General features: G+C 45.9%; 6 protein-coding genes across 9 annotated transcripts in view; 4 read left to right on the top strand and 2 right to left on the bottom strand.

The window, feature by feature from the left end:
• The first annotated feature begins 24381 nt into the window (after positions 1 to 24381).
• On the top strand, positions 24382 to 105535 carry PRR12 (proline rich 12). 2 transcript variants are annotated; one of them, XM_083162417.1, is made up of 15 exons: positions 24382 to 24814; positions 70160 to 70272; positions 72489 to 72650; positions 74585 to 78198; positions 78489 to 79005; positions 79179 to 79528; positions 80512 to 80628; positions 81776 to 81909; positions 82877 to 84720; positions 85386 to 85424; positions 87097 to 87222; positions 89565 to 89662; positions 93040 to 93168; positions 94451 to 94546; positions 97407 to 105535. In XM_083162417.1, the coding sequence occupies exons 1-15, from the start codon at positions 24729 to 24731 to the stop codon at positions 97545 to 97547; spliced, it is 7566 nt and encodes a 2521-aa protein (XP_083018543.1). In that variant the 5' UTR covers positions 24382 to 24728; the 3' UTR covers positions 97548 to 105535. The 2 variants fall into 2 exon arrangements, with proteins under 2 accessions (XP_083018543.1, XP_083018544.1); XM_083162418.1 differs by lacking the exon at positions 85386 to 85424 and having other exon boundaries at positions 24384 to 24814.
• A 10034-nt stretch (positions 105536 to 115569) lies between these two features.
• RRAS (RAS related) lies at positions 115570 to 159132 on the bottom strand. The gene is made up of 6 exons (XM_083162416.1): positions 158901 to 159132; positions 131909 to 131996; positions 129257 to 129359; positions 124774 to 124882; positions 123065 to 123183; positions 115570 to 118565 (listed from the first exon to the last, which is right to left on the bottom strand). The coding sequence occupies exons 1-6, from the start codon at positions 159000 to 159002 to the stop codon at positions 118478 to 118480; spliced, it is 609 nt and encodes a 202-aa protein (XP_083018542.1). The 5' UTR covers positions 159003 to 159132; the 3' UTR covers positions 115570 to 118477.
• A 44023-nt stretch (positions 159133 to 203155) lies between these two features.
• LOC146042429 (ATP-sensitive inward rectifier potassium channel 11-like) lies at positions 203156 to 211419 on the bottom strand. Of its 3 annotated transcripts, none has more exons than XM_083162414.1 (2): positions 211061 to 211419; positions 203156 to 204915 (listed from the first exon to the last, which is right to left on the bottom strand). In XM_083162414.1, the coding sequence occupies exon 2, from the start codon at positions 204863 to 204865 to the stop codon at positions 203672 to 203674; it is 1194 nt and encodes a 397-aa protein (XP_083018540.1). In that variant the 5' UTR covers positions 204866 to 204915; positions 211061 to 211419; the 3' UTR covers positions 203156 to 203671. The 3 variants fall into 3 exon arrangements, with proteins under 3 accessions (XP_083018540.1, XP_083018539.1, XP_083018541.1); XM_083162413.1 differs by lacking the exon at positions 211061 to 211419 and adding an exon at positions 210815 to 210939; XM_083162415.1 differs by lacking the exon at positions 211061 to 211419 and adding an exon at positions 210473 to 210806.
• Positions 211420 to 222577: 11158 nt separating this feature from the next.
• On the top strand, positions 222578 to 228511 carry LOC146041530 (uncharacterized). The gene is made up of 5 exons (XM_083161491.1): positions 222578 to 222640; positions 224404 to 224617; positions 225844 to 225922; positions 227377 to 227411; positions 227881 to 228511. The coding sequence occupies exons 1-5, from the start codon at positions 222578 to 222580 to the stop codon at positions 228171 to 228173; spliced, it is 684 nt and encodes a 227-aa protein (XP_083017617.1). The 3' UTR covers positions 228174 to 228511.
• Positions 228512 to 235306: 6795 nt separating this feature from the next.
• Positions 235307 to 246280, top strand: LOC146042353 (uncharacterized). Its single transcript, XM_083162332.1, has 5 exons — positions 235307 to 235483; positions 242132 to 242387; positions 243619 to 243697; positions 245097 to 245131; positions 245601 to 246280. Exons 1-5 carry the CDS (start codon positions 235307 to 235309, stop codon positions 245891 to 245893), a joined length of 840 nt encoding a protein of 279 aa, XP_083018458.1. The 3' UTR covers positions 245894 to 246280.
• An 8746-nt stretch (positions 246281 to 255026) lies between these two features.
• Positions 255027 to 256324, top strand: part of LOC146041529 (uncharacterized) — a 6868-nt gene continuing 5570 nt past the window's right edge. The window contains exon 1 of the mRNA XM_083161490.1: positions 255027 to 255242. Within this exon, the coding sequence (XP_083017616.1) occupies positions 255027 to 255242 (216 nt within the window). The remainder of the gene's footprint in view (positions 255243 to 256324) is intronic.

Raw genomic sequence — 256324 nt, 5'->3', positions numbered from 1 at the left:
TATTTCATGCCCTACCATCCACTAGGGTGTGGTGGGAGAATAAAATAGTATGTTGAGCATAGCGAGGGATCATGCCCGAAGCATGGCGAGCGCAGCGGTGCACTTTAAACTGTGTCCTTCTCGACTGTGCCGACATTTGGGTAAGAAACAGTGAAAAACCCATGTTGACCTTTTGGCTGTCGTCCTAGACACTGTCGACCTAATGCTTGGGTCTACCTATTAACCTGTTGACCTTAACCCATGTGGACTTAGACCCATGTCGACCTAGACCCATGTCAACCTAGTGGTGTCGACCTAATGCTGTAACAATGTAATGTGGGCTAGGTGACATGAGGGAGATTGCTAGACTAATGAGGGAGAGAGGGAGATTGCTGCTATGTCAGGGAGTCTCCTGCAGAATGCAGGAGGGAGGGGCAGCTATGCCTCATGTTTGATCAAGTGGTCGTATACTGTAACATTTCCCACTTCATCCAACGGGATGCAGTTAAAATCCCGGCGGTCGGGATCCCGGCATTCAGAATCCCGACGCCGGAATCCCGACCGCCGAAATCCCGACACATTCTCCCTCCGTGGGTGTCCACGACACCCCTGGAGGGAGAATAAATTAGTGTGCCGAGCGTAGCGAGGCACCGGGCCCGCTGCGTGGCGAGCGCAGCGAGCCCGCAAGGGGGGGCGATCCACGTCCCCCCCTTGTCGGGATTTTGGCTGTCGGGATTCCGGCGTCGGGATTCAGTACTGAATCCCATCCAACTTCATTATACCTTTATCTCATCTTGTAGATCTCCAGTAATTATAATAGAGGTGCAATAATACTCTTGAGGGCTTATGCTGTGTACACACGGGGGAGATAGGTGCTATAATCGCTGGGAATATGGTCACAGGCGACCATATTGCCAGTGATTGGGAGTGTGCCCCGGCGATAAATCGCCGGGTGCGCGCTCCTGTTTTCTGCCCCATTGTAATCGCTGGTCGCAGGAGCTTGCTCCTGCGACCAGCTAATTACCCCTGCGGCACCCCCAGCAGAGGTTCGTTTTCAACAGCGACCATCTCTGGTCGCTTGTTGAAAAAGAGACTCTGAGCAATATATTGCTCAGCAATATATTGCAAGCAATATATCTCCCCCCGTGTGTACGCACCCTCAGTGCCTGATTCAGCATGGATCACATATGATAAGCTGCTTGCTGCAATGTAGGATTTAAGATCCATAGCAATGCAAATGCAGGAGGAGGTGCATTCCACCCCCTGCCTGCATATCTCCCCCTGCCTGCATACCTCCCCCTGCCTGCATACCTCCCCCTTCTTGCATACCACCCCCACCCCCCAACTGCATACCTCCCCCCACCCCAGCTGCACACCTTCCCCTGCCTGCATAACACCCTCAGCCTGCATACCGCCCCCTGCCTGCATACCGCCCCCTGCCTGCATACTACCATCTGCCTGCATAACACCCTCAGACTGCATACCACTTCCTGCCTGCTTACCACTCCCTGCCTGCATACCACCCCCTGCCTGCTTACCACCCCCTGCCTGCATACCGCCCCCTGCCTGCATACCTCCCCCAGCCTGCATATCACCACATGCCTGCATACCTTCCACTCAGGGGCGGATTGGCCATTAAAGTTACCGGGAAGATTCCCGGGAGGCCGCCCGCCCTGAGGCCGAATTAAGCTGTAGGTGGCCCGGATATTAAATCCCTCACTGCACTGTCCCATGATCGCTAAGATGGCAGGAAACAAGGGTCCGGCCACCGCGGAGTTATGGGTAGCGCTGCGGTGGCCGAGCCGGAAGCAGTTCCCCGGCTAGAGCAGTGTGCTGCTCAAAGCTGCTCCTCCTCCTGCTCCCCGCATTTGTACAGCGAATGAGTGTAAGGACGGGAGGCCAGCTGGAGCCGGAGCTAGCAGAAGTAGCAGCAGCTCATCGGACAGTGGAGGCGCGGCTGGGATGACAGTGGGGGACTTGGCACAGCAGCAATGGAGACCTCCATGAAAAGCAGCTGGAGGAGCAGAGAAGCCCCTGCATGACAGAGAAGGTAGGGAAAGGGCCAGGGTATTGGTGTGCACAGCCGGCATTTTACCGCGATTCGCGGTAAAACGCCGTGGGGGTAGGGGCTTAATTATGTCAGCTGCCTTGTCACAGCACACAGCAAACATAAATTCTGCTGCTGCTGTGCTGCATTTCAGGCTCCGAGTCCCAAATTGTGTGTGTGAGGCAGCATGTGCATCTAGTTAATAAATGTTTTTATATATACAAATGGAGCACCTCTCAGCCAGCGCCGGGGCTCGCTAGATTGCCCCCGCTGGCGAGATGGCACTTCATCTGACTGGGACGCGCGAGTCCCAGTTACCATGCGGCGGGGGACGCAAACGGGAAGGTGGGGGACCGCGGCGGGGACTGGCTGCGAGGTGGCAGGGACCCAGGGGAGCTCCGTTAGAAGGGGATGCGCGCGCGTCCCCTTCCGGCAGCTGGCGGTTGGCGATCCCACCGCCAGCCCGTGGATGGAAGAGGCCAGCTACATCTGTATGTATATATATATATATATATATATCCAAGATCCTGGCAGTCGCTGAAATCTTATTTCAGGTACAGCTGCTCCGGTGCCCCCTTGAACTGCAAAATCAGCTGGATATATCGCGGAGAAAAGTAGCTCTCTGGAGACTCGTTCTGCGGTGTAATTATGTTGCTTTAATCCAACATGTTTCGAGCAAGGTTGCTCGTCATCAGGGACCTGATAACGAGCAACCTTGCTCGAAACAGAGCAAGTGCTACTTTTCTCCGCGATATATCCAGCTGATTTTTCAGTTCAAGGGGGCACCGGAGCAGCTTTACCTGAAATAAGATTTCTGCGACTGCCAGGATCTTGGATATATATATATATATATATAGATATAGAGAGGTACCGACGTTTCGGATTTTAATCCGTTATCAAGGTTCTCACCTTGATAACGGATTGATAACGGATTAAAATCCGAAACGTCGGTACCTCTCTGTGTTGTCTGACTTCCTTTCTACAAGTCCGCGCGAGTGCCATCTGCCCCCCAATGCTACATTGTCCCCCTCTCAGTGGCACCCCGGCAGTTGCCCCCCAGCATCAGGAGTGCCTTCCTACGCCTACCTATATATAGATATATATATATATATATATACACACATACATATATACATACATACATACATACACACACAACCGCCAACCACCGGAAGGGGACTCGCGCGCATCCCCTTCTAATGGAGCTCTCCCAGGTCCTTGCCACCGGTCCCCCATATATATGTTAGTGCTGGGCATGTTAATATCGCATAAATGCGGTAGCACTTTAACGGCGATTCAAAAATTTTAATGCGGGGGGGGCGCAGCAGCGGGAGGGAGCGGAGGCACAGAGTCTCTGACGACATTACAGAGACCCTGTGTCCCTCCAAGTTGGAAACAGTTTGTCATTAACCTGAAACGTGCACATGCGGCTTAGTTTTCCTCAAACATCACACTCAAACTGTGTACACAAGGGGCAATATATCCTTTTCATCAGCGACCAGAGATGGTCGCTGACGAAAGGGAACCTCTGCCGGGGGAGCCGCAGAGGGAACCAGCGATCATAAGGGGGCTAAAAACGGGAGCACGCGCACCCGGCAATTTATCGCCGGTGCACATGCCAATCGCTGCCAATACGGTCACTCAGCGACCATATTGGCAGCGATAAATGCCCGTGTGTACGCACCTTAAGACATATGAGTTTGCAAGCTTTCGGGCTTTATTGGCCCTTATATACAAGAAGACCAAGTGCAGCCAGCGTAAATATATAATATAATATATATATATATATATATTATATATTTCAGCAAGGTCCGGCACTCCAAATGAGGAATCCACAGCAGCCGGTGCCCTCACAGGAGTTAATGATATACAGTACAGAGGTGCGGCACTCACGGCTTAAAATGAATAGGCAAAAGACAGATTATTTTATCAATGTTTCAATTTCATTGCGGTATCCTGATGAAAATTTGGGGTACTTGTGGAGTATCACGGCTCCCACGATGGCCATCGCACATGAAAAAATTGCAATCGCATGCGATTTTTAACAGAAAAGCATCCAAATGCATTGAAATTACTATGAAACATGTTCAATGGCCCCCAAATGGCATTTTTGAGGCTGTACCACCCCCACTATCAACGCGAACCTAAAGCGTGGCGAGCGCAGCGGTACGCGTCCTACGACCTTTTCATACCCCCACTATCCACGTCGGCGTGGAGTTGAGAATAGAAAGTGTGGCGAGCGCAGCCTGTGACACCTGTGAAGCCCGCGAGGGGACGCGGATACCTGTGAAGGTATCCGCGTCCCCACGCGGGGCTCGCCACACTTTCTATTCTCAACTCCACGCCGACGTGGATAGTGGGGGTACGAAAAGGTCGTAGAACGCGTACCGCTGCGCTCGCCATGCTTCGGGTTCGCGTTGATAGTGGGGGTGGTACAGCCGCAAAAATGCCATTTGGGGGCCATTGAACATGTTTCATAGTAATTTCAATGCATTTGGATGCTTTTCTGTTAAAAATCGCATGCGATTTTTTTTTCAAAAAACGGCAAAAATCGCATGCGATTTTTTTTTTCAAAAAACGGCAAAAATCGCATGCCATCGCATGCCACTATATATGGCATGCGATGGGAGCCGTGATAATCCACAAGTACCAAATTTTGCAATGAAATTGAAACGTTGATAAAATAATCGTAAGTGCCGAACCTCGGCACTGTGTGTGTGTGTATGTATATATGAATATGTATATAGAGTATCCAATCCTGCCGGCACTCTCTTGACTCAAAGCAGCAGGCCCCGGTGCCCCAACGGTGTAACAAAACAGCAATCCAAGAATGAATGGCACTCAGAGGGCAGATACAGCATATAATCAAATATGTTGTATCTGCCCTCCGAGTGCCATTCATTCTTGGATTGCTGTATATGTATATATATATATATATATATATATATATGTGTGTGTATGTATGTATGTATATATATATATATATATATATATATATATATATATATATATCAATGCAAAAGAAGACAGCAGCGGCACTCAAACGGGAACTTTTCAAACGTGTTTATCACAGCATAAAACGGACCGACGTATCGGGGATTACACGCCCCTTTGTCAAGGTGTAGCAGTCAATACAAATATATATAGGTGACGACCGGCACTTGGTCAAAAAGTTTAGATATCCAAGGGAGGATATCTGAAAAAGACTCCCGGGTGGGGCACAGCCTTCTAATGAAAATGGATTACTGTTAATACAGACTTTATTAATTAAAACATGACCCTAATATGGGGTCAGGCAAAGACAAAAGACAAAGACAAACAGATAACACTGATGGACAATGTACATGAGAAATTGGTGAAATATTGTTTCAAAATAAGTCTGTCTGGGGATTCGATGGAAGAAGTGCTCCAATCAGTAGCAGTATACACATATACTCATATGGAATCCTAAAAGACAGTAAAAAGCCTCTAATACCAATATATATGAGAGATAAATGTCAAAAATAACTTGATTCAGTTAGTAGCCGTATTTCCTGTAGGTGACAGAGTTTTCTTGGCTGGGTAGGTCTGAGTAACTAAATGATAGCAGTATAGTCTGAGTAAAGAGACACCTGAGTATGGATATGCTAAGGGAGTCGCTGCTGCCTGTGCATGTGACGTTGGTCAGTGAATGCGCAGTTGAGCGGACCCCGAGAGCGTCACAGGTGTCTGAATATAGATGAGGGAGTTTCTGCTGTTTCCAGGGGTGACCTGTCTGGCTCTGTTATACAAAGTACAGCGCAGAGTCGGATCCAGGGTCCCCTAGAAATGAGAGAACCCTGAGTAGATATGAAGTATAAGGTACTCCTTCACCCTGTCCCTGGTGTTTGCTGCTATCCTCTGTGTACAGGGATAACTGTAGTGAACAGAGGTTGAGCGATACCACCCTGGTAGTGAAGTGTGGAAGGAAGTTCAGTTTGCACGTAGATTGGTGGTGGTACGGTTGCCTGTGCAAGACAAAGTAAGATAGAAAACAGTTTTATAGAGAGAGGGTCAGCATAGATACTCAGGTAATAATTAATTTTATGTTCAATAATTTTTACGCTATATAACAGTAGTCAGAAAAACAACAACACAGTAGAGAGTGCGGATATCTGCGATAGTGGATCCGGCACTCAGATTTAAGTGGAAATGTGGAAGATGATTACCACAAATCTTCTCAGTATTATGTCCAGCGATCTTTTGCTAATAGTGCTGATAAGAATACTCAGATGGTAGCAGCCAAGACTGGTGTGATGGTTTGTGCAAACAGTAATTATAACGTTAAGCAATAACAGTCAGATATTCCATAGAAGTTGCAAATGACTGCAATTTTTTGTAAAAATTCAATTGATGCCACAAAGAGAATTAGGTAAGGTGATGGAAATTTAGGCAAGTATAATGAATTTTGCGAACAAAAATAATCACAATTGGTGTCACTTTTCTGTGCTATAATAGGAACGGAAAGTACTGAAAATGATTATCATAGTCCTTCTTAATATAATATCTGGCGAGTTTTTGCTGATAATGCTGGCACGGGTCCTCATAAGGTGCTGATTATGACTGTAGGTGATATTTCTGGCGCTATACAATACTAGCACAAAGTCAAAGGAGGGTGTGGCTAGCTGCAATTATGTGTTCAGTGCAAGAATTCATTAATGCCACAGATAGTCTGATTCTTGCGCTGTACAGTGACAGTCAATTCAGCAATGTATGGAATGCCTACAATTGTAGGTTATTATTCTATTACTGTCACTGTTAAGCAGTAATTGGTTACACTATAGAGCGCAACAAAGAGTACAGATGAATACAATGTTAAATTCAGCGCTAGAATTGATAGTGCAGACAAGTAATTGCCAACAACCCTTCCTAATAAAACATCCTGTAATTTTTTACAGGTAATACTTGTATAACAAAGATTATCAGGTGTAAAAAGGCTAAAGTAGGTGTAATAAATTTAGCAAACAGATGATATTGCGCTATAGAATGACAGTCAGATTCTGCACACCGTGTAAATAAATATTCAGCGCAAAATGATCAATTAGTGCCACTATTTCTTGCGCTATACAATACTAGCACAAAATCAAAGGAGGGTGTGGCTAGTTGCAATTATGGGTTCAGTGCAAGAATTCATTAATGCCACAGGTAGTCTGATTCTTGCGCTGTACAGTGACAGTCAATTCAGCAATATATGGAATGCCTACAATTGTAGGTTATTATTCTATTATTGTCACTGTTAAATAGTAGTTGGTTACACTATGAAGCACAACAAAGAGTACAAATGAATACAATGTTAAGTTCAGCGCTAGAGTTAATAGTGCAGACAAGTAATTGCCAACAACCCTTCCTAATATCCTGCAATTTTTTACAGGTAATACTTGTATAACAAAGATTATCAGGTGTAAAAAAGGCTAAAGTAGGTATGAAAAATTTAGCAAACAGATGATATTGCGCTATAGAATAACAGTCTAATTCTGCACACCGTGTAAATAAATATTCAGCGCAAAATAATCAATTAGTGCCACAGGGGCTGATACACTCACGAAACTTGAACCCGCAGTGATCGCGTTGTAGATGATCCTGCCAATCTGGTAGGTGCATACAGACAAGGTAGAGGCACCGTGACAGAAGGGACGCAAATACAGGCAGGAGAGACGTGTGCCTCACAGACGTCAGGATCCCAAGGCTATATGTTTGAAGGAGAGCCTGTACCGTGCGCTCTGTGAGCGCTGGAGTCCGGGTGCCCGAGAGTCTATGTGCCGACACTAAGTGTCAGCGGGGGCCAGCGGAATATAGCCGGATAGCTATGGCTGCGCTTATCTGTTCTAAGGCAGGTGCATAATCAAAGCTGCTTCATAGGGAAAAACCGGCAGTATGCTTGGAAGTGAGCTGCCGGTCTGGTGTCAGTCCTGAGGCGGGTATGGTCTTTGTGCTATGCCGTGAAAAGCCGGCAGTGTGTTGAGAGGTGAGCTGTCAGCTCCAATGGCATCCGGAGTCTGTGGATAATGTACTCCGTGATCTGTCGCAGTCTCAATCACAGGAAGGCTGTCTAACAGGTAGATGAGGCGATAAGGGTCCCGCTTGTGCACAGCGGGAACCACACGAGACGTACGTTTCACCGTTAGGGCTTTCTCAATCAGGTGTCAGGTATGTCTGGCCTCTCATTATTTAAATGGTCTATGGCCAATCCCCAGTGGGAACAGGTTAACAATGGGAGGGGTTTGAGGAAAATGGGAAACTATGGTATGGACACACGCTGGGGCAGATGCTGATGGTGTGGGTAAGGGTATAGTTCCCTGTATCTCTCGCGTATCTGATATATATATTAATGAAATAGGGAGTTAATAAATATAGTGATTGTTATACTGATTAGTCACAAGGGAAAAACAAGGGATAAAAGGTGGGTGTATGTTGCAGAGATATGTTTGCAATATTAAAAGACTGTGATTGAGAGGAATATACTAACCTACAGAGGTGTATTTGAAAGAGGGTGAGGAAGGAAAAGGTCCATATGATGAAATGATCATGGAGACGCAGTAGAAAATGATAGACCATTGTAAAAATTATACATAACTACTATAAAATAAAAATAAAAATAATTAAGTGTAAGTGATAATTAGTAAGAAACTATTAAAGAAAGGTGGTATGAGGGATCAGAATAACATTTATAGCGCTATATGATCCCAGAAGGTAATGGTATTAATAATGTTAATACCAAATATGCATGATGGGGTGAAAATTAGAACTCAATGAGTGTAAAAAAATTATGGGGAAGGAGAAAAGAGAGAGGGGGGGGGGGGGTGAGTGAATAAATTAGTGAAAAAATATATATATGTGTGAACATTAAAACAATTAGGTGATGAAGTGAATAAATGGTGACTAAATGGTGCCTAAAAAAGGGGGAGGGACGGGAGAATACAGTGCCATAGATATTGGAAGTGATATAGATACAGTGATAACTGTATGTGAGATTGACAGATCAGTGTTTATTGACAAGGAAATTACTGTAACAGCAAGAGGTTCTTCTGGGGTACTGGGGAACTGTACCAATGCAATGTTAGTCTTGAATAAATGGACATATACTGTATGTCCATATGTGTCGGTTGCCTGTTCCATTGGGGAGCAGGAAAGGTTGGTAAGTAAAGAGAAGAATAAGAGTATGGATTTATTCGCCCAAAAATACTCCATAATTAATGAATTCATTAAGACCCCTGGGGGTCACTGTATTTAGTTTAAAGGTCCAAGTGCTTTCTTTCTTGAGGAGCTCTTTGGTGACGTCGCCTCCTCGGATCCCAAGATGCAGTGGTTCCAGTCCAAAGGCTCTAAGGTCTTTTGGTGATCCTCCATGGAATTTATGGTAGTGACGGGCCACAGATGTCAGTTTTTTAAATTTATTAAGGTCTGTGCTGGCATTTCGTATGTTTCCCACATGCTCTAGGATCCTCTGTTTAAAAGGGCGTGTGGTCATGCCCACGTATCTGAGGTTACACTGGCATTCTAGGCAGTAGACCAGGTTTTTAGTGTCACTGTTGAAAAAATGGGCGATTCTGATTTGTTTGTCAAATCTGTCTGTTACCAATGATCTTTTTTCCATGAAGGCACAGGCTTTGCAGTGGCCACAAGGATAGGTTCCAATTGCTCTGGGTGGTGTGGGTTTCTTATGTTTGGAGAGGTGGCTCTGAATAAGTTTATCATGTAAGTTAGGTGCTCTCCGCCAACTGTAGATAGGGCGGTCACCCAATGCTTCCTTAAGTGTGTTATCATTGAGGAGGATGGGCCAATGTTTAGAAAGGATTTTCTGGAGCTCCTGCCACTCATTGCAGTAATTGCTGATAAAACGTATGGGCTGCTGGATGTCCTTGGTCTTGTTTTGTGGGAAGATGAGAGTTTGTCTGTCTAGATTACGGGCATGATATTTAGCACTCTTGATGCCCCGCTTACTATAACCCCTGCTGAGTAATCTATTGGTTAGTTCCTGACTTTTGCTATCATAGGTCTTGATGTCGGTGCAGTTTCTGCGGAGTCGCAGAAATTCCCCTTTAGGCAGATTTTTAATAGTAGGAGGAAAATGGGAGCTTTGATGATGAAGAAGGCTATTAGTGGAGGTCTGTTTTCTGAAGAGTTTTGTCTTCAGTGCACCATCATGTTCCTTGTACAGGGTGAGATCTAGGAAAGTGGCTTCAGATTGGCTATACTCATATGTGAGTTTGATGTTCAAAGTATTGGTATTGAGTATACCAATGAAAGCTTTAAGTTCGTCCAGATCCCCGTGCCATAACATTAGGATGTCGTCAATGTATCTATACCAGCCTGTGATGAGGTCGGTATAGATATCATTGACCTCGCAGAAAACGCATTCCCTCTCCCAAGATCCGAGGAACAGGTTGGCATAGGTGGGCGCGCATGCCGCGCCCATCGCTGTTCCTCGGATCTGAAGGAAGAAGGAGTCATTGAATGTGAAGTAGTTCTTGCCCAGAACAAAATTGAGAAGATCCAACAAGAAAATGTGGAATTCATTGTGGCCCTCTGTCTCCAGAAAAGTTTGTACAGCCTGTAACCCATCATGGTGTCGGATACTGGTGTACAGGGATTCGACATCCATGGTTACGATGTAATCTTCTGGGGCCAGGCTGATTCCCTCTATTTTCCGGAGCACATCGGCAGTATCCTGAAGATACGATGGCAGGCTGTAGACATGATGTCTGAGATACTTGTCGATAAATTTACTGGCAGGTTCCAGGAGGCCGCCGATGCCCGATACTATCGGCCTTCCTGGTGGTTTAGTGAGATGTTTATGTACCTTGGGGAGAAGGTAAAAAGTGGGTACTTTAGGGTGTTGGATCTGTAGAAAGGAAATCTCTTTTTCTGTAATGGTACCCAGTTGTTTGTATTTCTGTAGAATTTTGTTGTAGATTTCCAAAAAGTCTTTTGTAGGGTTGCAAAATAATCTTTTGTAACATGTTTTATCCTGTAATTGTTTGTTTGCCTCCCCAAGGTACATATCCATCGGCCAAATGACAATATTACCCCCCTTGTCCGAGGGTTTCAGGACAACGTCCTCCCAGCTATTGATGTCCTGCAGGGCAGCTCTTTCTTCCCTGGTAAGGTTGTCCTTGATTGCTGAGTGATGTGTTTTCTTGGATTTTTCCAGGTTGTCCATGTCATGGCCCACCATGTCCATAAATACTTTAACATTCGGACTAATATGTTCTTGGGGCATAAATTTGGATTTCTTCTTACACAAGTCTTGTCGTCTTGTTTCTGGGGGGCATGTATTGATATTTCCAGAGGCTAGTTCTTCTAGGGCCTCAATGGCTTCCAATTCCTCTCTAGATAGTGTTGATTCCAGGGACTCTGCGGTAAGTGTGGTGTTTGTATTGCTAGGATCAGCCTGATTGTTATACATTTTGTGTAGCAGGAGTCTTCTGCCAAACATCTTCAGATCCTTCTCCCATTCAAAACGATTGAATGAACTATTGGGGGAAAAAGATAGTCCCTTGGCCAGGAGAGAATTGTGGGCATCATTCAAAGGGTGATCTGAGAGGTTGATTATTCTAAGGTTATCTTCCGTGGGGTCTAGGTGCGTTGGAAGCGTGGTGACTGGCGAGATGGTGTTTCTTGTCTCCATTGGCGTGGGTCCCTTCCTCTTCTTCTTGCTCCTCCTCGTTCGTTTGTTGTCTTTCTGTATCTTCCTCTTGTTGCTCCAGGGCCTATCTCTAAAAAAGACATGGCATTCCTGAAGGGTGTGTTTTGTGGGTCTTCTGCATCGGATAGTTCAGCTTCTGATGAGCTGTATTGGGAATTATAATAATTCTCTTTCGGTTTGTCAGTTCGCCGCCATTTAAAGATTTGACCTGAGGCATAATCCCGTTTGTCACGCAGAAATTTCGTGCGTTTACGTTCGATAATCATTTTCTCATAGTTCATGAGATCCTCTTTATTTTTTGCGAACGTTTTTTGGAAGTTCTCATCTTTTTCCCATGGTTCTAGGGATTTGCTCAGTTTGGCAATTTCCTTATCAAGTTCTTCTAACATAGACCGGCACTTGGTACAATAAATAACAACGGGGAGGTGCCTTCCACAATATTGATATAGCAGCGGTTTTCAAATGAATGAAGACTGGAAGCGGCACTCTCAAAAAAAGGCAAACTTGTATTCAAAACATAGTGAAGAAAATCACAGCAAAGACAGTGTCAGCATTGGTATGTCGACGGTTTCGAGGCTTGCGCCCCTTCCTCAGGACTGCTGACTGTGCAACATAGTAAAGTAGCAAAGGCGGTGAGGTTCAGTATTATACTTCATATGCATGGGCTGAATATAGGGCTGAATACTTTATATATATATATATATATATATATATATATATATATATATATATATATATATATATATACTTTAAGTATATGTGTATGAAGTAATATATATATATATATATATATATATATACTTTAAGTATATGTGTATGAAGTAATCAGCCCTGTCTCCTGTGGTGTCCCTGGCCAGATTGTGGGGGTGGCCCAAAACCCGTGACTGGGTGGAGACACATGCATTATCAGCCTCAAGTTCGGCAGCTATACTAATGTAGTAACCACGCCTACTGTTTTACTGGCTCCGCCTATTGTTGATTTGGGGCTGCCCACATGAGGCCACTTCCAGAAATTTTCCAGGGCCACTTTTGGTCCCCAATCCGCCCCTGCTTCCACTGCCTGCATAACACCCTCAGTCTGCATATCACCACATTCCTGCATACCACCCTCAGCCTACATACTACCCCATGCCTGCATACCACCCCCTGCCTGCTTACCACCCCCTGCCTGCATACCACCCCCTGCCTGCATACCTCCCCCTGCCTGCATATCACCACATGCCTGCATACCTTCCCCTGCCTGCATAACACCCTCAGTCTGCATATCACCACATTCCTGCATACCACCCTCAGCCTACATACTACCCCATGCCTGCATACCACCCCCTGCCTGCATACCACCCCTGCCTGCATACCACCCCCTGCCTGCTTACCAACCCCTGCCTGCATACCACTCCCTGCCTGCATACCACCCCCTGCCTGCATAACACCCTCAGCCTGCTTACCATCCCCTGCCTGCATACCACTACCTGCCTGCTTACCACCCCCTACCTGCATACCACCCCCTGCCTGCATACCACCAGCTGCCTGCATACCACCAGCTGCCTGCATACCACCCCCTGTCTGCATACCACCCCCTGTTTGCATACAACAACCTGTCTGCATACCACCCCCCGCCTGCATACCTCCCCCTGCCTGCATACCACCCCCTGCCTGCATACCACCCCCTGCCTGCACACCACCCCCTGCCTGCACACCTCCTTCTACCTGCATACCACCCCCTGCCTGCACACCACCCCCTGCTTGCACACCTCCTTCTACCTGCATACCACCCCCTGCCTGCACACCACCCCCTGCCTGCACACCTCCTTCTACCTGCATACCACCCCCTGCCTGCACACCACCCCCTGCTTGCACACCTCCTTCTACCTGCATACCACCCCCTGCCTGCACACCACCCCCTGCCTGCACACCTCCTTCTACCTGCATACCACCCCCTGCCTGCACACCACCCCCTGCCTGCACGGCAGTTATCGATGAATGTAGTCTTTGGTATTGTTCAGCTGATACCATGAAAGAGGTCTAAATACAACACTGTAAAGGTGCCCACACACTAGAACGATTTTTTTGCCCATTGGCCGATTTCCGATAAATCGGTCAATATATAGTCTGATGTTTACCGATAATCGATCGAAAATCGGCCGATATCGGTCCGATGCGCGCTCCCGTGGATCTTTTGCTAAATCTTCTGATCTTAAGGCCCCCATACATTACCCAATTCTCCTGCGAGATGCCCGGCAGCTCCCCAGGAGGCTCACATACAATTTGGCACTTGATGTGCCATTTTTTACATGTGATAAATTGCATGAGATTTATAACATATAACACAAACCGGGGAGCTGCCGGGCCGTGAGGAGCAGTGTGTGTGTGGGGGGGGGGGGGGGGCAGCGGCGGTAGTGGGGGCTGGCAGCAGCGTCTCTGGGTGCAGCGGGGATTCCGGTGACAGTGGGGTGGGCGGCGGTGATAATCAGCATGCTGTCATTTAGCGGGCTGGCAGCAGCATCTGTGGGTGCATCGGGGGATGCCAGTGACAGTGGGGCGGGCGGCGGTGATAATCAGCATGCTGTCACTCAGTGGGCGGGCAGCGGCGGTTATTACAACTTTGAAATAACATGTCAAATGACTGTCCGGCTTTTGATTGGCTGAGATAGAGCACTCTCAGCCAATCAGCGGATCCTTCCTAGCGGCCGCTGATTGGCTGAGAGTGCTCTATCTCAGCCAATCAGAAGCCGGATAGTCATTTGACATGTTATTTTAAAGATGTAATAGCCGCCGCTGCACAGTGACAGCATGCTGAATCTGATTATCACCGCCGCCCGCCCCACTGGCCACTCATTTCAGAGCCGCTGCTGCCCGCCCGCCCGCTGCAGGAGGTCGGACGTCATCATACATGCTGAACGTCCGACCTCCTGATCCGGTCCGATGCGCACGGGACCGCGCATCGGTTCGGATCAAATGTCACACGCATGCGATTTTGGGATGATTTCACGCGATTTATTGGCCCAAGCGCCGAAATCGCGTGGAATCGGCCCAAAATCGCATAGTGTATGGGGGCCTTTACATGCACGAAAGATCAGAAGATTTAACAAAAGATCCATAGGAACGCACACAGGATCTTAAGAAAAATCTTTGGTAAAGATGTGCGCTTGCCTGAAATCTTTTGTCCAGGACGGACAAAAGATTTCAAGGCTAATTAATGCGCACATCTTAAGATCGCAGATCTTTCTAGTGTGTGGGCACCTTAAGTTAGTCAGTCAGTGGAAACTTTCCTGCTGTGCTAATTGGGATGCTCAGTATAATTGTTATGTACATGTCCATATTATGGGGCTCACAACAGACTAATAGAACTGTTGCCCGCAGGTATGTATATACCTGGGGTGTCTATACGGCTTGGGGTGTCTTGTAAATAAAACAGCCTTTATTCTCTATATAACACTGCATCTACTACATCAGTCCCAGCTGATCTCCTGTGTCTTTTATTGGCTTCTCAGCTAATCTTACCATCAACTCACCATCGATAGTCCATCAGTTCCAGCTGACCCTCAAGACTCTGTAGCTTCCAAGCTAATCCAAGTGGGTTCCCAAACATCACCAGTGATGCAGCATCGGATCACCATCGATACACCATCGATATACCATCGACTCCAGCCCTCCCTTTGTGTTTCCTGTAAGCTTCCCAGTTTCTCCAGCAGTCTACATAAAGTCTACATAAAGTCTCCCAAGTATCTCCATTCATCATCGGTTCACCATCGGATCGCTTCTGCTCCAGCCTTCACTAGTCACTACCTACTCACTGACACCCAAGTTACACCTGCTTCTACTAGTCACCATTCAGAGAACTCCATTGATATCAGTCACCATCGATGCACAAAACATCGATAAGCTGTCATCATCGGTGAACTCTGTGTAAGTGGGACTTACCTGAGCTTCCATACTCACCTGCAGTGTTCTTCATCATACGCGACATACCATCGATGTTCATCATTGGAGACAAATAAATCTGCATCCCTGTATTCTTGCTAATAGTATTCCTCCGATTTCAGCTGGATTCGGTTCGTCTTTCGGTTCCAGCCAACTTCTGCCTGCACCCGGCATGTGCAAACTGTGGCCCTCCAGCTGTTGTGAAACTACACAACCCAGCATGCTTTGCAATAGTTTTAGCATTCCCTAATTGCAAAACTGTGGCAAGGCATGATGGGACTTGTGGGGGTTGCTAGAAAGCAAAATATATTGGGCGCTTGTAAAAAATAATAAAAAGATTTTTGCAAAACGGAGATTTTTTGCGGCGGAGAGAGATAGAAATGAGAGAGATAAAGTCAACCAGATGGTTGATAAAATAATTTTGGGGGTGCTGTTTGGCGGAGGCAAATGGAAAAGGAGACAATAGTGTAACAATGAATGGAAATAGAGATTAAGTAATTAAAAAAAAAATAATAATAGTAATAAAAATAAATGAAAAAAATAAAAAATGAAAAAAATAAAAAAAATAAACTGAACTGAACTGAAAGTGACAGTAATGATAAATAGAAGAATAAATCAAAATAGATAAACAAGAATAGATACGTGAAAAATAAAATAAAATAAAAATAAAATAAATAAAATAAAATTAAGTAGGAAAAAATAATAAATAAATATAAAAGTAAATGACGGACAGACAAAAAAACACTTATTGCGGCATGTTTACAATCCTTTGTTTGAGAAGGTAAGGAGTGGAACAGTCCAGTATTCCTAACTCACCCTAACTAGTCCTGCCTGGGGTCCGTTTAGGTGGACGCTCCGAGGCGGCAGCGGGCGGCAGCGGGCGTCACGGGTCCTGCGCTATTAATTGCCGGCTTCTGTCATATAGCTTGTAGCGTGCGGCAGAGCGGCGGCTTGTAGCGGCTGTGGAGACTTGGCTTGCTGCTGGTTCTGCTGGATCTTCTGGTCCCTCCTAGGTACACATCCAACGCGTTTCACATCGGGTAGATGCTTTATCAAGGATGACTGTGTTTGGGGCTTGCTGCTTTTTATAGCATAAAAACTTTATTATACCCCTTTCACATTGCACTTTTAAAACGGTATATTGCCGTTTTTTTCCCATTTTAAAACGTTTAAGGCTGCAATGTGAAAGTGCCAAAGTTGATTTACCGGTAAAAGATAACCGGTATTTCAACACGGTTAAAAAGCAGAGTCCTACACGTTTTAAAGCCGTTTTGTAGGCAGTGTGAATGGCTCTATTTCTATGGCTTGAAACGTGTCCCTTGGGGGTTAAACGGGTTGAATTTTGAATGGTATTAAATGATTTTTAAAACGGTTTTCACCTGCAATGTGAAAGGTCTCAAGGCTCAGACCCGTTTTAAAGTCCCATTTAAGAATACCGTGTCATTACCCATTTCTGCAATGTGAAAGCAGTATTAGTAAAACGGAAGTGCCCAGAATAGCTTGTGCTTAATTCAGAGGCAACCTCATGGCTCTTTTTTCAAAGGTGATTAAAATCTTTTCATGCGCAATAATTGACAAACAATAAATGAAATATAACACACAAAAAAACAAAAAAAGTACACAAAAAATTGATAGTAGTGAAGAGAAATAAATATGAAATAAATAAATAAAAATAAATATAAGAAAAAAATAATAAAAGTAACAAAAACAAAAAAAACAAAACAAAAAACAAACAAACATGATGGGACTTGTAGTTTCACAACAGCTGGAGGGCCACAGTTTGGACATGCCTGCGATAGACTCTTAAGGGGCCTACACACAGGAAGATTTTGCTGAGAAATCTGAGCAATGCTAGATCATCATGATGTGACGTCAGGGGCTGGGGTAGAATACGGATGGCACTGAGCGATCGTGAATCGGCCCCCCTATGTAAAAATTGTTTCCAAGTATTAAAATGTGTCCAGATTTTAAAAGGTTTGGGGATATATACTTGTAAAGGTCAGCATAGACTCCTTTATATAATAGCAGCAGGTATTTTAGTTATAGGCGAAATGTCTGTGATCTAAAGTCAACATTAAATGTTACCAACGATCTGAGATCAGATTTAGTTTCCCATCTGTGTTGCTACGGAGAGTTTCTTCAATCGCCCCTGGTAATGTCACTTCTCTTATTTACTGATAGGAAATAACACAGGTTTTTTAAATTGTACATTTGTTCGCAAGAAATCAATATACATGTTCCATTAAACGCCTATATACACGCAGCCTCACCTACTGCTATATTGACATTTCCATTTCTTGGCTCAGGAAATGATACAAATTCTATAAATCTCTATTTAGAATCAAATCTAAAAAAAAAAAAATCTACTCAGTGGAGACAGATAGGTCATGTGCGCGGCCGCGGATCTGTAAGTGCTGTAATTGCATTGCTACATTTAATCAAAGTGTTTAATGAATACACAATAATGGCGTGCAATAAATGTTCCCTCTGTCTATGTGTGGGAGCGATCCATATACAGACATTAATAATGATGTATTTTACTTCCATTACGGTTACAGACAGGACCAGACATCCACAGAAATACCATCCTTCCCTTACCTAGACACAACAGGGACCTGGGAGTTCCCAATGGTTTCCAAGCCCGGTTCTCAGACTCTTTTCTCCAGGGCTGTTATTATATTATTATTGTTATTGTGAATGATCTCACCTGCCTTCTCCAGAGCAATCATATCTATGAATGGCTAATATGTATGTACTGAATGCAGCGGTGTAGCTACGTTTTGGGCGCCCCCCCCCGCCGTAAGGGGGGGGGCGCCCCCCGCCGCCGATGCAAACTCCCCCAATCCCCCGCAGCCTTACCTTTCACGCTGGTCCCGGCGGCTCCGTTCTTCTGCTGAGGACCACCACAAAATGGCCGCCCCCATACAGCAGACAGTTTCTGTCTGCTGTATGGGGGCGGCCATTTTGTGGTGGTCCTCAGCAGAAGAACGGAGCCGCAGGGACCAGCGAAATAGGTAAGCCTGGGGGGAGGTGTAACTATAGCACCGCACCGGGGGGAGGTGTAACTATAGCACCGCAGCCCCCGGCGCCCCCATATGCACAGCGCCCCCCCCCCCCCCCGCGGTGGCGGGGGCTGCGGTGCTATAGTTACGCCACTGACTGAATGTATATGTGTGTATTTATATACAGAATATATATATATATATATATATTCAGTTTAGATACTATGGGCGGGATGTAATCCAGCCCGAGTCTGGCGGTCGTGGGGGATGCCTTCTGGAATCTGTGAGCGGAGTTTGTATATTCTCCCTGTGCTTGCGTGGGTTTCCTCCGGGTACTCCGGTTTCCTCCCGCACTCCCAAAATATACTGGTAGGTTATTTGGCTCCCAGTAAAATGAACCCTAGAATGTCTGTGTGCGTGTACATGTGGTAGGGAATATAGAGTGTAAGCTCCACTGGGGCAGGGACTGATGTGAGTGTTCATATATTCTCTGTACAGCGCTGCGGAATATGTGTGAGCTATATAAGGAACTGTTAATAATAAAAGCTACAAGGAGGGCTGTGCACCAGGCGACCAATGGTGCAGAGCTAATGGGCAATATAAGGCATAGGGAAGAGCCCCACTGGGCCAACATGCCCATGCCACCTGCGGCCAGGAGAGAATAGAGGATGACAGGCTGTTGATGTGAGTGTATTAGGGGGTAGAGAGTGGTATGTTGGTGTGGGTGTGTTAAGTGCTAGATATTTGTAAGCCCCATGGCAAAAGTTTGTAAGGGGCCCTACAGTATGTACCACCCTATGGTGAAAAATGTTTACAGCACATGTTTCTTTGATAGGAAAGGTGGGCCCCTCTCAATTGTGGGGCCCATAGCAGCAGTAGCTGCACTCCCTGCACCTATGGTAGTTATGTCCTTGATCCAGGGCCACTGGAGGGCGGTACTGTGCAGCAGAAGAGCGCAGCAGCAGCAGCGGCAAATAAGGACAAAGGAGCTGGGAACAGGTGAGTGACCCCCGCCCCCCCCCCCCTGGAGCCCGCCCAAAGCTGCATCCCCAACCCCCAAACCCCCCCCCCCCCGCCGCATCTCCCGCTGGCGGCGGCCAGATCACCAGATTCCACACCCCCCCCCCCCCCCCCCGGAGAGCACAGGGGCAGCAGCCACATCCCCAAAACATCACCCCACCCCCGTGGAGTGCAGCGGGCGCAACACCCCCCCCCCCCCCGGGGAGCATGTGAGCCCCCCTCCGCCTGCTGGGGGACTGCTAAATTCCCCCCTGGGGAGGATCCACCAGAGAGCAGGAGGAGGTCATGTACTGTAGCAGTTGGCTGCATGGCCATGGATGGGTCCGTTCCCAAGGCTGTGGCTACAATAGGTGCAGGGGGTGCAGCTACTATGGACCTCATAGCTGAGAGAGGCCACCTTCCCTGTCACAGTTACATGTGTTATATACAGGGGTGTAGCTACCACAGGGTTGCCGACTTTATTATTCTCCTCTCCGGGAGAAGCCCGGAGAGGAGAGTTTCAGCAGCCGCTCAGGGGGCGGGGCTTAAGCGCAACATCACTATGCCCCGCCCCCATGATGGTAAACCAGCGAATTTACGGATCTCCGTGGAGGGGGCGGGCTAAAATGACGCGATTGTGTCATTTTAGCTCCGCCCCCTCCTCTGAGACCCGAGGATTGCAACATTTTAATGCCGCGATCCGGGGGACAGCGGGGTCCCCCCTGAATCCGGGAGGGTTGCCCACCCTTCCGGGGGGCCGGGAGGGGGACCCGATTTTCGGGAGACTCACAGAAATTCCGGGAGGGTCGGCAACTCTGAGCTACCATACCAAATACAGTACCAAAAAACACTAGCATGACCAGCCAGAACTTCCTGTCTGGACTCAACAGCTTGTCTCAGGCAGGAAGGTGGCTGGAGGGTGGCATGCAGCAGGGTCTGGCAGAGCAGGGTCGGGTAGCACTGGCGGGCAGGGGGTCCCTGCAGCGTATATGAGATCAGCAGCAGGGTCCCTGTGGCGGATGGGAACTACTAGTTGTGTGTAGGGCCCATTAGATTGACAGTGACTTCCTGTTGGAAGTCCTGCTTGTCAGTCACAGACTTTACAGGCAGTCCCATTAGAAGGTGTTTCCTCCCTCTGGGCAGGGCCGGACTGGCCTATTGGCACATGCCGGGCCAATGGACTTGTGGGCTGATTTTGTGCAGAAAGTTCTCAGAATAACTTCTGCAGTAGCGCTGAGCCCGCTGCCACGCCCCCTGCATGATTTGCATATTGACGTCATACCGGCGCAGCATCATGAAGAGCTCATTCCTGAGCCCACTGCCTCCTGGCCGCCGCCCTCTGCCATTGACTCCAGACTACACCTGCCGCCACTACCTCCACACACCACTGCAGAAATGTACAACTCACGGCTATCCCTCTTGCAGCACAGGGTGCCGACAGCTGGCATCTGTCTGCCAAGCCACCGTGTACGGAGGACTGGGACCCATCCTGTCCTGCTGGCGTGACGTGCACCAATCTGTCCACATGGGAGCATTTAATAACGGCAGAGATACTGTCCTTATATCATCTAGTCGGTGACCCAATTTAAATGTGTAATGGCCAAGGATTGTGTCATATTCTGTAATTGACGTTATTGTGTGTGTGTGTCATAATGTGTAATGGGCATAACGCATAATGTGTTCCATGATGTGTAATGGGCATAACCAGTACTATTTTTCTGGCAAAATAGGTCCAGGAACTCCAGGTCTGGAGGTGGATCAATAAAAATTAAAAATATACATACAATAGAGAGATAGATGTATATATTGTATTTAGAAACAAAGGCACTCACAGGTGACTGTAAAATAAAACTTATCTTATGGAAAGTACATTTTCAGTCCCTGATGATGTCATATTTAATTAGAGGTTCAGGAACTGAGTTCCTGCTGGTTCCTGCTGAAAAATAGCACTGGGCATAATGGTGTGTTCCATGATGTGTAATGGGCATAATGGTGTGTTCCATACTGTGTAATGGGCATTACAGTGTGTGTCATAATAATTAATGGGCAATACAGTGTGCGGCAATGTGTAATGGGCATAATGGTGTGTTCCATGATGTGTAATGGGCATAACGGTGTGTTCCATAATGTGTAATGCCTCCTTTTTGTGATGCCATGCCTCCTTTCCATGAAGCCACACCCCTTTTTGCTGCACAGCGAAGCCGCACAAGGGTCCCACCTACTGCAGGTTGGCCTGAGTGCTCAAAATGCCAGGGCCGATTTCTGGTCCCAGTCCAGCCCTGCCTCTGGGACTGCCAGTCCTGCCTGTGCTCAGCAGAGAGCTAGTATCCTATAGGAAGCCACTCCCTGTCTTTTGGTCATCCCAAGCCTACTTCTATGGAATGCAGCCGATGCAGTCCATAAAAGCCGGAATTTTAGCATGTGCAGTCAAGTCACTGCTTGTGCACATGCGCTGGTCCCAGCGCCTGTCCACTTATTTATGCAGGTGACAGGATACAGCCAGCAGTGACGCCAGCAGCAGGGGCTATCTTTCGACAGATGCAGCAGCAGTCCCTTTACTCAACATAGGTAGGAGCCACCACTGGTTAGACCCATTTTATGTCACAAGCAAATGGATAAAACACACAATTCTGCATGTATCCACCTTAGAATGCATCCAGCTCTGTAAGGCTGTGTCAGAGTTAAGGGGCCCATACACCAGCAAGGGCCTTCTCATAATGGGGAGAATTGAGTGCTGTTAAGGTTAGGCTGTGTGTGTGTGTGGGGGGGGGGGGGGGGCAAATAGGGTTAGACTGCAGAGAATAGGTCTTGTATTTGGCTATGGCTGTGTCACGGTCTGGGTGCGGCCTGTCTCCTGGTAAATCATTCTGGCCTCAATTCGTCTTCTTGTCTTCTTCAAGTCCGGTCCAGTCTCCTGGTGAATCTTTTTGGCCTCCAGTCTTCGACTTGTCTTCGTCACTCAAGTGGTCTTTGTATACTCCTCCTACACCCATCTATAGCCCTACACAGGTGTTCCTGTGTCCAGCTTTCTGTAAGGTCATTTATTTTGTTGCAGTACCGACCCTACGGTAGTGTGCATCATCATCATCACAAGCTGTACACATGACTTGGGCCCTACCCCTGATGTTCAGGGTCTGCGCATGCACGAATATGCGCAAAACCCAGGATCAAATGGCTTTGGCGAGTTTCAGATTCGTCGAGCTGTTTGCTGGAGGAGGAATGGTTGGGGACAGGCAGGAGGCAGCAGCAGGGGAACATCCAGTGTTCTATGGGTATACCCTGGGAACACAGGCATGGTAATGCCTGATGAGGGCGGGTGACTGACATCACACGACATCAGCGTCCGCCCCCTGTTTGGAGATCTGCGGGCATTTGAAAAGTAAGTATGGACTTCCAGAGTGAAGGCTGAAGAAATCATTCGATGGCGAGGAACCAGCAAATGATTTATTCTCCCTTTGGCCACATGCGAGGGGATGTATTCGCGTACACATCCCCTTGCATGCTAGGGATGAGATTTGGGGGGGGGGGGGATTTAGCTGTACGCTAGGCTGCGATTACATGCAGCTTAGCGCACAGGTTTGAATCAGGCCCATGGTGCGATTTGTACCATGTTTTCTGCCAATATGGACAAGAACCAGTACTTTCTAAGCTCACAATCTCCCACTTCATGGTGAGGCTCCTGTCTCTTCCTCCTGGCAGCTGCTCTCTGGTCCATTGCAATGTTTGAGGGCTCAAATCCACACATACAGTAAATGTGGTAGAAGAAGCTGGTACACTGGGCATGTGCAGCAGCTCTGCTCTGTCCCTTACACTGCATGATGTGGTGGCAGCTCCACTGATCATATTATATACCAGTGCTATTGTTGTCATAATTGAACGCACTTGCCAAGAGGAGGGGGGTTTCCAGGCAACCACAACCCCCCCCCCCCCTTGCATTTGCCTATGGTGTGTATGCCCCCATTAGTCCATTCCTACTCTGTAGACCCAGAGCTGTCACTAGACCAGTGATGGCTAACCTTGACACTCCTGCTGGAACTACACATCCCAGCATGCTCTGCTACAGTTTTGCTATTTAACCATGCTAAAGATGATGCAGGGCATGCTGGGATTTGTAGTTCAGAAACAGCAGGATGCCAAGGTTAGCCATCACTGCATTAGACCATGGAGATATCAAATGCAGACTTTAAACACAAATATACAAAGTACGTATACAGTATGCAAGTGAACATGCTGCGCTATATAAGAACCTGTTAATAAATAAAATACTTATTTTTACAGAAATATTCCTATAGATCGCTCTTAAAGGACACAATAGTGTCAGATAGATACTGTACATAAGAAGCCTTTGTATCCTGCACTATAAGAAATAAAAAGAAACAAATAAAACTGCAACAATCAAATAGCAACAAAAACTATAAACAAAAGGGGATACAAGTCTCACATAATAATACAGAGAAGACAATCTAAGCACATTCTGATTGGTGGCTGCAGTGCATAAAATTGTCCACATGGATCTGTGTGTTTCATTAATTCTTTACTATGCAAAAAAGTATCCTGTTGATGTAACAGTGGATGTGTAGGTAGTGTAAGAGGGGATGGCACCTCTGTGTGTTCCCAAGTGGTGAGAATGTATGTGGTGGCTCAGATGTAGTGTAATTTTAGCCTGTCTCAACCCCCTTCCTCCTCCTCCTCCTCCACCTCCTCCTTCCCCGGGCTCTGTGTGGTGGCAGGAGGGGAGTCTTCAGCCTCTCTGTCTGCCTCCCTCCCCTCCCCCTTTGTACAGTTCACTGAAATGTATGCTGGGAAGCTGAAATAGACACATAGAGAGACTGCAAAAATGGCTGCACCATGAGAAAAAAAGCAAAATACATTTGCAATCCAGATACAGAAGGTCTGATCAGGGAGCCCAGGAGTCCTCCTGCGGCGGCTGCAAGAGGGGGACCCCCAAAAAAGCTCTTGATCTGATATTTTTGGGCTGGATTTGCTGGTTGATCAAAGCAGAAAGAGAGAGAGAGAAGGGAGAGAGAGAGAGAGAGGGAGAAAGGAAGGAGACCATTATCTGCCAGGAGGGAGAGCAATAAGAGGAAGCAAACCTTAAAGTCCAACAAATAAATTAATGGATAGAAATTATCCAACCGCTGGCTTTGGAGATCCTTTGGGGGCTGGTTCAGGATGGAGCTACGAAAGGACGGCAAAAGCAAGGTAGGAACAAATAAATATGAAATAAATAATACATAGTGTGAGCTGGGAGACTGGCTGGCTGTTTGCAGGCATGCACTGTAGGATGCATGCATGGGGTGATCACCAGGGGTGCATGGTGCAGTTTCGGATTACATGCATGGCTTGCAAACTGCACAGATTTTTGGCCCAGGGTCTGGCGTAGAGGGACAGAGGGAGGAGGGGTAGGCATGGAGAGCTAGCTGCAAACACGGGCTGTGTATTGCTCATGGGTATCCTACCCCGATTATCTGCTACATTTGTATCTATAATCCCCCCTTTCTTATTATTACTCTTGCAGGGTGCACAGTAATTGCACCCAGACATTGCAAGCACACAAACAACAGGCGCCCTCCCGCATCAAATTCCTTGATGGTTGCAAAAGAGATCTGGGAGGGAGGGAAAAAAAAAACTGAATCCAGCCCTGTCTGCTCCAGGCCTGCAGTCTGCAGCAGGGAGCACGTTGCAAGCACAGGGATTTCCTTCCATTTTGCCTCATTCTTTCTGCTGCTGGGGAAGAGGGGGGATGGGAGACAGGACACACACAAAAAAAAAGGGGGGGGGGGGGGGTGCATTTATTAAAATGTATACTGTTTGCATCTAACCCTAGTATCAATAAAATGATACTACTTGGGTTAGACGTTGCTGCTGCTCCTGGTGGTAGTGTGGTCCTAATTAGCCCTATTGTCTTCCTGTAATGTTGCTTTTAAATGATGCTGTCTGTTTGATTGATTGGCTGTGAATTTGGGGAGGGGGGGGGGGTATTGATTTGTCCTTGAAGGCCTGTCAGTGGTTTGGGGAAGTCATTGCATTTTTGCACAGTCCAGGGTTTGTTTATTTTTGCATATTGAATGTAAGGGCCAGGTGTTTGGGGGGAGGGGTTTAAATGGCCACGCTCCCTCCCTTCATAACAAAGTATTAATTGCATGGCAAGCCCTGATGCCCTTTCATTTCCTATCAGATTGTGGAATTAGGATGAGAAAGGGAAAGCCGACTCTTCTCCATCCATGTCTAAGCTGGATGCTTATCTGCGGGAGGGAGGAAAAAAAAAGATGGAAGGCAGGAGAGAAGGCATTGCAGTGAAAACAATTAGCATCTGGGCTGTGACAATGGGACGCTGCCATATTGTTGGTGCAATTTTTTTGGTTCTAAATATTATTATTTTTCAGTGTAAATCATTTCCACTAAATAGGAAATGTTGGGGCTCTAAGATGACTCTGAAGAATTCCCTTTATTCCTCTTTATCTTGTTGCAGGCTCCTTCCTGCAGACTGAGGCCTAATCTAATTGAGCAGTGATGGCATTGGGCTCCTGAATATGCAGATGTGTTTGCACAGTAGTTAGTGGAGTGATTGTGTGTGTGATAGTTCACTGGCGTGTTGTTGACCAAAATAAAAGCATTCCTGGTCTTAAAGATGCAGAGTGTGTAGTCTCACAGTTGTGCATTCAACAAAATCACACCTCCTAATTAGCTTAGATGAGCAGTGCCAGTGCTATAGATTTACAAAGCCCTGCTACTATGTATTTGTGGTGTAATAATAATCTGTCGTTTGCAGAAAATAAAAAAAAAATATTTCTTGTGATCTAGAGATCAGGTGGTGTTGGGTGTAACACTGGCTTCTCCTGTCGCTGACTCTTGGATAGATATCAAAGGGATTTAAAAGTTTGGTTTATTAATACCCCTTTCAGATATGCCACCCGGGATTTTAAACCCGGTACAATCCTGGGTTTAGTCAACTAAAATCCCAGGATTTTTGCGTATGTCTGAAAGGGGTATTAATCAACGTTTCAGTGTGCATAGGATTCTGATTCACCATAGTTTTGTGAATTGAACTGTGTGCGTGTATGTATCCACTAGCAAGCACCTACATGTTCTGTAACCTTACACATACTCTAATATACATACATCATAGACACACGTAAAGAGAGCCAGGCAATAATATATGATCTGCTTCTAAAATATGTGGTACCACAAATGATATATCTGTCTGTCATGGAATTTGGGACTTGTTCTTAGTTAACTTACTATACTCTTCAGTTAATTCAAATCTATGTATGTGAGCGGCATACCTGTACATTGAAGTGCTTATGAGATGGAATGTATATTTGGCTGGCCCCATGCATGTCAGAATATCAGGTTTTTGGGCAGGGCGACCAGGGTTGGTTACTGAGACGAGAGTGACGTTTTTGGCAGTATGTGGTTACGTGCTGTAGTGAAGATGGGAAGGAATATGCTTTTGCAGATCTTTGTGGTTGCTGAAAATCTAGCAGCCAGGAGGCTTATGTGTCAGTGTGTGTGTTAAGCACAGGTTTTCAAACTCTGTCCTCAGGACCCCACACAGTGCAGGTTTTGCTGGTCTCTTCACAGAATCACAAGTGAAATAAGTAGCTCCACCTGTGGATCTTTTAAAATGTGTCAATGAGTAATGAATGCACCTGTCGGGTGAATTGGGAAACCGTGAACTGCGTGGGGTCCAGAGGACCGAGTTTGAGAACCCCTGATGTAAACAATACAACCTGTAGTTGTAAACTGAGGTTTTTAAGCATGGGGGCTGAGCAGCTTGGCTGCCCATCTATGACCATTTTCTGATTGGCAGCCACAATCTATAATATGCCACACTCAAACGGACTAGCCAAAACAAAAATTTGAACCTATGGTGTTAATGGTGTATGCCAGGGGTTCCCAATCTTTTTTGAATCACGGCACCCTAGAGTATCAAAAAATTTTCATGGCACCCCTAGGCCAAAAATTAATTTAATAGATTGGGTTTATATGTGATTCTTTGGGTCAGGTATGTGGTAAAGGACAGGATTTGCTTCTGTTTGTACACATTTTATTAATGGCAGCCACCAGCATTGTTTTTGCTCATAAATAATTAACCATTAACAATTTAAGTTGGTCCTGGACTACCAACCCAGGGCACCCTTGCATGTGTCCCGAGGCACCCCAGGGAGCCACGGCACACAGTTTGGGAACCACTGGACTGTATGCAGTTTGTGCAATATTTGAATACCTTCGTTTATTGCCGTCCTTGTAAATGTATCACAGCAATACTTGCTGAAGGTAAATGTAACATTACATTTGGCTTCAAATGTTGTTAGTGTTACAATGTTGTTGCAGTATCCTGAGCTATATGTCAAAACACAGATAACTACTGGTGCCTGAATATTTATTGTCTCAATGGTCAACATCTTTAAATGAAGGGCTTTTCGCAGTACCTAGAATCTCCTGTAATTCATCTGGGGGTTGAGCTTTTAGCCATGCGGATCTGAATCTATGGAACTCGCTTCCCTGCACAGTTCAAGAGACCCATATTCTAGAATCTGGCAAAAACAGACTCAAGACTTTCCTGTTTACTCAAGGATTTCTGTAATTCCTTTAAGTATAGTTTATAAAAAAAATAGCTTTTCTGTACTTTATTGTTCCTGTACTGTATTATCACGGCACCCAAGTTTCTTCCGTATGGCACCGTAGAAAAATCGCATCGCATGGGCCATTTCAAGGGCTGTGCGATGCGATCCGATTTTCCTATGTAATTTATTCACTGCTATCGTAGCCCCGGGGGATCGGATCGCATCGCACCTCCCGCAAAATCGCATGCGATTTTATAGGGTGTACAATGCTATTACATTACCTTTACAATTATATCATTGTATGACATACAATGAGGTTTTAGGCACCCCCCACTATCCACGCCACCCCGAAACGCGTCCTCCGACCTTTTCATACCCCTACTATCCACGTCGGAGTGGAGTTAATTTTATATAGTGTGGCGAGCGCAGCGAGCCGCCAAGCCCGAAGCGTGGCGAGCGCACACGGATTACTTTACATGTACAATGGCTATACAGAAGTGATGTGTCAGGGCAATTCAATTGTTCTACCCCATGTCTACCACTAGATGGCATTAAATGGAGTAATTCAATTGTGGCTCTGTTCAGATATAATTCACTGAGAGGACACACATTTGAGCCTGAAGCCTACTGAGATTTTAGCTGAAATGTGTGATGAATTTCCCAAGGGTTGGGTTGGGTTGGGGGGGGGGTGATAACACCCAACTGAATTGCCTGTGTGTGTGATATTCCATTCCTCGCAGTCAGCATAGTGTATGAGGAACTCTCACAGGATCACTGATCATGTCTGCATGTGTTTTTTTATTTCTTTGTGTATCAGCGCTCAGCAAAGTATAAAGCTGACTGTTCTCCCTGAGAAACGATATAACGCCACATCCAGGAGCATGCTGTCATTGAGTGGTTGACAATGTAGTGCGTACACACCAGGCTAAATGCATGAAAAGATTTATTATTATTATTTATTTATTACCAGCTTCTTATATAGCGCACACATATTCCGCAGCGCTTTACAGAGAATAGTTGAAGATTCACATCAGTCCCTGCCCCAGTGGAGCTTACAATCTATATTCCCTACCACATGTACACGCACACACAGACATTCTAGGGTTAATTTTGTTGGGAGCCAATTAGACTACCAGTATATTTCTGGATTGTGGGAGGAAACCGGAGTACCCAGAGGAAACCCACGCAAGTACGGGGAGAATATACAAACTCCGCACAGTTAAGGCCATGGTGGGAATGGAACCCATGACCTCAGTGCTGTGAGGCAGTAATGCTAACCATTGCACCATCCGTACTGCCCCGGATAGTTAACGGTAATGTAATTGTGCATCTTGTTTGCAAAAATCATCTAATGTGTACCCAGCTTAAGAGGATCTCACAGTGGGTGGGATTTACTAAGTATCACATCGCCAATAATTTGGTATATAGCAGCATTAATAACATTGGTATGTGCCTATAAAATCCCAAAGGAAGGCTGTGATGAGAACTACCCATTGCAATTACAAAGACTTACCGGGTTTATAACCTGAGAGTTCCTCTGCACATGCATCGCATCATACATGTGCGAAAAGGAGACACTGGGATCCCTCTCAGTTATAATGGTAGCCCATAGGCTTCTATTGGGCATAACCATGGCCTTGCCCACTGGGGTCAAGATCGAGAAGGCATTGCATTCCTGAGCTCTTGGTACATATGACAAATGCACCAGTTTCTGAAAACAGCAGTATTTGGAACTTTGGATGCATTTTCCTTTTTTATTACACCCTGCCCAATCACTGTAGGAGGACATGATCTGTGATCATGCCTGTGCGGATCGCGTTCCCATTCTCATAAGGACTGAAAGCGGAATATGCATGATGTAGCTTAAACCACAAGGACACGGCAGCCATTGGTGCAGGTCACATGGTTGTGTCGGCCTATGGTAAGGTTAGCAGTGTCTTAGGTGCTATTATTTACTGGAGTGTTCCATAGGCCTCGGCGTCTGAAGCTTTCCCGCCCTCCCTTCCCTGTTGCTTGTTTCTTGGTTCTTTCCATTTTTGTTTGGCGGGCACAGTGGGTGGTATTGTGCATTTGTTATGGTGCCCATACACTTGTGCGATCGGATGTAATACGACATCACAATGCGATGTCCCATCACATCTTATGGTGCTCAAGTACTTTTTTTCCCAGCACCTAATGTTGCATGCCACTTGCGATGCCACATTGGGTGCTGGAAGAGGGCAGGCGGCCTCACATTCAGGAGGCCTCTAGTAGGCTGAGAGCTTTCTCTCAGCCAATCAGAGGGCTGTCCAGTGTTTAAATAGTTTTTTTTTTAATTCTGCCACCGCCGCTGACCCCCGCCAGCCCTCCTGTACAGTGCTACATCTCTGCCCGTCGCCCGTGCTCCTTCCGCCCGCTCCCCAAACCCGGCGCCAGCGCTCCTGCCGCCCGCTCATAGTAACAGTAGGGGAAGAGGATCAGTGGTCATGTGTGTGATATTCCCATCCTCATTGTGTGTAGCAGCGCTCAGCATAGTGTATTAGGAACTCTTATAATAAAGCTGGATGCACACGTTAAAGCATTGCATCGCATAAGCATGCATCATTCATAGATCGCACACTGGGCGATGTTTTAAACCATATCGGTCAGAAGGATTAAATTTGTACCATATTGTTTAACATACCTCATAGTGTAGTCTGGATGCATTTTCCGCTGATCTTGATGGACATCTGAAACCTGAAACCTTTTTCCCAGATTGAGTTTTGAAATATGCGCCAATTGGCAGGCAGATCTTAAGTCGCATCAAATTCACTTCTGGAGTTGCAGAGTATGGCATTACATGGTGGCGGGCTGGGTGTGAATGTTCCTTTCGGAAGAGAGGGTCAATGATTTTGTATTCTGGTTGACTCGCAAGGCTGCCAATTTCGCAGCTTTGCGAGTCCCCCAGATGCCGCCCACCTTCCCTCGCACGCTGTGATTTGCATAATCATCCATTCGCTGCCTTTTGTAGCAGTGCCCAGCATAGTGTATAACAGTGATTGACACCCCAGCTGTTGTTGAACTACACATCCCAGCATGCCCTGCATCATTTTTAGCATGGCCAAATAGCAAAACTGTAGCAGAGCATGCTGGGATGTGTAGTTCAAGGTTAGCCATCACTGGTGTATAAGGTTCTCCGTTGAATGTTACTTATACTGTACACTATATTGGTTCTTCTCATGTTGTGTGGAAGTGATGTTTCAGCCCACAAGGAAGAAGGGAACAGGTGTTTGTGACTTGGGTACCCCTCTGCCCCTGAGAGCCCTGGCATCGTGACCTGATGCCTTTTGCATTGCTAGTAGATCTGGTAACAGAAAGATTTGCAATGGTTCCTGGCAGGCAATCTAGAACAGGTGTCCCTATCCCTTTTGACCTGTAGCCCCCAATATCCAGTTTCATTGGAAATACAGTGCTGCCCACTCACGGTTTTACAGATAAATCTCTGCTAATTACAGTCCAGATCATGGACATGAGAACAGGCGCTATATTCTAGGTCTGCATGTCTTTGTTCATGATGAAAGCTACAAGCAGGCATCAGGGTCCTAAATGCCATCAGTATTGCACTGTAGCATCTTTTGGTAATAGTTATTTATATAACTTTTTTTATTACCTGAAATAATTATAGCACCACAGCGATGGTGAGGGCCTGTAAATGGGTATTCTAACTCTTTGGTTCATATAACCACAGTACCCATAATCCTCTGCATGTCTAGTATTGTAAACCAGGGGATCTCAAACTCTGTCCTCACGACCTCCCACACTTCACGTTTTCCAGGTCACCCGGCAGGTGCACAGGTGCACTCATTACTCATTGACACATTTTAAAAGATCCACAGGTGGAGCTAATTCTTTCACTTGCTATTGTGTGAGGAGAACTGCAAAACATGTACTGAGGACCGAGTTTGAGAATCACATTGGCAGACTGAAAAGGGAGATGTCCACTTTAACAGGATCTTCTTTATGTGGGGTTTGATTGTATTGCACATATTTTGGCATTACTTTGTGTTAAGACTGTATTTGCATTGTAATGAAGAAGCATCTAAATGTGGGATGTGGATGAGGGATCGACAGTGTCTAGTTCGACACCATATGGTCAACATGGACAAAAGATTGACGCAAGCAGTAAGTGGAAATGACAGTGGTCAACATGAGTTTTTCACAATTTATTTTTTTCTTCGCCTTTTTTTTCATACTTTACCATCCACCTGGACTAAGGCTGAAGTGGGGCAAGGTACCTGGCCCGAAGCTTGGCGAGCGAGTACACGTGCTCAGGTGTTGGCTTTAACACCCACACAAAAGAAAATGTGAAAAACTCCTGTCAACTTTTTCCTGTCAAACTTTTTCCAGTCGTCTCCTTGGTGCATGTCAACTTTTTGTCAACTGTAAACCCCATGATCCACATTCCTTAAATATGTACCCTGTACGCACACACACGCATCCTGTCCAGTTATTAGAGGATTATTTTTAAGTGTTCATTTTATCTCTTCTTTGGATTTAAATACATCCTTTAAGTCACCCGGGGAGGTGACTTTCTCTGCACAGCGAGCCTTGTTTGCTTCCAGATTCCCAGAATCCCTTTCAGTGTTTGCAACACGATTCTCCAGTGAGGCTTTAGGTGTTTTTTTAAGACTCTCTGTGGCACCTGCTCATCTGTATTTCTGTGTATATAGATTCCAAATGCAGTTGACTCCCCCATAATAATTTACTGGGGGTAAAAACACCCATTGATGAGATTTATGTTCGAATTGGAATGCTCGTGCATTCGCGTATCTGTCAGGGGGACCTGAGGCAGAATCTCCTCATCAAAGTGCTTTAGTGTTCAGCGTTATTTATTTGTAAGGGGAGAAGAGCGATTATTGATATCAATACTGATCCCATAAGAATGCAGTCTGCAGAGCAACATGCTGGAGGTTTGCTAGCATTTCCTGTCAGCTGCAGGAAGAGGCTGTCACAGGCCTACACCTTTTTATACAGTATGTCTCCGGCTTCAGAAAGTGTTACTTCTAGCAAATAGACCTAAGGCAACGTGCAATGGCATTTGCGATGTTACTTTTATTGCATGTTAAATAAATAAAGCTCCTATAAACCGCATTGTGTTTTATATGTGTTTAGGTAAAAACATACATCATTGACAATGTTATTATCTGCCTTAAGCTAAGCCCACGTGGAGATGGAATCCTGCTGCGTGTACAGTTCACTCGCTTTGAGATAAATGTATAGTTTTTCACTGCAGAAAACAAACAAGGAAAGAAAAGACCACAGCCAACAAGTATTGTCTATCTTGGCAATGTTTTTTTTTTTTTTTGTACATATCTGTATATCAGGTATGTCCAAACTATGGCCCTCCAGCTGTTGTGAAACTACAAGTCCCATCATGCCATGCCACAGTTTTGCTATTAGGGAATGCTAAAACTATGGCAAGGCATGCTGGGATGTGTAGTTTCACAACAGCTGAAAGGCCACAGTTTGGACAAAAAGATTAATTGTAACACCAGCAGCGTTTGTCTGAATGTTTGCATTTGAGTATAGCTTTTACCATAAAAAGCTTAAATAATAATTATCGTTTGTTTGTTTACAAAGGTTTGGGGAAGATCTAACTATAGAGTATTGCTGCCTACACACGGGGTGATTTCAGCCCGTTTTTTTAAGCAATCTGACTAGATTGCTCAGAAAATGACCCTTCATCGTTCCGCGTGTAGGAGATATAGCGATATCGACTCTATCGCTGGGTGATTAAGACCCTGCATGCAGGATAAATCTAGTCAGATCGCCAGTGAGAACACTGGCCCTGACAGATCACTCGGCACACATTGCTGTGTAACGCTGAGTGATCTAGTGCTGTGTGCTGAGTGGTCTAGCATCGCTCAGATCGCTCAGCATAGTTATCCCGTGTGTAGGCCTCATATGACAGACCTATTACTTTTGTCATCATTGCAAGTTTTGCAGCGCCATAGGGCCAAATGTACTAAGCTTCAAAAGTGATAAACTACCAGCCAACCAGTTCCTAACTGTCATATTGTAAACACACACTGTAACATGGCAGTTAGGAGCTGATTGGCTGTTGCTTTATTACTCTCCACTTCATCACTTTTTGAAGCTAAGTACATCTGAGCCTTTGTGTTACAATTTGCATGGAGGTTGGTTAAGTTCTACATCCAATAAATGCATTAGAGCAGGGATTCCCAGTCTCGGTCTGGCGGTGATGTTGCCCATAGCAACCTATCAGATTTTGACTATCCACCTAAAGCCAGTGTCTCCTTCACATGCTGCAAGCATTAGACTCTACATGCCAGTTGTATAACCTTCATTACATGCACATGGGCAGTATGACTGGCGAGTCCCTGAGCACCCATACACCTGTGTTTAGCAGCATTACAAGGTTAGCTACATGTGTATTAGCCTAGGGCACCTTTAATCAGACCCCGTTCGTAAAGGAAAGAAGCAGTGTTTTTTCCTCCTAAGGGAAAGTGATACCCAAACCGTGCCAAGAATAGGACACTGGCATCGCTGTGGAACCACCTGAGCACAAACTCAGTTGTGCATAGTTCATTAGGTTGTCTGCACATATCGGCTGGTCCTATTGCTGAAGGTATGGCGAAGGGTGAACAGTGGTCCTCGAGGCACACCAACAGTCCAGGTTTTCTGGCTATCCCTGCTTATTCACAGATGGTATAATGAAGCTGACTTTCATACCCCTTTCAGACAGAAAACCAAACCCGGGAATTACCCTGGTCCAGGAGGGTAGACCCGGGTTTTTTTTTTTGTGTCTGAAAGGGTCAACCCAGGTTTTTAATGCGAGCTTCGGCCTTGGAATTTTACCAGGGTTTTTTACCTGGGTCTTAATTCAAAAAACCCGGGTCGTCGGCTGTGTGAAAGGGTGCGACCTCAGTCCAACTGTGACCCATGGAGTTCTTGTTGGCCAGTTTATTGAAGAATCTGGTCCTGCCACAGGGTTACCTTGTTGGTTGAACTGCCGCTGCTCGTCCGCTTCCCTGTATATTTTGAATATAAATGTTAATGCACGATCGTTTGTTTATATTTTTTATCATTGAGATCTTCTCTTGCAGCTATTTATACTGTGCAATCCAATTTTTTGTTTATGACCCTGACCATTATACTTAAAGCTGAATTCTAAATATTATTATGAAATATTTAAATTAATTTATATATATATTTTCTTTATGCTGAAATGTTTATGAAAAACCTTATGGATAACAGCCATTGCATAGGGCATGTCTTGGGGCAGCACGTACGATGTAATGGTAGCATTCCTATAGATTGTAAGCTTGCGAGCAGGGCCCTCCTACCTCTGTGTTGGCTTGTTTATTACTCAGTTTGTTTCATCATTGTTGTTTCCAATTGTAAATCGCAATGGAATATGCTGCACTATATAAGAAACTGTAATAATAATAATTGCTGTCTTACAGCACTGAGGTCATGGGTTCGATTCCCACCATGGCCCTAACTGTGTGGAGTTTGTATATTCTCCCCGTACCTGTGTGGGTTTCCCTCAGCTATATAGTTTTCCTCCCACAGTCCAAAATTGTGCTGGTAGGTTAATTGTCTCCCATCAAAAAGTAACCCTAATAATGTGTGTGTGCGCATGTACATGTGGTAGGAAACATAGATTGTAAGCTCCACTGTTGCAGGGAACTGGTGTTAATGGTGAACTATTCTCTGTAGAAGCGCTGCGGAATATGTGTGTGCTATATAAATAACTGATAATAAATAGAAAGTTAGATATTCGTGTAGGGAACTCTGGTGCACTCGGTAACACTACACACCAGGAGCAGGGAGAAGCCACGCCCCTTTATCTGCTGCCAGCACTGCTGATGACATAATGCCATTCACACCTGCCTGCCTTTTCAGTCAGATAAACCATAGAGGATGTGAGGGAAATGGAAATAAAATAAACTATGAGGAGATAGGAATGGCGGCCAAGCAGTAAATTATCACTGTCTCTTTAAGTTGTCTGTTATGTCAGGGTGTTCTTGGAGAAATTTATGCAGTGGACAGCTGTGCACTGCTGGAGGCGCTGTTACAGTATGAAACGTCTGCGTTCAGAGGAGGCCACCATTTTGAGGACCAAACCAACATCTGTGAATTAAACCAGTTTTCTCATTGGTTTTTAGATAAACTTTTAAGAAAACCTGGTTCCCATGAATTTTTTTTTTTTATCTGTTCTGTATTATTATTATTATTATTAATAACAACTTTTTTTGGGGTTACTTTCTCCAGCATAGTTAGAGTGGGATTTACTTTAGCACTGTGTACATAGAATTGTGCCTTTTTTAATAATCTGATGCTGAATTCACTCGGCAGAGATGAGCTGCGTTCCTTTGATGGTGTGGGTCACGTCCTCATGTGGTCTCTCTCTGTCTGCGCCACAAGGCCTCAAGCTGAAATGCCAGGAGGAGAATTGCATTGCGGTTCCGATTACCAGCTGTTACCTTTGATTGGCTGTGTCTTCTGACTGAATGAGCAGCCATGTCCTCCCCCCACCCCTCCAACTGGATGTATGCATAATTGTGATAGGAAACGCACATAGACAGTCTGTAATGTTGTCTCCCCAGCCTATCTGGGATTGTGAGTGTCCAGCATTACTGATGAGTCGCATTTCTATAAAGGTGATTCAGCTGCTTAATGCACTGCACTGGATGGTATTGCATGCAACCAAACCTTATGTGCATACAGGGTCCTGTATTATGTGAAATCTATACATGCCTTCCTAATGTTAGGGATAAATTAATTACAGCAGATGTAGGTATGGGGGTGGATCATATTGTCTACAGCATCTAGGTCGACATGGGTTCGGTCGACAGGGTCCTTAGGTCGACACAAGCATTAGGTCAACATGGGCAAGGTCGACAGTCAAAAAGTCGACATGGGGTTTTTCACTTTTTTTTTTGACCCGAATGTCGAAATGTGCACCACATCCGCTCGCAATGCTTCGGGCACAGTGCTTTGCTACCCTCGGCACACTATTTTATTTTTCCACCATGCCCTAGGGGATGGTAGGGCATGAAATACCGCCTGTCGGCTAAAAAAAACCCAGTGAAAAAAACCCATGTTGATATTTTGACTGCCGACCTTGCTCATGTCGACCTAATGACTTGTTGACCTTGATCCATGTTGACCTAGACCCTTGTCGACCTTCCTGCATGTTGACGGAGTGGTGTCGACTCAGTGCTTGTCAACCTAGTTGCTGTAGACAATATGACCGTATCCCGCAGGTATACTGAGGGTGACTAGCTGTGGGACTGCAAGTCCCAGCATGCTCTGCTGAAAGACTGGTAGGGTGCTGCTGGGATTTCCGCAACACTGAGGCGTAGATTGTTTCCTGATTGGCTATTGAATTAATGCTGCACAGACTCTGTAAATGCTGTATCTATGCACTGATCTGTTTTGCACAAGTCCTTCTGGATAGGTTAAGCCCTTGGAAATATTACATAAGACTGACCTATTTGAGTTATGTTCAAAGACCAATGATTTCCAAACAATTGCCACTGCGTTTGTGACTTGTGTCCCCTCATCGTACCCATTTGGATGCGTCCTTCCTTTTATTTCAGTTTAGTTTGTTCTTTTTAATCTTCAAGGCCTTATTATACCACAGATACAGGAGTCCCGACAATAAAGCATTCGTAAAGTTTTGTGAAAATAGAACTGGAATAAAGAAATGTTCGTCCTCAGCAGTTTCACAGTATAAATAAATCAGGTTGGAAGAGTGAAGCCACGGTTTTATTTGTTATTTGCAAATAAAGAAACACTTTCATTGACTCTTTTATGTATGTATTCTAATCTAATGTAAGAATTTCCCAGGCATAAAATGGGTTGTCCATGCGTCTAGCTATAAATTTATTGCACTCTGATACATTTTATTATTTGTTGTTCCACTATTTCTTTACGTTTCTAGTTTCAGAAGTACACAAAAAAATAGTCTGACTTGTCTGGTTCCTGGAGTCTTGTAATTTAGTCATAAAGGTGAGAAATTGGACCCAATTTCATAGGGGTATGGGTAAAAAACTGGAACTGGAGAGGACCCCGGAACGCACAGGGAGTGCCTGTCCAGGGGGGCTTTACATGACACCTGTCACCAGGGAGATGAGGAGGGAGAGAATAACGCCTCCCTGTATGTTCTGGGCATGTAGCAAAGACCGGAACAGTCCAGACCACGCGGGGAGGCTGTAAACTCCCCTTCCCCATGTACCAGGTGAAAGCTATCGCAGGCATACCACCGGACAAGTCACCCCCCTGGACGGGACACTCCCCCAGGTGTTCTGGGGTCTTCCGGGGTTTTTACTTGGTGTCCTACTTTTTTTCATCTCCTGGCCGGGAGAAGCCACCATTGCGGCAAAATGTTGTGATTCACAGGCTGCAGGTAGGAGGAGGGGCTAAATTACACTAATTTAGCCCCACCCCCACTATACAGAGCAACAAATCCAATCTATAATCTCCTCACCCTCCCCGCTACACTAGGAAGCAAGCAGGATGCGGGAGATTCTGCTATTGTTCAAGGGAGCCACACAAATCTTGTCTCCTACAATTTACAGGAGAGTTGGCAAGTATGCCCTGGAAAATATTCCCTTTCCCATACAAATGATTGCATGGAGTTACCTCTTATTATAGGGGCATGTGTGTCAGTGCTGTAAGAGAGCTAAAGTGGAGAGAGATAACATACCAACCAATCAGCTCCAGTCATAATTTTTTTTGCCATTTTCGCACGTTTTTTTTTTTTGCCCAAATTTGACTCGACCTATGCAATCCCAGTGCTAATTTTTGGTCTGGGTGAAATATCCGGCATTGGCGAAATTTACCTAATTTTTTTTGTGGTTTTGGTCAATTTGCAGCCATCAAAACAAAAATGAAATGGAAAATGCCCATTATTGAATACTGATAGTGAAACTATTGTAAATTTTTCACCTGGGCAGCAAATTTGGCCAGGATTGATTACCTCCCTTTATATCCCTCTCAAAGCTTGGATTCTTATACTCCCAAGTTCTGTCCAACCCGGGCCTATTGGCTGTGTCGGTACCCTTCTGTGTAATGGTTGTATTCTGATGCCAGAGAAACTCTAGTTTAGGGATTGGCAATTGCCGTCACCTGAAAAATTGTATGATTCACAAGTACCAACTTGGAACAGTATGTAAAGGTCCCCATACACTACAGCGATTTGGGCCAACTTTCAGCCATTCCCGACGTCTAGGGATGCCAATCCCAGGGCATTTTTTCAATCCCGGGAATCGGGATTGAAAAATGTTTACTCCCGGGATTGGCACCCCCGAAAAGAAAATTGCCGCTGTACCCCCACATAACTTACTTTTTGGGAGCTGTGGAGGGGGGCAGGTGTCGGGAATGATGGGGGCGGCTGGGAGGCGCGTCGGGTATGACGTGTGAGGCTGAAATCGACCCGCCGGCGAGCGAGTTCCGGGTGCTGGTGATTCCACGCTGCGGCCTGTGCCGCGTGACCTATGACCGAAGCACACTGCGCAGGCCACACACTGGGTCAGGAACACCCGGGCAGTGTCTGAGCAGGTGCTTTTTCCTACCGGGCTGCTCAGGTCCTCATCCGGGACAGACTGGAATGGGCTGGCATATTGATGTCAGCAGTGCAACAGGTGCCACCGGGACTGGGCTATAACCGAAATAGAACGATAACCGGGAGGAAGGGCGGCAAGCTCTGGAGGGTTTTTGTGCACCTTTTAATTCAGATTTATTTACGGGCGGCTGGCCCACACAAATTTAAAAGTGCCGCGGACCATTTTTTTTGCGCTAGCCTCCTGGGGCTACACTCCGCCCCTCTGGTTGCCGGGCCTGGCAAAAGAAGACATGTTTTCTGAAAATAATAATGGGGGCCATTCTCTAAAACAGAAATGCGGTAAAAACCCGGGGTTTTTACCACATTTCTGTATGCCCCCTCTGCAGTGTCACCGCTGGCGATTCCCTGCAGAAACCTATGGGCTTCTTACCGCAGCGCTGTGTGAGGGATCCCTCCCAGCATGCCCTGCGGCAGGCTTCGGCGCTCTGCGCATGTGCAGATGGACTCCCGGGTCACAGACCCTGAAGTCCGGCACCGCATTTCAAGGGACAGCTCTTATCGCAAGAGCAGTCCCTTGCGTTAATAACAGCATATGTTAGAGCATATGCCGTCATTAATAATGCGATGCCCGGCGATAATGGGCAGCGGATATACAACATCCCGCCCAATATGTACATAAATTAAGGAATATCTAATGATCAGTTTAGAATTTAAATTTGGCAATTTCGGCCACAGCCTAGTTTGATGAAATGCTATTGTATTGAAAGCCGACGGTACATACCATTCGGATTTGTGGATAGCCTGCCTTTAGTAATGCTCTTTTTCTGGCGCGCTGCCTTAACGACTGCTTCATGCTTATTCGCATGAAGGATTTGAGAGAGAATGCGTCGCCTACGCGTAAACATGCTTTAGTTTTCATGCATAAACTTTTGCCCTCTGTGCTTCTGCCTCTTACAAAGAGCGATGGTTTGGAGAGAAAGTCCAATAGGCATTGAAGAATGTCTTCCCTGACACGTCTGTTCATTGAGAATGGATGGGTAAAAGGCAAATACCCATTTAAAACCGTTTTATTTTCACATGTGGTAACCATCTGTTTAACCGTTTTTTTTTTTTAGTCAGGCGGGTTTTCCGATATAACCTCTGTGAGCATCATGAATAGGTTTCCCTTTTAATGTATGAAGCGTCCTGGTATTTCTCACAGCCAACTCTAGTTTTGTTTAAGTTTACTTTAACATCTAAAAAGGTAAAGTGGAGAGGTTGCAGCAGCGACCAATCAGATTCCACCTTGCATTTAGTACATGTTAAAAAATGATCTCTACAATGTTATTGGTTGATTTTTTTTTTTATTTTTTTTTTATCAATGTTCGTAAAAGCAACCCCATAGCCCTTTAATTGAATAGAGATGCATTTTGATACTCTGGTTAACAAAGGTAGTATGTGGTTGGATAAAAGTTATTTAAACAATGAAATCCTTTGAGAAATAACTTTATCGACACACTGTACAAATGTGACAAGACAGTGAATCTGTTTTAACTTGAAGGAGTAACTTTGACAAACCTTACGCCACCTTTTAAGGACAGATCTATGGCCATAACCTTTAGTGCTAAATTATAAATTTGTTCACATTACGGTAAAAACGTCAAAAAAATAATAATTTCTATAAATCTGCATGTCTGTAGGGTAAAATAATACCGGGTTAAAGCTTTTCAACCCGGGAATTTGCTGAAAAACCTAGGTTTTTCTTTTGTGTGAAAGGGTCAACACGGGTCTTGAATCCCAGTATTCCGACCCTGCTCCTGACCAGTGTTGGAGTGCTGGGATTTAAGACCCATGTTGACCTTTTCACACCACTGAAAAAATTGCATTGTTCAGTAAATTCCCGGGTTGAAAAGCTTTAACCCGGTAATTTGCGGGTGGTGTGAATTGGGGTCAGGCTGCACCCGGCAAAATGACCCCGCACTCAAAAATGAAGGGTGGCCGGTGTAAAAGGGGCTTTAGGCACACCGGTCACACCTCTGCAATGCATTACAATTCTGGAAGTATGTGGATAATCCATTCTGATAAATTTACCGCTTGCACACAGAACCAGGTAATTGCATACCCTCCAACATGACCCATTCCATTAGGTACAAAATGCTCTGTTTCTGGACTTCCCTGCCAGTGACAGTTACAGAGGTGGGGCTCCAGCACAGTCCAATATTCAAAAAGGGGAGCCACACCCAATGCCACATCAAACATCGCTGTCCTGGACTCACTGGCAGTTGATGTGACCCCCCCTGTTTGAATTCTGCACTGTGCTGGAGTCCCACCTCTGTAATTGCCACTGGCAGGGAAGTCCAGGAACAGAGCATTTTGTACCTATTGGAATGGGTCATGTTGGAGGGTATGTAATTGCCAGGTCACCCGGGTTCCAGCTTGGTGTTGGAAGGGCCTGCTTTAGCTGTGATGACCAGAATCTGACCTTGATTGCTACCGTGGCAACCTGAGCGGTTACCAGGGTCACAGTCACTTGGAGATGATGTCATCTCCAAGCATCGGCAAAGGGAAGTCCCAGCAATAACCCAGGTCCAAACCTGCGGTGTTCAAACTTGTTCATTAATGCAGGTTGGGCCCAGTATTTTTTGGGTGTGAAAGGGGTATGACTAACATCTTATGAGATCGGACTATAGTTATCATAAAGGGGAAAGATCATTTACTGCACATTAGAAAATCTAGTTGGGTGCAAATCTTCTTTTTATTTTATTTTTTATTTTATTTTTTTACTAGGTGAAATTCACTTCTCCACAATGTACTGTACCACCGCAATGTCCGTCTATGTTCACTACTAGTTAAGGTTATGGGGTATACGCTCGCTTTACTGTGCCCCTTTACAGGCTACGAAGGGGGGAAATAATGAGCACATATACATTGCCGCAAAGTGCCGCCATGATACACATTGTAGAGAAGTCAGAAAGCACAAGTGTCTTGTCCATAGAGCGTCCATGTTGGGAACTCACATGGTGGCACCGGGATGCAGTCCTTAGTTAGCACTGGGACGTTTATGGGCTGTGAACAGTACATAGATCTATATTTGTTCGCACATTATCACTGCAGCCTAGAGCAGGGTTTGCAGCCTCTCCATCTTGCAGCGGAGGAGGGCTTTGCACAAAGGGGAGCGCTCTTTCTGCAGAGCGGTGCTGCCAACTGGCGTTGTACAGAAGTGACATCCATCTGTTGTCAGTTTATATACTTCAGAGCATATTTTAGTACAGAGCTTGTGTGTGCTGGCTGGCTCCCGCCCATCCCGGCCTGGTCTAACATGTTCCCCTACTGATGAGTGTTATGTGAGGATCTGCTTGGGGGGGGCTCATTCTATTCCAGAAGCAGATCTGGAGAGACTCCGGAAGCTAGAAACCTGCACAGCGCATAGTGGATGAACCTGTTTATAACTAAGGAGGTCTGTGTTTTCTCTGTCCTCTCATAAAAAAGCATTAAGAAGCAGAAACCCAGAAACGTTGTCTTTCATGATGGGATATATACACTCATATAGTGGGAACAACACTGCCCACAGAGAGTACACCTACCTACTGGGGTGTCAAAAACCCAGAGCTCACGACCCAAAGCTTGAACCTATGTATAGCTGAACCAATAACATTTTTACTGCATTTTCGGTTTAGAGCAGGCCTCTCCAACCTGCGGCCCTACAGTTGTGAAACTACATATCCCAGCATACCCTACCACATATTGCTGTTAGAAAATGCTAAAACTGTGGCAGGGCATGCTGGGATGTGTAGTTTTAGCTGGAGGGCTGCAGATTGGAGGATCCCGCCCTGTGTATGCAGCTCATAGGATCCATCTCACGACCTGCGGGCCCGCGCATCGCATCGTGATTGTACCAAAGCACCTCATGTGTGTACAAAAACACACACAATGCATCGTACGAGCCATCTAAATCGCTCGTCCAACCGCCTACCCCCCCCCCCCTCTGTTTTTGTTTTGCATAAACATCCATTCGCAGCCTTGGTTGCGGGGACCAAATCATTCTATGGTCGCCGACTATGGAATGATTTGGAACGTACGCACATAACTAAGGCACTCTCAGGTGCATTAGCTTTGTGTGTTCCCAGTACGGGAACAGGACATCACTGGATGTCAGCTGCCCGCCCCCGGCAGCCGCGTCACTGCCTAATTTCCATGGGAATGCTCAGCGTTTTCAGAGGAACACCTATGAAACGCTGGCCGTTCCCATGGGCGCATCTCCTTGCCCCCCGCCCACACTGGTGGGTGCGAACGGGATGGTGAACTAGCAGTTTTGGAACCAGTTGCACAACTTATTATTTTATTTTCGTTTTAACTATCTATCTATCTATCTGTAGTTTATGAATGTGTTTGGGTCTTTTTTTTTTTTTTTGTACAAACCTCTATAGATAATAATGGAGTCCAACTATTTTTGCCGGTCACGCGCTGAAGATTTGCTTGATGGTTCTTTTGTAAGATCTCTGGAAGGCTACAGAATAAAAACTCACTTATACCCCTTTCAGACAGAAAAATCCCAAAAACCCAGGTATTTCCCGGATACAAAAACCCGGGTACAACTAGGCAGCAAGGGGCTGACCCCCTTTCACACAGGAGCAAAAACCCGGGTATTTCCCGTGTCGACCCCTTTCACACAGAAGCCGGATTTTTCCTGCAAAACTCTGTGTGTCATAAGAATAGGACAGTTTTAAAGGCACACAGAGATGAAGTCATCAAAAGTGGGTGGTGACTGCTCACTGCATTGCATTAACCATGGCATGACACAAGGATATGTTGTAAACAAGTTTTATTGTTTTTATATACTGGAAGGTACCTGTTACCTCACATGGCTGTCAGTATATTTGCAATGTTTGAGTACACTGTGGCATCTTTGACTGTCCCAGTCATCTGTTTGCCGATATCCTCCTCCCCTCTCACTGCCAGCAGCTCTTACCTCTTGCTTCTACCAGTGGGTCATGCTATCCTTTCTTCAGCTCCCTAATGACCTCAGAGGCCAGCTCCATTGCCATGCCCTCCCAGCCAATCAGAGAAGCCTATCCTCACAAACAATCAGCCAGCACCCCACCAGGAGAGCCAATCCGTGCCTTACAATGTGTAATAATCTCAAAATCCCGGGTCGTTTCCTTTCAGACAGCCGGCGACCTGGGTTTTTGGAATACAGACCCGGGAAAAACCCAGGTAAATACCTGGGTCGAAGTCCCGGAACTTTAGACCCGTGTTGACCCTTTCAGACAGAAGAAAAACCCGGGTCGACACGGCAAGAGCAGGGAAATTCCCGGGTCTTTTTTTCTGTCTGAAAGGGGTATTATTTTCCCCCTTAATGTTGCACAGTAAATACTTGCAGATGCAGCTTATTGGCCTGTAACGCTCAGGAATAAAGTCCTGTTGCGCACTGTGGAGTTCCATTTATTAAGGTTATGGGGCAGAGTATATAGTCGTCCTTGTCTTGGTGTAAGGAACTGTGCAATTCATCACATTGTTCTGCTGGGTACAGCAGCGTTCCCCAGCCTAACGGCGGGATATCGAAGGCAGAACAGTTATTAGGAATATCAATCGTACAGAATTAGTGTTTGCCCAGTTCCAGGTAGTGTGATGCGTCTCCTGTTCTCATATGGCCTGATTCACAGCTGTAGGTAATGGCGATTTGTGTACATATGTGATATTGCACAGAAGGGATTCACTCTCCGCCCACTTAGTGATTGGCAGTAAGGGGCCCGTTTGGCCGAGGTCAAAGGTTGTGGTGAATCAATGCAGGCCTGTCTGAACTATTTCTGGAGAAGCTTGTGTCTGCAAACCCATATGCATTAACAACACACCCTCCAACATGACCCATTCCATTAGGTACAAAAAGCTCTGTTTCTGGACTTCCTTACCAGTGGCAGTTACAGAGGTAGGGCCACAGCACAGTCCAATATTCAAAAAGGGGAGCCACACCTACTGCCAACCCAAGCATCACTGTCCTGGACTCACTGGCAGTTAATGTGACCCCCCCTGTTTGAATTTTGGACTGTGCTGTAGCCCCACCTCTGTAAGGTCAGCGACCCCTTCAGTGATGGTCTCAATGCAAATCTGTTTGACTGCCACATATGCATACAGTCGCATAGCGACGGCTACAAATTTGCAGCTGCAACAGCATTTGTGTAAATGTGAGTCAGGCCCATAGTCCGCATTTTCGTCCTTTTATCGGTAAGATAGTTTTTTTTGTTTTTTTTTACGATTTAGTTTATTATTATTTTTAAGTGTATTTTTTTATACATGCATTTTTCAGAGATCTTTAGTCCCTCCCAGCACCCGCCACAGCGCATGCTTGACCAGGTGCATGTGAAGATGAGACTCTGGGTAATGAATCCAGAAGTCCTATCGTCGCAAAAGTCTTTTACCACAAGCCTTGCCCTTTGTCATAATCTTCATGCATTTGCCGCAGTATACATTGCTATGCATGCGGTGAGTGGCGGTGTTTGGTGCATCATGCCTCGTGTGCTTAACCAGTTTTGTCCTAAATATGACTAAAGGCCCCCATATATTAGGGCAACTTCTCCCCTCAGAGACGTCACCTGCAATACCCCATGAACCACCCAGATAGCAGGATCGCATGTGGTCCTTTTGCATGGGATATATCGCATGCCATCCCAACCAAGCCTCCCCGGCTCACATGCATCCCAAGAGATTGCTAGTACAGACGGTGGTAATCACAGTCTATGATGTGATGTGCATCAGGACCACGCATCGAATTGGACACATGCAGTTTGGGCTCTCTTCCTGCATCTGATCACTGCAGTCGCAGGAAAAGATCCCAAATTGAATGTAATTTCAAAGTGCATGGGTGCCTTAAGACATGTTTTCAAATTGCAAGAATTATAATGTATAATTTTCCAGCCCCTTGAATCTTCACTCGTTTTCCCGATCCCACAAAACACTGCAGGAAAACCATTCCGGGGGTGTCGCTTAGAATTGCATCGCCACCTAATTCCGTCCCCAAACCTTTCTGCATTGTGAGATCTGTTTTGCAGTCTACTGGTGTTTTTATAGTAATGCCTAAACAAGGGAGGGAGATTAAGCCTACACCAATCGTGCTGCCGTGATAGTTTGTGTAGGATGCATTGAAAGCTTGCTCACAGATGTACTTTTTTTTTTTTTCCCTGTAGTTTTTAATATGTGAACGGAAAATAATGACTGACGTTGCCTGGAGGCAGGTGACGTGCAGCTTAATGCATCGCGCGAGATGTAGTTCAACAAGAATGAGAGTGTCATATGCAAAAGACAAGAAGCAGACACAGGTTTAGCAGTAAAGGAATTCTGCAGTCCTGGAGCGGTGCCACTCTGAATTTGTACTGGTATGAGTGACACAAGAACATTGTAGTGGCAGGGGATTAAAGCACTGCAATTTGTGGTTCCCAACCTTTGTGACCTGCGGAAACAGATGACACTTGATTTTAGTTTTTCCTTAATGCACCAATGTTAATACTTTAAACCAAAAATCCCACATCTATTCGCTTTTGGGAAACAACGTTTCTGTTGCTCTCTTGGCATCTGTGGTTTTTTTATTATTATTTTTTTATGAATATTCATTGTTTTGCATATCTAATTTATCATTATTATCAAAAGATTTAATAAAAAGGCCTTTTGATATAGTTATCTTTTTACATGTAAATACGATTCTTTATTTTTCTGTCAGAAATAATTTTTATTTAAGCAGTTTTATTTAATAATTTTTATTTATAGCAATTTTGCTATAGCTTCTAAATTGATAAGAGGTGATGTTGCCCAATCAAATTCTGACGATCATTTTCTAGGATGCAATTGAGACATTTAGACCGCATCTGATTGGTTGCTAAAGTAAATTTACCTCAAATTCAGAGACAGAGGTTTTTCAGTATTGGCCTATTGACATTTTTAAACCTTGACAGTCGTATTACTTAATTACCATATATACTCGAGTATAAGCCTACTTTTTCAGAACATTTTTTATGCTGAAAAAAGCCCCCCTCGGCTTATACTCGAGTGAGGGTCCCACTTGAGTCAATAAGTTCCGGTTTTTGTTGTAAAATTAGGTGCCTCGGCTTATATTCGGGACGACTTATACTCGAGTATATACGGTATGTCTATTTTAGAAACATTGTGAAAATGTAATCAAACTTTTTTTTTTTTTTCTTTTTTTGTTAATACTAGTAAACATGTTAGTAAAACTAATTTATTAACACAAGTGGAGACGGGGCCTTCAAGTCATCACCTGTAAATTCCCATATACAAAGAACTATCCTGGTATTAAGTACCTTTTCTGTGCCTTTCCTGCACTTGCTACTACAGGTTAGACTGGAACCACAAAAACTTTTTGAAGTCTGTATTCAATTTTGGGTCATGGCTGCCGAGCTGGCCCGACAGCCGTGACCCTGTCCCATTCTCGGTCTGCTCGACCAAGAATTTGCAGACAGGATTCAATGTCCCGCCTGCAGCGGGACAAGAAGGGGGCGTGGCCGCGAGCTGCTGGAAGGAAGAGGCGAGCTGCAGCCGGGAGTTTGTCATTTCACGGCAGAACGAGCCCGACTGCTTTTGGGTTCGTTCTGCCGATATCCCCCTGTTCAATGCTGTCGGGCCCGCCGGCAGATGGCTGCGGGAGAGTGAATACCCCCATGTATCTTCCCCAGTGGAGTTCCGCTACGTGCATGTAAACCGCAGAAGCTTGCTGCAACTCACCATCTTTATGGTAACTGCTATAGGTTAACACAATTTTTTTAAATCATGTATCCTAAAAATCTACTATGATTTTGTGAAATAATTTATGATTCTTGTAAATGAAAGTCAGACTGAGATCAGCTGCTTAAAACTCAGAAACACACTATTGTAGCTCTTTGTTTTGTAATAGAGACTTATGTAAACACGGAAAGATCAGTTCACATTTTTTTTGTTTCCATGGTTACAGCTTTTCCTAAGGGTCACCTGTCTTTTCAAAAATCTGCCAAATCACAACAGTGACTTTCTGAGTCTTAAGCTGACCATTTCAGGCAAAAGTTTTAGTGACCAGTACAATGTTTTTTATTTTTTTTTTATGTTTTTTTTTCATTTACTACACAAACCATCCTAATATTTAGCGTGCTTGTGTTTACACACCTGCCCAGCCTAGACACCTGCAATAAAGATCAATGCACTCTTGTGTCTGTGTTTGCTTCTTCCTTCACCTGTGAGCACCGACTAGACCAGAGGTGGTATTTGGGAATTTTAAAAGGTTTGGTCACTCCCCTGACAATTGAACATTTGTCAGGAAATTCCTCTGCAGCATAGATAAGAGGTTGATGGCTTGACATCAGTATTGATCTGCAATTTTTAAAGCCGACCGAGAATTTGAGTGGGATTAGAAATAAGAGTAAAGTGTATTTTTGGAAGCCTGCAAGCACAATTCTGTCTCTCCAGTGCCAGAGGGCCAGTAGTGTTTTACAAAGCAAAGGGGATTAAGAAGGTTATCTGGGTGAATGGCTGCTCTTCATCAATATACCTTCTCTCTTTGCTGTTCCAGCACCCCCTTACACTCCCCCCCCCCTATATCCCAGCCTGTGAGCTGTGCAGATCCTGGCCGTCGGCCTGAAATGTGAACAAGACAAAACCCCCATTGACAAGGAAAGGAATTTGATCCCTGGATAATTTAAAGAGGGGAAGGACAAGGCTTCTGGATCACCCCTCTGCAGTAGGGGGGAGGGGGGGGGGGGGTCGCTCTTTGTAAGCAGAACCTCCTAGGAGGTGGAGATTTTTTTTTATTTTTTCTTGTCAGAAAGCACCTTTGACATATGTATTGCCTCAGGCTGAGAAAAAGATGGTACGGATAATTGCTGAACTACTTCCCGGTGATAAATACCTCACAGTACCTTACTGTTCAGAAATGGAATCATGCTTGGTAAAAAAAAAAAAAGAAAGCTTTTTTTTTTTTTTTTTGCATTTTACCTCAGATTAAATTGTAATCAATAGGAAATAGGAATGATGATGATTTCCAGTCTCCTATCAGCTCTGTGCTGCTAGGAGACCCTGCTTTTTCTGTAATCTAGCTTTCAGGCTGTGGTTTCTGTTCTGCCTCTCTTATCTCATATCATGGAGCTGAACCTGGAAGATTATATATGTCCGCACAAAAATCATTTAATACCTTCTCCCCCTTAGTTTGTGGCTTATACTACTTCCATTCACCTCCTTATAACCTGTCACATGCAGCCCCACATTATTCATTGTATTATATACTCTGTTCTGCTGGGAGACCCTGCTCCTTCCACTAGATAACTAGTCTGTGACTTCCTTTCTCCTCCACGCATCATGTTACTGCCCCTGTCACATGTAACCCGTGTTCACTTACATATCACACAAATCATGATATGCTCTGTGCTGCTTGGGAGCCTGTTCTTCCCTCTATATAACTCTGTCTGTGGCTTTCTGCTGCCTCCAATCCTCCCCTCACATCATGTCACTGTCCCAGTCATATGCAACTCTGTCCTAACTTACATATCACTCACATCCTGATATACTCTGTGCTGCTTGCACTCCTTCCACTAAATAACTTGTCTGGCTTCTGCTATCTATTCCCCTCCTCAGATCTTCATATTACCATGTCATATATAAGCCCTAGCCTCACTAACATAATTCCTATTCTGACATACTCTGTGCTGCTTTTATTTATTAAGTTTCTTATATAGCGCACACATAGGGGGTTATTCTGATTCACTCTGAAAGGCACAATCACTCTAATGGACAAAGCCATATGCACTGCAGGTGGGGCTGATGTAACAGGTTCAGAGAGAGTTAGATTTGGGTGGGGGGTGTACTTCAAACTGATATCTATATTGCAGTGTAAAAATAAAGCAGCCAGTATTTACCCTGCACAGAAACAATAACGCACCCAAATCTCACTCTCTCTGCACATGTTACCTCAGCCCCACCTGCAGTGCATATGGGTTTGTCCATTAGGGAGTGATTGTGCCTTTCTGAGTGAATCAGGAAACCCCCCATATTCCGCTGCATAATATGTGGGGAGCCATTTAGCCTACAAGTATATTTTGAATTATGGGAGGAAACCAGAGTACCCGGAGGAAACCCACGCAAATACAGGGAGAATATACAAAGTCTGCACAGTTAGGGCTATGGTGGGAATGGAACCCATGACCTCAGCGCTGTGAGGCAGTAATGCTAACCATTACACCATCCATACCGCTTTTTGTACGCTGCTTCTGTGTTACCGTGTATGTGGCTTCCTGCTGCCTTACATCATGACACAGCCCTTGTCACGTGTAGCCTAGTCTTCAGTGACACATCACTCATCTCCTGATATACTCTGTGCTGCAGAATATTCTGCTTTCTTTCACTATATAACTCTGTCTGACTTCCTGCTGCCTCCGTTCCCCTCCTCACATGCTGTCCCATCACATGCTCCCATCTAAACTAACAATCGCTCAAGATGAGCTGCAGTAATCTGATGGGATTTTTTTCTTTGATCTGATTGGCGAAAGGGTGTCTTATCCTCGTTCCCTGAGAGTAAATGTAATTCAGATGTTTGCTATGAGCAGGATGATGGGTAATGGCTGCCTTACAGAACAGATGTATTGGGTTTTATTCCCACTTTGGCTGTGAGTGGAGTTTGTGTGTTCTTCCCGTGTTTGCAAAGGCTTCTTCCGGCACCCTGTTTTCCCTACCCAATCCAAAAGCTTATTGGTAGCTTAATTTGCATCTGACAACGTGTGTGTGTGTGTGTGTGTGTGTGTGTATAAAATAGGTTGGTGCTCTGTAAATGATTGATAATCCTAATCTACATGACTTTGTGCTAGTCATTTGCCAGTACACCTTGTTAGATATAACTCTCAGGGATTATTAAGGCTGCTTGGATTTATAGGTTGTGTGTTAAGGAAATCTAAACAATCTGCTTTGTCCTCAACAGTTACTTTTGGCCTCATTTGTACTTTTGTGTGATGGAAAAATCTCCTCACACTCTGGGTTAAGCAGACACGGAGATAAACAGAATAGTTAGGAGTGTGAGCTGCTTTGTGTCATCCAGGGCCCTGCTGTGCCATAGGCAGCAGTGCCGGGGCCATCTGTCAGCATGTCAGTCTGGTCAGCCGTGCTTGGTAATGGAGAGAGATCAGATGGTACAGTCACAGGTAGAAGAAAAAGCACATACAGTACGCATATATATCTGTGTATGTGCTTTCAGCAAAGCGGAAGACTACAATATACAGCACAGGCAATCTCACTCGTTCCCTGTTGTAACATAAGTAGCGGAGCTGGGTTAATAGGATCGCGGCCTTAGAGGCCTATTTGTCAAATCATTTTTGCTGGGTATTCCCCAGAACCATTATGAATTCCTTAAATATAATATAGAAGGAGCACAGCAGACCACAAAGGGGTCTCAGAGATTTCCGGATCTTGGTCTCCAGGGGATAAATGTAATCTCCAGATGGCGTTACCCTATGGTAGCCTATGGGCTTGAAATTTTTACAAAGAGGGAGCATTTTATTGGAGGATTTGTGTGAAAATATTCATGCACATTGGTCATTAGAGTGACAGGCCCAGGGATAAGGCAGACTCCTTGTGACCCCCGGTCAGCAGCGCCCTCTCTGGTGTGTATTACACACTCTTACATGGCTTTGTTGTGTTGTGGACTGTGTGTAAAATAGTAGGTTGTGTGTGTATGTGGCTTCTGGCTACATTTAATGTAGCACAATCTGTAATATGACTGAGCCCAGGAGGGACCCAGTCAGCAGCTTTTTTTTTTTTTTTAATTCCTGGTTCGCAAAAAAGGGCTGTTTCCACTGCAGCGCACCTGGGAAAGGCCTGCTAAAAATCCTGCTTGTGATCAGGGTAAAAATCCCGGGTCACTTTACCAGAGATTTACTTGTAGCCATTTCCACTGACTAAAAACAAAAACAAATTTTCATGTCATTGAAAAAGGGGTTATATTGGGATGGTCCCAATGAAATCCGGGCAGTTAGGAGGTGGGCAGACAGTGGACAGGATCACTGGGATGCATCAAATGTAGAAATGCGGTCACACCTCGGAAAGCGCAGTTTTTTTTTTTTTTTTTTTTGAAAATATGTTTATTCGAACAAGAAATGGATATACAGTCAGAATAAAACAGTTACAACTGAACATTTGCATAGGTTCACGGTTGTCCCCTTCCCGGGGGAACTACAACATGTGAAAAGTTAAGCAAAAACTTATAGATAAATGCCTCAAATAGTATTCCAGTTGCCTCGGGAGTTAGGGAGTTCTAAGTGTATATGAGGTATATAATATTCAAAGTTGTAGCTGGTGGCAATCAACAACATATTTCTTATTCTAATTTTTCAAATTTTCCTTATACATAAATGGTGGAGTAGAAAGGGAAGGAGAGAGGGGGGGGGGAGGGGGGGGGGGGGGGTATGCAGTTGCTACCAGTTAGATTCTTCTAGGATAAACCCAGGAAATTTTTATGAGGGTTTTCTTCTACCCGGTTGAGATTAAGATGAGGTCATCGGAATTTCCAGGAGTTTGCATATTTCGGTCTTCTGGTGGTGAGGGCGGGTGTTTATAAATGGGCCCCATGTCGCCAGGAATTTTGAGGTGGAGGAGGGTGTGGAGTGCCTCTGAAGGTCGTATTTGTCATAGTATAAATACTTTATTAGCAATGACTCCATCTCCGATACCTTGGGTATATGGGGTTTTATCCATGCATTAAGTATGATCTTTTTGGCCACAGTGACCATAAGCGTGAGGATGGGGATTAGCCTGGAGGCCGGGGAGGGTATAGGCCATGGATCAAAGTTGGCGAATAGCAGGGGTAGGGGGTCAAGGGAGGCATGGTGAAAGCGCAGTTTTTGTAACGTTTGGCTGCATTTCTCCTATGATCTAATCTCATATGATTCAATCTGATCCCTTCTAGTGTCTGCTGTGGTACATGCGTCATCTGACACTTGCGCAGAAGGACTCCAGTGTCATCAAGTATACGGCATTACTAAACCGCTATGCTTGTAATGACTGGCGAGATGCACCGCTTGCTAAATGTGATGCTTTATGCATCCTGCCCCCTATCTAAATTAAACATGCTCTGCTGTTAGGTGATTGACGTGAGCAGCACTCGCTACTGAGTTCATCAAACACTTTTTATTGCATTTTTTTTTTTATTGTTGTTCATAAATTTATCCACAAGAGGTCTCTGTTCTGTTGGTATGTATGGGGTCTATTCAGGAAGACTGGTGCAGATATAAAGGTCATGCAGTTTTTTCTCCTAGTGCAGTATAGAAAATAGAAGAAGTTCAGGTTGCTAAGGCAACACCATCTTTTTGCTTTGGACCAGATTTTTGAATTTGAATTAGAATTGTATTATTATTATTATTATTACATACAGACAGACTGCCATTTACAAATATTTATTTCAATTACCACGGAAAATGATAAAATATAATATCGATGTTTAATAAAACCAGGAATAATGTTTCTTGCGTTTCAGCAGAACTCCGCATCGCTGCCAGCTCTTGCTGGTATTATCCTCCACATCAGAGACCCAGCAAACCCCCAAAACCACATTTTCCCAATAGTACATACCCAAATTTTTTTTTCATACAGGCACAAATGTCATTTTATTGGTGTTAATCTGCCTACCATAATGTGCAGGAGACCAATGGACTCTCCCCTGGCTCATTACCTCCCCCCTCTGTTGTCTGTGCATGGATGAGGGAGAGGATCATTAACAAATCTGAGTGAACACAACAATTTTCCCTGTTTCCTAACAATTCCATCAGCTGTCTAAACAGTGTATGTACACCATACTTGCCTACTTTTAAAAACTAGTTTCAGGGAGATTACAGTTGGTAATATAATTTTACACAGCGCCCCATAGAGGGGGCGTGTCATGCGCCACCCAAAGGGCATGGATAGTTCTAGATATGGAGAGATTGTGAACGTGGCACCCAGAAGTGTGAGTGAATATTGCTACACCTGTGAGGAGTCTTTTAAAATGACTTATATCCAAATGTAGATGAGCCCCAAAGCAGTTAGTAAGAGCTACTATACTTGCTAAAGAAAAGTCACATGGCCCATATTCATGCGGCCGGCGAGGCGGTTAAACGGCGGGGATCGCAGAAAACAAGCGATCCTCTCTATTTAACCCCTGCGCTGGCCGCTCACCGTATTCAACGCTGCAGGGAAATCCTCACGGTCACAGGGCCAAATGCACTAAGCTTTAAAATGGAGAGTGATAAACAGCCAGCCAATCAGCTCGTAACTGCCATGTCACAGGCTGTGTTTGAAAAATGTCAAGCAAGAGCTGATTGGTTGGTTGTTCATCACTCTCCATTTTATGACTTTGAAGATTAGTGCATCTAGCCCACAGGACGGTAAGGATTCCCCCAAACAGCGAGGCTCGTGGCTAATGCAGAGAGCCCGCTGCATTTAGCCGCGAGTCTCGCTGTTTCAGCGGCCGGGGGAAACACTGTATGCAGGGGGGTCAATTGAATACTGACCCTGCGAGCTGTGACAGTGAGCAGGCAGCCCTGCGAGCTGTCACAGCTCGTCCGCAGCATTGAATACACCCCAGTGTCTGCTAGGTGAAATGAGGGAGATTGCTAGACTAATCAGGGAGAGAGGGAGATTGCTGCAATTTCAGGGAGTCTCCTGCAGAATGCAGGAGGGTAGGTAACTATGATGTACACATGTCCCAATCAGGTTGCTCCTAATCTGATTGTACATGTCACAGATTGAGATTTCATTAAAAAAAAAAAATCCGATTGTGAGTAACAGTGAGTGCTTCTCGCACATTACAAATATGGTGGAACATAGCAGAATGATCTCTGCTGGGCATACATGTAACCATTGTAAAGCACAACGGAATATGCTGCGCTATATAAAAACTGTAAATAAATAAATGTAGGGCAGGATCGTTACAGTTTTCAATGTATAATTCTAATGAGCTTCATTCTTTTGTAATCTGATATGGAATTTATAACCTGTATAATCAACATAAATGTTGTGGTAAAAACAATGCCTCTGTTCAGTAATCAACACACAGAGAAGATTGGGGGATGCACTATAGGTGAACTTCATAACATAATATGGAATATACACAAACAAGATTCTACAGTAGAGTATACTGCTACAATTTAAGAAACAGCGCCACCTACTGTCCCTCCAGTGTAGCTTCTCAATTATTCTTAGCCGTTAGCTGTTGTTATACTGCAACAAGTTCACTATGTCGACAGTGAATATGTCCAAATGCCTATGACTAGAATTGCATTGGTATCTAGTGTGATTCTTCAGAAATAGTTTCTGATCTGTGCCCCAGTCTGTATTCCCTCAGAATTGTCATATTGAAAGTTGTTTGTGTTACATTTTGAATTTTCCTTTTTTAGCTATACAAATGTAGCCACACTCATCGTTGTGGCCATGCGGACACTCGTGCTTGTTTGACGTGCCAAATATTCACCCACAGCACAAAATGTCACGCTGCGATGTTCAATGTGTTTCTATGGGCTGTGGGAGTGAATTAGGGAGTTGCATCCATTGTCTGGCCTGATTCCGCTTAATGCTGATGTTTTTGCAATTAATAAATGATCGGTAATCTCTCTGCCTAAATCGCATCTCGGTCCATGTATGTGGCCAATCCAACATTTGCTCCGATGAGCCGACGTAGAAGACAAATCGCAAATGACTTGTTGCTTTGTCTATAAAGAGTCGCCTGCCACTACGGCCTGCGCTTGTGTCTCGTTATCACACACTTTTTTCCTGTTTTGATAATAGTCAAGAAGTCTGACTGAAGAATTGCAGGAGGGTAATGGTTTCAGTGTGAAAGGCCATCTCAAGCTCCGTCTATGCTTCCACTTATTATGTAAACACGGAATGTACTGTAGTAGCTGTAGAACGCAGCATGCGGATTTTATGTAAGCAAGAAAAATAATGATGATGTTCGGCATAAGGGGAGAAATCCAACAAGATAATCCCTCATTATTTTTCTAAATAAAGTAGATCTAAAAATAGACTTGGCTGTTCAGCGGGTGACAATTCTGTGAATTAACAGCTGCGATACGTGTGTATATATAAAATACATAGCCTGTTGTCTTGCACGCGGCTGACTCAGAATTATGTTTTTTTTCAGATAAAAAGAATTCATAAGTGTTCTGTCTGTCTAGACTCGCACATACACGTCACACTGGTATTGTGTCTTGGCAGAATAATACAAGATAACAAGACTGTTTTTGCACGCTGTGTTAAAGGGTAGAAATCCACGGCCTTCTTTTCCCTTTCCGAGTACTTTACAGCTGGGCTGAATAATCAAATGCATAATAAGCAATATTTAGCATGCAGGAGCAAGCAGACTCTTTTCAGGAATTTTGATGTACATGGCGCCAATTTTTTTTACCTTAAGAGAAATGATTCAAAACAGGTGGTAGGGATTTTTTTTTTTTTGGGTGCATTTGGTTGTGTCCATCCCTTGTGGGGCAATTCAGACCTGATTAGACAGGTCCAAATTCGCTACTCCGGACGATTCGTTGGGGGTTTTAGCATGCCCAAACCCCCGGAGCGAATGCCTCCGGTGAGTATCACTTTTGTCAGGATGTTCACTCACTGATGGGTGGGCGGGGGATGGGCGCAGCGGACCGACTAGCGTTTTATGGACAAATGCAGGCGTGTCCGTGACTGCTTGAGGTGAGCGGCTGACGTACCCATTTCGGTCATCTTCATCGAGGGTATAAGTATAGATTGAATCAGGCTCTAATTGCAGAATATATAGTGTTACTGCTAGGAACAAGGGCGGGCAGGGCGCCGCTGCATGGGGGCAGCATCAAGGGGGCAGACCGGGCCCGCCGACGTCACTGTTCTGGGTGGTCCAGGGCCGCCGATGTCACAAAAGGGGTGGGCCGGCCACCGCCGTCAAGAAAAGAGGCGGGCCAGGCCGCCGCCGTCACTGAAGGGGGCAGGTCCGGCTGCCCCGAAGGCTCTGCACTGCCGGGGAAGCGCTTCCCATCTACTGCGGCGCCGGGCTTCCCCGGTACCACCAGAGGAGTAGGAGGCAGGCTGTTTTAGCTGGGCCCTGCCAAAGGAGCAGGGCGCATTTTGCCCTTTAAAAATCAGGCAGGACGCAGCGCCCCGCTAAAACAGCCTAGCAGGAACACGAATATATCTAACCTATAAAATAAAAGTTGTAGGCTGCTCCACACCTTTATGGGGGGATTAAAGTGTTTTGCCTGCCGACAGCCACTAGATGGCGCCTGGATGGAGTCATTCAAGTGTCGCTACGTTCAGCCACGTACATCTGCTGTCCCTGACATTACTGTTATGTTGTCCTGTCATTTTGATGGTCTGGGAACTAATTATTACTACTATTAGTACTCAAGTATAACTAATTTGCTATTTGTTTGTAGCTAGGTTCTAGGCGGAATTGAAGCACTTCCTTTGTGGAATGTTAGGTCCGGTGATTGCAATTCAAGGCAAGAGTTGGATAATAATGTCTTTGCTTGAATCTGTAAATGGGGATTTCAATAGTTTTGGGGGTGGCGAAAAACAATTGGCCGACCATTGCACTATTCTATTGTTTTGATGATGAGACGCAACTGCATTACTATCGCGCTTGTTGCGCCCAGTTGCAATAATGCGTAAAGCTGCTTAACCCATGTCAAGTCCTGGTTAGCACATCCGAGTTGGGATGCATCAAGCATCGTATTTTGCGTTTCCCACCACTCGTCACATACATAGCAGCGTTTAATAACACTGTGTGCTTGAACAAGAATCACAAAGGACAGCTGTCCCGATCAGTGTGGGGACTGGATTTATGATTCTGGAGTACTTTTGCACATGCATTGGATGACGCGTATGCTACAGCTGGCATTTGGAAGGATCTGATTGTATTTGTCTCTGTGCACGTTGCAAAAAATGTCCATAGGCTTCTATTAGGCAACGCTATCTGCAGACGGCATTTTCGGATGATTGAACGCATCCTGCCCTCAAACACCTAACTTCTTCTTTTGCAGATTTCTTCTCACCATCTCTAGAGTCGACGAGCCAAGATCAAGCAGCTGTTTTTGACTGGCAAACAATTGAATAGCTGTTGTCAGGTGCCCAAACAACAATTGAATTCCTCCATATGTTGTCTGGTACGTCCGGGCTGGCGTCTGTTGCCATGAGCTAAAAACTCTTGGACTGACGGAGCGATATCAGCCCATTTTCTAAGCGATCTGACAAGATCGCTTAGAAAATGACCCTACATCCCTCCGTGTGTAGGGGCCAGAGCCATAACAATGTACAGCGCCGGGCGATAAATATCCTGCATGCAAGATAAATCTGCGATCTATCATCGCTCAGCACAGTCGCCCCGTTTTTGTAGGCCCCATGAGGCACTTGTTGGTGGCTTGTCTGCTTCACCCACTATCATTCACTTACCCTCAGTTTCCTAAATGAACAAAAGTGCACGTTTATGGACTGTGCCTGGCCTATTGAATGCTGTTACCATAGCTGAACATCGGAAGCCTCCTGCGGGGAAATAGAGGATGTGGTTTTCTACAATTTAGATTCTAGTACGTGTTTTACTATTCAACCATGATAAATCCTGAGTACTGTTCTAGGACTCTGTCAAAATCAATGGTTTAAACTTTTGTAATTAGTACATTTATAAAATACACGTTTGCTGCTATAACGTATTGTAAAAGTTATTTATTCATTTGTTTTAACACACAGGCAGCCATTTTGTTGGCCATTGGGAATTGATTGGCTGGATTCTTATGCATGTTGCTTCATCCTGCTGGTCCATGGGTAACTGGAAGTGTTCAAAGGAAGTTTAGGCAAAAGTGTGTATTCCCAACTGTTGTGGAACTACAAAGCTTAACATGCTCTTGCAGTTAGATGTTTAATGCGCAAATAGGCTAGATGTACGTGGACACATCCGTAGTAAGGCGTAAATGTGTATTATGGTTGTGAACTCAAAATGACCCAAATAATAAGTCTATGAAAAGCATTGAAATGTAGCAGGTAAATGTCTTGTACTGTAGTACCGCCTGGCTGAGCTATGACCGGCTCCATACCATATAGATTTGGCCAACTGTCCTGCATTTTGCTTGCAATGCATCCCACCAATATCTCTGCTAGTATTGGCATTTACTAATGCTGTTTACATGAAGATTTTAGCCAAGGCTCTTGCGGCAAGAGCTGTCCATTGCAATGATAGGACTTACGGGTTTAGGAGTCCAAGGGTTAATGCTTGTTGCCTCGGAGGAGATAGACACTAGAGGTCATATTTGACCTCTAGCATCTGACAGGGAGCACAGGACTGAAGTGTTACCTGGAAGTGCCGGGAACACATATCACTGTTCTCCCAGTCAGACGCTAGAGGTCAAATATGATCTCTAACGTCTGTCTCCTCCAGGGTGGAGGAGTGTGGGAGAATGCAGCGGTAGGCCTAAAAGCACATGCAATCTGGTCCCAATCGCAACTGACATCACATCAACATGCAGCACGTCTGATCATCGGACCAAACATTTGACCCACGGGACTATACATTGCAAGATTGTGTGCACGCAATCTGTCATACAACCCACTGAAATTGTACAATCTCGTTCAGGCGTATGGGGGCCTTTACTTGTGCACAGTGTGGGGATCCAACCAGAGGGAGGCGTGATTGAAGCCTCTAGGCTTCTACAGGGTGACCTCAATCTGAAGCTGTAGTTGCCCACCACATCCAAACCACAGAATACATCGCATTCTGAGCTTGGTGCATAACGGAGCACCTGCGTTTTCTGAGGTTTGGCCACTTTGTAAACTTTGCTGCATCTCTTCCTGTGTATGGGGGAGTTCTGTAGTCTGTATGAGCTTTCAGTGGTGGTTTCCCATAAGAACAGCAGCTCATGAATTATGCACAATGTCTGTGATTGTGCACTGTAGGCATATCCAGAACATCACGGAAAGTCTGACCCCCTGCCTCTCCCATTAACGTTTCTCCATTTTAGACCTAAATGCTGCTTGAATGAGCCTTCTTTATGGCTTAAATAAATAGTGAGGGTTATGGGATACCCGGCTTTGTGTGTGGTAAGTGTCTTCCACAGAATGTCAAATGTATGTAACTAAGGTTTACATAGATGGAACAAAGGGACTGTGTGGGTACACACTGGAGCGACTGATAATCATTCCGAATTTGCTGACAATTTCCCTTTGGAACTAGCCAAACTGAGCATAAACACACTGCCGTCTTGCCTGTGACCGAATGATACAAACATTGGGGGTTATTCAGAGCTGGCTGCAGTTAAATGCAACCTCCAAACATAGGATTCTAGTTGATTCGGACGGATGCGTATTTCAGGCAGCCACCCAGTGTTCTTAGCCCCGCCTACCGTACGGATCGCTCACACCGTCCGAATGCGTTAAGACGCCGAACGATTGGACCACGAGTAGATGTTTCATGTGAACACCTCCCCCATTCTCCAATGTTCGCCGATCATCGAATGATGGACCGAGGGGTCAGGCAGCTCTGAGTGCTGCAGACCACTCAGACATTTTTCCATGTGAAAGTAGGGATATGGGCGGGCAGCTGACATCCGTCTATGTCAGCTGCCCGCCCCCCACGCGTGCGTCACGGCCGGATTATATATGCCAACCTATGTCTGGCTTCGCTTTGGCTGCGGTTGGCCATTGATTGGGTCGAAACAGCTGCGTGTGACATCACACAACTGCCATGGGCCTTCCCTGGAACAGGCCAGACATGCCTGCATTTTCCAGGTAGCTTCCAGAAAATTCCCCATCCCGCAACGCCACGTCGCTACCCCCGTCGGAACTGCGTTCTGGGATTTTCGGACAATTGTGTATTGGTGTGAATCAGGCTCGTTGTTTGGTCACATGATATATTGTCGCTCCTGTGCACACTAGAACAACCTTCATGACACTCCGTTCTAGGGAATTTCACGAAGCTATCAAATCTGGTTTTCCATCCACAACACTGCACATTCGGCATCAAATCAGTAGCGATATTGCTTGTTTTGATGTGCAGCATGCATGAATATGGTTAGGATGCAACATATCTGCCTACCCTCCTGCATTCTGCAGGAGACTCCCTGAAATAACAGCAATTTCCCTTATGCTGGGTACACGCCAGGACGACTAGGGTCCGATCCCCTCAATCTAGATCCAATTCCGACCAATTGGATGTAGATTGTGTGGTGATTGGGCCCTTTTCTGTCCTGGTGTGGACCGATACCGATCCGATGCGCAGTCCCGCGAGTCGGTCGGTGGTTATTGAGATCCTACCTGCTGCAGGTAGGATCTCAATGACGACCATACAGCCGGGTGCGGGTCACCATCGGATCGGACCCGCTCACGGTGCACATCGTGAGTGGGTCGTGCCCCCCCGCGTCACCGTGAGCGGGTCGGACGAGACACTGACGACCCGCTTACGATGTGCATCGTGAGCGGGTTGTCCTGGTGTGTACCCTACATTAGTCTAGCAATCTCCCTCATGTCACCTAGCCCACATTACACTGTTACATTTTGGGTGAAAAAAGGAATGAGAGACAGATACATTTACATTGAATCATCAGCACCATTTCCCAACACTTTACCAAGTATAGTAGCTCCTACAAACTGCTTTGGGGCTCATCTACATTTGGATATAAGTCATTTTAAAAGTTTCCTCTCAGATGTAGCAGTACACACCCACGCTTCTAGGTGACGTTCACAATCTCTCCATATATGGAACTAGACACGCCCTTTAGATGGAGTATGACATGCCCCCTCAGTGGGGCGCTGTGCAAAATTCTGCTACCAACTATAATCTCCCTAAAACTAGTTTTCAAATGTATGCAAGTATGGACTGCAGGAAGGGAATACTTACCTCCTTGGTATCGAGATTCCGCACATTTGGATGCCGCTGTCGGACCTCCGGCATCCCAAGAACTGTCATACCGATACCATCCCTTTCTTTGTGATGCCCTTAATGAACTTGTTTTCCTGTAAGTAATTCTATACCGGCAACTGGGGCTGCCTGGTGTCCAGAGTTACAATGGCATAACTATATTCTCTCCCTTAGGCCCGACGTATTGGGGTGCCCACCCACCCCAATCATCCTCCCCTCCCAATTACCCCACTGTCATCCTTCTGCCCTACTACAGCTGAGGAAGTCCGCTCCCTCATCTCATCCTCTCCCCCCTCTACCTGTCCCTTGGACCCTCTCCCCTCCCGTCTCCTCAGTTCCCTCTCCCCCACTGGCTGCTCCCACCTTGCTCACCTCTTTAACCTATCTCTTTCTACTGGCATCTTTCCCTCACCCTTCAAACATGCTCTGGTCTCTCCTATTCTTAAAAAACCAAACCTGGACCCTTTATCTCCCACAAGCTACCGCCCTATCTCTCTTCTCCCATTTGCCTCTAAAATACTAGAAAGGCTGGTTTACAGGCGTCTCACCAGCTACTTGTCTGACCACTCCATCCTTGATCCCCTTCAATCTGGCTTTCGCCCACTTCATTCCACTGAGGCTGCTCTAGTGAAAGTCACCAATGACCTGCTGTCAGCCAAATCCAAGGGTCACTTCTCCCTGCTTATTCTTTTTGGATCTATCTGCTGCCTTTGACACTGTGGATCACCCTCTCCTCCTCCACACTCCAAAACATTGGCCTCTCTGGCACAGTCTTCAACTGGTTTTCCTCTTACCTCTTCAACCGTTCCTTCTCAGTCTCTGCCTCTGGCTCTACTTCACCACCTTCTATCCTTCCTGTCGGGGTCCCTCAGGGTTCCGTCATTGGCCCCCTTCTGTTCTCTCTTTACACCTCCTCTCTGGGTGCACTCATTAACTCCTTTGGCTTCCAATATTACCTCTATGCGGATGACACCTAAATCTACCTCTCCTCTCCTGATCTGTCCCCCACTATTTTCTCTCAGGTTTCCAACTGCCTCTCTGCCATCTCCTCCTGGATGTCTGAGCGATTTCTGAAGCTGAATATGGACAAAACCGAACTTATTATCTTTCCCCCACCCAGAGCTATGCCCCCTACTAATATCTCTATCACTGTTAACAACACCATCATCTCCCCCGTTCCCCAACTCCGCTGCCTGGGTGTCACTCTTGACTCCTCCCTCTCCTTTGCACCCCACATCCAAGCCCTGGCCCATTCTTGCCGGTTCCAGTTACGCAACATTGCTCGCAGCAGGCCCTTTCTCTCACAGAGTGCAACTAAGCTGATCATCCACTCATTGGTCATCTCACGGCTCGACTACTGCAATGTTCTCCTCACCGGCCTCGCTCAATCCCAACTGGCTCCTCTCCAATCTGTCCTCGATGCTGCAGCCAGGCTTATCTTCCTCTCCCACCGCTCTAATTCTGCCACTCCCCTTCAACAAAATCTGCACTGGCTTCCATTCCCCTACAGAATCCTCTTCAAACACCTCACACTCACATACAGGGCCATCTCTAATTCCATTGCTCCATATATCTCTAACCTCATCTCCATTCATACACCCTCCCGCCCTCTACGGTCGGCTGACGACTGTCGTCTCTCCTCCACCCTGATCACTGCTTCCCATGCTAGAGTACAGGACTTTGCCCGTGCTGCACCCCTTCAGTGGAACGCACTCCCTCGCTCCATTAGACTCTCCCCGACCTTGCAGAGCTTCAAACGGGCACTGAAAACTCACTTATTCATCAAAGCATACCCTTCCACTGCATAAACCAGCTGGTTCTCCGACCCCTTGCCTGTTTACATCCTGCTATCTAACCACCACCCACTTGCTTGCACCTCTTGTAATCTGTCTGTCTCCCCTTCCTACTAGATTGTAAGCTCCTCCGAGCAGGGCCCTCTTCCCTCCTGTTGTCAAAGACCTCTTCTCTTCACATTTCACTCACAGCTCTCCTATACTCCAACACTCAGTTACCATCTTTGTCCGCATACTCTTCTCCATCATTGGCATCTAGCCTCTAGTTGTATGTTGATTGAGTCCTCACTACTTATATCCAAGCTGTAATGTGTATTGAACTGTGGCGCTCATTATTTGTACTGTATTTTTGTTATTTATTCAATGTTATGCCAAGCTTTGTCTCTCTGTATTGTTCCTTTGTACGGCTCTGCGAAACACTTGTGGCGCCTTATAAATAAAATTATAATAATAAGAATAATAATTGCCGCAATTCCCCGATACTGAATAAAGTTGTCATTGGCAAATCAGAAATTTTTTAATTGAATCAGTTCCTAGCTTCCCCAGGGGACCACCGTTCATCGATACCCACCAATCAGCAGTTCCGGTCATGGAAACTGGGCTCAGATGAATGAAGGCCTTAACCCCAACCCTCCCATCCTGCAGCCTAACCCTCATGTCAGCATAAAACATGGCAGGCCGTGGTATAGAAGATAGGGGGGCAGTATGTCTGTTGAATAGAGTCTTGTTTACACTGCAAGGACACCAGGAAGTTGTATTATTTTGGAAGCACTGGCCTGGGCTGTTGGACACATACATGAGGAAGGGCTGGGTGTAACTTAAAACTGTGTGTGGAAATAATGAGTTGAGAATCCCGAACGAACAGCTGGTTTCCAGCTATCTTTGATTTTATATGTGGCAGGGAAAGCAGAATTTATCTGGAGGCATCCCAGCAAATTAAGGGAACCGTCTGCCTTTCTACGTATTGTTTTTGTGCTGTGATGATCGATTTTTTCTGTCTTAACAAATGGATTACAGAAAACAATACATTGTTACATGTCTTTTTGTTTATGTATTGCAGGCATGTCCAAACTATAGCCCTCCAGCTGTTGCGAAACTACACATCCCAGCATGCCTTGCAACAGTTTTACTATTTGGGAATTCTAAAACTATTGCCAGGCATGCTGGGATGTGTAGTTTCACAACAACTGGAGGGCCATAGTTTGGACATGCCTGGTTTATCGAGAACTACCTCACCTTCACTAAAAAAAAAAATGTTGAAAAATGCTGTTTAGTGTAACCCTGAGTCTAGTATAACCTATATACTTTTGCTGGGATATTTTCATGAACTACTCCTTACAATCTTGCATTGTGTGTGTTAGGGCTACTTAACATTAATATAAAAAATATAATTACATATCTGAACCCTGAAGGTAAAATACATTGTTCAGTGTAACCTGTAGCTCCATTGTTAAAATAAAACAAAATATTCCCTCCCTCCCCTCCATTAGTAATCGATCAGGAGTCATTTGACAAACTGACAAAGCAAGTCTGTCTGCCTAGGTGGCCCTTATATCTGCTGTAGAGCAGGAACTACTGTAGCTCTGACATGACACCCTGCTGCACAGGAGGGAAGGTGATTATTTAGTCAGATGCAAATGGAGTAGGAAGATGCAATATATGCAGGATCCATCTGGAGCTGCAGCTCCATCCCCTCCAACTAGGTAAGACTGTCATGCTGCAACCATTACCCTCATTTTCTGTGACTGCCAAGGGTAGGATCTGCGTCGGAGAACACATTTCCTGGCCACGTTGTCAGGAGGTGTCCAGCAGGACTGCCATCAGAAATTGTGGGGCCGGTGACTGACAAAATAGGCAGGGCCCCCCTTCCACAGGTGCCGATTTATGTTTTTGCTGGTGGGTGCTCAAACCAAAAATATAGGGGAGTGGCTTCATGGGAAAGGGGCGTGGACACAAAATAATACTGATTTATATTACGCAGCACAGTTATCTCCAATATTCAAATTATGGCAACAGTGCCAAATACATAAATGCCCCCACAGTGCCAAATACATAAATGCCCCCACAGTGCCAAATACATAAATGCCCCCACAGTGCCAAATACATAAATGCCCCCACAGTGCAGGTACCTGTGCCAGCGACAAGGGAGGGGAGGTGCAGTGGGACACGGGCGGGTGGACCGCTGCTGAGCGGGTGGGTGCTCATCAATTTCCGTGGGTGCTCGGGCCCTCAAGCACCCACAGAATCGGCACCTATGCCCCCTTCCCTTTCTCGAACACCTGGCATGCCTTGTGAGACCTGTAGGCAACCTCTACGTTACTTCATGGGAAATGTGAACTATGTTTATGACAAATTTTACTTTATAAATTCCGGTCCTAGCCCCCCTTTCTCATTGGCTTTGGGACTAGAGTCCCCGCAGTCCCTCTCTGATGGCTGCCCTGTCAAAAAAAATGGAGACTGATAAACAGCCAGCCAATCAGCCTCTGCCTGACATTTTTCAAGCCCAGGCTGTGACATGGCAGGTAGGAGCTGATTGGCTGGCTACTTATAACTCTCCATTTTATCACTTTTGAAGCTTAGTGCATCTGTCCCCTAGTAAGTTCCTGTTTACTAAGATGGCCAATGCATCACTATGGTCAATGTGATAACTGAATCTTCAGGAACTGTCAGGAGTCATCTTTTCCCCTCCAATGTTTCCTGCAGCATTAACATATTAAGGCTCATACACACATCCCCGCCAACATTGGTGGCGGCGGGGACCTGGTAAACATTGGCAAGTCCATAAACATTTGCCAATGCCGCACGCGAGGGGGCTAATGGTCATGCTGCAGCTGCAGCGCGACCGACGTTAACGAGGCCCCCTTGTCTGAACATGTGTGGACGAGGGTGTGGCCTTTAATGTGTCATACACTGGATGGTATTGTGCACAATATCGCTCAGAAAGCCCTTTCTGAGTGATATTGTGACCATTATCGTCTAGTGTGTCTGAGCCTATAGTTGTCTGGTATTGTAACTACTAGAACTAGATGTACATGGTGTATGGTACATAAAACCGATGGTTTGCATACATCTCCGATGTTATCTTAACTGTGCATGCACAAGACCTGTTTGGGGGCCATAGTAGCTGCGAAGACGCAAAGCGTTCTTGAAAATGGGGGCATGACATCCTTGTTTTCGAGGCATGCAGAGGCCAGTGTCTGCTTTTTCCAAGGCCCTGGAAGTTGGACCCTCCTTCATTCTAAATGACCTGAAGGATACTCATATTACCAATGTTTACCGATCCAATGCTGCATCTAAGGACACCGCAGCGGATCCAAGAATCAGGCATTATGGCCGTATCTACGCGACCACGTCCCATTCCATTTGTGAATCTCGTCCTCATTTGACTCTGGAACAGACCCAAATGCTCAAAGGATTCCACATCTCTTCTTCAGCTCAGTAACGCATTCTCTGACCGTCAAGATTCCTTTTATCTTTTGTATTCATGCCCTTTTTTATCAATATTTTTTAATGCCCGTGAGACTCTGCTGCACAGAAATCAACCTGCAGGCAAGTAGGTCTCTGCTACTCCTCACAGTACCTGCCTAGTCTGCACTTCTTACATAGGGAAAGCAATGGAATACAAGACACTTGGCTTAATTAGTGACACAGTATTTAGCGCATCATTTCACTCGCCTGCAGGGTGTAGTGACACATTTATGTTGTAGACATCAGCCAGTATTTCTCTCTACAAGACAAAATGCAGAGTTGTAAAAGTATATGTGCATGAATTAATTTGCAATGTAAGATAGCGAGCATAGCAAATTGATATATGTGTGTGTGTGATAATAAATAATGTATTGGCTAACTACGCCTCCATAGGCCACTAGATAGACCAAAGTGAAAGCAAGAGGAGCTTGGAGGAAGGAACAGATAGGGAATGCCCAAAGTGAACATACACTGCAGAATCCGTCGTTAGTCTGATGGGCTTTTAGCTAATAAATATTTGTTTCACACTTTGGCATGTCTCAACTGCTGGCAGAGGAGACCACTGGGCATGATGGAGGCGGAGCATTACGATAAAAAATTGCCGGTTTGCTTCTATTGCCAGTTTTGTGCGGGTGGGGTGGATAGAATGAACGTGATATGTGTCGTTGTGATTCCTACAATGGTTTGCTACCATTATTGCAATTTAATAGTCTGGGATGGGCCGCAATGACTCGCTTCCGACTGCTTCGCAGTCACTCCAACAAGATGCGGGGGACTTCCTACATTACTGGGAGTTTGAAGTCTTCACTCAAATTCAGAAATCTCCTGCATCTTCCAGTAAAGTGGGCAAAGTTATCATTTATATAGGACATTCTATACAATTCTGGATAGACTCTGACTGGTTGAGGTGGAAACACCTTCCCTTACCTTATTTACATGGTTTCCCCACATATTTAAGATGATTATTGATATATCGCATTTGTAACAATTAGGTTATCAAGCGAAAAGTGCCAACTTCATGACCTTAATTGATCTTTTTATGTTAGTGGTCCCTAATTTTATGTTGCTTCCTTTTTTTAAAAGCGGCATCATCTATACAACATGTTTTTAAATAATACAAATATTACGGTCTGACTGTAACAGAATTTAGTTCCTGACTCTGTTTATCACCATAGGAGGGTATTCTACAATAGGTTGAATTAAAATTCAACTTATTCAATGTTTTTCTGGAAATCGGAAAAAAAACATGGTTCGGCTAATTCGACAATTTAGTGGCCATTTCAGACACAACTTTTGACAAAGTCGAATCTGCAGCGACAAGTCCCGACTAAAATGGCCAGGATTGAATAGGTCCTGGACAATATTTCTGACTATTGCAAATAGTGGCTATGATTGAAAACCCATACTGCCTTATATAGTGGTCTATGTTTAATGTTTTAAACCTTAACTTCTCTTTTCTAGTGTAAATACCTATGTCCTTTGGATTATTGATGTTTTTTGAAATTTGGGTACAATGCAGATTTGTAATAATACATGTTGTACTGGTTCCAAAAGAGTATTTTTGGACTACAAAGGTTTTTTTTTTTTTGAGTATTAATTATATCCTTATATACCCTACATTTATTTTTATTTGCTTTATGAAGCTCAAACCTAAGCTATAGCATAACCATAGGTGTTTGATGTACTAATGTCCAAACCGCTGAGTACATTTGGAGTCTACAGATGCTTGTAAAAGGGGGTGCATTCATTCTTAAAAAAAACAATCCCACTAATGTTTTTGTGCATTTTTAAATATAAATAATTTTTACACCTTTTCTTGACAGTCTACCTGAAACATCATTACTTCCTTTTCAAAATCTCTATAGTTGAGGATAGCCGTTTATCTGTTGACTCTTACCATATCTATTGAAGACCGAGGGGCGTGTGTGTGTGTGTGTGTGTGGGGGGGGGGGGGTTACGGAGTGCAGCGGGGCGTTATCAAGCTTACCTGGTCACTACATCATTTTCCATGTGACTGTGGTTGTCATGCTGATCACTTGATGTTGAAACTGCAGAACTATCAATTGTAGCAGCCTAAATAAACCTTTATTCTTTAAGGATCTAACTACACGAATGACGACTTAAGTTGTATGTTTTTAGTGTAACTCGTAGTGTAACGGTTAGAACTAAAAAATACATGGATGTTTGTTTTATGGCACTAGTATTGAAAATGTTGCCTTTGTACTAAAGTCTCTGTGGCCACAATTGGGTGTTTGGTGATGTTAGTGTAATGGAAGCTGATAGGTATGTTAACGTTGCCTCTTTTGTGTTTCTTATCAGCTTGGTCTATGGAAGCTCAAGAGGCTCCCACCCAGAAACGGATATTTTGCACAGACAGGCGTACGGAACACCTCACCCTCTGCAGGGCTACGCTACCAACCACCACCCAGCAGGTAACCTTTACTGCTTTGTGCATGGACTTTTTGATTCTCAATTTACCCACATAATTTGGTTTCTTTTGAATGTGTGCACTGGTGGATGTTTTTTTATGGCCTGCAGCCCGTCCCCAGTAAGATCCACCACCCTCATCGATCCAGTGATTTTATGCAGTGGTTTACCACTGGAAGTGCTCTCTGCTAAGTAAACACCAGACAGGGAGTCCCAGAGGGAGTCATCATCTCCTTCAGGGACTGCCAGTCTAAAGTGCAATTAAGAAAGAGAGAGCTTCCAATATCAAGCCACTCCCCTGCCTTCCTGACTCCTCTACATGGCTTCTAGGGCAGCAGGCGGTGCAGTCCCAGGAAGCTGGTGTTTGTGGCCATGCATCAGTCCCTCCACTTCTCGTGCACAGGAGTTGGTCCTAGTGCCTTTTCAAGTCCATTCACATGTGCCTGGGACTGTCTCCTCTCCAGACTGCAGCAAAGACAGCCCCCCTCCCTTCATCCAAGAGGGATGGAGCTGCCGCTGAGTGCATTTAATTTCCTTTTATAAAGCGCAACGGAATATGCTGCGCTATATAAGAAACTGTTAACAAAAAAAAATATCCTTGCATACCACCATAGTGAAAAATGTTGTTGACCTTAAATTTTACAGGTAAGCCTTCCTAAGCTCAACATTGCATGTTTGAAGTCCTGAAAATATTAAGAAAAATAATATGAAAGCCAGTAATAATTACTTTGTTTTGTACTGTTGTAAGATTATAATACAGTCAAGTCGGTACCACAATATAAACAGTTTGATAAAGATCCAAGTTGAAAAATGGCGCATTGCTTTGGATTCACTTTTTTTATTTTATTTATTTTTGATATATTGTTGTCCATTACTGTACATGTGTAGGGAGTGAATTCTCATGCCTTCTAATCTAAACACGACAAGTTGATATGTTGCTCACGGCAACCAATCAATCAAATTGTATTTTCTTTTTTTCTAATAGGATGTATTTATAAATAATAGGTAGAATCTAATTGGTCCCTAATTAAGCAGCAGCCGGGACCCACAAAAGCACATGGGATGAGGGACTTATCCCCCATTGCGGCTTCATTTTCAGCCGATAAAAAAAGGGCAGCTAATTGGATACCGCAATAATGACTATCTGTTACTAATTACGATATTCCGATGAAACGGAAACAGGGGCTAATTCAGCATGGATCGCTAATGTGAGAATTTGCAGTAAACTGCGAGGAGCAAGCCGCCACCCAGACAGAAAGAGAAAACGTCCGCAATAAATTGTGAGAGAATTGCAAATGAATCACTATGCACTAGCAAATCCAGAGTTTTAGCCATATGTGCATAATTGCGCGTAGTTCTGAGGCTTCCGCTAATCTGCGGCTGAGACAGGAAGTGGTCATCGCTAAAGTCACAGACCCTTCTCAAAAAACGCCTGGGCACACCTGTGTTTTTTTTTTCAACCCCTCCCCCAAAAAAGGCAGATTACCCCGCTAAACGCTGATCAAAGTCGGTCAAAGTGTGAGGGGATTGCGTTTACGATCCTTAGACATTTTCTATTGCTATTTCCCCTCACACATGAGCAATGCATATTATTATTATTAATATTATTATCGTTTATTTATATGGCGCCACAAGGGTTACGCAGCGCCTGACAATACATACCGTAGATGAGCAAAAGAACAAAAAAAAAAAAAAGTGGTTTACAGTACAACTGCAAATTAGGACAAGTACATGGCAAATAAAAGACAGTAGCGGCAGAAATATATTATTAGAAAAGCACACAAGGAGAGAGGGCCCTGCTCGTTAGAGTGTACATTCTAAATGGTACGCCATTCTAAATGGTACGCATTCGCAGTCATTCCATAATTGCTCTATTTGCGAATTCGCTAATTAGCGATCCATGCTGAATTAGCCCCATAGTGTTTAAGGTAGAATTCATTGAAAGAATATGGGCTTCTAGAAAAAGTATCGTTAATGCGTGTTTATCCAATTGCTATAGAGATAAAGAACCAAGCAATCAGCTCCTAACTGCCATGTTACAGGCGGTGTTTTGAAATGACAGGAGCTGATTGGCTGGTTGTCTTTCTCCAAGCTTCGATAAATCCCCACATCAGTGTTGGTATAGAAAGGATTTTGTTTGATATTTCAGTGTACTGCATTATATGTAGTTGGGGGTTTGTTTGTATTTTCAGTAATCTGTGAAATCCTTCTCTGCTCTTAGGATTGTCTGGGTTGTTTGAGACGGGCCTCCACCATGCCAGTAGCGGCACCCCAGATGCTTCTGTGATGAATCTAATCTCTGCTCTAGAATCTCGTGGTCCGCAGCCTGGACCCTCCGCTTCCTCCCTGCTCTCTCAGTTTCGGACACCTTCATGGCAGACAGGTATTCTCTCCAGGGCCTGGGCTTACAATAATGTCTCTGCTAAACTGAATACTAAGAATTCATGTTCGTTTGGTCCCATATTTGCACCAAAGACATTTGAACAAATGTTCCTGGTTGAGTTTGAAATTACTAAATAGTCTGAGGGGGGAATTTATGAAGATGGGCGATCTATTTCACATGGGATGTTGCTATGGGCAATCAATTAAAATCGTATTATTTATTTAGCACCGTCTCGAAGATAATCAGTAGTATCTGATTGGTTAATCATACCAACATCCCAGGTGAAATAGAACTCCCATCTTAGTAAATGTCCCCCTTAATGATAATAAACGGGTTCCTAAATATCAGACGGGCCCGATCCTCTGACTGGATCCGCCAATCGGTTGCCAATGAGGATCGGTGATCCTTCTGGGAAATGAAACATGCTAAAAATGTCCGATTCACTGGTCCCAACCGTTTTTTGATTGGAGAATATGGATTTTGAAACCTGTTTATACTCCCGGTTCCGGGACCTGGTCGTTGTGGAACCAGGACAGATATATGCGGGCTATAGGCCAGAGAGGGAAAGACTAGCAATATAAAACCATATCACACTTGCTTTATACCAAATTTCAGGGAGACAAACAGATAAAACAAATCACCTAGGAAAGAGGCGTAGCCGGGCAGTGCTTGGTCTCTGAAGCACTGTACAGCCGTGTTCCAACCTATCCTCCGTGATCTAGAGACTCAACAGATGGCAGCCTAGATGGGAAAGTAGCATGCTGGGCTAATGACCATGGAAGTCACCTTGTGGATTTAGTTTTCTATTTGACCCTACTTAAGTAAAATCTACAGCTCGCACTATTGGCAGGTTCTCTGTACAAAAATAAAAAAAAGGAAAAATATTTTTTTCCCCCAAAACTAATACTATGATTTGTACGTTTGTCTTAGGTCTAGTGGAAGCAAATCCTCTAGATCACGGAGGATAGGTTGGAACACGGCTGTACAGTGCATTAGAGACCAAGCACTGCCCGGCTACGCCTCTTTCCTAGGTGAAGCAGCCATATTCTAAGTGGGTTATCAGACATAGAGGGAGATGTATCAAACCTTCTAGAGAGGATGGGTAGGGAATTCATCCATAGCAACCAATAAGCTTCTGGGTATGTTATAGACTGTCCTTTCTGGCACAAGTTCCCCAATTAATTGGTCTGTACCAATTCTTCCGAATAAACAGTTTATTGAAGATTCATGTCATCTGGTACAGCATGTGATGAGCTGCATAACTAGGTTTATGCATCTCTTCTAACATGCTGTACCAATTACCAAGACACATTCATATGATGTCATACTATGAATTTTCAATAAACTGTGTATGTTTAATATGTCATACAGACTATTCGGTGGGGGAACCTGCATCAGAAAGGGCATTGTTTCCATTTGGATTCTGTTGGAGAATTTCTGGATATTCTCCTTTCAAGGCATAAAAAAACACCAATAGTTGAACAATATATCGTTAACGACTTGAACGATGACTGTATCGTAAATTATATAACATTCATATCGTCTAGTGGGTATGCTCAATATCATTAAAGATGCGTGCTCACATGGGTTCTTAACGACTGCATGTACAGAGGGGAACCCGGTGACATCACTGATATCATTAACGATATCATTCAGTGTGTATGCACGATATAGTTTGTCCATATCGTTAAAATGGTAAATGGCACCATCCCCAAAAAATTCTATGTCCATCTTTTCATGGTGTAGACCTTTTGTACTGGTCAACCTTTTCTTGTGTATACCTTTTCACATGTCAAACTTTTGACTGTTGACCTAATTAGGGTTGGCCAAATGATCCACACCCAAATTTTAGACCTAATTACATGAATTAGATGCATGTTGTTCCTTGCGTTGTGTCCTTCTGATACACTGTTGTGTTTTTGTTTTTTTTGTAGCCATGCACACCCCTGCACCAGCAGAGCTCTTCATATCTGGGGCCATTCCAGGATCCGGTACATTTCCATCATCCTCTGCCCTTTCTGCTTACCAGCACCCAGCATCTTTCAGCGGAAGAAGCTTCCCTGTAACATCTTCATTGACACTTCAAGATGCCACCTTCAGCCCAACTTCAAATGGTCTCCTCTCTCCTCATGATCCACTTCTCCATATAAAGTCATCCCAGTCTTCTGTCCCATCTTCACTGAGTTTTGATCGGCTTGGCAGCACGGTGTTAGGCACTGGACTACCATCTCAGAGTTCAGCCTATCGCAGTGCACAGGAATCTGCTTCACGACACCTTCCCTCCCAGTTCAACCTGCTCTCCTCCTCCCTTGGACCCTCTGAACAAACATCCCAGCTCTACAATGCTTCTGTGTTCTCCAGCTCTCCGGCCTCTTCGATTGAAAGAGCAATGCCTCGACAAGACAGCGTTATAAAGCACTACCAGCGGCCCTCCAGTGCCCAGTCCCAGCTTCCTTCAGCTGCAGCTGCTGCCCACTCCCTACAGCATTATCTAAGCTGTGGGGGTAGTTACCAGCAAATGTCACATCGCTCCAGCTTGTCCTGCAGTCCATTGGGGGACCAGTCACCTGTCAGTAGTGAGGGTTCGCAGCAGAAGAACTCACAAGCACGCCAAGAGCAATCTCAGAGCTACAGACCAATAATTCAATCCCCGGGGTATTCAACCTCTTCCTCTTCCAACAAGTCCAAGAGCTACTCTGCTTCTAGGCAGACTCCCCGATCTACCGCCACTCCAAAGTGCCAAAGCATTGCATCCACCGGACAGTCACACAACTATTCCTCCTCCACTCCAAAGTCCAGCTCTGTTATTTCAAGCCAGTCTCAAGCTTACTCTCCCGGACAGCCGCAGAATCTTCTTTCTATGTCCCAGTCACAAAACTATGCTGTCACTCAATCGCAGAACCATTCAGCTGTTACTCAGTCACAAGGCTTTACGTCTAGCCAGGCCCAAGATTTGACCAGTGGGAGCAAATCCCAAAGCTATACAACTAGCCAGTCACAAGGCTTGCAGACATGTGTGAGCCAGAATCAAACCTACTCCCCCGAGCAATTACAAGGCTTGTCATCGGTGGGTCAGATTCCAAGTTACAGTGTCCAAACAGAGTCCCATGTGTCTGCAAGCCAGGCTCCTAGTTATGTCCCTGCTCATTCTCAAGGTATGCCAACTGCCAGCCCATCCCTGAGCTACAGTACTGGCCATTCCCCGGCCATGTATTCTTCTGTTAGCCATTCCCAGAATTTATCAGATTCCAGTCCCTCTCAGATAATTCGACCTCTACAGTCACCTACTTCAAGTCGATCTCAAAGCGTAGCTTCTCCTGGACAGTCTCAGAAGTATTTGACGTCAGTGCTTTCACCTTCTTACATGCAAGCTTCCCATTCGCAAAGCTATCAAAACTCGCAGTCTAATCTAGAAAGAACACCCTCCTATAGCAAACCAAAATCTGACTCTGACCTTCTCTCCACGGAAAGGACAGATGATGAAGACTTCCTCATTCAGCATCTACTACAGTCACAAAGTCCTCCCCGGGTCTCCTCTGAAAGCCTTGTGGAGTGTGAGGAAAGATCAAGTAAATCCATGGGCTATGAAATGAGCAAAACAGAGGAAAGGTATCACCTGCAAAGTGTTATAAGGACTAATTCAAACTTAGACAACCAAGGGTTGGAGATGTCTTTACAGAGCTTAAAAGACAAGAAAAAAAGTGACCGCCATAAGGAATATTCTAACTCAAGGTCAACTCCAGAGTCTTTAGGAACATCTGTTGTTCATTATAGTCATCAGACAGGCCCAATGGATTCCTTTTCTCAGGATATCAAAAAGTCAGTAGACCATCTACCACACATGGACACCTCAAATAAAGATTTAAACTCTGCACATTCATACATGCAAAAGACCCCGGAACATGCGTCACAAGGTCACAGAATGGTGGAGAGTCAGTCTATGGAGACTCACAACATGCTTCAAAGCCAACAAGGCACTCCAATGATGATGGATACTTCTCCTGATATGCCACTGTCTCTTACCCACCAGCCGACCACTCAACAGTCACAACTACTTCAGTCTGTACTAACTCATACCCAGAGTCAGCTGCAGGCGCATCAGAGAAAAGTACAGTCATCAATGGATGTACACCTTATGGAACCGCAAAGGATCCAAGCTGAAGCACAATCCCCACAGCTACAAATGCAGCTGCAGTCGCAAGCATTGGAAGCCCATTTACAGTCCCAGCAAATGCATGTTCGCTCACAGTCTATGGAGGTACACTCTCGTTCCCAGTCAATGGAGGCACAGATGATGGATTCCCACCAGATGCAAAATGACCAGCAGTCCCCTCAACTCCAGGCACAACTTCAGTCAGAACGCATGCAAGCAGAGATGCAGCCTGAGCGGATGCAAGGATCCCTTCAGTCTGAGGGCATGGAGGGACTTCCTCAAAATGATGCCATGCAGGCATTATCCCGGTCACAGGAAATGCAGGACTTTCTAGAACCTGACCTGAACTTGGAATCACACTTGGGTCAGTCCGGTTCTGTGCAGGGTCAGCAACACCTTATGTCTGATGGCGGAGACCCTATGCGTTTAGATCCAGAGTCCTCCTCCCAGCAGGTGCCACAAACTCAGATGGAGCCTAAGGATCAGTTTGACAGCCCGAGTCCTCAAGGATCAAAGCAGCGTTTTGTTCCGCTTACATCTATCTGCTTTCCCGATTCGCTTTTGCAAGACGAGGAGAGAAGCTTTTTCCCTGGCATGGAGGATATGTTCTGTCAGCAATCTTGTGGAAACGATGAGTATCCCAAGTCTAGTTGTGGTGATGATGGCTCTCAAAGCATGGACAGAAATGAGGCCATGAAAAACAGCTATGAGATGATGCAGTCTAGCCAAGGCTATTCTGGTTACTGCAACTCAGAGAGTAATGACAATCAACAAAATGTTCACTTGGGTCTGGACTCTGTATCTGTAAAGCATGAGCTGCCATCTACTGTCAATACAGAACAATTAGGGTTAATTCAGTCTAGTCATGGCCAGCAATCATCAGAAGTAAAACCTGGCCTAACCTCACCGATCTTCTGTTCTTCCAAGCCCAAAAAACTCCTCAAGACATCATCTTTCCACCTGCTGAAGAAAAGAGAACCATCTTTCCAGCCTCCTAAAAAAAACTATGCTCAGGAGTATGAGTTTGAAGATGATGAAGACAAGGAAGATGTCCCTGCTGATATCAGATTAAACAGTCGTAGATTACCTGATCTTCTCCCAGATCTTATCTCTAGCTGTCGCTCTCGGCCGAACATAAGCCCAATGGGTGATATTGACTTCTGTCCACCCAATAGCATGGATGGCCCAAAGAGACGTGGCCGGAAGCCCACAAAACCTAAACGAGAGGGGCCCCCAAGGCCCAGAGGACGACCAAGAATCAGGCCTCTTATAGAACCACATGTTTTAGGTCATGATGGTATTAGAAAGCCCCGTGGAAGAGGTAGAGGGAGAGGCAGGAGAATAGCAGATGAGGGAAGGGAAAGTATGCCAATGGAGCCCCTGAAACCACTAAAGGTATGTGGAGTGTTTTTCCACAAAATGTAATTAGAAAAATTGCAAATAATAATAATTAATTTAAAAAAAATTAGCAGAAGATAAATGACTATCACAAAAATGCTGTTTTTATTGTCTGTTTTTTTCCCCATAAATATATATATTTTTTGTAACTTTTTATGTTTTATTTTAAATAGTAGCTGGTAATTTATAAAAAAAATAATAAGAAATTTACAAACAATTTAAAAAAGTTAATCAGTTTCCCCCGAAGTGAGCAAGCTCATGGTGTGCTTTTATATCTTGTTGGTCAGATCAAACTGCAAGTGCCAAAAGGGAACGATACTTTGCAGATGGAACAAGCTGAGATGCTTCCTCCTCCCCAGGAGAATGCTTTGGATAACAGCCAGACACGGGAGAAGATCAAACAGAAGATCAAAGAGGTTGAAGAAAAGCAACCAGAAATAAAATCGGGCTTTATGGCCTCCTTTTTGGACTTCTTAAAGTCAGGCAAGAGGCAGCAGCTGCCCACAGCCAACACCAGCCCTTCAAAGAACCGACCACCTTCTGGCCAGCAGGCTTCCTTTGGGATGACCTCTCAAATGCTTTCAGGATCTCTAGACTCAACAGAGAGTGACAGCCTGGTTATGAGTTGCACCAGCCCTTGTAAAAGGTTGGACGATGAGCTGAAGCGAAATCTGGAGACCTTACCTTCTTTTTCTTCTGATGAGGAGGACTCTGTCAGCAAAAACCAAGATCTGCAAAAGAGCATCTCTTCAGCCATCTCTGCTCTCTATGATCCTACTGACCGCAAGGAAGCAGAAAGTACAGGTCAGTTAATGTGGTAATACGTTTTCAGAAATAATCTGTATAATAAACCCTACGTGCTTTTTCCTGCCTAGTGACCCCCTCCCAACTCTGAACAGGCAGCCTATTTATTTTTATTTTTTATTTGTAATGATTATTTGGTTCTCAGTATTATTATTATTTTTTTCTGTCTTAAGCACCTCCAGTGGTAGAGGAGAAGATGTCCAGCCCTGTACCTTCTGAACCTTCATCGCAGCCAGAACCACCAGTTGCGGTTTCACCACCATCTCCTCAAGAGGCACCAGCTCCACCCCCACCACCGCCGCCTCCACCACCACCTCCACCCCCACCAGAAGAAACACCTGCCCAGTCTTCCCCTGAACAGGAAGAGCCAGAAGATTCCAGACCTCTACACCTAGCCAAAAAGCAGGAGACTGCTGCTATTTGTGGGGAGACTGATGAGGAAGATGTTGAAAGCAGCGGTGAGGGTATCTTCCGGGAAAGAGATGAGTTTGTTATTCGAGTGGAGGATATTCAGGCGCTAAAGGTACAGCACAATGAACCTGGTAATGCTTCTTTTATTAGAAGATTAGTGGGCGCCCAACTAACATATAAGTACCGAAAAAATATACATATACTTCAGATAATAATACAGAAACTCCAAAACCCCAAACATGGAACACTGAGCATGGTGTTCTGTCTTGGACACCAAGGATTAACCACAGAATTAATATTAGCAGTGTGTTTTATGTGAGAAATATCAGAGCGGGTGCAATGTCAATTTACCATCTAGAACATTGTTACCTCTTTGGCAATGCAATACGTTTTAATTACAAAGTTTGCACAGATAAAACAAATCCATATATAAACTTCTGATACAGTGTGTAATACAGTTGTAGATGAAATTCCCAATTGCTTCATAAATTCAGACAGATGTAAATGACCCAATCACTACCAACACGTTTTGTTCTAAGGCTTCTTCAGGGGTAAGTTCAATTGTAGCAATAAGTTCTAATAACAACTTTTTATTAAACACACTGGCGCCTAGACGTAAATGGTATTAAGGGTCCACCTAATCATAAGCTGGTACACTGACTCGACACTTTGGACCGAGTACAGGTAAAACAATGGTGAAATAACACCAACAGGCAGCAGTCCTTACAGGTGACTCCTCCAGAAAATAAATAAATAAATATATATATATATATATATATATATATATATATATATATATATATAAATGTATGTTCTGAACACATCAAATTTACAGAACAACATAGCCGTAATGTCAGTGTTGATGGTTGTGTGCGCTGAATACTTGAATTGCGCCATCTAGTGCCTGCTGGTGCCCAAAACACTGCAATTCTTCCCCATAGATGTGAGGAGCAGCATTAACCTTTTATTATGTAGGATAGAAAATAATCCAAGATGTAGGTGCACGCTTCTGACATATATTAGCAACACTCATTAATACTCATTACTTGATAATAGATATGGAAAAGTGACCATTTTTTTCCCTCCTATCTCAAGATGGCTCTGCAAACGGGACGAGAGCCACCTCCAATATGGCGGGTGCAAAAAGCTTTATTGCAAAAATTCACTCCGGAAATCAAAGATGGACAGCGCCAGTTCTGTGCCACCAGCAACGTAAGTTACCAATAGACATCGCAGAGAGGGTAGTCTTTTAGTTTAGGGGATGGTAAGTTGTAGAACAGTGACCGTCCAATCGATCTGTAGACCACCTGTTGTTGTAACTAAGCAGACATCCCAGCAGCACACAGTACTATCAGTTAGTCTTTGTGACCACATCACTAAGCTATCTGTAACATGATTGGAGCAGAGGAATGACTTGTGGAGAAGGAAAAATCTAAATAAATTTCAGGCAGTTCAGATTCCCACGGAACCTGACTAAATAATTTTCCACAGGATGCTCGATCATAATGAGTCCTGTCTGCTGTTTTTCATTGTGAGAAGTTCCGTTTTTACCACAAGGCTGAGGTGTCTGGCAGCAGAGAAAGTAGCAGTGACTACAGTGTAGGGCTGGATATGAGGCTTGTATCGGCGGCATGTAAGGCTGAGGAGATGTGCCTTCTCACTGAGGGTCAGATGTGCTAACCTTGAAAATGTCTAAAATGGAGAGTGATAAACCACCATCCAATTTGCTTCTACTTGCCATGTCACAGGCTGTGTTTGAAAAATGACAGGTAGGAGCTGATTGGATGTTTATCACTCCCCATTTTATCACTTTTCATGGCTTCGTACATGTACATTTTTCAAATCCAGCCTGTAACGTGACAGTTAGGAGCTGATTGGCTGGCTGTTTATCACTCTCCATTTTATCACTTTTCGAAGATTGATACATCTGGCCCTAAGTCTGTATTATTTTGTAGCACTGTGCCCATAGCATTGATATACTGCAATGCATCCCAGCCAATCACGTCATTGCGATGTTTACCAGCCAATCATGTGTGTGTTTTGTGTCTTTTTTTTTTTTTTTTAACTCAATGTAGCTCACATCAGACAGATGCAGGCTAACCATTAACTACTGGCATATTTTCCCTGGGCAGAGATAATGGGACAGGATACTGGGTCTGGATTTATATTCGTAGGTCTATCGCTACTATAAAAAAAATTGCTATTGAAGGCAAAGCTACTGATCACCAAACCCTAAGGTGACTGAACCTCTCAAGTTGTTAAAGGTCACTAAAACCAAAGAAACAAATTCATCCAATATAAGCTGATGTATTGTATTGAATGAAATAACATTTTTGCTTTCCTGTCCTGCTCGTTTTAGTATTTGGGATACTTCGGTGATGCCAAAAACCGGTACCAGCGACTGTACGTCAAGTTCCTTGAAAATATCAACAAAAAGGACTATGTGAGAGTGTGTTCCAGAAAACCGTGGCATCGTCCTCTGCAAAGCATGAGGTGACTTTTGGCTACTCCATGGCCTGTCTGCTCGATTTTACTATACTGTTTTTTTCATAACACTCCCCTAGAATAGCTTGGAAGGTTCCGCTGCACATGCTGTGATTTCTTCCAGTTACGTTGCAGTGTCTGTTGACCTTGGAGGTTGTCCTTCGAACTACATAGAGCAGGAGATCAGGTGTTGCAGCATTTTGCCAATAGAATTGCAGGACTGAGGGATGGGAGGGAGAACAAGGGTATATTTAGTAGACTGTAGCTTCATCTGCTATGAGGGCAAACTTCTGCCTACTCCGCATGGAAGCAGACATATTGGAGCTATATCTGCTGTGATCCCGTGTTTTCAATCACAAAAGCAGCCCCCCATCGGTTTCTATAGCAACTGCTTTTTTGCTGAATTTACCATGCTCCACAATGCAGAGCATTCTGTAGTTCTCGCCCCAGTAAATATCGCCATGGTAGCAGATTGCCTGTAGTCCTAAAGAAACCAGAGTCAGATCATTCCTCGTCACTCTCCACCTGCACATATGCAGTTAGCAATGGTCCTAGTCAAGGGAGGCTGCAGTTTAAAATTCAAATATGCGAAATACAGCAACTGCCACCAACTGCTATTCCAATCTGACTCACTGACTTTTCTGCAGCCCAACCCCTGGAGCCACCACTGGTTGTATTAGTGATCACTTGACCTCCAACACATCCCAGGAATGGTCTCTGTCCTGGCATGTGTTTTATAAAATTGGGCAATTATTATTTTACTATATTACTAAGATGGGAGTTCTATTAAGGATGGGATGTTGCTATGGTCAACCAATCATATTCTATTTTCTTCTAGAACGTGTTAAATAAATAAGTATATTCTGATTAGTTACTATGTGCAAAATCCCTTTAATAGAACTTCCGTTTTAATAAAGAGCCCCCAATATGTTTTATATCTTGCGTCTAATACTTTGTTATGTCTGTTTTTGAACAGAAGGCAAAGTCAGACAAAAGCCCCTGGAGCGAAGAGTCCGGTGGCCGTTTCTAAGCCAGAGAAGTGTGAGAAACAAGATCGCACGATTAAAATGGACTCTAATTCAAGGCTAGAAAAGTCTGAGGCAGCAGAGAAGCTAGAGAAGGTGGACAGAGTCGAGAGACCTGATTATGCAGAACATGAGGAGACCGTTGACAAAAATGAGACCGTTCACCAACCAGAAAAAGCTAATACTGGGGAAGAGCTTGAACAGCAGAGCCTGGCGGTTAATGTTGCAAAGGATGAGGCTAATGGAGAGATTGATAAGGAAGAAAAGCTTGATCCAGTGGAACAGACGGAGACCATTTTTCCGAATGAGAAGGAAGATCTCGTTGAGGATGGTGACATTTCTGAGCCAGTAGGGAAGAAAGAAAAAAACGGTCACGTGGTTACGCTTGAGAAGGTTGAGCTGGTGGCCAAGGCAGAAAAGACTGAGCAGATGTCAAAACCTGACAAGATAGAACCAGCGGCCAAGACTGAGAAAGCTGAGATGGTGGAAAAACCAGAAAAAACAGACACCACTGTAAATACTGAAAAGAGTGCACAGGTTTCAAGGCCTGAAATACAAGAACTCAGTTCGAAGCCCGAGAAGGTGTCTACTCCTGTAAGGCCTGAAAAGTTGGAACCGGGTTTGAAGCCTGAAAAGGTTACTACGGTTAGTAAACAAGAGAAGCCAGAGCGTTCTTCAAAGCCAGAAAAAGGTTCCTCCTCTGCAAGGCAAGAAAAGGTGGAGCGCATAGTAAAAGCAGAAAAAGGTACACCAATGGCAAGACAGGAAAAGACTGAACCGGTTGTAAAACCTGCAGCTGTGATTAGACAAGAGAAGACTGAAGCTGAGGTAAAAGTAGAAAAAAATGCAGCAGCTAACAAGCAAGAAAAGTCTGAACTTGTTAAATCGGAGAAGGTGGAGGCTGCTCGAAAGGCCCAAAAAGCTGAATGTACAGGGAAGACCTCCTTACCAGCAGAAAAGTCAATGAAAGACGAGATCTTGGAAGCACCTGAGAAAGATGAAGAGGTAAAAAAGGTAGAGAAAGCTGAGACACCAAATCGAGTAGAACAAAATGAAGTGACAAAGAAATCAACCAAGTCGGAACTGATGGAACAAACTTCAAAAGTGGAACCAGCAAAGAGGACTGAGAGACCGTTATCACAAGACAGAGGAATGAGAAATGATAGAGGGGAAAAATCCTCAAAGGTGGAAAAGACTGCAAAGAATGACCGATCTGACAAATCTAGGAAGACAGAGCGTTTGGAGAAACCAAGCAGGGTGGAGAGAGCAGATCGATCCCCTAGGTCGCCCAGGTCACCCAGGCCAGATAAAATAGATAAAACAAGAGTGGAGAGGCCTGAAAAAATGGCTAGGCCTGAGAGATCTTCTAAAACTGCAAGGACAGATAGGCCTTCAAAAATGGACAAATCGGAGAGACCTGAAAAAATTCCAAAGTTGGAAAGGGTTGAAAAATCACCAAAACTTGAAAGAATTTCAAAGAATGACAGAGTTGAGAAGACCGAAAAACCTGTGAGAACTGATAAAATTGAGAAACCCGTAAGAACGGAGAAAATTGAGAAACCAGTGAGAGCAGAGAAAATTGAGAAACCTGTGAGAGCGGAGAAAATCGAAAAACACGTTAGAGTGGAAAAAGTAGAGAAAGTAGAACCACCACCTCCTAAAGTTACTCTGAAACCTAAGCAGAAACATGCAAAAGTGAAGGCTGAGCCACCACCAAAGAAGAGGAAAAAATGGCTGAAAGAGGTGGCTTCGTCTTCCGATTCAGACTCTTCACCCGACCAGCAGAGTGAAGAAGGTAAAAGGGGAAAAAAATATGATGAAATATAAGATATTAAGTTGAAATGTAGGAGCAAAGTATTATAGATTGCATTGGCAGCCTACTTGCTTAAGCAAGTTGCGTATTTGGAGTAAGCGTGATTTCACTATTATCTCTACAAAGCTCACAGTTTAAATGAGGGTAAGGCAAGCAGTGTTAGTTAGCAAGTGAATGGGTCACATTCCTCTTACACAATGACATTGTCAGTATGACAAGGATCCCACTGTGACTGCAAAACCTCTGACTCATCTCACTGAAATAGACTGAAGGACACCCAAGGGACAATATAAAGTCCAAGGCCCAATAATAGCTTGCACAACACAATTTGCTCAAGAGCTATTTTAATAAACTTTTTCCCACCACTAGAATGCTTAGTAATACGCACTAGGTGGGTATAGGATCTAAAGAGACCATATTCTACAAATGGAAGAGAACTTGTTGAAAATACTTTCTAGATGAGCTGTGTTATAACATAATACAAACTCCTCCTAGGTCAACACCTTAAAAATGCTCAATTTATCATTTATCCATCCAAATCATAACTCATGATATGGAGGTATTCAATTAGCTGTAGGTGTTACTGGTCGCGAGCAAAGGCTATTCAATTAAATGTCTTTTTTTTTTTTTTTACGCTGAAAAATCAGGACTCAAGCATACCAACGTATTCTGCGTAAACCGCGCAGGTAGTTTTTCTAGATTTTTATTTTAATGCAAAATGTGAGGTTCAGTCCATCTGCGGGGGCTCGTGTGCTGGGTCTTCACTGCTAATTGAATGCCTCTGGTGCATTCAATTAGTTCAAATAATAACTGTAAACTGTAAACTTTCAGTCTGAAACATTGCCAGGATTGGTGATATAGCTCCAGAGTTCCAATTTACCCTCTTGTAGAAACTGGGTGAGAGGCAAACTAACTTGCCCAATGTAATCAGTGGGCATCATGCAAAGTTAAGAATAATCCAATCAGAAAGTTACATTAAAACATGGTATTTCCAGGTGGAAATGTGTCCACTGTGGTCCTATTCTAACTCTAATTGAGGCTTGATGGCGAGGGATATTTATAAAAAGCTCAGAGAGAGATAAAGTACTGGCCAATCGGCTTCGAACTACCATGCTACAGGCTTTGTTTAAAAAATGAAACGATTGGTTGTTACTTTCTCTTGTCCACTTTATCTTTTCAAGGTTTGATAAAACTACCACTTTAGAAAGCAAATAAGTATAGGAATTCTTTCTTCAGTTCCCTGTGACCTGGCGACAGTACAGAGATATTGTTTACGAGTTATGGGGTATTCCATCCCGGGTCACTCCTGTCCATCCGTCCCGACAGCCATGACCCTGGCCCGGTTTAGTTTTGCTTGGCCGCATATCGCCAGGCGGGATTCAAAGGGGAACGTGTCCATATTAAAGGCCGCGGATTGTCGAGATTCGGCCGTGATCGCGACAATGCACTCCCGCTATCGACAAAACGGGCCCTACAGCTTTTAAAGTCGGGAACTTTCTGTCGATCTGCCTATTCAAAGCTTTCGGGCAAGACAGCATTGAATAGGCGCCCGCTGCTATTTCCCCTGTCGGAAATAGCGGCGGGGATTGAATGCCTCCCGAAGTCTCAAAATGGCTGCTTCCATTGTGTCTAGGGGACAGGTACAATGAATGGGATCCGTATCATATATATTGTTTAATGTACATTGGGCCTCATTCAGACCTGACTGCTGCTGCGCGAATTCGCATAGTGCCCGTTTAGCGTTAGACTAATGCAATGCATGTGCACAATGCCGTCCAGCTATGAAATCCTGCTACTTTTTTTTTCTCCGCTTGCCAGTTGATTGACAGGAAGCTACCTTTTGGGGGGTGGTATCCAGCCATTTAGTTGGAGTGCCCTAAAAAATGCAGGTGTGCCTGAAAAAAACACTGGCGTTCCCAAGCGTGTTAGGGGATGGTGTGTGACATCAGTTCCAGCCTAGATCAGACTGATTCCATTGCAGCCACCGAGTAAGTCCAGACCTACTCAGAGTCTGCAAATCGCGGTGACCGGTGGTGAAATCCATCGATGGTAAGCAGCTTACGAATGGTTTTGGAAACTTCTCAAGCCTAGTTGCATGGCAAACGCATTGATTCTTAAGATAGGATTTCACTCTGGCGGAGCGGCGTTTACCTGATTACTGGCCCCTGCAAATTAGCAGCCTTGCAACCCGGTCTGAATTAGGCCGATTTGCGTAAATTTTTGCTATGTTGTAAAGAGGTTGCATGTATCTTAAATCTTGCTTTCCATGCAGCATAGAGAGGAATGGGCTGTGTGTACGAAGTGTACAACTTGTGCTCCTTTTAAACCTTCAAAATGTTCCGTATTTTTTGTTTGCAGAGCGCGTTCCTGTGGGCCGTGTGCTCAATACAAGAGCCATGAAGGAGATGTACCGAAGCTACATAGAAATGTTGGTCAGCACTGCATTAGACCCAGATATGATACAGGCATTAGAGGATACTAGTGGTGAGTTGGTCGCTTAAGATGACTCATTTTTGTTTATGTACCTGCTTTTTCCCATGTATGAAGGACATACATGTGCTCAGCGACTGGTTCTAAGCCCCCCCGTAATTATCGGTGCTGCTACTATATACAAGATAGCGCACCGATAGCAGAGGGTAATTGTATGTATGGTCAGCAATGATGACTGTTCGAAACCTGCAGCAAAAAGTGTCCTTTCTTATTCACCGCAGCAGACTTTGCCCTGGCTGTAGCATCTGCCGGCTCCGGGCTGCACAGGAGATCTCGCGAGACTTGTAAGATCTTGGGCATGCCTAGTGAACTGGGCAGAGTAGACACACAGTGCAATCGGTACTAGGCTGATGCGCTGTGGTAGGTCTAGCAGCTGTCGCTAGAGGGGGAAGTTTTAACTCTCTCCCTGCTTCAGTATCCGAAATGTTAATACAACACGTCGCTGCAGCTTCTGGTATAGAGACAAAGGAGGAAATGTTTTACCCGCACATACAGTATCATGCAGGTATAATACATTACACCCATAGCCTGTGAACTGATAGAATCTAATTAGCTGGCACTTTATGCCTCAACAAGGTTTTTTAATCCTCCCACTTATTTGGCTAAGCCTTTCTGGAAAGCCATGGGAACTGGAAATGGAGTATGTGTCTGGTTTTTAGTGGCTTGGAGACTGTGTGGTGACCGTTTCTCTGAAGTATTCCATTGGACGTGTCATTTTATGGCATATTCAGTTTATGCTAATTGGACATAATACTTTTCCCCTTGCCTTATTTAATGTTTTTCATCATTCTCAGAAGTGCAGACATATACGTGAATAGAGTAGGCATGTACAACAATGATAGAATACGAGACATAACACCTGAAAGGACATAAAGGAACAATGTTGGTAAAGAGCAAAGGGGGTATCTGTGACGGATCCCTCAAAAACCATGGCAAAGCCCATAGGCTTCTATAGAGTAACGGCAACTTTGTTGGGCATTACTCTATTTTGCGGAAACCCGATGATCTGATTTTAGTGCATGGCGGGAAATGCAGTAAAAACCCTGATAACGGAGTTTTTACCGCATTTTCCCTTTAGTGCATCTCCCCCTATATCTGGTGTGGGGAGATGAAATGTCATTCAAAAGACGTTTTATATAACCATATAAAAGATGGAAGCAGAAGAGAAACAAACATGCAAAAGAGAGGTAAAGGAAAAAAAAAGTGACGGATGGAAAGGAAAAAAAAGGCGAAGGGGGATAAAGAAGGAAAGAGGTCTAGTCTGCTTCTAGGTTTTTAACTTGGGAAAGCTAAACCATTATTCCCCTAAAAATAGGAGCAGAGAAGACCCTGTGGGATGATGGGGAGTTGTCAGTGTGAAGGTGCATACACACTGGTCGATATATCGGCCGTTCGATTGAACAGCCAACATATAGATACACTATCGGCCAGTGTGTACCATCAATATATCTGTGAATGGCGTTGTTCACAGATATATCGTGTCGGCTGTGACACGGATATGTTCTCCATGGCCACCATGTGACACGGATATATGTTCTCCATGGCCACCATGTGACACGGATATATGTTCTCCATGGCCACCATGTGACACGGATATGTTCTCCATGGCCACCATTTGTTAGGTTTCATTGCTGATGAGAAGAAGAGTCAGTAAGTTTCCAGTGTCTAGCAACTAGACAGAGATCCACATTTAGAATATGAAGAAGCTCATCAGCATTCTTATTGAGGCCTTCTAGTGGACAGCCAAGAGAGAAGACCATGATGACTTAGTCAGTTGCCCCTTAAGGGCTTCAAGGTCGATCCAAATGATGCCCATTTAGCTACAAATTCTGTATTTTTTTCCCCTTTTTAGTACTGTTAATTGGTCAATTGAATTCACCCAAGCTGGGTTAGGTGTCTGCACCAGCTCCGTTATATTATACAGCTGAGGGGCAGATTTATTAAGCTTGGAGAATAGATAAAGCGGAGAAAAGGTAAAAGGAGATAAAGCACAGCCAATCAGCTGTGTTTGAAAAAGACAGTTGGGAGCTGATTGGCTGTGCTTTATCTCCTTTTACCTTTTCTCCGCTTTATCTCCAGTTTATCTCTTCTCCAAGCTTAATAAATCTGCCCCTGAGCCGGTAGAAAAGATGTTATGAGAACGGCAGAAACAGACATGGTGTGAATGGACCGTTGACCACAAAAGGTGCTAATCTGACTGGCTGATGCAGAACTTGTCACATAGCAAATAGCGGTCCCTCTGACACAATGTGTCCCCAGCCATGCTGTCTCTTATGTTGTCTCACAGTCGCAACTTCACAACACACATTGCTGATTGTCTACTCTCATTTTTCCAGATGAACTTTATCTTCCACCCATGAGGAAAATCGACGGCATTGTAAACGAACATAAGAAGAAAGTTCTGAAAAAGATTTCCCTGAGCTCATCCATTCAGGTATTTACCTCCTCCCATAATGCCCATGAGCAGCTTATGTTAATGGCGGGTGATGATTTTTCCTCAGTTATGGCGGGAATTCAATTGGCTGTGGTAAATTACTGCAAACTAAGTGATCTCCTGGGGCTATGCAATTAGGGATGAAGCCAGAAGTTATTGAGAATATTTTTTAGCTCCTCATTGGGTTTAAAAAACAATCTCCAACAACCAGCAGGTTAACAGGTGCCTCGACCTGGTTAATGCGTGACTCTATGAACTTTACACTTGACTTAACAAGGTTATCTGGATTCCCAGTGAATAGCTCGAGCATTAGAGTCCAAAGCTACCTCAATGTTTTCACCAATGGTAATTCACCGCAGGTAATTGAATACTGGTCTATGTGGTAGAAACTTCGATGGAGACCTAAGTTTCACCATCGCTGACTGTTTTACATTCTATCTTGTCATGTGACACAAGTGACTTCTCTGCTCTAAGAGTAAAAGTTCCTAGTTTACCAGACCCAGTATATGCCCAATGCCAATAAATGTCGCACCCTGTACATTTTGACATCGGCTGTGAGGCTGTTCCAGGGTCTGTAATGTCTGGCTATTGCTTTTGTACTACATTTGTCAACAAGTCAACCACTTCATGCATTAGGTCAGGGATTCTCAAAATTGGTCCTCAGGACCCCACACAGTTAACGTTTTCCAGGTCACCCGGCAGGTACACCGGTGCATTCATTACTCATTGACACAAGATCCAGAGGTGGAGCTAATTATTTCACTTGTGATTCTGTGATGAGACCGGCAAAACATGCACTGTGTGGGGTCCCGAGTACCGAGTTTGAGAATCCGTGCAATAGGTGGACATAGTCAAAAGGTCTATATATTATAATGGTGGAGTCAACCTTTTTACTGTCAATTTAAGAAGCAAACTCCTTCCAACCAGGGCTGGATTTAGGGGTCTTGCCGCCCCCAGGCACCACACTGTTGGACCCCCCCCCGTGTACCTGGTCGGCACTCAGTCCCGCCGCCCGGCTCAGCCTCTCTGCCTTCTCCTGCAGCTGCCGCTCCTCGCACTGCAGGTTGGTGACGGAGCTGGAAAGCGGCCCCACCAGCGCGTCCTCCAGATGCCTCTCCACGCCGCCGGAACATCTCTGCCTGCAGCGTGCAGCCCCTGCAGGTTCCCCCTGTCATCCTTCTGCAGCTGGCGGCCGGCCACACTGACACCTCAGCCACCGACGGCCACAGTGTTCTGGAGGCTGCAGCACACAGTACAGCCTCGAGCTGGCACAGGTCACTAGCTCCAGGTCTCTATGGATAGCTGTTCAGCTATCCGGTGCTGCTGCCCGTAGAGACCCGGAGCTAGTGACATGTGCCGGGCGAGGCTCCTGGCTGCCCGCCGCCCACAGTTTGTGCCGCCCCTAGGCCCGTGCCTAGTGGCAAATCCGGCTCTGCTTCCAACACTACCACACACAGGACAGGAGCTAAACTATTTTTGTTTGGAAAGGGTGTTTTTTTGGTACTCTTTACCTAGAAGGGCGCCCATCGTGGCCATCTCGGGCATTGAATGCACTAAAAAATCGGGTGCGATGCGACTGACGAGATGCCCGAGATTTCCCATAGGGAACAATGTTAAATGTCTCAATTGACCCAATTTTCCTGTTCAATGCCTCAATTGACCCGATTTTTCCATAGGAAACAATGTTAAATGGGCCACAGAGGCCAAATAGGCACCCTGAAGTGTGAAATGGCCACCCCAATTGTTAACGCCACCCCACGATCAACGTCAACCCGAAGCGCGGCGAGCGGCGGCGGTACGCGTCCTACGACCTTTTCATACCCCCACTATCCACGTCGGCATGGAGTTGAGAATAGAAAGTGTGGCGAGCGCAGCGAGCCACCGAGCCCGAAGCGTGGTGAGCGGACGCGGATACCTTCACAGGTATCCGCGTCCCCTCGCGGGCTTCACAGCTGTCCACGTCCCCTCGCGGGGCTCGCTGTGCTCGCCACGCTTCGGGCTCGGTGGCTCGCTGCGCTCGCCACACTTTCTATTCTCAACTCCACGCCGACGTGGATAGTGGGGGTATGAAAAGGTCGTAGGACGCGTACCGCCGCCCCTCACGGGCTCGCTGCGCTCGCCACGCTTCGGGTTCACGTTGATCGTGGGGTGGCGTTAACAATTGTGGGGGCCATTTCACACTTCAGGGTGCCTATTTGGCCTCTGTGGGCCATTTAACATTGTTTCCTATGGAAAAATCGGGTCAATTGAGGCATTGAACAGGAAAATTGGGTCAATTGAGACATTTAACATTGTTCCCTATGGGAAATCGCGGGCATCTCGTCGGTCACATCGCACCCGATTTTTTAGTGCATTCAATGCCCGAGATGGCCACGATTTTTTACTAACGATGCCCACGATCAAAATCGTGGGCGCCGTTCTAAGTAAAGAGTACCGTTTTTTTTATTGCTACTATTTACAGGGTATGGATCATTAGGTCACCAGCATGTTGGTCAACAGTCATTATGTCGACACCCATTATGTCGACACCATTAGGTCGACATGGGTTAGGTGGACAGGGTCATTAGGTCGACATGGGTTAGGTGGACAGGGTCATTAGGTCGACATGGGTTAGGTGGACAGGGTCATTAGGTCGACATGGGTTAGGTGGACAGGGTCATTAGGTTGACATGGTTTTTTCACATTCTTTGTCCCGAATGTCGACATAGACACTGAAACGCAGCACCGCGTCCGCTCGCCATGCTTCGGGCACGGTGCCTCTCTACGCTCACCATATTATTTTGTCCTCGCACCACACGCTAGTGGATGGTAGGGCATGAAATACCACCTGTCGGCTCAAACAAAATGTGAAAAACCTTATGTCGACCAACCCCATGTCGACCTAATGACCCTGTCGACCAACATGCTGGTGACCCAATTTACAGATGTGCTCTGGGCCTTTTATTTATTGCCAGTTATTTATATAGTGCACACATATTCCGCAGCACTTTACAGAGAATATTTGAATATTTTCATCTGTCTCTGCCCCAGTGGAGCTACAATCTATATTCCCTACCACATATACATGCACACACAGACATTCTAGGGTTAATTTGTTCAGAGCCAGTATATTTCTGGATTGTGGGAGGAAACCGGAGTACCCGGAGGAAACCCACACAAGCACGGGGAGAATATACAAACTCTGCACAGTTAGAGCCATGGTGGGAATGGAACCCATGACCTCAGTGCTGTGAGGCAGTAATGCTAACCATTACACCATCCGTGCTGCCTTTTCACTCTCACTACAGTTATCATTGCTCCACATACAAAGGTGACCGTGTTTTGTTTGCCTTGTGCACAGACACATATTTTAGTTTTTAACCTCTCTTTCCCTGCAGGAGGCGCTTCACACGTTTCCACAGCTAAATAATGATTCAGGGGAGTCTATCGTCAGGATAAAACCTTGTGGGGAGCCCTACAACCGAAAAACTCTCAACAAGTTAAAAAAGAATGTAGCCAAGCCACAGGTAAGAGGAAATCTCTGAGATTCCGTGTTTCCTTCAGAATGTGTGATTCCTTTTAGTGGATTAATATGGTTTTATGGTCTCTGAAGGATTTGGACATTTGATGTAACGTCCTTCTGACTGCCTAGTGATGACAGCCATTTAGTCTGTGTGATATACTTGATCTGGCCTCTGTATATAGACACTAATAGCAATAATGTCACCTGCCATAGGTTTGGAGAACCTTTTATACTCTACAGTAGTTAGTGACTGAAATCGATTTTTTTCCCCCAGTCTTTACTTAATGTATCATACATTACTTAATGTATAATCATACCTTTTGCATCAGGGGCTGGCTGGCAACTGGGGACAGACACATGCAATAAAATTATTATTTTTTATTTTTTTAAACACACACACCTTTAAGACTTTCAGAGGGGTAAGGAGCCCCACGTGGCACAGCAGGAGACAACCGTCTCAGACCCGACATTGTAATTAGCAATTCATTCCCCTGAGGCACCTACAGTTTTGTAGTGAAAGGCAGGCAGCATTGCCGGTGGGAGCTTCTGTGCTGAGGAGACTGGCAGTGGCTCGCAGTAAATTAAGCATTTAAATGATGATTGGGGCTGCTGGTGTTCAGGAGTGATCCCGGGCTGCCCAGGCAGTGCTGCACATAGATCGGCCGGTAGCACAGTTTTTGCAGCCTCCAGCAGTAGTCTATACATGTGCTCACTGCTCCTGCGGCCATAAAACAGACTACTATGCAGCGGCCTGGGAGCAGCTGGAGCCCTGCCCCCCCCCCCCCCCCCCCCCCCCCACCTTCCCAGCCTGCCACTGTTTTGCGTTTAGTTTAACCATTACTGAAGTAATTTTATCTAGAATTTTGCAGTAATTAAATTTGCATTCTTTAGGCAATTTAAGGCCTGAGACTGGTACCTTCATTTGATTGCTTTAGGCTTGCTTCTGCCACCTTCAGGCTGTTAGGAGTATTACACATAAACCATGCTACCAAATGGGTCACTACAAAAACAATTATTATTATTATTATTATTATTATTAACAAAAGAAACTTTATTAAAAAAAATAAAACATTTTTTCAATATTTAATTTAATTTACATTTATTTTTATAATCTTAAAATCTGGGTAGGTCACCGACACTAAAATTCAATTGAAGATAGTGGATATATGTAACTAAGAGTTTGTGTTTATTTCTCTCCTGCATTATTGTATTCCCCTAGTCAGCGACTACTTCTGAATGGTTTCACATATTATTATTAATTCAGTATCATGGTTACTTTTCTTTAGGAATTTAAGGTGGATGCTGAGAAATCACTTTATTACTCCCTGTACCATTCCCTGCATCACTACAAGTACCACATCTTCCTACGTTGCAAGCAAGAGGTAGGTTGGAAACTACTACAGAACCCACAGAACCCAGTGTTTTGGCATTTCTATAATGGGTGTGATGTGTTCTGAATATGTATAGTAGGGATTTTGTCTCCAGAACATGGCGGGCACCATGTTTTTTCGGAGACCTGTTTATGTGCAATAGGCTGTGGAACAATTCCATAGTCTACTGCGCCATACTACCATACCTTGATGCATTACTGTTTGGGCAATGTAGGATTTAAGCATGGGGTAACATTCTTTTGTTCATTAACCCTTTCCATGTTTCCCTTATGTTGGTGCAACAGTTTCCTAAACAAATTTTAAATGTCACCAAAATGCCATTCTTATACACCTGGCCAAACTGTGGCTTTCCAGCTGTTGTGAAACAGTCCCAGCATGCCCTGCCTCAGTTTTACTATAACCAATAGCATATAGTCTGAAAGCTTGATGTGACACACTGATGGCACAGCTACCTAGACCGCACCAATCACAAGACTGCATATAGAGGATCTGGAGTTTGTATATTCTCCCTGTACTTGCGTGGGTTTCCTCCGGGTACTCTGGTTTCCTCCCACAATCCAAAAATATACTAGTAGGCTAATTGGCTCCCAACAAAAATTAACCCTAGAATGTCTGTGTACATGTGGTAGGGAATATAGATTGTAAGCTCCACTGGGGCAGGGACTGATGTGAATGTTCAAATATACTCTGTAAAGCGCTGCGGAATATGTGTGCGCTATATAAGAAACTGTTAATAAATAAATAATACTATAAACCCGTCCTACTATATTCAACACCAATTGACTGTGATCAACTAACGGATCCAAGCTTTCATACTTTCATGCGATTGGTTTATATTCGGTCCAAGAACACCCATCCCACAGATTTGGGGAACTGCATAGACATTAACCAGTCAGCAATTGACTTTTACAACCATACTGCCATCCCAGAGCGCACCATTCACACCGATCCAATGTGATTCTATGTGCAATATTAGTAATAAAGGTATAATACCACGTCCATGGTTAATATATATACATGAAACACAAACATTTTGCTTAATAATATTCTAGTGCTGTTAGACAGATTTTTATCCAGAATCCAAAGCAATATTTGTATATTGATAGTAGCAGATTTGTATTGTCATTTATTTTGTTTTAAGTTTTTTTTTTTAAGTTTTTTTTGGGGTACTTATTTCCTAGCACGGCGCCCATCGCATAAGATTGTATGCCTTAATTAAGGCATACAATTAGGGAAGCCAATCCCGGGGCATTTTTTCAATCCCGGGATTCGGGATTGAAAAATGCTCAATCCCGGGATTCCCGGGATTGGCTTTCCCAATAAAAAGACTGCCCCAAAATTACTCACATTTTGAGGGGTTGCTGGGTGGGGGACGGGTCGTCAATGCCGCTGGGTGCGGGCTGGCGTGTTGGCTGGGTGGGCGGGTGGATGCGCTGGCTGGCTGGCTGGGCGGGCGGTCGAGCGGGTGGACGCGTTGGCTGTCTGGGTGGGTGCGCTGGCTGGGCGGGCGGTGCGGCATTACAATGCCGGGCGCGACCTCTTTCTGCGCAGCGTGACCTCTGATCTCACGCTGAGAGGTCACGCTGCGCAGTGCTGCCGGGAGAAGTCGGGCAGCGTCTGAGCAATGCTCAGACGCTGCCCGGCATTAGACTGCGCGCATGCGCAGTCTAATCCCGAAATCCCGGGATTGGAAACTCCAATCCCGGGATTGAAATCCCGGCGTTTTGGGGGCCAAATCCCGGGATCCCGCCGATCCCGATCCCGGGATTGGCCACCCTACATACAATATATACAATTGAAAAGATTTTTAATTGTATGTAAAATATCGCATCTTATGGATCTCATCTTATGGATCTCATGGATCTTATGCATCCATAAGATGCATAAGATCCATAAGAAGCCATAAGATAAAAGATCCATCAACACCAACCCGAAGCGTGGCGAGCGCAGCGAGCCTGTGAGGGGCGGCGGCATGCCTCCTCCGACTTTTTCATACCCCCACTATCCACGTCGGCGTGGAGTTGATTTTATATAGTGTGGCGAGCGCAGCGAGCCACCGAGCCCGAAGCGTGGCGAGCGGACGCGTAATACCTGTGAAGTAATGCGCATCCCCTCGCTGCGCTCGCCACACTATATAAAATCAACTCCACGCCGACGTGGATAGTGGGAGTATGAAAAGGTCGGAGGACACGTGCCGCCGCCCCTCACGGGCTCGCTGCGCTCGCCATGCTTCGGGTTGGCGTCAATAGTGGGGTGGCGTTAACACTGGGGGGGGGGGCATTTCACCCATGAGGGGGGGGGGGGGGGGTTAGCAATTAAAATTGGGGTTTTGGGGGCTTTTTAAATTGTAATCAATGTAAAATTGGGTCTCAGGGACCATTTCACATTTATTCCAATGTACAAATCTGGTCGATCGCGTTGATCGCATCGCATGCATCTTATGCCGCACAAACACATAAGATGCATGCAATGCTTGCGATATCGGCCCGACACATACAATCTAGATCGTGGGCCCCGTGCTAGGAAATAAGTACCTTTTTTGTTTTACATTATTACTCATTTTTTGCTATGTTATATTACTGCATAATTCTAGGGAAAAAAAAAATATATATATTTTTATTTAAGGTAGGCCAATATTTAAAAATATGGTTTACTGGGGCATTTTGGTAATGGGGAAGCACTTTGCGTATTTTAAATACCACCCTTTGCTAAATATAAAATGATATAGCATGCACCAAGAATTGACCGCTGCATACATAATAATAGGTTTTGCCATGGACACAATTCCAGGCACTGTATTGACCTTCAGATCAGTCTGAATCTTATTACTGTCGCCCCTTTCTTTCCGCAGACCAACGCCATAGAAGAACAGAACGATGACCTGGGGCAAGAAGAGGTCGTTCAGCAGTGCATGAGGAACCAACCATGGCTCGAAAAACTCTTCGACTCCTTCATTGACCTCCTCACACAAGCGCAGAATAAGTGCGCGTGACAAGACCACGTGGCGCTTACCACATTAGACAAAACAGAAAGAAAACCTGTTCACGTGGATTCTAATATAAAAACTGAAAACTAGTGACTCAAAAGATGAGAGGGGAGAGAAACATACCAGGCAGGAAATGCAAAGGAATTGCAAAGTGTTCTTCCCTGGACTTTGTTGCCACAGCAACTAGCTATAAGGGGAATAAGATGACGTAAGTTTTGCAGGCCTCAACTAGACTTTCAGGCCTCAGGCTTCTAACAGTGAAGCTTCTGATAGTGAAACATGGTGATCCTCTCTTTCTCTTGACTTCTGTCTTCTTCCTCTGTTCTTTACCTGTTCTCTCCAGCAGAGAAGGGTTTTTGCTCAGTGTATGTTGTTTTATTTTCCTTTTAGCTCCTCATGCCATACCCATCAATACAGTACAAAGGATTTAGGCCTTGCCTTCTGCTCAGACCTGCTTCCAATGACTGACCTATTCTGACAGAAGCAGGCAGGCTGGCATTTCGGCCCTTATTATTTATTGGGAAGCATGCGTGTAAGTGTTGTGCGTGTGTAAGAGTCAGAATGTTTTTCCGGCTGGGGCAATGGGCATTTTAGATTTTTGGATTAACAAATCTTTTCAGCGATGAGGCTAACATGCCACAAAATGTCGGACACTCCCATTTCACTGCCAATTTCAGCTTGGCCACACACTAAATTTCTTTCTCGAAAGAAAAATATTGTAGGTTTTATTTTTTTATTAACACTTCCTGTATTTTGGCTTTGTGTCTGAGAATATTTTGTCTCTTTCTAATATTTTCACCTATTGGCTGCTACCTTTTAAACCAAAAGACACCATTTCCACTTAAAAGTTGTTGTTTTTTCCCCCCTTTTTGACAGAAAGTTAGGAGATATTTAAGCGTGATTTGCTACAAACGGTAACCCGAGCAAAAAGGTAAAATGATATATCTGGCACAATAGATATACTGACAAAAATGGCCCTCTTGTTGCCAGTGGTAGCAAAATCGGGGGCATTCCTGCTGCTTCATTTCAGGTATACAGTACGGGGTACAAATATACCTACATTCTCTCCAAAGATATTCAATAAATTGGGAACAATAATAAAAATGGTACCATACCTGTGCCCTGCAGTATTAATTTTCAGAAGCTTTATAGCCTCTTGCCAACAAAGTAATAAAGGTTTGTTAATCCAATATCGAAGAGCGATTTATTTTTTATTTTTTGGAGTCAACCTAACTGTTAGTGTAATTCATGTTTCGGGATTATTTTGATAGGTCCTGTTACATCCCTTGACAGAAAAATGGTATTATCTACATTTTATAGATGTTTTTTGTTTAGATCTGGGAGGAGATCTCTAGAGTGGCTTTTGTGGTGGTGTTAAGCTACTATGCTACTGGAAGTTTGTACAAAAAAAACTAAAACCTATTGTAAGTATTTTATGCTAAATTTTGCTGCCGTGTCTCACTGAAAAAAACATTACCAGCCCTTCCTTTAGCATAGAGGCTAACGCGTCATTTCACTCTCCCCATCATCTGTTTACGCTCTTAAGACTTCCCAATCACTACAGAACCCTGACTTATTTTATTCAACATTATTATTTTTTTTTATTATTTTCTTTTACATCGAGTCGAAAAGCGGGTCTGTGCATTTTTTTTAATCTGTAGATTCTGACGGCGTGGAGCACACGGCTCTTGAAATGCAAAAAGTTGAGGAAAAAAAAACTAGCTATTTTTTTAAAAGTCATGGTTTTAACATTATTTAAACATTATTACATAGTAATTGTATCCCTTTGTATTATTTTGCTTAGAAGACCATTTAAAAAAAAAAATCATTATTTTCCCAGTATGTTGAAAGGATGAAGTTATAGGGGAGATGAACTGTTTTTGTGTGTTATTTTTTTTTTTTAATTGCTGTAAATATTGTATAGGAGAAAAATCTATGTACAATATTGTATTTGACTATATCTAATTGATAATGATAATGTTCCTAGATGTGAAGTGTTCAGTTTAACTGGACTTGAATTAGTATTTTGCTCAGAAAAAAATAAACTTAGAACAGAGAGAAAAAAGAAAAAAAATGGGGTATTCTTAAACAAACGACATCTTATACCGTTTCACATTTAACTCCTCCCCCCCCCCCCTTTAAACGCTTCCTATTTTTATTTTTATTTTTTATCTACTTGAAATGTTTTTGGGAGAAGACTTCATAGAATCTTTTAGAAGAGTGTACGTTTTGGCTCCTTTATTTTTACTGTTGTCAAAACGGCTTGTTACTAAAAACCTTTGGCCAGTATCCAATGCCGAAGACAACACCGTTTAATACTTTTTGATATAGAAAAGAATGACTAATTTGCCCTAGCATGATGGTTTTATTTAGCAGTAAGTTCTGTAGATTTTAACCGTACAGTACTTTTATGAAACTGATCAGGTTTGCAGATTTGGCTTTCTGAAAAATTGATTTTGGTGCTATGACTTTAACTGTATCAAACAGTCCATGCGATTGACCCAGGACCTTGGTTTGCTAGACAGAACTTTCGAAGCAACTCATCCCAATATACCAGTAATGTAGGGAATTTCTCACTTGAAGTAAATTGATTATGGTTTGATAATGGCTCCCATGTCTGTGGTATTTTAGAATTATTTTGTTCAAACATATGCATTATTTTTTTTTATTTTTTATTTTTCCCTGCTTGCTATACATAATGCTAATGCAAATTCTTTATATATAAAAAAATAAATTCCCAATATTTCTTTAAAATTAAAGAGATGCTGAAATACTTGCTAGTTAATGAAGCTCTCTCAACATCAAAAGACAGTTCAGTTAAGTAAAGTTTTTGAAAATACTTTGTAGGACATGATGAGATTGCCTGAGCGGATTGGCCCACACCAGGGCTTATGAAATTGTTAGGTGCTGATGTTAGGTTTTTAATACAAATCTTCAAAATAACATTGATTGTTGGGGTGTTAAAAAAAAAACAACTGTGTATTTTATGATACAAATTTAGCCTTGCGGTAAAGAAAAGAGAAAAGCCCGTATTTTAGTTTCATGTTGACTGCAACACACTTCTGTAGAGTCATCGCCGAAGACCAGAATGTCACACCGCTTTTGTTTCAGCGTTCCATTACTGTTACCGGCCATATTTCATTTAATAGTCCCAGGCTGTGAACGTGTAATTCAAATATTTGGCCAAACCCCAAAAAGCCTTCACAGTGTAGATCTTGCGTTGTGAGGAACTAAAGTGATCTATTTTATGTGGCATCAAATTTCCCAATAACTCATGTTTTTCTCTCTCTTGGTTAGATGTACTTAGTTTGAAAAGTGATCAAGTGGAGAGTGACAAAGTACCAACCAGCCAGCTCCTAACTGTCATTTTTTAAACACAGCCTGTAGCAGCAGGGCAGTTAGGATATGATTGGCTGGAAGAATGTTATCAGTTTTGGGTGCCGGATGGTGCTCCGACAGGGGGGGTCCCGACTCACAGGGGCTATTCTCCCTTGTGGGGGTCCAAGACCCCCATTGAGGGAGAATAGAACCTGCGGCGAGCCCGCAAGGGGCTACTTTGCGCTTTCCCCCCTGTCGGACCACTGGAAGTTTGGATTCCGATGTCGGGATACTAACCATCAGTCTCCCCCTGTCGGAGCGCCATACCACACCCATCAGTTTTCACTTTATCGCTTTTACAGGCTAAATACCTCTACCTCCCAGTCCCTCCTCAAAAATAGATTCAGCCCAAAGTTCTCATTTCAAGTGTATTCCTTTTTCAAATGTTCCATTATGTAATTAAAGGCATTCTAAATGGGTCTTATTTTTTAGGATTCTAACTATATTGTGTGTCTTTCTGTACATTGTATGATAGTGCTTGCTATTGACAATAATTTAGTCAATATTAGAAGCACCCCATTTCCATATGAGAGGGGAGTTATTTATATTTGTAACACCGGCTGCTTTTGATCGTGTTTATGCCCGATATTGGAAAGGGCTATGCGTTTTTTGCCACGTCTTGCTAATCGAAGCATTGCCCTTTTCACAATCATTTGTAAATAAGCCTAAAGATCTTCTCTCGAGGTGTGCTCTAAAAACCTATTTCTCTACTTCAGGTAGAATGACTTATAGGACATCTGACAGATATGTGGAGAAGACGTGGCAACTGAAAACTGAAGTGGCCGCAAAGCAGGGCTGGCCAAACCGGTCCTCCTAGAACTACCAACAGTTCATGTTTTTCAGGCCACCTGTGGATCTGTAGAATGTTTCAGTTAGGAACGAATGCTGCTCATGTTTGAAAATGTGACCGTTAGTAATGACTACAATTGTGTACCAGCTAGGTGGTCTAAAAAATGTGGACGGTTGGTAGATCTCGGTGACCGGTTTGGCCACCCGAGCCATAAAGAGTCTCTAAACAAACATACAACACATCTCTTCCTTTTATCATACAAAGTACTACTAGGGTTTGTGGCTCCTACATTGCCCATCACTAAAAAGTTTACACAGTTGTGTAAGATTAAAAATTGTCAAAAGGTTTTATAGAATGTAGAGCGCTCTTCTGTATGTGATATCCGATGCTAAAGGTAAGGGTTTATAGATTAAGGAGTGCAGCCGCAAATCATGCAGATATAGACATGTACAATATGGAGCCTTGTTTTCTCCTACCGCACTGCAGTCGCTACCAAAGTAAATACCATTTAGCTTCTAGGAATTCTGTCTTGCATGTAGCTGCCATCATGTCTATGGACAAGAAATAGAATTTGCTATGTTCTCTCCATTTTGTATCCGCCAAAAGATTGGTTAATCAAATGGAAATTTCAAGGTGGCCATGTTGTAGTTCTAGCTAGCATTGGAGTCTCTAGGAACCAATCACATCACTTATTCATAGAGGACTAACTCACCAATTGGCTGCATCCTCTATGCCTACCTACAATGTTCGCGTATGTGTAGTGTCCTAATCGTTTTTGATAAAAAAAAATCCTATTATAGCTGTTCAAAATTATACCGGTCAGGGCACCAGTCATGGGCAACTCCACTGGCACACTTCTCCACCGCTTCATGAATAAACACCTTATTCACAAAATAGGCTGATGGCAATGGGGATTGCTGCTACACATTCTACCAGTACTTAATATAAACATCAAACAGAATTGAAAGTCTAAATAAAAGGGTGGCAATGCTATAGATTTCTGAGTTTGGTTAGTATGGGCTACAACCTGCACCATCACAATTTATATTCATTATGCTAAATTATATTATTATTATTTAGACCTATAGTGTTCAGCTAAGAGGTGAATGAAAATCAGCCATAGATGCTTTTACAGCGCGTGCACCATAATAATTATGCTTAATCGACCAAATGCAGCCCTACCCATCCTGTGATGCACCCATGCTTTATCGCCCTTACGAACCCTATACTTGACGTAACTTATACGGGACACCGTGGCGGATCATCTGCGACTCCATCGGCCGGTTGAGTGACCCATGGGGGCTGCTTATACAACACAAAGGCCTAGAAAATATCTGACGGATGTATAGCCCCTCCCCCATACAACCACCACAATACATCTCTATTTGGGGAAACGGAGGCCGTCTACTCCCCAAATTTTCTCATCACTGTTCCTCTATTAGTCTTTGCACCAATATTTAGCAGAATCTATCTAAATTCTATCATCTTTCCTCCAACTCTTTTTCCATCACTGCGCTACATGAGAACAGATCTGCATTGTATGGTGAGATTACTTCTTTATGTTTGTATGTTTTGATTTTCTTTTCTTCTTCATTTGTACAAGTAAGGAAATGCGTTGGAATGTACCCAAGATTCTTTTTTGAACCAAATCTACTGCAGTACGTAGATGTTTAGTAGCACTTTAGTAGTAATGTTTGCAGGGTTTTTTTTTTCTTCTGTTTTTAAAAGCCAGCTATGGATGTAAATATATTTTAACGAAGTGTTGTTAAATTCTCATTTACTTGGCAATTTTCATAAGGTAATAAAAATATCTTATCACTTCCTCTTGGTGAATAATATGAAAATGCTCAATAGCCACAAATGGAATATGTAATCCTATTGAAATGCTTGATGTCCGTTGTTTGTTGCCCCTGATTCTGTTGCATCCGGCCATGACTGGTAGAGAGACAGCATACAGCTACATTTTGCTGTAGTAATAGTGTGTTAGAAAATGTGTCCATTAATATCCATATCTGTTTGATCATTCATTCGTTACGTAATAGTCTGTGTCATTATATCTAGTGTAGGCTAGCTTTGAATGTATGTTTGCGACCATTAATAAATTTCCTACAGGCAGTGGGGTGGATGTGGCATGCTGAACCAGAATTCATCAGGATACATCCTATCATCTTACTAGGAATCAGTGACATCACTGAGTGCCGGGTGATGTCACTTATTTTTAGTGCCTTTTTTAAATTGCACTCTCCAAATGTTGTCCTCCACTCCCAATCAGTCTTGAATGTTCCGATTTATTCAATCAATCATTATTGATTATTCCATACAGATGCACATAACAGAGGGATCCTGCATGACATTGGAGAGAATGCTGGATGATATTTATTGAGTGGCGCATTGGAACATGAATTCTAGGAGGTGGGGGCTATTTGTCTAGTAATTCAAAACCAGTCAAATTCAAAAAGATATGCAACTAACATGGTCATTTTTAAGTTACCCCTTAAGATTCAGTTCTTTTTGCTGATTGGACATTGGTCTACATGTTTTGATTATTGGTTGCAATGGAAACTAATTGCAAAATAAACCAATGGGTATTTTAGTTGAATTCACAAAATGTTGTTTATTGTGGCATGGGCGAACGCTTATTCTTATCATTGTATCTTAAAATCGTACTGCTCCCAGATGTGTATTAATAATAACCATGGCCAAGATGATCAGCTGTTCCGTGTTCAGCAACCGATTGGGTTTTAAGGAATCTGGTTGCTATGGGTTACAGCGTATCATTACTGTTATGCAATACACCCCATAAAACCCTAATTTAATAATGGTGCTGATGAGTATGCCGCATAAAAAAATCACCAACTTTTTTTTTTTGTTTGTTTAGGTTTCTTTTATTTGTTCTTTGTGTTTTTTTAGTTGTTATAATACAATCTGTACACATCTCCAAATTGCCAACCTGCTTCCTCTATGTCCTTTGTAGTGTCTGAAATTCTGTCCCTTTGTTTTGCTGTGTATAATATTTGGATGACAGATCTGTCACCTGTGTATTAAATAGGGATGTCAAGCAATGTCAAGCAAGAGAGGACACGTTTTGCATTGCTCTGGGTCAACCTGGCGAAACATGGGGTTTGTGGTAATTCATTGTCCAGTTTACTTTGTATCAGGAGAAGCACAGGAAGCCGCTTAACGAGCTGCAATAATTGTGTGATCTAAAAATCTGTATCATATTGTAAAGCATAGGAATCCGGTTCAGAGCTATGGTGGAAAAAATTAAACGGTGACAACATTGTATCTGAAACATTTTTGGTTTTAATAAGAAAACTGACTTTGTAAGTAGTAGAAATATGGGTGTATAAAGTATTTAAATAAGTAAAATAATAATAAAAAAACAGAAAAAAAAAAGAATAGCCAAATTTTCATGGAATAATTATTACCCCTGCCGTTCTTCCGTAGGGGTGCTTTTTTTTTTTTCTTTTTTTCGTTTTTGTTTCTAACTCCTTAGCTTGGTTGAAAAACAAGAAGTGTAAAGGAAATCTATTTCTCCATGTTACCAAATGTATTTCTCACTAAACCATTACGGCTTCCGAATTCCCATTCACTCGCTCCTTTTTATGTGTCCTGACTCCTAATCTAGAACTTTTTTTACGCTGTGTACTGCGTGTAACTTGTTCTTGCCTCAAAGGTATTGTTACAATATTTGAATTTGTGTTCCTGTATGGATGTTATTATATATTTTTATCGTTAATTAGTGTCTGACGTTTTTTCTCTCAATATGTACAACTCACATTGTATAATGTGTACACAAAAGAAAAAAAAACACTTTTTCTTTGCACCCTGTTTGTTGCTCGTTTTTCTTTCTTTGTATTCCGTCTGTGACATCTGAGCGTCCGCTTTCTAACCTCCTGCTCGCTCTTCTGTGGTCGTGTTGCTGCATTTGGCGCTCATTTTCTGCTGGGACAGGACTACGTGGTGGCTGCCCGGGGGGAGCGGGAGGCAAAGGAGTGGCAGAAGTCGCTGTTCCGCTCTGGTTCCCCACGACATTAAGGTGCCCTTGCCGAGCAGAAATGAAACCATTACATATCCAGTGTTCTGTTACAGTGATTCAAGCACACAATTTCAACATCTAATTTCATTGCTTTGGATCAAATTGGTCACAAATTGATGCATATGCAAGCTTAACATTACTGATCCCATCACTGGCTGATCAAAAATAAATTAGATGATCATCTTGAATATGGGTATGGGTTATTGGGTTGACCAAATTACGATCAACATACGTTGGGTTGACCACAGAAGGTCGACAGGCGTTTGGTCGACTGGGTGAAAAGGTTGACACAAGCAGAAGTTTGACATTGGGAAGGTGGGCATGGAGTTTTTCACTTTTGTTTGGCCCAAATGTCGACTCCGCTCGCCATGCTTGAAATACCACCTGTTGGCACGTCGGCTCAAAACCCCCCAGAAAAACCCATGTCGACTTTCCCATTGTTAACCGAATGCTTGTGTCGATCTTTTGACCATGTCAACCTTTTTAACCCCTTCAGTGTTGTTTTTTTTTTTTTTAAGGGAGAGCTCCCCACTGCGTGAGTGATTTTTGGAGAGCGCTCCCTAAAAAAAAACCCCACCGCTGTCTCTGTAATCAGCCACTGCCTGGCCCTGCCCCCGGCTGTTTGTGGAGTGATGTTAGCAAGCCACGCCGCACACAGCTGGGGGGAAGGAGGCGGGGCTGGGCCGCCGGAGCCACGCAGCAGCTGAGTTTAGCGCTCTGCTTAGTGGTGCTGCCCGCCACTAAGAGACAGACAGTACCAATCACGAGAATTTTCCGGGTTAGCCAAACTCGGCACTTTACCATAGCCCGGAAAATTCTAGGGAGTGCCAGTGAAGGGGTTAATGAGTCGACCTTCAGTTGTCAACCCAATATATGTCAACGTTAAGTGTCAACTTAAGGACCGTATACCCTTGAAAATTGGGGTGGATGACTTGAATGTGACCATTGTTGTGGGCTTATATGGCCATGTACACATTGCTGTTCAGGGAAACGGCTGGAAAAGTGTCATCTTCCCCCAAATTTGAAAGACTTGTTATTTCTGTAATGAGATTCTAATGCAGGCTGTGTCCAGTGGTCGGTTATATTCCCGTGATCATTCAGAAGCTGATGAGTTTATGATGATTGGACTACATCTAAATTTGTGTTGCATTCCCAATTTATTGATCCCAAAGCTGTGCTTCTTATATTGTCCACATGGATAGCCATACAAGGCAAGTAGCACACTGTACAGTAATTGGGCTGTGAAGCTGATTTCCGACCGCTTATCCCTAGTATCTGTGTGTCCGTGGCCAGCAGTAGGCCTGATCTGAGGAATGCATGAAAAAGCGCACTGTGTAGGAGATACCACCACCTGGTTCCGATGCTTGCCGAAAGCTCATATGGACCAAATTTATGGAGTACATTTTGCAAGGGTTTTTATTGACATCTGCGACAACGTGCCTTTTCTTGCTTTATAACAGTGTAGTGTGAATCCCGGATGCTCTCTGTATCGTTCTAGTGCTTAGCATCAGTTGGCATATCAGTCAGATGTGCGTCCAGCATAACTGTAAGAATACATCTGTAACATACTTTATTGCTGTACATGGAGAGGTCATACACAGCATGGCATCAACTCTTCCTTCATGGAAGTTACGTGGTTGGGTTATGTGCATTATGTTCTCTTCCGGGGGGAAAACCAGTGTTTCACTTTTGTGGATGGATCCCAATGCCGCCCATACACTGACCAATCCTGACGCGCTAAAGGCAGGATGTACTAAATAAAAAATGTTTAAATATAGTATTTTTGTACGCATGTACTAAGCCCTGTAAGCCCTATAGGCTTCTTACCATATGTGCAGATAAAGTCCCGCTCAGCTCTTATTGAGAGAGCCTTCCTTTGCATTACTAATGGAGTATGTCAGTAAATATGTGATTGATAGAAGCGCAGTGTGGCGGGATGTACTGCACAAGGTTAGTACATCCCGTCCTGATCCCGGGATTGTCCACCCGTAGGCCGGTTTCACACACTCCGGCTCCTGCCGGACGGTGAAATCCCGCACGGCCAGGGAGCCGTGCCGCACACACTAGTTTATCATGGAAGGGATGGCCACAGCCCGGCAGCCGTACCTTCCAGTGGCGGGATCCGGCTGCAACCGTGCGGCCGGGTCGTGGCCGTCCCGTGTGAATGGACACAATAGTGTCCATTCACAACTAATGTGTGTGGCACGGCTCCCTGGCCGTGCGGGATTTCACCGTCCAGCAGGAGCCGGAGTGTGTGAAACCAGCCTAATAGCCATAGGCAAACCCTTATGGGGCCTTAACATTTGAGGGTATTTTCTAAGCGATCTTATATTTTCATTTGTATTGTGGTGTAAATAACACCTGATTGTGATATATATATTCGGGGCGGCTCTACCATTAGTCCACTATAGGCGGGTGCCAGGATCCGGGGTCGCAAAAAATGCAGCCTTGCTGTCAGGTCTAAATCAGGCATAGCACAATAATATCCCACAGGTAAGGTATAATGGGCCTGACTCTTGCTAGAACCCTGTTTTGCCTACACTGTGCTATGCTTTGCCTGGCTCTAATATACAGTGCCTAATTGTTATACACTTTGGGCCCAATTCAAACCTGCTTGCTAGGCTGTGTATAGTCGTTGCCTAGCGAGCAGGTTAGCTCTGCCCCATTGAATGCACACCGCCTGATTCCCCATTCTCAGAGGCATACATATTTTCTCGCATGCGCCTAGACAGAGGAAACATCGAATGATTTTTCCTCTCTTCGCAGAAGTGATACAATGGCGAGTGATAAACGGCCAGCCAATCAGCTCCTGCCTGACATTTTTCAAACCCAGGTTTGGGGTTTTGTCAGCTAAGTAGAGACAGAGTACCACCGCCAGAAGGTGTACGGCATGAATCTTGTGCTACCACAGCTGAGTGGAGATGGATCTGCGTAATGGTTCTGATTCCAAGATGATCCCTGTGATGCAGAAACAGAGGGGACTTCCAACGCAATCTAGTTGATTACTACCATTTGGTGAACATTTGGCCCTGTGGTACTGGGTGTTCTAGGTCTGGCCCTTATTCTGGTTCACTCGCAAGGGGAAATTTCTTCTGAAATGGACAAAGCCGTGTGCACTGCAGGGGAAACACAACCCCACAAAAGCCGCCGCAGCAGAAATCAATCGATGGTTCCAAACATTGAATGATTTCTCCTGCCTTTGCAAATAAAAACCAGTGGAGACTGACTTATTTGTTGCTGCCCATGAAATGCTGGGTGTTCGCATGGCCAGCACCCGACCCCGCTGCCACACTTCCCCACCCTCCCCGGTCTCTGTGAATGGCTCAACGACTATGCAAGTGGCCAAAGCCGCTCCCATTCCCAAAGGAAACCTGCACAAGCGCATTAAAGAATTTGCCCAATCCATCAGAACAGGACCGAATTTGGCCTCGTCCAAAGGAATTAGAATAACCCCCCTAAGAAACCTCTTGAATGTTAAAAAATTCCTTAACTAGAAACCTACAGTCTTGAGGGGTATTTGTACAGCACGGAACCTGATCACCTCTAAAAAGTTAAGTGCTCTTTTGGGAAATTTTTATTTAGTGCAGCGCTAATAACCTGGTCACCTCTTCAAGGTAATGAAAAGTCAGTCAGCAAAACTCATTGTTTGCATGTGGTAGGTGGTACATGAAACACTTCGCTGATGATTACACTGAGCCATTGTATCGCTCAGTCCAAAGAAACCCAGCACAGTTTCATTGCCAATTAATCCATTTATTTCCTGGGTGGCAACCTTACTAGGTCAACAAGGGGAGAGTGAGAATATAATAGTGGACCAAGCGTAGCGGCGAACTGAGCCCTGATTGGCTGTAGGAGTCTCCATGGAAACACTTAGGGACAATCCAGGCTGAGCGGAGTTCCCGTGATAGAGGTCAGTAGGAATCCCTGTGTGAGTCCCATACGGAAGAGGAGCATCTCCGTCGGGGGAACGTGTATAGCAGGCATGCCCAAACTATGGCCCTCCAGCTGTTGTGAAAGTTTGGACATGCCTGGTGTATAGGGTAGGTACAGATGGAGCCGCTCTCTCTCTCCCCAGATTTCAGTATCTGGTGTAGGGCGGGCTGGGGGACGTGGATGGTCACACGTCCATAGTGGAGAATGGGGCGCGGAAGCATCTCCTGGCAGACTGCGGGCTGGTTTAGACGAGAGCGACTCCATCTGTAGGTGTGCTGTATGCTAGTGTGTGTATTAACATTATACTTTTTTGTGTCTGTATTTTTCTAAATTTTTTTGCACAGTAGAACAAGTTAATGCCCTGCATGCCAAGTCCCAGAATGTGGGGGAGGCCTTCTGGGACATGTTGTTCTACTGTGAAAAGCAATGTCTTTCTTCTAAGCCAAAAAATCAGCCCACAGCCCAGGGGTGGCAGTGGCAGCCCCAGGCTTCACCCCTGGACGAGTGAAGCTGGAGGGGTTCCCCCACTCCCCCAGCAACCCTGTCAAGGGCTGACCAGCCATGGTATTAAAAAAAAAAAGTGTCCTCCAGCTGTGGAATAACACCGCTGGCTGTTGGAGCCTGGTGCTGGTAGACCCAGTCTTTTTGTCTCCCGTATTTCTTTGTAACCAGAACCAGTCCAAGAGCCCATTTTAATTTTAACATTATTTTTTTTTTGGTACTTGTTTCCTAGCACGGCCACAACGATTTCTATCGTGGTGGAAAAAATTGTGTCGGTCGTGTTGGGTGCATACCAAAACGCACACAACGCGACCGACGCGAAGTACCCGATTTCTCCATAGGCTTCAATGTTATAATTTAACATTGAAGCCTATGGAGAAATCGGGTCCATCGTGTCCATAGGCTTCAATGTTAAATTATTTTAACATTGAAACTGAGTCCATTTAACATATAAAAAAATGGGTAAATGGCCAATATGGGCCATTTCTCATTGGGTATGGCCCCGTCCCCGTCAAGTGTGTAAAACATAATGTCCCCCCATTGTGGCCGCCACCCCCACGATTGACGCGAACCCGAAGCGTGGCGAGCGCAGCGGTGCGCATCCTCCGACCTTTTCATTCCCCTACTATCCACGTCGGCATGGAGTTGAGAATAGATTAGTGTGGCGAGCGCAGCAAGCCCTAAGCGTGGCGAGCGCACGCGGACAGCTGTGAAGCCCGCGAGGGGACGCGGATACCTGTGAAGGTATAAGCGTGCGCTCGCCACGCTTCGGGCTCGGTGGCTCGCTGCGCTCGCCACACTAATCTATTCTCAACTCCACGCCAACGTGGATAGTAGGGGAATGAAAAGGTCGGAGGACGCGCACCACCGCCGCTCGCCACGCTTCGGGTTCGCGTCAATCGTGACGGGGCCATACCCAATGAGAAATGGCCCATATTGGGCCTTTTCCCATTTTTTCCTATGTTAAATTCAATGTTAAAATATTTTAACATTGAAGCCTATGGACAAATCGGGTCCATCGCATAGGCTTCAATGTTAAATATTTTAACATTGAAGCCTATGGAGAAATCAGGGGCATCGCGTCGGGCGCGCATAGGCTTCAATGTTAAAATATTTTAACATTGAAGCCTATGGGGAACTCGTGGGCAACGCGTCGGTCGCGTTGTGTGCCTTCTTAAGGCACACGACCGACGCGATGTACCACAGTTTTTTTCAAGGGAAATCGCGGGCATCGTGTGCCTTAAAGTTAAGGCACACGATGCCCGCGATTGTGGCCGTGCTAGGAAACAAGTACCTTTTTTTTTTTTTTTTTTGACAGAACCATGCACAGGTTTCACTGACCTATGATACTTAAAACCTGGACCATTAGGGTGCCACAGAGGACAGCATTTGGGAACCTCCTGTCTAGAAAACATCTAGGAAAAACACATTGGCTAGCATGTGATTCCCTACCATAAATTGTGCTCAACTTCTACACCAGGGGCCCCAACCAGAGTCCTCAATGCAAACTAACAGTCCAGGTGTTAAAGGACAGCCATACTTGCACACAAGTGATTTAATAAGTACTTCCCTACTTTGATTTAACCATCTGTGTTCAAGCATGGGTATCACCAATACCTGGATTTTTAGTGTTCCTTGAGGAACCAGGTTATGACACTGCAGACAGCACGGTGAGAACCAGTGACATCACTTGACCATTGGTGCATGGAATGGTTGCATGTTTATATGTATAGGTAGATATGTGCAGTCACTACAGCCCTAGCTGCTGCATAGCTCCAGATCCAAATAAGACACAGTCTTACTGGTGCAGTACACGTCATACACGTACACTAAAACAGTTTATTCAGTTTAAAACAGCAAAGTACCATTATAAAGCCTCTGTACTGGATGTCACAGTTGACATTTCAAATAAACATGAAAGGATGATTTACACATAAGAGCAATATAACAACTGGTAACAGAGCTATAGAAATACATCTTTGTCAACATCCTTTAATTCCAATAGAGGACCAATTACTCCAATTTTTAGTAGAGATGTGCAGGTTCTGATTTACTCCGATTTCAAAGCAGGATCTTATTGGCTATCCCTAATCACATGACAGTTGTTGACAGTTGATAGCCAATAAAATCCTGCTTTGAAATCAGAGCATTCACATCTCTATTTTTTAGAATTATAGATTGAATTATTACAAGTCTGTAGGGCACAGAAACAATTCAGTGGGGGTCAGGCTGTTCCCCCTTTGCGAGATAGGGCAGTGTGTTTTATTAAAGGGAGTCGTATCAAGCCTCAATGGGACACGACACAGGTCTGTGTACATGGGAGCTGCTCCTGTGTCCGTCCAACAATAAGACAAATCACAATTACTGCTGCCAAGCTGAATTCTGGTTCTACGGAGGAACAAAAGCTCACCCTGTACAAGCTATTCATGCAGCGCCCCTCTCTATGGGGGACAGAATTGTATTGTCCATCCCTCCCTTCTCAGCAGATTCTCATCCCCGTTTAGCACAGCACATTCCATGATATCAGATATTACAAACCAATAATATATATATATATATATATATATATATATATATACCTACAATAGTGTCTTCAGCGCCCCAACTTTGTAATGTCCAACATATATTTCAATAAAAATATTTCAAAGAATATAGACAAATTGCAGTGGTTCTTTTATAAGAAGCTTTTTCTTTTTATTTTCAGTACATCTGACCAACACCCAACGCGTTTCGTCTTGTTACAGACTTCATCAGGGGTACATGATCTTAGAATAAACAAAGTATATTTGACCCTTCTGGGTCAGGTGATAAAGATAGCGCAAAAGAACCGTAGTTAGGGTCCAAATGTGACACCTCAGAAGACAGTAGGTGTTTATAGAAACCTTCTTATGTTTTTAAGATGTTTAATTTATCAGATGTCATTGACAATATATTTAGAGCTTGAATGAAGAACCTAATTAGGGCAAATTCAGATTTTATCCCAATGTGTCCAAGAAAGCAAGATTTTTTCTTTCTATTAGACCCTGTGTCAGAGGAAAGGTGTGCACTCTCAGAGGAAAGGTGTGCACTCATTGGGATCCAGACTTGCAGTCTGGATCCCAATGAGTGCACACCTTTCCTCTGACACAGGGTCTAATAGAAAGAAAAAATCTTGCTTTCTTGGACACATTGGGATAAAATCTGAATTTGCCCTAATTAGGTTCTTCATTCAAGCTCTAAATATATTGTCAATGACATCTGATAAATTAAACATCTTAAAAACATAAGAAGGTTTCTATAAACACCTACTGTCTTCTGAGGTGTCACATTTGGACCCTAACTACGGTTCTTTTGCGCTATCTTTATCACCTGACCCAGAAGGGTCAAATATACTTTGTTTATTCTAAGATCATGTACCCCTGATGAAGTCTGTAACAAGACGAAACGCGTTGGGTGTTGGTCAGATGTACTGAAAATAAAAAGAAAAAGCTTCTTATAAAAGAACCACTGCAATTTGTCTATATTCTTTGAAATATTTTTATTGAAATATATGTTGGACATTACAAAGTTGGGGCGCTGAAGACACTATTGTAGGTGTATTTGGTTTGTTCTATCCTTACTAGTAGGGGATAGAGTGTCAACAGCGACCACCTAATATTGTATTTTAAACAGCGCAAGTTTTGGGGATTTTTGTATCTATATATATATATATATATATATATATATATATATATATATATATATATATATATATATTTTAACCCTGCTCGCAGTATTCCGAGGACACTTGTTGCTATTTTAAATAATGACTAGTTGATACATTTTTTTAAATTTTGACGGATTCACAATTTTGCTTGCTCTCTCTGGCGCCATCTTGTGGAGGCAGGCGTGCAAAACATTTGAATACTTTACTATCCAAGTGGGCATAGACCAGGCATGCCCAAAGTCATTGCGGCCCGTGCTGTCATTTCAAGTGGCCTCCAGCCGGAAGCAGGCAGAGCATCAGATGTGGGAAGCACAGCACTGGACAATAAAGGTGGGGCCCCGGCGAGCGCGCCTTTACCTGCAGTGAGGAGGTGCCTGCAGCCACAGTGAGATGTGTTTGGCGTCCTACCCCTGCTGCTGCAATCGTATATCACCCTACTCCACAAATTATAGTGACAGCAGTGTTTGGGGAGGGGGGCAGCAATGGGGAAGCTTGCTCCCGTAACATGCAGAGCGGAGGAGGGCAACAGCGGGAGCCCAAGCATCTCCTGTCCTTGCAGTGCCTGCTTTGCCTCTCCTTCCTCTGGCTCACACAAGGGGCTGGGAAACATACAGAGAAGGGAGGGGGCAGAGTGGGGGACATACAGTGAAGGAGGGTCAGGCTGGGGGACATACAGTGAATGGAGGCAGTGATGGCCATTCAGAGAAGGGGGAGCAGGGGCAGGCTGGGGGACATACAGTGAATGGGGGCAGAGTGGGGTACATAGTGAATGGGGGGTCATACAGTGAATGGGAGTCCTACAGTGAAGGAGGGTCAGGCTTGGGGAGATACAATGAATGAAGGCACTGATGGACATTTAAGAGAAGGGGAGCAGGCTGTGGGACAGAGTGAATGGGTGCAGAGTGGGGGACATACAGTGAAGGAGGGGCAGGCTGGGGGACATACAGTGAATGGGGGCAGGCTGGGGGACAGAGTGAATGACCATGCTGATGTGATTAATGATTCAAAGAATGTCATGCTGAATGGTCGGCCCCCCCACATTTTCACCTCACCAAATCTGGCCCTCGTCGCAAAAAGTTTGGACACCCCTGGCATAGACCAGTCTTTTTTTTTTAAGCCTTTTCTAGGATATGCTGAATAAGCAAAGTAGAGTTTGTTCTTATCAGCTTAAACTAGGTACACACTAGATCAATGTCATATTGGTTTGCTGTCCCACAACAGCAAGTCGCACGGTACATGCGGGTGATCGCAGGCTTTAGCGGTCAGTAGTGATAGGATCTAGGATCAAACCTAGCAATATCACTAGCGACCTTGTTTATAATCGTTCTAATGTGTACACAGAGGGGAATATTCAATCCTTACAGTCAGAATCCCGGGACATTTTCATGTCGGAAAGTGCGCGGACCGGGGAAACCGGCCACGGATTGACGAACACAGCCGTAAATTAGATAATCCGCTGGCAGTTTATGACAAAACAGATGCGACTTTAAAAAAAAAACCCGGATCTCCGGCAGCATTGAATTGGTGAGTGCCAATATTTCGGTAACAGATTAAATACCCCCCCAGGATCTGGGTTCAAGGCTTTTCATTGATCAAATTACCCATCGCTCAGGGTGAACCCAGCTATAGTAGCAAAAGGAGATTCAGAATCATTAGGTTTGAGAATTGCACGAATACAGAATGCACCCAGGTAAAACAAAGCAACAATAAAACAGCTCATTACTTTAATGAAAGACAAGCGTACATTATGTAAATAAAAATGTGATTATTTTTGGCTCAACGGATAATGTAGAACATGGTCCTTTTTTTTTTTCTTAGACTAAGACTTAAAAGCTGTGATACCAAAAAGTACAAGTATTGTCACTGCAGGTTCCACCAGTCACCGGTCCCCAGTGCAGCATACGCAACAGGAAGAGATTTCTGTGACTAGATTTAGGGTGGTCTTACAGATGCAAACAAAGCAATTCTAACACTAGGATCCTGTGCATAAGAGGTTTAAAGGTTATTACCTTTGTAAAGCTTAATGCATTTACGTATTACCAGGGCTATTTTTCAGCAGGCTCCAGCAGGAACTGAGGCCCTTATTCTAGTTCACTCTTTCTGACAAAATATTTCTTAGATGGACAAAACCATGTGCACTGCAGGTGTAAAACCCCACCCAAATCTAATTATCTCTGCACGAGTAACACCTGCCTCACCTGCAGTGCACATGGTTTTGTCCATCTAAGAAATATTTTGTCAGAAAGAGTGAACTAGAATAAGGGCCTCAGTTCCTGCTGGAGCCTGCTGAAAAATAGCCCTGCGTATTACCTTATATAGTAAAATCACACGATTTTAGTGATACATTTCAAATTTGACCCATTTCTACCTCCTCCAATCCTTGTTGTGTGGAATATTCTAGAAGTGTACTGTGCTGCAGCCTAGGAATCACAGATTAGGCGATGCCGGTAGAGGAAAGCCAGACACTGGCAAAGGTTCCATTCGGCGCTGCTGCCTCCGTGTTTCGATTAAAACAGATGCGAAAATGAGGAAACACTAGATACTGGTGTGACATTCAGTGACTGATCACAAAATCTTTAGAGTAATGTTCCAAGTACGGCAAAATCAGAGGCATAGAGGAGTCCAAAATCACTGTAGTGTCATATTCCAACATGGAAATATCTTTGGAAAACTTACACAATAGCTTTAACAGTCATGGTCATTTTCCGCTACAACATATATTTCTTACAAAAGCGATTATCGCCGCCACATTCACAAATATCTGTGCCTATATCAGCTGGACTTTTCACCTCACAAAAGTTTTGAATCCCAAACAGTCAATGCTAGGGTACAGATAATGTAGTATGGTAATCAGGTCGTAGGAGCCGGTTCTGTCCTGTTCATATAGGTCTGAATTGTGCATGCCGCAGGTGCGAGCGCCTTCGGCAAGTTTTCCCTTCGCTGAGGAGCTCACAGCCTGAGTTACAGGCAGGCTGGTGTTCTGGGGTGGACCCCCGGTGTTTCACAAGCCTGCCCACAAAATTGGTGGGCGCGCCCATCCGAACGCAGGCGTTGGTCTGCCTGCTCGGGGTGCCCGTCCCGAATTTGTAATGCTACAAGTAGCCGTCAAGTGTCTCCTGGGTCACACGGCGGCTGCGAGGTGCCGGACAGAGGAGGAGAAATCTATCGATGGTAAGTAACCATCGAAGGATTTCTCCTCTGTGTGGGTGCTAGCGAAGGGTTGCGTACGTGTACACAACTGTTTGCAGCCCTGCACATCGGTGTGTGGTCAGAGGGGTGGCGTTAACCAGCTCGCTGGGCTCTGAACACGTGCAGCCCAGTGAGCAGGTCTGAAGTACATCCACTTTGTGGGACCCATATTGAATGCAAAAGCTTTAGCAAAGAAGGGGCATGGAGAGGAAGGTGGGGCGGGTACAAAATTACCCAGGACCTTTTTTTGTCTGAGGAACCCGAACTAGCGGTTTTCTGAGCAGGAAAGCCTCCTTGCTTGGACACACCACTCTTGAACAGGGTCTGCAAAAAGTCCCGGCAGCAGGTCCAGATTAACAATGGGGCGGATGGAGCTGCAGCTCCAGGTGGCCACATAAAAATAGGCCCATCGCCATGACGACCACCCATCCAGCTCATAAAACGTATGTATTAAAATTGTATTCCTATTTTCCTCACAGGATGATGCCATTTTTATTCTTTCACATATTTAGGAAGATCGTGGGGCTGATGTGTATAGGGCATACATACCCACATAGCAATGCCCACACAACCCTGGTCATAGGCCCTTAATCTGACCCAAAGTGAAAACCATGGTTCCCAGTAATTTGAAGGCTGTATGCTAATAACTGGGTTGTCTCCCTAACTGTCCTGGAATCCTTGTTTCGTACGGAAGTCAGAAAAAGGTTTACAGCTAGTCCTGGGCAATGTAGTGTATGCAAACAAGTGACTGAGCTGCTCCCCTAGATGTCCTATAGTGAACAGAAAGTCTATTCTGTGACCTGGGCCAGGGCTATACTACAATGTAGTGAGAGGGGGGAGAAAAGACAAAAGGACCAGTCCAACTATCACAGGGAAGCAGGGAGGGGGTATGTCTGCCTTTCTAACACAAACGTACATTATTCCCATCCCCCAATATCAGTCTGTACGCATGCTCAGTGCATACATCAATCCTCACGGAATAGTAAAATAAGAGAACATAAAATATATATAAAATATATATACAGAATATATATTTACATGCAGATCCCAGCATACAAAAAATAAAATGAATAAAATAAAAAAATAATGTAGCCTCAGCACAGATGAAGGGAGTGTGTGCAAACCGCATATCCTTGTAGTAGAAAGAAGCATCGTGTCCTGGCGGACGGGAGGTTTTTGTTCGGCCTACAGAGGTGACCCTGGCTCGGTGGCCGGATCAACGAGGGGGGGAGGAGGTATTATGTGATTTCTGTTGGATGTAACGTCCAGGTGTCTGCAAGTAAGCCGAAGAGGGGACCATTAGTGCGCCGCCTGGTGGCAGGAACAATGTATGGTCTTTTATGAGCGGTCAAAGCACCTCCCTTCCCCCATACTATTGCTGTGTGTCTGCTCAGGCCATCTGGGCTTCACATGACGTCGGGTTACAGGATCACACAAGGACAGCTTTTAGACTCTTTCTTCTTAGGGTTAACAGCTGGGGTCGGTGGGCTCTCAAACTCTTGAAATTTTCTGCAAAAGACAAAGAAAAACTTCTGTGAGAGAGTGTAACCTGATGGTGGGGAGAGTGGCGGTGGTAGGAGTGATATAACTACAGAGCTTGGTTGCTTTTCTGGTCACCTGGGTAAAGCAACTCAATGACTTTCTATAAAACATTTTCCCAAAACAAACATGTCTGCCATGAATATATGAAAAAAAAAGGATGAATGTTCACTTAACCCAGTCTGTGCGACAGGGGGTTAATCCTAATCCCACAGAAGATAATGAATATTCTTCCCAGAGCCGGGTGTCACAGCGATGGGGTAAGGTCAGTGTAGCGCTCAGCGAGAGGGTGGAGGAGACAATCGTTGGCGTATGTTCTGCTTTTTTCTTAGAACAAGCAGAACTTAAACAGGTCACTTCCTAATCCCTGCAGACCTGCCCTTTCTGATTTAGCTCACAATGGGTGGGAGACCTCGTCGCTTGGAGAGAGATAAAGGTATATTTACTAAACCTTGGACCTAGATAAAGTGGAGAGAGATAAAGGGGCCAATTCAATCCAGTTCATACGGGTACCGATTCGGCAGAGTTTTCGATTGGAGGGGGTCTGCGCAGGCACGTTTGCATGGAGCGGCCAGCGTTTCATAGGCTGGGCTCTGGGAATGAAGGTGGATCGATGCCTACTTGGGGAAGGCGGCTGAGGTCATGTGACGTCAGTGCCCACCCAGTTTCCAGCGGTATATTTCCTGTACTGTATTACATTCATTCTATCTGTTAAGTGCCTTGAGTCCTATTGGAGAAAGAGCGCTATATAAATAAAACTATTATTATTACTGTATAAAAAAGGTAAGAACGCAGCATTGATCAGGCAAGCTGCACAGAACCAGCCACACAGCAGGCCAAAGGCAGAGAACTATTATAATGTATCTGGATTGTTCGGGAGACATGGAATGAGATCACCAGTAAAAACCACAACATAATCTGATTGGTTGTTGTGGACAACTTGTCATTTTTAGAAGTGTAAGTAAATGAGAGAGAGCGAGAGAGAGAGCGAGTTTCCCATGAAAAAAAAAAACATTTTAAGGTATATTCAAGGGTATTCAAGGTATGTTGATATTTCCGACCGTCAATGCAGCCGTTTTCGGACCAGATTCGATTTTGTTAAAACTCGAAACGGTAACTTAACAATATCTTGATCACTGGACTATTTACAAGACTGGAATCATTTTTTTAGAATTATCAATCAGTATAAATAATACAATAACTAGGTGATTCATCGCGCCCTACGGGCGCTCTTCACACCGTCGTAAGGGGCTGCGCCCCCTTAATTTGTGAACGTTTGTATATGAGAAATATGGTTAGAATTGTATGAAAGATGCCCTGTATTGCAACTTAGGTGTCCGCGAATCGCGGGAGGGGGGGTCGCGGAGGGTGCCGCGAATTGCAGGAGGGGGGGTCGCGGGGGGTGCCGCGAATTACAGGAGGGGGGGTTGTGGGGGGGTGGATGCTGCGAATCGCGGGAGGGGAGGGATTGCAGAGAATCGCGGGAGGGGGGTCGCGGGGTGGATTGCCGCAAATCGCGGGAGGGGGGTTACGGGGGCGGGGGTTGCGGCGAATCATGGTAGGGGGGGTCGCGGGGGGTGTGCCGTGAATCACGGGAGGGGGGGGTCACGGGGTGGGGTGCCGAGAATCGCGGGGGTGTGTGTGTGTGCCGTGAATCGCGGGAGTGGGGGTTGCGGGGGGGGGGTGGGGTGGGGGGGTGTGACGCGAATCGCCACAAAAAAAAATCAACACAGAAAGGTCAACACATGTAAATGTTGACATAAGTGTGGCACGTCATTGGTGTCCATGTCGACACATGAGAATGAATATGAAAAAATTAAAAAAATTAAAAATAAATCTTCAAAAACTCATGTCAACCTTTTTCATTGTCGACCATAGCCATGTCAGTGTTTTCCATGTGCAATTTAATTCTGGAGCTGCCGCGAATCGCGGGGGGGTGCCGCGAATTGCGGGAGGGGGGTCGCGTGGGTGCCGCGAATCGCGGGAGGGGGGGTTACGGGGCGGGGGTTGCGGCGAATCATGGGAGGGGGGGTCGCGGGGGTGTGCCGTGAATCACGGGAGGGGGGGGTCACGGGGTGGGGTGCCGAGAATCGCGGGGGAGGTGTATGTGCCGTGAATCGCGGGAGTGGGGGTTGTGGGGGGGGGTGACGCAAATCGCCACAAGAAAAAATCAACACAGAAAGGTCAACACATGTAAATGTTGACATAAGTGTGCCACTTCATTCAAAAAATGAAATAAATCTTCAAAAACTCATGTCAACGTTTTTTATTGTCGACCATAGCCGTGCCAGTGTTTTGCATGTGCCATTTAATCCTGGGGCTGCCGCGAATCGCGGGGGGTGCCGCGATTTGCGGGAGGGGGGGGGGGTTGCGGGGGGTGGGTGCCGCGAATCGCGGGAGAGCAGGGTTCATGGGGGTTCCGGTGGGGGGTTGCCGCGAATTGCGGGGGGGGTCGCAGGGGGGTGCCAAGGTGCCGCGAATCGCCGGAGGGGGGGTTGCGGGGGGTGTGACGCGAATCGCCACAAAAAAAAAAAATCAACACAGAAAGGTCAACACATGTAAATGTTGACATAAGTGTGGCACTTCATTGGTGTCCATGTCGACACATGAGAATGAATATGAAAATATTAAAAAAATGACAAAAAAACTTCAAAAACTCATGTCAACCTTTTTCATTGTCGACCATAGCCATGTCAGTGTTTTCCATGTGCAATTTAATTCTGGAGCTGCCGCGAATCACGGGGGGGTGCCGCGAATTGCGGGAGGGGGGGTCGCGGGGGTGGGTGCCGCGAATCGCGGGAGGGCGGGGTTCACAGGGGTTCCGGTGGGGGGTTGCCGCGAATTGCGGGAGGTGGGGGGTCACAGGGGGTGCCGCGAATCGCGGGAGGGGGGGGTTGCGGGGGGTGTGACGCGAATCGCCACAAGAAAAAATCAACACAGAAAGGTCAACACATGTAAATGTTGACATAAGTGTGCCACCTTTTTCATTGTCGACCATAGCCATGTCAGTGTTTTGCATGTGCCATTTAATCCTGGGGCTGCTGCGAATTGCAGGGGGGGGGGGGGGGGGTGCCGCGAATCGCGGGAGGGGGGTCGCAGGGGGGGTGCCGCCAATCGTGAAAGGGGGTGTCGTGGGGGGTTCTTTTTGCAGCGAATCACGGGAGGGAGGTCGCGGGGGGGGTGTTTTTTCCGCGAATCGGGGGGGGGGGGGTCACGGGGGAGGGTTTGCCGCGATTCGCGGGAGGGGGGGGTCGCGGGGTGGTGGTTATGCCGCGAATTGCGGGAGGGGTCGTGGGGGGGTTCTTTTTGCAGCGAATCGCGGGAGGGGGGGTCGCGGGGGTGTTTTTGCTGCGAATCGCGGTAGGGGGGGTCGCGGGGGAGCGGGTGTTTTTGCCGCGAATCGCGGGAGGGGGGGGGCACGGGGGGGGGAGGTTTTGCCGCAAATCGCGGGAGGGGGGCGCTCACCTGGTGGCTGTGGAGTAGCAGTGCTGGGCAACATGGGAAGGCAGTGGGTGTCTGGCACTGTCTGTGGGCTCACTGGGCTGGTTCTCTGTCACATACCTCCCAACATGACCCTCTCCAGGAGGGACACAATGCTCTGTTTCTAGACTTCCCCTTAATGTATGATTGCCATCACCTGTTTTAAACAGGTTAATTTCTCAGAAAGGTGTTCAGCACAGATGAAGGCAATCACACATTAAGAGGAAAGTCCAGGAACAGAGCGTTATAGACACAGACACCCACTTTGAGTGACAGATGTAGCCAAATATATAGGAGATTTGCCCATGTGTGATGATGACTGTATTCAGTAAATGCAATTATTCTAATACTCGGAAGAAGTAAAAGGTGTGTTGACTTCTACACATGACATAAGTTGCATAATGGGTAAGTCTTTATGGGGTCTGTACTGAACCTTTGAGAGAGATAAAGCGAATAGAGATAAAAGTACCAGCCCCTTTAAACATGCAGCTATATCCCGGGTTAATGCACATGAACAAATATCAATTTAGAATTTCGTATGTATGGGAAAACAACCCAAAAATAAATCCCGGGTTCAAGACCCATCTCCTGACCAGGGTAATGGTGTGGACCTTGGAAATTACCGGCTTGCTAGACACGGAAAAATCCTGGGTCAAAAGTCTGAAAGCGGTATAACTGTCATTTTTTCAAATCCAGCCTGTATTGTAACATGGCAGTTAGGAGGGATCTCTCCATCTTTTACTAACTCTACCGTGTAAATTGACTAAGATGGGAATACTATTGAAAATGGATTGTTTTCCATAGCAACCAATCAGATGCTATCTATTATCTTATAGAAGGTGCTAAATATATAAGAAAAATAATCTGATTGGTTGCTTTATAGTAAATTTAAGGCTTAGTACATTCCCGCCCCCCACCCCCGAAGCTACACACAAACACTTGATTTATACACACCCCACACTCCTCCATTATAATTCACCACTCCTTACCTGATTGCCCTAACCAGCTCGTGGAAAGATTCATCTACATTTAATCTGATCTTCGCTGAAGCCTCCATATAGGGGATACGGTTTTCTCGAGCAAAGCTCAGAGCTTCCTCCTTAGTAACCTATGTACGAAAAGCAGAAAGATAAAAAGTTTAGGTCAAGTTTTTGAAGTGCCCCATCTAACATGAGGGGAACGTTATTCTATTAACTTCCTTACAAGAAAATCTAGTACTGCTCAGCTTCCATTCAGGATTCAGGGGTGAGAATGCAGGCTGAACATTTAGCCACCTTATGGGGCCTACACATGGGGAGATTTTGCTGAGCAATCTGAGCAATGTAGATCACTAAGAAAGCTCAGCAAGTTTGCTCAGTACACAACGATGGGTCAGCGCTGAGCGATCTGTCAGGGCCAGTATTCAGTTGTGAGGACACTGGCCCTGACCAGTGATCTAACTAGATTTATCCTGCATGCTGCATCTTAAATAGTCAGACGATAGCGACGCGTGGGGCCACACATAGTTATTGCTCTGGCCCTTATACACGGAGCAATGTAGGGGCATTTTCTAAGCAATCTAGTCACATTAAGTCAGATCGCTTAGAAAATGCCCTGAAATCGCCCAGTATGTAGGCCCCATAACTCTCAGTAGCGAATACAAAATGGGCTACATTTATCAAAGCTAGTACAGGTTAAGGGTCAGATGTGTCAAGTTAAAAAAAAAGTGATAAAGTGAATAGTGATAAACAACTGCTCCAATCTGTCATTATTTAAACCAAACCTGTAACATGGGAATTAGAGCTGATTGGCTGTCTGTTTATCACTCTCCAATTTAATCACTTTTTAAAGATTGATGTCATCTGAACCAATGTACCTTATCTCTCTCCAAGCTTTGATAACTATAGCCCTACATATTGATTTTTTTGGGGGGAAATCAGTGCAGCAATTATGATTTAAAACATGAAAAAAAGAAGAAAAAAACAAACAAGAAAAAAAAAAGCAATTGAGCGCAAGACATATGTTCAAATTGCATAAAACATGGTTTCTGCTAATTGCTAGACTCCCTCTCGGAGTTCAGAGGATGTGCAGATCCAGAACGATGGGTAATAGGGCCGATGAGGGGAGGGGGGGGGGGGGGGGGGGGGGGGCAATTGCCCATACACACCATTATGTGTATGGGCAATTGCCCATACACACCATTATTGAATGACTGAACGATCACTGTTCTGCCTTCCATTAATATGCACCCCATCCCACGTGATATCTGCCAGATGGCTGAGCAATGGCTGTTATCTCTACAATTTCCATAGGGATAAAAACCAATGGGCCAGTCCCAATTATTTCAGGAACCACATTTACCCAATGGGATAAATGTAGTGTTCATTCTAGCACCCGCCATCTTTGAAAACCCGTGCAGTTCCTGTTCCCTGCCTGGGGTGTCGCTGTCTGCTGTGGTGTTTCTAGCACAGGTCTGGTTTGCAGATCAGTGCTGATATACAGACCACACTGTGCTAGAAGCACCACAGTAGACAACGACACCTCCACTCTTCTCACATCTGCCCCAATGTTTTAAACAAAACCTGTAAACTTGAAGCCGATTGGTTTGTACATTATCGCATGAGAGTGTACACTTTGTGAACGTTTGGATGAGTTCATGGCGTACAGACAGAACGATGAACGTCGGATTAGGTTTCTCAGAAACTTCTATTTCTGTCACCTGTCTTTGGAGATCCAAGTCTGCCTTATTGCCAACCAGAATCATGGGGAACTCGTCTCTGTCTTTGACACGGAGAATCTGTGTGTGAAACTTGCTGATCTCATTGAAGCTGGAAGAGAACATGGACACAATTATTTCCATTTTGTGGAGAGGTTCCTGCACATAATGTCATTTAAACATTGCGCCTTTTTACAGCCAGGGTCAGCACCAGGCAGCTGTCTAGGGCTCCAATTGTTAAGGGTTCCTAACACACAAAGGGGTAACAGTAACAGGATGGAGGAAGCTGATGGTATAGGAGTTTTTTGAAGAATGGACCTATATTTAAAGCGGCAATCATTTACAAAGCAGCCCCAACCCGATTTTGCCTTGTAAATGATTGCCCCTTTAAAAAAAATACAGCATTCTCTGGCAAACTCACATGCCTATGAATGACATAATGTAATGTTGGAGTCCTTACACCAATCCTGATTAGACTCACCAAATGTAGTCTGCCACTCTACAGCAGGGCACACACACACACACACACAAGCAATAGTGCGAGTCAGCGATGTAATGATACAACACATTGCCATACACACTACACAATCCCCTGTATGATGCAATATACAGTTACCTGCATACTGTAACACCGCCTCATCCATCGGATGTGCAGAACGGGATACGGTCACTAGGTCTACAGCATGTAGATCGACATGCATTAAGGTCGACATGACTCAAGGTCAACATGCAAGAAGGTCGACATGACTGAAGGTCGACAGGGTCGACACAAGCATTAGGTCCACATGGGGAAGGTCGACAGTCAAAAGGTCGACATGGGGTTTTTTCTCTTTTTTTTTGGGAGCCGACAGGCAGTATTGCATGCCCTACTACACTCCAGATATTGGCCATGCTAAAACTGATGCAGGGCATGCTGGGATGTGTAGTGCAACAGCAGCTGGAGTGTCAAGGTTAGCCATCACTGCACTAGGGTGTGGTGGGAGAATACAATAGTGTGCCGAGCGCAGCGAGCAATGCGAGGGGGAGCGGTGCTACGTTTCAGTGTCCATGTCGACTGTGTCGAAATTCGGGACAGAAAAAGTGAAAAACCCCATGTTGACCTTTTGACTATCAACCTTCCTCATGTCGACCTAATGCTTGTGTTGACCTAATGACCCTGTAAACCTTCAGTCATGTCAACCTAGTAGTGTCGACCTACATGCCGTCTACCCAATGATCCGTACCCTGCAGCACATCGGATGGAACGCTGCCATCACCCAATTATTCAAACAGTGAATTAAGTGGATTTGAGTGAAGCCCGATCCATTGCAAATCACAAGATTGTCCAATATATTGTATAGTGTGTATCCTGGTAAGTGTCCCGTATCTAGCCTCACTCGGCGCTGCAAAGGCCGCGAGGAGAAGGAGGTTGCTGATGACGTCAGCGGCCCTTCCTCCCAAAGGCTGGGGAATGGCTGCATTTACTGGGGCACTCCCCAAACCTGCTGCATTACCGCCCCCCCAAACGCCCGCAGGGTGTCAATCACTCTGCGAGCAGCCAGCGCAGCCTTCATTGTTGGCTGCCTTCGATGGACAGCTCGCTCGTACGGTGCACATGCGTGCTCGCTCAAAATAAAGCTCTGGCTGCGAATCCTCGGCCCAGCGAGTGAAGTAACGGTTCACTCACAGCAACTTTGGCACTCAAAGGGTAAAGCAGCAGGGCATCACGGATGGCGTAATGGTTAGCATTACTGCCTCACAGCGCTGAGGTCATGTGTTCCATTCCCACCATAGCCCTAACTGTGCGGAGTTTGTTTATTCTCCCCGTATTTGCGTGGGTTTTCTCCGGGTACTCCGGTTTCCTCCCGCAATCTGAAAATATACTGGTAGGCTAATTGTCTCCCAACAAATTAACCCTAGAATGTCTGTGTGTGCGTGTACATGTGGTAGGGAATATAGATTGTAAGCTCCACTGGGGCAGGGACTGATGTGAATGTTCAACTACATTCTGTAAAGCGCTGCGGAATATGTGTGCGCTATATAAGGAACAGTTAATAAATAAATACATGTGGTAAAAGTTTTATTTTTAAAGTAGCAAACAAGCAGCTTTCTGTATTAGTTCGTAACGTTTTAAGTGAGCAAAATTATTTTTCTTTTGGATTTAATTGGCACTGTCCTGTATGACCGTTATATAACAAAGTATTGTCTGCCGCCTTCCCCCCTGTGCTTATTGTGTAGACACAAGGAAGATCCTGTGCTGAGGTGTAGGCTACACATTCCAGGAACGAATGACTAATTACGTGGCAGCTTAAGAGCAAAAAAACCCTACGTGGATCCAGCAGGCCCAGCTGCAGAGCTTATTAGAAGACACTGGAGATACAGGTGTCACTGTGGGAAAAGTGCGTTTCCCTATGCAGAATGGATTCCTGTCCTTCAGGAAGATTCTCTGTGCTCGCCACATCCATGCCACCCAGAAAACTAGCGCCCGCTGTATGTGGCCACTTCACCCCCTGGATGGCTGCCGCCTTACATCACAGGGACTTGAGAAACCGAAGACTGTGATCCAGTTATAATATCGGACAGCAACATTAAATGCTCGTGATCCTTGGAATTGCATGCGCTACGGGATATTACAATAGCAACTTGTACATTTGTAATTTGATCATAAAAGCTTCAGTGTACACAGGACAGGATGGACAAGTAAAGGCATTCTCATAGCCGTCTGCCATTCTGCTGTGCAGCTAATTATTGCCAATAGATTCTAGGTTAGGGCTATTTACAGTTCCCAGACATCACAGACGCCAAGTCTCATTTCCTCTGTGCACCATTAACTAGAAAATACTAAGACATGGGAAGGGTTCTGCAAACGTTCTATGGGGGAAGAGGCCTCTTCACAACCTATAGATAATAATGTCTGCAAAGTGTTAGAGCACCACCACCACCACCATCATCATCATTTTTTAATTATGAGAAGGCGTCAAGAAGGCATCTTGCAATACAATAAAACTGGCAACAAGATATGGGATACGGTCGTATTGTCGACCCGACTTAAGTCGACAGTCATTAGGTCGACACCGTTGGGTCATGGTGTTAGGTCGACAAATGTGTTTGGTCGACAAATGTGTTAGGTCGACAGGTCGCGAGGTCGACATGGTATTTTTTACTGTTTTTTGAGCCGACATGTGCCGACAGGCAGTATTTAATGCCCTACCATCCACTAGGGTGTGGTGGGAGAATAAAATAGTGTGCCGAGCGCAGCGAGGCACCGTGCCCGAATCACTGCGAGCGAAGTGAACGATGCAAGGGGCTTCGGTTGACTTCCAACTGTGTCCATGTCGACATTCGGGTCAAAAAACAGTGAAAAAACGCATGTCGAATCTCGCGACCTGTCTACCTAACACATTTGTCAACCTAAAGCCATTTCAACCTTGTCACCTGTCAACCTTCAGCCATGTCGACCTAGAACCCTGTCGACCCAATGGTGTCAACCTAATGACTGACGACTTAAGTTGGGTCACACGCCAAGAGAAATGTACAAATGGTATATAAATACAGTGTAGCAGTGTTCATCCCAGCACCCTGCACCTTTGCTTGCTATGGTGTATCTAGCACAGTCTGGTCTGTATCTCAAAACAGACAAGACAGTGACAAACCAGGCAGGGAGGAGGAAATGCACAGAATTTTAAAGGTGCAGGGTGCTAGGATGAACACTAAAAATGTAGCATAATAACAAAGACAAGGAAGGGGACAAGGACCCTGCTCCTATGAGTTTACAATGACAATGCAGCCTTAGGTGGTGGTAGGGACTGGAAGAGAGAGGCATCAGAGGTAGAGAGAAACAAGGGTTAAGGTGCCCACAAACTAGAAAGATCTGCGATCATAAGATGTGCGCATAAATTAGCCTTCAAATCTTTTGCCTGTCCTGGAAAAAAGATTTCAGGCCAGCGCACATCTTTACCAAAGATTTTTCTTAAGATCCCGTGTGCGTTCCTATGGATCTTTTGTGAAATCTTCTGATCTTTTGTGCAGCAAGTAAGATCAGAAGATTTAGCAAAAGATCCACGGGAGCGAGCATCGGCCGATTTTCGACCGATTATCGGTAAATATCGGCCGATATATCAGCCAATTTATCGAAAATCGGCCAATCGGCCCAAAAATCATTCTAGTGTGTGGGCACCTTTAGGAGAATGTTTGTTTCTCTCTCTGGGGCAGATGTATTAAGCCTTAATAAAAGACAAATGCAAGGGTGATAAGGAGAGATAAACGTCCAGCCAATCATCTCCTTACTGACTTTTTCAAACACAGCCTGTAACATGGCAGTTAGCAGGTGATTGGCTGGACGTTTATCTCTCCTTATAACCCTTGCATTTATCTCTTGTTGAAGCTTAATACATCTGCTGCCTCTTGCAAATGCAGTCATCTGCTCCTCTGATGACAGAAATCGCAAGGGCCTGATACTAGAAATTGTTTCATTATGGCAAGTGGTTCAGAACTGGCAGGAACATACCTTCCTCTGTCATTGATTGCATAGATCAGCAGGAACCCTTCTCCTGTCCGCATGTATTGCTCTCTCATTGCCCCAAATTCCTCTTGCCCAGCTGTGTCCAGAACTGAAAAAGGTAGAAAAAAAGGACATTGTTAATAAAAAAATATGTATCTATCCAAGCATCTGTCTATCTAACACAAGTCTTCAGGTATAAGAGAGGCCAAATGTTTCATAAAGTGCATACAGGTTAATGACAAAAAAAAAAAGTTTGCAATGGGGAAGTATATGGCTTGCCCAAACAAACTGAAAATACCGGACGTTTTTCGCCTGATATCGGTAAACATCAGACAATATATCAGCTTATTTATCGGAAATCGGCATTAAAAAAAATTATTTTAGTGTGTGGGCACAGAGTTAATGATAACGTTGAGTGTGTAAAGGCCCCCATACACTATGCGATTTTGGGACGATTTCATCCGATTTCGGCACTTTGTGCCGATAATCGGATGAAATCGGCCCAAAATCGTAGGTATGTGACATCAAGTGCCAAATTGTATGTGAGCCTCCCGGGGAGCTGCCGGGCAGCTCGCAGGTAAATTGGGTCCGACTTGTCCCTAGGACAAGTCGGCCTAATGTATGGGGGCCTTTAGTGCTAGATCGTTTGAGCAATCTAGTTAATGGTATCGCTCATAGAGGAATCGTATAGTGTGTACTCGGCATAAGAGGCGATAAACTCGTACACTAGAAAAATATGGTACTTAAAGGAAAATGAATGTGTGTCGTACAGTGTTGGTAATTCAGAGAGTTCCACACGGTCTTTGATATCGTACTGCAGGTTGTGGAGGCACGAGAGGGCGCCTGCTTTAGGCTGCACAATAGCCAAACACATCCCAGAGGTGGACCGTAAATCAGCACCAAACACCATATTAGGCGAAATGGTTGATTTACAGTCTTAATCCCCTGGTTTATTAGGCAGGCGTAACTGTGCTTTACAGGAAATCTGAGTGTTCATCCAACGCTCTCGCTGTGGTTGGGAATGTCTCGTTATCTCAAATCCTTGAAACTTATTTGCAAAGATCATTGTGTCAAATTCCAAACATTCCCGAAGAACTCCCCCGGGCCCTACCAGCAACCCCCCCCCCCTTCACCTTAATTCCCTGGAATCTATCATGCCTTCAGCAATGTAAAATAAGACACTTTCACCAAACACCCCCCCCCCCCCAACACACACACCCCGGAGTATGGGCAGAGATTAGCTTCAAGTTTATTTAAATATGAGAATTCAACTGATGGTGAAAGCATCATTATTTGGTGCAGATCTGCCGCTCTCTGGTCCTATGTGGGACTACAGGTCTGAGCATGTCTTGGCAACCAAAAGTCAAAAACGGAAAAACAAATGTCTAAGTAAATTCTAAGATCGCAGAAGGAAACTTTTTCCATGTTTCAGCTGGGTGCGGCATGAGCTGCCGACAGGCATGATCCCGACTGCTTGGACTCCGACAGGGGGGCCAAGCGCTACAAAGACGCTTGCCATGCTGCGGGCTTGGTGGCTCACCAAAGGATCTATTCTCCCTCTATGAGGGTTGTGCATGAGGTAGAATAGCCCCTGTAAATTGGGATCCCGACTATCAGGATTTCGATGTCGGTCTACTGATGTCAGGAGGCCCTCCGCACTAGTTTCAGCTCAGCGCTTTTATCTAGACAACATGGCGTCCATGTTATATCCAGACTGGGGTAGCAGTCTGATCATTGCCCGTCGCACACGTAAAATGCTCCTGCCTTAAATGATCCGTCACTAAATAGTTTTGATTTACTAAAAGGGTCTATTTACGAAGACCAGGAGAGGGATAAAGTAACAGCCAATCAGTTACTAACTGTCATGTTACAGGATGTATTTGAAAAAGGACAGTTAGGAGCTGGTTGCTTGTTACTTTATCTCTCAGCAGGTACACACTGGAGCGATATCTAACTGATACTGTATATCATTTCCATCTGAAGGAACATATCGTCCGGATCATTTATACAGAGCAAGGGCCTTATTCAGATCTGATCGCAGTACAAATGTGTTCTCAAAATGGGCAAAACCATGTGCACTGCAGGTGGGGCAGATGTAACATGTGCAGAGAGACTTAGATTTGTGTGAGTTATTTTGTTTCTGTGCAGAGTAAATACTGGCTGCTTTATTTTGAAACTGACATCTAAATTGCAGTGTAAAACACACCCAACCTACATTTTACTCTCTCTGCACATGTTACATCTGCCCCACCTGCAATGCACATGGTTTTGCCCATTTTGAGAACAAATTTGTACTGCGATCAGATCTAAATAAGGCCCCAAATCTGCACTTCCGAAAAACTGCATTTTAGCAACTATACCCACTAGTGTCAAGTGTGAAAATATCCAACCAATCAGGTGACAGGAAAATCATTTTGGCCAACATTGGGAAGCCCAGTGACTGATACAAAGCTGTAAGTAATCCGCACACAGTTCCTGTGTTCCTGTAGTTCAGCGTTGGTGTTCGCTAAGCAGCAAACAACTGCTGCTTAGCGAGTCAACCTGAATTAGGCCTCATGCATGCTCTGAACAAAATAAAGGTTAGGCAAAGCCCTCTGAACCACTTGTGATGGACTCACTGCCACTTTCAAGAACAGAAATGAATTCACATGTACTCACTGTCCAACCGCGTCTGCTTCCCATCGATCCCACAGATCTTCGTATAGGAATCCTCGATGGTTGGATCATAGTCAGAGACGAAGTATGACTGGATGAGAAGGAACGAAAAACACAATTAAATGGGGTTTCCATGCCAATTTAAACCAAAATGATATCAAATATTACCCTGGCAGCCACCACACCTATTATAGACATTATTAGGATGGTGGGGGCCAGTGGCATCCCTACCTAAGTGGACACCCTGTGCAGACGTAACTGTAGTCCACACAGCGAAGAAGCATGCTGGGAAAAGGGGGCGTGGCCTTGGACTTTCAAGGTTGAAGGGTGTACTGTATCTAGGTGCACAGACAATACATTGACACAGACAAAAAGGTCGACGTAAAAATGGTCAACTTGAGTTTTTATGGTCATTTTATACTTTGCCATCCAAGTGGACTACATTTGAAAATGGTAAAGTGTGCCGAGCGAAGCATCAGTAAAGTGAGGCACCAGGCCTGAAGCATGCGCTACACTAACCATGTCGACAGGTGACAAGAAAACCTGGGAAAAACTCAGGTCGACCTTTTTGACCATGTCAACCTTTTGTTTGTGTGCACCTAGCCCATGCCGACCTATTGATTATCTACCTAGACACCGAAGACCTTTCAATCCACACCCTTTTGAGGCATGGCCTTGTGGACCAAACCCCCATTTTTGTAACTGCAAGCTACAGGGTTCTGGGAGATGCATGCTGTCCCCGGAGAGTGCCTTGGCTGCAGTGCGGGTTCCTACACATGGACAGTAGCCAGGTTCTGCACTGAATGTTACAGTGCGGCACCAGGCTCATGTCACTGCATGATACAGGGGTCTGGGAGATGCATGCTGTCCCCAGAGAGTGCCTTGGCTGCAGTGCGGGCTCCTACACATGGACAGTAGCCAGGTTCTGCACTGAATGATACACTGAGGCACCAGGCTCATGTCACTGCATGATACAGGGGTCTGGGAGATGCATGCTGTCCCCAGAGAGTGCCTTGGCTGCAGTGCGGGCTCCTACACATGGACAGTAGCCAGGTTCTGCACTGAATGTTACAGTGCGGCACCAGGCTCATGTCACTGCATGATACAGGGGTCTGGGAGATGCATGCTGTCCCCAGAGAGTGCCTTGGCTGCAGTGCAAGCTCCTACACATGGACAGTAGCCAGGTTCTGCACTGAATGTTACAGTACGGCACCAGGCTCATGTCACTGCATAATACAGGGTTCTGGGAGATGCATGCTGTCCCTGGAGAGTGCCTTGGCTGCAGTGCGGGCTCCTACACATGGACAGTAGCCAGGTTCTGCACTGAATGTTACAGTGCGGCACCAGGCTCATGTCACTGCATGATACAGGGTTCTGGGAAATGCATGCTGTCCCCGGAGAGTGCCTTGGCTGCAGTGCGGGCTCCTACACATGGACAGTAGCCAGGTTCTGCACTGAATGTTACAGTGCGACACCAGGCTCATGTCACTGCATGATACAGGGTTCTGGGAAATGCATGCTGTCCCCGGAGAGTGCCTTGGCTGCAGTGCGGGCTCCTACACATGGACAGGAGCCAGGTTCTGCACTGAATGTTACAGTGCGGCACCAGGCTCATGTCACTGCATGATACAGGGGTCTGGGAGATTCATGCTGTCCCCGGAGAGTGCACTGGCTGCAGTGCGGGCTCCTACACATGGACAGTAGCCAGGTTCTGCACTGAATGATACAGTGCGGCACCAGGCTCATGTCACTGCATGATACAGGGTTCTGGGAAATGCATGCTGTCCCCGGAGAGTGCCTTGGCTGCAGTGCGGGCTCCTACACATGGACAGTAGCCAGGTTCTGCACTGAATGTTACAGTGCGACACCAGGCTCATGTCACTGCATGATACAGGGTTCTGGGAAATGCATGCTGTCCCCGGAGAGTGCCTTGGCTGCAGTGCGGGCTCCTACACATGGACAGGAGCCAGGTTCTGCACTGAATGTTACAGTGCGGCACCAGGCTCATGTCACTGCATGATACAGGGGTCTGGGAGATTCATGCTGTCCCCGGAGAGTGCACTGGCTGCAGTGCGGGCTCCTACACATGGACAGTAGCCAGGTTCTGCACTGAATGATACAGTGCGGCACCAGGCTCATGTCACTGCAAGATACAGGGTTCTGGGAAATGCATGCTGTCCCCGGAGAGTGCCTTGGCTGCAGTGCGGGCTCCTACACATGGACAGTAGCCAGGTTCTGCACTGAATGTTACAGTGCGACACCAGGCTCATGTCACTGCATGATACAGGGTTCTGGGAAATGCATGCTGTCCCCGGAGAGTGCCTTGGCTGCAGTGCGGGCTCCTACACATGGACAGGAGCCAGGTTCTGCACTGAATGTTACAGTGCGGCACCAGGCTCATGTCACTGCATGCTACAGGGGTCTGGGAGATGCATGCTGTCCCCGGAGAGTGCCTTGGCTGCAGTGCGGGCTCCTACACATGGACAGTAGCCAGATTCTGCACTGAATGTTACAGTGCGACACCAGGCTCATGTCACTGCATGATACAGGGTTCTGGGAAATGCATGCTGTCCCCGGAGAGTGCCTTGGCTGCAGTGCGGGCTCCTACACATGGACAGGAGCCAGGTTCTGCACTGAATGTTACAGTGCGGCACCAGGCTCATGTCACTGCATGATACAGGGGTCTGGGAGATTCATGCTGTCCCCGGAGAGTGCACTGGCTGCAGTGCGGGCTCCTACACATGGACAGTAGCCAGGTTCTGCACTGAATGATACAGTGCAGCACCAGGCTCATGTCACTGCATGATACAGGGTTCTGGGAGATGCATGCTGTCCCCGGAGAGTGCCTTGGCTGCAGTGCGGGCTCCTACACATGGACAGTTGCCAGGTTCTGCACTGAATGTTACACTGCGGCACCAGGCTCATGTCACTGCATGATACAGGGGTCTGGGAGATGCATGCTGTCCCCGGAGAGTGCACTGGCTGCAGTGCAGGCTCCTACACATGGACAGTAGCCAGGTTCTGCACTGAATGTTACAGTGCGGTACCAGGCTCATGTCACTGCATAATACAGGGTTCTGGGAGATGCATGCTGTCCCTGGAGAGTGCCTTGGCTGCAGTGCGGGCTCCTACACATGGACAGTAGCCAGGTTCTGCACTGAATGATACACTGAGGCACCAGGCTCATGTCACTGCATGATACAGGGGTCTGGGAGATGCATGCTGTCCCCAGAGAGTGCCTTGGCTGCAGTGCGGGCTCCTACACATGGACAGTAGCCAGGTTCTGCACTGAATGTTACAGTGCGGCACCAGGCTCATGTCACTGCATGATACAGGGGTCTGGGAGATGCATGCTGTCCCCAGAGAGTGCCTTGGCTGCAGTGCAAGCTCCTACACATGGACAGTAGCCAGGTTCTGCACTGAATGTTACAGTACGGCACCAGGCTCATGTCACTGCATAATACAGGGTTCTGGGAGATGCATGCTGTCCCTGGAGAGTGCCTTGGCTGCAGTGCGGGCTCCTACACATGGACAGTAGCCAGGTTCTGCACTGAATGTTACAGTGCGGCACCAGGCTCATGTCACTGCATGATACAGGGTTCTGGGAAATGCATGCTGTCCCCGGAGAGTGCCTTGGCTGCAGTGCGGGCTCCTACACATGGACAGTAGCCAGGTTCTGCACTGAATGTTACAGTGCGACACCAGGCTCATGTCACTGCATGATACAGGGTTCTGGGAAATGCATGCTGTCCCCGGAGAGTGCCTTGGCTGCAGTGCGGGCTCCTACACATGGACAGGAGCCAGGTTCTGCACTGAATGTTACAGTGCGGCACCAGGCTCATGTCATTGCATGATACAGGGGTCTGGGAGATTCATGCTGTCCCCGGAGAGTGCACTGGCTGCAGTGCGGGCTCCTACACATGGACAGTAGCCAGGTTCTGCACTGAATGATACAGTGCGGCACCAGGCTCATGTCACTGCATGATACAGGGTTCTGGGAAATGCATGCTGTCCCCGGAGAGTGCCTTGGCTGCAGTGCGGGCTCCTACACATGGACAGTAGCCAGGTTCTGCACTGAATGTTACAGTGCGACACCAGGCTCATGTCACTGCATGATACAGGGTTCTGGGAAATGCATGCTGTCCCCGGAGAGTGCCTTGGCTGCAGTGCGGGCTCCTACACATGGACAGGAGCCAGGTTCTGCACTGAATGTTACAGTGCGGCACCAGGCTCATGTCACTGCATGATACAGGGGTCTGGGAGATTCATGCTGTCCCCGGAGAGTGCACTGGCTGCAGTGCGGGCTCCTACACATGGACAGTAGCCAGGTTCTGCACTGAATGATACAGTGCGGCACCAGGCTCATGTCACTGCAAGATACAGGGTTCTGGGAAATGCATGCTGTCCCCGGAGAGTGCCTTGGCTGCAGTGCGGGCTCCTACACATGGACAGTAGCCAGGTTCTGCACTGAATGTTACAGTGCGACACCAGGCTCATGTCACTGCATGATACAGGGTTCTGGGAAATGCATGCTGTCCCCGGAGAGTGCCTTGGCTGCAGTGCGGGCTCCTACACATGGACAGGAGCCAGGTTCTGCACTGAATGTTACAGTGCGGCACCAGGCTCATGTCACTGCATGCTACAGGGGTCTGGGAGATGCATGCTGTCCCCGGAGAGTGCCTTGGCTGCAGTGCGGGCTCCTACACATGGACAGTAGCCAGGTTCTGCACTGAATGTTACAGTGCGACACCAGGCTCATGTCACTGCATGCTACAGGGGTCTGGGAGATGCATGCTGTCCCCGGAGAGTGCCTTGGCTGCAGTGCGGGCTCCTACACATGGACAATAGCCAGGTTCTGCACTGAATGTTACAGTGCGGCACCAGGCTCATGTCACTGCATGATACAGGGGTCTGGGAGATGCATGCTGTCCCCGGAGAGTGCACTGGCTGCAGTGTGGGCTCCTACACATGGACAGTAGCCAGGTTCTGCACTGAATGATACAGTGTGGCACCAGGCTCATGTCACTGCATGTTACAGGGTTCTGGGAAATGTATGCTGTCCCCGGAGAGTGCCTTGGCTGCAGTGCGGGCTCCTACACATGGACAGGAGCCAGGTTCTGCACTGAATGTTACAGTGCGGCACCAGGCTCATGTCACTGCATGCTACAGGGGTCTGGGAGATGCATGCTGTCCCCGGAGATTGCCTTGGCTGCAGTGCGGGCTCCTACACATGGACAGTAGCCAGGTTCTGCACTGAATGTTACAGTGCGACACCAGGCTCATGTCACTGCATGCTACAGGGGTCTGGGAGATGCATGCTGTCCCCGGAGAGTGCCTTGGCTGCAGTGCAGGCTCCTACACATGGACAGTAGCCAGGTTCTGCACTGAATGTTACAGTGCGGCACCAGGCTCATGTCACTGCATGATACAGGGGTCTGGGAGATGCATGCTGTCCCCGGAGAGTGCCTTGGCTGCAGTGCGGGCTCCTACACATGGACAGTAGCCAGGTTCTGCACTGAATGATACAGTGCGGCACCAGGCTCATGTCACTACATGATACAGGGGTCTGGGAGATGCATGCTGTCCCCGGAGAGTGCACTGGCTGCAGTGCGGGCTCCTACACATGGACAGTAGCCAGGTTCTGCACTGAATGTTACAGTGCGACACCAGGCTCATGTCACTGCATGCTACAGGGGTCTGGGAGATGCATGCTGTCCCCGGAGAGTGCCTTGGCTGCAGTGCGGGCTCCTACACATGGACAGTAGCCAGGTTCTGCACTGAATGTTACAGTGCGGCACCAGGCTCATGTCACTGCATGATACAGGGGTCTGGGAGATGCATGCTGTCCCCGGAGAGTGCCTTGGCTGCAGTGCGGGCTCCTACACATGGACAGTAGCCAGGTTCTGCACTGAATGATACAGTGCAGCACCAGGCTCATGTCACTGCATATTACAGGGTTCTGGGAGGTGCATGCTGTCCCCGGAGAGTGCATTGGCTGCAGTGCGGGCTCCTACGCATGGACAGTTGCCAGGTTCTGCACTGAATGTTACACTGCGGCACCAGGCTCATGTCACTGCATGATACAGGGTTCTGGGAAATTAATGCTGTCCCCGGAGAGTGCATTGGCTGCAGTGCGGGCTCCTACGCATGGACAGTTGCCAGGTTCTGCACTGAATGTTACACTGCGGCACCAGGCTCATGTCACTGCATGATACAGGGTTCTGGGAAATTAATGCTGTCCGCAGAGAGTGCATTGGCTGCAGTGCAGGCTCCTACACATGGACAGTAGCCAGGTTCTGCACTGAATGTTAGAGTGCGGTAAAAGGCTCATGTCACTGCATGATACAGGGATCTGGGAAATGCATGCTGTCCCCGGAGAGGGCATTGGCTGCAGTGCGGGCTCCTACACATGGACAGTAGGTGGGCCCCTACACATGGACAGTAGCCAGGTTCTGCAATGATACAATGCAGCACCAGGCTCATGTCACTGAACAGGAGTTAGCGCCAGTGGCGGTATTTACCTATGGTCTCTAGGGCTGCAGCCCCCTCCCCCAATAGAAATAAAAGGGCAGGGAAATGTATGTGTGCACAGAAAACGGACATTGTACATACGTCTGTCTGGGTATCCTACACTTGGTAAAGGAATCCCAACATTTATGAGCATTCAGCAAAGGAGACAAGTGGGTCATAAACAGCGGACATCAGACAGCAGCACACAAGGCATCACCAAAAATAATCTAGCTCAGACTTTGTCTACATGGTGACACCAATAAAGAACAACAGTCCTATGTGTACTACTAACACACATTATACAATGCACTGCGCATTTCACAGCACAGTACTATTACCAGGTCACAAATAGCAGCAGGACCTATTACAAGAGGGTCGCTGCTACAAGGGATGCCAAAAAGGTATAAAGTATAAAATAAGAACAGAAATGTGACGCATAATCCATAAATTATATATAAAATTATATTAGCAGAATTATCTAGCCAAAGGAGAGAAAGGGAAAAAAAAGCATACAGTATATAGAACTGAATATTACAGTACAGGTTGAGTATCCCTTATCCGTATATTCCAAAAAACGTGGTTTTTCAAAACATTTCCCCCCCCTTTTCTCATACTTACCACGTCCCCCGGTGTCCGCAGCAGGCTTCAGGATCCTCTTCAGCAGCATCTCCGGTCCCAGGGGTGCATTGCGCAAGTGTGCTGGCGAGGTCACCGGCGCACTCGCAATGCACCCCTGGGACCACTGAAGAGGATCCTGACGGCCACCGTGGACGCTGCGGGACCATCGGAGCAACACCAGGGGACCAGGCCAGTATGTTAAAAAATATTTTTTTTTTCCAAAAAACGGAAAAATCCCTTATCCAAAATGCTTGTGGTCTCAAGCATTTCGGATAAGGGATACTCAACCTGTACATTTAGGATTTAAAATTACATTCAAACAAGTATAGGAGGAATGGACAAAATAGATGCAACTATTGAAAATTCATGATCACAATACATAACAAGTGTTTATAAAATATCTGATTACAATCCTGTAATAAGGGCCTTTGTAAATTAAGACACCACCTAATTCAATCCAAACAGAGCCAGGAGCTTAGGATCAAGCGCAACACACTAAAGCAGTGGTTCCAAACCTTTTTTATCTCCCGTACCCCTTGATTAGACTTTAAATTTTTTAGTACCCCCTCATCTCAATTTGAAATATCCACAGTACAGTACTACGAGTGTAGTGGATGTGAGCAGTATGCGTGTACTAATGCCTGTCCGGATTCAGTATTGAATCCCGGCGGTCGGGATCCCGGCGTTCAGAATCCCAACGCCGGAATCCCGACAGCCGAAATGCCGACAAGGGGGGGGACGTGGATCGCCCCCCCTTGCGGGCTCGCTGCGCTCGCCACGCAGCGGGCCCGCTGCGCTCGCCACGCAGCGGGCCCGGTGCCTCGCTACGCTCGGCACACTAATTTATTCTCCCTCCAGGGGTGTCGTGGACACCCCAGGAGGGAGAAAGTGTCGGCATTTCGGCGGTCGGGATTCTGAACGCCGGGATCCCGACCGCCGGGATCTTAACTGCATCCCGCCTGTCCTTATATTAAGGAGTAGTGGAGGAGTAGTATGCAGTCAGGAATCCTCTGTGTCTGGCCGCTGGCTGTGTACTGTCATCGGGGTTCCCACTAATGCCTGTAGGATTAATGCCACTGCTTTCGCAACACCTGACATGGGGCAGATGATTGCTGATAGGTAGCTCCTAGTGGATTGCTGGTCAGGCAAAAGCACAAGGAGACACTAATGATGCTGCAGACAGAACCAAAAGTGACACAATGTGGTTCGTCTCCATGGCAATGGGAGTCTTCTGCCGCCATCAAAAGACTTTTCCTTCTTCCGCCATTACCAATGTTATTTTCAATACAACTTTCACAGACATACTGCCATGCAATTTAAATGTATATGCACCACAATGGCCGCCTGGCACTCCTGAGAAGGGTGTATATCGTTTCAAAGAAAATCGATGACTATCTGGCGTGGCATCCTGCTATCTGTATGGGCAGTAAATCAAGCTGACTGGAAATATGAGGCCTGTGGACTTTAAAATTCCAATTAAGTGGGTCATGTTTCTGCTCTCACTTGCAAAAGTGGAAGATAGCAATGACCACCCACAGCCCACGATTACTACACTGCAGCCGCCTCAAGGGAACTTTTACACGGAAGTGTGGCCTACTCACCCCAAAGCTATAATCCAGGTGCACACGGGTAAACGAGGAGTTCCGAGAGGTAAGAAAAGTAATGCACAGTTGAGGAAAATCGTACATTTTTAAGGGCCTAGGACTCCTGAGCAACCTCAGTCCCCAGGACCCCCCAACAGTTCACGTTTTCCAGGTCTCCACACAGAATCACAAGTGAAGTAATTAGCCCCACCTGTGGATTTTCTAAACTGAGTCAGTGAAAATTGAGTGCACCTGTGCACCTGCTGGGTGACCTGGAAACCGTGAACTGTTGGAGGGTCCTGAGGACTGAGGTTGAGAACCACTGCCCCCCCACCCCCCGCCGAAAAGAAACCATCCTATCTGGTGGCATTGAATACCGCCCATCTGGCCTTTCTTTCTGTCCTATAATCCCATCTCTAGGGAGGGGGTCAGAGGTCAGGTCACCTGACAGACACCTTATATTTTGCCTATTGCTTCCATTTTGCTGGTGCAGAATTCAGACATAACAGACCTTGCATTTAGGTAGAATATTTCCTCAGCTTCCCTGGAAATAAAAGTCTTATTCCCATAACTCCACCTCACTCCTGGCCAATTAAATGGTTCCTTATAAAAACAGCCAGGTATATGACTGAAAGCCTGTTCAGAAAGATGAATGCACGCATTGTATTAACCTAATCAGGTGTTCCATAGTTTTGTACAGACATTAAGTTCTCTAAACTGATTTTTTTTTCTTCATTCAAAACACACAATTCTATTTACAAAAACAAGGAACAAAATACCTAATAAAACAATTGCCTCATATCACGAACATACTAAGCACACCGGTTGTCAAGGAAAAAGTCAGAACTCGGGTGTATGTTACTCCTAAACTACGTGCATGGGGAGAAATACATACTGTATGTTATGTTCACTCAGGGCCTAAATACTGAGGGAAGCCTGGCCACATACGCTCATAAACATTATTGGAAGAAAGAGTAAGCCAGCTCGGGGGCTCTGCCGTGGTTTGTGCCCCTTGGCAAGGGACTTGGGTCAGGCCCCTCCTACAAAACCAGATAATTACGACCCGTGTTCTCTCTGTGCCACAGCCCTTACCAGGGTCAAAAGATACGCTGCCAAACTGGCATCATTTCACCTACATCCAACCCTTCATAACCCCCAGTTGCGGTAACACACTCGCTAACCTTTATAAATGACCACACCCGTTTGCAAGCAAGTCATTACTCTTTATACCCCTTTCACATCACATTGCTGGGTCAGACCTGGGACCTCGATCCTTCACATCAAACCTGGGTTGCCCGTTATACAGAGGACGACGAGTGTTTAACCCTCCTTATAACCCGGGTCGAATTGCCAGGTTGGTCGACCCGGGTTATAAGCTTTGGTGTTTTCACACCGCACCTCGACCCCGGTCAATGCATCACCAACCTGTCAATTACCCGGGTTCAAGGTGGGGTGTGAAAGACGTATTACAGACGATATAATATAAATATATACTGTATAGACTATATATAAAATACAGAACCGCAAACTGCGCCTCTAGTGTTTCTAGTGTTGTGGGGTGAAGTGCACTAATCTTCTTGTTCAGATGGGCTGCTGTGTCACCTCCTCTAAATACAGCAAATCCACCAGAAACACCAAAGTGACCCAATGAAACATGATAACATGGGTGTCACAGGTTACATATTGATCCTATGGGGGTACAACATACAAAATGTCATATCTTTATTAACCCTGCACATGGACAGGGGGAGGGGAAGTCCACACATGGGGGCAGATTTATTAAGCTTGGTGAAGTGATAAAGTATCTGTTTTTTTTTATCACCGGTCAATCAGCTCCTTACTTTGAAGTTACAGGCTTGGTTTGAAAAATAACAGATAGGAGCTGATTGGCCGGTGATAAAAACCAGACACTTTATCACTTCACCGAGCTTAATAAATCTACCCCATAGTTTTAGATTAGGTATGGGGGATAGGGTCAATACATCTAAGGTCAACATGCGTTGGGTCGACAGGGCCATTAGGTAAACAGGAGTTTTTCATGTTTTTTTTTTTATCTTCTTGTTCAGATGGGCTGCTGTGTCACCTCCTCTAAATACAGCAAATCCACCAGAAACACCAAAGTGACCCAATGAAACATGATAACATGGGTGTCACAGGTTACATATTGATCCTATGGGGGCATAGGCGAATCTAGGGGGTGGTCCGGGGGTGCACAGGACCACCCATTAGCCCATTTTGTAGCTGAGGGATAGGGCTTTCCAACGAGCCCAGACCCGTGTCTCTAGCCTCTTGGGAACCGGAGATACAGCCAGGCAAAGCTGGAACGTTTCCCCCTTCGGCATCACTGAAGCTCGAGGTTGATCTCAGTCGAACCCAAATCGCTGGGCCTTTAATCTGGTACCAGGCTGGATCCATATGGGTTAATTGGTTCCAGGGATATTGAGGTTAAACCATTTTTTTAATTTCTTAAATGTAATTTCATGACTGTTTATGTTCTTTGAGATTTCTCTGGAACCAAACAGCCCAGTTTCACGGGACCAAAATCATTCGAAGCCAACTCAAAAGTTCTTCAATATGATACTGGTCTCATGTAAATGGGTCAGTTGGTTCCGAAGATATAGCTGGTTGGTTAAAGGGGGGTAGGGAGAGGGGAGTGGTTGTCTCTCCACTTCACACCAGAAAATGCAGGGGCTAGGCTAGTGTATAAGGGGTCAGCCTGGGAATGTCCCTGCATGATTCTGGGACCATATTCCTGGGTAAATCCCTGCATTTTCTGTTGTGAAAGGGGTATTATTTCAAACAGCTGTGACCTGCAGTGCTCTGAATACAGCCGGGCAGCCCCCTGCTCTCTGCCCCGCTGTCAATGACTGTCACCCCTGCAGCTTCCGCTCCAATTCTTCTCCCCGCTTTCACCTCAGCCCACCTCCCCTTTAATCATGTGGTGCCGGCGGCCAACATGCTCCCACGACATCACGCACAACAACAGCGCGCACAATATTTCAAATGTCTACTCGGCTAGAGGGGACACCAGGAGGGGAGTGGGAGCATGCTCTGCGCTGGGCTCTGCTCCTCTCCCCTTAGAAGCAACTGCACCGCTCTCCATCTCTCCCTGCAGCAGCAGCAGCGAAGGCTCATATAAAAATTTACAGTAAGTGGCACTTTTGGGGGCATTGCTTAAGGGATGCTACAAGTGGCGGTATGTGGGGGCATTATGCATAATGTGTGGCTTAATGTGTAAGGGGCATTACGGTGTGCAGCATCATGTGTAAGGGGCATTATGTGTGCAGCATCATGTGTAAGAGACATTATGTGTGCAGCATCATGTGTAATGGGTACTATGGTGCGCGGCATAATGTGTAATGGGTACTATGGTGCACGGCATCATGTGTAATGGGTACTATGGTGTGCAGCATCATGTGTAATGGGTACTATGGTGTGCGGCATTATGTGTAATGGGTACTATGGTGCCATCAAGCAATAACCCCCTAGCAATGAGCACATAGGTAAGCAGCACTTATGTGGCAAATATGTAATGGGCATTACGGTTTGTTATATAGTATGTAATGGGCATCATGATGTGTGGCACAATGTATAATGGGCATTATGGTGTGTGGCCTTATGTGTAATTGGCATTACGGCGTGTGGCTTTATGTGTAATGGATATTACGGAGTTTGGTAAAATGTGTAATGGGCATTACTGTGTATGGTCTAAAGTGTAATACCACACCCCTTTTTGTGAAGCCACGCCTCCTTCCCATGAGGCCACGCCCCTTTTTTGAGGCACGGCTACGCCGTGCAAAGGTCCCCCTCCTATTATGTCTAGATCTGGGACCACCCATTACCATAATTCTAGATTCGCCTATGTATGGGGGTACAACATACAAAATGTCATATCTTTATTAACCCTGCACATGGACAGGGGGAGGGGAAGTCCACATATGGGGGCAGATTTATTAAGCTTGGTGAAGTGATAAAGTATCTGTTTTTTTTTATCACCGGTCAATCAGCTCCTTACTTTGAAGTTACAGGCTTGGTTTGAAAAATAACAGATAGGAGCTGATTGGCCGGTGATAAAAACCAGACACTTTATCACTTCACCGAGCTTAATAAATCTACCCCATAGTTTTAGATTAGGTATGGGGGATAGGGTCAATACATCTAAGGTCAACATGCGTTGGGTCGACAGGGCCATTAGGTAAACAGGAGTTTTTCATGTTTTTTTTTTTATCCCAAATGTCGACACAGTCTGCATGGACACCATTTTGATGCACCGCGTCCCCTCAAATGGCTCTCTGCGTTCACCATGCTTTGGGCACAGTGTCTCGTTACACTCAGGACACTGTTCTATTCTCCCTCCACGCCCTAGTGGACGGTAGGGCATAAAATACCGCCTGTCAGCGCAAAAAAAACACGTGACATACCCATGTCAACCTTTTGACTGTCGACCTAGTTCCCCATGTCGACCCAATGACCGTATACCTTTTAGATTATAGAATATTCGGTACTCTTTACTTAGATGGGCGCCCGTCGTGGTGATCGCGGGTACATTTATGTCTGGCCGCGACGCGACCGACGCGATGCCCGCGATTTCCCATTAAAACCCATGTTAAACATGGAAATCGTGTCGGTCGCGTCGCGGCCGGCCATAAATGTACCCGCGATGCCCGCGACGCGATGCTCCCGATTTGCCATAGGAATCAATGTTAAAAGGGCCGATGGACACGATTTTACTGTTAAATGCCTCAATGGACCCGATTTGGCCATAGGAATCAATGTTAAATGGGCCACAGAGCCCAAATAGGCACAATTAACCCTAAAATGTCCCCCCAAAATTTTAACGCCACCCCACGATCCACGCCAACCCAAAGCGTGGCGGGCGCAGCGAGCCCGCGAGGGGCGGCGGTACGCGTCCTCCGACCTTTTCATGCCCTACTATCCACTAGGGCGTGGAGTGAGAATAGAATAGTGTGGCGAGCGCAGCGAGCCACCGAGCCCGAAGCGTGGCGAGCGCAGCGAGCCCCGCGAGGGGACGCGGATACCTTCACAGTTATACGCGTCCCCTCGCGGGCTTCACAGGTGTCCGTGGCGACGCGGACACCTGTGAAGCCCGCGAGGGGACGCGTATAACTGTGAAGGTATCCGCGTCCGCTCGCCACGCTTCGGGCTCGGTGGCTCGCTGCGCTCGCCACACTATTCTATTCTCACTCCACGCCCTAGTGGATAGTAGGGCATGAAAAGGTCGGAGGACGCGTACCGCCGCCCCTCGCGGGCTCGCTGCGCTCGCCACGCTTCAGGTTGCCGTGGATCGTGGGGTGGCGTTAAAAATGTGGGGGGACATTTAAGGGTTAATTGTGCCTATTTGAGCTCTGTGGCCCATTTAACATTGATTCCTATGGGCAAATCGCGGGCATTGAGGCATTTTACATGAAAATCGCGCTCAATCAGCCTTTTTAACATTGTTCCCTATGGGAAAATCGCGGTCATCGCGGGTAGCAGATTTTTATGTACCCGCGATTTACCCGCGATGGCCGCGATTTTTACCCCCGACGCCCGCGATTTCAATCGCGGGTGCCCTTCTAGGTAAAGAGTACCGAATATTCTCCACAGGAAATCACAATTTAAAAATGCAACGTTTACAAACAAAGCGTTGTATTGTAAACATCATTAATTAATCTCATATAGACGAATAATAAGTCTTGAACTCCCGTTTCTATGCCGACACAGTATAACTAAAGTGAGGTATAGCAACTGTGTGAGGAGACCCAGAACCTGCGCTGTACGTCTGCAGGGAAAACTCGTCCGCGCCGAATCCTTTTCTACATCATGTCTGTGGCACAGAGAGGCCAGTGACAAAAATAGCAAAAGGAAACAATATCGTTGTCTGGCATGCCAGTGTTTAGGCAAGAGAACGGAGTACTTTAGGCTGCATACACCCATTCTAAGAGCGCTCCAAGGATTCAGGCCTTCCCAACAGGAGACCTATTTATACATACAAACAAGAAAGCAGGGGACTGGTATTTTTGTGGTGGCTTCGAGATGTGGTATGTGATCACACAAACAGGTTTTTTTTGTTGCTTTTAAAAAAACAAAACACAGCACTGATCCTTAACTCGTAAACGTATTTTTAAACTGAATGCTTTCATGAGGGTTTCTCTTGGTGTGGGAGGTAACGAAGCAGAGAAATGCAGTCCAAATATTCCCACAAAGCAGAGTTTCTCATTTAACTGTGTGCTCGCAAGCACAATGCAATTCAGGAACGGCACAGATCAACCTGGGGCCACGGAGAAAAATAAATAAATATAACACAACAACAACTCTAAAATAACTAGGCATATTAATCATTATCAGATATGCCAGTGGGATGCGGTCATCTATTAGAATGAACTTAGGTCTACAGTCATTAGGTCTACCCCACTAGGTCGACTGGCAGGAAGGTCGACATGGGCCAAGGTCGACATGACTTAAGGTCGAATTTGCATAAAGGTCGACATGAGGAAGGTCGACTGGTCATAAGGTCGACATGGGTTTTTCACTGTTTTTTGAGCCGACATGTGCCGACAGGCGGTATTTCATGCCCTACCATCCACTAGGGCGTGGTGGGAGAATAAAATAGTGTGCCGAGCGCAGCGAGGCACCGTGCCCGAAGCCTAGCGAGCGATGCGAGGGACCGATTCTCATTGCCAACTGTGTCCATGTCGACTGTGTCGACATTCGGATCAAAAAACAGTGAAAAACCCATGTCGACCTTATGACCAGTCGACCTTCCTCATGTCGACCTTTATGCAAATTCGACCTTAAGTCATGTCGACATTGGCCCATGTCGACCTTAAGTCAGGTCGACCTTCCTGCCAGTCGACCTAGTGGGGTAGACCTAATGACTGTAGACCTAAATGCAGTCTGACGAATGATGACAACTATGGTATAGGAGACCATCAATGATTTTACCAATCAATGGCATCCCTGTTCTCTTAATGAATCGACCCTATGACCCATACCCCTCTACTTGTACAAAAAGTCCACATACTGTACACTATTACCTGGTACTCTCTGACATGGCCCCAAAAAATAGGGGTCCACTTATGAATGAGTTTTAGCTATTTAAAACTCACTGAACACAAGAGATGGCGCTCCAGCCAGACACGACAGTTAGGAGGCAATGAGCTACAGCACAATTTATCATATGAGATTATACACACACACACATATTTTTTTGTCACTCTGTACCTTCCGCTGTAGGAGCCCTGACAGCAGCGTTGCCTCCAATTAAAAACTCCTCCCATGACGAGGCCGCTGCTGCTGTCTTCCATGGGCCTGAGAAGCATATGATGAGCTCCACCAAGCAGAGGTCAGCACAAGCCTCTCAGACTCTGACCTCTTGTGCAAAGTCTCATGAGACTAAAGTCAAAACAGCAATGTTGAGCGGCTTTCAGCTCAAAGCCGCCCAGTGTGTATGGCCCGGTGATGAGCGCTGCTGCGCGCTCCCGCATCATCGCCGGGAAAGCCTCTTATCTGCTGGTATCCCCCCCCAGTGATGATAGCGATCATTGCTGTCCATACACGCTGGGCATAATCGCCCAATGTGCATGGACCTTTTGGCAACTCCCAGTAATGCACTGCACACTTGTACAGTCAGTGTGCCTCAGCTCCCAATGCTCAGCACCCCCCTTAATCTGGCCCTGGCCACTAGGCTATTACGTAGCTCCTGGCAGGAGTGCTGTGTACATGAATCATTTACTAGGAAACACAAGGATCTTGGATTGCCGACTGAAAAAAAAAAAAAGGGGGGGGGGGTTTAACTTTTACTAAAGGAATTGTTTGATAAATCAGAACAAAATAAAACTGCGCTCTTGTATTGTCTCCATCTCCACATGGGTTATATTTAGAAACTTGAGGGTCAGAAAATGAAGTTGTTGCTATTTCCTGTTTATCAATAGACCTAGAAATGGTTTATTTGTACAGCGCAATGCACAGAGAGGAGAGAGAAATGCAGGGTCAGCTGATGTCACTGCCTCTCCCCCTGTGAGGGGCTGGAACGTATACTATGTCCCCTGGGATGCAGGCATATTACAGGGTTAGAGATTAGCTGCTGCTATGATATCAGGGATTGGGCAGTTTACAGGCGATTACACTAATGATCTCTGAAAGAATAATGGGGACATCATATTACCCACAATCGCTAACAATAGGCTTGCTGCGGGTTTTCTAATTGGCCCTGAAAAGCCGCCCGTGCTGTGGCTTATCGGGGATATTGTTTTGCCTGCCTGCAGAATCCCCAAAAGCAGCAGCATTCTCCATCAAAAACGGGGCAGCGATGGCCAGAACCACACGTTTCAAGGAACCGGTGTGTTTTCAGGAGAGCTTGTGCATCCGCTGATCCAAATAGGATAGCACACTAAAAAACCATTGGTAAAACATCGGACAAAGGGGTAGATTTATTAAGCTCAGTGAAGTGATAAATTGTCTGGTTTTTATCACCAGCCAATCGGCTCCTACCTGTCATTTTTCAAACCAATAATAATGCAGATGCCTTTAAATAACGTGGAGGTGGACGTACAGCAAACCATCTTGAAAAAGTTCCCGTTGCTACAGATTTATTTCTAAAATGTGTTCTCACCCCTTATCATACCTCCCAACTTATCTGTTGAAGAAATAGGGACACTCGCGTGGCGAAGCCACGCGAGCGCCCGAAAAGGGGGTGGGGCGTATGCAAATGAGGGTGTAGCTTATGCTAATTAGCCGTGACCTCATTTTCATACGAGAATAGATGCTGTGCGCATGCGCACAGCGTCTATTCTATTAGATTGGGGGGTCTCCCAACTGCCACCCCCCGCAGCGGGACAATGCCTGCCGCGGGTGGGACAGCGGGACAGGACCCGAAAATCGGGACTGTCCGGCTGTAATCGTGACAGTTGGGAGGTATGCCCTTATTTACATACAGAAAAAGGTGGGCTCACATACAGTAACAAAACACAATAATAATAATAATTCATTAAAATCTCTTAGGATTTAGCAACATGTAGGAATTATTTTTTAAAAAGGATTCAGAACTTGGCAGGAAAGGTTTCCACTGCTGATTCAGACTTTATTTAGTACTTTTCCTAAAATCACTCACTAGCGTAACAATAGAGTGTAATAAATCTATTATACGTCCAACCCAGTCTAAACTAATAATATACTAGGTTTTTTTATTTTTATATACAGATGTGTCCCCATATACCACCGCCACATTCGTACCAAACCGCCGTTCATGGCATGCTACCTCTAAGCATTGATGGACACAGAGAACACAGGGTGTAACCAGTAATAACTGTATTTGTGCACCATGGAGGCGACTCCGTTCTGTTGCCGGAATTTAGCTCCTATTCAAAAACTCCCCACAGCTCTCTGGCTAAACACCAGCAGTGATACAACTGTCAGGTTCCGACACCAGCAGCGATACAACTGTCAGGTTCCGACACCAGCAGCAATACAACTGTCAGGTTCCGACACCAGCAGCAATACAACTGTCAGGTTCCGACTAGGCCTTAATGCAGGAAGGTATGAAATAGCTCTGGCAGTTAATAAGAGGGGATTGGTATGCAGTCCCGGCGGTCAAAATCCCGACCGATGAAATCCCGACAAGGGGGGGGGACGTGGATTGCTGTACCCCAGATAGTGAAACACATCAGAAAAGGAGCCAGGAGACATTGGTTGGGACCTTATTATCTTCTACATCGTTTGTTGTTTCACCCGAACCAGCCAGCCTTTTTGTTACTAATCTTGGATTACAATTGTGCCCCAGTGTTTGCACCTACACCGCCCCTAGTGAGGACACCAACTGCATATGCCCATCCTAGGTGTATCACAAGCCTCCAGCGGTCATTTTGGTGACTATTACCTCTCTGAGGCAAACTACTGAAATCCAGTATACCCAACACACATCTGGTACTGAATTGTTTTCCTAAGGCGGCAAAATGGGAATGGAACTTTACATCACTATATTACAACTGGTCACATGACGGGGGGTGAGGGGCCCCAAACGGATGCGCTGCTTACTAAAGCAGTGCAATTCTGTAGTTATACAATGATTGCTGTCTTTATAGGATATGGTTCCAAGCATTCAATATAAAAAAAAGACACCAACTCACTGATAAGAAACCAGCTGCATTGTGGGTATTTGTGAGTGTTACAGGTGTGGACAAGTCAGAATACATTTTTAAATGAATGTTCCGCTATAGGAATGATTCCAGCAGGCCTTGACAGGCCTACACAAAACGGAGAGCCATGGCCAAAAAGTTAGAAGCCAGCAATCTTGTGCAGAAAAATGAGCAGTATACGTCTGTCACAGCTTAGGGGTATTAAACTAAATATAGTGTACCACAATGCTGAACTGTTAAACACCAAGTTTGAGCGACTTTCAGTTCAAAGCCGCCCAGTGTGTATGGCTCGGCGATGAGCGGTGATGCGTTCTCCCGCATCATCGCCGGGAAAGCCGCTCAACTGCTTGTATTACCAGCAGAGAAGCGGCTTTGTAGATGGCTTTCCATAGCAGGACACTATGGAAAGCCATGCACCATGTCACTCATCTGCTGGTAATATACCGATGACGTTGGTGGGTCTGTCCCGCTGCACTCAATCGGCCCCCTTTCCCCTGCCCTGATCCTAGCGGGATCACTAGTATATTATAATATCACACAAGCGCACACAACATCAGATGATGGCCACGGAAAGTACACGTTTGGAAATAGCTTTGTGGTTGGGAACATTCCAGAAGTCTCACCTTAGGCTATGAAACATTAGACAGTGACATCATTATTAGCCACACGTTGAATGAGTCAGCGTACAATTACACTAGTACTCTTTTTAGATATTCCTTAAAGCTCAATAAACTGAACGTAAACCCCTATGCAGTGAATTACATAAATAATCTGTAACAAACATGAATACTTAGCTGTAACTACACAATGTGCAATATTAGGATGAAGCAGCCCATACACGGTCCGTTTAACGGATCCGTTTGGGACTTAAATAGTACACATCGGATCGGATCGCATCCCTAGTGCATGCAGTGTGCATGCACTGCGATCCGATCCGATGTGTACCTAGTACAAAAAGTATGTGCAGCACATACTTTTTGTACCGTACTATTTGATGCGCGGGAGCGCGCATCGCGTAGTACAGAACGGAGCCGTACACAACGGACCAGGTATGGGCTCCTTGAGTTCTAGCACAGTTACCTTGGAAAGTCTGTGATAATACATTACATTCGCATACGTATGCGTTGAGGAGAGGGCGGTGACAAAATAATTAAGGGAATGCGTTTTGAGGAAGGAAAACCTTTCAATGGATTGATTTGGAATGAATCCTACAACTGGTGAAATTATCATAATCATCCTTTATTTATGTGGCGCCACAAGGGTTCCACAGTGCCTGACAAGCAAATTAAAACAATATAACTATAACTGACAGTACAAAATAATGCAAGACAAGAACAGGGTTTATAAAAACAGCGATCATGCAACTCAAATATGCAACAGGGTTGCAGCAAACCAAGGGTTAGGTGCTGTGTAGGGAGTATGGAGTGACACTGAATTCTAATAAAGTAAGGGATTTAGAAGCACATGAGGGAAGAGGGCTCTGATTGCAAGAGCTTACATTCTAAAGAGGACGAGCAGGCAGACAGGGGTGGTACAGATGGTGCAGACAATGAGGAAGAGAGGTAGAGAAACAGCACAGGGAAATCTTGGAGGTGGGAGGAAGTAACTAGTTGGCAAGAGAGGCAGATTGCATTTGTGAAGATAAATGGGTGGATGGGAGTGTGAAAGGAGATTAAAGGTCCATACACACTGGGCGACTATGCCCAGTGTGTGTCTGGGCCTTAAGTCACAGATGTAATGGGTCCTTCACACGTAGCGGTTTATGGGTATTTTCTAAGCGATCTCACTAGATTGCTTAGAAAATGCCACTACATCGCTCCGTGTGTAGGGTAGATATCGATAAATATCAAGCATGCTTGATATTAATCGGACAAATAGGGTGTACACATGGTTCGATTTAGACTATTTTTTGCTTATATAGGCAAAACTGAATCGAAATTGAACGGTTTTCAGCACATTTGATGCTGATTAGATCCTCGACTGTGCAGGCAAGACTATACACTACAGATGTATAGCAGATCTGTACTATATAGTCAATAACAAATGCGTTTTTCCTGCCATTGCGATTCAAACTCGATTGATCGAATCTGGATCTAAAAGCGAGGCAATCGCACCGTATGTACACCCCTTACGCGGAACTGCTGGTAATTAAATAACACAAGGGGACCCCAAATATAAACAGGCACCTATTAGTTATTAGCAATAATTTATATAGCGCCCACATATTCCGCTTCCCGCGCCACCACCCGGCAAATAGCGCTACTTTGCACAGGGAGAATATACAAACTCTACACAGTTAGGGCCATGGCGGGGATTGAACCCATGACCTCAGTGCTGTGAGGCAGTAATGCTAACCATTACACCATCCATGCTGTCCCCATATGTAAAGGAAAACGCTCAATAAAACATGATGCAAGTGACAGTTGGTTCTGTTAAGGATATCTAAATAGGACAGGTATAGTCAGCCGAACCCGCACCAAACCCAATTTATTTTTTAAATTCAAAAGAGAAGCAACAAGATCTCAAATTGTGGAGGGCTTGAGAAAAAGAGTCGCTGGTGCTTTTACTGATTACAGGCGGAGGGTGTAGCTGCTGAAATTCTCCAAGAAGTTTTTTGTACCCGTAATAATAAATAAAACCACACTACTAAAGCCCAGTGCCTGAACAGATGATGTCTTCCACCATTATAGCGCAAACATTCCCGTGATGAAGCAGATGGCTGAACTGCTGCTATGAGGTGCACCCTACCAGTGCCATGAGCACCATGTTTGGAGAGGTTTTGCACAAATAAGGCAATGTGACCCAGGACACAGAATGTTCAACCGTTCCATCAGCCCCCTGGCCTGGAAGGTCAGACGCCTGCTATCTTTTTATTTACTGCCTTCCTTCAGGGACCTTGCTGACATTTGACCTCTGGTGTCACAACTTTAAACACCATTACCATCATGTTCAGACCATTACAGGACTTCCTGGCATGTCACCTGGCCACTGGGAAAGGTCAGATGGCCCACCATCTTTAGAGTACAGTAAATAACCAGTACTATGTTTTTCACAAGGTTGAATGATTGGAATCCAATTTCTAGCATCAATACATGGAGTATTGTACATGTGTAAAAGTGCAGTCACTTTTCTTCGTGTATCACTATTCCAGGGTTGGCTACCCTCCCGTAATGGCCGGAAGTCTCCCGAAAATCGGGTCCCCCTCCCGGCTTTCCGGAAAGGTGGGCAACCCTCCCGGATCGCGGCCATCTTATCCCTAACTCAGCATTTAAATGCCGCAATCCGCGGGTCTCAGAGGAGGGGGCGGATCTAAAACGGCACAATTGCGTCATTTTAGCCCCTCCACGGAGATCCGTGCATTTGGCTATTTTGTCTCATGGGGCGGGGCTTAATGATGCCACGCCTAAGTCCCGCCCCCCCCGAGCGGCTGCAGAATGTCTCCTCTCCGGGCTTCTCCCGGAGAGGAGAATATAAAAGTCGGCAACCCTGCACTATTCATGTTAATGCACTTCATCCACCACAAGAACCATGGTCACATGACCAGTAATTTTTAGGCGGTTCGAGACAAATAGGGTGTACAGATGAGCCCACTGGGGCAGGGACTGATGTGAATGTTCAAATATTCTCTGTAAAGCGCCGCGGAATATGTGTGCGCTATATAAGAAACTGTTAATAAATAAATAAATATACTACAGATGTATAGCAGATCTGTACTATACAGTCAATATCGAATGTGTTTTTGGTTGCGGTGCGATTCGAACTCGATTGATCGAATATGGATCTAATTGCAAGGCAATCGCACTGTATGTACACCCCTTAAGTTCAGTAGTGGAACTGCTGGTAATGAAATAACACAAGGGTCCCCAAAATATAAACAGGCATCTATAATTTATTAGCAGTAATTTATATAGCGTGCACATATTCTGCAGTGCTGTACAGAGAATATTTGAACATTCACATCAGTGTTTGCTATAGCCACGCCCCCGATAGAGCAGCCCGCATGTGGCTCCACCCCCGAACCGCCCTTTCCCCTCCCGGTGATGACCCCGCCCCCCTAATTCAGTGAGCTGACTGGCTGCCCTCTCCCGGAGAGGGCAGCGTAAAAGTCGGCAACTATGATCTCTATTCCCTACCACATCTACACGCACAATTTTGTTGAAAGTTAATTAACCTACCAGTTTTTGGGGGGATTGTGGGAGAAATCTGGAGTACCCAGGGGAAACCCACGCAAGCACAGGGAGAACATACAAACCCCGCACAGTTAGGGCCATGGTGGGAATTGAACCCATATACTCAGGGGTTCGATTATATTACAGTAGTACAGGAAACCCTTGTTTCCATACTGTACTTGTTCAAATCTAACATTTTAATTTGAGATCAATTATTAGCTGCTATTACGGTGTGGTGTACTCCAGTTATATCCCTGCTTATGATGTACCTTTATTTGGACAACAAAGCAGCATTACATAACACAGATAGTAGAAGTTAGTCATACCCCATTTACACGAAAACGTTTGACCCTATTTACACCGGCGTCCACCCCAGGAATAATGCTGGGTGGTTGATATCAGCGGAGGCGTGTCCTGAGCTGGTGCATGGAGATGACATCATCTGCAAGTCCCGGGAAATCCGCCAGCACCTAGGAAAGCTGCTGGCTGCCCCCAGCCTCTGTAAATGAGGTGAATAGATGCCACATATCAGCAACAATCCTGTATATCGCTTTGGTGTAAAAGGGGTATTACAGGTCCCCAGAAGAGTACATTTTCTCTGTAATTACTATGTGAGGTCGTTATCAAAGCATGAAGAGTGAATTAAAGCACTAACCTATCAGGTTCCAACTGTCATTTTTGGGGGAATTTTATAGGATGAGAGACTCAGAAAGTGAGAGATTTGGTAAGAAATCTCCAGTTTTTTTAAAGTGGCAATCATCTACACTGCAAAACCAGATTGAAGTGTAAATGATTGGCGCTTTAAAAAAACTGAAGGTTTCTTAGCAAATCTTTCAATCTATTAAATTTCACCCTTTGTGTTTAAAGAAAGACAGGGGCTGATTGGTAAAGGTCCATACACACTGGGCGATTATGCCCTGCGTGTATGGACAGCGATGATCATGGTCATCACTGGGGGTAGCTTTCCCCTACCCAGCACCTTCAGCGGGGGCGGAGAGAGAGTATTTAAACCGCTGGCCAAAATGACAGCTTCTGCAATGTACTTTCAGTTTGAGCTGTGACAGTTTTTAGACCACAAACTCTCCACCCCACCCACAATCCCTCTCTGCTCCCACCTTCAGTCTCTGTCTTCAAAGCTCCCTCTTTCCATATCGTGTAAGTTTGATACCTCTCAGTGTCGCTGCACAAATTGCTTTCACTTACTTTTATGACATCTTTTAGTACACAAAAAAGTAAATTGGTCCGTCAACTTTCTTCTAGTGGTCACTGGTGGTACTTAACCTCATAGAGGTGAGACGTATATTTATATTGTTTTTTTTTTCTCCTACAAATATAGGGGAAATGTATTAAATCTTGGCGAGAGAAAAAAGTACCAATTCATCAGCTCCTAAATGTCATCTTGTAAAATCACACTTAGAAGATGACCGATTATACCTTTGCTGCTGTCCAGGCTTTGATACACCTCCCTATGTTCCTAAAAAAGGCGTGGAAGCTGAACTAATCTGCAATTTGTATTGTGCTGGGAGTGCAGGGGATTTATTACAGCTCCCAGCACAATCTCTGTAAGGTAGCTGAGCTGAACAAGGTGGGGCACCCGAGATAAGAACAGTACAAGGCTCCTGCTAGAAGAAATCTGTGCTCTGGAAGGAACACAAAGCCCCTGTACAAACCCCCATCACAGACAGGAATGTGAGAGGAATCCACTCTTACCTCAGTGCAAAAAAAGTTTAGCCAAACCCACACCATGCGCAGGACAGAGATTACTGCAGTTCCCCAAACTCTGCAATAGTGATATTCCTATGTGAGGACCACCCCCTGACATAGCAGCACCGGTACCTAATATAAGTTACATTTATACACAACAGGTAAATAAATAAACAAATAACTAACTTTACCTAACGGGTTCTGTAATGGAACAAAGAACATTAGGCAGCCAAACTTTTACATAAACAGACTATGGTCATTTGTACAAACTAAGGGCCCAATTCAGGAATTTAGGTTGGGCCGGTAAACTGCGATCATCGGAGCTTGCTAAGCACCTGAGGCGACGCCTGCCGTCCAGCCGAGTACACACCCCCCCCCCCAGAACACATCCCCTTGCATGCCGCCGCTGCAGGAATAATCAATTTCCCACCATCGAATGATTTGTCCTGCCGTCGCAAATAAAAGTCAGGCCCTTATTCTGGTTCACTCGCAAAAGCAAATTGCTTCTTAAATGGACAAAACCATGTGCACTGCAGGTGGGGCAGATGTAACATGTGCAGAGAAAGTTAGATTTGGATGGGGTGTGTTGGAACTGAAATCTAAATTGCAGCGTAAAAATAATGCAGCCAGTACTTACCCTGCACAGAAACAAAATAACTCAAACATATCTAAATCTCTCTGCACATGTTACATCTGCCCCACCTGCAGTGCACATGGTTTTGCCCATTTTGAGAACAAATTTGTACTGCGATCAGATCTGAATAAGGCCCTAAACTGACTTTTATTTGCGAGCGGTGGGACGAAGACCGGGCAGGTAGCTGACGTTATGTGATTGCCCGCCGTGTACCCATGGAAACGTCCAGCGTTTTCATGGGGGTGCCCATAAAACGATGGCCGTTACCATTGTTCAGCGCCGTCACTGCCTTCAGCCCTTCCCCCCCTGCTGCGAATGGGCCGACAAATGTGTAACTCGCCTTGGCAGTTTGCTGTCGAGATGTGCAGAAATGGCCCTGCGCAAACCCCGAACATCGGGGCAGGGTCCGAATTCAGATCACTGCGAGTGATCCTGAATCGGCTCCTAAATTCAAGAGCGATCATTATGATCCGTTTATAAAATTATTATTAGGTAGTAACAAATATCAACATCCCGGTTTGAACACTGCTGATCAAAAAGAGGATTTCTAAGTACAATCACAAATAACGTGTGCTCATAAACATAGGTGAATGAGCTCAAATGTCAAAATAAGAAGATGCAATTGATTGAGCACATAAGGGGTTAAAATGAGATTTAAAGCACCATTAATCAGCGATGTGCAGATGTGCCCTATGGCTGTACAAGTCTTATGAAATAATTGAATTACACAGAGACTGAATCATGGAATAAAAGAGCCCTCTGGCAGCCAGGCTCAGCCCTCCCTGTAATACACAGCAGCATGATGAAGAGTTAAGAATGACCCACCTTGAACAGGGAGTTACATTACATTTAACCCACTAGGGATATTACAGGCAGAGCAGGACAAAATCTACTGGGTCATTTAAAAAAAAAAAAAAAAACACCTTTTAGGATTACAATATGGGTTATTATTTGCTGTGCAATAAAGGGATTGTGAAAGTAGTGTCTTGCTCACCTGAGCTTACAATCTATTCAGGGATAAGCATAGTGTATGCAGAACCACAAGCAAGGGCCCTGTGGGGACACATCCCCCACTATGACAACTAGTCACAGACAATACCTTGCAAAAAATGTTAGTATATTCAGATATAATTGACAGTGCTACACATACACACACGAACCTGGAAGAGTACAGTGGGGTGACAGCTGTTGCACAGAGCTTGCAATCTACAGGCTTTCATGTATCACTTGACTAACATACTGTATAGTAATATAGACCCAATAAAGTCACCTCTTCAGTGCACTAGACCCTAGGACAGTATACAGGGATGTACATATAATTCACGTATTGGCTGTATCCTTAACATGAAAACTTCCAAAATCTAAATGCAGAGAATGAGGACTAAAGTCAGGTGCTATGCGATTATAAATCTCGCCGATCTGATCGCACGACAAGGCTCCGATTCGCACTGCGCTTCCACAGCGCCGTACAGTTAGACGGACCCTGCCCCAGTAATGCTTTCCAAGCCCTGCAGCTACAGAAAGTTTAGCAGCCGGGAAGACCGTCTCCAGCCTGCGGGACGATGGAGAGGAGGTGCCCAGATTGGTGCCCGATGGCATCGCCCACCACCCATGCCCAGTCAGTCTATATGGGGGGCTTACCTGGATGAACTGGATAGTTAGTGCACTCTTCCCCACACCTCCTCCTCCCACCACCACCAGCTTGTACTTCTCCACAGGGGTGGACGAGTCCTTGGCACTCATGCTCAGCTCTGGGCTTGCAGATGGCAGATACGGGAGAGAAATAGAATATAAAAGCACTTCACCCCAGCAGCAAACTTTCCATGGAGTCAGTTCCTGCAAAAATATGGCTGCCCTGCCTTTCTCCCCGGGCTCCTCCTAGGGTGTTACTTAGGCATGCTAATGAGCTCATGAATATTAATGAGGGGGTGACTTTACCCTACTATGAATCTCTACACTTCATTTCCCTATTTGGTGAGGGGCTGCAAGGCCACTAAGCTGCAGCCCCACCACGGTCCTAGCTCCCCCCCGTCTACTTGCAACATTGTGTTCCTACTGCTGTTACTGTAGTCATAGTAAGTGTAGCACACAATGAACACTGCAAGCAAGGGGGGCTCTGTCCTCATGTTGCCCAGAGTATCAGCCTGATGTTCTCACTGTGAATCAGGTTTCTGTACACAGCTGGCTCCATATAAGGTGGACTCCACTTCTTGTTAGTGCAAAGGGGACACTTGTGATAAATGAGTTCTTAAGGGAGGCGCTGTGAGGTCAGGCAGCAGTGACACTGTGTGTATTGTGTTATATCCAGTACTAGTTATTGTAGGAGCTTCATGAGTCTGTAAGTATACATCAAAACAGTCCACATTTTTGGAAGGTTGACACAAGCATTAGGTCGACAATGGCAAGTTCAACAGTCAAAAGGTTGATATGAGGTTTCACTTTTTTTGTCCCGAGTGTCGACATAGTCGACATGGACACCATCAAAGTGTATCGTGTCCCCTCGCTGCACTCGCCATGCTTCGGGGACGACCTTCAGTGGTTGACCCAATGCATGTTGACCTTACTTGTGTCGACCTAACAACCTTATAACCCCTCCCCTGGGTCACATACAGAATCTTTTGGTTGCCATGTTGAATGCTGAATGAAGGACAGAACGAGATGTAGTTCCGTCGTTCTCAAACTCAGTCCTCAGGCCTCCGAACAGGTCATGTTTTCCATGTGATATGTGAATTTTTAAAATGTGACAGTTGGTGATATACAGCGCACCTGCCGAGTATCCTGGAGAAGGGGAGCTGTGTGTGGTCCTATGGGCAGAGGAGTAGATGTGTTATAACCAGTGGCGGTTTTTACCTATGGGCTGCAGGACTGCCGGACTGCAGCCCCTCCAGGTAAAATCTGCCCCTTTGCTCTGAGTAAACCTGGCCATACGATTTCAGGCCCAAACGCACAATTTCAACAAGTCATGCAATGCATTGTGGGACTTTTTTCGTGTACATGGTGAGGTGTTTAGGTACCATGCGCAGTCCCGCAGGTCGTGAGGTCGATCCTCAGATATACCTTTTAAATAATTGACGAGTAAAAAAAAAAAAATTTAATGGTACTTGTGAGTTATCCGGGCTGCCGATTTTGTCCTTAAGTTTAGTTAACTTAAGGACACCCGACCGACGCGATGCCCGCGATTTAGCCCAAATCGGGGGCATCGCGTCGGTCGTGGCCGTTATAAGGGGCCGCGACGCGATGCCCGCGATTTCCCATAGACAGTAATGTTAAAAGACGCGATGGACCCGATTTCCCATAGACAGCAATGTTAAAATAAAATGACAATGTGAAATTGGCCAATATAGGCATTTCACATTGGATATGTTTTAAAAAAAAATGTTTCATGGCCCCCCACCACCGTTAACGCCACCCCGCTATTGACGCCAACCCGAAGCGTGGCGAGCGGCGGCGGTACGCGTCCTCCGACCTTTTCATACCCCTACTATCCATTAGGGCGTGGAGTGAGTATAGAATAGTGTTGCGAGCGCAGCGAGCCACCGAGCCCGAAGCGTGGCGAGCGCAGCGAGCCCCGCGAGGGGACGCGGATACCTTCACAGGTATCCGCGTGCCCTTGCGGGCTTCACAGGTGTCCGCGTCCCCTCGCGGGGCTCGCTGCGCTCGCCACGCTTCGGGCTCGGTGGCTCGCTGCGCTCGCCACACTATTCTATTCTCACTCCACGCCCTAGTGGATAGTAGGGGTATGAAAAGGTCGGAGGGAAAAGCGGGGTGGCGTTAACGGTGGTGGGGGGCCATGAAACATTTTTTTTTAAACATATCCAATGTGAAATGCCCATATTGGCCAATTTCACATTGTCATTTTATTTTAACATTGTTGTCTATGGGAAATCGGGTCCATCGCGTCTTTTAACATTACTGTCTATGGGAAATCGGGTTGGAAATCGGGTCCATCGTGTCTTTTAACATTACTGTCTATGGGAAATCGTGGGCATCGCGTCGTGGCTCCTTATAACGGCCACGACCGACGCGATGCCCACGATTTCAGGCGCGATGAAAAAATCGGCAGCCCGGATAACTCACAAGTACCAATTTAATTATATACAAAACACAATGATATTTAATTCAACATTCACTGTTGGGGGTGGACAAATTTTTAAAGTGTTGTGCATGCCTCCCAAGTTTCTGAAGATAATAATAGGGACACTCGCGCAAGCGCCCGAAAAGGGGCGTGGTATATGTAAATGAGGGAGCGGCTTATGCAAATTAGGCCGCGCCCTCGTTTTTGGCTGCGAATAGACGCTGTGCGCATGTGCACAGCGTCTATTCTGTGAGATTGGGGGGACTCACAACTCCCCCCCCCCCCCCGCAGCGGGACACTGCCGGCTGCGGGAGGGACGCGGGAACGTCCCCAAAAATCGTGACGTTCCCGTGTTTAGCAGGACAGTTGGGAGGTATGGTTGTACATGTTTAATTACCATCAATACGCTGCAAATGTGCATCATACCAGTGACGTGCGGTGAGGTCATTGCCTGGGGAGGCACTGATCTCCCCGCACGGGACCCCCCCCCCCTCGCCCGCCCGCATACCATGCTATATGGTATATGCAGCTTCCGGGCACAGGCAGCAGGGCGTACATGCGCCCCCCTCCCCCGGCGGACTCACCTCTCCTCGGCGGTGACAGCGGCGCCGGACTCCACGCTGTCACGCTGCTGCATCCTATGCAGGTGGGCCCTGCATGTTTGTGATTGGACAGCGGATCCATTACTGGATCCGCTGACCCAATCACATTTGGGGGCGTGCATTCATACTGGTGCCCCTGTCATTGCGGCACCAGTATGAGTGCCGCTTCCCCATTCATTTTCAATGGGCTTTTACAGCCCTTTGCTGCACCCTGCCCCCTGCCCTCCCCTACCCGCCCCCCGCTGCCCGGTGTTTTAATGTTAACAGCGGGAGGCACCTCTCCCGCTGCCTCCCACCCTCACATGCAGCAGTGTAAGATAGGGGGGAGAGGTAGAAATTATGAAAATAATAAAAGAAGATATATAAATATCTTCTTTTTATTATTCACATCATTATGACAGGGGAGGCACTGCCTCCCCTGACTCCCCTGACTGCACGTCTCTCCAAGTGTCCCCCATGTTTTCATATCCAGAACAAGTGCAATTTGGGTTTTGTACTCCATTGTACTCCATAATAGTCAACTATTTTAAAATTGTCTCTCATTTTTTAGTATTTTACTGAGAGAGAACCTACTCAAGGATTTATTGACATATATAGAGATAATGAATGTTTGTGGAGAGTTAAGTCCAGGGACTAATGGCAAAAACAAAACTGGATTGCAGCATTGGGGGAACTTGTCAGGTTCATCAAACATTATCATGACAGAGCCTCCATTGATTGGGGTGCCGGAAGAAAATCTGTGAGACTGCACTGGCTTCACTGTGACTGGCAGTGACTTCCTATTGGAAGTCCGACCTGCCAGTTACCCAAGGCAGGCAGTCCCAATGGACGGTGTTCCCTTGCTCTTGGATGCCACTACAGGCTGCTTCGTCTGCAGCCCATAGAATCCCAGCTCCGCTCATGCACAGACTCCCTAGGCCAATACTGCGTATGAGCTGGTCCTGGTGCCTATCATCTGCCGTGTTCAGGCGCCTGGATTGTATTTTAGCTTCTATGGGCTGCTACAGAAGTAGCTCATAGAAGCCGAGGGCCAGAACATATGCAGTAGCGTGGAAGCTACTGCGCATATGCCGTTCCAGCGTCTGCATCAGGACCAGAGGGGGGGGGGGGGCTAAAGCAGCGGCATCGGGGACCAGCAGGGGCCAACAGCGGCGGCAGCAGAGGGTGGTGGTGCTGCCGTCGTGGTCAATGTCAACCCCCCCCTCTGACACTGAAGTAGGAGCCACCACTGGTAATAACGGCACATATAATGTGGCCATAACACTTCTAGCAGGAACACTGGCATTATTTCTGGCATTATTTATTACAAGTTTGTCTGCCAAAACCGGGAAGTAACCCCCCCCTGGTGATCCCCACTATACCGAATGCATCTACCTAGTGCTCTGTCTCTCTCCCTGTTCGGCTCCTCTGGGCATGCATGAGATCTTGCTATTATCGCGAGATATCCTGCGCATGTCGACCTATTCATGTGTCAACCATTTCTATTTGACCTTTTGCTTGTGTCGATCTCGTGCGTGTGTACCATTTGGTGGTGACCTAGGCATCGTCAAACCTTTCATTTATATCATAACCAGGCAGGGACAGGGGTTTTGTACCAGAGAGAAGGAGACATTATGGAAGATCTAAATTCTCATTTCCTTTTGTGCATGGCATGGAGAAGCGTGGGCTCATCTGGACATCTTTGTGCACCAGAGACATGTGCTCCTGCAACAGATAAGACGTAGCCCAGGGCAATCCTTAAGAAATGCAAATGCTGGCGGAGCTGCATTCCATCCCCTGCCTACATTTAGCATCACATCAAGCTGCAATGTCTAACATTGCTCAGGTTGCCTGTCGCAGTGTGGCTTGCAACACAGTCCTTTGCCTGGCCCCTCCTGAAAACGGGGGCCCCCAGCCCGGTCCCTCCCCATGAACACCTCTGCCTGTCAATCAGGCAGAAACAATCGCATGATAGCAATGCAAGCACAGAACCTCTCCTGAACATGCACTCGCGCGGTTCCACCACCATAAGGAGCAATCCTAGCGGAATGAGGGCCTCTGCCCCCACGCAGCACTGTGATTGGCCAACATGCTGCCGGCTATTATTAGAAACTGTGATATTGTGGTCTTTTGACTAAGCCTTGGAGAAAGATAAATCAGAGAGAAATAAAGTACCAGCCAGGCAGCCCCTAACTGCCACATTACAGGCAGTGTTTAAAAAAATGACAATTAGGAGAAATAAAAAAAAAAGACAATTCTATCTTGAGAAGTGAAAACCGGTGGAAAGTAATCAACTTGATTCGTTTTTTTATAAAACATCTTCCAGAGATGGTGTTCTTCTCCTCCTAGATAAGAAAATTCAACATTTTCTAAATAATACATTTCTCAGTATAATATCCCTTTAAAAATAAGAATATAGTGTGGACACAGGGAAAAAAAATAAAAGGTGGAGCATAGAATTAATCATCATTTAGTTATGTGGCTGGAATCCCAGTTGTATGACTAAATCCATGCGGCTGGTTTTATGAAATAGTTCTGAACCACGTCCTACATTTGTTACACAGGAAAGAAAGAAATCAGTCATATGAAGTAATAGAATTATGCTAAAGATCTGGAATCCCAATTATAATAGCAAACAACTGCAGTCTCCTTGTACAGAAAATATGGGGTGGCAGTGGCAAAAGCAGGATTTTTAGAGGGCAGGTTTCCAAATGTAATCCTAAATCTCCCTCTCTGCAGTGCATTGGAGTACGTTCAGGAGTCTTGGAATTAATCTTTTTATACACTGGATACTGTATGGAATATAGTATTAATATTTAACACTACAGCTGGTCTATAGTATAGGCTGTTTCAAACATTTATATAAGATAAGTGTTCAGGAAAAGGATAAACATATCAAAATAAATAAATACACAATCATAATAGAACCAGTACTGCACATTCTAAGCTCCCAATCTCCCACTTCATGGTAAGGCTCCTGTCTCTTCCTCCTGGCAGCTACTCTCTGGTCCATTGTGATGTTTGAGGGCTCAGATCCACATATACAGTAAATGTGGTAGAAGAAGCTGGTACACTGGGCATGTGCAGCAGCTCTGCTCTGTCCCTTACACTGCATGATGTGATGGCAGCTCTATTGATCAGACAATGTTTCCAGGCAACAAGAACCCCCCCCCCCCCCCCCATGTGTTTGCCTTTGGGTGGGAGGGCTCTCAATCAGTGGCGTAACTATAATTTATGCGCCCCCTGTCGATAATTAAGCAGTGCCCTAAACCCCCCCCCCCCCATCCCCCGCAGATTTACCTGTATTCACTGCGGTGGTCCCGGCTCCCCTCCGGTATCCGGACTATTGTTAGACAGCACTTACATTGACAGCCATTACATCGACACCATTAGTTCGACAGCTCAATAGGTCGACATGGTTTTAGGTCGACATACCATTAGGTCGACATGTCATTAGGTCGACAGCTCATTAGGTCGACAGCTCATTAGGTCGACAGCACATTAGGTCGACATGTTTTTAGGTCGACACTACCATTGGGTCGACAGTGTCTATGTCGACAGTCAAAAGGTCGACATGGGTTTTTATCACTGTTTTTTGAGCCGACATGTGCCGACAGGCGGTATTTCATGCCCTACTATCCACTAGGGTGTGGTGGGAGAATAAAATAGTGTGCCGAGCGCAGCGAGGCACCGTGCCCGAAGCATTGCGAGCGAAGCGAGCGATGCGAGGGGCTGCGGTACACTTCAAACTGTGTCCATGTCGACTGTGTCGACATTTCGGGCAAAAAACAGTGAAAAAACCCATGTCGACATTTTGACTGTCGACATAGACACTGTCGACCTAATGGCAGTGTCGACCTAAAAACATGTCGACCTAATGAGCTGTCGACCTAATGAGCTGTCGACCTAATGGTATGTCGACCTAATGGTATGTCGACCTAAAACCATGTCGACCTATTGAGCTGTCGAACTAATGGTGTCGATGTAATGGCTGTCGATGTAAGTGCTGTCTAATATTCGTCCCAGACCCCTCCCCTCCTGGCTTCATTCTGATGCTATGAAAATGGACCAACACAAAATGTCCGCCCCCATATAGCAGACAGTTTCAGAGAACTGTCTGCTATAATGGGCGGACATTTTATTATGGTCCGTCTCCATAGCATCAAATGAAGACAGGAGGGGAGCCGGGACCACCACAGGGAATACAGGGAATTCTGCGGGTCTGTGGCGGCGGCATTACAATAGCCCCGCAGCTCCCCAGGGCCCGCACTTACACAGCACCTCCCGCTACCGCGGGGGCTGCGGGGCTATTGTTACGCCACTGCTCTCAATGCTTTCAGGTTAAAGTCAGTCCACAGCTCCATATATTATACATCCATCAGCCAAAACATTAAAACCAATGACAGGTGTAGTGGATAGCATTGATTATCCATTATACATTGGCAACTGTCAGTGGGATATACAAGACAAGTAAGTGAACAGGAGGAACAGCAGGAACTATGGGCAAGTGTATGAGTCTTAGTGACATTGACAAGGGACAAGTTGTAATGTCTAGAATGGCAGCATTTCCAAAGCAGCAGGTCTTATGGGGTGCCTCCAGTGGCATAAGGATGGCACTGCAGCCCAAGCTGTGGCATGGGGGAGCCAGTGCTGTCGGGGCGCATGGTCTTTGCAGATTCCAATGAGTCTGGCCCTCCCTGTGGAATCTGATGAAAATGTCCCTTCTGAAATGGCCACCGCCTTGGAGGAGACAAATGGTAGAGGTCCTACTGAACCTCTAGCGTCTGTCAGGAGAGTACAGTAGGGATGGACATCGGAAGCCACCATCAAATGATGGCTGGGCATCCGGCATCATATCTTTCAATGCAATGGTCACCGACCATCGCATCCAAAGTATTCGATAGCAAAATATTCACATGATTTGCACATGTGCATAAAAGCCTTTATTTGCGCATGCGATGGTGTGCTGTGAGAGAGAAGCCCCTGGCAATGAGCAGAACATTTTTGGTCGGGGTGGTGCAAAATTTTCTAGTTACGCAATGTAAATGCTGGGTGGTCAATGACAACCTAAAGCATTGGTCTGAGGACGGATCTGTAAGTCCAGGCTCTTTGTACATGAGGACAGGAGTACTTGGAAAATACACAGCTTTATTCAGCGCGGACAGGATAAACTATAACAGCATGACTCCTAACAGAGAGACAGCGGGGAGCATAGCGCTAGTGCTACAAAACATCAATGATAGCAATTAACACTTTGGGCTATATTTACTAAGAAGTGATATTTCAAGGCTGATGCTTGTCTGCAGTTTGGGCCGGGATATGGTTGTATTGTCGACCCGACATATGTCGACAGTCATTAGGTCGACACTGTTGGGTCGACAGGCAACAAGGTCGACAGGGTTCTAGGTCGACATGGATGAAGGTCAACAGGTGTCTAGGTCGACATGGGACAAGGTCGACATGGTTTTAGGTCGACAATGCGTTAGGTCGACATGTGTTAGGTCGACTGGTTGCGAGGTCGACATGTGCCGACAGGCGGTACTTCATGCCCTACCATCCACTAGGGCGTGGTGGGAGAACAAAATAGTGTGCCTGAAGGGGCTACGGCTGACTTCCAACTGTGTCCATGTCAACTGTGTCGACATTCGGGTAAAAAAACAGTGAAAAAACCTATGTCGACCTCGCAACCTAACCCATGTCGACCTAACGCATTTTTTTTACCTAAACCCATGACGACCTTGTCCCATGTCGACCTAGACACCTGTCAACATTCACCCATGTCGACCTAGAACCATGTTGACCTTGCTGACTGTCGACCCAACAGCGTCGACCTAATGACTGTCGACCTAAGTCGGGTCGACGATACGATCCACACCCGTTTGGGCCATGGGACATCATGCAGCAAAAATAATAAATGCCCGACCAGGAGAGTTCCACATTCAATATAATTGCCTTTTAAATCCCATGGCTTTGAAAATCTGCTACTTAGTAAATATATATATATATATATATATATATATATATATATATATATACTCCTTTACGTAAATGATATGTTGTTAGTAGCAAAAGCCATGTGAGCGTAACTAAAGCTGCACTGTACGGACATATACTAATCCTAATTGGGTTAGGATCATTTGGTCGACCACAGGAAGGTCGACATTCATTAGGTCTACCACTGATGGTCGACAGGCCTTAGGTTGACACCCTCAATAGGTCAAAAGGGTCATTAGGTCGACGCTAGCATTAGGTCGACATGGGGGAGATTGACAGTCAAAAGATCTCCATGGGTTTTTCATGTTTTTTTTGCCCCAGATGTTGACACAGTCGACATGGTCACTGTATCGGTGCACCGCGTCCGTCCCCTTGCATGGCTCGCTGCATTAGCTGTGCTTCACGCTATTTTGTGATCCCTCCATGCCCTGTCAACCTTTAGTGGTCAACCTAATGAATGTCGACCATCCTCTGATCGGACTAGTGGCCGTATACCTCCTAATGTGCTCTCAGCATGATACACAGATCTGATAAACTCCTATCATGTAATCATTCAAAGTATGTGAAGTCCCAGGTTTTAAAGATTTGTTCCCTAGAAAACTGTGAATTTTCCAATACTGGATTACACTATAATTACATTTCTCATTGTGCATGTTACTTATAAACTGATTTTTAGAATTGATTCTAGCCTCTGCATGTTATACAATACATTAATATTTACTGAGGAAGAGCAAATTGGTCAAATTATTATGACCACCTGTGAATCAGTCATACCTCCCAAATTCTTACGATGTGGGAATCAGGATTCTGTGTGCTCCGGAGATTTCGGGATCAGACTGCGCAGCGTAGTCTATTGCCGGACAGTATCTGAGCTGGTGCTCAGACGTTGCCCGGCTTCTCCCGTCCCCAGCAGTGCGGTTCTGCGCAGCATGACGAGGACAGAGGTCATGCTGCGCAGGGTGCACTGCCCGGCCTCGTCCTGTCCTCCGTCCACCCTGGCTGCTGCTTCATCCACTCCATCTGGTCCCTCGCCCACCCGGTCTGACTGCTTCATTCGCATCCATCCTGGGCCTGCCCTGGCTCCATCAGCTCAACCCCCAACTTCATCAGCCAGCCCGCCTGGCTCCATCAGCCAGCCCGTCCGGCTCCATCAGCCAGCCTGCTCGGGTGGTTTTTTTTATTAGGGAAGCAGATTCCGGGAATCCTGGGATTGGACATTTTTCAATCCCGAATTCCGGCATTGAAAAAATGCCTCGGGATTGGCATCCCTACCCCGGAGGCATGCACAGATGAAAAAGGGGTGGGGCCTCACAGAAAGCTTCAGCACCTCCTGGGCTGAGTCTGCGGCTGACACTGACTGTATGGAAGCGGCATTCATTAATCACTGCTGTACAGTCTTTCCAAGCCTCCCAAAAATACTCCCCACTGAACTTGCTGTCAATTAGTAGAATCCATGCCTAGAAGAAATCAAGAACAATGGGTGGCCCAACAAAGTACTAACTTATTATGGTGGTCATAATCTATATACTGTATGTATAAAAGGTGAACTACTCCTCACCTTTATGAGATGAAGTTCCATCGGTGACCACTAGAGACCACTCAACAGACCAAATTACTCCTTTGTGTGCTAAAAGTTGTCATGACAGAAAGTGAAAGTAATTTGTGCAGGGACAGAAAGTGAAAGTAATTTGTGCAGGGACATTGGTTTTCCATTTGAGGAGTCGGATATTCACCAGCAGGATATGCCGCTTGCCGAGGGCTGTTGAATGTCAGCGTGCAACACGGAGCAGAGGAGTCTCTCATTGCTGTCACCATCTGCTTGGAGTTCATCACTTATTAGCTATGCATGCCGCTTGCCGACGGTCATTGGACAGCAGCAGCACACGCAGGTCCCGGAGCGCAGGCTTCTTCAGAACGCCAGTGGCCAATTAAAATGCTGCACTGGCTTTTGAGCCAATCAGAGCTTGCATACCAGCAGCCAATCCCCGTGTTGTGATATATTCATATTTTATAACTAGTAAGACTGCTCGAAGCAAAAGCTTCGAAAGCTAGTCTGCTACTTTCTGTACTTGTGAGTGAGAAAGAGATGTAGTTTCACTCTCTGCCAGCAGATGGCAGTGTTTTGGAGACTCACTGACACTAGACATATATACACTGTAGATGATTTGTATTATTTGTTATCTTTTTGATCCACCTCCTATTCAAAACTATACTTAAACATATAGTGGTATGGCACCTATGAATAAATGGATGCTCATTAACTCAATTTGAGTATACTTTAAGTCCAACAATCAATGAAGCAGAGGAAGATGTCGTCCAAATATGTTTATTGAAAAGGTTCTTCCAAAGACATAAATCATACAGCTGACACTTTATCAATCCATGTTGCATAGCAGAAATTCCCAATGTGTTTCGTCCATAACAGACTTCATCAGGGGAAAATAATCTCCAGGGGATACTTTTAGGGAATACACAGATCCAACCTCATGCAGAGAAAGGTATTATATCATGTAACACCATTAGGTACTTGTTTCCTATCTGGGCGCCCAGGTTTTCTACGTACGGCACCGTAATGAAATCTGATCGCATCGCATCGTACACATACACGATATTGAACGATGCGATGCGATGCGATCCGATTAGATTTCCCATAGGAAACAATGTGAAATGGCTCAATTTAGCCAAATTATCATAGGAACAATAGTAAATGGGCCAAAAACACCCCTGAACATTGAAATGTCCCCCCAAAAGTAGTTGACGCCACCCCGCCATCAACGTGAACCCGAAGCGTGGCGAGCGCAGCGAGCCCGCGAGGGGCGGCGGTACGCGTCCTCCGACCTTTTCATGCCCTACTATCCACTAGTACGTGGAGTGAGAATAGAATAGTGTGGCGAGCGCAGCGAGCCCCGCGAGGGGACGCGGATACCTTCACAGTTATACGCGTCCCCTCGCGGGCTTCCCAGGTGTCCATGGCGACGCGGACACCTGTGAAGCCCGCGAAGGGACGCGTTTACCTGTGAAGGTATCCGCGTCCCCTCGCGGGGCTCGCTGCGCTCGCCACGCTTCGGGCTCGGTGGCTCGCTGCGCTCGCCACACTATTCTATTCTCACTCCACGCCCTAGTGGATAGTAGGGCATGAAAAGGTCGGAGGACGCGTACCGCCGCCCCTCGCGGGCTCGCTGCGCTCGCCACGCTTCGGGTTCACGTTGATGGCGGGGTGGCGTCAACTACTTTTGGGGTGACATTCCACTGCTCTGTGGGTTTTTTTGGGGTTTCTGGCCCATTTACCATTCTTCCCTATGCTGATTTGGGTAAATTGATCCATTTAACATTGTTTCCTATGGGAAATCGAATCGGATCGCATCGCATCGCATCGTTCAATATCGTGTATGTGTACGATGCGATGCGATCAGATTTCTCTACGGAGAATAGCATGGTGCGCAATTAACTTAGCGGGCGCCCAGATAGGAAACAAGTACCCACCATTATTTGAATTAAAATAGAGGGAATTTAACCCTTAAGAAACCACAAAATATGTTCCAAGAAAAGTCCTCCAATTGGGTAGAAACATAGAAACATAGAATTTGACGGCAGATAAGAACCATTTGGCCCATCTAGTCTGCCCCTTTTTTTACCCTTCAGGTAATCTCAACCCTTTTTAATCCTTATTTATTTGTAAGGATATTCATATGCCTATCCCAAGCATGTTTAAATTGTTCTACTGTCTTAGCCTCTACCATCTCTGATGGGAGGCTATTCCACTTATCCACTACCCTTTCTGTGAAGTAATTCTTTCTAACATTTCCCCTGAACCTACCTCTCTCCAGTTTCAGTGCATGTCCTCGTGTTCTATTACTTCTTTTACTTAAACCCTTGATATATTTGAAGATTTCTATCATGTCCCCCCTTTCCCTTCTCTGCTCCAAACTATACATGTTAAGATCTTTTTGTCTATCCAGGTAAGTTTTGTGATGAAGGCCGTGCACCATTTTAGTTGCCCTTCTTTGTACACTCTCCAATGTATTTATATCCTTCTGAAGATATGGTCTCCAGAACTGGACACAGTATTCCAGATGAGGCCGTACCAATGACCTATAAAGTGGAATTATTACATTTTTTTTTCTGCTACTGATTCCTCTCCCTATGCAACCAAGCATCTGCCTAGCCTTCCTCATTGCTTTGCTACATTGCTTTCCTGCCTTTAAGTCACTTGAAATAGTGACTCCTAGATCTCTTTCCTCCTCAGTAGTTTCCATTATATTACCCTTGATACTATATTGAGCCTTTGGGTTTTTGAGTACCAAGTGCATAATTTTGCATTTTTTAGCATTAAACTGTAGTTGCCATGCTCTTGACCAATTCTCAAGTTTACTTAGATCATCAGTCATTTGATTTACCCCTCCTGGTGTGTCTACTCTGTTGCATATCTTTGTGTCATCTTCAAAAAGGCTTACTTTCCCTTCAATACCATTTGCAATGTCACTAACAAAGATATTAAAGAGCACTGGTCCAAGTACAGAACCCTGGGGTACTCCACTGGTAACATGTCCCTCCATAGAATGCACTCCATTTACTACAACTGTCTGTTTCCTATCCTGCAACCAGGTTCTTATCAATTTAATTGTTTTATAATCCAATCCCACACTTTCAAGTTTATTTAGCAGCCTGCGATGTGGGACAGTGTCAAATGCCTTACTAAAGTCTAGATATGCCACATCTACAGCCCCCCTTCATCTAGTATTTTGGTCACGGAGTCAAAAAAGTCAATGAGACTTGTTTGGCATGATCTCCCTGCAGTAAAACCATGCTGTTTTGGATCCTGTAAGTTGTTTAATTTAAGATATTCCACTATTCTTTCTTTTAATAGTGTTTCCATTAATTCCCCTACTACTGATGTAAGGCTCACTGGTCTGTAGTTACTTGCTTCTTCTTTGCTTCCGCTTTTGTGCAGTGGAACTACATTTGCTCTTCTCCAGTCCTCTGGAACTGCACCTGTATTTAGTGACTGGTTGAATAAATCTGTTAATGGCGCTACCAACACATCTTTTAGTTCTTTTAGTATCCTTGGATGCACTCCGTCTGGCCCCATGGATTTATCGACTTTCAGTCTTGAAAGTTATGTTAGGACTTTCTCCCTAGTAAATGTACTTCCATCTACCTTATTTTTATGACTGTCCTTGCAACTTAAATGTGGTCCCTTCCCTTCTCCTTCTATAGTGAATACGTATCAGGCATACACCTCAGTTGCATCAAGCTTTCTCCTGCAGGGCCAGCAGGAGTATGTCCTCCCACTATGACCATAGCAGTCACTGCTTGGACCCTTGCAGACAGAAGTGGGAAGGTGTAATCATGACAGCACACATTCTTTGTGTGTGTGTGTGTGTGGGTGTGTTCAGGAAGTGATTCACTGGTCGTCACTCCCCCTTAGCCTATCCATAGCTAGGAAACTCCAGGAACTTTGTGCAGAAAGTCTTGGTCAGCAGGAGTGTTCGGGTAATACACTATTCCAGAAAACCACCCACACATGAACTGTGTCACTGGAACAGCAAGACAGAGATTACACAGAGTTCAGCCTTGTGGTTAGAGATGTGGACTCATGCTTCCAAATAAATAGGGGTTTATAAGCGAATAGTGTGAATTATTCTACACTTGGATTACGTACATGATAATTAAAATCCAGTCTCAGCAGTTTACTTTGAATATAGTTATGCTGTGTTCACGCGGCTCGTGTGAAATACCCAGTTTTTACCTGGCATTTTAATGCCGGGGACTGCAGTGATGGTCCCCCGTTTTCACTGCTAAGGCTAATTCCTGGGTGAAGCAGTTCTACCCGGTAATTTGCCATTTAACATGGGTTTTTTTTGCAGTGTGAGCAGGTCATCCCGTGTCTGCATACCCGGGTCTCAAACCCAGGTAAAAAGCAGGGTTGGAGAGCTCGGAATTTTGACCTGTTCACACTGGAAAAAAAAACCTGTGTTAAGGCAAATACTGGGTCGACACGCTACACCTGGGAATTTGCCTAGCAGTGAGAACGAGGTATAATTCAGTTAATTGGACCATTAAATAAAGTGGATGGAGATAAAGGGCCTGATTCAACATGTGTCAGTCCCCAGCGTATTTACGCCAGAGACCAATCAAAGTGAAAGTACATTGCAGTCATTTTGATGGTCTTTTTTACAAGTTATTGATAGATGGGCCCCTTAATACGCCCCTGGTTCCAGAGAATGCCTCTAGGGCTCCTGGTTTGGCATCTTGGACCGAATGTATAATATCAGTGTGTTTAGCTTTCCTTCCCTCTGACATGAACAAGCGCGGTGGGAGTTGCACAGTCTGATATGTGAGGCTTTGCAGAGCTGCTCTATCCAGCAGGCGTGTGATCAGACTGTTACAGCCAGATCACCGCTGAGCGCAGACACTGGGCCTGTGTCAGCTGAAGGTGGGGAGAGCTAAGTGCCGGAGACAGATCTCTATGCACGTAGCTCTGTGATTGGTTTTGCAATAGTGGTTGAGGAGAAGCAGCAGCAGCAGCAGCTCACATTTATTGCCACAGAGACTGTTACCTAATATTACAGGGAGGGGGCAGGAGGGACAGACAAGAGGCTGCAGTCCTGGCTCACAGTGCAGGGTAGGAGCCAATTTAATCATTGATGTATCTCAGTGCTACAGATGGGTTTTTAGTGTTTGCTAGTGTTAGGATATATATATATATATATATATATATATATATATATATATATATTTATTTATATTTAGCATCATTTTGTTTCTTTGATAATCTCCTTTGAGCACTGATGTTTGTAGAACTTATTTAGTAATGGTTAGCATTACTGCCTTACAGTTGCGGAGTTTGTATATTCTCCCCATACTTGCGTGGGTTTCCTCCGGGTACTCCGGTTTCCCCCCACAATCCAAAACTCTACTAGGCTTGCCTACCCTCCCGGAATTCCTGGGAGGCTCCCGAAAATCGGTTCCCATCCTGGCCCCCCCGGGAAGGTTGGAAATCCTCCCGCATTTGTCAGGCAGCCCCCGCACCTCCCTGCCGTGCGGCACCAATTACCGGGTTTTGCGGGTCCGTGGCAAGGGGCGGGACTAAAATGACGCAAATTGTGTAAACTTAGCCCCGCCCCCTACTCGCGGACCGCAAATCGCGGCGTTTGTATGGATTGGGGTTGGGGCTTTAAGTAATCAACCCCCGTCCCCGCCCCCTGACGTGGAGATCCGGCTGTCCTTTCCGGGAGAAGGCAATTTTAGAAGTCGGCAAGTATGAACTATACTAGTAGGCTACTTGTCTTCCAACAAAAATTAACCCAGGAGTGAATGTGTGTGCGCGTACATGTGGTAGGGAATATAGATTGTACGCTCCACTGGGACTGATGTGAGTGGTCAAATATTCTCTGTAAAGCGCTGCAGAATATGTATGCGCTATATAAGAAACTGTTAAAGTAATAAATAAATAGCCCTAATGGTGGGCTATTTATAGGATGTATGGGAGGCTCCCAAAAATCAGGTAGCGCTCCTGGCTCCCCAGAAAGGTCAGCATTCACCGTCAGCTTTCCGCACCACCCTCTGAAAATTCCATCTTACTGTATATCCAGTATGAGGTGTTTCTGCATTTACCATATGATTCATGAGCTGCAGATTCCAAACACAAAGCTGTTTTATCTAGGATGATTACAGAAAGGCAAAACTGTGATGTATTTATGTCAGGTGTGTGATTAACCTTTGGAGTTACTTCTGCAACTGCCGTTTGCTATACTATGAAAAAAATAATATAAAATCACATGCACCCTGTTATTAGTAGTGTCCATAGCCCATACATACTAATAACAGATGTGTTACTATGTATGCTTAGACAAGGGGCTGGATGTATTACATTGCAAGTTCGGCAGTCACGCTGGATGCTGGCCAAACTCTAAGTTTTTTTGGTACTTGTTTCCTAGCACGGCCACAATCTTGGGCATCGTGTACCTTAAAGTTAAGGTACACGATGCCCGCGATGGACCCGATTTCCTTTGAAATCAGGTCCATTTTGCCAGCAAAGGCGAAATCGCGGCCATCACGTCGGTCGCGACCATTAACATTGCCCCCGACGCGACCGACGCGATGCCCGCGATTTTTCCATAGGCTTCAATGTTAAAATAATTTTTAACATTGAAATCGGGAGCATCGCGTCGGTCTTGTGCCATTATAATGGCACAAGATGAGATGGACTTGATTAAGTCCATCTCACATAGGAAACAATGTGAAATGGGCCAATATGACCCATTTCACATTATATATGGCCCCGTCGTCACCCCACGATTGACGCAAACCCGAAGCGTGGCGAGCGCAGCGAGCCCGCGCGGGGCGGCGGTGCGCGTCCTCCGACCTTTTTCATTCCCCTACTATCCACGTCGTCGTGGAGTTGAGAATATAAAGTGTGGCGAGCGCAGCGAGTCACCGAGCCCGAAGCGTGGCTAGCGGACGCGTATACCTGTGAAGTAATACGCGTCCCCTCGCGGGGCTCGCAGCGCTCGCCACGCTTCGGGCTCGGTGGCTCGCTGCGCTCGCCACACTTTATATTCTCAACTCCACGCCGACGTGGATAGTAGGGGAATGAAAAGGTCGGAGGACTCGCACCGCCGCCCCTCGCGGGCTCGCTACGCTCGCCACGCTTCGGGTTGCCGTCAATCGTGGCGTGGGGTTCAGGGTGTAAAATTGGGGGTCTAGGGAATATTTTACATTGAATCCAATGTAAAATCGGGTCCCAGGGACCCTATTCACATTTGATTCAATTTAAAAATCGGGTCGGTCGCATCGGTCGCATCGCAAGCGATTTGGTCGCATGCGATGCGACCGACGCAATTTTTCCGACACAACCACCCCGATGGAAATTGGTGTGGCCATGCTAGGAAACAAGTACCGTTTTTTTTTTAAAAGGGGCAGTCATTTAGAATGCAAAACCATGCATTGTAAATAGCTGCCCCTTTAAAAAGACTTCAGCCGGTATCTTGGCTGCCGGACTTGTGCTGCAATACATTATTATTATTGTCTATTTATATGGCACCTAACAACAATACATAAATGAGCAAAAAACAATTAAATAACGACTTAGGGCTATTTCACATGCTCCGGTTCCTGCCGGGGCGGCGAAACCCCGCACAGTAGTTGTTAATGGACAGGCGCAATCCTTGGAGTAGTGCTACTTGCTGCAGGGTGTTGTTTGGGGCACTCATATAGCCGCATATAGGGACTGTGCTGCCACCAGGTACCTGTGTCTTGTATAATGGCACCACCCAGTTATCTCCCTAAGGGCCAGATTCTCTAAGCTTCAAAAGTGATAAAATGGAGAGTGATAAACAGCCAGCCAATCAGCTCCTACCTGCCATGTCACAGACTGTGTTTGAAAAATGTCAGAAAGGAGCTGATTGGCTGGCTATTTATCACTCTCCATTTTATCACTTTTGAAGCTTAGAGAATCTGGCCTCAAATGAGATCTACGGCGGGGAGCTCCGTTGTAAGGGGAATGCGCAAACGTCTCGTGTGCACGTCCCCTTCTGGAGATTTGGTAAGAAATCTCCAGGTTTTATAAAGCGGCAATTATTTACACTGCAATCAAACTGATTTTGCAGTGTAAATGATTGCTGCTTTAAAAAAACTGGAGATTTCTTACCAAATCTCTCACTTTCTGAATCTCTCACCCTATTAAATCTCACCCAAACAGTCAAAACAAATGATTGCAAAGTTTCTGTGATCATTGAGGACACTCTTATATCTCTAACCTTAAACAATATGAACAGCTACATGGGTCCAGACCCACTATTTAACAACACAAAGCAAACATGAATGTATTAATATACTCTGTATATTGCACAGTGCTGTACAGACTGTTTCATTCATTCACATGAGTCCCTGCTCCAGTGGTGCCAGCCAGTGTGTCCTATGCTGACCACACCCCTAAATCTGTGAAGTGATGATGTCACACCAAGGGGGTGGGGCCATGGAAGCTCTGCCAGGCGCAATCCTTGAAGTAGTGCTACTTTCTGCAGGGTGTTGTTCAGGGGACTCTACAAGCCGCATATAGGGACTGTACTGCCACCAGGAACCTGTGCAGTGGCGTAACTATAGCACCGTAGCCCCCACGGTCGCGGGGGGCGCTGTGCATATGGGGGCGCCGGGGGGGCTGCGGTGCTATAGTAATCCCCCCGCCCCCCATCCCCCGCATGCTTACCTGTCCGCGCGTCCCGGCTCCCCTCCTGGCTTCAATCAATGCTATGGAGACGGACCACGATAAAATGGCCGCCCCATAAAGCAGACTGTTCTCTGAAACTGTCTGCGGTATGGGGGCGGCCATTTTATCGTGGTCCGTCTGCATAGAATTTATTGAAGCCAGGAGGGGAGCCGGGACACGCGGACAGGTAAGCATGCGGCAATAGGGGGAGGGGGCACGGGGGGGGGGGGCACGGGGGGCCGGACGGGCGGGGAGGGGGGGCGCCCCCCCATTAACGGCGGGGGGGGCGCCCCAAACAAAGCTACGCCGCTGAACCTGTGTCTTGTATGATGGCACCACCCTTAGTTACCTCCATAAATGACATCTACAGTATATGCCCTATCAAATGGGCACACATACAGATGGAGTGCCTCTCAGCCAGCTCCGGTGCTTGCCAGACTGCCCCCGCTGGCGAGATGGCGCTCCAACTGACTGGGACTGGGGGCGGGGGATGTGAACCCAGGCCGTCTCCACTTCAGGGAGATGGGCAGGGCTAGGGGGGAGCGGGGAGGTGGGGGTGAGCAGCGGGGGCCGGCGGGGAGTTCCGTTGTAAGGGGATGCGCACTCGTCTCGTGTGCGCGTCCCCTTCTGGCGGCTGGCAGGGGCTGGCGGTTGGCGATCCAACCGCCAGACCCCCGCTAGATGAAGAGCACTCCATCTTTATATATTAAAGTTCTTTTTGTTTTGTCAGAAGCCAGCATGTTTGTGGAGGAAACAAAACCGCCCAAAGGAAACACAAATGAAAAGGTGGAGAACATACAAACTCCACACAAATGGCTCATGACCAGGAATTTTACCCATGACCTCAATGCTGTAGGGCAATAATAATAACAACCACTATGCCACCCTCAGTTGTCTCTGATAACAAGTAATCAGCTGCAAGCTTTCAGAAGAAGGAAAGCTGATTTGGTTGCTAAGGGTTACACCTTGTATTCTGCTTGAGAGGTTTCCTTAAGTAAACCCTTAAGCTGGGTACACATATATACAATCGTCGGGCCGTTCTTCCAATCTGGGGGCAAACGGCCGTTCGATTGTATAGGTGTGTACGCTGTCCCAATTGCTGCTGTGCGACCGATAAACGGCCAAAAACGCTCTTGGCCGTCCACGGTCGGTCGGTCGAAGGTTCTTTGCTGCTTAATATTTCATCCGACAGGACGGCTCCATATCGGAACAAAAGTGAAGTGTGTACGCACGTTCGATCGATATGCTTGACAGTTTGACAAAGCACGGTGGTATGCTGCATTATGAGAGACCCTGTAACCCTTTGCCTGCTGTTTTAACTAATGTGTGTTTAATGCCTCACTGCTCAACACTTTAGAGGCATCACTTTAAGACATTAATCAATGTTGAAGTTTTAATAGAGTGGGCTGGAAGCTCTTTTCAGGGCACCATAACACACTATTAAAACTTCAACATTGATTAATGTCTTTGCGTCTAAAGAACGGTCGTATGTTTTGGACGGCCGAACGTGTATTCGGTCGATCGAACGGTCGCAAGAAAAAGGAAATTGTACATATGTGTACCCAGCTTAAGTGCACATCCGTATCAGACTGGGGAAGTGCTCCCTGTAGGCTTGCAGCAGCGGAGATCCAGACAGCAATATTACTACATGACTTAATTATATGGAGGATACAGTCAGCAGCACATTAGTGGTCCCTAACACCTGTGTACCATCATCACTGGAGCTTTATCAACATTAATCATAACTTACCCAGCCAAAGGGCAGCATTTCCTACTGTATACTGCACTTTTCTGGGGATTATGTGCTAGACTTTTAAGTAAAATCCCTTTAAGACCCATGACGTCAGGAGCTAGAGCATAAATACAGGTGGCTCAGTCAGAAGCTGCAAGATCATGGGCCAATGTAATAGGATGTTAGAATCAGAAAGAGAGAGATTTTGGGAGAGTTTTCACATTGTTTATAAGCGGCAATTTGTGTCGGCCCAGCACAATTCACATGAAGCCCAAATGTTATGCAGCCAATTTATAGGAGGCGAGTATAAAAAACGCTCCTATTTTTTTACTGGCGTGTTCTATGCTTTGCTGCATTATGTATCACTATGGGGTTATTCAGAACTGATCGCACAGCTGCAAAATCGGGGGCCAAGAGATAATCGAAAGACTGCGCATGCATACGGTCCATCGTTCGCATGCGCGAGACATCCTGTGATAAAACTCTGCTATTTTTTATTGCAGGCTGTACGCAAGTTGGGGCGTTACATGAAAACTCTGGGTGTACCCATAGGAACGCAGGCGGGAAGATGCCTGCTGGGGTAGGGCGGCTGACATCAGCATCGGAAATAAAGGTCAGTTTGAATTACTGTCGGGCAAGTGAACACCCGCCCCCCCAGTGCAGAGCGAATGCCCGCAGCAGCACGCCCCTCTGCTGAAGACCACGCCCACTGAACGAAGCTCCCGGCCCACTTTTTTGGACCAACTATGCCTTTGGTGCAGCAGGTCTTGATTCTCATGATGTAAAGGTTGGAAGGTATGGTGAATGGTATGGCGTGTGTGTGTGTGTGTGTGTGTGTGTGTGTACCCAACCTCTCTGCTTAAAAAAAAAACTAATAATATTGATGCATTCTTGGCTACAGGTGTTTTAGTTAATACCTCAGTCAAGTTGAGTTAACAATGTGTGCTGAACCATGGATATACTTGAAACCTGGACTGCTGGGATGTCTGGAGAACCGCGTTTGGCAACTTCTGTCATATATGTAAAAAGTGCAAATCTTTTTATGAAGTGGTTAGGAAAAGATGGCTCGTGTTACAATTATCTCTCCGTAGTCACAGACAACATGGCCGTCCTACAGATCTGGATCTCATTGGCTGTCCAGGTCTCTGACTAAAGAAAAGAGCGATATGAAGTCAGCAGGTTTACAGACAGACATTTTATTGTTTCTTATCAGGAAATAGACAGAGTGTGAGAGTGATTCACTTCCAGATTCTGCAAACACTGCTTATATTGGAGCCAAATGTTGTCACATGAGTCATGTTCCCATCCGGAAATTCGTAGGACAGGTAAAAACCTGCTCCCAGTTCTCAAACACTGATCAAGCACCATCTGTGTGGTGAACCCTGGCTGCGACTTTAGAAACGGGTTGTTGACGGCAGAGAATTGGGGGAAAATCCTGGTCACAGAGGCCTCCTGGGAAATCAACACCTTGACAATAGAAGTAATTCAGACCTGATCTCACGGCTGCAAATTTGCACGATGGCCAATTTTCGATACACTGCACATGCATGCGCGAGGCCGTTGAAATCCTGCTAGTTTTTCTAAATGCAGGCGTGCCTAGGAAATGGCTAGGGCTGTCCACGAAAGCGCTAGGGGAGGGTGTGTGACATCAGCTCCAGGCCGAATATGCCTTTTTCCATAAAATAGACAGGGCTCTCCTGATTGGGACCTCCTGATTGGCTGCAGGTCTGCAAGCTTAAATTGACTTTCATCTGGCACCAATACCAAAAGGCTACCATTGCTTTCTTCTTGGCTACCTGCCCAAGCTCCAGCTGCAATGAGCTTGCGGCCTGGCATCAACCCAGTTGGCATATGGCACATATATTACATAAAACAATGATATAGCAAGTTGAGAATAATGATTTGGCCACCCCTGCTGTAACACATTGTTTGCCCTCCCCCTCCCTCTGGGCGGGCCGGGGTGGCAGCACGTGGATCCCAGACAGGCTGTATGCTCCTCAGTCCCTCGTAATAGTGATGGTGCCAGCTCCTCGTCCTATGTCTGGCACGGCCACCGACCAGATGATCCGCGGGCGTGGTGGTGGCTGTGTAGTGGGGGTGCTGCGGAGATAGAGCGGCCCGGGCCCTACCCTCTGCCTGAGCAGCTGAGCCTGGGACAGTTGTACCCATTGCACCCCCCTGATGGTGGCCCTGCTGTCAAGTACGTCTCTGGCAAATCTGACACTGCGATGACTTGTAAAAAATAGGTCGATAATGAGCCTGTTACGATGGTTTGTGGACATATTCACTCAGCTGTGAATAGATGTGCAGCCATGCACAGCCATTCGCACAGCGAGCACATTAATTCGCAAGGCAGGATTTCCCTCTAGCGGCGTCACGGCTTAACTGAAAGCTGTCCGCTGCGAATTCCTGGCCATTCGATCAGGTGTGAATTACCCCCAATATCCTCTAGCTCCACTTCCACACTTCCGAGTTCCATAACACCAGAGTGATACAAATTGCAGTTTTAACATACAGAAGTTATTTCTTTTATTACAGACACAGACATTTCAAAATAATGGTTTTGAAATAAAATTTGGAACATCACAGTAATATAATTTAGCTGTCTGGCCGTTCACTCAGTTATGAAGCTGAAATGTGGTTGTGACTGACCTGGGAAACGTTAGGAGCTATCATTGGAGCAGAGGAGTAACTGTAAATAAGGCGTTCCCCACCCCCAGGGCTGCCGAGGGGGGGGGGGGGGGGAGCGGGTACTAATTACCCGGACCCGGGCTTGCTGGAGGAGCCTGGTGGGGGTCCTGGGACGACCCTCCCATGTGCTGTAGGTGTGTGCTGGTGCTGAGGGGGGGGGGGGGGGGGGGGGGGGTAGAGAATAAATCCCCACCCACCTTGACTTTAGAGTGTTTTTTTACCCCCTCTAAACCCAGGTAGTGGTAGCAATAGCCTCGGCAGACTTCCAGAGCTCACAAGCCACCCAGCACCTCGGGGTCTGCCGGGCTAAAGCTACACCTCTGCATCAGATTGTGCAGAGATGTTACGAGCTCTGCCACTCTAGTCAATGGCTATGAGCAGAATGTGCTACACCAGTGGTTCCCAAACTGTGTGCCTAGGTACCCTGGGGTGCCTGGGGATGTTTACAAGGGTGCTTCAGGTTGGGGGCCCACGACCCAAGCAAATGATTTATGCACAAAGTGATAGACAAAACCAGTGCTGGTGGCTGACAATCATAAAATGCATGGACAATTAGAACCGCAGCTACAGTATGTTTCCCACCACATACAGGGAAGCACAATTTACTTCATTTTTTATGTATCCATAAGACATTTTTTAACTAGGAGTGTCTTGAACAAATGCTGATATTCTAGGGTGTCCTGGTCAAGAAATTTTGGGAAGCACTGCGCTACACAACAGTCTTATATTCAGATGGAGGACCCGCAGTCACCAGATAACAGGGCAGGACAGAAATGACATACTTACCGACAGCGGCGGCTCCTACCTTTCTGTAGGAGTGGGGCTGCCGCTGGCCACGTCCCACTCCCCTCCGCCGGGTCCAGCTCCCCGCTGCAATAACGTTCTGATTGGCCCATGGCCAGATTGGCCCAATCTTTCAATTTTCTATGGTGTGCACAGTGGGAAGCTTTATGGCATCAGATCAGGAAGTGATTACATCTGCCCTGCAATCCCGGGCACCTACAGATGCCCAGGTACTTTGTACTTGCCCCCTTCTTGGTGCATTTAGGGTACAGGAAAATGATGAGAGGATTCACAGTGAATCAGATTACAATGGCCCTGTCCTGGTCACTTCACTGTAGAAGTGGTTGGGATTGACGATGATCATCCATTCTCAAACTCCCTGGACCTTCGGAGAACATAAGGCAAGTTTGCTGTCCATATGACCACTCCACCATTCCCTCCAGCTTATGACTGCAAATGCACCGGTCTTGATAAACCAGATATCACCAGTGTAATGCATGTGATGCTATGAAACGCTATCTTTACTAGATGTACATTTTCTATGGGGTTTAAGTGGAAATGTAACTAGCAGTTTGTCATTTGACAGGGCCTTGTAAACGGACACTGGCCATTATAGCAGGCAGGATTTTCCATCATATATACTATTTTCAGGTTGTATATAATGCATCAAACATGATACAAAGGGATAATAATTTCCAGGAACATGTCTTTAAAACCAGGGGCTTTCCTTGGAAAATAGGTAATGTAGGAAATTATATGTATAAAGCAGTAACACAAATAACTGCAACAAAATAAAAACAAAAGATCCACCACAAAAGAAAAAAAGAAAGAAAGAAAGAAAGAAAGAAAGAAAAACTCTAAATGAAAACATAAGGATATTGAGAACCATAGAAAAATAGCCAAGAAATACTTCCAAAGATATCGGATCATCCAATGCCTTTTGGTCACCGGGACCTATATAGAGTATAAAGTCCAGGTCTCGTGAGAATCCGGCAGCGGGATGATGAAGTTCGGCATCATTCTGGATCTGGAAAATGTCACGGAAGCGAGTCGTCCTCGGATCAATTTAGTTCAGGGGGGTCGGTTCTCTAGGAACTATACCCGCTCATCCCTAATAATTGTCTAGGAACTATACCCGCTCATCCCTAATAATTGTCTAGGAACTATATCCGCTCATCCCTAATAATTGTCTAGGAACTGTATCCCTAATAATTGCACACGCCAATTTCATTTTATTGAATTAAAATGAAATACAAAGTCTCATTTCTATTAAAAATTAAAACAAACAATGACAGATGCCAATTATTTTTGGGGTGCCAGACGGGTTTCCGACAGTCGGGATCCGACAGTCATTTACCCGACGTCGGGATCCCGACTGTCAAAACGCCGACAGCCGGGTGCCCAACGGCCACCCTCTATTTTCCCTCGTGGGGGTCCACGACCCCCATAGAGGGAGAATAAAATAGGTGGCTCGCGTAGATATAGCGAGCCACCGTGCCCGCAGCTTGGCGAGCACAGCGAGCCCGCAAGGGGCTTTTTTGCGCTCGCCATGCTGTCTGACTCCGGGCAGTTGGGATCCCGACTGTCGGAGTCACATACCACACCCTTATTTTTGTCATTTTCAAGTAATTTCAGAAAACAATATGGCTTGTGTTTCAGACTTTTCCCCCAAAAAAGTACATAAAAAAAAGGTTTTGACGTCATGGAGCCCCAGTAGTAGAGGTTTTTTTTCCTTACATCTTGAGGGCAAAAAATTCTTACTGGGAAATTCACATTTTTTTAATTAAATGAATTGTTTTTATATGTCACCATTCACCGTTCAGTGATGTTGTGAGGATTAGTGTCTGTTTTTCCACATATTTTATGTTTGAAAGCCGGTTTAACTATTACTTTGACCATAAAAAAAAATTGAGTTACCGTCCCCAAACAGACCATTTCTGTCAATCACTCTGCATGAAAAATCTCTGCACAATTGCAAAAACACCTTGTCGCATGTGCAGGACAATCATGGTGGCATTGTAATGGGTAAGAAAGAACTTGGATATTAGATATAACAGAGGTGTTCCATCCAGAGGCGTAACTCTGGGAGACAATGGACTCATCTGCTGCTGGGCTCCTGCTCCCAAAGGGGCACCACTCTTCCACATTGAAAGCCATGGATATCGCTTCTGTAGCTGACTCCTCCTCCTAACATTATTTTTGCAAGTGTCATACTCTGTATTAGAACCAATGACCTGTCTTACTGGAGACAGACACCTTACTGATTGAGCTATTTGGGGGGCAGTGGCACCATATTTAGCTTGCCTCCTGACAACTGGGATGAACTTACGCCATTGGTTCCATGCCTAAATAAAAGTAGACCTGGACTTCAAAGGTGAATTCTAATACCTATAATACACTATTCAAAAACCTGCTTACCGTGAACAATAAGGCACCAATAGTGACTATTGGGTGCCTTATTTTTCACGGTAAGCAGGTTTTTGTAATGGAAACTTTAATGCTGCTTTTCACATCGCAAAATGATTTGCATAAGCCGCACCCTCATTTGCATAGGCCCACCCCTTTCCGGCCGCGCGAGTGTCCCTATTCCAGCAGCCAAGAAGTTGGGAGGTATGGTAATAGTATCAGAACCCAACAATTCTCAGTCGAGAGCTCAATGTTTCTACAGATAATATTTACCAGCATTTAAACAAACCTTAGCATTATTTGTGTATAATATTTAAACACCCTCTGTTTGAAGAAACTCAGGAGCCCGAGGTGTGCTCCCTACTACCAGTGCTGTGCCTAAACACGTGCAAAGGGGGCCGTGCGATCGAAGTGGGCCATCTCCCGAAGGAGACGGGCCCCGGTTTTCCCCTAACCCCTCTCAACCATAAGGCCGAAGAGGGGAAAATAGGGAACGGTGGGTCCTCTTCGCCGAAGCTTAGAGAGACCCTCATTCCTCAACCCCCGGAAGGGTTAGGACGGTGGGTCCTCCGCACCCGAAGGTTTGGAGAGACCCTCAGTAGACTTCCCTCCGCCTTGCGGCTCGGGGTCGTCCTCGGGGGGCACGAAGCTCTCCCCAAAAGGCGAGAGCTTCGGCACATTGGGGAAATGGAAGGCCCGAAAGGGTTGACCACACTACCCAAAAAAAGTGACAAAACTACAAAAAACAAGGAACGTGAAAAGTGACGAACGTGAGAGGGGAAGAGAAATAAATAATAAAGATACCCTAGCCAGAAGGCCAGGGTGGGGGTGTGAAAAATTGTCCTACCCCATCCAAAAGGACGGGGTAAGGACGTGAAGCGCTACCTGAAGGGAAGTGCGCAGTGCAAGTGCCATACTAGTGCATGGTGATTTTGGGATCACCCGTGCATGTTCGGCACCCCCGAGTTTCCCCAGGGGCACAGTGCAGCCTCGGACTCCAAGCAACCGACCGATCAGCGTCCGACCACGGTTTCTCTGTTCCCATCGTAGGGCATTTTCCAGCCCCTGGCATGGGAATGGGTACTCCACTGGGCTTTTCGACTGACTCCCTTAGGGGATGCGACCCCCTCGGAAGAGCAATTTACTCAGACTCAGTGTTTCTCCGATCCCAAGGTTAAGGTACTAAGCTGGGCCTTTCGCGGTCTCCCCATCAAAGGCTACGAACCTCTAGAACAGGAGCCATCTACTCAGTCCCAGCCTTTCTCCGCTCCTTGGGAATGGATACTAGACTGAGCCTTTCACTGTCTCATCCTTCGGGGGCTACGAACCCCGTCAAGAGAGTCAAACTACTAGGCCCAGTGTTTCTCCCCCCCCTCTTATCAGTGGATTTACGGAAACAACACCTCCTACCAAAGGCAGAGGTGAAGGTACTCAGCTAGTGAAGAGCTTTAGCCCACCTCACCCTAGTCTGACTGTACTGATTGCGTTGTCACAGAAAATGATTGTAGAATACGTGCTGCCATCTACTGAGCAGTTATAGTAACTGCAACACATTTGGCCAACTATTGACACCCAGTATAATCATGAAGTACTGCCCTAGATTAATTTAGGACACCCTTTGGTCAGACACAGTGCATAATGGCATCTGGGTAGAAATTCAGCTGCAAGAACGCCCAAGCTGCACTGTGTCCCCAGAGTGGTGAATAGCGTTTCCCTTGGGAAGTCCTTGCAGCTCTTTACAATACCACTTTTGTCCTTACTGCACGTATTTTTTTTACCCTGACAAAGCAGCGGTAGTTTGTGCTTTGCGTGCCATGTAATTCCTCCTGCCGGGTGTGCGAATGCCCGCCCCCACTAAACGCTGATTTCTGTAGTGCTCACTAATCTGTCTGTCTCTGGTGACTTAGATTAGCGTCACCCTGCTCCGAGAACAGGGCGGGCAGAGAACATCCAGTGACGTCTGCCCCCGGAAGGCAGGTGACTGCCACCATTTGCATGGGGATAACCAGCGATTTCCTGGGCGTACCCAGCGTTTTCATGGGTGTGCCCAGGAAACGCTTGCGAATGCCCCCCCGGCCGCCTACTCCATGCCCCCATGGTACGAGCACCTCAGGCGGGGAATATGCAAGTTTCCGAAGACACCCGCAGATAAGACCTGCACATGTGCATATTCACATACGAGGGCGTTCGCAAAGCAGATGCCCCTATGCGTGTTTTGCACTATTACATTTTACCCTTCAAATGGAACATGCCTTCCTCCATTGGTGATTGCGGGTGGTACAATGAGCTGTACGGACCCTGTACCTTATTCTGGTCCATTTGCAAGGTCCCCTCGTTTGCATGGGGACCGATGGTTTAAATGTTTAACACCTGCGCATGTGCATGCGCTTGTTGTGGACGGCAACGTCAAACCGATTCTTCTCCGAGCACGCGCAAGTAACCTTGTGGGCGGGGGGGGGCGGAGAAAGGCAGAGGGGCGTGATGGGACGGGCTGCCCCATTACCACATGGGAACACCATGGGCGTTCTCATGCTAATTAGGCATGATGGACAGGTGTGTGTGTGTGTAGGGGGGGGGCGAGTTGATGTCATCTGCCCACCTCCTTCCTCCCGAGCAGACACGCATACTCTGAGGCAACCTTACAGATGCGTGAGCCTTCGCCATCATCGAATCATGGGGGCGGATTCCACCAGGCTGCGAATTACATCCATTCACATGCCCTGCGTGCGAAGTTGCCTTGTGAATGGGTGGCGGCCAGCCACCATTCGCAAGGTGGGGTTAGATGGACTTGCGAATAAACCAGAATACCCCCCCCCTGTCCCAAAGGCATAAGGGCAGTGGTGAGATCTCATTCTGCTCAACCCTTTTATATTGGTGGACCCAAAGGTAATTTGCTGATTAACACAGGGATTTCTTCTTCTGAAAGGGTCAATCTGGGTCAAAATTCCCGGGACTCCAACCCTGCTTTTTTACAGGCTCGAAAGTGAATTGCGACCCGGGTTGACCCTTTCAAACGAGAAATGCACCAGTGTTGAACAGCAAATTACCAGGTAGAAATTTTGAACCCGGTAATTTGCTTTTCTGTGTGAAAGGGGTATAACTGACAGTTATAAAGTAAGTGGTAAAAGCACAACCACAATTAGGTGCAGCGCATTGGAGGTGATCAGAATTACACTGGACACTGGATATTCAATCAACATTAATAGACATTTTTACTTGTATTATTCTTATTATAATCACAGAAGTTACTGTGCTTTAATTCTAAATGCCTTGAAATAAGTCTTTCTGTAATATCTTCAAATGACCCAAATATGTAAGAAAGGAGGGCAGAGACTTTAGAATGCAAAGTGTAGATCTTGATCAAACCCTTGAAAGGGTCAGTACGGATGGTGTAATGGTTAGCATTACTGCCTCACAGCGCTGAGGTCATGGGTTTGATTCCCACCATGGCCCTAATTGTGCGAAGTTTGTATATTCTCCCCGTACTTGCGTGGTAGTTATTTGGCTCCTAACAAAATTAACCCTAGAATGTGTGTGTGTGTACATGTGGTAGGGAATATAGATTGTAAGCTCCACTGGGGCAGGGAAAAGATATGAATGTTCAAATATTCTCTGTAAAGCGCTGCAGAACATGTGTGCGCTATATAAGAAACTGTTAATAAATAAATAAACAGGTTTGTCCTGCCCCAGATATATTTAACCTATAATAGCCACATTCAAAGGGGTAAATTAGGTTCACCCCCAACCCCAGTGCCACCATGATTTTGCAAGGAAACAAAACAAAGGAAACTTACTAAAACCTGTGAAAATGAGAAACAAAGCAATATTTGGCATGGCTGTCCTCCATGGTAAAGGATCCTCCAGCAGACCCACGTACAAATTGACCACAAGTGAACCCTACATAGATCAATTAAAAAAAGGTAGTGAAGTGGAAAATAGGGGTAGAATCTTCCACCAAACTACCATGAATGCAACAATGCAAGAAGATGTTATACGTAGAAATAATGCTTTCCAGCTAAACTTATGAGTGCAGAAATGCAGGAAGGTGTTAAACATTTATGTGTCCCAACTGACCTCATAAATGCAACAATACATGAAGCTGTTAATAATATAAAAAAACACCCATGTGAAGCTGGATGACAAAAACATACTGTAAGTAAGAGAGACCATATCACTCCACACATATATATGCTAGCAATGGACAGCAGAAAAACTGCAGGAGATAGAACGAGCACTTATCTCTGTCCTTTCAGAATCTGGGAACAAGCAGAGAACTCCAAGGCCACTGGTCACAGGCTGGATCTGGGAAGCTGAATAAATGGCAGATGACAGGAAAACAGACTAGGACATGCTGCACTGAGAATCACCGGCGTCTGGGTGAAAGGCAGCATGGGAGATAAAGGGAACACTTCCAATCAGAATAGCTAAGGCTGACAAGCTCCCTTAAAGAGGAGACTTACTACAGGTGAGCAGCCTGACACACAAGATGCAGAGCTAATGGTCTAATTATACAACAGCTGCATTGCACATAGAGTACACAGGAGTCAGGCTGCATTTACACAGACCTGTCAGAGGCAGCTCGTAACACCGGGCATACCACTCAAGTGGTAAAAGAGGCATTCCAAAGCCTCTCTGCTCACCCCACTTGTGCCATGTGACTATGGTAGTCAGATATACTTCCGGTGGGACCTCCAGCCCAGAGACATGCAGCACCACAGCCCCTGGCATGACCCCAGCTTGCTGGGCTCCAAACACTCCCAGCCCAGTGAGCAGGGCTGAATCGGGCCCTGAGTGGACACAGGGTCTTTCGTATTGTACAGACATTGCAAGGAGGGTGTGTTTTGAGAAGAAACTAAGAATATTGCTGTGAACATGTTTCCTGTATCCCAGGGAGTTTATGACAAGTAAATTATCAAGTGGTTGGGAACCACTACCAACGGTACACCTGCACTTTTTGGGGTGTTCCAATGTTGGTGCATTGAACAGAACTTATTGGAGAAAAAGCAGCCACCCTGTATTGAGGAGAGTGTGAGAGGCTGAGAGAGGCCTTCCATCTGTCTACATTACAAGCTTTTGAATATTGTTTGAAAAGTTTTGTGCAGATAATTTGCTATCTGGAGACGACGGATATTCACGGAAAATAAATGTGACTGGTGCTAGTGTACTTGTGTTTCTATGAAAGTGAGTTTTCAACGTTGAACAAGGTAATTGCTTTCGGAAGTGCACTAAACTACACTTGACTTGATCACACACACTGTTGGAAGATATGATTCGGGAACATCGCTCCCAACATGAAGGCCGGAAACTCACTATAGATCAGAGATTTTTACTTCAACCAATATTGATTTCTAGAACATTCCGGGAACATATTTGCATGTTTCTGTTGTATACAAGACAGGTTTGTTGAGATTCTTCTATGTTACAATCAAGAACAGTATCACTTTCCGAACAGGGTTATATAAGGTAGGTGGATGAAAGCCATAGGTCAGCCGTAGTTTAGAAGTTGTCAACTGAGACAAGAAGGAAGAGAAGACACTACAAGCCGTAGGATAGAGAGAAGAAGAGGACTCTCCCCGATCTGGTAACCGTGAAGGAGGCTGATGCTGCCGTTAAAGCAGGAGGTTCTTTAAGAGAAATGGCAAATTATTTTGGTCTGAACTTCATGACATTGAAACCTGTAGTGACGAAAGCAGTAGACTTAATAATTGCATTATTTGTGTTCAACAGCCGCAACCACATGAATGCACAAGTTGTCTATGGAATCATGTCTCCTTTACAGATGTATCACATCACCCAACTGAGTGGGGGACTAGATCCATGTTTTGACCAATTAGCAAATATTGATTTTAACCCCTTACCGACGCAGCCTCTTTTTGCCTTCCTGACAGAGCCCTTTTTTTCAAATCTGACATGTATCACTTAAGTGGGGATAACTTTTTTTTGCTTTTACTTATCCCAGTGATTTTGAGATTGTTTTCTCGTGACACATTGTACTTCAAGTTAGTGGTAAATTTTGGTCGATACAGTCTGTGTTTTTTTGTGAAAAATACCAAAATGTCGTAAAAAAATTGAAAATTTAGCAATTTGCAAAATGTTAAATTTTCTGCTTGTGAGACAAATAATCATACCACTCAAAATAGTTAATAACTAACATAGACCATATGTATACTTTATGTTTCCATCATTATTTCAACCTCCTTTTAATTTTTTTGGACACTAGGAGGCTTAAAATATGAATAGCAAATTCTCAAATTTTCAAGAAAATTTCAAACACTGATTTTTTTAGGGACCAGTTCAGTTCTGATGTGACTTTGAGGGACTTGTATGTGAGACACCCCCATAAATGATGCCATTTCAAAAACTGCACCCCTCACAGTATTCAAAACAGCATTTTGGAAGTTTGTTAACCCTTTAGGTGTTTCACAGGAATTAAAACAAAGTGTAGGTGAAATTTCAAAATTTCATTTTTTTAGCAGATTTTCAATTTTAATACATTTTTCTAAGGAACACAGTAGATTTTACTAGAGAAATGTGACTAAAAATTGATTCCCCCAATTCTTTTGTTTTCATAAATATCCTATATGTGGCCCTAGTGTGCACGTTGACCAAACCACAGGCTTCATAATAGAAGGAGCACCTACTTGATTTTGGAGCCTCCTTTTTATGAGATTATTTTTTAGGCACCATGTAGGTTTCTAGGCACCATAAGATGCTAAAAGTTAGGAACCCCCCCACAAGTGACCCCATTTTGCAAACTACACCCCTCAGGGAGATCATCTAGGGGTATAGTGTACATTTCAAACCCCCAGGGGTTTCACCAATTTTGGTACAACTGGGCTGTGAAAATGAAAAATTACATTTTTTTACACAAAAATGCAGTTCTGGCTCAAAATTTTTCATTTTCACAAGGAATGAAGGAGACAAAGCACCCCAAAATCTGTGCCGCAATTTCTCCCGAGTATGGCAATGCCTCATATGTGACCAAAAAATACCATTTGGGTGCATGGCAGGACTCAGAAGGGAAGGAGTGATATTTGGATTTTGCAGCACAGATTCTGGTGGAATGAATGGTGGGTGCTATGTCGCATTAGCAAGACCCCCGAAGCACTAATACAGTGGAACCCCCCCACAAGTGACCCCATTTTGCAAACTACACCCCTCAGGGAATTCATCTAGGGGTATAGTGTACATTTCAAACCCCCAGGGGTTTCACCAATTGTGGTACAACTGGGCTGTGAAAATGAAAAATTACATTTTTTACACAAAAATGCAGTTCTGGCTCAAAATTTTTCATTTTCACAAGGAATGAAGGAGACAAAGCACCCCAAAATCTGTGCCCCAATTTCTCCCGAGTACGGCAATGCCTCATATGTGACCAAAAAATACCATTTGGGTGCATGGCAGGACTCAGAAGGGAAGGAGTGATATTTGGATTTTGCAGCACACATTCTGGTGGAATGAATGGTGGGTGCTATGTCGCATTAGCAAGACCCCCGAAGCACCAATACAGTGGAACCCCCCCACAAATGACCCCATTTTGCAAACTACACCCCTCAGGGAATTCATCTAGGGGTATAGTGTACATTTCAAACCCCCAGGGGTTTCACCAAGTTTGGTACAACTGGGCTGTGAAAATGAAAAATTACATTTTTTTACACAAAAATGCAGTTCTGGCTCAAAATTTTTCATTTTCACAAGGAATGAAGGAGACAAAGCACCCCAAAATCTGTGCCCCAATTTCTCCCGAGTACAGCAATGCCTCATATGTGACCAAAAAATACCATTTGGGTGCATGGCAGGACTCAGAAGGGAAGGAGTGATATTTGGATTTTGCAGCACAGATTCTGGTGGAATGAATGGTGGGTGCTATGTCGCATTAGCAAGACCCCCGAAGCACCAATACAGTGGAACCCCCCCACAAGTGACCCCATTTTGCAAACTACACCCCTCAGGGAATTCATCTAGGGGTATAGTGTACATTTCAAACCCCCAGGGGTTTCACCAATTTTGGTACAACTGGGCTGTGAAAATGAAAAATTTAATTTTTTTACACAAAAATGCAGTTCTGGCTAAAAAATTTTCATTTTCACAAGGAATGAAGGAGACAAAGCACCCAAAATCTGTGCCCCAATTTCTCCCGAGTACGGCAATGCCTCATATGTGACCAAAAAATGGCAGGACTCAGAAGGGAAGGAGTGATATTTGGATTTTGCAGCACAGATTCTGGTGGAATGAATGGTGGGTGCTATGTCGCATTAGCAAGACCCCCGAAGCACCAATACAGTGGAACCCCCCCACAAGTGATCCCATTTTGCAAACTACACCCCTCAGGGAATTCATCTAGGGGTATAGTGTACATTTCAAACCCCCAGGGGTTTCACCAATTTTGGTACAACTGGGCTGTGAAAATGAAGAATTACATTTTTTTACACAAAAATGCAGTTCTGGCTCAAAATTTTTCATTTTCACAAGGAATGAAGGAGACAAAGCACCCCAAAATCTGTGCCCCAATTTCTCCCGAGTACGGCAATGCCTCATATGTGACCAAAAAATACCATTTGGGTGCATGGCAGGACTCAGAAGGGAAGGAGTGATATTTGGATTTTGCAGCACACATTCTGGTGGAATGAATGGTGGGTGCTATGTCGCATTAGCAAGACCCCCGAAGCACGGTGAAATGATGAACCTAATAATCCATAGATGTGTGGTATATTTTAAAGCACTCCTTCATACATAGGCCGGGTTTGTCGGGGCAAGTTTCACAGTGGAAAATAGTTTGCTTTCGTATTTCCTTTTTATAGCAAACTTTGCACCTTTTTTGTGTCCTGCCCTTTTTTCCAGTGGAGGGGATTTCGTTAGGAAAATGCTGCCCTGATACAATACGGGGGCCAGTACTAGAAGTACTGGGGCCAGTACTAGAAGTACTGGGGCCCTCTGCCTGCTGGTTCCCAAATATTAGGCCCTTTATGACTTCCTCTTGAAAGTGCATAAATGTCCCCGTCTGGCTGGTAGAACGGAATAGTACGTAAGCGTTATACAGCGCCATCTGTATGATATACACGGCCAGCTTCTTATACCATATTTTTGTTTTCCGCAGGGCACTGTACGGCTTCAGTACCTGATCTGAAAGATCCACTCCGCCCATGTACTTATTGTAATCTAGGATACAAATAGGTTTTGAGGTGTGGGTACTGGTACCTCGTACAGCAGGGGTGGGCAACTATTTTGGCTAGGGGGCCGCTTAACAAAACCAGTAAATATTCGAGGGCCGCACACAATATCTTGTGTGTATATATATATATATATATATATATATATATATATATATATATATATATATGTATATATATATATATATATATATATATATATATATATATATATATATATATATATATATATATATATGTATATATATATAGTAGATACTGTGATAAGCGGCACTCGTCAAACTGACATCAGGTACATCGCAAATAAATCAGCCAAAGGCAGTGCGGTAAGTCAACGTTTCGGGTACTCAAACCCTTTATCAAGACATGTCTTGATAAAGGGTTTGAGTACCCAAAACGTTGACTTACCGCACTGCCTTTGGCTGATTTATTTGCGATGTACCTGATGTCAGTTTGACGAGTGCCGCTTATCACAGTATCTACTACATATTCTCTATCCGGAGATTGCGTGCACCGCACAAGTTGTTTGAAGTACGGATGAGTGCTGGGCATTTCTGCTATGTATATATATATATATATATATATATATATATATATATATATAGGCCATGTACTGCGGAGGACTCTGTAGGAATTGGTCTGTATGGGTTACAGATGTGGCTGCTAATTTGGTGGTATAAACAGTGGTGGCAGCACTGGGAGGATGGGGCAGCATCTGCCTGGCATTCCTCGCTCTTCAGGACCAGCGGTCCAGTCTAGGGAGCTGGGAAAACACCCTATGGATGGAGCATCCATTCTAGCAATGTGCAGGGCAAGAAGCAGAGGCTGGGGAGTGTAACAAAAATAAATGGACACTACCTGGAGGACCAGCACATATAAAGTCAGACCAGATGAGCACAGCATCTGCCACTCCTCTTGTGATAGGGGTGTGCTGGCCTGGCTTTCTATTTTGGGCAACAGGGAGGAGGGAGAATGAAGGAGGAGGAGCAGACAAGAGGAGGAAGGAGAGTGGAGTAGTAGCAGAGGAGGAGGAAGAGCAGAGAGGAGATGGAGAGGATGAGGGGGAGCAGAGGTGGAGCGCAGGAAGGAGAATCGAGGAGCAGAGGATAGGGGGACGAAGGGAGAGCAGGGGTGTTAAATAGATGTTACAGCAGATGTCCCTCCTAATCTGCTCTGTGTTCCCCCCCCTCTGTACCTCCTCTTATGGACGCTGCACTTTCCCTAGGATGGATCTCCTCTGCTCTGTCTGCGCCTCTGGTCTCTTCCTCCTGCTCCTGGAGGATCTCTGCAGCACACAGCAGCAGCGCAGCGTCCCCAGCTCCTGCTCTCCATCACTGGGTCCGCTCCTCTCTCTCCGTGGTGCCTGGTCTCTTCCTCCGGCTTATTGTGCTTGATCTCTTCCGTTCATGCCTGTCTGTGCATGCCGCGCACAGCATTTCTGGGAGCGTGGGAGGGGACGCAGTGACGCGGCCGCACCAACCAATGGCGGAGAGGCGGCTGCCCCACATCATTGTGTCCCCTCCCACGCTCCCAGTAATGCTGTGCGCGGCGCACACAGACGGGCATTAACGGCGGTGGCAGCAGTAAAGTACTCATAATGCAAAGTTTATGTTATGCCTGTCCTGGCGCTGACAAGCGGCTATAATCGGGCCGCTTGTCATAATAATATATGTAAGTGCGGCGGGCCAGGCCTAAGCGTCTCGCGGGCCGCATCCGGCCCGCGGGCCGCCTGTTGCCCACCTCTGTCGTACAGGGACGGAGGTGGTACTGTCTCCGTGAATTGTTGTCAGTATAAGGACATCCCTCTTGTCCTTATATTTGACCAACAACATATTTTCGGTGCATATTCCCCTGCTTTCACCCTTTCTCAGTAATTGGGCAACATGCGTTTTTGGGAGGCCTCTTTGGTTCTTGCGCACAGTACCGCAAGCTGCTGTACCTCTTGAACCAAGGGCCTTAAACAGGGGGATGCTGGTGTAAAAGTTATCCACATAGAGGTGATAACCTTTATCCAGGAAGGGGTGCACTAAATCCCAGACAATCTTTCCACTAACACCTACGAGGGAGGGGGGGCATTCTGGCGGTTCAATTCTTGTGTCCTTCCCTTCATATACCCTAAACCTGTGGGTGTACACTGAGGTACTTTCCCACAGCTTATACATTTTTATGCCATACCTTGCCCTCTTATTGGGAAGGTACTGGCGGAATTTAACCCTTCCTTTAAAATGTATAAGTGACTCGTCTACACAAATTAATTTTTCGGGGATGTACATCTCAGCAAATTTGGCGCTGAAATGATCAATGACCGGCCTGACTTTGAATAGCCGGTCAAAGGTGGGATCATCTCTGGGTGGGCACTGTGCATTATCGTTGTAATGCAAAAATTTAAGGATCGTCTCAAAACGAGTCCGGGTCATGGCCATACGATGAAGTGGGGTGCTGTACAGAACATCTGTACTCCAATATTGCCTAATTTCTGGCTTTTTAACTATGCCCATATGTAACACCAGACCCCAAAACGTCATCATCTCTACTGCATCTACAGGGGTCCACCTAGCAAATGATGACGTGGGGTTTTGGGCAATAAACTGCTGGGCATATAAATTACTTTGGTTCACCATTAAATTTATAAAATCATCAGAGAAAAAGACTTTGAAAAAGTCAATTTCTTTGAGGCCTGTAGTATCAAATTGGATTCCTGGGTTGGCCAAAAACTCAGGAACCTGGGGCTCAAAATTGTCTGGTGGTGGGGTCCATACGAGATCAATCATTGGGGGGGGGGGGGTCTCAGCTGCTCTACGGGGGCGTCTTTGAGGGGGTCCCTCATCACTAGAGGAGGAAGAGGAGCTTAAGGCGAATGCAAATTCATCGCTTGCATTACTGGCTGTGTTAGTGTCAGAGGCAATAAGGGCATATGCCTCCTCCGCTGAAAACAGTCTTTGCGATGATTGGGACATTTTTATTATTTTTGTGTAGGCGTGTATAGTGTAGGGGGGGGTACAAACTTTATTTCAACACGGGGGGTATGTAGTGTGTATGTAGTGCTTTAACACGTGTAAGTTAAAAGAAAAAAAAAAAAGCTCCTGCGCCAAAAATTGAGCACAGATGTTGGTCAGTAACGTCCGTCACTGATCAGCGCTCAGCGGGCACAGGACACCCACAAAAGCACCGTGGGTGTAAAAAAATAAAAAAAAAAAAAGACTCCACAGCACCCTCCAAAAAAAAAAAAATTTAAAAAAACTTCTGATGAGTCAAAGACAACAGGAATTTGATCCAAAAAAAAAAAATTAGATAAAAAATGCTGATCAGTGATGTACGTCACTGATCAGCGCTCATCGGGCACAGGACACCCACAAAAGCACTGTGGGTGTAAAAAAAATAAAAAAAAAAGACTCCACAGCACCCTCCAAAAAATAAAAATAAAAAAAAAACTTCTGATGAGTCAAAGACAACAGGAATTTGATCCAAAAAAAAAAAATGTGATCAAAAATGCTGATCAGTGATGTACGTCACTGATCAGCGCTCTGCGGCCACAGGACACCCACAAAATCACCGTGGGTGTAAAAAATTTTTTTTAAAAACTGCTGATCAGTGATGCAACACTGATTAGCAGTGAGGGGCAGCAGGCACACAACTGTGGGTGCAACCTGACAGGGTATATATAAAAAAAAAAAAAACCTGCACCCCCCAAAAAATGCTGAACAGTTAGTTTACACTGATCAGCACAAAAGGGGGGCAGCAGGGGGCAGCAGATACAAAATTATATCACACAATTTAAATCTCTGACACAATGACGCTGCTGCAGCAGCAGCAGCAGCACCAGCAGCACAAGCACCAGGAAGTCACAGCAGGAGCTGGCAGCACGGATGCCACCAACGCTTATCAGGTCAGTATAGGCACAGATGGGCACGGAGACCGCTCTGCACGCTGTTCCTGACCGGAATGGCGGCTGCAGGGCTGTCTCCGTTATTTCATTTGAGGTGTAATGGCTGTGATTGGTCCGACGGACCAATCACAGCCTTTTGGGGCAGGTGGGGTGAGGTGGGGTGACCACCAGTGACACCCTTACACCCGGTGGTGATTGGTGCTGTACTTAACAGCACCAATCACCACCGATCCCTGTGTCACCGGCGAACGTTATTCGCCGGTACACAGAAAACGCTGTAATTGGCTGTTCACATTGAACAGCCAATCACAGCGATCGCCGATGGGTGGGGGCATCGCTGCCCCCCCTGGGCAATGAGGGAAGATGTCTGCTGTCAGGGACAGCAGACAACGTCCCTCTGTCACCGCGTCTATAGACGCGGTGACAGTTTAATGGCATGACGTACATTTATGCCATGTGTCGGGAAGTACATCCCGACCATGACGTAAATGTACGTCAAATGCCGGGAAGGGGTTAAACAGAACTGTTGTTCACATCATACATACCTACCGTTTGATGTTCAACACTGGCTTACATTAACCATTTGGCCTCTTGGCTGTCAAAAGCTAGTGATTTGGTACTCTGTATGGTAAAGCGAGATGTCGGGGTGCCCTCTTTCATATGGGGGCACCCCGGTGCCCTCCTAAATATGCTGGATGCTCTCCACTTAGCAAATTTGTCACATGAAGACAATAGGCTGCACTCCTTGGCTTCAAAAAACTTATGTATTCAGGCAATTGGTGATAACAATGTCATAGTAATAAATGCCAAATGCCCTTATTCAGATCTGATCGCAGTACAAATTTGTTCTCAAAATGGGCAAAACCATGTGCACTGCAGGTGGGGCAGATGTAACATGTGCAGAGAGAGTTACATTTGGGTGGGGTGTGTTCAAACTGAAATCTAAATCTAAATCTGAAATCTAAATTGCAGTGTAAAAATAATGCAGCCAGTAGTTACCCTGCACAGAAACAAAATAATTAAGATAAAGTGCATGTTCAAGTCAATGTTTTGGACACTTCCAGACCTTTGTCACGAACAAATAGCCTGTCAGTCCATAAGAAAACCCTCTACCATGTGCTCTACCAAAAGCCGCATGGTGCCAGTCTCCCACGCTACCGGCAGTGACATCAGTGGTATGATCCCTGCCGTTATCATACTCAGGGCCGTTTCTAGACAATTTAGCTCCCAGGGCGAAGAAATAAAAATGCGCCCCCCCCCCCCCCCCCAATACATAGCATGGTATTATAGTAATTTCGCGCGCCGAAGGCGCGCGCCGAAATAGGGGGTGTGGCTTGATATTAAAAGGGGTGTGGCTTAATGTAAGGCGTGGTCTAGCAGGAAAACAATTACCTTATATCACACTTTTGCAACCTGCAAGACCAGACATTGGTTGCTGCAGGAATTGTTATTGTCCTCCCGCACTTAAGTTGGCTGGCTGAAGGCCACACAATGACCTAGTACGCCTCACAATGACAGGCTACTTAAATCATTATACACTATTTATCTGTGATGCCAATTACACATTACGCCGTACACTGTGATGACGATTACATATTACGCCGCACACCGTGATGACAATTACACATTACACCGCACACCAAGATGCCCATTAGACCACACACTGTGATGGCAATTACACAATACTCCCCACATCGTAATGCCCATTACACATTATGCCCCATGTGCCGCTGCCGCACAACCGATGCTGTTTACTAATATGCCCCCACAGTGCCAGATATGCCCCCACAGCGCCACAAATATATACCCCACAGTGCCACATATATGCCCCCACAGTGCCACACATATGCCCCCACAGTGACACAAATATATGCCCCCACAGTGACACAAATATATGCCCCCACAGTCCCACAAATATATGCCCCCACAGTGCCACACATATGCCCCCAGTGCCACAAATATATGCCCCCACAGTGCCACAATTATGCCCCACAGTGCCACACATATGCCCCACAGTGCCACAGATATATGCCCCCAGTGCCACAGATATATGCCCCCAGTGCCACAGATATATGCCCCCAGTGCCACAGATATATGCCCCCCAGTGCCACAGATATATGCCCCCCAGTGTCACAAACATATGCCCCCAGTGCCACAGATATATGCCCCCAGTGCCACAGATATATGCCCCCAGTGCCACAGATATATGCCCCCAGTGCCACAGATATATGCCCCCCAGTGCCACAGATATATGCCCCCCAGTGTCACAAACATATGCCCCCAGTGCCACAGATATATGCCCACAGTGCCACAGATATATGCCCACAGTGCCACAGATATATGCCCCCCAGTGCCACAGATATATGCCCCCCAGTGTCACAAACATATGCCCCCAGTGCCACAGATATATGCCCCCAGTGCCACAGATATATGCCCCCCAGTGCCACAGATATATGCCCCCCAGTGTCACAAACATATGCCCCCAGTAACAAACTTACTTGGAGAGGGGAGGGGAGCGCATCGTGCTTCTCTCCTATCCCGCGCCCGAGCTCCTATTGGCTGACAGCGGCAGAACAGTGACGTGGGCGAGGGGACGGAGAAACGCACGATGCGTTCCCCTCCCCTCTCCAGCGTGGAGTCGGGCGGCCGGGGAGACAGCGGCAGCGGCTGCGGCTGCGGCTGCGGCTGCGGGCGGGGGGGTTAGACTGCCGGGCGCCCTGGCTGTTTCAGAGGCGGACAAGCCGTGCGGCGCCCCGGGCTGCTGCACGGCTTGTCCGCCTCTAGAAACGGCCCTGATCATACTCCACAATAACAGCGCCAAGCAATGGGACAGTAGTTGGGGTATAGGCTGACAATGTACATTTGCCCTTTGTAAAGTGTAACAATTATAACTCAGACAATGCAATAAATTGTTCTTAGGTCATTTTATTTGGTCTCTGAAAACATGGCCACAGTGTATGATCGCCATACTGCTGCGTATATATATATAGTTCTCTATAAATAGTCTCACCCAAAGCATGAGCGTAGCAAAGAAAGAAGGCATGGCAGCGAACAGATACCATGAGGGTTTTACACATATGTCAGGACTTGAACCTGTTTCCTAATAATAAAATGTGCATAATTGAGGTGGGAACAATAGAACAGTTATGAGGGGTAAGATATATGCTGCTGTTCCCTGTACATAAATGTTGGGGATACTAAATATTTACAGGGTACCCCCTTAAAATTCCCTGTATCCTGTAAATATTGATAAATTGGCCCTTTACTGTCTTGCTTAACTATAACTATGGTGGGTATACTATAAAGCAGTGGTTCCCAACCGTCCAAGGCAACCGAAAAGTCCAAGTTTTAAAAATATCCATGCTGACAGGTGACTTAATTAGTGCCTTAAATTAGACTTAATTAGTGCCTCAGTCAGTTTGATTATACCATCTGCAACCAGCAGGTATATCCTAAAATCTGGATCGTTGGGGTGCTTTGAGGGCCAAGTGTCAGAACCACTGCTCTACAGAGTATACATTCTCCCTCATATATTTGTGTTAATCAATATAATATTGATGAGAATTTAGCTTTGTAACACAGTGGAAATGGCCATATAATAGATAGGAGTCACTACTGCTAACCCACCAATGATGCTGGGAGTTCTAGGTCAGGTAAGTACTATGAGAATATTGCAAATATTTTCGCAACATAAACCTTTGGAAGCTATTTTGCACTCCACAAAAATGGAAATATACTTTAAAATGCACCCACAGCCTATAGATAGCCATTTTGTGAGGTTGTCCTCCATTTAAGAGAATGGCTGCGAAGTCCGTCCCTCCCCCCCACACACACAAAAGTAGACACGTCTCCAAGATCCAGCCTTACTCGTGAACCAGACGACCACTGAGACGACTTACTGAGCAAAGTGGGTGAACCAGGTAGCTGATAATGCAATTCACATTGAATAGGATCATGAAATGTCCCACCGACTATAATGACTCGAACACACTCACTGCCTCGTTTGTTGTGTCATGGTCCATCACGCTCCCACATTGCCCATCGCTATGCTGACCTGGCCATAAAGTCAGCAACTATGCAATAAGAGCTGCCTCCATTTCTTGCATGCAAGTTAAGTGACATCATGGGTTGCTACAGGCAGACTACAAAATGGCTGCTCCTCCTGAATGCTGGCAGCAGTAACAATAGTTATTGCCCATCAAATAACAAATGACACTTTAAGATCATTGGTTTATTCAATAAAGCCTGATGTAGGTCCGGTATGTTTGGTCGGTATGCTGCAATGCAAACTCTCCTTTAACCTTTGATTTTAAACAGACCTACAGCTATTCCCTTGACAAGTGGTAGTAGATAGAAAACTGTGTTCTGTTTTTCCCCCCTTCTGTATCTTAGAGTAGTTCCGTGCAGTTAGAATTGCTCATTGCACTCTACCATATTTTTGTGAATGTCCATTCCACATCTCAAGATGACATGGAGCTGTTAGCACCGATCAAATAATTTTTTTAAATGGAGACATGATGACAGCATCTCATAGAGATTGCTCCTTTCATTAACATTAGTCTTTCCACTTTAAATAGTCATTTTTTAGCACTTGTGAAGGCTTTGTACTGGGTAAGAATAAAGCACATCACTCACACAATGGTGGCAGCCATTTTGTGAGATGAACATATAAGTTTTGGAGGGAAAGAATATTCCTACCTCAATGATGCCACTAGTTTCAAGAGTATTAATTGCATTCATTAGTTCAGCCTACAAAATGGCTGCTGCCACTTTATATAGGCAACGCGGACCCATTATTTACACAAATGTTTCACTTTTAACCTGATGCTTTACATTCAGTGGGATGAAAGTAGATGCACTTTGCTCAGCTATAAAATGCAAACATTAGGAATCGGATAAAGAATCATTGGACTGTACGTCTGTAGCCATTTTCTTATCCAATGTAGAATTTTCGTGACGCTCCCCTTTCCTTTTCTTCAGCATTCTAGACTGATGGCCACTACTAGAAAGTGCATGATACCTGCCTTCCATCAAGTCTTTTGCACTGCATAGGGGTCCATGTACTTTAACTGTTTTTCCAAATTTAGAGTAGTCCACAGAGTACCTGCCTTCTTCTTCTGTCACAATGGGGACGAAACGATGGCCCCAGAGGATTTCTTCTGACAAATAGGATGTTCTCGCCTGTGTAGTTATGCCTGTTGTCTCCACCACTCCTTCGAGAATGGCCACCACTTCCAGATCTTGGTTGGAAAGGTCATAGGCCGAGAACGTATAAAGAGGGCTTTTCTCGTCAATTGTATGACTTATAATGAGCGGTGAAACCAAGAAAATGGAATTCGTTCCCACTGGATTCTCCACTTGGATGTCTATTTGGGAAATTGGGATGACTTCTCCCTCGTCTGTTGTGGTTTTCTTGACTACCTGAATTGTGATTGAAGCACTGATGATCATACTCTTCCGTAGGTCACCCACGCGGAACATAAAATGATATTTGCCATCCCGGCAGGCAATGACGGCATGTTTGCTGAAGATTAGAGTCTCAGCCCTACGGTTTGCCTGAGCAGTCTTCATGAAAATGCATCCCAACATAACAGCATTTATAATTAAACCCGAGATGTTCTGGATGATGAGGATCGTGATGGCCAAAGGGCACTGTTCTGTAACCATACGGCCTCCAAAGCCAATGGTGACCTGGACCTCAATGGAGAAGAGAAATGCTGAAGTGAAAGACTGAATGTTCGTGACACAAGGTATGATGGAGCTACGTTTGGGATCAAGGTCTCCATGGGCAAAAGCAATGAGCCACCAAGCCATAGCAAAGAGCATCCAGCTACAGATAAAGGTCATTGTGAAGATCAGCAGGCTATGTTGCCACTTCAGGTCGACCATGGTGGTGAAGATATCCTGGAGGAAACGTCCTTGCTCTCGAATATTCTTATGGGCCACGTTGCAGGCTCCATTCTTTGTCACGAAGCGTGCCTTTCTGGTCTTGGTCCTGTACTGAGCATGTGCAGCTTTATCTTCTGCTACCCGAGTTATCAAGTATTCTTCATGGATCAGCCCTTTCCGGGCGAGCATGTTTGCGTGTTTTGGGAGAGATTTTACTTTATGTAGAAAGATCTCTTTATCTGCAAAAAAAGAAGTGTATTCATTATGCAAGAATTTACAGGTGTTCAGCCGTGCACATTGGGATATTTACTAAAATTGCTCAGTGGTCAAGGTGACACCAGTTTGTCCAGCTTGCAATAAACAGATAAAATCTAACTGCTGATTGTTAACACATACCACAAGAGAGCAAGTTTGAGGTGACTGTGCGCTAGAATCGGCTGCCTTGTGGGGTGGCAATGATGGAGTGGTAACCCTAGAAACCACAGAAAACATATATAGAAAGGAAGATTATCAAAGACTCCTCCACTGGCGCCGAAAGATACGTCCCTATAGATAAAGGGGCGGTCCTCTTCTCCGAAAAAACTGGGGAAGGCTGATTAGGGAAATACCGTACGCCCCTCTTGGGGTGAAAGGGTTCCTCTTCTCCGGGTCTAGAAAGCTCAAGACACAGGTCCCAAAAGTGGATGTCACACTGGTCATAGATTAGGGATGCTTGCGTCACTTTAAGGTCTCAGTAGTTAAGTCGTGGTAACCCAAAATGAGAGATGATGGGGGGTATATAGTGTAAAACCTTTTATTAAACATACAAACACATACAGATAAAAAGGAAATTGGAGCCACTTGGCATAATACCGTTTATGGTGGAGAACTGAGATGGTATCAAAGTTCTCTAAAGAGGCTTGAAACGGAGCGGGATCAATCCCGGGATGACAAAAAGTCCACGCTCGGTCCAGGTGCCGGTCTGCAATGCCAAAGAAGGTCCACAGTCCTTGTGAGGAAGGTCCAAATGAAACACACTCCAAACGCGTTTTCGATTGCTGCCTGCAATCTTTATCAAGGAGATAGTGTGTGGACCAAACACTATACCTTAAATACCCCTCCTATCCAATGAAAAGTAGAAAGAAACCATGACAGCATACTGCTGTCCAATCACCGTCTGGTGCCGGACTTCCGGTTTACCCAGACTGCAACTTCCGCATCTGTGGAGCGCAATCATGCGTTCCACCAAGTTAAACACTTACTGGCCAGATATAACGTCCCCTTGGCCGAGTATAATTAAACATACATATTCAATTCCCTGTTAAGATGGTCCTTAGTGTTGTGGAGCGCAGCGTGCGCTCCACACGCTGTAAAAGATCCCGGCCGGATGTGACGTCGCGCTTGCGAGTCCTATGGCCGGATATAATAGTTTCCGGGAGATGGTGGAGCGCAGCGTGCGTTCCACCTGTCGGATGTGACGTCGCGCTTGTGGATCCTTTAGCCGGATAAGATGGTTTCCGGAGAGATGGAACGCAAATGATGTTCAATTGCGTTGCAGGGATCCTATGGTCTCTCTTGCGCGATGTCATCTGTCCCATGTGTTTAGGTGGAGCATTCTGTCATATTGACTGCCTGATGTTCCAGGAATAAATGGAGAAAAACTCCATAGACTAGGATCAGATAAACGAGACAAAATTAATAAATATTCATATTACATGGATAAGTTTGTAAACAATGAAAGCAATATAATAAAAAGAGTATAAAAATGATCTAAAATGGCATATGATAAGCAAATATTGTAAGAACAAAGCTTTTTATCTATCAAGGGCTAAAGTGATTTGGTGCAGAGCAAAGTGACAGTGCAGAAAGTGACAGTGCCAAAAAATTTCATAGGAACCATTTGACCTCGAAGTCGAGGTTCAGCCCCCCTGGTTTCAGAGTGTTGAAATTGTAAATGCACTTCATTTCTTCCTGTGCCAAACGAGTAGCCAGATTTTTTGTTCTAACGTTGCTAAACATTTGTTTAAAACCCATAAATCTGATGATATGCTTGGTGGATGAATCATGCTTCAATTTAAAATGGTGAGACAAAGAGTGGGATTCTAGCCCCTTGCTGATATTGTTAAGATGTTCAGCTAGTCTCACTTTAAAAGGCCTGGAAGTTCGACCAATATAAAATAGATGGCAAGAGCACTCAATGGCATAGATGATATTCTTGCTGCTGCATGTTATGAACTCTCCAATTGTAAGTTGGGTGCCGTTTATAGTTAGGTCGTTATATTTGGTGATGCCTTTATAGTCGACAGTTCTACATCCCTTACAATTCCCACACCTATGGAAGCCCTTACTGGCAATATTGCCTTGAGGTTTCGAAGTGATGAGTGCACTCCGGACCAATTTATTGCTAATGTTGGGGGCCTTCCTATAAATGAATCTGGGGTATGTTGGGAGGTGGGGACCGAGTATAGGGTCTTTTTGAAGGATATTCCAATGTTTCCTGAAAGAACGTTCCACTAATTTATGTTGGGCATTGAAATTCGTGATAAAAGCCCATTTATAGTCATCATTTTGTCGTGGTGGTGCGATCCTATCGGTTAGCTGACCTAACCGATAGGATCGCACCACCACGACAAAATGATGACTATAAATGGGCTTTTATCACGAATTTCAATGCCCAACATAAATTAGTGGAACGTTCTTTCAGGAAACATTGGAATATCCTTCAAAAAGACCCTATACTCGGTCCCCACCTCCCAACATACCCCAGATTCATTTATAGGAAGGCCCCCAACATTAGCAATAAATTGGTCCGGAGTGCACTCATCACTTCGAAACCTCAAGGCAATATTGCCAGTAAGGGCTTCCATAGGTGTGGGAATTGTAAGGGATGTAGAACTGTCGACTATAAAGGCATCACCAAATATAACGACCTAACTATAAACGGCACCCAACTTACAATTGGAGAGTTCATAACATGCAGCAGCAAGAATATCATCTATGCCATTGAGTGCTCTTGCCATCTATTTTATATTGGTCGAACTTCCAGGCCTTTTAAAGTGAGACTAGCTGAACATCTTAACAATATCAGCAAGGGGCTAGAATCCCACTCTTTGTCTCACCATTTTAAATTGAAGCACGATTCATCCACCAAGCATATCATCAGATTTATGGGTTTTAAACAAATGTTTAGCAACGTTAGAACAAAAAATCTGGCTACTCGTTTGGCACAGGAAGAAATGAAGTGCATTTACAATTTCAACACTCTGAAACCAGGGGGGCTGAACCTCGACTTCGAGGTCAAATGGTTCCTATGAAATTTTTTGGCACTGTCACTTTCTGCACTGTCACTTTGCTCTGCACCAAATCACTTTAGCCCTTGATAGATAAAAAGCTTTGTTCTTACAATATATGCTTATCATATGCCATTTTAGATCATTTTTATACTCTTTTTATTATATTGCTTTCATTGTTTACAAACTTATCCATGTAATATGAATATTTATTAATTTTGTCTCGTTTATCTGATCCTAGTCTATGGAGTTTTTCTCCATTTATTCCTGGAACATCAGGCAGTCAATATGACAGAATGCTCCACCTAAACACATGGGACAGATGACATCGCGCAAGAGAGACCATAGGATCCCTGCAACGCAATTGAACATCATTTGCGTTCCATCTCTCCGGAAACCATCTTATCCGGCTAAAGGATCCACAAGCGCGACGTCACATCCGACAGGTGGAACGCACGCTGCGCTCCACCATCTCCCGGAAACTATTATATCCGGCCATAGGACTCGCAAGCGCGACGTCACATCCGGCCGGGATCTTTTACAGCGTGTGGAGCGCACGCTGCACTCCACAACACTAAGGACCATCTTAACAGGGAATTGAATATGTATGTTTAATTATACTCGGCCAAGGGGACGTTATATCTGGCCAGTAAGTGTTTAACTTGGTGGAACGCATGATTGCGCTCCACAGATGCGGAAGTTGCAGTCTGGGTAAACCGGAAGTCCGGCACCAGACGGTGATTGGACAGCAGTATGCTGTCATGGTTTCTTTCTACTTTTCATTGGATAGGAGGGGTATTTAAGGTATAGTGTTTGGTCCACACACTATCTCCTTGATAAAGATTGCAGGCAGCAATCGAAAACGCGTTTGGAGTGTGTTTCATTTGGACCTTCCTCACAAGGACTGTGGACCTTCTTTGGCATTGCAGACCGGCACCTGGACCGAGCGTGGACTTTTTGTCATCCCGGGATTGATCCCGCTCCGTTTCAAGCCTCTTTAGAGAACTTTGATACCATCTCAGTTCTCCACCATAAACGGTATTATGCCAAGTGGCTCCAATTTCCTTTTTATCTGTATGTGTTTGTATGTTTAATAAAAGGTTTTACACTATATACCCCCCATCATCTCTCATTTTGGGTTACCACGACTTAACTACTGAGACCTTAAAGTGACGCAAGCATCCCTAATCTATCACCAGTGTGACATCCACTTTTGGGACCTGTGTCTTGAGCTTTCTAGACCCGGAGAAGAGGAACCCTTTCACCCCAAGAGGGGCGTACGGTATTTCCCTAATCAGCCTTCCCCAGTTTTTTCGGAGAAGAGGACCGCCCCTTTATCTATAGGGACGTATCTTTCGGTGCCAGTGGAGGAGTCTTTGATAATCTTCCTTTCTATATATGTTAACACATACCGCTTGTGCATGGCAAGCCAAAACTAACAGCGATGCTCACGGCTAATGCATTTCGCCGCGTGTCTCTCTGTTTTAGAGACTGCATACGCCGTTTCCCCCTTGCTCCAAAAATGGAGCGGGGGTGAAACGGCGTATGCACCGTATGACCATGCGAGCTTTGACAGCAAGCAGTCAGCACTGCTCGCGGTCACAGCTTACCCCCAGTATTGAATACTGCCCAAAGCCTTCACTGTTCCATAACCATACATACTGTATCATGGTTTCATTTTAGTTTGATTATTACACGCAAAGTATTTTTACTTAAAACGGAATCCATCATACTCTAAATTTGCTAGGATTTGCTTTCCGTATACTCCAAAAAATGGGGCCGATTCAGACACATTCATAATTCGGCCCCTTCAGCGATGTTTGGGTGTGCGCATGTGCGTGTCTGCTCCTGTGCAAACCCCAGGAGCCGTATGCTCCAGAGGGGGCAGGCGAGGGGGCGGACAGGGGGCTTGTGCAGGGGAATGCCCAAAGTTTTATGGGCATCCCCATGAAAATGCTGGGCGTTCTCCTGGGAACGCATGCGCGTCAAAGCGTGCTCGGAGCGGGCAGCTGATGTCACATTTATATTTAGCTCACTGCTAAAAACAATTCTAAACCAAATACCGCTTTCATATCGCAAAGCCAGGTCAGATTCAAGATCTTGATCCCGGGTCAGACCCAGCCCCGGCCCGTGTCCGACATTTTCACACTAAACCCAGATTGCCCATTATACACAGGGCAACCTGGGTTTTACCCCTCCTACAACCCGGGTCAAACTGCCAGGTTGGTGGCAGGGTTATTGCCGCGATGTGAAACGGGTATAAATTTAGAATCTGAATAAAACCGTAATCATTGTTTTGCTTGGTAATGTATGTACTCTGTAATTGAGCACTGCGGATCCCTTGTGGGACCATATAAATAAAGTATAATAATAATAATAATAGTTCTATACCCTGAATATAATAAAATACTAAAAAACAGTACATATAATTAATATTAAATATATTTTTTTTTAAACTACAAACAATGGCAACAATAAATAAGTTATAGGCTAAAACAAGTAACAGGTGCAGTATTACTGTACGTACCTCCTCAATCCATTATAGACAGCGAAAGCACCTACAGTATCACACCTTTGGTACTGTACCCTGATGGGTATCTGAGATAAAAAAAACTGAGGGTGCAGTAGTTTCAGCGAATCATCACTGGTCATGCGCCTGTGTATGAATCTACAAATGACTATCTCAACAGAACTGGAGAATACAATTGAAAGGCAAACAGGCAGTTATCCTGCTTGGAATACAATCTGCGAGTTCTTTTGTATCAGTACCGGCCAGTGTCAAGTATCCCGTAACCGGGAAGCATAAACAGGTGTCTGTCAATACTAGTTAGATATTAAGCTGAGATCAGGTTTTGCATCCAGCACTTACATGACCTGTCTGCTTTCAGCACCAAGGAAAGTGCCATTCAGTGTAAAGGGTTAAAGATACTGACATTTGACATTAGCACAGAGCAGCTGCTTAATCTGTCCCCCTGGTTCACCAATGAGCTGAGGGTACACTCACACTGGGCCTGTTCATGGCAATCATTATTATCTGCTGTGTAAGAAGAGACAAAGACAATGCAGTGTAGATAAGGGGCTAAATAAAGCGCACTTCTGCTTGTGGTTCACTTACCTGCTCATCTAAGGAAATCATGAGGCTCACAGCGGTGATTTGTGTTTGGAGAGCGTCTCCCCTTCTCTTATGGGCGAATGGTACAGTCTGTGGGTTTGTGTGCAAGATGCTTTCTCTGCTGCAGGTTTCCTCTGGTTTCTGTGGTTGCACAGTCTGATAGGCCGGGAGCTGGGGTTGTTCTCATACGACACATGATATGACAGTAACACACTACTACAGGTCAGGTGCATGGGCAGTGTGGTCCTCCCCCTGCATTTCATCTGCCACTAGGTGCCACACCACCGATAAGGTGCAAGCGCTCACAAAGATGTGTAATTACTGCACCGTATGGACAGTTATCATTGCAAACCATCTACAATATTGGTATATCTGTGAACAAGCTTTAATAAAGCATATGTAATCCTGGGGTATGATTTCTTCTTGGTCTGTGGGGGTGATTCAGTGAAGGCTCGCTAAGCAGCCTACATATGCGTACAGCGGTCCTGCATCTGCACTAAAGCGCACATGCCCAGAGCCGCACAATCGGTCCAAAAAGTGAATACACCGAGGACCAATTAATCCTGAATTGGGCACTGTATGTCTTGATTCAGATGTGATTGGTGCGGCTATGGTGGATGCATCCTTGGAGGTGGCAGTCATCGCTACTTGGCAGCATTCGCCTTCACTACAACTGTAGCGCTCATTTAATAATCGTCCGGCCAGCAAATTCGCAGCCGTGTGATCAAGTCTGAATAACCCCCAAAGTAGGGTCACTTTGGGGGTTATTCGGACATGATCAAGCGGCTGCGAATTTGCAGGCCGATCGATTATTAAATAACTGCGCATGCGTACGACTCTCAGTCCGCATGAACGAGGCCACCCTGCGATAAATTCAAGCAACTTTTTTATCACAGGCCGTGCGCAACTTGATTGACAGGAAGCCGGCATTTGTGGGTTGGTCTCACCCGGCTGCTTACTGGAAGTGTCGGGGAAAGGCAGACGTGCCCAGGTGCTTTTTTTCAGGGAGGGTGTGTGACGTGAGCTCCGGCCCTAATAAGCCTGTTTCTATCGCAGCAGCCGAGTAAGCCCTGGGCTACGCAGTACGCACAGACTGCCAGTGGTGTAGCTAGGTGCCACAGTGCCCGGAGCAAAGGCATGTTTCGCACCCCCTCCTCCCCCCCCCCCCCCGATTTGTAGTAGGCTCTTGCGCGGCAAAAAGGGGGCGTGGCCTTACATTATACCACACACCATAATGCCCATTGCACATTTTGGCGCACTTTGCAATACCCATTACACATAAAGCAATCATGCCGTAATGATAAAAAGCGGTTACAGAGAAAGCTGTACATTGATAGTGTGGATGGTACAGTGACATTTGCGGGTGTGGGGGGAGGCTGTGTGTGCATGTTGTTTAGGTGTGTGTGTGCAATAGTATAGTAGGGTGTTTTTGAGTCAGCGGCTCCCCACTGGCGGAGGTCACGACACAGGAAAACAGGAGGCTGGGTAGTGGTAGGGGTGTGTGGGAATAAGGGGGACTAAAGAGGAGGGTGGGAGATACTGTGCAGCTTCTGCCAGTGGGTGAGGGTCCAGCGTGGCAGCACAGGATGGTGGCCCTGAGTCAGTGTCTCCTCCTACTGGGTGGGAGTTAGGGTGCATGAGAGCAGGAGGCTGGGCTATGAGGCATGATAGGGGCATGTGGGCAAAACAGCGTCAGCGACTCCCCAGTGATGGAAGTTACGGTTCAGGAGAGCAGGAAGCTGGGTAGTGATAGGGGTGTGTGAGTATACGGGGGACTAAAGAGGGGCTTAGGGGTGCTGTGAATTGCGGGAGGGGCACGGGGTGCCGAGAATCAAGGGAGGGAGGGGGCGCAGGTGTCCGCAAATCGCGGGAGAGGGCGGGGGTCCGCAAAGAGCGGGAGGGGGTGTGAATCGCGCGAGGAGGGGGGTGCGAATTGCGGGAGGGGGGTGTGCGGGGGTGACGTGAATCGTGGGAGGGGGCGTGAATCGCGGGATGGGAGGTGTGCGGGGGGTCCGTGATTTGCGGGAGGGGGGGCACTGGGCGCGATGAATCTACCTAGTTGGTTATATATTCTTGTAGAAGGATGGAAGGATGTTGCGAACCGCGGGAGGGGGGGCCCGGGGGGTTGGCGCGAATCGTGGGAGGAGGGGTCGCAGGGTGCCGCGAATCGCAGGAGGGGAGGGTGTCACGGGGTGGGGCCGCGAATCGCGGGAGTCGCTGGGGGTGCCGCAAATTGTGGGGGATGTGCTGCGAATCGCGGGAGGGTGCCGCAAATCGCCACAAGAAAAAATCAACACAGAAAGGTCAACACATGTAAATGTTGACATAAGTGTGGCACTTCATTGGTGTCCATGTCGACACATGAGAATGAATATGAAAACATTCAAAAAGTGAAAAATAAATCTTCAAAAGCTCATGTCAACCTTTTTCATTGTCGACCATAGCCATGTCAGTGTTTTGCATGTGCCATTTAATCGTGGGGTTGCCGTGAATGGGGGGGGGGGAAAGGAGGTGGGGGGTGTCTGCGAATTGCGCGGGGGGTGCCGTGAATTGCGGGAGGGGGGGTCGTGGGGGGTGGGTGACGCGAATTGCGGGAGGGGGGTCGCGTGGGGGGGGGGGTACCGCGAATCACGGGAGGGGGTCGCTGGGGTGCCGCGAATCGCCACAAGAAAAAATCAACACAGAAAGGTCAACACATTAAATGTTGACATAAGTGTGGCACTTCATTGGTGACCATGTCGACACATGAGAATGAATATGAAAACACTAGGTGATTCATCGCGCCCTACGGGCGCTCTTCACACCGTCGTAAGGGGCTGCGCCCCCTTAATTTGTGAACGTTTGTATTGTGAGAAATATGGTTAGAATTGTATGACAGATGGCCTGTATTGCAACTTGAGTTATAGGTGAAATGTGTTAAATAGAGAGCATATGATGTGGAAGGGGGTGTGTATTGTATTGTTTAATTAAAAAGCGGTTACAGAGAAAGATGTACATTGATAGTGTGGATGGTACAGTGACATTTGTGGTTGGGGGGGGGGGCTGTGTGTGCATGTTGTTTAGGTGTGTGTGTGTGTGTGTGTGTGTGCAATAGTATAATAGGGTGTTTTTGAGTCAGTGGCTCCCCACTGGCGGAGGTCACGACACAGGAAAACAGGAGGCTGGGTAGTGGTAGGGGTGTGTGGGAATAAGGGGGACTAAAGAGGAGGGTGGGAGATACTGTGCAGCTTCTGCCAGTGGGTGAGGGTCCAGCGTGGCAGTACAGGATGGTGGCCCTGAGTCAGTGTCTCCTCCTACTGGGTGGGAGTTAGGGTGCATGAGAGCAGGAGGCTGGGCTATGAGGCATGATAGGGGCATGTGGGCAAAACAGCGTCAGCGACTCCCCAGTGATGGAAGTTACGGTTCAGGAGAGCAGGAAGCTGGGTAGTGATAGGGTTGTGTGAGTATACGGGGGACTAAAGAGGGGCTTAGGGGTGCCGTGAATTGTGGGAGGGGCACGGGGGGTGCCGTGAATCAAGGGAGGGAGGGGGCGCAGGTGTCCGCAAATCGCGGGAGAGGGCGGGGGTCCGCAAAGCGCGGGAGGGGGCGTGAATCGCGCAAGGGGGGTTGCGAATTGCGGGAGGGGGGGTGCGCGGGGGTGACGTGAATCGTGGGAGGGGGCGTGAATCGCGGGAGGGGGGGGCACGGGGCGCGATGAATCAACCTAGTTGGTTATATATTCTTGTAGAAGGATGGTAGGATGTTGCTGTCATTCAGAATGCATTTACATAAACAGTAATAGTAGCAGTAAAAGATCTGACTTAAAGCACCTATAGTAAAACAGAACAGGTGTTATATATTATACAAAGAATTGGTTGATGATGTCTAGGTTGACGTGCACATAGTTGTCACTGGAATTGGGGGAGGGGGGGTCGCGGGGGTGGGTGCTGCGAATTGCGGGAGGGGTGGGCGCGGGGGTTGCAGCGAATCGCGGGAGGGGGGGTCGCGGGGCCGGGGGGGTTTGCCGCGAATCACGGGGTGGGGGGTGCCGCGAATCACGGGAGGGTCGCGTGGGGGTGCAGGGGGGGATGGGCGTGGGGGGTTGCAGCGAATCGCAGAAGGGGGTGGTCGTGGGGGCTGGGGTTGCCGCAAATCGTGGGGGAGGGGGGGCGCGAATTGCGGTAGGGGGGGTTCGCGGGGGAGCGCGCGAATCGTGGGAGGGGGGGCAGCGGGGGGGCGCTCACCTGGTGTATCTGGTGAGTAGCTATGTCTTTGCTGGGTATCATGGGGAGGCAGAGGGTGTCTGGCACTGTGCATACCTCCCAACATGACCCATGCCAGGAGGGACACAATGCTCTGCCGCTGGACTTTCTTCCTAATGTATGATTACCTCCATCTGTGTTGAACAGGTTAATTGATAGGAAAGGTGCTTCAACACAGGTGATGGCAATCATACATTAAAAGGAAAGTGCAGGAGCAAAGCAATGTGTCCCTCCTATGACTGTGGGCTCACTGGGCTGGTTCTCTGTCATGTGAGTCAGAGGCTCCACCCAGCGTTAGAGGGTCAGACACACTTTGAGTGACAGATGTAGCCAAATATATAAGAGATAAGATGGTGTGTGTGTTCCGGGGGTGGGGGGCACCAATTTTATCTTGCTTCCGGGCAACTGTGACGAACTTACGCCACTGGGTGTGCGGTCAGCTGACGTCACACGATGTCAGCCGCCCGCTCTGTCATAGGCCAGGCACACGCAAATAAGTCAGTTCAGACTGGCTTTTATTTGGGAAGGTGGGAGAAACCATTCAGAATGACCCCCTAAGTGCGGGGATGGAGCAACTGATAGAGGCATCAGGAGAAGCAAATGGTTGCAGCTTCTGTGGACCCTTGGTCATTGTGCCTGGTGGAGTGGAGTTGCAGCCATGAACAGGGATGTGGGGAGGGTCAAAGCTGAGTCTAGAACAGAGATGGGCCCTGTGGGGGAGGGGGCCAATACCATGTCATCCTGTCCAGCCTCCCTCAGCAGATATTCCATCCCAATCCACCCCTGCTTGCAGTAGACACCTCCTGCTACATTACTATACAGGAAGCAGCAGTGACAGCAACTACAACCACATCTGAATTAGCCCCAATGATTGTTCAGCAAATTCTCTTTCCAACCTATGGCTCAGATTGTGGACCGTATTCTGGTCTACACTCAATGCTGCACTGAATGCAGATTTAACGCCGCCCACCGCTCGCACAGCCGCCCGCACCTTCAATCGGCGAGTTGCTGCGAATGGATGTTTTGCATAAAATACATTCGCAGCCGTGGGTGCGGGGGACAAATCATTCGATGGTCGCTGACCATCGAATGATTTGGAAGGAGCACGCAAAACGAAGACACTCATTGGTGTCTTAGCTTTGCGTGTTCCCTGTACGGGAAGATGGCGGGTAACTGATTGACGTCAGCTCCCCGCCCCGGCAGACGCATCACTGCCTAATTTCCATGGGAGCCCCCAGCGTTTTCAAGAGAACACTCATGAAACACTGGGTGCTCCCATGGGCGCAGCCTGTTTCCACCACCCCCGCACCGGTAGGTGTGAACGGCATGGTGAACTAGCTGTTCGCCGTGCCTGCTCGCACCAAGCAAATGCACAGAAATGCGCAGTAGGAAAACATCGCTCCTCTGTGCAAACGTGCGAGTGAGTGAACCAGAATCAGGCCCATTATGTATTCATAAAATTACCATCCTCATATTAGTGTGAGTATATCCTAACACAACTACACATAAATAAAGGGTGACACTGTTAGTAAGGGATACGGTCATATTGTCTACAGCAGCGAGCGACGGGTAGCTCGCCGGGTGTTTTACAGTAGCTCGGGGCTGTCAGTGACCTCCTGCCGCGTAGCGGTTCCTTGCTTGGCGGCAGGAGGTCAGAAAGTGAGTTAATGCCGCGTTTCTGGACCTGACGGCGGCAGTGACCTCCTGCCGCGTAGCGCTTCCTCACTTGGCGGCAGTGACATCCTGACGTCCCCAACATGCCGCACATGCCGCACTTTCTTATCGACGCCACAGCCTCTGCTCAACTCCGTTAGGTAATTTTTTTTTTTAAACGGTGTGTGCGCAAAGCACATACATTAGGGGTGACTCCAGCCTGCATTCCGTTTTCACTGCTTGAGGTATAATGGGCATCATGTGTATGGCATATGGTTAATGAGTGTGTGGCATCATGTGTGTGGCCTATGCCCCAGATACCTTGATGATTATTAATTAATGAGCATCAAGGTGTGGGGCATATGTGTAATGGGCATCATTTGTGTGGCATATGTATAATGGAGCACCACGGTGTGGCATATGTATAATGGAGCATCACGGTGTGGCATATGTATAATGGAGCACCACGGTGTGGGGCATTTGTATAACGGAGAATCACGTTGTTGGGCATATGTATAATGGGCATCGTGTGTGTGGCACATGTATAATGGAGCATCACGCTGTGGGGCATTTGTATAATGGAGCTTCATATTGTGGCATATGTATAATGGAGCATCACGGTGCGGGGCATATTTATAATGGGTATCACGGACTGCACTATTGGGGTCATGTGTATCTGGCACTGCACTATTGAGGGCATATGTGTATCACACCCCATTTTCCATGGCTGCACCCCATGTGGCTACAGCTCTTAGCAGGGGCTGGCTGGCAACTTTTAGCCTGGGGGGCAAGTCTAGAGCACTGGCCCATAAGTAGCGCATAAGTGGCCCATAAGTAGCGCATTGTTAAATGCAGGTTTTTAATTAAAAAAATTAAAAGCCTAATATATGATGCAGGGGGACTAGTGACACATTATTGTCATGTGGCTCCAGGTTAACTGAGATTTTGCGCAAGTGCAGAAGCTCCGATTGTGGCAGCCGAGGTTTTGTATGTATCAGCCAGGCTTTGTAGGAGAATGGCCACTGAGAGGGGTGCGGGACATGGCACACTAAAAATTTGCCTGGCTTCCCACCATCCCACTCCGCCCCTGCCACAGGCTGCTCACCTGCATAAGAAATAGAAGAGGACACCACTGGCTGTTCTCCTGCATAAATAACGATCTGGACACCACAGTCTGCTCTCCTGCATAAATAAATAACAGGACACCACAGGCTGCTCTCCTGCATATATAAAGAACAGGACACCACAGGCTGCTCTCCTGCATAAATAAATAACAGGACACCACAGGCAGCTCTCCTGCATAAATAAATAACAGGACACCACAGGCTGCACCCCTGCATAAATAAATAAAAGGACACCACAGGCTGCTTTCCTGCATATATAAAGAACAGGACACCACAGGCTGCTCTCCTGCATAAATAAAGAACAGGACACCACAGGCTGCACCCCTGCGTAAAAGACAGGACGCCACAGGCTGCTCCCCCTGTATAATAATAATAATGCCTGTATAATAATAATGCCATGACACCACGGGCTGCTCCCCCTGTATAATATAAAAGTAATGCCATGACACCACAGCCTGCTCCCTCTGTATAATAATAATGCCATGACACCACAGGCTGCTCCCCCTGTATAATAATTTGTGTCATGGCATTACTATTGTTATATTATACAGCGGGAGCAGCCTGTGGTGTCATTGCATTATTATTATTATACAGCGGAAGCAGCCTGTGCTGTCATTGCATTATTATTATTATACAGGGGGAGCAGCCTGTGGCGTCATTGCATTATTATTATACAGAGGGAGCAGGCTGTGGTGTCATGGCATTACTTTTATATTATACAGGGGGAGAGCAGCCCGTGGTGTCATGGCATTATTATTATTATACAGAGGGAGCAGCCTGTGGTGTCATGGCATAATGCCATGACACCACAGGCTGCTCCCCCTGTACAATAATAATGACACCACAGGCTGCTTCCCCTGTATAATATAAAAGTAATGCCATGACACCACAGGCTGCTCCCCCTGTATAATAATTTGTGTCATGGCATTACTATTATTAATAGTAATGCCATGACACAAATTATTATACAGGGGGAGCAGCCTGTGGTGTCATTGCATTATTATTAATATACATGAAACAGCAGATATGTCGTTTTAGGTGTTTAATGTTAACTTACTGTTTTATCCCTCAGGCAGCTCCTCCTGTCCTGCTGCGGCTCCACGAATTTCAATTCCCCTCTCTGCTCTCTGCGGCCTCCTGAAGCGGCCCCCACGTCTTGTCCTGCGGCCCCTGTCTTCCTCCAGTCTCTGCAGACGCGTGGGTGGGAGGCGTCATCGTCATGACGTCCCCACCCAGCGTCTGCCTGCCTCTGCTATTGCCGCCAGGGATAAGAGGGAACAGGCTGCCGGGGCCCTCCTCCACGTAGCCGTAGAGGCCGGGGGCCATGTTCCTGTGGCCGGAGACATCATTTAAAAGACCACAGGAACATGGCCGCCGGCAGTGAAAAAAAACCCGGTAAGGCGGCCTCGGACACGGCCGCGGCGGCGCGGCCCGCAGCACATCAGCCAGAGCGGCCTGGGGGGCAGATGGCACCCTGCCCCCCGGCCCAGCCCACCCCTGGCTCTTAGAGAGCTGACCCTGCCCTCATAGCGGGAAAAATGGGGGATGTAGCCTCGCAGGAGTTCCACGGTAGTAGCTGAACCCTCTAATTTTTGTCTCTTCTCCTCTGCCTCCAGTGTTGGGAGGTATGTTTGTGACATATTGGACATTGCAGTGTGTGGCATATTGTGTCTGGGGCATTGCAGTGTGTGGCCTAATGTGTCAGGGGCATTACGGTTTGTGGCATTATGTGTAAAGGGCATTTTTTTAATATTATGCAGATTTTTTAGTAGATTTTAGTAGCTCTTCGGGCGGTTTATTTTGTCGCGAGTAGCTCCCGACCCAAAAAAGGTTGGAGACCACTGGTCTACAGCATTTAGGTCTACAAGCATTAGGTCTACACCACTAGGTCGACCTGCATTAAGGTCGACCTGCATTTAGGTAGACATGCATTTAGGTCGACATGACTGAAGGTCGACATGACTTAGGTCGACAGGGTCATTAGGTCGACTTTTATAAGGTCGACATGGTCATTAGGTCGACATGGGGAAGGTTGACAGGCAAAAGGTCGACATGGGGTCATTTGACTGTTTTATGAGTCGACATGTGCCGACAGGCGGTATTTCATGCCCTACCATCCACTAGGGCGTGGTGGGAGAATAAAATAGTGTGCACAGCGTCGCGAGGCACCGTGCCCGAAGCATGGCGAGCGGATGCGGTGCTATGTTGACTGTGTCGACGCTTGAACAAATGAAAAAATAATAATAATAATTGAACCTCCCCATGTCTACTTTTTTCAATGTCGACCTAATGACCCTGTCGACCTTATACCTGTCGACCTAATGACCCTGTCGACATAACCCATGTCGATCTAATGACCCCGTCGACCTAACCCATGTCGACCTTCAGTTAGATCGACCTAAATGCAAGTCGACCTAATGGTGTAGACCTAATGCTTGTAGACCTAAATGCAGTCTGACGAATGATCCCATTCCGTTAGTAAATATCCCAAATAGAAATTATGAAGTAACATCACACAGACACATTATTTGTATTGCTGCACAAATTCTCCATAACAGCCCAGCAAGGCCCAAGCTGTCATTATGACATCACAATAGAGCTAAGGCTGATGTGATGTCATAGGTTCCGAATGCCTCTTTAGAAAGGTAGTTTTGAAGGAGTAAGAAGCGAATTATTTCTGTGCTAGAATTTTTTTTCTGTGCTAGAGAATTAATTTGAAGCGTTTTCAATATCATTTCATGATATGGCATCGCCATTATATCCCGCAGTAGGTAAGTGGGCACATCAGTTATTTCATTTATTTAGGCTTTACACGACAGAAATCATTTTATTTGCCAAATAGTGACTGACGCATTACACCACAGCTGATATCAGGACACAAAGTCATATAATACACAATAACACAGATCACATAGCGCTACATCAGTCATAACTGGGCACACACTATGCGATATTACTAATCTATGTGCATTATAACTATATTATTAAAATATTATCGTGCATATCATTAACAATGCACATTGCCATTGGTTCTCCCCTGTCATCAAATCTGACCTATATCATCAGTGACTGTGAGGTAAATTTACTAAGATCTAATGGGTATGAATGCCCTCATTCGTACCCATTCTATATAAAATACGTCTGGGGCCCAATGCCCGGCTGATTTACATATGTATATAAGGCAAGGTCAGACGAAATTGGCTGTTACGAATGCATACGCCATTGACAGAACACGGCCGTATGTGGCCATAGCGTTCTATGTGATCGGCAAATTTACAGTCATTCATACTGGTGAGTTTGGATACGAATTCACCAGTAAATACGATTGTTAAATAGACCAAGTTTTTGGTGGTATCTGGCTGAAGCCTGCACAGATCAGTCAGATCCGTGCAATGCTTCTCAGTGTAAAAAAATAGAATAAATCAGTGGTTCCCAAACTGTGTGCCGTGGCTCCCTGGGGTGCCTCGGGACAATTGCAGGGGTGCCCTCGGTTGGTGGTCCAGGACCAACTCAAATTATTAATGGTTTATTTTTTATGAGTAAAACCAGTGCTGGTGGCTGACAATCATAAAATGTGTACAAACAGAAGCAAATCCTGCCCTTTAACACATAACTGACCCTAAGAATCGCATATAAACCCAATCTAAGTAAAAAAAAAATTGGCCTAGGGGTGCCGTGAAAAAAATTCTGATACTCTAGGGTGCCGTGATTCAAAATAGATTGGGAACCCCTGGAATAAATCAATTAAAAAAAAAAACATTGTGGCGTCCCCCCACCCGGCTATAACCAGCCACGGGGTGACCTCAGTGATTGCTACTACAACTACATCTGAATTAGCCCCAATGATTGTCCATCCAATCTGCTACTTAATAACACATTTGTAAAACTAGGACATTACTGTGCATCCTAATCTGCAGAGTACGAGCCCCTGTAATAGACATCATATAAATAAAGGGTGACACTGATAGTAAATATCCAAAATAGAAATAACAAAGTAACATCACACTGATACATTATTTGTATTGCTGCACAAATTCTCCATAACAGCCCAGCCAGGCTCAAGCTGTCATTATGACATCACAATAGAGCTAAGGCTGATGTGATGTCATAGGTTCCGAATGCCTCTTTAGAAAGGTAGTTTTGAAGGAGTAAGAAGCAAATTATTTCTGTGCTAGAAATTTTTTTCTTTGCTAGAAAATTAATTTGAAGCGTTTTCAATATCATTTCATGATATGGCATCGCCATTATATCCCGCAGTAGGTAAGTGGGCACATCAGTTATTTCATTTATTTAGGCTTTACACGACAGAAATCATTTTATTTGCCAAATAGTGACTGACGCATTACACCACAGCTGATGTCAGGACACAAAGTCATATAATACACAATAACACAGATCACACAGCACTACATCAGTCATAACTGGGCACACACTATGCGATATTACTAATCTATGTGCATTATAACTATATTATTAAAATATTATCGTGCATATCATTAACAATGCACGTTGCCATTGGTTCTCCCCTGTCATCAAATCTGACCTATATCATCAGTGACTGTGAGGTAAATTTACTAAGATCTAATGGGTATGAATGCCCTCATTCGTACCCATTCTATATAAAATACGTCTGGGGCCCAATGCCCGGCTGATTTACATATGTATATAAGGCAAGGTCAGACGAATTTGGCTGTTACGAATGCATACGCCATTGACAGAACACGGCCGTATGTGGCCATAGCGTTCTATGTGATCGGCAAATTTACAGTCATTCATACTGGTGAGTTTGGATACGAATTCACCAGTAAATACGAATGTTAAATAGACCAAGTTGTTGGTTGTATCTGGCTGAAGCCTGCACAGATCAGTCAGATCCGTGCAATGCTCCTCAGTGTAACAAAATAGAATAAATCAGTTAAAAAAAAAACCATTGTGGCGTCCCCCCACCTGGCTATAACCAGCCACGGGGTGACCTCAGTGATTGCTACTACAACTACATCTGAATCAGCCCCAATGATTGTCCATCCAATCTACTACTTAATAACACATTTGTAAAACTAGGACATTACTGTGCATCCTAATCTGCAGAGTACGAGCCCCTGTAGTAGACATCATATAAATAAAGGGTGACACTGATAGTAAATATCCCAAATAGAAATAACAAAGTAACATCACACTGATACATTATTTGTATTGCTGCACAAATTCTCCATAACAGCCCAGCCAGGCTCAAGCTGTCATTATGACATCACAATAGAGCTAAGGCTGATGTGATGTCATAGGTTCCGAATGCCTCTTTAGAAAGGTAGTTTTGAAGGAGTAAGAAGCGAATTATTTCTGTGCTAGAATTTTTTTTCTGTGCTAGAGAATTAATTTGAAGCGTTTTCAATATCATTTCATGATATGGCATCGCCATTATATCCCGCAGTAGGTAAGTGGGCACATCAGTTATTTCATTTATTTAGGCTTTACACGACAGAAATCATTTTATTTGCCAAATAGTGACTGACGCATTACACCACAGCTGATGTCAGGACACAAATTCATATAATACACAATAACACAGATCACATAGCACTACATCAGTCATAACTGGGCACACACTATGCGATATTACTAATCTATGTGCATTATAACTATGGCCCTTATTCTGGTCTGTGCGGCCGGAGCCGCATACGTTGCTCCGGCCGCACAAACCAAACCCCGCCTACAAGACGGATCGCCACGGCCGTCCGTACGCGGACGGCTGGCGATCCGCATGAAAATGGTGGGGCGTACGCCTCCACCATGGTGGGAGCTGCCCCCTGCATTCGATGGTCGACGACCATCGAAGGCAGGGCCGCACGCTCCCCCCGCTCACGCAAGCTTAGACCACACGGACAATCGTCCGTGTGAAAGCTTGTATTTGGGCGGAGAGCTGACATCCGGCGATGTCAGCTTTCCGCCCCCATCACTGGCGTCATAGCCTCATTACCATGCATACGCCCCGCGTTTGCATGGGAACGCCCATGAAACGCTGGGCGTATACATAGGTAAATGAGGCTATCAAGCCCCTCACGCCCCTATACGCCCCCTTTGTGGCGTCTAATTTTTGTGTGCGGCGATTTCGCCTGCACATGCGCAGAGTGACCTCTGCGCATGTGCAGAGTGAAAACATCGGCGGTACGGCCGCACGCGGGCCGTACCGCACAGATTAGAATAAGGGCCTATATTGTGATCGATTGATATTATCGTGCATATCATTAACAATGCACGTTCCCATTGGTTCTACCCTGTTGTCTGAACGCACAGTCAAATCTGACAATATCATCAGTGACTGTATATTCAGCTGGGAAGGGGGGGGGGGGGGGGAGACAGCATCTCCTGGGATTTCTGTTTTCATATCACTGCATATTTATATTTATCCGCTGACTCTGTTTGTCTTTCAGGTGCTGTAACATCAGGCCCCTCGGGAGTTACCCCCTCACTGGAGGAAGTCTGGTCCGCCCAGAATGTCATAGCCGAATTTGGCGAAGCGACTGTACCACCGAATACTGCATATGGTGAGTATGACCCGGCCATTCCCATGATTACAGTTCAGTTGCATGATATCACTAGTAGTTGATCTCAGGTTCCCCGGTTCACGGATCTGGTGACCAGGAACAGGTAGAAGCCTACACAGGGCCAGATGTATCAAGCTTCAAAAAGTGATAAAGTGGAGAGTGATAAACAACCAGCCAGTCAGCTCCTACTGTCATTTTTCAAACCCAGCCTGTGACATGGCAGAGAGGAGCTTATTCACTGGTTGTTTATCCCTCTCCATTTTATCATTGTTGAAGCTTGATACATCTGGCCCATAGTGTGCGAGTCTATAGTGAGATGCATAGCGCAGCTTAGTCACAGAGTCCATGGCACTATAATGGGGCTGAGGTGTGAACACATCTATAGATGGCCCTGGCTTTCTAGTTTAGGCAATGCGTATAGAGACTTTGGGGTATATTCAATTAGTGTTGGATCCATTCCAACATTCTTTGGCAGAATGGATCCCACACTAGCAATTCAAGTCATCCACCTGCTTTTGTCAGAAACAGGGCCAAATCCCACAGGTTGGATTTGGCCCTGTTTCTGACAAAAGCAGGTGGATTGGCAGCTATTCTGCCAATTGAATTGGTTTCCGACAGTTCGGAGCATTCCAAGTCAGAACCTGACGTCTTTCCGACAAGAAGGCATTTCCCACAGGAATTGAATATACCCCTGTATATTTGCCCTGCTGACTAATTTTGCTATACACGTCTTCAGGGCCGGTGCAAGCCGTTTCAATGCCCCAGGTGACCCCCCCCCCCAGCACCCCTCCGCTCTGACCCGGTCTGGGGGGATGCGGCCACTGTCCACCTGCTGCACGGGGGGGGATGTGTCCACAGCCACCGCCTATCTGCTCCACGCCGCGGTAGGGAGGGATAGCGGCCGCCATCCACCAATGATTGCCGCTGATTGGGGGGGGGAGTAACACACACATGGGCAGGCTCCAGTCAGAGGGGGCGGAGGCATATGGCTCACTCACCTGAATAACTTGGTAGGTGCGTGCAGCTTTCCTCCTCCTGCTCTCCTCTGCGCTGGCGGGACCTTTCTGCAGCTCATTCCCGCCCTCCAGTGGCCGGCGCCCTAGGCAAATGCTCAAAGCTGCCTAGTGGTGGCGCCAGCCCTGCATGTCTTACACAATGAATTGCTATGTATAACATGGATGGAAATGACAGGCATTTATTGACCAAATGTGTTTTCTCTTTTATAGCTGACAGAATAATCTACACCGCTGTGTATGGAGGCTTTGCAGTTGCTATACTGATATTCGCAGTTTTCCTGTACTTATGGTAAGTTACTTCTACACATGATGTTACTGATTATATTCCCAGATGTTATTATTATATTATGTAATAGACACACATTGTGATTGGCAGGTCGGTGTATACAGTATGTGTATATGTCTACAGCCCTTTTCCAGGCTGGAGACATATACACTGTGTGCAATGTCTAGTGCCCATACTGAATCTCAAGGCCCCCATGCGATTTGGGCTTGATTTCACCTGATTCCGATGGATCGGGCTGTGAAATCGATGTATGACATTTGATCTGATGCGCAGTTCTGTGCACATCGGATCGGAGGTTGGAGGGGCTGCACATAAGATAAGATAAATCTCATGTGCAGCCATCAGCGGCACCCATGATGTCATATCCGGAGCCGGGGCGGGGGGATACTAGGAGTCGGGCGGGGGGACGCAGAGAGGCAGGTGAGGGTTTCCACGAGCTGGTGGGGATGCAGAGGGGGGCAGGGGGCACCGGGCGTAGTTAAGAAAAAAAACATACAAATATATGGTCAGCCACTGATTGGGTGAGAGCTCTCACCCAAACGGTGGCTTCCCATTCATTTGTATGGGTTTTGCAGCCAGGCTTCCGGCTCCCCCTGCCCGTCTCTCCGCGAACTCCCCCACCTGGCTCCCTCTGCCTGCAGCTCCCCGGGAGTTGCATGTGATAAATCAAATGCGATTTATCACATGCAAAACTTGGCACATCAAGTGCCTAATGGTATTTAAGCTCTCCCAGGGAGCTGCCAGGGAAACAGGTCCGATTTAGGTTGGCCTAATGTATGGGGGCCTTTAGGAATGGAACATTTTGGTTATATAAAAGTGACATTAGGGGGGTATGTGTTGACATATTAACCCTTTATGACCCATTGTATGTCTCTGATGTATCTCAGTGATGACAGTGGTCAAATAGACAAATGAGGCCCTAAGAACCCCCAAATAAATATGGGTGGGTGGGTCTTTTTTGGCACATAAAGCATTGTAGCTCCTACACCAAAACATCAGCATTACTTCTAATACGATATTATGATAGAATCTGCCAGAAAATGTTCACAGGTTTTTTAAATGTACATTTAAATGGACATTGGGATTTGAATGGCAGCTGTCATCACAATACAGTATGTGTAATACATTTACTAATCGTGTCCATTTAAATGGATAAGGGGTCATAAAGGATAAAGAGTAATGTTAGAATGCCAACTTATACCATAAGTCACTTGTCACTGTGTTGTGGTGATGGAGCGTGTGTGTGTGTGTGTGTGTGTGTGTGTGTGTGTGTGTGTGTGGTGTGTGTGTGTGTGTGTGTGTGTGTGGGGTTCTACTTCTCCTTTATACAAGGGAGACAGCATGCTGATAAGTTTGGGTGGGATCTCTGGGATCTAGCATGAATATTGGACCTGAAGGGTCCGTTCCCAGGTACAGAGTTATGGTCTATAACTAAACAATTTTTCTTATTCTTGCAGCTACAGAAGATATAAGCAGAAGGGACAAGAGACAGGTAAGAATAACTATATACTGGTTCTACATAATTACACCACAGGACAGACTAAAGGCCCATACACACTGGGTGAATATGAGCTGAAAGCCACTGAAAACACCAAGTTTGAGCGGCTTTCAGCTCAAAGCCGCCCAGTGTATATGGCCCGCCGATGATCCCGCATCATTGCTGGGAAAGCCGCTCATCTGCTGGTGTTACCAGCAGATGAGCGTCTTTGAGAACGGCTTTGCATAGCGCTGACATTTCCCCCCAGCGATGATAGCAATCATCGCTTCACATTCACGCTGGGCATAATCGCCTGGTGAGTATGGACCTTGACAGGTCCAATTTTTACTATTGAGAGAAAACTTTTAGCTCCAGCGAAAATGGTGCAATCCCCATACATAACATGTCTATCCCTATGTAGTAAGTGTTACATATAAGACAATAATACTGAAATTACATCTACTTATTTATCTCATTCTCTTAGATGTCGAGAAAGCTGAGAGCTCTCTGAGCTCAACCGAATTAATCCCACCTGCATCACCGGTCATACCATACCATCAGTGTGATCACCCCCACCACCTTTATCCCACCCCTCAGCACCCCCACCACCTCATCGCTCAATTTAAGGTCAAAGTAAAATTCGATGAAGTCAACTCTGTGTACATTGACATCCCCAGCACCATAACCCCTCAATATCCTCCCACCCGCATGTCGATTACTGCTACCACCTCAACCGTCACTACGTCCTCCTGCAACCTTCTCCCACCAACAATATAAATCTGTCTCTTGTAAAGGGGAAGATTGGAAAAAATGCTATGGACAGACGGATCAAAGTTTGAGGTGTTTGGATCACCCAGAAGAACAGGTGTGAGACGCAGAACAAGTTAAAAGATGCTGGAAGATGCCTGACGCCATCTGTCAAGCATGGTGGAGGTAATGTGATGTTCTGGGGCTGCTTTGGTGCTGGAAAAGTCAATCCAACTTGTGGGAGGTGCTTCAGGAAGCGTGGGGTGAAATTTCTTCAGACATATTAACTCAACAAATTAACAGCTAGAATGCCAAAGGTCTGCAATGCTGTAATTGCTGCAAAAGGAGCATTCTTTGACAAAAGCAAAGTCTGAAGAACAAAATTATTATTTGAAATAAAAAAAATCATTATTTCAAACCTTGGTAATGTCTTGACTATATGTTTTCTTCATTTTACAACTCATTTGATAAATATAAGTCAATTTTTTATGTAAAACATGAAATTGTCTGGGTGACCACAAAGTACTCACCCTTCCATAAACAGTCACTCCGGTGCCTTCTGGAAAAGTAAATGCAGCATGTGTGGAAAACAACGGCACTCAGAGACTACAATAGAGTCAAAAGATGTATTTAGATGTAAGTGCATAATGCGTCCAAGTATCCTGGCTTTTTGGGGTTCACAGTCCCTTTATTAAATTTTACCAATGTACCTTGATACCCACGAAACATTGAGATACTTGACCGTATTGTATTCTGCACTTTATTTAAATATATATTTTGACTCTATTGTAGTCTCCGAGTGCACATGCTATATATACTGTGTGTATGTATATATGTGTATATATGTATATATATATAAATACTGTATATATCTAACAAATCAAATATTATTTGTCACATACAAGTCATACATAGTACAATATGTAGTGAAATGCTTATACAACTGTCCTACTTTACGTTAGAATAAGTAGATCGGCTGAGGCAGAGTGCAGATAGAGAGATTGTGTGGGGTATGTCTAGAAAGAAGGAAGGAAAGTCCCGGTATCAGGAGGTCTGGTTGAGGGCTCTAATGGCCTGCGGGAAGAAGCTCCTTCTCATTCGCTCTGTGTTTGCCTTCAATGAGCAGTAGCGTTTCCCTGATCGCAATAGGGAGAAGAGTCCATTGTTGGGATGGCAGAGGTCCTTCATTATCTTCCTGACTTTGGTCCAGCATATATATTACCAATCCAGTAGGTGGCACCCGTCGGTTTTGATAATATACACTCCACGCAGACACCAATGTGCCAGCTTTCGGGTACTTTAATTCCCCTTCTTTAGGCAGCATACAAGAAACAAATACAATTGACACGAACAAAGTGCTCACCTTAAGTACCATACATGTGAGGCGGGCGTGCAGCTCGGAGCAGGCTCAACATCCGGACGCTGAACCGCAGAGAACTTCTGGAGTTACCCGTCAGTTACTTCCAGGCTTATACTGCCATAAAAGAACACATAAAAAAAAGACTAAAAGAACTATGATACAGATATGTACATAAATAACATCCATTATAAATATGCAGGATATATAATATTTTGCATGTATTGCGGTGTCCTATAGTATATAGCTATGAATGAAAGGGATGATCTCCATATTTCCATTTAGTTCCAACACATGCTACCCAGATCAATCTACATGTCAATATAACCACAATTATGAAGGAAATATATTTAAATTTAGGTGATCATTAAAGCCCTCTGGGTTTGACTGTATCTAAGGTAAAAATCCATTGGATTCAAGACGGAGGAGTTGCTTGTGTCTATCACCTCTCCTCTTACTAGCTGGCTGGTCAGATGGCTTTCCCTTTAATGCAGATCTAATGGAAGTATGCATAGGCGTGCGCACGGGGGGTGCCAGGGGTGCACAGGCACCTCCTAATGACCGGCACCCCCCCGCACGAACGCAGCACTGTCCTCCCCTGCCAGCAGCAGTGTGGAGCTGCCCGGCGGCTGCCTGTCGCCGGAAGCAGTTTCCGGCGCCAGGACCTGTATCTATGCGCTCCGGCCCCACAGCCAGCGGCTCCTTAAGCAGGGAGACGGGGTCACCTGCGGCAGCGCTCCTCACTACGAGTCCTCCTCCCCGCTTACTAACCAGGAGCACCATCTGACACGGGGGTCACCTGCAGGCTGCAGCAACGCTCCCTCCTCATCAGCCAAGTTCCTTCCCCCGGCGCCCCCTCCCCTCATCTGCCTGGCAGCAGCAGCTTTGTCCCCAGCCCACACACTGCTGCAGTGGCAGCTAGCTCTCGCCTTCCTCCACAGGCTCCAGGCTGCTCTGTCATTTATACATGACACTGCATATATACTGTAGCACAATGGGGCATTAAATGTGTATGTAACTACAGGGGGCATTAAGTATGTGGCACTACAGGGCCATTATATGTGTGGCACTATGGGGGCAGTATGATGTGTGGCACTATGGGGGCAGTATGTATGTGGTACTATTGGGGCATTGTGTGTGGCACTACAGGGGCATTATGCATGTGGCACTATGCGGGGCATAATGTATGTAGAACTAAGGGGGGCATTATATGTGGGTAACGAGCATGTAATCCCCCCCAGACAATGAGCATATATCCCCTTGCCCCTTGGGCAACAGGCATGTAGTTCCTATGGCAATGAGCATGCAACCCCCCCCCCCCCCAAGTGAAGGGGCATGTAACCCCCTGGCATGGAGCATGTAAACCCTGGCATCGAACATGTAACTCCTGACAACGAGCATGTAGGTAAGCGCACTTATATGGCATAATAAGTAATGGGCATTATGGTGTGTGGCATAATGTATAATGAGCAATATGGTGCATGGTATAATATGTAATGTATACACTTATACACCATATAAGTGTGGTGTAATGGGTAATTTGGTGTGTGGCATACTGTGTAATGGGCATTGCTGTGTGTGGAATAATGTGTAATGAGCATTACAGCATATGGTATAATGTGTAATAGGCAATTCGGTGTGGGCGTAATATGTCATGGGCATTATGGTGTGGGATGTAATAGGTAATTGGCATAACAGTGTGTGGCTTAATATGTAATTGGTATTATGGTACCTTTATGTGGCCTAATATGTAATTGGCATTATGGTGTGAAGCAAAATTGGCATAACAGTGTGAGTCGTAACATGTAATGGACATCACAGTGTGGGGCGCAACGTGTAATGGGTATTACAAAGTGTGGTATAATGTGTAAGGCATATGGTATACTATGTAATGGCTGTGTGATGTGCAATAGGTATTATGGTGTAAATTTTTGGCGCATGCCTTTGGCGCGCACTGTCGCTATTGTCAAGTCCTGGCATAATGTGTAATGGCATTATGGTGTGTGGCATTATATGTAATACTTTAAATTTTTGCAGCACTCCTTAGGTGCACACTGTCCCTGTTTATAGTATATGAGGGGGGGGATGATTCACTCTTAAGTGCATATACATAAATAAGTCACCTATTTATTTTGCATTTATGCCCATTAGGTCGTGATGGACACGCCCAGTAGGCGGCGATGGACACGCCCCTCCAATGGTGCACCCCCTAAAAAAATGGGCTGCGCACGCCTATGGAAGTATGGTGCATGGCCATCCTTTCTTTGAAGGCCCTGGCAGTCTTCCCTATTTAACATAACCCACATGGGCACTTCACCATATATACAACAAAGGAGCTATCACAGCCCAAAGGGTATCTAATTGGGAATCTTTCTCCTGTATAAGGATGAAAAAACCATCTGGATGTAATCATATGGCTACAGGTCGTACATCCCGTGCACTTATGCCACCCAGGACTCTTATGTTGTATCAATGGATCATATTGTGCTAGGGCAGTAATATCTGTTCGGACAAGCCAGTCCTTCAGATTCTTTCCCGTTTTATAGCTGGACATGATTTTAGTATGTTTAAATTTTGATAAATCCTTGTCTGTTGTAATCATACGCCAAAGGTGTTTCATTCGTTGTTGTATAATTTTATTGGCTACATTAAATTGTTGTACCCAATGGATAGTATTATCAGTGTTTTTTATTTACCAGAAGGCATTAAAGTTTGTTTCCTATCAATTTAATCTAATTTAGATCTAGCAGCTTTAAGAATCAGGGGTGAGTAACCACGTATCAGGAATTTTTCACACATTTCATCAAGAACTTGTTCAAGAACCACCGGGTTGCTAACAATTCTTTTAGCTCTAACAAAAACTGGGAATATGGCCGACTAGAGTACTGATTGGATGAAACTGTGTTGCGGTCAGATGGTTTTCTATCAATCTTAATTGTAACCACCATATTCATCAGCATCTGGTGTTGAAACTACAGCACTCACAGATGTCCTGCCGTTGCTGCTTGAGGAACCTGACCACCACATTGCAGCAGCAGTGCACAGTGTTCCTGTCTTTATGCTTAATGTGGTCATTTAAACATTGTGAATTTGGCTCATTCATCCTGGGGGTGGGCAAGAAAATGGAGGTGATAAAAGCCACTGACGCACTTCCCAAGGAAATAATGTTCAGGTGGTAGTAGGAGAAGTGGCCATACGTCACTATCAGCTGATAACTCAGAGCTCCTATGGTGTATCCCAGCAAGTTATATGTTCTACAAAAGATAAAGGCCTTGTCATGCTTGTCAGCTTTCGCCACATTGTATACATAAGAAAAGATGGCAACGTCACATGCAGTGACCATAGCTGAGGTAACCTGAAGGCACTGCATGGCCTGGAAACTGGACGCAAAGCACAGTAGTCCGTAGGTGATGACATGGCACAGGCCCTGATACATGATGACTGGTTTGTATCTGCAGAGGTCAATAAAGAGGAGAGCTGAAGAAGCAGCAGGCTGTATGTCCATATTTGGGGGAGCTGATCCTTGACCTCTTTCATACTAAAGTTCTTGATAGGCCCAGTCATGTACTCTGTGTAGAATGGTTTTACAGGTTTTTGTAAGTCCTGCGAGTGCCACCGTCTCCCCATCCTATTTGTTGTGTTAACCAGACACTGGAAGGTACCCCAGGCTCATACTGTTCTGTGTAACTTTTGGAGTGCCGATCTCTCCCTCGCTATATACAGTATATATATATGAAATAAGAACGCTGGTTGCTCTTGTATTTATTTATTATTTATTACCAGTTTCTTATATAGCGCACACAGATTCCGCAGCGCTTTACAGAGAATATTTTAACATTCACATCAGTCCCTGCCCCAGAGGAGCTTACAATCTATATTCCCTACCACATGTACACACGCACACAGACATTCTAGGGTTAATTTTGTTGGAAGTCAATTAACCTACCTGTATATTTTTGGATTGTGGGAGGAAACCGGAGTACCCGGAGGAAACCCACGCAAGCACGGGGAGACTATACAAACTCCACACAGTTAGAGCCATGGTGGGGATCAAACCCATGACCTCAGTGCTGTGAGGCAGTAATGCTAACCATTACACCATCCGTGCTGCCCTGTATGAATGGAATCTCTTCTAAACTTTTACTGTAAGTAAATTTAATCGGACAGTCCCACTCTTTAACTTCTGCAATGTGGTTACATAAGTCTGACGGGTCCCCCTTCCATATAATCAGTACATCATCGATGTATCGCTTGTAACAAAGGATCCTATCTCTCAGATCTCTGGTAAAGAATGCTTAATTTTCAATTTCGAACATATGTGTTGGCATAGGCCGGTGCCACGGGCGAACCCATCGCACAGCCACTGATGCTGCTTTGACACCGCAAAACTGGCTTTGACCAGGTATTTTAAAACGTTTCTAAAAACGGGTCTGCCAGCTAAAACCCCTTTCACACTGCATGTCTTTAAACAGTATTTCAGTGCAGTTTTTGTCCTTAAACGGTATTTCAATGCAGTTTTTGTTCCTTCACAACACTGAACCCGTTTTAACCCATAGAAAACAGTGGATGAAAAAAAAAAAACGGGTCTGAAATGGGTAGGACCCTGCTTTATTAACGTTTACAAATCAGACTGTACAAATTATCATTTTAAAACGGTAAAAAAACTGTAAAATAACGGGGTAAAAAGTGCGGTCTGAAAGGGGCATGAATTGCCTATAATAGGCACCATTGCAGTAAAAATAATTCTGTTTAAGGATCATGTTTAACAAAGCAGAAAACAAAGATACATTTGGACCTGTATATAAGGGGTTATCCTGTAAAAGTTTCTCCACTGCACATATACCACCGACATGAGGAATGCTAGAACACAAGCTAACAACGTAAAGTGTAAATAACCATCAATTGTTAGGTACATAACATAACCAAAATCATCAAGTATTAGTAGCAACTCAGTAGTGTCTTTCAAATAGGTAGGCCGATCCTGAACACACGGTTTAAGATAATCTAAAAATTCAGCTATGTTGGTAAATAGAGAACCCCACGCCAAAATGATTGGGTGTCCTGGGGGTGAAACCATATTTTTGTGAATTTTTGGAAGCTAACAGGAACGGCACCACAGGAAAATCAGCCATCAAATAATCACAGAGATCCTTGGAAATTAGCCCCTTATTCACAGAGTGTAATAATAAACCATCAAGTATTTTTTTATAATCATCAGTAGGATCACCCAACAATTTGTGATACACAGAATGGTCAGACAATTGTTTGGCTATCTCAGTGATGGCTAACCTTTTCGGCTTGGTGTGTCAAAAATCGTAAAAAAGTGTAGCCTTCCTTGAGTCGCCTGTCACTTCAAGAAATATCAATAATTTGGTGATATTTGCAGCCATTATACATATGCCACACACCGTGATGCCCATTATACATATGCCACATATTGTGATGCCCATTATACTTATGCCACACACCGTGATGCCCATTATACATATGCCACACACTGTGATGCCCATTATACATATGCCACACACCGTGATGCCCATTATACATATGCCACATATTGTGATGCCCATTATACTTATGCCACACACCGTGATGCCCATTATACATATGCCACACACCGTGATGCCCATTATACATATGCCACACACTGTGGCACACATTATAAAGATGAAAGTCAATGTGAAAGAGCAAGATATAATTTAGGAAGGCCGCACTAATACAGTGTCTATCAAAAGGCAGCTACCAGTGCCAATAGAAGCACTGAACAGTGTGGCGTTCTGAGCCTGCAAAGTTTTCAACAGAACCCATGTGTGGGAAAGGTGTCCCAGAAAGGGTAATCTGTGGGTCTCCTGGACAGAAACAGCAGGGTCTCACCTTTTCAAAATGGCTACTGCAGCAGCAGGACACCGGAGCCCAGTCCTCGCCCAAAGTTCCTCTGGTAGCCTCCATTGATCAGGTGCCAGGACTCAGCAGCAGGAGGCGGGTCAGTAGTCCCCAGCCGGCGCTTCTGCGGGCCCGACTACAGCAGCGGGGATCAACTATAAAGAGTGGGAGCTAGCTCTGCTCCCTCCAGCGGGCAGGCAACGCCCCCACTCTGTTCCCTTCCAGTTGGCAGCGCAGCTTGCGTGCTGGCTTAGCCGCTTCCCTTGCGCACTTCTGTGTTTTCACTCTCCACACACTGACTGGTTTAGACGTGTGTCTAAAGGTCGACCTGCATTTAGGTAGACATGCATTTAGGTCGACATGACTGAAGGTCGACATGACTTAGGTCGACAGGGTCATTAGGTCGACTTTTATAAGGTCGACATGGTCATTAGGTCGACATGGGGAAGGTTGACAGGCAAAAGGTCGACATGGGGTCATTTGACTGTTTTATGAGTCGACCTGTGCCGACAGGCGGTATTTCATGCCCTACCATCCACTAGGGCGTGGTGGGAGAATAAAATAGTGTGCACAGCGTCGCGAGGCACCGTGCCCGAAGCATGGCGAGCGGATGCGGTGCTATGTTGACTGTGTCGACGCTTGAACAAATGAAAAAAAAAATAATAATAATTGAACCTCCCCATGTCTACTTTTTTCAATGTCGACCTAATGACCCTGTCGACCTTATACCTGTCGACCTAATGACCATGTCGACATAACCCATGTCGACCTAATGACCCCGTCGACCTAACCCATGTCGACCTTCAGTTAGATCGACCTAAATGCAAGTCGACCTAATGGTGTAGACCTAATGCTTGTAGACCTAAATGCAGTCTGACGAATGATCCCATTCCGTTAGTAAATATCCCAAATAGAAATGATGAAGTAACATCACACAGACACATTATTTGTATTAATTCTCCATAACAGCCCAGCCAGGCCCAAGCTGTCATTATGACATCACAATAGAGCTAAGGCTGATGTGATGTCATAGGTTCCGAATGCCTCTTTAGAAAGGTAGTTTTGAAGGAGTAAGAAGCAAATTATTTCTGTGCTAGAAATTTTTTTCTGTGCTAGAAAATTAATTTGAAGCGTTTTCAATATCATTTCATGATATGGCATCGCCATTATATCCCGCAGTAGGTAAGTGGGCACAGCAGTTATTTCAATTATTTAGGCTTTACACGACAGAAATCATTTTATTTGCCAAATAGTGACTGACGCATTACACCACAGCTGATGTCAGGACACAAAGTCATATAATACACAATAACACGGATCACATAGCGCTACATCAGTCATAACTGGGCACACACTATGCGATATTACTAATCTATGTGCATTATAACTATATTATTAAAAATATTATCGTGCATATCATTAACAATGCACATTGCCATTGGTTCTCCCCTGTCATCAAATCTGACCTATATCATCAGTGACTGTGAGATAAATTTACTAAGATCTAATGGGTATGAATGCCCTCATTCGTACCCATTCTATATAAAATACGTCTGGGGCCCAATGCCCGGCTGATTTACATATGTATATTCGGCAAGGTCAGCCGAAATTGGCTGTTACGAATGCATACGCCATTGACAGAACACGGCCGTATGTGGCCATAGCGTTCTATGTGATCGGCAAATTTACAGTCATTCATACTGGTGAGTTTGGATACGAATTCACCAGTAAATACAAATGTTAAATAGACCAAGTTTTTGGTTGTATCTGGGTGAAGCCTGAACAGATCAGTCAGATCCGTGCAATGCTTCTCAGTGTAAAAAAATAGAATAAATCAGTGGTTCCCAAACTGTGTGCCGTGGCTCCCTGGGGTGCCTCGGGACAATTGCAGGGGTGCCCTCGGTTGGTGGTCCAGGACCAACTCAAATTATTAATGGTTTATTTTTTATGAGTAAAACCAGTGCTGGTGGCTGACAATCATAAAATGTGTACAAACAGAAGCAAATCCTGCCCTTTAACACATAACTGACCCTAAGAATCGCATATAAACCCAATCTAAGTAAAAAAAAAATTGGCCTAGGGGTGCCGTGAAAAAAATTCTGATACTCTAGGGTGCCGTGATTCAAAATAGATTGGGAACCCCTGGAATAAATCATTTAAAAAAAAACCATTGTGGCGTCCCCCCACCCGGCTATAACCAGCCACGGGGTGACCTCAGTGATTGCTACTACAACTACATCTGAATTAGCCCCAATGATTGTCCATCCAATCTGCTACTTAATAACACATTTGTAAAACTAGGACATTACTGTGCATCCTAATCTGCAGAGTACGAGCTCCTGTAGTAGACATCATATACATTAAGGGTGACACTGATAGTAAATATCCCAAATAGAAATAACAAAGTAACATCACACTGATACATTATTTGTATTGCTGCACAAATTCTCCATAACAGTCCCAGCCAGGCCCAAGCTGTCATTATGACACCACAATAGAGCTAAGGCTGATGTGATGTCATAGGTTCCGAATGCCTCTTTAGAAAGGTAGTTTTGAAGGAGTAAGAAGCAAATTATTTCTGTGCTAGAAATTTTTTTCTGTGCTAGAAAATTAATTTGAAGAGTTTTCAATATCATTTCATGATATGGCATCGCCATTATATCCCGCAGTAGGTAAGTGGGCACATCAGTTATTTCATTTATTTAGGCTTTACACGACAGAAATCATTTTATTTGCCAAATAGTGACTGACGCATTACACCACAGCTGATGTCAGGACACAAAGTCATATAATACACAATAACACAGATCACATAGCACTACATCAGTCATAACTGGGCACACACTATGCGATATTACTAATCTATGTGCATTATAACTATATTATTAAAATATTATCGTGCATATTAACAATGCACATTGCCATTGGTTCTCCCCTGTCATCAAATCTGACCTATATCATCAGTGACTGTGAGGTAAATTTACTAAGATCTAATGGGTATGAATGCCCTCATTTGTACCCATCTCTTATATATTTAGCCAGATCTGTCACTCAACCCCTGTGGAGAACGTTCCTGTGTAGAACAGTTTCACTTTCATGTGTCTAACGTTCCACCCCCTTGACATCACCTCCCCTCTGCCAGGACCCCCGCGACCCCCCTCCCGCGATTCGCGGGACCCTCCGCGACCCCCCCCTCCCGCGATTTGCGGGACCCCCCCGCGACCCCCCCTCCCGCGATTCGCGGGCCCCCCGCGACCCCCCCTTCCGCGAATCGCGGGACCCCCGCCCCCCCCCTCTCCCGCAAATCGCGGGCCCCCCGCGACCCCCCTCCCGCGATTCGCGGGACCCCCGCGACCCCCCCTCCCGCGATTCGCGGGACCCCCGCGACCCCCCCTCCCGCGATTTGCGGAACCCCCGTGACCCCCCCTCCCGCCATTCGCGGGACCCCGTACCCCCCCTCCCGCCATTCGCGGGACCCCCGCTTTCCACCCTCCCGCGAGTCGCGGGACCCCCACGACCCCCCCCTCCCGTGATTCGCGGGACCCCCGCGAACCCCCCCTCCCGCGATTCGCGGGACCCCCGCGACCCCCCTCCCGCGATTCGCGGGACCCCCGGTATCCGGACTATTGTTAGACAGCACTTACATCGACAGCCATTACATCGACACCATTAGTTCGACAGCTCAATAGGTCGACATGGTTTTAGGTCGACATACCATTAGGTCGACATGTCATTATGTCGACAGCTCATTAGGTCGACAGCTTATTAGGTCGACAGCTCATTAGGTCGACATGTTTTTAGGTCGACACTGCCATTAGGTCGACAGTGTCTATGTCGACAGTCAAAAGGTCGACATGGGTTTTTTCACTGTTTATTGAGCCGACATGTGCCGACAGGCGGTATTTCATGCCCTACTATCCACTAGGGCGTGGTGGGAGAATAAAATAGTGTGCGGAGCGCAGCGAGGCACCGTGCCCGAAGCATAGCGAGCGGCTGCGGTACACTTCAAACTGTGTCCATGTCGACTGTGTCGACATTTCGACCAAAAAAACAGTGAAAAAACCCATGTCGACCTTTTGACTGTCGACATAGACTCTGTCGACCTAATGGCAGTGTCGACCTAAAAACATGTCGACCTAATGAGCTGTCGACCTAATGAGCTGTCGACCTAATGAGCTGTCGACATAATGACATGTCGACCTAATGGTATGTCGACCTAAAACCATGTCGACCTATTGAGCTGTCGAACTAATGGTGTCGATGTAATGGCTGTCGATGTAAGTGCTGTCTAATATCCGTCCCAGACCCGACCACCCCCTCCCGCGATTCGCTGGACCTCCGCGACCACCCCCTCCCGCGAAACGCGGGACCCCCGCGACCCTCCCGCAAATCGCGGGACCCCAGCGACCCCTCCCTCCCGCGAGCCCCCTCCCGCGATTCGCAGGACCCCTGCATCCTCCCCTCCCGCGATTCGCGGGACCCCTGCGACCCCCCCTCCCGGCATTAAAAGGGCCCCCCGCGACCCCCCCTCCCGCGATTCACGGCACCCCCCCCCTACTGTGATTTGCGACCCCCCTCCCGCAATTCGCGCCGCCCCCTCCCGCGATTCACGAAACCCCCCGTAGCGCCCCCCTCCCGCGATTTGCAGGCCCCCTCGGCACCTCTCGCGATTTGCGACCGCCCCGTAATTCACACATTCGGGGACCCCCCCTCCCGCGATTCATGCCCCCCTCACGCAATTCACGGCACCCCCCATACCCCCCTTCCTGCGATTCGGAACCCCCCACGACCCCCCCTCCCGCGATTCATGCCCCCTCCCGCGATTCACGGACCCCCGCACCACCCCCCTGCGCCCACCCTCCCTTGATTCACGCCCCCCTCATGCAATTCACGGCAACCCCCCACACCCCCCTCCTGCGATTCGCAACCCCCCCACGACCCCCCCCTCCTGCGATTCATGACCCCTCCCGTGATTCACGGACCCCCGCACCACCCCCCCTTGACTCACGGCACCCCACGCGCCCCTCCCGCAATTCACGGACCTCCGCAACCCCCCCTCCCGCAATTCACTAACCCCGACAACCCCCCTCCCGCAATTTGCGGACCCCCCTTCCCACGATTCAAGCCCCCCCGCGCCCCCGCCCACAATTTGCGGACCCCCGCCCCCTCCCGCTAACCGCGGATCCCCACACACCACCCCCCCTCCCGCAATTTGCAGACCCCCTTCCGGCAATTCCACCCCCCCAGCGGACCACCGCGGCCCCCACTCCCGCATTTCACGTACCCCCGTGACAATGGGGGATCCTGTACCACCACAAGCAGGTACCGCCCCTAGGTGGGAAATCCGGCCCTGGCTGCCGCACTGCAGGTTTCCCCACTGCCCTCTGCACCAGCGCCACAACTTTTATCAATGTCTTGCCCACATACCACTATTATACAACCTCCTGCTCTCATGCACGCTCACTCCCTCCCAGTGGGAGGAGACGCTCACCCACTGCCGGGAGCTGCATACTGTCCCCCACCCTCCTCCAGTTCTAGGGATGCCCATCGACCATCAATGATTTTCAAATAATCGATGGTTTATGGCCGATGTTGAATACTTTTGCCATCAATGTGGGAGGACACTGCCCTGCCTCCTTGTTCTATATAAAATACGTCTGGGGCCCAATGCCCGGCTGATTTACATATGTATATAAGGCAAGGTCAGACGAATTTGGCTGTTACGAATGCATACGCCATTGACAGAACACGGCCGTATGTGGCCATAGCGTTCTATGTGATCGGCAAATTTACAGTCATTCATACTGGTGAGTTTGGATATGAATTCACCAGTAAATACGAATGTTAAATAGACCAAGTTGTTGGTGGTATCTGGCTGAAGCCTGCACAGATCAGTCAGATCCATGCAATGCTCCTCAGTGTAACAAAATAGAATAAATCAGTTAAAAAAAAAAACATTGTGGCGTCCCCCCACCCGGCTATAACCAGCCACGGGGTGACCTCAGTGATTGCTACTACAACTACATCTGAATTAGCCCCAATGATTGTCCATCCAATCTACTACTTAATAACACATTTGTAAAACTAGGACATTTCTGTGCATCCTAATCTGCAGAGTACGAGCCCCTGTAGTAGACATCATATAAATAAAGGGTGACACTGATAGTAAATATCCCAAATAAAAATAACAAAGTAACATCACAGTGATACATTATTTGTATTGCTGCACAAATTCTCCATTACAGTCCCAGCCAGGCCCAAGCTGTCATTATGACATCACAATAGAGCTAAGGCTGATGTGATGTCATAGGTTCCGAATGCCTCTTTAGAAAGGTAGTTTTGAAGGAGTAAGAAGCAAATTATTTCTGTGCTAGAAATTTTTTTCTGTGCTAGAGAATTAATTTGAAGCGTTTTCAATATCATTTCATGATATGGCATCGCCATTATATCCCGCAGTAGGTAAGTGGGCACATCAGTTATTTCATTTATTTAGGCTTTACACGACAGAAATCATTTTATTTGCCAAATAGTGACTGGCGCATTACACCACAGCTGATGTCAGGACACAAAGTCATATAATACACATAACACAGATCACATAGCGCTACATCAGTCATAACTGGGCACACACTATGCAATATTACTAATCTATGTGCATTATAACTATATTGTGATCGATTGATATTATCGTGCATATCATTAACAATGCACGTTCCCATTGGTTCTACCCTGTTGTCTGAACGCACAGTCAAATCTGACAATATCATCAGTGACTGTATATTCAGCTGGGAAGGGGGGGGGGGGGGGGGGGGGAGACAGCATCTCCTGGGATTTCTGTTTTCATGTCACTGCATATTTATATTTATCCGCTGACTCTGTTTGTCTTTCAGGTGCTGTAACATCAGGCCCCTCGGGAGTTACCCCCTCACTGGAGGAAGTCTGGTCCGCCCAGAATGTCATAGCCGAATTTGGCGAATCCACTGTACCACCGAATACTGCATATGGTGAGTATGACACGGCCATTCCCATGATTACAGTTCAGTTGCATGATATCACTAGTAGTTGATCTCAGGTTCCCCGGTTCACGGATCTGGTGACCAGGAACAGGTAGAAGCCTACACAGGGCCAGATGTATCAAGCTTCAAAAAGTGATAAAGTGGAGAGTGATAAACAACCAGCCAGTCAGCTCCTACTGTCATTTTTCAAACCCAGCCTGTGACATGGCAGAGAGGAGCTTATTCACTGGTTGTTTATCACTCTCCATTTTATCATTTTTGAAGCTTGATACATCTGGCCCATAGTGTGCGAGTCTATAGTGAGATGCATAGCGCAGCTTAGTCACAGAGTCCATGGCACTATAATGGGGCTGAGGTGTGAACACATCTATAGATGGCCCTGGCTTTCTAGTTTAGGCAATGCGTATAGAGACTTTGGGGTATATTCAATTAGTGTTGGATCCATTCCAACATTCTTTGGCAGAATGGATCCCACACTAGCAATTCAAGTCATTCACCTGCTTTTGTCAAAAACAGGGCCAAATCCCACAGGTTGGATTTGGCCCTGTTTCTGACAAAAGCAGGTGGATTGGCAGCTATTCTGCCAATTGAATTGGTTTCCGACAGTTCGGAGCATTCCAAGTCAGAACCTGACGTCTTTCCGACAAGAAGGCATTTCCCACAGGAATTGAATATACCCCTGTATATTTGCCCTGCTGACTAATTTTGCTATACACGTCTTCAGGGCCGGTGCAAGCCGTTTCAATGCCCCAGGTGACCCCCCCCCCAGCCCCCCTCCGCTCTGACCCGGTCTGGGGGGATGCGGCCACTGTCCACCTGCTGCACGGGGGGGGATGTGTCCACAGCCACCGCCTATCTGCTCCACGCCGCGGTAGGGAGGGATAGCGGCCGCCATCCACCAATGATTGCCGCTGATTGGGGGGGGGGGGGGGAGTAACACACACATGGGCAGGCTCCAGTCAGAGGGGGCGGAGGCATATGGCTCACTCACCTGAATAACTTGGCAGGTGCGTGCAGCTTTCCTCCTCCTGCTCTCCTCTGCGCTGGCGGGACCTTTCTGCAGCTCATTCCCGCCCTCCAGTGGCCGGCGCCCTAGGCAAATGCCCAAAGCTGCCTAGTGGTGGCGCCAGCCCTGCATGTCTTACACAATGAATTGCTATGTATAACATGGATGGAAATGACAGGCATTTATTGACCAAATGTGTTTTCTCTTTTATAGCTGACAGAATAATCTACACCGCTGTGTATGGAGGCTTTGCAGTTGCTATACTGATATTCGCAGTTTTCCTGTACTTATGGTAAGTTACTTCTACACATGATGTTACTGATTATATTCCCAGATGTTATTATTATATTATGTAATAGACACACATTGTGATTGGCAGGTCGGTGTATACAGTATGTGTATATGTCTACAGCCCTTTTCCAGGCTGGAGACATATACACTGTGTGCAATGTCTAGTGCCCATACTGAATCTCAAGGCCCCCATGCGATTTGGGCTTGATTTCACCTGATTCCGATGGATCGGGCTGTGAAATCGATGTATGACATTTGATCTGATGCGCAGTTCTGTGCACATCGGATCGGAGGTTGGAGGGGCTGCACATAAGATAAGATAAATCTCATGTGCAGCCATCAGCGGCACCCATGATGTCATATCCGGAGCCGGGGCGGGGGGATACTAGGAGTCGGGCGGGGGGACGCAGAGAGGCAGGTGAGGGTTTCCACGAGCTGGTGGGGATGCAGAGGGGGGCAGGGGGCACCGGGCGTAGTTAAGAAAAAAAACATACAAATATATGGTCAGCCACTGATTGGGTGAGAGCTCTCACCCAAACGGTGGCTTCCCATTCATTTGTATGGGTTTTGCAGCCAGGCTTCCGGCTCCCCCTGCCCGTCTCTCCGCGAACTCCCCCACCTGGCTCCCTCTGCCTGCAGCTCCCCGGGAGTTGCATGTGATAAATCAAATGCGATTTATCACATGCAAAACTTGGCACATCAAGTGCCTAATGGTATTTAAGCTCTCCCAGGGAGCTGCCAGGGAAACAGGTCCGATTTAGGTTGGCCTAATGTATGGGGGCCTTTAGGAATGGAACATTTTGGTTATATAAAAGTGACATTAGGGGGGTATGTGTTGACATATTAACCCTTTATGACCCATTGTATGTCTCTGATGTATCTCAGTGATGACAGTGGTCAAATAGACAAATGAGGCCCTAAGAACCCCCAAATATATATGGGTGGGTGGGTCTTTTTTGGCACATAAAGCATTGTAGCTCCTACACCAAAACATCAGCATTAATTCTAATACGATATTATGATAGAATCTGCCAGAAAATGTTCACAGGTTTTTTAAATGTACATTTAAATGGACATTGGGATTTGAATGGCAGCTGTCATCACAATACAGTATATGTAATACATTTACTAATCGTGTCCATTTAAATGGATAAGGGGTCATAAAGGATAAAGAGTAATGTTAGAATGCCAACTTATACCATAAGTCACTTGTCACTGTGTTGTGGTGATGGAGCGTGTGTGTGTGTGGGGGGTTCTACTTCTCCTTTATACAAGGGAGACAGCATGCTGATAAGTTTGGGTGGGATCTCTGGGATCTAGCATGAATATTGGACCTGAAGGGTCCGTTCCCAGGTACAGAGTTATGGTCTATAACTAAACAATTTTTCTTATTCTTGCAGCTACAGAAGATATAAGCAGAAGGGACAAGAGACAGGTAAGAATAACTATATACTGGTTCTACATAATTACACCACAGGACAGACTAAAGGCCCATACACACTGGGCGAATATGAGCTGAAAGCCACTGAAAACACCAAGTTTGAGCGGCTTTCAGCTCAAAGCCGCCCAGTGTATATGGCCCGCCGATGATCCCGCATCATCGCTGGGAAAGCCGCTCATCTGCTGGTGTTACCAGCAGATGAGCGTCTTTGAGAACGGCTTTGCATAGCGCTGACATTTCCCCCCAGCGATGATAGCAATCATCGCTTCACATTCACGCTAGGCATAATCGCCTGGTGAGTATGGACCTTGACAGGTCCAATTTTTACTATTGAGAGAAAACTTTTAGCTCCAGCGAAAATGGTGCAATCCCCATACATAACATGTCTATCCCTATGTAGTAAGTGTTACATATAAGACAATAATACTGAAATTACATCTACTTATTTATCTCATTCTCTTAGATGTCGAGAAAGCTGAGAGCTCTCTGAGCTCAACCGAATTAATCCCACCTGCATCACCGGTCATACCATACCATCAGTGTGATCACCCCCACCACCTTTATCCCACCCCTCAGCACCCCCACCACCTCATCGCTCAATTTGAGGTCAAAGTAAAATTCGATGAAGTCAACTCTGTGTACATCGACATCCCCAGCACCATAACCCCCCAATATCCTCCCACCCGCATGTCGATTACTGCTACCACCTCAACCGTCACTACGTCCTCCTGCAACCTTCTCCCACCAACAATATAAATCTGTCTCTTGTAAAGGGGAAGATTGGAAAAAATGCTATGGACAGACGGATCAAAGTTTGAGGTGTTTGGATCACCCAGAAGAACAGGTGTGAGACGCAGAACAAGTTAAAAGATGCTGGAAGATGCCTGACGCCATCTGTCAAGCATGGTGGAGGTAATGTGATGTTCTGGGGCTGCTTTGGTGCTGGAAACGTCAATCCAACTTGTGGGAGGTGCTTCAGGAAGCGTGGGGTGAAATTTCTTCAGACATATTAACTCAACAAATTAACAGCTAGAATGCCAAAGGTCTGCAATGCTGTAATTGCTGCAAAAGGAGCATTCTTTGACAAAAGCAAAGTCTGAAGAACAAAATTATTATTTGAAATAAAAAAAATCATTATTTCAAACCTTGGTAATGTCTTGACTATATGTTTTCTTCATTTTACAACTCATTTGATAAATATAAGTCAATTTTTTATGTAAAATATGAAATTGTCTGGGTGACCACAAAGCACTCACCCTTCCATAAACAGTCACTCCGGTGCCTTCTGGAAAAGTAAATGCAGCATGTGTGGAAAACAGCGGCACTCAGAGACTACAATAGAGTCAAAAGATGTATTTAGATGTATTTAGATGTAAGTGCATAATGCGTCCAAGTATCCTGGCGTTTTGGGGTTCACAGACCCTTTATTAAATTTTACCAATGTACCTTGATACCCACGAAACATTGAGATACTTGACCGTATTGTATTATGCACTTTATTTAAATATATATTTTGACTCTATTGTAGTCTCCGAGTGCACATGCTATATATACTGTGTGTATGTATATATGTGTATATATGTATATATATATATATATATATATAAATACTGTATATATCTAACAAATCAAATATTATTTGTCACATACAAGTCATACATAGTACAATATGTAGTGAAATGCTTATACAACTGTCCTATTTTACATTAGAATAAGTAGATCGGCTGAGGAAGAGTGTAGATAGAGAGATTGTGTGGGGTATATCTAGAAAGAAGGAAGGAAAGTCCCGGTATCAGGAGGTCTGGTTGAGGTCTCTAATGGCCTGCGGGAAGAAGCTCCTTCTCATTCGCTCTGTGTTTGCCTTCAATGAGCGGTAGCGTTTCCCTGATCGCAATAGGGAGAAGAGTCCATTGTTGGGATGGCTGAGGTCCTTCATTATCTTCCTGGCTTTGGTCCAGCATATATATTACCAATCCAGTAGGCGGCACCCATCAGTTTTGATAATATACACTCCACGCAGACACCAATGTGCCAGCTTTCGGGTACTTTAATTCCCCTTCTTTAGGCAGCATACAAGAAACAAATACCATTGACACGAACAAAGTGCTCACCTTAAGTACCATACATGTGAGGCGGGCGTGCAGCTCGGAGCAGGCTCAACATCTGGACGCTGAACCGCAGAGAACTTCTGGAGTTACCCGTCAGTTACTTCCAGGCTTATACTGCCATAAAAGAACACATAAAAAAAAGACTAAAAGAACTATGATACAGATATGTACATAAATAACATCCATTATAAATATGCGGGATATATAATATTTTGCATGTATTGCGGTGTCCTATATTATATAGCTATGAATGAAAGGGATGATCTCCATATTTCCATTTAGTTCCAACACATGCTACCCAGATCAATCTACATGTCAATATAACCACAATTATGAAGGAAATATATTTAAATTTAGGTGATCATTAAAGCCCTCTGGGTTTGACTGTATCTAAGGTAAAAATCCATTGGATTCAAGACGGAGGAGTTGCTTGTGTCTATCACCTCTTCTCTTACTAGCTGGCTGGTCAGATGGCTTTCCCTTTAATGCAGATCTAATGGAAGTACGCATAGGCGTGCGCACGGGTGGTGCCAGGGGTGCACAGGCACCTCCTAATGACCGGCACCCCCCCGCACGAACGCAGCACTGTCCTCCCCTGCCAGCAGCAGTGTGGAGCTGCCCGGCGGCTGCCTGTCGCCGGAAGCAGTTTCCGGCGCCAGGACCTGTATCTATGCGCTCCGGCCCCACAGCCAGCGGCTCCTTAAGCAGGGAGACGGGGTCACCTGCGGCAGCGCTCCTCACTACGAGTCCTCCTCCCCGCTTACTAACCAGGAGCACCATCTGACACGGGGGTCACCTGCAGGCTGCAGCAACGCTCCCTCCTCATCAGCCAAGTTCCTTCCCCCGGCGCCCCCTCCCCTCATCTGCCTGGCAGCAGCAGCTTTGTCCCCAGCCCACACACTGCTGCAGTGGCAGCTAGCTCTCGCCTTCCTCCACAGGCTCCAGGCTGCTCTGTCATTTATACATGACACTGCATATATACTGTAGCACAATGGGGCATTAAATGTGTATGTAACTACAGGGGGCATTAAGTATGTGGCACTACAGGGCCATTATATGTGTGGCACTATGGGGGCAGTATGATGTGTGGCACTATGGGGGCAGTATGTATGTGGCACTATTGGGGCATTGTGTGTGGCACTACAGGGGCATTATGCATGTGGCACTATGCGGGGCATAATGTATGTAGAACTAAGGGGGGCATTATATGTGGGTAACGAGCATGTAATCCCCCCCAGACAATGAGCATATATCCCCTTGCCCCTTGGGCAACAGGCATGTAGTTCCTATGGCAATGAGCATGCAACCCCCCCCCCCAAGTGAAGGGGCATGTAACCCCCTGGCATGGAGCATGTAAACCCTGGCATCGAACATGTAACTCCTGACAACGAGCATGTAGGTAAGCGCACTTATATGGCATAATAAGTAATGGGCATTATGGTGTGTGGCATAATGTATAATGAGCAATATGGTGCAAGGTATAATATGTAATGTATACACTTATACACCATATAAGTGTGGTGTAATGGGTAATTTGGTGTGTGGCATACTGTGTAATGGGCATTGCTGTGTGTGGAATAATGTGTAATGAGCATTACAGCATATGGTATAATGTGTAATAGGCAATTCGGTGTGGGCGTAATATGTCATGGGCATTATGGTGTGGGATGTAATAGGTAATTGGCATAACAGTGTGTGGCTTAATATGTAATTGGTATTATGGTACCTTTATGTGGCCTAATATGTAATTGGCATTATGGTGTGAAGCAAAATTGGCATAACAGTGTGAGTCGTAACATGTAATGGACATCACAGTGTGGGGCGCAACGTGTAATGGGTATTACAAAGTGTGGTATAATGTGTAAGGCATATGGTATACTATGTAATGGCTGTGTGATGTGCAATAGGTATTATGGTGTAAATTTTTGGCGCATGCCTTTGGCGCGCACTGTCGCTATTGTCAAGTCCTGGCATAATGTGTAATGGCATTATGGTGTGTGGCATTATATGTAATACTTTAAATTTTTGCAGCACTCCTTAGGTGCACACTGTCCCTGTTTATAGTATATGAGGGGGGGGATGATTCACTCTTAAGTGCATATACATAAATAAGTCACCTATTTATTTTGCATTTATGCCCATTAGGTCGTGATGGACACGCCCAGTAGGCGGCGATGGACACGCCCCTCCAATGGTGCACCCCCTAAAAAAATGGGCTTCGCACGCCTATGGAAGTATGGTGCATGGCCATCCTTTCTTTGAAGGCCCTGGCAGTCTTCCCTATTTACCATAACCCACATGGGCACTTCACCATATATACAACAAAGGAGCTATCACAGCCCAAAGGGTATCTAATTGGGAATCTTTCTCCTGTATAAGGATGAAAAAACCATCTGGATGTAATCATATGGCTACAGGTCGTACATCCCGTGCACTTATGCCACCCAGGACTCTTATGTTGTATCAATGGATCATATTGTGCTAGGGCAGTAATATCTGTTCGGACAAGCCAGTCCTTCAGATTCTTTCCCGTTTTATAGCTGGACATGATTTTAGTATGTTTAAATTTTGATAAATCCTTGTCTGTTGTAATCATACGCCAAAGGTGTTTCATTCGTTGTTGTATGATTTTATTGGCTACATTAAATTGTTGTACCCAATGGATAGTATTATCAGTGTTTTTTATTTACCAGAAGGCATTAAAGTTTGTTTCCTATCAATTTGATCTAATTTAGATCTAGCAGCTTTAAGAATCAGGGGTGAGTAACCACGTATCAGGAATTTTTCACACATTTCATCAAGAACTTGTTCAAGAACCACCGGGTTGCTAACAATTCTTTTAGCTCTAACAAAAACTGGGAATATGGCCGACTAGAGTACTGATTGGATGAAACTGTGTTGCGGTCAGATGGTTTTCTATCAATCTTAATTGTAACCACCATATTCATCAGCATCTGGTGTTGAAACTACAGCACTCACAGATGTCCTGCCGTTGCTGCTTGAGGAACCTGACCACCACATTGCAGCAGCAGTGCACAGTGTTCCTGTCTTTATGCTTAATGTGGTCATTTAAACATTGTGAATTTGGCTCATTCATCCTGGGGGTGGGCAAGAAAATGGAGGTGATAAAAGCCACTGACGCACTTCCCAAGGAAATAATGTTCAGGTGGTAGTAGGAGAAGTGGCCATACGTCACTATCAGCTGATAACTCAGAGCTCCTATGGTGTATCCCAGCAAGTTATATGTTCTACAAAAGATAAAGGCCTTGTCATGCTTGTCAGCTTTCGCCACATTGTATACATAAGAAAAGATGGCAACGTCACATGCAGTGACCATAGCTGAGGTAACCTGAAGGCACTGCATGGCCTGGAAACTGGACGCAAAGCACAGTAGTCCGTAGGTGATGACATGGCACAGGCCCTGATACATGATGACTGGTTTGTATCTGCAGAGGTCAATAAAGAGGAGAGCTGAGAGCTGGAGAAGCAGCAGGCTGTATGTCCATATTTGGGGGAGCTGATCCTTGACCTCTTTCATACTAAAGTTCTTGATAGGCCCAGTCATGTACTCTGTGTAGAATGGTTTTACAGGTTTTTGTAAGTCCTGCGAGTGCCACCGTCTCCCCATCCTATTTGTTGTGTTAACCAGACACTGGAAGGTACCCCAGGCTCATACTGTTCTGTGTAACTTTTGGAGTGCCGATCTCTCCCTCGCTATATACAGTATATATATATGAAATAAGAACGCTGGTTGCTCTTGTATTTATTTATTATTTATTACCAGTTTCTTATATAGCGCACACAGATTCCGCAGCGCTTTACAGAGAATATTTTAACATTCACATCAGTCCCTGCCCCAGAGGAGCTTACAATCTATATTCCCTACCACATGTACACACGCACACAGACATTCTAGGGTTAATTTTGTTGGAAGTCAATTAACCTACCTGTATATTTTTGGATTGTGGGAGGAAACCGGAGTACCCGGAGGAAACCCACGCAAGCACGGGGAGAAGATACAAACTCCACACAGTTAGAGCCATGGTGGGGATCAAACCCATGACCTCAGTGCTGTGAGGCAGTAATGCTAACCATTACACCATCCGTGCTGCCCTGTATGAATGGAATCTCTTCTAAACTTTTACTGTAAGTAAATTTAATCGGACAGTCCCACTCTTTAACTTCTGCAATGTGGTTACATAAGTCTGACGGGTCCCCCTTCCATATAATCAGTACATCATCGATGTATCGCTTGTAACAAAGGATCCTATCTCTCAGATCTCTGGTAAAGAATGCTTAATTTTCAATTTCGAACATATGTGTTGGCATAGGCCGGTGCCACGGGCGAACCCATCGCACAGCCACTGATGCTGCTTTGACACCGCAAAACTGGCTTTGACCAGGTATTTTAAAACGTTTCTAAAAACGGGTCTGCCAGCTAAAACCCCTTTCACACTGCATGTCTTTAAACAGTATTTCAGTGCAGTTTTTGTCCTTAAACGGTATTTCAATGCAGTTTTTGTTCCTTCACAACACTGAACCCGTTTTAACCCATAGAAAACAGTGGATGAAAAAAAAAAACGTGTCTGAAATGGGTAGGACCCTGCTTTATTAACGTTTACAAATCAGACTGTACAAATTATCATTTTAAAATGGTAAAAAAACTGTAAAATAACGGGGTAAAAAGTGCGGTCTGAAAGGGGCATGAATTGCCTATAATAGGCACCATTGCAGTAAAAATAATTCTGTTTAAGGATCATGTTTAACAAAGCAGAAAACAAAGATACATTTGGACCTGTATATAAGGGGTTATCCTGTAAAAGTTTCTCCACTGCACATATACCACCGACATGAGGAATGCTAGAACACAAGCTAACAACGTAAAGTGTAAATAACCATCAATTGTTAGGTACATAACAGGGCCGTAACTAGGGGGTGGCTGGGGGGTCACGCGCACCGGGCGCTGGAGGGGGGGGGGGGCGCTGTCAGGTCCGGGAGACAGCCAGCGGGGTTTCGGGGGCTGATGTAGCCCGAGTCCCCCTGCTGGCCCGCCGTATTGTAACTGTGTCTGTTAGCTAACCTGTCGCTTGCGAGCGACGGGTAGCTCGCCGGGTGCTCAGTGGCTCGGCGCTTACTTTACGGTAAAGTTTACCTCCTGCCGGGCTACCGCTGTGTAGCGGTTCCTCGCTTGGCTGCAGGAGGTCAAATAGTGACCTCCTGCCGCCAAGCGATGACGCGCTTCCCTACGGCAGAGAGGCAGGAGGTCACTATCTGACCTCCTGCCGCCAAATGAGGGAACAGCACACAGCACAGCAGCACTTGCCTTCCCATCCCCAGCGCTAGAAATCGCGCTTTATTCCTCCTCCTTCCCTCATGTCTCATGACATGCCGTCAACGCCGCTGCTCCTCCCAATCATCTCCCTGCATCTGGTAATCGATGTTTCATTTTTAAACTGTGTCTGACTCCAGCCTGCATACCTACTGATGTATAATGGATATCATGTGTGCACTGTGGCAAATGTTTAATGACTCATTAAAGTTTAATGAGTCATTAAACATGTCATATGCCACACACATGATGCCCATTATACATATGCCCCACACCTTGATGCTCATTAATAAGGAGCATCAAGGTGTGTGGCATATGTATAATGGGCATCATGTGTGTGACATATATGTTTAATGGAGCATCACGCTGTGGGGCATATGTATAATGGGCATCATGTGTGTGACAAGTTTAATGGAGCATCACGGTGTGTGTCATGTATAATGGGCATCACAGTGTGCGTCATATGTATAATGGGCATCACGGTGTGTGGCATATGTATAATGGAGCATCACGGTGTGTGTCATGTATAATGGGCATCACAGTGTGCGGCATATGTATAATGGGCATCACAGTGTGCGGCATATGTATAATGGGCATCACGGTGTGCGGCATATGTATAATGGGCATCACGGTGTGCGGCATATGTATAATGGAGCATCACGTTGTGGGGCATATGTACAATGGACATCATGTGTGTGGCATATGTATAATGAGCATCCAGGTGTGGGGCATATGTATAATGGAGCATCACGGTGCGGATCATATTTATAATGGGCATCACAGTATGCGGCATAGGTATATTGGGCATCACGGACTGCATTTTTGGGGTCATGTGTATCTGGCACTGCACTATTGTGGGCATATGTGTATCACACCTCCATTTTCCATGGCCGCACCCCATGTGGCTACAGCTCTTAGAGAGCTGACCATGCCCTCATAGCGGAAAAAATGGGGGATGTAGCCTCGCAGGAGTACCACGGTAGTAGGTGAACGCTCTAATTTTGGGCGCGTGCCTTCGGCACGCGCAGATGTCTCCTCTCCTCTGCCTCCTCTCCTCTGCCTCCAGTGCTGGGAGGTATGTTTGTAACATATTGGACATTGCAGTGTGTGGCACATTGTGTATCATTCAGGGACAGTGTTCTATCCAGTGGCAGCAGCAATTAACCATTGCTTATAATGTGTACTGGGGGGGCATTACGGTTTGTGGTGTAATGTGCTCTGGGCATTACGGTGTGTGCTGTAATGTGTACTGGGCATTACGGTGTGTGCTATAATGTGAATTGTTACCACTATGTGAACACACCACTTCTCTTCCCCCCCAAAAAAAAAACATGCCCTAAATTTTTAGCACTGTCCCTGTTTTCAGGTTCATATAGTTTCTAGAGGGATCATTTATAAATATATAATTCATTTCAGAATACAGTGTATATATAATATATGATATATTGTCTTGTTTGTTGGTTTAATATCACCCATCTGTTGTCTGTAAGCATATATATATGTATATATATATTATTTTTTTTTGGGGGGGGGGGGCGGGGGGGGGGGGCACTAAATGAATGTCTTGCCCCGGGCACCAGAAACCCTAGTTTCGGCCCTGTACATAACCAAAATCATCAAGTATTAGTAGCAACTCAGTAGTGTCTTTCAAATAGGTAGGCCGATCCTGAACACACGGTTTAAGATAATCTAAAAATTCAGCTATGTTGGTAAATAGAGAACCCCACGCCAAAATGATTGGGTGTCCTGGGGGTGAAACCATATTTTTGTGAATTTTTGGAAGCTAACAGGAACGGCACCACAGGAAAATCAGCCATCAAATAATCACAGAGATCCTTGGAAATTAGCCCCTTATTCACAGAGTGTAATAATAAACCATCAAGTATTTTTTTATAATCATCAGTAGGATCACCCAACAATTTGTGATACACAGAATGGTCAGACAATTGTTTGGCTATCTCAGTGATGGCTAACCTTTTCGGCTTGGTGTGTCAAAAATCGTAAAAAAGTGTAGCCTTCCTTGAGTCGCCTGTCACTTCAAGAAATATCAATAATTTGGTGATATTTGCAGCCATTATACATATGCCACACACCGTGATGCCCATTATACATATGCCACATATTGTGATGCCCATTATACTTATGCCACACACCGTGATGCCCATTATACATATGCCACACACTGTGATGCCCATTATACATATGCCACACACCGTGATGCCCATTATACATATGCCACATATTGTGATGCCCATTATACTTATGCCACACACCGTGATGCCCATTATACATATGCCACACACCGTGATGCCCATTATACATATGCCACACACTGTGGCACACATTATAAAGATGAAAGTCAATGTGAAAGAGCAAGATATAATTTAGGAAGGCCGCACTAATACAGTGTCTATCAAAAGGCAGCTACCAGTGCCAATAGAAGCACTGAATAATGTGGCATTCTGAGCCTGCAGAGTTTTCAACAGAGGCCATGTGTGGGAAAGGTGTCCCAGGAAGGGTAATCTGTGGGTCTCCTGGACAGAAACAGCAGGGTCTCACCTTTTCAAAATGGCTACTGCAGCAGCAGGACACCGGAGCCCAGTCCTCGCCCAAAGTTCCTCTGGTAGCCTCCATTGATCAGGTGCCAGGACTCAGCAGCAGGAGGCGGGTCAGTAGTCCCCAGCCGGCGCTTCCACAGGCCCGACTACAGCAGCGGGGATCAACTATAAAGAGTGGGAGCTAGCTCTGCTCCCTCCAGCGGGCAGGCAACGCCCCCACTCTGTTCCACTCTGTTCCCTTCCAGTTGGCAGCGCAGCTTGCGTGCTGGCTTAGCCGCTTCCCTTGCGCACTTCTGTGTTTTCACTCTCCACACACTGACTGGTTTAGACGTGTGTCTAAAGGTCGACCTGCATTTAGGTAGACATGCATTTAGGTCGACATGACTGAAGGTCGACATGACTTAGGTGGACAGGGTCATTAGGTCGACTTTTATAAGGTCGACATGGTCATTAGGTCGACATGGGGAAGGTTGACAGGCAAAAGGTCGACATGGGGTCATTTGACTGTTTTATGAGTCGACATGTGCCGACAGGCGGTATTTCATGCCCTACCATCCACTAGGGCGTGGTGGGAGAATAAAATAGTGTGCCGAGCGCAGTGTGGCACCGTGCCCGAAGCATGGCGAGCGGATGCGGTGCTATGTTGACTGTGTCGACGCTTGAACAAATGAAAAAAAAAATAATAATAATTGAACCTCCCCATGTCTACTTTTTTCAATGTCGACCTAATGACCCTGTCGACCTTATACCTGTCGACCTAATGACCCTGTCGACATAACCCATGTCGACCTAATGACCCCGTCGACCTAACCCATGTCGACCTTCAGTTAGATCGACCTAAATGCAAGTCGACCTAATGGTGAAGACCTAATGCTTGTAGACCTAAATGCAGTCTGACGAATGATCCCATTCCGTTAGTAAATATCCCAAATAGAAATTATGAAGTAACATCACACAGACACATTATTTGTATTAATTCTCCATAACAGCCCAGCAAGGCCCAAGCTGTCATTATGACATCACAATAGAGCTAAGGCTGATGTGATGTCATAGGTTCCGAATGCCTCTTTAGAAAGGTAGTTTTGAAGGAGTAAGAAGCAAATTATTTCTGTGCTAGAAAATTAATTTGAAGAGTTTTCAATATCATTTCATGATATGGCATCGCCATTATATCCCGCAGTAGGTAAGTGGG

The sequence above is a fragment of the Crinia signifera genome, chromosome 19 (assembly GCF_055691185.1).
Source record: "Crinia signifera chromosome 19, ASM5569118v1, whole genome shotgun sequence".
In the NCBI taxonomy this organism is placed as follows: domain Eukaryota; kingdom Metazoa; phylum Chordata; class Amphibia; order Anura; family Myobatrachidae; genus Crinia; species Crinia signifera.
Note: the sequence above shows the minus strand (reverse complement) of the source record. Positions and strands in the feature narration are given on the sequence as shown.

What these genes read in the sequence shown, in the direction of transcription:
- PRR12 (XM_083162417.1), top strand. Translation starts at nt 24,729, where the DNA reads ATGGATAGAAATTATCCAACCGCTGGCTTTGGAGATCCTTTGGGGGCT. An exon ending in AGTTCTGTGCCACCAGCAAC is followed by an intron (nt 80,629 to 81,775) that starts GTAAGTTACCAA and finishes TGCTCGTTTTAG; the next exon opens with TATTTGGGATACTTCGGTGA. An exon ending in GGCATTAGAGGATACTAGTG is followed by an intron (nt 87,223 to 89,564) that starts GTGAGTTGGTCG and finishes TCATTTTTCCAG; the next exon opens with ATGAACTTTATCTTCCACCC.
- LOC146041530 (XM_083161491.1), top strand. Translation starts at nt 222,578, where the DNA reads ATGCACGTTGCCATTGGTTCTCCCCTGTCATCAAATCTGACCTATATC. An exon ending in ATATCATCAGTGACTGTGAG is followed by an intron (nt 222,641 to 224,403) that starts GTAAATTTACTA and finishes CTGTATATTCAG; the next exon opens with CTGGGAAGGGGGGGGGGGGG. An exon ending in GCAGTTTTCCTGTACTTATG is followed by an intron (nt 225,923 to 227,376) that starts GTAAGTTACTTC and finishes TTATTCTTGCAG; the next exon opens with CTACAGAAGATATAAGCAGA.
- RRAS (XM_083162416.1), bottom strand. Translation starts at nt 159,002, where the DNA reads ATGAGTGCCAAGGACTCGTCCACCCCTGTGGAGAAGTACAAGCTGGTG. An exon ending in GAAGCAGACGCGGTTGGACA is followed by an intron (nt 129,360 to 131,908) that starts GTGAGTACATGT and finishes TACCTTTTTCAG; the next exon opens with TTCTGGACACAGCTGGGCAA. An exon ending in GAGCTGGTTAGGGCAATCAG is followed by an intron (nt 118,566 to 123,064) that starts GTAAGGAGTGGT and finishes TGTCTTTTGCAG; the next exon opens with AAAATTTCAAGAGTTTGAGA.
- LOC146042429 (XM_083162413.1), bottom strand. Translation starts at nt 210,851, where the DNA reads ATGGCACTTTCCTTGGTGCTGAAAGCAGACAGGTCAT. An exon ending in GCTGAAAGCAGACAGGTCAT is followed by an intron (nt 204,916 to 210,814) that starts GTAAGTGCTGGA and finishes CTTTTTTTGCAG; the next exon opens with ATAAAGAGATCTTTCTACAT.
- LOC146042353 (XM_083162332.1), top strand. Translation starts at nt 235,307, where the DNA reads ATGTGTGGGAAAGGTGTCCCAGAAAGGGTAATCTGTGGGTCTCCTGGA. An exon ending in GCAGTTTTCCTGTACTTATG is followed by an intron (nt 243,698 to 245,096) that starts GTAAGTTACTTC and finishes TTATTCTTGCAG; the next exon opens with CTACAGAAGATATAAGCAGA. An exon ending in GCAGAAGGGACAAGAGACAG is followed by an intron (nt 245,132 to 245,600) that starts GTAAGAATAACT and finishes TCATTCTCTTAG; the next exon opens with ATGTCGAGAAAGCTGAGAGC.